Genomic DNA, 230,316 nt, shown 5'->3' on the forward strand with positions numbered 1-230,316 from the left:
ACACCACTTACACACACTTACACATACTTACCACACAAAATACTCACCACTTACACACACTTACACACACTTACACACACTTACATACACTACACACACTTACCCCAATTACAAAGAAAAAACTAAACAGACTTCTCACTTCACAAACAATTACACACACTTACACAGATTAAACATACAAAACACCCACATTACACACCTTACACACTTGTACACAATATAAACAAACTTACACATTCTCGCACCACCGCTCGCCACACACGTAACACCACAATGACACACAGTACACCCACACTTACACACCCTTACACTACACGTACACACACGGACACACAAGACAAAACAATTTACCACACAAGTACACACATTACAAACAAAGACACAAACGGACACACACGTACACACACGTAACACACTTACACCACCTTACACACACGGTACACACACTGAAAACACAATGACACACACTACCACATTACACACACGTACACACAATTACCACACACTTACAACACATGACACACCACTTAAAACCGCCTACACAAACCCTTACACACACGTACACAAACTGGCTGAAAACACACTACACACACTGACACACACGGACACACACGAGAGACACTCCGACAAACACGTACACAAAACGGACACAGGACGAAGACCACACCCAAGGACAACACACGGAACACGGGACACACAGATAAACACACTGGACACAGGCGCGCACACACGCGAGCACACAAAGGATACAAACGGTACATAAAAGGGACAACACTACGGACAAAAACAGGACACAAACGGACAAAACGGACACAAACGGACACAAACGGACCACCATCACGGGACACCACCAAGGAAACACAAAGAACACCACGGACCACAGACGGACACACACGGACACACACGGACCACCAAACGGACACAACCAAGGGACACACACGGGGTGGGGGGGGTGGACAAACAAGGACACACACGGACCAAAGGACAACAACGGACACACCGACACACAGGACCACACACGTACACACACGTACACACACTTAAACACACTTACACACACTTTATACATCTAAACACACTTAAACACACTTACACAGACTTACCTACACACAACATACACACAATTACACACTTGTACACAACAGATAAACACACTGACACACGTTCTCGCAAACCACTCTTCGCACACATACAAACACTTACACACATTACACACACTTACCACCCCCGTACAACACATACACAACTACACCCTTACATCCACCTTAAACACAGGACACACACCGCGGACTTACACCAACGAGACACGGACACAAAACTGACACACACACACAACACATACACAACACGGACACACACGGAACCCACGGACACACTATAAACAACGTACACAGGACACACACGCTTCCGCACACCGACACACACGGACACACATGGACACCACACTGACACACCCTTACACACGGACTTACACACACGTACACAAACGGACACACACGGACACTACACGACAAATACACACACGGGAAACACACACACACGGATCACAACCGTGACACCACACGGACACCACGCTCGAGGAAACACAACGGACACCACACGGACACACACAGGACACACACACACACAAAAACACACACACAACTTACACACTTACGAACACACAGTTAATACCCTTACCGCACACTGACACACAGGTACATACACTGACACACCACTTACACACACTTACACACCACGTACACACACACACACTTACACACACTTATACCCCACTTCCTACACACCACTTACACAAAACTTTTACACAGACTTACATACACACACCCAATTTACACACACTTACACACTTGTACACACATTAAACCCACTTACACATTCTCGCACACCTCTCCCTCCGCACACCACTTAACACACACTTAAAAACAAGGGACACAAAAAAGTAAAAAACAGTAAAAACAATGGACCCACCCTTACACCTTACACACACTTACACACCCTTCCAAACAAAAAGTACAATAAAATAAAAAAAGTAGAAAAAAAAGACACACGGAAATACAACAACACTTAACACACACTTACACGGGATACCTTACACACACTTACACACACACACACACACACACACACACAGTTAAACAAAAAGGAACACACGGACACTTACACACACACACACTTTACATGACACTTACACACACTTACACACACGACACACTGACACACCCTTACAAGGAAACACATTACACACATTTTAAAAACGGACACACACGTACACACACTTACACACCCACAACACACGGGGAAAAACTAGTATGAACACTCACCCTACACACACTTACACAACTTACACAGAAGACAAGACACTAACAAAAAAAGGAAAAAAAAAGGAAAGACACACGGACACACGCCGGACACACACACACAACCACACACACACTTTATAAAGCGCGTCACACACTCTCTGGATCACACACGGAGCAAAAAAGACACTACACACACGGACAAAAACTGACACACAAGGTACACACACGGACACAAATACAACGGACACACCACGGACACACAACGGACACTTTCCCACAAGGAGAACCAACCACAACACACACAAACAAAGACACACAGACAAACAAAGCAAACACGGGATGGTGCACAAATCGGACATCACACCTACTTTACACACGGGGACACCACACTTACACCCACACTTACACACACTTACACACACGGACACCCACGACACCACACGGAGTACACACACACTCCACACACACGGCACACCCTGTAAACATCACACTTACACACACAAACCCACACGGTACACACATTATACGGACTCCTTACACACAACACGGACACAGACACGGACACACACACCAATACACAGCCTTACACACTTTTTACGGAAACTCCGATATACACAACACGGACACAACACACTCACTCGGGTCTCGCACACACACGGACACCGCCGACACACACAACAACACACGTACACACCGCTTAAAGACACACAACACTTACACACACTTACACGTATGCTTACACACTCGACACAGACGGACACCACCACTGGGACACAACTTAGATAAACACACGGATATACACACACACAGACTTACACACGGACACAAGGACACACACACACCAGGGACGGGGGACTTACACGGAGAGGAGCACACACGGACAAACAGGTCTTTTTCGCCACACACGCGCGCACACAAAAAAGGAACAAAAAGAGAACACTTAAAAAAGGAAAAAAAAAGAAACAAAAGGAAACAACAAGCTTACACACCCTGACTTACACACGGACACTTACAACAACAAAATGACACAACACACACACACACACAACACGGATACACACACACACACACTACACACAAAAGGACTTACACACTTAACACGCGACACACACTTACACACACGGAATCACACACGGAAACATACGGACACACACCACCACGTACACACACGGACACACGTACACACACTTACACACACGGACACACGGGACACACACACCTTACCAAACACCTACAAAAGGAAACATCACGACACACACGGAGACACTCCTACGACACACACTCCTACACACACAAACTTACACAGACTTACATACACACACCCATTACACACACTTACACAATTGTACACACATATAGAAACACACTTACACTTCTCGCACACACTCTCGCACACACTTACACACACACCAGTTTACACACACACTTACACACCCTTTACACACACTTACACAAAAAATGAAAAACACACCACAAGGGACACAACGCGTCGTTTACACACACTTACAACACGGACCAGGACGACACACACAAACACACACTTAACACACTTACACACACTGACACACCATACACACACACGGAAACACACACGGACACACACACACACACCACACACACGGACACACATCACACGGACCCACCACACACCAACACTTACACAACCACTTACACACACTTGACACACACTACACACCCTTACACACCTTACACACACTTACACACACTTAAACACACTTAAACACACTTCCATCACTTAATACACACACTTACACACACTTACAACACACTTACACACACTTACACACACTTACATACACTTACACGCACTTACCTACACTTACATACACTTCACATCACTTACACACACTTACACAGACTTACATAACACACACTTATACATCCTACACACACTACACACACTTAACACAGACTTACATAACACACACACTCCAATTACACACACTTTAAACAACTTGTATACACACATATAAACACACTTACACATTCTCTCACACATCTCTCCTCGCACACACTTACACCACTACACACATTACAACACACACTTACAACACCATTACACACCTTACACACACTTACAACACACTTGTACCAACTTGACACACACTTACACACACTTACACACACTTACACACTTACACACACTTACACACACTTACACACACTTACACACACTTACACACACTTACACACACGTGAACACACACTTACACACACTTACACACACCTACACACACTTACACACACTTACACACACTTAACACACTTAAACACACTTACACACACTTAAACACACTTACACACACTTACACACCACTTACACACACTTACACACACTTACACAACACTTACCACACTTAACACACTTACAACACTTACACACACTTATAATCACTCCGACCACACGTACACAAACCTTACACTAGACTTACATACACACACCCAATTACACACACCTTAAACACTTAGTACACACATTAAACAACAACTTACACATTCTCGCACACACTCGTCGCACACACTTACACACACTTCAACACATTTACACACACTTACCAACCCTTACACCAAACTTACACAACACTTACACAACACTTACAACAAACTTAAACACACACTTAACAACACACTTACAAATACACAAACTTACACACACTTACACACACTTACACAACACTTACACACACTTACAACAACACTTACACACACTTACACACCACTAAACCACACTTACCACACACTTACCAACACACTTACACACACTTACACACAACTTACACACACTATACACACACTTACACCCTACCTACACACACCTACACACACTTACACACACTACCACATGTACACACACTTAACATACAACTTACACACACTTACACACACTTACATACACTTACACACACTTACACACACTTACACACACTTATACACTCCTACACACACTTACACACACTTACACAGACTACCATACCACACCCCATTTACACACACTTACACACTTGTACACACATATAAACACACTTACACATTCTCGCACACACTCTCGCACACACTTACACACACTTACACACATTTAAACACACTTACCACCCTTACACACACTTACACACACTTACACACACTTACACAAACTTACACACACTTACACACACTTACACACAAATACACACACTTACACACACTTACACACACTTACACACACTTATACACTCCTACACACACTTACACAAACTTACACAGACTTACATACACACACCCAATTACACACACTTACACACTTGTACACACATATAAACACACTTACACATTCTCGCACACACTCTCGCACACACTTACACACACTTACACACATTTACACACACTTACACACCCTTACACACACTTACACACACTTACACACACTTACACAAACTTACACACACTTACACACATTTACACACAAATACACACACTTACACATACTTACACACACTTACACACACTTACACACACTTACACACACTTACACACACTTACACACACTTACACACACTTACACACACTTACACACACTTACACACACTTACACACACTTACACACACTTACACACACTTACACTGGCTCCATCTATATATGAACCCAGATCACATGCCTTGTAACGCTCTGATAGTAGGACCCACCGGCTGCGGAAAGACCCAATTCGTCGTGGAGCAGCTATTAGGACCCTTTAGATACCGCTTTGACTACATCGTGCTATTATGCCCCACCTACGTGAACAACCGCACCTGGACGGGCATAGGAGTGAAAGATGACGACTTCTTCGTATATATCTTAGATCCTAATGAGTTATCCAGCCATTTGAAGTTCTGGCATAAGCAATTCCCTAAAGATACACAGACGTTACTCATATTGGATGACATCGCCTGCGGGGACGACGTAAAAAGACGCACCTCCGAATTAGTGAAGCTCGCTTTTAGCGGCAGACACGACAATATCAGCGTTTGGTTGCTTTCCCAGCAGCTTACCAGCGTCTCTAAGCCTTTTAGGGAAAACATAGGCTCACTTGTCGTATTTTATACTCCGAGCAAGTCTGACCTGGAAACCATCTTAAGCGACTACGGCGGTGAGATAAGCAAGGAACAGTTACACGAATACATGCGGCACCTAAAAACGCACCAACATTCCAAGATGATCTTCTCTTTGAGGTTTCCCTACACGGTTGGAATCTATGATTCCTAATGTATATGGACATTGAGCAGTTGATAGAAGTCCCCACGCAGTTAGATGAAAGTAACCTCAAGGAACAACTTAACATCCTTGTGTCTTCGGGGAAGTGTAAAGAAATGATAGGCAAGGAACTTACCCATGAACAGGTTAATAAGTTGTCAGAAGAGGAAGTCAAAAAGTTCCATAAAAGGTACGAGGCTGCCCTTGCAAGTAAGACCACGGACGCCGTAGCAGACTCCGCCATCCGACTTGCCACCAACCTCCTTGGACTTGCGCTGCCCATAGACGACGTGGAGCAACTGCGGAAGGACATAAGCGAGGACTATGTCATCGCCCAAGAACTTAAGATAACCTGCGGGTGGTTGTCTTTGAAGTGCGGTAAGTTAATGGCAGTCGCCTCTGCGGCTTTGCACGTAGCTCAGCATGTCGACTTGAAGGAACTTGCGGGCACCTTTGGTGCCTCTTGGAAGGACTTCAAGAAGGACAGAGAAGTCGAAAAGGTCTTCCAGGCGGCACTTGCTGAGGTACCTGATCAAGTCGCCTCAAGTACTTAGTCAAGTCGTCCTTAAGTACTTGGTGAGGTCGCGCCCAGGTTATTTCCAAGTCGTCCTTAAGTACTTAGTCAAGTACTTATCAAGTCCTTCAAGTCCTTAGATATAAATGAGTGAACCAGAGTCGAAGGTAGAGCAGCCCCAAGAGGAGCAAAAGATTACCAAGGTTAAATCTCCAGGCAGAGTCGCTGCCGGTAAGAAGCTCGCGGAGATGAACAGGAAGAACAAAGCAAAGAAAGAAGAAAAGGTGGAGGAAAAAGAAGAGGAATCCTTTATCAATTCTGGGTACGTCATTGGCGCGTTAGGAGTTGCTATAGCAGCAGGCAGCCTCTACTTACAATGGCGGGCTACGAAGCCAAAAGTAGAACCCGTGCATGTGCCGCCAACATATCACGCACCCGTGCAGGAGCCCCCTAAGAGAAGCAAAATACCCGTGATGAAGTAGATTTATCACCACGTGCCGTGGCGACCTAGATTTTCCTTCTGGCTTTGTAATATAATGTCAACCGCGTTATTGAAAACTGTTGAAGAAGCAGCTATTATTACTTCCATCGTTGCGGGTATTGGTTGGGTAGGTAAGAAAGTGCTCAAAGAAGACTTTACTGAAGACCCAAGCAAGAGCTTCGCTAATTTTGCTAAAATGACCGCTGCCGTAGGCGGGGCTATCATGGTAAAGGATTACCTACGGAAGGAAAAGTACCTACCTACGGTGTGAAAATCCCTGTGATTTTCTAATATATAATGGCTAGCGTGGTCGCAGGTGGAGTTATTGCAGCTTTAGCATTCACTGGAGCTAATTATGGTGGTCAATATTTGGATAGATTAGTTAGAGGCGACAAAAGCGGGGATTTAGCCGCTGAGAGGAAGAGACACGACTTAGCGCTGGAGAAATATCAAAGGGACGTGGCAGCTTGGAATGAAAAAAGACAACCTTACAGGGATTGGTTGGATAAGAACTACCAAGACAAAATGCAGGCGGATAAGAACTTCGAAAATACAGACTACGCCTTCAAACTTTATGCGCAAGCACACCCCTCGGCATTAACGGGGTTGAAAAGGCCTCAGTTCAAGAATTACTACCAGCCTTCTAAGAAACGAAAAGACAATGAATTGGTCTTTGTAGGAGTCGCAGGGCTGGCGGGAGGCGTGGCTTTGGCGTATCTGCTCTAACGAAGGGAACTGTGTTTCCTGAAATATATGATCGTCTTTTTGGAAAGCAATAAGAATAACTTTACCACTTATCTGAATCCTCCCATCCGCGCGGAAAGGGTTCGGTTGGTTAGTTGCTCTTTGTACAATTCTTGGCATAATTTGATTGGCGGCTTTGTCATCGGAACTTCCGGCGCCAAGCCAAAGTTACCAGATTCCCATTACACCCCCATAACACTGGCTAAGGAGCTAGCAAAGCATGGATATACTCTTACCACAGGATTACCCCATGAAATGAAGTTCAAGAAAAATAGTGGAAGCGCTAATTTGAAGGACAGTTCATTGGTAGAACTCCTGGGCCTTACTAGTACCACGATAAATAGCGGCAGTACATATGATGTGAAATGGAAAGTCGCATCCTCTTACGAAGTCTATTGCGACTTGGTTCATAGTTACAACAATGGAGAAAAGTCTTCTCTTATGTCCAAGTTTCTACCCAAAGGTAATCCATTTGACTCAGAAGAATACATTCCCATTTCTTTGAGCTATGATTTGTCTAATTTGGTAGAAAGCATAAACATCACCATTAAAGTGGACGGAAAGACGGTGGATTTTAACGGACGTAAGATCAATCTCGTCCTATCCTTCGCTTGAATCAAGCGAAGCGCGATTCTATTCATATAATGGGCCGCGTAGAGGACAAACTCAAAAGGATTTACTACGGGCCTGAAGGCTATTGGAAAGGAGCGTCAGCCATCAAGAAACTCGCGACCGCGGCCAGGGTATCAGATGAAACGGCTAAGAACTGGCTAAGAAAACAAACCCTCTGGCAGGTTTATCTTCCCGTGCCTAAGTACATTCCCAGGCCCAGCTTTACCGTAAATACCACCAATGAAGTTCATCAGGCGGATTTGCTTTTCTTGCCGCACGATAAGGTGAGAAAAAAGACCTATAGGTACGCTTTGACCGTAGTCGATATCGCAAGCAGATACAAGGACGCCGAACCCATAACCAGCAAGGATTCTGGGGAAGTCGCAGAAGCCCTAGGTAGGATTTATAAGCGCGTCTTGAAATGGCCTAAGCTGCTGCAAGTGGATGCGGGGACAGAGTTCATGGGCGTGGTTACCAAAACCCTGAAAGACCACAGCACTAAGATTAGGAGAGCCGAAGCTGAGTACCACAGGGGTCAGAGCATAGTCGAAAGATTCAATAAGACCCTGGCCGAGCGTCTCTTTGGATACCAGTATTGGAAAGAGCTGGAAGATCCCTCCAAACGCAACAGGGAATGGACTCAGAGGCTCCCCCAGGTCGTCGCGGCTTTGAACAACGAGGCGGCCAGGGCTACGGGAATAAAACCCAAGGATGCCATAAAAAAGAAACACGTGGAACACAAGTCCTACGTCAGAAGTTCGAGGGCGGTCGGACTGAAGGAAAAAAAGCTCCCCCGCAACATAGTGGTCAGATACCTCTATCAGCCTGGGGAACTCAAAGGTGGCAGTAAGAGAGCCACGGATCCTAACTGGTCCCTGGAAACGTATGAGATTTCTAAGTCCGTCACCAAGGAAGGGCAACCTGTGTTGTATTACCTAGATGGCCCAAGTCGTGGATTCGTCAAGGAAGAGCTGCTCATAGTCCCCAAAGACTCAGAGTAGTGCTGCTCCACGCGCCCGATTACACTCTAGGCATGTCAGTCTTACGTTGCCTCTGCAATGGCCGCGCTTGTTGTTGATACGATCCACGGAGAACTGCTGATCGTCATTTGGGTCAAACCTCCATAGTAGAGGTATGTTACATTTGGCACACCTTGCCCCTTTCTTATAGACGTCGTCCACGCATAGGTCGAACGTCATATTTTTTTCTTCGTCGTGCCGCTTGTAGCGAAGGAGTTTCTTAGCAATGTTCTCCTTTGCTACGTCCTCTGGCGTCTTATCGTAGCGCAATTGCGGACCCCAGGCTCTTTTTAACTGCTTGGCATATTCTACGCGGCTTACGGCGGTGTAGATAAGGTTGCTCCAACACAGCCGCTGGTCTATGATCCATAAGGTTTCTTTTATGGTAAGCCCTTGCGCGCTGTGGACTGTCATGCAATAGCCTAAGCGCCAGTCTGGATGGGAGGTAATTATTTCCACCTTTTCTATGGGCACCCAGGCTTTATCATGCGTTACCGCATTTTGCAGTTGGATGTCGGTACCAGGTACCCAGACGTCTCTTTTTTGCATGCGGGTGTCGTGGGGTTTGTAGCAAACAGGTACGGGATGTGTAGGGAAGCGCTCTCGGTGTATATTTAGCAAATCCTTTTGTATGCGAGACTGTGCTGCGCGTTTGCTGCTTAGCACCAAATCCTTTGGATGCCATGTGTGAAGGAAGTCCTCGTATTTCTTCGCTCGTACCCTCTTGCGTAGTATCTTGTTTTGTTCCGCGTCACTAAGGCCCCGAAGTTCTGCTTTCAGGTTTCTTATTTGATCATTACTGCGGTAGTCGGTGTTAATTTCTTCGGAGTGGTCTACCATTTCTTTTAACCATTTATGGGGCATCTCTCCGGTTATTGGAGGAGGCTGGCAAGGATCTCCGGCGAATATCACTTGACACTTTCCACGGAGGAATTCTACGAATTCCTGCAGGATTTCTAAAGGAACGGTGCAAATCTCATCCCAAAGTATCACCGGGGGTATGTCGTGGATGGCTTCTGGTACCCACTTTTGACCATTCCAGCGGAAGAAGCTGTGGTAGGTCTGCGCGTCGTAACCCATCTCCGTTAATTCTCTTTCCAGACGGTGCGTTGGCGTTAACACCTTTATCTTTGGAAAGAGTTCCAAGACCCTGGTAGTTTTACCACTGCCTCCCGTTCCGTAAAGGTAAGAGAAGCGTTGGTAAGAGATTGGGTCCGCAACCGACGGTAGAGGCTCCCCGGTTGGTTCCACGCTACCGTAAAGATGTTCTCCGTGATATTCTACACGGCCTCTCCATGCTTTTATCTCCTCATCTTTGACGCGCCATTGACCACTTTCTGCAAGTTCATCGGCAGTGTAGAACTCCTGCATCTTCTCTCACACTTCTGGCTTTACATACAAGGAATCCGTGGCTACGCGTGGGATGTCCTCTTTGTCAAACCGTAGCAGCATCGCAAGTAGGTTAATGTGCGCATAGGCTAACATACTGGCACGCAGATGGTAATACTGCGGTCCGTGGTCTTGGTAATAACACAGCGCATTCCATTTCTGTTCTTTTTGGCCTTCTATGAAGTAGTCCCATTTCTCTACGGATACCATCGTTCCTTGGTCATGCGCGCGTTTGATGAGGAAGTTTAACTCACCGACGTCTGTTATTAGGCGCCGTTGCATGTGTTTTTCTCCTTCTTTTGCGCCCTGTGTGAATTTACCTATGACAATCCGCGCTGTGGGGTTGTGCTCTGGGAGCCATTGTGTGAGGGAGGAGTGACAGAGAATGGCTTCATGCGCTGTGTATTTTAAAAGCTTGCGCTCTTCGAGGAACTTCAGTAGAGGTATGGGAATCCATTCCTTTTCCTGCAGGTGCTTTCCATACCACGCGTAAATTATGGGATGTAAGTCTTTTGCTAACTCCCAGGTGGTCAGTCTGATGAACCCCGTTGCTGGGGCGTCGTAGTGGCCGTCTAACGCAACGCGAAAGAATTGGGAGTCTGGATGTCCGTAACGGTCATAATACTCCTTACAATCCCCAAGGCCTTTGAAACTGGCGGGGTAACAGTGTTTCATATCTAAGGAGACGTATTGGTCTTCGTCGTACTCCATATTCCAAAGACCACCGTGACCGTGTTCTACACAGGCTTTGGAGATATCTTTGAACTCCTTTGGGGTAGGTTTCCAGCCATTTCTCTTTTTGGCAGCTAAGAAGTCCAAGCTGCGGGAGCTGAGCACTTCGTCTGAAAAGTCTTCCCCTAAAGTCTCACATGCACTTTTAATGCGTTGATGTTCCACTTCTGGTCGGTATAAAGTACCATCTTGAGTCATGAACTGACACCCCTCCGCGTCCATTAACCATATAGAATTCTCATAAACTAATCCTGTTAATGGCGACTCCTTATAGACCTTTGTCTCCATCTTCCTTGGGAACCTTAACTCCCTCCATGCGTGTGCGTTGTGTTGGTAAATTACGATAGGAGCACCTCTGCCTCCATACTTCTTCGTTCCTGGGTAAATAAAACCGTCGGTTATGTCTTTCACATGTATGCGTCTTTCTAACGCGGTTTCTAACTTTTTGATGTTTTCGATGGTTCCTCCAGTCTTACGAGTAGAATGCTCCCATTTCCTGATGGCTTCTCTTCTCTTTGGCGTAAGCTTACCACCCCGAGAGGAATCCTCGAAGAACTCCCTAACCAGCTTCCCAACGCAGTTACCAGGATGGCGCATTGGTCTTAACTTTTTAACATCCGGCTTCTTGATTTCATATGCGCCATAGATGACCACGGTAACCGGGTAAGCGACCTCATAGAACAACATGTCTATTCCCTCCAATGCTCCCGGTCGCGTGTGCTTGTTTAAAACGAACAGGTTCTGCTTACCAGACGCTCTGATAGGATTACGCCCCTTTTCTATTATCCATTCGCCGTCAAAGTACTTTACGAATGTCAACTCCAAACGGTAATCGCCGGCTGGCATTCTGTTGATTATCTTTTCAGCCATTTTGTGATTCATAGTTTTGTCTGTCTTTCCCTCCATAAATGTAGCGAAGACAAAGTCAGCGTCTGAGTTATCCATCACCTGATTTCCGAGCTTGCGCACAGTCTTGTTTTGAATGTCGTCGATGGTGGCCATGTATATCTAAGGAATATTTTTACCTCCGTTTGCGATACCAAAATAACTTTAGGTCTTGGTAAAATACCTGTACATCTGCTGTACCCATCTTCGTAATTCCGCGGTTAAACCCCTAAATCTTTGGCATCGATCGCGAGTCCCCCTTACTGCTGCTCCCGGTGGAGGTGAAAATTACTAGAAAGACGTATTTTAGCTGGAAATGTGCTGTTGAACATGATTCCCCTATCGAAAACGGTCAAGAAAATTCGGTTTTCCAAACGAAATGACGTTGCCAAAGGAATTGGCAAAGTTGCTGCTGCGTTCACATACATTTGCTTATAAGAGCATTTTGCTGAATTAGCAAGGACTCCCCCAAGAAAATCCCTAATTTCTCAGCCGGTACATTAGCTGCAGCCCCCAAATAAGAACAAGCAACGACTTTGAAGCTCTGGCTACTAGACTATGTAGTTTGGTGGGTGCTAACGTGAATGATGGAAGAGTTTAAAGGCACAATGTAATGTGGAGTATAGAACATCCACAGCCATTGTTTGGGACACAGAGCCAGCGCTGGGGGGAGGGCCCGGGGGAGGTGAAAACTACTAGAAAGACGTATTTTAGCTGGAAATGTGCTGTTGAACATGATTCCCCTATCAAAAACGGTCAAGAAAATTCGGTTTTCCAAACGAAATGACGTTGCCAAAGGAATTGGCAAAGTTGCTGCTGCGTTCACATACATTTGCTTATAGGAGCATTTTGCTGAATTAGCAAGGACTCCCACAAGAAAATCCCTAATTTCTCAGCCGGTACATTAGCTGCAGCCCCCAAATAAGAAAAAGCAACGACTTTGAAGCTCTGGCTACTAGACTATGTAGTTTGGTGGGTGCTAACGTGAATGATGGAAGAGTTTAAAGGCACAATGTAATGTGGAGTATAGAACATGCACAGCCATTGTTTGGGACACAGAGCCAGCGCTGGGGGGAGGGCCCGGGGGAGGTGAAAACTACTACAAAGACGTATTTTAGCTGGCAATTTTCTGTTGAACATGATTCCCCTTTCTCATACTCATTAATTATTCATGAGGTAACTAGCCAATCGATTACCTCGTACCTGGTCACATGATGTATCTGGAAACTAGGTCAAGTGTCTTAAAGCCGGGGAGGGTTTTGATATCAGCAGGGAAGAGGTGGGGCTGATGAGTTGGAACAAAAAAATTAATTCAGTCGACCAACAACTGGATCAAAATTAATTCAGTCCAAGGACTGGAACAAAATTAATTCAGTCCAAGCATTGAATCAAGTCAATATATAGAAAGATGAAAACAGAAAATTTAATTCATCAAGCATTTATTTCAGAAGTTATTACCAATAAACTATAATCAATAATAGTTGCAAATATACTCAACACTTCGTTTAACAACTTACTTAGATATTAATGAAATTTCAAAACAATTTGCTATCGTAAACTTAGCATTTTCTATAAGTATAAATATAAGTTTTAGCATTCATTCAAGCGCAAGCTAGATTTTGAACTGGTTGATTGTAACATTACAGTTGCCAGATATATTGATAGGCCCGTCAGAAGAAAAGCTCCAAAAATTAGAACATGTATTTTCATTTAACTGAGCTTCGTGCTCATAACCAGTGATATCATTAAATATAGATTTTAATTCATTGATATCAAATACAGGCATTTCTATATCATTCTTAATTTCACTTCCCTTAATTTCATTCTTTGACTCAGATGAAACCTGTTTTGGCTGAGCTGGTGGGTTCAAAATGTTAGAAACTTTTTGCTCCTGCTCCTTGCTACTTTTTTCATATGCCAAAAGAGCATCACTAACGTGACCACTTCTGCTTCTTATAAGCTTTTCGTCAACACTTGCATTAAACAGTTTGCTAACACATGTAACGCGAAGACTATGGCTAGTTTTCCTTTTACTGCCAATTGCCAAGCACAAACTAGGAAGAATTTCATTGAGAGTATGAATTCCTACAACACAGTTTTTGTACGCAAATTTTCCGTCCTTATATGGCTGAAAATAGAAACCTTTTGCTTTAACACGAAGATTGTTTACGAGGTCAAAATACCGATTATAAATCTTAACCAAGCAACGCTCGTGGCTCTCATTGCCCTTTTCGTGGCAAACATGTTTAATCACTCTCGCTTTCTTTTTCAAATCTGCTATGCCACCATGAAATGTTTTGGAAGAATTTTCACGATAAATTATGGTATTATCGCCTTCTATTTCGATATCGCTAATCCTTAATTGCCTATGTTCTTGAGAACGCATGCCAAATAGTTTACCATTATAAAAGTACACTGTATTAAGCAAAATCTTAGCTGTTGACTGGCCTAGTACTCCTTTCCTCCACATCGTCTCTTCCTCTTCTTCTGTAATCACCTCTTTTTCTTCCTTTCTATTAGTAACCCCTTCGGCGTGGACACTTTTCATCTCTGCATCCAGAATTTTTCTCAGTACAGAAAAACTAAAAGAAAAACGTTCAGTTAGAATAATATAAGGTTTTATTCATGTGCAAAGTAAAGCAAATAAACAGAAAGTTTCTAATTAACTCACCACATGTTAGACTTGTCAAGCATATTGACGTCGTTTCGGTTTTTCGACTCTAGGTGGCGTTTAAGGCTAGCGATAAGCTGATAAAGCGTACGAGCAGGATATGGCGAACCTTTCTTGTTTGCTACTTCTTCAACAAATTTGCCAAGCCAGAAGTTTAGGGATGGAACTGTCATAGTTTCCCATGCCTCAATATCCAAATTTTGAATGCTCTCTAGCGAGACATCCATGGAGGTAGACTCCAAACTTTCCACTTTGTTTTCTCTACTTTGCCTCCATTCTTCAAAAATATTCACAGCCCAGTTATTCTTGTAACGGGTTGAAATTGGCACAGCTTTTTGCAAAAGTTCTTCTTCTTGGGCTTGACTTTTCACTTTTCGCAAGCGTTTTAAAGGTAGAAGCTCCGCTTCTTCATCGCTGTCTCTTTGACGAGAAGCCATGTTGAAATGAATACATTCAGAGAAAAATAACTGCTATTTGCATAAGTAATTCAGATAGCATTTATCTTAAGAAATCCAAAGGCCGAAAGCAAAATAAAACCATTACAAAACAAAAGATTGTCATTATTACAACTAGGTGAATGGAGCGAAGATCATATACAATGAAATAAATACAAGATAAAAACAACATCCCTCCCGAATAATTAATGAGTATGAGAAGTCATTTCAAATCCTCCAAATCGGACTGGACGTGATTTCAAAGTCCTTGCAATTAGTTCCAGTCCGAGGCGAAGCCGAGGACTGGAACTAATTACGCGGACTTGAAATCCCGTCCTGTCCTCATTGTCGGATTTGAAATATTACATCGAAAACGGTCAAGAAAATTCGGTTTTCCAAACGAAATGACGTTGCCAAAGGAATTGGCAAAGTTCCTGCTGCGTTCACAGACATTTGCTTATAAGAGCACTTTGCTGAATTAGCAAGGACTCCCCCAAGAAAATCCCTAATTTCTCAGCCGGTACATTAGCTGCAGCCCCCAAATAAGAAAAAGCAACGACTTTGAAGCTCTGGCTACTAGACTATGTAGTTTGGTGGGTGCTAACGTGAATGATGGAAGAGTTTAAAGGCACAATGTAATGTGGAGTATAGAACATCCACAGCCATTGTTTGGGACACAGAGCCAGCGCTGGGGGGAGGGCCCGGGGGAGGTGAAAACTACTAGAAAGACGTATTTTAGCTGGAAATGTGCTGTTGAACATGATTCCCCTATCGAAAACGGTCAAGAAAATTCGGTTTTCCAAACGAAATGACGTTGCCAAAGGAATTGGCAAAGTTCCTGCTGCGTTCACATACATTTGCTTATAAGAGCATTTTGCTGAATTAGCAAGGACTCCCCCAAGAAAATCCCTAATTTCTCAGCCGGTACATTAGCTGCAGCCCCCAAATCAAAACAAGCAACGACTTTGAAGATCTGGCTTCTAGACTATGTAGTTTGGTGGGTGCTAACGTGAATGATGGAAGAGTTTATAGGCACAATGTAATGTGGAGTATAGAACATCCACAGCCATTATTTGGGACACAGAGCCAGCGCTGGGGGGAGGGCCCGGGGGAGGTGAAAACTACTAGAAAGACGTATTTTAGCTGGAAATGTGCTGTTGAACATGATTCCCCTATCGAAAACGGTCAAGAAAATGCGGTTTTCCAAACGAAATGACGTTGCCAAAGGAATTGGCAAAGTTGCTGCTGCGTTCACATACATTTGCTTATAAGAGCATTTTGCTGAATTAGCAAGGACTCCCCCAAGAAAATCCCTAATGTCTCAGCCGGTACATTAGCTGCAGCCCCCAAATAAGAAAAAGCAACGACTTTGAAGCTCTGGCTACTAGACTATGTAGTTTGGTGGGTGCTAACGTGAATGTTGGAAGAGTTTAAAGGCACAATGTAATGTGGAGAATAGGACATCCACAGCCATTGTTTGGGACACAGAGCCAGCGCTGGGGGGAGGGCCCGGGGGAGGTGAAAACTACTAGAAAGACGTATTTTAGCTGGAAATGTGCTGTTGAACATGATTCCCCTATCGAAAACGGTCAAGAAAATGCGGTTTTCCAAACGAAATGACGTTGCCAAAGGAATTGGCAAAGTTGCTGCTGCGTTCACATACATTTGCTTATAAGAGCATTTTGCTGAATTAGCAAGGACTCCCATAAAGACAATCCCTAATTTCTCAGCCGGTACATTAGCTGCAGCCCCCAAATAAAAAAAAGCAACGACTTTGAAGCTCTGGCTACTAGACTATGTAGTTTGGTGGGTGCTAACGTGAATGTTGGAAGAGTTTAAAGGCACAATGTAATGTGGAGTATAGAACATCCACAGCCATTGTTTGGGACACAGATCCGGCGCTGGTGGGAGGGCCCGGGGGAGGTTAAAACTACTAGAAAGACGTATTTTAGCTGGAAATGTGCTGTTCAACATGATTCCCCTATCGAAAACGGTCAAGAAAATTCGGTTTTCCAAACGAAATGACGTTGCCAAAGGAATTGGCAAAGTTCCTGCTGCGTTCACATACATTTGCTTATAAGAGCATTTTGCTGAATTAGCAAGGACTCCCCCAAGAAAATCCCTAATTTCTCAGCCGGTACATTAGCTGCAGCCCCCAAATAAGAAAAAGCAACCACTTTGAAGCTCTGGCTACTAGACTATGTAGTTTGGTGGGTGCTAACGTGAATGATGGAAGAGTTTAAAGGCACAATGTAATGTGGAGTATAGAACATCCACAGCCATTGTTTGGGACACAGAGCCAGCGCTGGGGGGAGGGCCCGGGGGAGGTGAAAACTACTAGAAAGACGTATTTTAGCTGGAAATGTGCTGTTGAACATGATTCCCCTATCGAAAACGGTCAAGAAAATTCGATTTTCCAAACGAAATGACGTTGCCAAAGGAATTGGCCAAGTTCCTGCTGCGTTCACATACATTTGCTTATAAGAGCATTTTGCTGAATTAGCAAGGACTCCCCCAAGAAAATTCCTAATTTCTCAGCCGGAACATTAGCTGCAGCCCCCAAATCAAAACAAGCAACGACTTTGAAGATCTGGCTTCTAGACTATGTAGTTTGGTGGGTGCTAACGTGAATGATGGAAGAGTTTAAGAGAGGATGTCAGCAAAAATCGACCAAAATCAAATCTTGCCGGCAACAGCCAAAAAATCGAATTCGTTCATATTTTGGCATTAGGAATACCTTGATGCGATATAAACCGTGGTATACTTCATTTGCCAAAATATCGCTTTATTTCCGAGAAAAACGAGAAAAACAAATTCGTGCATAATTGACTCTCTGAGAGAGTCAAAATATACTCCAACGTTGGGGGCCTCGCGCGCCTTTGCAAAAATATCTACAGACTCAATCTTGGGAAATTATTTGGGATAGTGTTTTAACATTAAAAAGATGGAATTTCACGGTGTTCGAATAAATTCATAGTGGCGAAAAATATTTATTCACCAGGGTACTTTGACTTCGCGTCAAAAATGAGGAATTTTCAAAAAATGATTTATCCGTGTGCTAAATAAAATAAAACGTTGATATTAAGAAATTGAAAAGCTAAAATAATGTTCTAATCGTGGGTGAAGTCATTTTGGGGGGTTTTTGTTCTGCGATGAGAAATAAAATCTAAAAGTTACAGAAATTTTGAAGAGCTCAGACGGTCGGCCAAATCAAAGCGATTGACAAATTTGCATAACTTTTTGGATTTTTAAATCTTAATTTGGCTAAGTATCATAAAAACATCATCAGCATACAAGTTCAATGTAATATAATGACAAATACCGCAAGAATTTCGTTTTTACATTTGATTTTACCTAGAATTTAACAACAATTTATGCCCGGGAACTTCTGTTTACAATCATTTAGTGACTGAGCGGCAGGGCTGAAATGTGTAACGCGACAGATTTAGTTTTTGCAATTTAAAAATAAAGTCTTTTTCTTTTCAATTTCAGAGAAATAAAAGTATTTATTTGTTTGTTTGTCTCTTTAATTTTTCAAGAGAAATCGAAAATCGACTTTTTTCGAGTGAGAATCTGAATGAGAGATCGAAGGCAATCAAACCGTTTAAATCGGATTCAACCGGCTTGTGATCATAATCCTAAACGCATAGTCCCAGTCCTAGATCTGAGACAAGTTCCGAGTTGAATAATTCTTCACAACAGACTTTAACCGTTGTTTTATCAATCGGAAAAAATTGACGTTTGCAGCAATTTTGTCACTATCATCTGCCTATATTTTTTCAAGCAATACTCTTATCGAGTATACTAGAAAAAACTTGATTTATCATTATTTTAGTTAAAGTCTCTACATATTGCTGTATTTGTATATATAAATACAGCAATCACAGAAATCTGATTCAACCAGGCATATCATAGTTAAGTATACGACAATTAAGTAACCATATAATTGATTCGACTTCTAAAGCGCGGACTATACCCGCTTTCGAAATAAACCGGCTACAAGGCTGGACTATAGTTTTATGTACTGCTTGCACAACTACATTGCCTGACAAGTTCATTGAGAATATCGATGTACGGCATTTTGCGATTGACTGTAATACTGGATATATCAAGTTCGAAAGCAGCACAAATATCTTTCAGCATGGCAATAGAGAATCTTGGAAGTTTTGATTGTGAAGACATTTTGCAGATGTCGTAAGTGTGATACATTATTGGGTGTTGAAGAGTAATTGCATTCATCACTTCATCCGTCAGTTCTTGCACATCTCTGTTCACAATTTCTCCAACATTTCCTCCCATCACATCTTTTTCATGAGAGTCTAGATTTTTTGCTTTTGCTAAGCGAGAAAAAAAATTTGAAATTTGCTGAGAAGATAGAAAATCCTCTTTCCGGAACATGCAAGAGCCATCAGCATTTTTGGCTTTTCTCATTGACTTAGATACAGTTCGTGGATCTGCTTTTTGCCCAGTTAATTCACCATTTTTAAAGACTTCCATGAGATAGTTTTTTTGGGTTTCAGTAAACCTTTTCCTCTTTCCTATAGACTTCAAGGCCCAACCCATCGGAAGTACTGAATCTGCCATACTATTTTCTGATTCAAGCGTGTCTGGCTGAGGGAATGTTGGAACTTCACTCATCCCCTTTTCGAGTTTTGAGGCGTAACCTATCATTGATTTGTCATAAAATGTCTGAAGTTCAAGGAAATACTTGTGTTTTCCAATGTCCAGATGTTTTTCAAGTGAAGAATACCGCTGAAACGACTTTGTACAGCCCTCCTCTGGACAACAGAACAGCTTTTTATCAGCATCTGCCTGTAGATCCTCAGCGTCGCCTTTGCCACAATCAGCATTACCACCAGCATCGCCATCATCATTGTCATCATCATTATCATAACAATCATCAATGCTATTACCTTCATCATCATCGTCACTGGCATCATCTTTGCTCTCTAATTTTGAACTTTTTGGGCCTTTTCGGGGTTTTACAGGAACAAATAAGATTTTGTTGCTATTATCATCCGACGTTTTGTTTAGTTTGGGTATGCCGGTTGGGAGACTTAGGTCATTCCAATTGATGGATTTCCCAGGACCAATCTCATAGGCTCTCCACATTTTCATTCCCTCTTCGCTGTATTGGATATTGTTAATATAGCTAATTCCATCAAATTTGACAGATTTGAAGCCTGATGTAGATTGTGGGCCACACAAAGTCACTGTTACGCCCGGTATGCCTCCAGATGACTCAATTGCTTGTTTCATAAATATCTTTTCATGTGATTTTTGATGTTCGCGGCCTTTCGATCACATGCGCCTTTCCCTCCTTGTGGATCCGAAAAGTCGATCCGAGAAAGGCAGATTCCGTGTTTCGTAGCAATGTGCTTTATAGCAAGCATAGTTGGTGCCGAATGATAGCATCCAGCGTTATCTTGTTTCATGTAGACAAACTTTACACTTGATAAAATACTCTTGAGTTGCTGGAGGACATCATCGAAAATAGCCAAGACTGTGGGACTATCCTGAGTACAGCTTTCAAAAACATGAACAAAAGTCAACATGTTTATGTCATTATCCTTTGGTTTCGTTACAGCAACTGTAAGGTGCCAGGAAATCCCGCGCTTTCCAAACCAATCTCTTTGGCTTTCGCGAAACTTTCGCGGCACGAATTTCATGGCCTAATCAGATACAAGAACCACTGATTGATCATCCATATTTTTCAATATTTCATGTTTTGCGGTATCCTGGTTGATGGTTCGAAGAAGATGAGCTTTCCACGCATCGATATTTTGAGCGGATTGATCTATGGTATACTCCATCTCTTCTCTTTCTTCTAATGAGCAGTCAACGCCTTTAATGGCTGAACGTATTTCTTCAAGAGCACTAGGGAAGATGCTGCATCTATCACATTTTAGATTATGTTCGTGATCACAACACTTTTCGAAGCAGGGGTCGTCAGGGGAACTGAGAGCGAACACTCTGCAGTGATCGGCAACCACCGAGTTTTTTGAAACATGCACCTAAAATAAAATAAAAAGATAGTCGTCAGGAGGAGGAAAATGCATTAACTTCTTGTCTTTCTTTTTTCATTTTTTGTTTGTTTGTTTGTTTGTTTGTTTGTTTTTTGTCTTGTCAGTTTTCTTGTGTTTGTTGTGGTGTTAGCTTTAATACTTGAGTTTTAAAATTCAGTTTTACCTTATAATCGCTTTTAAGGTATCGTTTCGCTTGTTTTAGCTTTTCATTAGTCATGTTCGCCCACGTTAGTCCCTTTCCATAACTATCCCCAAGTGTCTCCACCACGTCTTCTAGATCATCAAAGGACTGGGCTCCATTTGCTGAAAAATAGTCCAGCCCTTGAAGGGATTTGCGGACGGACGCAGAGCAGGCACTGAGGATCCTGAGCAATGTGCTACGGCTTACTGGGTCAAAACCTGTTTCCGAGCAGTAACTTTGGTATTGACGTATTATTTGTTCCGGTATGAGAGTTCGAACCACATTTGGAACTTTTAGCTCACAGCCTGACGACAACTTGAGTACTCTTTCTCCGAAAGGTAAATCTTGAACTATGTGAGAGCTCGTAATGAATGTCAAAAAGTGCTCTAGTTTCTCGGGTTTTATATACATGCGCGTATTCTTTACGGGCGAGAGAACAGAACCTCGACCATGAAGTAAACGATGATGCCGCGCTATTTTAAGGCGGTACATCGATATGTCGGGTATCCATCTCTTTAAATCATTGAAGCTTACTTTATCTGCCATAAGGGAGAGGATCTGTCTTCTAGTGCTCCAATGATTGGCATTATTGTAACATTCACAAAGGGCTTCCATCAATGAAAAATCAAAAGTAGTATCGCCATGTTTAAGATTGGATTTTGCTAAAGAATCAAAGATCTTGTCGGACTGCCCAGGAGCAACTTCCTCTAAGCATGAAGCAACCACTTGTTTTCCTTTTCTTTTGTAATAACGTCTCGAGCGTTCAGATGCCTCGTCCCATGGGGTTGCTAGCACAAAGCGGACAGGACTAACATCTCTTGATGCTAAATAAGCATTGAGTTTTTCTCTTGGTGACAAATCGAAAAGAAAAGAACCGTCAACAGTTACACTAGAAATGTCCTCTTCGTGATATTGACTCACTGGCGTATTCGTCCACGTAGAAGACATTGAAATATTTGTTGGACTTAAAGGTAATGGCTGTTTAAAGAACACCTCCTCTTCTTTTTCTTCTTCTTCGTTTTGCTCTTTACTCCTCTTTTCCTAAAACCGGGAAAAGAAATATAAATCTTTATATTTTTTAAGTGGGTGTATGAATAAATTGGAATAAGGGTGCATGGAATGTGATAAATTCAGGTCCACCCCCCACTCAGCTTCTTCTATTTTTTTAAAAAAAGGTACAAGGCAAAGTTGAGTATATTAGGCGAGTATATTATGGTCTTCCGGAAAAAAAGTTGTTTTGTCTCCCACCTTCCCCCCCTCTCCCCTTCCCATATTTCTAAGCTGTGGGCCTTGCTGCGTTCCTTGATGCGGGTCTGAGATAGACGGTTGGATGGAGGGATGGATGTATGGAGGATTGGCTGAAATGGATGGATAGACTGGAATGTGATGAAGGGAATGGAATAGATGGGATATAGAAGAATGGATGGAATATAAAAGGAATATAGAAGATATAGAAGAATGGATGGAATGAGATTGGATAGATGGATGGTTGGTTGGTTGGTTGGATATACAATAGATGGAATGAGAAGGATGGATTGGATTATTTTAGCACCTTTTTAAATAAAGGCTTAGATTGGCAGACCTACCTCTATTCTCAAATGCTTTAGTTTTTCGAGTGTCTCTGTTTCCGCGTCAATGCATTCCTCATCTACAAACGAACTTCTAGATTTCTGTGTGTCAATATTACTGACCATCTCTCTTATTTTTTTCCTGCAACTCACGCAGATACCTGCCAAACAATGCACACTACGACTTAAAATACTACTTCCAGGGCCGTAACCAGAACTTTTACAGGGAGGGTGCATGAAAATCGGACCATTGATCGTTTCTTTTAAGAAAGCAGAACAAAAATAAATAATAATAAAAAAATAATAATAAAAAGGTAACCAGAAGAAAGCAGAACCACAAAAAAAAAAAAAAAAAAGGAGATGGATGAGCGGACCTTAACCTTTTATTAGGGGGGGGGGGGGCGGGGTGCACGTGCACCCTGCACCCCCCCCCCCCCTAGTTACGCCCCCCCCCCCCTAGTTACGGCCCTGCTAACGGGACTGATATAGAAACATGCGTTTTGAGAAGAAATCATAAGCATGCAAAAACGTTACCTGCTCCAGATGGAATAAAAGTTCCAGTTTTCTTGAATATCAATTCCGACTCGTCTTTTCCAATGCCCTTGTCGCTCTTTGGCCACTTCGATTTTGATTGGCCATGATTTGAGATCGATGCGGGAACTCTACATCTAGTACTAGAGCCCCTTGTCCACCCTAGTCCAAGTATTGAGCGATGATGGGGACATATCGTCCAATCATTTATTTCTTTTGGTCGTCTGAACTGTCCTGCACGACCAAGAATCAAATCGTATTCACTTTCAAATCCAGAGAAACCAAACAAAGTCTTGTGTCGAGCTATATCCTTAGTGCATGAAAGCAAGGGAACAACGAGAGCATCTTGCGTCCTATCTTTTCTGCTATAACCACATAATCCACCAATAATCGATTTAAAGGAGCAACAAACTTCCATGGAAATAAAGTTAGCAAATCATAACGTGGATAAAAGCGTTAATGACTGAAGAATGGATATTGTTTGCGGCATTATACAAAAGAATTGCGGCAATTTAATTTCATGTGTCAGTCATCTATCAAAGTCTCCCCTGAAGTTAGTTTTTGTATTGTAATCAATTTCCCACTCGAAAAAAGTCATTGAAACGGGGGTTGAATCATTTTTCGATTTCTCTTGAAAAATTAAAGAGACAAACAAACAAATAAATACTTTTATTTCTCTGAAATTGAAAAGAAAAAGACTTTATTTTTAAATTGCAAAAACTAAATCTGTCGCGTTACACATTTCAGCCCTGCCGCTCAGTCACTAAATGATTGTAAACAGAAGTTCCCGGGCATAAATTGTTGTTAAATTCTAGGTAAAATCAAATGTAAAAACGAAATTCTTGCGGTATTTGTCATTATATTACATTGAACTTGTATGCTGATGATGTTTTTATGATACTTAGCCAAATTAAGATTTAAAAATCCAAAAAGTTATGCAAATTTGTCAATCGCTTTGATTTGGCCGACCGTCTGAGCTCTTCAAAATTTCTGTAACTTTTAGATTTTATTTCTCATCGCAGAACAAAAACCCCCAAAAATGACTTCACCCACGATTAGAACATTATTTTAGCTTTTCAATTTCTTAATATCAACGTTTTATTTTATTTAGCACACGGATAAATCATTTTTTGAAAATTCCTCATTTTTGACGCGAAGTCAAAGTACCCTGGTGAATAAATATTTTTCGCCACTATGAATTTATTCGAACACCGTGAAATTCCATCTTTTTAATGTTAAAACACTATCCCAAATAATTTCCCAAGATTGAGTCTGTAGATATTTTTGCAAAGGCGCGCGAGGCCCCCAACGTTGGAGTATATTTTGACTCTCTCAGAGAGTCAATTATGCACGAATTTGTTTTTCTCTTTTTTCTCGGAAATAAAGCGATATTTTGGCAAATGAAGTATACCACGGTTTATATCGCATCAAGGTATTCCTAATACCAAAATATGAGCGAATTCGATTTTTCGGCTGTTGCCGGCGTATGGTCGATTTTTGCTGACATCCTCTCTTAAAGGCACAATGTAATGTGGAGTATAGAACATCCACAGCCATTGTTTGTGACACAGAGCCAGCGCTGGGGGGAGGGCACGGGCTTTTGAAAACTACTAAAAAGACGTATTTTAGCTGTAAATTTGCTGTTGAACATGATTCCCCTATCGAAAACTGTCAAGAAATTTCGGTTTTCCAAACAAAATGACGTTGCTAAAGGAATTGGCAAAGTTCCTGCTGCGTTCACATACATTTGCTTATAAGAGCATTTTGCTGTATTAGCAAGGACTCCCCCAAGAAAATCCCTAATTTCTCAGCCGGTACATTAGCTGCAGCCCCCAAATAAGAAAAAGCAACCACTTTGAAGCTCTGGCTACTAGACTATGTAGTTTGGTGGGTGCTAACGTAAATGATGAAAGAGTTTAAAGGCACAATGTAATGTGGAGTATAGAACATCCACAGCCATTGTTTGGGACAAAGAGCAAGCGCTGTGGGGAGGGCACGGGCTTGTGAAAACTACTAAAAAGACGTATTTTAGGTGGACATTTGCTGTTGAACATGATTCCCCTATCGAAAACGGTCAAGAAAATTCGGTTTTCCAAACGAAAAGACGTTGCCAAAGGAATTGGCAAAGTTCCTGCTGCGTTCACATACATTTGCTTATAAGAGCATTTTGCTGAATTAGCAAGGACTCCCCCAAGAAAATCCTTAATTTCTCAGCCGGTACATTAGCTGCAGCCCCCAAATAAGAAAAAGCAACCACTTTGAAGCTCTGGCTACTAGACTATGTAGTTTGGTGGGTGCTAACGTGAATGATGGAAGAGTTTAAAGGCACAATGTAATGTGGAGTTTAGAACATCCAAAGCCATTGTTTGGGACACAGAGCCAGCGCTGGGGGGAGGGCACGGGCTTGTGAAAACTACTAAAAAGACGTATTTTAGCTGGACATTTGCTGTTGAACATGATTCCTCTATCGAAAACGGTCAAGAATATTCGGTTTTCCAAACGAAAAGACGTTGCCAAAGGAATTGGCAAAGTTCCTGCTGCGTTCACATACATTTGCTTATAAGAGCATTTTGCTGAATTAGCAAGGACTCCCCCAAGAAAATCCCTAATTTCTCAGCCGGTACATTAGCTGCAGCCCCCAAATCAAAACAAGCAACGAATTTGAAGATCTGGCTTCTAGACTATGTAAATTGGTGGGTGCTAACGTGAATGATGGAAGAGTTTAAAGGCACAATGTAATGTGGAGTATAGAACATCCACAGCCATTGTTTGTGACACAGAGCCAGCGCTGGGGGGAGGGCACGGGGGAGGTCAAAACTACTAGAAAGACGTATTTTAGCTGGAAATGTGCTGTTGAACATGATTCCCCTATCGAAAACTGTCAAGAAATTTCGGTTTTCCAAACAAAATGACGTTGCCAAAGGAATAGGCAAAGTTCCTGCTGCGTTCACATACATTTGCTTATAAGAGCATTTTGCTGAATTAGCAAGGACTCCCCCTAGAAAATCCTTAATTTCTCAGCCGGTACATTAGCTGCAGCCCCCAAATCAAAACAAGCAACGAATTTGAAGATCTGGCTACTAGACTATGTAGTTTGATGGGTGCTAACGTGAATGATGGAAGAGTTTAAAGGCACAATGTAATGTGGAGTATAGAACATCCACAGCAATTGTTTGGGACACAGAGCCAGCACTGGGGGGAGGGCACGGGGGAGGTGAAAACTACTAGAAAGACGTATTTTAGCTGGAAATTTGCTGTTGAACATGATTCCTATATCGAAAACGGTCAAGAAATTTCGGTTTTCCAAACGAAATGACGTTGCCAAAGGAATTGGCAAAGTTCCTGCTGCGTTCACATACATTTGCTTATAAGAGCATTTTGCTGAATTAGCAAGGACTCCCCCAAGAAAATCCCTAATTTCTCAGCCGGTACATTAGCTGCAGCCCCCAAATAAGAAAAAGCAACGACTTTGAAGCTCTGGTTACTAGACTATGTAGTTTGTTTGTTCTCGGAAAGGTTTTCTCCAACACAAGTGAAATGAGATGAAATGCGTGAATCGAAAAAATAGTCGATAGATAGATGTCAGTCTATAATAAAGCGTAAAAGACCATCCTATGGTTGTTTAGAATAATACATTTATGAAATAAAAAATCCTTCGACGAATAGGATTCCTGTGTTATAACGGGCCGCACGGCATTTTGGGTATTGGTTGATCGATCCGACTTTCTACGCGTGTTGCTTCAGAGGTCACAGTGGATTATTTTAAGCTTTTCTATTGGAAAAGAAAGTTAGAAAGGCCGTATTTAAGATTTGGTGAGTATCATTGTTCATAACTATTTTCTAATTGAGATATACTTCTTGCCAAATACGAATTCATTGCCACTACTCGTAGCTTTATGCTGTGCCAGTACTGTGTGTCTTCATCTCTTCCATGAACGCATGTTTCTTATATCTAAAGGTTTCAAAATATGGAAAAGCACAAGAAAGCTAGCCGAATGGCCTACGTCAAAAGGTTAAAAAAGAAAAAGAAAGCGAAGACATCCGGTGGACAAGGGGACAGCAGCGCCGCAAATGTGCATGTGTCAAGTCAAGAAGATTTAAATTCTAATGACAATTCAAATGAAGTTCACTCTCGTGATAACAAACAGAGGCTTAACAATTTAAACAGTCGCAGAACAGCTATTTCTGGGGATTTCAAGAAGGATCCTTTATATTTTCAGATGTTGAAATATAGTAGATGCAAACAGAAAATGAAAAACATCGAAAAAACAAACTATGCTTTATTTGATAGATATCCTGCATGATTATTCGAAATGTTTAAATTCATATTGAAATATATTTAAATCAGTTGAAGTTAACGTGATTAATGCTGTGAGATTACTGGTATTCTGGAAAAGAAAGAGTGACGTCATGTATGTGGCAGATCTTTAGACTGTGAGATTACTGGTATTCTGGAAAAGAAAGAGTGACGTCATGTATGTGGCGGATGTTGGTTGTCAGGAGACATAATTGAATTTTTTCTTGCATTGGATGATAACCTAGAATCATGTGACCACTTTCAGCTCAAAATTATTTATTATTCCTTATAATACCATTTTCTAGTAATAGTGATACTTTAGGAATATAATAATGTAATATATATATATATTATTATTATTCTAAAATGTTTTCCTTTAAACTGATCATTGTAAATAATGCAATTTAGCTATGTGTCTGAAATTAAGTCATACTTTAAATAAACAGACTGTCTAGTATCTAACTATTTATCTAATATACATTATTTCACAGATCCTGTTAGTCAACCTCACCCTCGTCAGCATGTAATTAGTCTTTAGAATTTGACTACAGTGTAGGTGTATTGCTACAAATACCGTAAATGCTATTCTAAATAAACTAAATAAACACCTTTTCAGGGAAAGGTACAACCCCAGGATCAGTTTAGCAAGGATTTTGTGATTTTGCCTTTACTTAAAGGGGCATTTGGACGAAAATTCCCCAAATTTTGAAAGTCCGAATAATTCAAATATTTGTGGATAAACTGAATATAGAAGACATTTAAGAACAACATCCCTAAAATGTCTTTATTTTAGACACATTATCCCCAATAAATTTGGGTTTAAAAGCTCAGAGAACAATAGGGTTGAGTAAATGACGTCATTTACTCCAAATTTAGATGCTAATATAATAAGTAATTTTTATCCACTACTAATGACTGAGGGGAAAATTTATTGCTTGGGACTATCAGGGTCATATGGATAAGTTTCATCCCTTTTCAAGTCATTTTCATTTTTGGGGCATTTTCGTCCAAGTGCCCTTTTAAAAGGGGTAGCACCTAATAACATGTGCATACTAGTAAACTTGTGGCCTTCATTCAGTGGACATTGAATAGCCACGGTGTAAATACCACTAAAATCCCATTTATTTTATTAATTTTTACTTTGTAATATCTTAAGAGTTGTTTTCATATACCCATGGAATACACTAGCATATTTGGTGGTACTACACTTTTAATCTTTTGTCTCTTATTGATGGATTTATTACACTGTAAGGGCTTTTTTTTAACATGAGAGACGGTGTCCCTATGTAGTAGGGCTAACTCTTGTTTTCTTTTCCGTTTTGGGGCACACAAAACAAAAGAGTTAGCCATACTACATAGGTGCACCCTCTCATGTAAAGAGGCCCTAACTAGAACACTTTCTTATAAAAAAAATCTATATTCTGGTCTCTAGGGGCAAAGGTATAACAATATTAACTTGTTCCTTTCTATTTCCATTTGCTTTAACTGTTCCTTTCACAACAGCACATTTCTGTTGGAATCTGCCAACTGGAATGTATGAAAATTTGGAGTAATTCTCAGGAATAGTTGACCATGTTTCTACTGGATGAGAATAAATATTAGTTCTAGAGTAACTCCTGTACCAATCTACTTTAGCTAGAACATGTGTAACTTTCTTTTCCCTTCTATTTTGATCCTTCAAAATTACATCATGCAGCAAAAATCCTCGGAGTATGGCAGGGCGCTTCATTTCATTAAACCATGTAGCTGTTACGACTGTAGCATTGTCATCATTCATGGTACTAGAACTATACAAATTACCTGCATATAATAGTTGGGTAAGGGACTGATAAAACCTAGACACGTTTAACAACAGAGGTATCATAAATTAATGCATACATTTCTTTAAGTTTCAGTACTTCTCCTTGACTCAATGCTTTCCTCTTAATGGGTGAAAGAGGAACCTGTTCTGGTGTTCTCGCAAAGTTTACTTCTAATGGTCTACCTATTTGTAAAGAAAGCATTTCTGAATACTGTTTACTTGGAAGTATCATTTCCAGTAATGTTCCTTGAGGGTTTGTGGCAGATTCAACAATCTTGGTGACATGTTGCATTTCTTCTGGGAATTCTGACATCATGACTTGCTTGTGTCTGTAAAATTTTCTCATGATTTGAAGTCCTATTATGTAAAAACAATTATTATTATTAATTTTATTCAAAATAATGATTACAATGATGCCAATATATAAACCTGTGCAACAGAAATTGAACATTGATTAAGGAGGTTTCCAAGGGTTTTCATAATACCCATGCACTCACAGAAAGTGACCGATATCTTTGTATTGCCAAAAATCGTATTTTAAAGTGATATACCATATTAAAGTTGGTGAAATGAAGATTCGACTTTTTTGAAAATTATCATGTTTGACTTTGCACTTTTTAAAATCTTTTCGAGAGGGCCCATTCATTTATTAATTCTTCATTTATTTGTTGAACAAAATTACTTTAATTGTGCCCTCCCCTCCACCCCAAAAAGGTGCATTTTTTAGTTAATCACCCTCCCATAAATGACAAATGCGATACCGAGTCTGCGTATGTTGTTTACGATTACGATTACAACGCTAGTGTGAACCAGGCCTTAGTAGTTGTGTAATTGGTTTAAATAAAGGGAAAGGAATGTCGTACTTGAGTGAGCTGCCATTAGTGGAATGAGAAAGCATAGGCATCCTGACACCAATAATGGCTGCAAACAAGACCCTATATTACCATGTCACCTTAATGATATATCAAGAAGAAGAAAATTCATTTGAAATTATTGTTTTAAAGCTATACATCTAAAATAATATTAGTATACATCTTCTTATGAATGATACAAATCTTACCTCTATTTGCTCCATGTCCCATGAAAGCCCCACATTTCCTAATAGGAGGTAAGTCGCATGATAAAGCAAGGAGAGCAGCTCTATATTTCTCGTAAATGCCATTACCACTGTCAAGCAAAACACCATCCCAAAGATCTACCAATTCATCAATCAGTGGTTGGAGGAAAGTGTTTATGTGCAATTTTGGTTCCTTTGGTCCAGGAATTATACCCAGCACAATTGCATTCTCCATTTTGAACCTCTGCTCTGTTGGTAGATTCATGACTACCAAATATATCACTCCAATACTGTGCACCCCATGTTTGGTTGGTTGAAACCAATCCACGTTGAGCATTAGCCCAAAATTATTGGGAGCTGACAAGAATGGTTCACCATTAACTGTTTGGAAATCTTTCCAGACCTGACCTTCATAAACATCCCCCAATGTACCATTTAGTAAGTTGCGATCTCTCCATTTTTCACAGTCACTTAAAAAGTTTTTCTTGTAGATTAAGTCTTGAATAGATTCAATAACTTTTTTGTAGCAGTACATCTGCTTTGGATATAGATAAGAACCCCCATTCGATGATCGCTTTGTTTTCAAAAGTGTAGTTCCACATGGTTGTCTCCTGGTCCTATGTGGGTGTAGTGGGTATCTTATATAGCTGCATCTTAAAGATGCAGTATGTCCATTGGGTTTCTTGATTATGCAGTCTTTGAGGGGGTACAATGACTTACATTTTGGACAAACAGCATACTTTTCAAATTCATCCTTTTCAAACCACAATGCTTTGTAGACCATATACATTGTTTCTGGAATACATTTCGCAAACTCTTTAAGAGCTTCGTATTCACAGGGTTCAGCAATATACAATAACATTCCCTTCAAGAATTTAAGGAACAACATAATGCCTTTATCTGAAACCTTGTAAAGAGATTGCCACAGAAGGAAAAACATCAAGAGTGTTCTTGACTCTGATGAGGTATGAAGACAAGTAACTTGTTTGCCATCTCCATTATCTGAATTACTCTCTTCTTCGAGTTCAGGAATGATTCCATCACCTAATTCTTGTGCCTACAAATTAATACATGTAATATGAAATTTAAAACCATGTGTATATAAAGTACCCAATGAAATATCTTATTTCACTCAAATTTTGTTCAAGCCCAAAACAATGACTCAGTAGTTTGTAGCCGAGGGATAGGGGGGAGGGGATGGCAGGCAATCCAAGAAATTGATGTGTATCAAAAGAGATTTAAACATCCACAGGCATCCCTGGGTGAAAAATTTAATTTTGTATTGGAAAGTCGACATGGGTTATTAGTTTGGATTAATGGGGATTCAAGGCTGGAGAAATTGACATTTGAAAACAAGAAAATGTAAATTCCCCTCCCCCCCATGGGACAAGATAATGATAACTAAAGTGTCATCTCTACCTGAGAATGAGAAATATCTGGCTCTATTTCTTCGTTTATTGCATTTTCCGCTTCATCGTGCAAGCCACTTAGATTTGCCTCTTCGTCATTGCTACTGCCTTCCTCCCCTTCCTCGGAAAAGAAATTCAGATCCTCCTCCTCGAGTTGAATATCATTTTCTTCATCACTTATATTTTCACTGTCAAAATATTCCTGTACCGGCGTTTCCATTGCGGATGAAGTATTACCATGTAGAGGGCCTTCCAATTCTGCGTTGTTTCCATAAAGGATCTTATGCTCATAGTAGGTTGACTTTGAGACAGCTTGTTGGCAATGCTCACAATAGAAAGATTTGCTTTTTTTGGACGCTGTGGAGGGAATAGAATATCGTTAAAAAATCATCAACTTCCTTTGCTATTTTATCAAAAAAATGCGCATGTTTATTTATATTTAGCAACTCACCACTGGCATTGCAAGGTAAGTGATCATAGTATTGAGTTTTAGCCATGAAGGTACAACAGCCATCACAAAATCTTCGTTTTAAAGGTAGCACATTCGCCATGATGAAAGACGCACACTGTCTCTGACTCGCTCGGTTGCATGGACTCTAGATGAACGTCACAACGTCATCCGGTCGTATATCTGCCCGTGGGTACTGGAGCGAGGCATCCCACGTGGGGTATCACATGAAAAAATTGCTCTCAGTCTATTGGAGCAGCGAGGTGTTTGTGTAAAAGAGCGGGCTTTTCATAATTATAATCAGTATTCGTGCCCCCCTCGACCTCTTTCTTTCTGGTTTCAAAGGGTTCACTTAGTGAGACAAAGCTCCGTTAATTCATCACTTTAGATCGCTAAACAAAAAACTGCAGTCATGCCTTTTTCGACTGGGTCATTTTTTAATAGAAGAGCATCCGGCGGCTCTGATAGTTCAAATGGCAGTAGCAGCGAATCCAGAGGATACGGTCCACGTGGATCTCGAAGAGAGGAGAACATCGTTGTTTCCTCAGTCGAAATCTCTCGTTTGTTTGAGAGCGTTAAGAGTTTAGGAGAGGAGCTAAAGAAACAGAACCAATGTATCGAAAAACTGGCAGCCAACGTCGAACAATGCACAGCAGAGATAGCGGCCCTGAAGCAGGAGTTGACGGACCTTCGCAATGATCAAGAGCATGTGCCAATGCCGCACAAACTTCCAAGCTTTAGCGGACCAATTCCCAAAGCCCTGAAGGTAAATTCTTGTTACTCTTAATTAATCATTTGATAACCAATATTTTAAGGAATTTCTAACACCGTAAAAAGACTGAGTAAGTACTCTAAGAAGCTGCACTAATTTAATAAATATTGGTTATTCTATTACACAAGCAGACTCAGCCGTGATGGGGTCGGTTTTCGTTGTTATCCATAAGCATTTATTTCAATTATATATGTTTATAACTATATTACTTTGAATGGAATTGTAAGAGCACTTGATTGAAGTTTTCTTTGCGGATTGAATAACAATGTTCTTATTGTTGATAGCCCTTTGCAAGCGTATTTGGGTTTTCTTTTGTGTGTGAAAACCCCTTTGTGTTTAAGGACAATTTTAATGACATAATATCATTCATTGAAAAAACCGCCTATTAACTTCTTGACAAGCTGTCACCTTCCGACTGCATTCATGAAACAGACCATCCTCGATTTTGCTTGAAAATAAAGAAATAGCCATTTTTTACTGAAGACTTAAAATTCCTTTTTTGAAATTGTTTATTAATCCTTGAATCATTCCACTAAATACTCCATCGGGAATCTTAGATTTACCTTTCACCATCCGCAGGGCTCGAAATAACAGCCGGACATAATGACCTTTCAAATACATTTTTGTCCATTAACTACCGATTTTTGAAAAGTCAAAAATTGTTATCACATGCGAACATTTTTTCCGCTCCAAAATTTGGCCGGTCAACTTGTCGCCTTTGAAAATCTTGTTTGGCCGGTCAAGTAGCAACATTGCGGGACCTTGTCCTTGACCCGCCGTTATTTCCACAGGTATCCCAAGCTCTGCATTTTTACAGTAAGTATATATGGGATCGTATGGCTTGGAGATTTTATTGGAGAAATACAATTGTCAAAATAAAAACAGTCTTACTTGTTGTTTGTGGTTTCTTTGTCCTCTGTGTGGAATTTCAGGCCATTTTCTTCAATGTGGACAAAGAAACCACAAACAACAACTAAAACTATATGTTTTTATTTTGAAAATTGTATTTCTCCAATAATATCTCCAAGCCATACGATCCCAAATATACTTACTGTAAAAATGCAGAGCTTGGGATACCTGTGTTATTTTGATCCCTGTGATGTGTACCCTGGTCATTCCATGAAAAAAAAAAACCGCTGAAAAATTGAATGTGACATGATTAATCAGAAAGGCGCAGTCCATAGAGTCAACCGATGATAGTCTATGGACAAAAATGACTCGAATTTTGACTCACACCTAGTTAAAGCTTGTATGTTTTATCAGGATGATGTACATTTGGTCCACAACCAGCAAAACGAAATGCAATTTCGTGGAAAAGAAGGGTGAGTATACATGGTAATCCAGTGACTTTTGATACATGCAGTACCTAACTATGACGTTGTTTTATCATTGTACTTCTAGTATTGACAGTCCTCACAACAGTGCTGTGAGGGCATTTCTGGTGCTAGAAATAACCAAAGAAGAAAATGGCTATGAAAAACCAGTTATTATGAGTAAGTTTTGGATTTTTACACAAAAGTAATATGAGCCAAGACAATGCTCTTGCCCTTTTTCTCGCAAAATTACTTCCTCCGTATTAAACAATGATTACTTCCTCCCTATTTGAAAACGATCTGTAAAAATGGTTCTTAACAAAATCTTTTATAGAACGTGCAGAATTTAGCAATCTTTCCCTCTCCCAAAGCAGGTCCGGTGATATCAGAAGAGGCGCGCAATGAATTGTTGTTACTTTTCTGACGGTTCATGGGAAATTCTTTATGTCCAAACCAATGAACTTTATTGGCAAAATGGAGGCTTTAACCAACTATTTGACCAGATAAACCTTCTAATTTATAAACAAAGTTTATACTTATTGAAATGACCATTAATTAAAGCAGTAATAAATTATGCGTTCGGTGTGTATACAATGAAGTAGAGAGAAATTAATTAAAGCACATCTTTTCCTAAGGGGCTGTCAGTCGATACTTCGAGACGAAAAGACAGCAGTACTTGGACAATCTGCCGGAAAGGAAAGAAGCGACAGACAAAAAACTGAAAGACAAGATCCTTACTTCCCGAAGAAGAAGGGTGAGTCGTGAGCCGTTTTGACCGCTGTAATACTGCTCAAAGTAGTAGTATAATAATATAATAATAATAATTACAATTTATAAAGCGCTTATCAGTTATGTGGGTTTATTGTTGCTCATTTAAATCATACCTATTAAAACAGAACATTTTAATATTATGGACTGAAAGAATTATATGTTTAATACAACAAATATTTCTTCTTGTGTCCTTCTACATTTAGCTATATGTTCAAAGGATGAAAGTGGCTAACGAAGCGGAAAGAGAAAGGCTGTCAGAAATAGACCATAATTATATGAGCGACGAGGAAGATGGAGATGAGGAAGGGATATGGGTCGTGCGTAGTCCATCCTGGAGGAGTGCTGAGCTGTCAAGCCTCCTCGAAGCTTTACAAAAAAAAGTTAAGGAGAAAGACAGCACATCAAAGCACCTCAAAAACAAGAGAATGAGGGGTGCAAATTGTACGAGGAAATTACCATCAAGACCTCCAGCATGGGCTGTTTCTCAACAACGACAAACTCCAATACGTCAACCAACAGCACCACAACATCACAACAGCACCACAGCATCAACCTTAAGAGATCTGGAAAATGGGGGAAGACCATCCCTCTCAAGAAAAAACCCACAGCCTTTAACAAGAAAGCGCAACCGACTAAAACACCCGCAGGAAACAAGAACTCAAGATATGGAGGATGAGGACAGCAGCTGCAGAAGTTCTTCTACGAAGAGCCCATTCTTGAAAGGAAAAGGGGCACATGGTATAGTAATTATATACAAGTTAATTAACTGTTTATTGGCATAATTATTATGCATGATTGTTTATGATTATCTAATATTCAATGACTTTGCATTTTGTCAGCTGGAAGGAAGTTGTAGGAAGCTGAAAGTCAATGTCATAATGTCCCCCCTCCCCCCCAAACAAAGACATTTAGAACAAATTATCTCGTAATAACTAAAACATCACTCTAAATCCTCAATGCCATTAATCATTGTATATTTAGAGAGTTGTTGCTCATTATACATTAACAAATCATCGCGTGGCGTAATTTGACTAGCGCGAAGAGTGATCTTAAAGGTCTTGAGCGCCATCTGAAAGCATGATCAGAAAAAAAAATTCACGGATCCTTCAAACGCTAAATAATAATGAATTATATTTTCTTCATAAGATTCGGATGAAGAGGATGAAGAGTATGAGACATACTCCTCGGAAGAAGAGAGCGAGGAAGAGTTTGCCAGAGAAGGAGAGTTTTCAAAAGATGAATCATCATACGCAGAGGTACGCGAAGACCGACATATCAAGAAAAAGAAAGTATCATTTTCTCAAGGTTAGTCAGGTTTATTGTATAGAACATTTGTCCCTGACGTGCAAACTAATTTATTTTCTTTTTGGAACTGTAAATTTCCTTTTTTTTTTTTTGAACAGTTCAACAAGAGTTAGCCCTTCCTGACCCCAAGACACCAGAGCAGATGCCCGGCGCCTTCAAAACAAGCACCCCAATCACTGGAAGACGGCAAAACAGCAAAAAAACAAAGAAAAAGTGAAAACGAAAGCAACTTTCAATTATATATTTTATAATTTTCATCAATACTTAAATTTCATTAGTAAAACATGTTAAAGTTATCTTTCACAAAAATTATATGATTGCATTAAAAATGTTTTTGATGAAACCAAAATGTAAAAAATGCTCGGGAATCGGAAAGTATAAGATACGTGATTCTCGAATACTTGGAATGGCAAGGGAAATCATTGAGAATACGAGATATAAACCCCGGGGAATCGGAAAATACAAGATACGTGATTCTCGAATGCTTGAAATGGCATGGGAAATCATTGAGAATACGAATTATAAACCAGGGGAATCGGAAAATATAAAATACGTGATTCTCGTATACTTGGAATGGCATGGGGATTCATTGAGAATACGAGATATAAACCCGGGGAATCGGACTCGAATACTTAGAATGGCATGGAAAATCAAGGAGAATACGAAGTCGATACTAGACGTATCGGCTTCGTACCGGGACCCCTGATATTCCATGACAGGGAAAAACAGTCCGAATACGGGAGTATACGAAATCGCATATTCCATTACACTTTAGATATCCGTTTACCCGATACTTGCGTATACTTACGTATTCTTCAAATATACGAGTTCGTATACGAGAATATCAAGACTCGTATACCCAGCTTTTCACAGAGTGCCCCGAAGTGTGAAACCGTTGTTAAAATTCATGACAGCGTAGTCCCTCCCAGGAACGGTATTACGTGATGTGAAAATTATGTCCACGTGGTAAGTAAAAAAAACTATCACTTGACAGATTCTGGTAAGTGACAGAGCGACTAAAAAAGACTGGGTGCCGCGGTCTACTGATTTACCAAAATTCATGGTTTGTATTTGAAGTCCTTCAATTGAATTTCACCTCCAAGAAGAATTATTTATATCGCTATCTTGAATTTTACAAGCTTCTTCGAGGTTTCGACATTCGTGTTCGATGTTTGTCATTCAAGTTTTACAATACGAACTCCACAAGCTTTTATTTTAACTGGAGGATGATATTGAACTCAACGCCGTGCATTTGTTATGCGAGGTTTAATATTTTCAACTCGACCACAGAAATTGAACTTCACGCTTCGTTGATCTCGCCTGACCTTGGAAAATATTGAATCCAGATCTCCTCGGTACATCGTAAACGTGGCGCATGCCCAGAAACCGCTGACATACAAGACATCGGGCTCAAGAAAAGAAAATGGCGGCAGAGTACGTTCTTTCTGTTGTTGAATCGACAATTCGTCAGCTTGATACAATCTGTTTACAAGAGGATGATTGTAGTAGCTTATTGCTTCGTTTAGAGTACCTAAATTGTACGATCATCAATAACGGAGATTTACCAGACCCAATCGCAGCTGGCATTGGATTAGCGATAAAATGCTTAAAAAACGAAAAACAGCAAATTTCTCGTGAACACCCTAGGGCAGAAAAAGTGTTAACTGGCCGCCCAGGTCTCCCTTCTTTTCAAGTGTCTGAAGACCAGCTCTCTCATCTTGTGGAAAACGGGTTTACTGTACCACAAATAAGTCTTTTGTTTGGAGTGTCCAAAATAACCATTGAAAGGAGGTCTCATTTTGGCATTAAGGTATCAGGTAAGAGATAAAAGGACTGAAAAAAAAAAATATTTACAGGGGGGAACTGGAGTATTTTGATTCTAACTTTCAGACATTTTCATGCTGTCCCTTCCCCCATAAGTCTCTTACGCACCTATCAAAGTAAACCCCATCGGAAGGGGGGGGGGGGGGGGGGGGGGGAATGCGGGTAAAATATGGGGGTTTGATCGCGAACATTCGCGCCTGGGTCGAAAATTTGATCGGAAATTTTTCCATTTAGTTGATAATTTCTTCTTTAGCCTTCTATTTTTTCATGTTATTTGATCAAAAGCTATAAGTATAAATTTTTCATTAACATTAGTCATTCTAAGTCACTTCACCTTTATTGGGCAATGGCTACCCTCACTTGATTCATGAATGGATTTGGACGCAGTGACATTTCAAAAGATTTATAAGACCTTTTTACTGTATTCTGAAAATGTTCAGTATAATATCATGTTCATCTTGTTGTTGTTTAAATGCTCTCAAACACAGAAATATACAGTAGTATCAGTGACAATGAGCTGGACAACTTGGTGAGAGCTGTAGTGTGGGAATAATATTGCTGAAAGGTAACCTTAAAAGTATTGGTCATAGAGTTCAAAGGGAGAGAATACGGCTCTCTCTTTTGAGGACTGACCCAACAGGGGTTCTTCACAGGTGGAAAGAGTGCATAAAACGAAGAGTTTATAATGTCCATGCACCACAGTCCTTGTGGCACATTGATGGAAATCACAAATTGATCAGGTGAAGTGGTGAAGTGGACAATACTGTAAGGCAGTAAACAATGTTAAGGACATTTCCACACATCTGTTGTTTGTGTGCATCTTTCTGTGTGGAGGCGCTTGTGACCTTTATCTTTTTACAGTATGATCAAACTTTTTCATTCTCAATCATATCTTAATGCTTTTTTCAACTAAATTTCAAAATATGTTGATAAATTATTTTGTTTTCAACAATTGATAATCCATCATACAGGTAACGAACTTTACAGTAGGTGCCAAAATGAATATTCTTTTACTTTCAAAATTGCATGTTTCTTTACCTTGTGTTTTACCAATATAAGGCTTTTTGCATAAATCAGACCTATTCAAATTTTGCTCTTTTACTAATTGTGAGGTGCTTTTTATTTTTGGACTTCATTTGGACACAGCTGCTCAATTTAAGGGGATGGGTCAAGTGACCTATTCCTACAAAAGGGCTATTGGCATTATTTGTTTGTAATAAATAAACTGCCTCAATGCCAACTTGTGAATGTTGTCATAACATATAATTAACTAAGAGAATAAACATGATCTGGAAGGGTTTTTAAGAGAATCCGGGAACCAGATAAAATAAAGTGCAGGGTCCAGGAACCTATAAAAATATCTGTGATTCAGGATACAAACACAAGCAGTGACTTGGGAATTGCCAATTCAATGTCTAGAATGCAGAATTTCTCTCTCTAGATGTTGGGAAAATGTTAAAAACGCTATAGGAACAGAAATGTTATATAATGTTTTTGTTTTAATGTTAACGTTTTTACGAGATTTCTAAAAAAATAGTGCAGGATTCAGGATCTAAATGAATGTTGTGACGTTTAAATTTTTGAAAAATTAATGACACTTTTTTATTTCAGATGGCGAATTGTTGTCCATGGAGGTATTGATGGCTATTCACGACTTCAGTTTATTTATATGCATCAAATAACAATAAAGCTGTTACAGTATTATCACTTTTCCAAGAGGCTGTGTCCAATTATGGCTTACCCTCTAGAGTACGATGTGATAAAGGAAGGGGAAATTATGATGTTGGGCGATATATGTTGAATCATCCTGATAGAGGACCAGGCCGTGGGAGCATGATAGCAGGTAAAACTGCCTTTTGCTTTATGCATTTTCTTTTTTTTTTCTTTTCCCCCCTTCGTTTGTTCATTGGTAATGCAGTATTTACCATTTTGTTGATACCACTCAGTCAGTACTACAAATCATAATATTTGCGGGAAAAACGTTTTGCCACTCCAACAATGGGTAATAATCATGGTATATTAATTGATAATTTATGACTAATACTTATGACTTACAAAATATGAAAGAATATGAAACTTATTTTTTTCTACAATGCGAAATATCGCTTTTAAAATTTGTGATGACGTAGGTGCAAACCACCAATAGAGGATTGCCTATCATTTGGCAGGCAAAACATTGACTGAGAGTAAAAGAAAAATCAAACAAGGAAAATACTATTGAAAATTTGAATGAGGTCAACTACTCGTAAATTAGTACAAATGGCTTTACTACAATATGCTGTTAGGGTTGTAAGAATATTTACTTACAAATTTGGGCTGTATTCTTAGGAGGTATGCTGTAGTACAATGTAATGTTCAGACTTGTTTCCTCATTCACCAGCAGCATTGGGCCTCATTCTTGTTCTGACTCTACACACAAAGTTTGATAATTTTCATAGTCACTGCTTGTGTGGTCTCAAAATTATAGGCCCATGAAAGTTATGGAATTGACTGGCAAGGTCCTTCTGTAGTTGAAGAAGAAGAAATTGTTGAGGTTCCTGAAACTCCTCGCTGTTTGAATGATGTGCAATTAGCATCAATAGAGGCTACCAGACTGGTCAGTAATAGTGATCCATATGGTATAGATTTATACAGTAGAATCTTAAGTGAAGCAGAAAGATTAATACAGTGACTGTGATTAAATAATGCATACTGGGCTGCAGAAATTTGTTTCATCACAAATAATATATTAGCATAGATAGGTATTGAATATAAAGAAGGTGGCTCAAAAAAGATCTCGGAAAGATGTTTGAGCATCGGCCAGAACCAAAGCCTGTAAGGAAGCAACCAAAACCTGTACATGAAAGGAAGCAACCAAAACCCGTGCTACCCAATTTTCCAAAGAATCTATTAGTAACCGACCAGGATTACCCATTTTACGATGCTGAAGGTGGCGTAAACAACTTTGATAAGATAGTGACGCATTTGAAGATCCCAGTGGGTAAGCAAACCTTTGACGTAGTAATAAGGGATATCTTTAAGAATTTTAACCTTACGCACACTTCAGGAAAAGAAGCCCACGAATGGTTAAGGGGACCTAACTTTAAGTACTGGCCGCAGCAGTTAAACTTTGCCGTCTGGGCGGCTACAAAAGGCTGCGGGGTTGCCGCGGATATGTTCGACATTGCCTTTCTAAGGTTCCACGTTGCCTTTACTATGCGGCGCATATTGAAGGAGCTGCGAGTGCCCCTGCCGGGGGAAAAGCTTTTTAATAGAATGGATAACCACTACGATTCCGCTGCCCTAGAAAGGCTAATGAATGAGTTCAAGCCGCAGCAAAGAGACTTTCGTTATCGGGAGGGCGCCACGCATGGCTTGGGCATTATCTATGCTTGGCATGTTGACGGCGTGCGTCCGGCAGACATGTATCATCAAAAATACCCCGGGGTCCTAAAGTTTTACGACTTGGGTGGTCGCAAGAATGACGTTACGCTGATCGATAGGATTGAGACAATTTACCCCAGTCCTTGGGATCCATTCGTATTATTAAAAGGAAAAGGCCTAAGAAACCTAGCCAGGATCAACCGCAGCATTGAAGCATTCGTCTACTGCACCCTGGGAGCGCAGGTAAATACCCGCAGCCCCATTGTTGGTTCCCAAGGTGCTTCGCGGGAAACGCAACAAGAATTCCTAACCCTGTTTGAGTCCGCAATAATAGAAAATGACATATCCAAGTCAGTTCAAAGGTATCAATTAGCGGTGCAGCAATCCAAAGTGCGGTTAGATTACGCTTTGTCGCCTGGTTGTTGGTTGATGCCAAGTAATTTGGTCATCAACGCCAATTCCGTCGTGGGTTATAACAACAAGCTGCAGCGAGCTACTAAGGATATGAAGTTGGGGGCGAATGACGTGAACTCTGACATGACCAAGGGCATTCCTCACTTCGTAGAGAAGCCAAAAAAGTCACACGAAACGAAGGTACCCGTAGTTAAGAAACCATCAAAGCATATTCCCGCGTTACCACCCATACCTGAGGAATATGACCATAACTTACTAAAAGCCGGCCTAGCCACCGCAAGCATTGGTCTGAGTTATTATATATGGCGATGAACAACCCCTACGTAGCTGGAGTAGATTGTGTCTATACGACTTACACAGGCGAGAAAAAATACACCCAGGCATCTTGGGTTGATGTCACCGGAATGTCTGTGGATCTGAACTACTCAGGAAAGAAGCTAATCTTATGCAGTCTATCTTTGGGAGCCGTTAGTAATGCGAACGTAGGATTTCGTTTCTGTGACGACAATGGAGTATTACAACCCATGCGCGCGAAGACAAACAACAGAGAGCCTACGCATTTCTCAGTAGAGCCGCCAACGAATAGCGCTGAGAATCTTTCCGTTTGGACCTTTCACCTAGTTGCCGACTGCCATGGGAAAGTAAAGCTGCAAATGCGCGTAGATGACACCGGGAGCGTTTGCATAAATAGCATAGAAAATCAAAGGAATACTATCTATAACCACATGACCATTAGCACTTTGACGGTGATGAGCCTCTAGAAAGTAACTTTGTTGCCTGGGATATATGAATCGCTATACCCATCGCTTAGATGAAGAAGGATATGACAACGGCACTTGGTATGACGTTGGAATGTGGGTTGAAGTTGGGGGAACTGCATTGGTCATTTGCACTATTAGCATTAATGCAAATACGCATGCAAATGTGGGGTTTAGGCTTATCGATGAAAATAATAAGCCCCTGCTTCCTTATCGAACTTCAACGAACAATAGGAAAGTTACCCATTTTTCGATGGAGCCCTACACTAGGTCCACTGAAGACCTAACGCCAGTGACTTTTCATATGCTGGTCAATTGTAAATATGCTAAGTTGCAAGTCACTTCTGATGACGGTAAGTTTGGGATAAATCGCATAGGTCGCAGGCCTGCTAATGCAGTCTGGAGTCATAAGCCCATTTCTACCATGAGTGTGTTGCCGTTGGTTCCGAGTTACCAGGGCGGTGCTAATACTGTCTTTCATTATCCTCAAAGCAGGGCACATCCCGATGAGAAGGATAAGGCTAACCCTTCACCTTCTTCAGGAGGACCACCCCAATAGCTACTACCAAGATCCAGATGTTATTCCCCACAAACTTTAGCAGTTCTCCGCCAGCCCTAAGTACCAGGCCAAGAACGCTACCAAGCAGCCCAGGAAGACCGGCTGCCATTTTTTTCCCCAAGTCCGTCAGTCCATTGCCTAATTTCTTAACGCCTGCGCCTGTAGCCTTAAGCGCGGATAGGATCACGCCTACTACGCTCGAAATAGCGACCGCAAACGCCAGCGGAAGACCATACTTCAAAAGGGCTCTTTTTACCTTTTCCTTGGTGGTAAGCCCCAACTCCTTTTCCAGGTTTTCTTTTTGCGCCTGTAATTCCGCAACTCTTACCTGAAGGGTTTCTACTTCCTTTTGAGCTGCCTCCCTTTCCTCTTTGGGACGAGTCTGGTCATTGATTATTTCCTGCTGCCGTTCTATTTGCCCCTCCAGGTCTTCAATAGCCTGGCTCATTTGCCGGATTTGCTCTTCTTTGATGTTGATTTCGGCAACCAACTGCCGCCGTTCCTCCAAAGAGCCGGCTATGGTGATATGCAAGTTTTTTGCTTCTTCCTTGCTCATATTCAGGTCTTGCAGGACAAGATCGAAGGCCTTTTGGGCTTGGTCCCTATCGCGCAGGGCTTTGTCTGTTCGTTCTCTTATTTCTATTATTCTTTGGTTCTTATCGTCAAGTTCTCTCTTTTGAGCATCGAGGAGTAGTTGGTTTTGTCTCATGTAATCTGCTTCCCTTTCTTCCAACGTTTCTTGTAGCCCCTTGACGCGCCTTTCTAACTCGGCCTTTTCATTTACGGCCTCCAACCTAACCAACAGGCTTCTAGTAGCATTTTGGAAGCCTTTTAATCTTGAGACGTCACCCCTAACGTCACCATTCTTATCAAAGAAGGGTTGCGGTTTCGTCCAGCGGTTTTTGTCGGGAAATCTCAGGTCTTGGACGCTTATAAGGACTTTGTTTCCGCGTTCTGTGAGCCTTACGTCGTCGGTCTCGAAACGGGGATAGCGCATCCGTAGCTCTTGTGTTGCCCACTCTACAGTTTCCCGCGCGGTTGCTTCCAGTTCCTCCACGTTTTTAAGCTCCAAGTACTCAGGTGTGGGCTTACCACGGTTCCTTGATTGCCACATGCGCCTTAATGTGGACTTGGCAACCTCCCACTTACTATCACCATATTTGTGACGTAAAGCTGCGTCATAGATTAGGGCGTCGATTTCCGCGCCTTTAGTCCATGCGTCAAATTCTTCATCGTTAATATCGACTTGGCCTTCTTCGGTAAGGGGGTCAAAATCCGTTCCTTCTACTTCCATTATATATGATAAGCTCAAAGTTAAACCCCAACGTATTACCTAAGCAGGTTGGCGGACTAAAGGCAGAACGCACCTTTCACCGGGTCACCTTTACCCCCAGCAGCGCAAAACCAGGGGAGACGCTGTACGTAGGCGTGCCCCGCCTAACGGAAAACCTAGTATTGGTTCCCGGTACCCTGGCGTTAAGGTTTGACCTAGCGATACAACCAAGCACAAAGGACAAGCGTTACACCGTTAATAACGTGGGCAGGAACATCGTCTCTAAGATGAGAATCAAGTTTGCCGGGGAATCCCTCTTGGACTTGAACAGGTACGATCTGTACACCACGTATAAGGATCTGTGGCTAACGGCGTTCGACCGCGCGCAGAAGGTAGAGCAGGGAATTGGAAGCGTTATCCTTCGTAAGCTTCGCAGTGAAACCAACCCAGCGCCTACCGACTCCAGCGGCGCCACCGCAGTAGCAGACGCGACGAGGGTAAAGACCGCCTATGGTAGTAAGTACGTTATCCCTTTGGATTTCGAAGTGATTACGAACCATGGTGCGTATTACCCCAGACAGTTATCCGAGTTACAGTTTGAAGTAACCTTAGCGGACACCACGAACGTCATTGGAGGCATGGACAGCGCAATTAGCGGGGCGGTTGATCCCTATTCTATCACCAACTTAGAGCTGCAGTACGAAACGGTATACAGCGAAGAGTTGGCACGCAGCGCTGGCATGGAATACAGTGCAGGGAAGGCATTCCTTTACGACCACGTAGTGATGTATAAGACGTTCAGCTTCCTGGATAAGACGGACGAGGTTATCAACCAAAGCATTAACCTCCCCCGAAGAAGTCTCACGGGGTTGATGTTGGTGTTTGCCAAACCCTATGAGGCTGGTAAGCGCAACTCAGAAGCCTTTCACAACCCCAACATTACTAACGTCGGCGTGAATATCAACGGAGTCCCAAACAAGGTTTACTCCCAGGGAATAAAGCCTGCAGACGTGTACAGGGAGGCAATGCGCAAGTTTGGTGACCAAATTAGCCCTGAGGAATTATTTAAGGATAAGTACGCGCTGTGGATCGACATGCGCACCACCAACGATGAATCTATGCACGGTCAGGATCTGCGGCTGGTCAACACCCAGGACGGCATCACTTTGGAGATCAAGCGCACAAAGAATGCCTCCGCGGGCGACGGTGATAAGATAAACTGCTACGTCTTCGTGGTGTCTGACGCGCAACTGAGCGTAGAAATGAATCAGCTAAAGAGCGTTGCATATTGATTCGCTCGCTGCGCTCCCTCATCCTAAGAAAGATAAAATATTTGACTAATATACCATGTTACGCGTCTTCGAAAACAACAACACCAAACTGCAATGCATAGTGCAAGGCGAAACTTTGTACTTTAAAGCGAAGGAGGTGGCTGCTGCGTTGGGTTATGAGTGCCCAAGAAACGCAATTAAAGATCACGTATCTGAGAAATACCAGAAAAGGTCAAGTGAAATAAGAAGGGCATCGAAACAGTGCCCTTCTACTATGCACCCACATTCCGTGTTTATATCAGAGCCTGGTTTGTACGAACTGATATTTAGTTCTAAGCTACCCAAAGCCGTGGAGTTTCGTGATTGGGTATTCGAGGAAGTGCTACCCGCATTAAGAAAGACCGGTAAGTATGAAATAGAAAAGCGATTTGACACCCCAAACAAGCTAGTATTTAAGATTGAGAATGAGTTTGACCTACATAAGAAGGTGGTTAACTACATCCGCCGGTTTCACCCTCAGATGCTCATAGCACCGGGTATAGGAGAATTGCAGGACAGCGACGGTAAGCGCATAAAGTGCTGGCAAAAAGGTTACCAACGAGGCCAACCTGACTTACTACTGTTAAACGCACACGTGCACTACCGAGGCTTCTACATTGAGCTAAAAACCCCAAAAGGCACCGGGGTACTTTCCACGGATCAACGACTACTCATGAAAAGGTATGAAGAAAACGGCTACAAGGTGCTCATAAGCAACGACTACGATGAAATCTGCCGTGCGATTGCCGCATACGCCGAGCAATTGAGAATTCCCTGCAGGTGGTGCTGTAAGTCTTTCAAAACCACGGACACTCTGACAACGCATTTAAAAAATTTCATAGAACATATCATCCAGCAAGTGCATTGGCGTGATTTGATTGAGGGTATCGCATATGAAATAAAAAAATACGTTGTCTTCGAGGATTTAAACCGAATGCGGTTACTCCTCAAATACGACGACGTAGAGTATTCTCTCTGGGCACCTGACAGGGTGCGCTACATATTGCAAGGTGAGGAATTCACCCACCTGCGGACACACGGTAAGCGGGATGGTAAGTGGGCCTTTGACATTGAAAGGAGAATTAAGGAGTCTCCAATTCACTGATGATTCGAGAAGAGGGCGTCGGCGACCGTCCTGTGCGCTTTAGGATCGGCGCGGCACCAATGGTCCGTAAAGTCGTCGCCTAAGTACGTGCGGCGGCAATAGAGGCAGTCGTACCTTTCCCCTGAGGTAAGGGTGACTTTTTTTAAATCTTTTGAGGTTGGTCAGCGCGCTCCTTTACAACCTCCTTAACGGCCTCAGATATTATACAGTCGTTTGACGCTTCGCAGGTAATACAGTCCATATATTGAAAGGGTTATCAGGAACCCACCTAGGAGGGCGGCTGCGTAGGCCAACATATATGTTAAGCTGAGGTTAAATTTTTGTTAAATGGGTTGGAAACCCTCAAAAAGAATGCCTCAAAATGTTAAGCTGAGGTTAAATTTTTGTTAAATGAGGTTGGAAACCCTCAAAAAGAATGCCTCAAAATGTTAAGCTGAGGTTAAAGTTTTGTTAAATGGGGTTGGAAACCCTCAAAAAGAATGCCTCAAAATATTAAGCTGAGGTTAAATTTTTGTTAAATGGGGTTGGAAACCCTCAAAAAGAATGCCTCAAAATGTTAAGCTGAGGTTAAATTTTTGTTAAATGGGGTTGGAAACCCTCAAAAAGAATGCCTCCAAATGTCAAGCTGAGGTTAAATTTTTGTTAAGGCAGTTAAAGACATGTTCCTCTTCTCTTACGCATACACATCTATTGCATTGCTGCCTCCAATATTCCCTGTTAGTCCATGGAACACCTTCTAACATGTCAAAACGGGGTAGCGTCCTACTTATCTTCCTAAAGTAGTCTATTCGATTCCTTAGGTAATCCTCCTTATGTGTGCAACGACTCATGAGATCCCCGCACTAATAACAATCCACCCCTTCCAAGTCGTATCCCTTTGAAAGGTATTGATACGATCTTTCATGCTTTTCCTCGCGAGTTTGAAGCCGCTGACGACTACTTAAAACCTTTCCACAGTAACTACACTCCGTCGTTTTACGACAAATACCCTTACTTACGTGTTGTCGCATCTTTTGAACGGTGCTGAACTCCTTATTACAATCCTTGCAAGCCTTGCTGACTAACTTCTTCGTACAAACCCCATGGTAAACGTGGTATTTTAACCTTTGCTTTGTACTAAAAACCTTCTTACAGACTAAGCAGTCCATATATACTTAACAATATTTTAACCTATTAGCAGACTCCGCTATCCGACTTGCGACTAAATTGCTTGGACTTGCGCTGCCCATAGACGACGTGGAGCAACTGCGGAAGGACATAAGCGAGGACTATGTCATATCTCAAGAACTTAAGATAACCTGCGGGTGGTTGTCTTTGAAGTGCGGTAAGTTAATGGCAGTCGCCTCTGCGGCACTTCACGTAGCTCAGCACGTCGACTTGAAGGAACTTACGACGTCTTGGAAGGACTTCAAGAAGGACAGAGACGTTGAAAAGGTCTTCCAGGCGGCACTTGCTGAGGTACCTGATCAAGTCGCCTCAAGTACTTAGTTAAGTCGCCACAAGTACTTACTCCAGTCATTCTCAAGTCGTCCTTAAGTTACTTGTCAAGTCCTTCAAGTCGTTAGTATAAATGAGTGAAGCTGAATCGAAGGCGGAGGAAGCCCCAGAGCAAAAGATTACCAAGGCTAAATCTCCAGGCAGAGTCGCTGCCGGAAAGAAGCTGGCAGAGATGAACAGGAAGAACCAAGCCAAAAAAGAGGAAAAGGTGAAGGACGAAGGCGAATCCTTCATTAATCCTGGGTACGTCATCGGCGCGTTGGGAGTTGCTATAGCAGCAGGCAGCCTCTACTTACAATGGCGGGCTACGAAGCCAAACGTAGAACCCGTGCATGTGACGCAGGAGCCTAGAAGCAAAATACCTGTACTGGAGTAATAACCTTCTCGCTTTGTAATATAATGTCAACCGCGTTATTGAAAACTGTTGAAGAAGCAGCTATCATCACTTCTATCGTTGCGGGTATTGGTTGGGTAGGTCAGAAAGTACTCAAAGAATACTTTACTGAAGACCCAAGCAAGAGCTTCGCTAACTTTGCTAAGATGACCGCTGCCGTTGGCGGGGCTATCATGGTAAAGGTCTACCTACGGAAGGAAAAGTACCTGCCCAATATATAAATGGCTACCTTGGTCGCAGGCGGAGTTATCGCAGCTTTAGCATTCACTGGAGCTAATTATGGCGGTCAATATTTGGATAGATTAGTTAGAGGTGATCGCAGCGGAGAATTGGCTGCCGAAAGGAAAAGACACGACTTAGCGCTGGAAAAGTATCAAAGGGACGTGGCGGCTTGGAATGAAAAAAGACAAGCTTACATGGATTGGTTGGACAAGAACTACCAAGACAAGATGCAGGCAGACAAGAACTTCGAAAACACAGACTACCCCTTTAAGCTCTATGCACAGGCGCACCCCGCGGCATTAACGGGGTTGAAAAGGCCCCAGTTTAAGAATTACTACCAGCCTTCTAAAAAACAAAAAGACAATGAGCTGGTATTCGTAGGAGTTGCAGGGCTGGCGGGAGGCGTGGCTTTGGCGTATCTAATATAATGATCGTCTTTTTGGAAAGCGACAAGAATAACTTTACCACTTATTTGAATCCTCCCATCAAAGCCCATGAGGTTCGGCTCATAAGTTGCTCTTTGTACAATTCTTGGTATAACCTAATTGGGGGCATGGTCAACGTACTTAAGTCGCCTGGCAATTATCAACTGGTAACGCTACCCGATGGACATTACACGCCAATCATCCTTGCTAAGGAGCTCGCCAAGCGCGGTTATACTCTCACCACAGGATTGCCGCACGAAATGACCCTCAAACATAATATGCCAAACTATTCAGTAACTTTTGGAAAGTTTGACCCATTGGGATCTTTATTATGTGCCTCGGGCAAGACGATTACCGACACAGCCATACCTGTGAAATGGAAAGTTGCATCCTCTTATGAAGTCTATTGCGACTTGGTCAATAGTTACAACAATGGGAAAAAGTCTTCTCTTATGTCCAAGTTTCTGCCCAAAGGTAATCCATTTGACCCAGTACAATACACTCCCATTTCTTTGAGCTATGACTTGTCTAATTTGGTAGAAAGCATAAACATCACCATTAAAGTGGACGGAGAGACAGTGGATTTCAACGGACGTAAGATCAATCTTGTTTTGGAATTCATATAATGGGTCGAACTGAGGACAAGCTCAAAAGAATTTACTATGGGCCCCAAGGCTATTGGAGAGGAGCGTCAGCTATTAAGAAACTTGCAGCCGCGGCCAGGGTATCAGAAGAAACGGCTAAGAACTGGTTAAAAAAACAAACCCTCTGGCAGGTCTATCTTCCCGTGCCCAAGTACATTCCCAGGCCCAGCTTTACCGTAAATGCCCCCAACGAAGTTCATCAGGCGGATTTGCTTTTCTTACCGCACGACAAGGTGAGACAAAAGACCTATAGGTACGCTTTGACCGTAGTCGATATCGCAAGCAGATACAAGGACGCTGAAACCATAACCAGCAAGGATTCTGGGGAAGTCGCAGAAGCCCTAGGTAGGATTTGTAAGCGCGTCTTGAAATGGCCTAAGCTGCTGCAAGTGGATGCGGGGACGGAGTTCATGGGCGTGGTTACCAAGACCCTGAAAGACCACGACACTAAAATTAGGAGAGCCGAAGCAGAGTACCACAGGGGTCAGAGCATCGTCGAAAGATTCAATAATACCCTGGCCGAGCGCCTCTTTGGGTACCAGTATTGGAAAGAGCTGGAAGATCCCTCCAAACGCAACAGGGAATGGACTCAGAGGCTCCCCCAGGTCGTCGCAGCTTTGAACAACGAGGTGGCCAGGGCTACGGGAATAAAACCCAAGGATGCCATAAAAAAGAAACACGTGGAACACAAGTCCTACGTCAGAAGTTCGAGGGCGGTCGGACGGAAGGAAAAAGAGCTCCCCCGCGACATAGTGGTCAGATACCTCTATCAGCCGGGGGAACTTGAAGGTGGCAGTAAGAGAGCCACGGATCCTAACTGGTCCCTGGAAACGTATAAGATTTCGAAGTCCGTCACCAAGGAAGGGCAACCCGTGTTGTATTACCTAAATGGCCCAAGTCGCGGATTTGATAAGGAAGAGCTGCTCATAGTCCCCAAAGACTCAGAGTAGTGCTGCTCCACGCGCCCGATTACACTCTAGGCATGTTAGCCTTACGTTGCCTCTACAATGCCCGCGCTTGTTGTTGATACGATCCACGGAGAACTGCTGATCGTCATTCGGATCAAACCTCCATAGTAGTGGTATGTTACACTTAGCGCAGCGGGCGCCTTTCTTATAGACGTCGTCCACACATAGGTCGAACGTCATATCTTTTTCTTCGTCGTGTCTTTTGTAGCGGAGTAGCTTCTTAGCAATGTTCTCCTTTGCTACTTCTTCTGGCGTCTTATCGTAGCGCAGCTGCGGACCCCAGGCTCTTTTCAACTGCTTGGCGTACTCCACGCGGCTTACGGCGGTGTAGATAAGGTTGCTCCAACACAGTCGCTGGTCTATGATCCATAAGGTTTCTTTTATGGTAAGCCCTTGCGCGCTGTGAACTGTCATGCAATAGCTTAAGCGCCAGTATGGATGGGAGGTTATTTTGTCCACCTTTTCTATGGGTACCCAGGCTTTATCGTGGGTAACTGCGTTCTCTAGTTGAACATTCGTGACGGATACTAAGACATCTCTTCTTTGCATGCGAGTGTCACGCGGCTTATAACAAACGGGCACCAAAGGACTAGGGAACCGCGCCTGGTGTATTCTCAGTAGATCTTTTTGTATGCGCGACTGTGCTGCGCGTTTGCTACTTAACACCAAATTCTCAGGATGCCAAGAATACAGGAAGTCTTCATACGACTTCGCTCGTACCCTCTTACGTAACACCTTAGATTGTTCGGCGTCGCTAAGGCCCCTTAATTCTGCCTTTAATTTCCTCACTTGATCCTTGCTAAGATAGTCTGCGTTAATTTCTTCATGATAGTCTACCATTTCTTTTAACCATTCGTGGTGCATTTCGCCGGCTATAGGAGGCGGTTGACATGGATCCCCGGCAAATACAACTTGGCATTTTCCGTGGAGGAAGTCTACAAACTCCTGCAGGATTTCTAAGGGCACGGTACAAATCTCATCCCAAAGTATCACCGGAGGTATGTCGCGTATCGTTTCCGGCACCCATTTTTGACCATTCCAGCGAATGAAGCTGTGGTAAGTCTGCGAGTCGTGGCCCATTTCGCGGAGTTCACTTTCCAAGCGGTGCGTTGGCGTTAGCACCTTTACCTTTGGAAGGAGTTCTAACACACGCGTCGTCTTACCGCTGCCTCCCGTGCCACAGAGGTAAGAGAAGCGTTGGTAGGATATGGGGTCGGCAACGGAAGGCAGCGGCTCTTCCGTCGGCGTAATGGAACCGCGGGTATGCTCGCCGTGATATTCTACACGTGCCCTCCAAGACCTTCTCTCCTCATCTTTGACTCGCCACTGGCCACTTTCTGCGAGTTCATCGGCAGTGTAGAATTCCTTCATCTTTTCCAATACGTGCAGTTTCACGTATAGGGAATCCGTAGCTACGCGCGGGATGTCTTCTTTGTCAAATCTTAACAGCATTGCGAGGAGGTTAATATGCGCGTAGGCTAACATGCTGGCGCGGTGGTAATACTGCGGTCGATGGTCCTGGTAGTAACACAAAGCATTCCATTTATGCAGCTCATCATCTACGAGGTAATCCCATTTCTCTACAGACACCATCGTTCCTTGATCGTGGGCGAGTAGTATAGGGGATACCAGTCCTGACTCACCCGACCTAACCCCATGATTTCCTGAGTTAATTAAATTTGCGTAGTAATTAATATCCAAAAACCTAGTAAAAGCTAAAATTCGTCCCCGAGGATTACAGGGGTCTCAAATCACGGATATTTATGGGGTGACGATATTTTGCGGGTCTTTTTGTTATTTATTAAATATGTTAGTCTATATATGGAGTGCAAAGATTGTAAAGAGTTTGCTTATGATTTCTGTGTAAAGTGCTTGAAACCCAAGCTTGTTACCCCACCACCAAATAAGTATATTTGTTGTGGTAAGAAAATGCAAATAGAAGACGACACGTCAGCACAGTGTTATGAGTGTGGTAAGAACATTCGTAATGCCGTACCAAATGCTACCAGAGAGCAGTATTACGTTAATGGAGGTCGTACGAAAACACCTTATAAGAGAATAAAATACTTTAGGGACTGGATGAGTCACATCCAAGGTTATCGACCGGTATATTTAGGCAACGAAGTATAGGAGAAAATCATAGTAGTATAGGGGATACCAGTCCTGATTCACCCAACCTAACCCCATGATTTCCTGAGTTAATTAAATTTGCGTAGTAATTAATATCCAAAAACCTAGTAAAAGCTAAAATTCGTCCCCGAGGATTACAGGGGTCTCAAATCACGGATATTTATGGGGTGACGATATTTTGCGGGTCTTTTCCATGTTGGTTTCAAAAAATATTCCTTATATATAGACAATGGACTCGCAATACAATTTCACAACTCATACATTTCCCGGAAGCTCTATATTAGACTTACGACGATACTGGGAATTGAATATGAGAAGAATACAAAGAGTAGTAGAAAGGGGAATGGAAGAGTTGGGTGCTGTGAAAGTTTCCGTTGTTGTGGAAGTTAACTTGATAAAAGATAGCACAGAGACCACGGTTTGGTTGCGCACCAAGACTTTAACGGTCTTAGAATCAACGTACTTAGAGCAAAGATTACACTCACAAGTAGATCCATTATTAGAGTCGCTAGCAAAGTATACCAGGGAAGGCTCGGGTTGGAACGTAACAGCGATAAAAGGTGCTACGATTAGCATTGCTCGCTACGTGCCAATTCGAGGAGGATCCTACGTGCCATTACCAACGTTCATAGAACGCAAGAAAGAAATAATTAGCGTACGTAATAAAGACAATGAATGCTTTAAATGGGCTGTAAGGTCCGCCTTATAACCAGTTAAAGAAAACGCGTTTAGAACATCACAATATCCAAGTGATGACTTAGATTGGTCAAATGTAGTCTTTCCAATGGAATTGCGTGCCATACCCGACTTTGAAGAAAGAAATGGCTTAGCAATAAATGTTTACGGTGTTAGAGAAAAAACTATAGTACCTCTACATATTTCGAGTTTTAAAGGAGAACGCATACACCTATTTTACTACGGAGAGCATTACTCATGGGTAAAGTCTCTAAGTAGGTTATTTGCAGCACACAGTAAAGACGGACATAAAAGGTATTATTGTGATGCTTGCTTACTACCGTTTAAAGACCTGAAAGCCTTGAAGAAACACGACCAAATTTGTTGGGGAGTAGAGGATTCTGCGCAGAGAATTCAATTACCAGAAAATAAGGATTTACGATATGGTGATCACAAACGTCAAAATAAAGTGTCTTGCGTGATTTACGCGGACTTTGAGTCCTTAATTACTCCTGAGTACGAGGAAGCCGGAAGTACCCAAAAGAAAGGATTACACGAGATTTGTTCGTATGGATACATAGTAGTCAGATGTGATGGAGAAGCCGATGAACCTGTAATTTACCGCGATCCTAACGCAGCACGAAAGTTCCTCGAAGCCTTAAAGGAGGAGGAGCAGGAAATTCGCCGCCGCTTAGCTTGTAAGAAGAAAACCAAACTATCCAAAGAAAACCTGGAAGCATACCACGCAGCGCAAGAGTGCTACGTTTGCAACTTAGGGTTACTAAAGTACGGACGGAGAGCGAAGAAAGCGTGGGATAAAGATGGAGCTCACTTAGGAGAAGCGCATATGACGTGCGGACGCTATGCGAAAGACGGGGAAAAGCCCGGCAAGCCCTCCACGCACTGCTTTCACTGTGGTGAGCCGCTTGAGGAAGACTTCTACACAGACAAGGTAATGGATTGCTGTGAAATTACCGGTGAATATAAAGGCGCCGCGCACTGGAAGTGTAGATATCGAATAGACCCAAACATGGAGATTCCTGTGTTCTTTCACAACCTTCGCGGATACGACTCCCACCTGCTTTTACAGGGAGTAGAGGGTCACGAAGTAAAGTGCATACCTAACAACAAAGAACGGTATATGTCCGTAACCATTGGCAAGCTAAAGTTCCTAGACTCCCAGCAATTCATGGCGGATTCCTTAGCCAATCTAGCCAAATATAACGAGGATTCCCCCATTTCCGACGAGTACGATGCAGAAAGGAAAGGAGTGTATCCATACGAATACATGGATTCTTGGGAACGGTTTGAAGAGCAGCAATTACCACCCCAAGAGGCTTTCTACAGCGCCCTAAATGAAGCGGGGATATCCGATGATGAGTATCCCTACGCGCAGGAGGTGTGGGAAAAGCGCGCCTGCAGAAACCTGGGAGATTACCACGACGTGTATTTGCTCTCAGACGTCGTACTACTAGCAGATGTATTTCAAAGTTTCCGAAAGATGTCTATGTCTTACTACGGGTTAGATCCAGCGAATTTCTACACAGCCCCCGGACTATCTTGGAGTGCCCTGCTGAAGAAAACAGATGCCCAGCTAGATCTCCTAACCGACTACGAAATGTATAGATTCATGGAAGACGGAGTTCGCGGGGGTGTTTGCGGTCCCAGCCACCGTTACGCGCGCGCCAACAATCCCCAGGTGGAAGGGTACGACCCCGAAAAGCCAACAACTTACATATCTTATCTGGATGCTAACAACCTCTACGGCTTGGCAATGTCCCAGCATCTTCCCGTGCGCGACTTCGAATGGGTAGAACCGCGTGAACCAGAGTACTACATGCGCATAAGGCCTGACAGTCGAAAAGGGTTTATTCTGGAGGTGGATTTGGAGTACCCCCCGGAACTTCACCCCCTTCACGACGATTACCCACTTGCCCCGGAAGCAATTGAAATACCATTCGAGCAGCTATCCCCGCTTCAAAAGAAGTTGTGCCCCAATTACAAGCCCTACCGCAAGCTAACCCTAAACTTGATGCCTAAGAAGAAGTACGTAGTTCACTATCGCAACCTGCAATTCTACGTGCGACACGGAATGCGCGTGACAAAGGTGCACCGCGCTTTAAAGTTTCGCCAAGAACCATGGATGCAACCCTACATCGACTTTAATACCCAAAAACGTACTGCCGCCAAAAATGACTTCGAAAAGAATCTCTTTAAGTTAATGAACAATAGCGTTTTCGGGAAAACCATGGAAAACATCCGCAAGCGGGTAAGTATACGTATTGCTAACACCCGCGAGGAAGCGGAAAGGTACGTATCCCAACCCGGGTTTGTGCGCTACGTAAACATGCTAAACTTCTACGTAATACACATGAAAAAAGCCAACCTTTTCCTAAATAACCCGGTATATACGGGCTTTACCGTGCTGGAGCTATCCAAGTTGCTGATGTACGAGTTTTACTACCACAAACTAAAACCAAAGTACGGCGACCGCTGCCACCTCCTTTACACAGACACCGACTCTCTAATAATGGAAATAGAAACCCCCGACATTTACGCGGACTACCTCGAAGATCTCGACGAATACGCCACCTCGGGTTATCCGCGCGACCATCCCCTCTACTCTGCTAAGAACAAGAAAGTAATTGGAAAGATGAAGGATGAAATGTCAGGCAAGCCCATCGTGGAATATGTTGGGTTAAAACCAAAGATGTATAGTGTCCTCAAAACGGACGGCGCAGATAAGAAAGCAAAAGGCGTAAAAAATTACGTAGTTAAGAGGCAACTTACGCATCAGTCTTACGTGGATGTGCTTCATAGTCAAAAGTCTCAGAAGCATCACATGAATTCCCTGCGGTCGTTTAAACATCAGATACACAGCATAACACAGGAGAAGGTGTCACTGTCTGCATTTCACGGTAAGAGGTGGATATGCGACGATGGTATCCATACGCACGCGTTAGGTAATCACACGATAATCAGTTCTTCTTTGACAAACCCACGCGTGGGACCATCATGAAGATAATACAAGATGGGCTGACCCTTCTTTGCTATCGCACTTCGGATCTGGTAACTTTCCAAAGACCAATTAGGGTCCGTAGCTCTTTTGGATCCTCCTTCTAATTCACCCGGCTCATAGAGATATCTAACCGTGACATCACCTAATCTCTTTTCCTGGGGGAAGACCGCCCTTGAACTTCTGACGTAGGACTTGTGTTCCACGTGTTTCTTTTTTATGGCATCCTTGGGTTTCATTCCTGTAGCCCTGGCCGCCTCGTTGTTCAAAGCCGCGACGACCTGGGGGAGCCTCTGAGTCCATTCCCTGTTGCGCTTGGAGGGATCTTCCAGCTCTTTCCAATACTGGTACCCAAAGAGGCGCTCGGCCAGGGTCTTATTGAATCTTTCGACAATGCTTTGACCCCTGTGGTACTCAGCTTCGGCTCTCCTAATTTTAGTGTCGTGGTCTTTCAGGGTCTTGGTAACCACGCCCATGAACTCCGTCCCCGCATCCACTTGCAGCAGCTTGGGCCATTTCAAGACGCGCTTATAAATCCTACCTAGGGCTTCTGCGACTTCCCCAGAATCCTTGCTGGTTATGGGTTCGGCGTCCTTATATCTGCTTGCGATATCGACTACGGTCAAAGCGTATCTATAGGTCTTTTTTCTCACCTTGTCGTGCGGTAAGAAAAGCACATCCGCCTGATGAACTTCATTGGGGGCATTTACGGTAAAGCTGGGCCTGGGAATGTACTTAGGCACGGGAAGATAGACCTGCCAAAGGGTTTGTTTTTTCAACCAGTTCTTAGCCGTTTCTTCTGATACCCTGGCCGCGGCTGCAAGTTTCTTGATAGCTGACGCCCCTCTCCAATAGCCTTCAGGTCCATAGTAAATCCTCTTAAGTTTGTCCTCTACGCGGCCCATTATATGAATTCCAAAACAAGATTGATTTGACGACCGTTAAAGTCTACGGATTCTCCATCCACTTTGATAGAAATGTGAATACTTTCTACTAGGTTATTAGACAAGTCATAGCTCAAAGAAATGGGTGCGTATTCTACCAGGTCAAATGGATTACCCTTAGGCGGAAACTTGGACATTAGATTGCTGGGTCGTTCATTAAAGTATGAGCTTACCAGGCTGCAGTGAACTTCGTAGTTAGCGGGGACTTTCCATTTCACATCATATGTATTACCGCTATTTATCGTGGTACTAGTAAGACCCAGGAGTTCTACCAATGGACTGCCCTTTAAATTGGCACTCCCACTATTTTTCTTGAATGTCATTTCAAGGGGCAATCCTGTGGTAAGAGTATATCCATGCTTTGCTAGCTCCTTAGCCAGTGTTATAGGGTGTAATGGGAATCTGGCAACTTTGGCTTGTTGGCATTCACAACGACAAAGCCGCCAATCAAATTATACCAAGAATTGTACAAAGAGCAACTAACCAGCCGAACCTTATGTGCTTTGATGGGGGGGATTCAAATAAGTGGTAAAGTTATTCTTGTCGCTTTCCAAAAAGACGTTCATTATATATTAGACGCTCATGCTTCGCGTCAAGCAAAATACGCCAAAGCTACGCCTCCCGCCAGCCCTGCGACTCCTACGAAGACCAACTCATTGTCTTTTTGTTTCTTAGAAGGCTGGTAGTAGTTCCTGAACTGAGGCTTTCTCAACCCCGTCGATGCCGCGGGGTGCGCCTGCGCATAGAGCTTAAAGGCGTAGTCTGTGTTTTCGAAGTTCTTATCCGCCTGCATCTTGTCTTGGTAGTTCTTGTCCAAACAATCCATGTAAGCTTGTCTTTTTTCATTCCAAGCTGCCACGTCACTTTGATATTTCTCCAGCGCTAAGTCGTGTCTCTTCCTTTCGGCGGCTAATTCTCCGCTGCGATCACCTCTAACTAATCTATCCAAATATTGACCGCCATAATTAGCTCCAGTGAATGCTAAAGCCGCAATAACTCCGCCTGCATGCAAGGTAGCCATTTATACATTAGGCAGGTACTTTTCCTTCCGTAGGTAATCCTTTACCATGATAGCCCCACCCACGGCGGTGGTCATCTTAGCAAAGTTAGCGAAGCTCTTGCTTGGGTCTTCAGTAAAGTCTTCTTTGAGCACTTTCTTACCTACCCAACCAATACCCGCAACGATGGAAGTAATAATAGCTGCCTCTTCAACAGTTTTCAATAACGCGGTTGGCATTATATTACAGAGCGAGAAGGTTATTACTCCATCACGGGTATTTTGCTTCTAGGCTCCTGCATTGCATGTACGGGTTCTACCTTTGGCTTAGTAGCCCGCCATTGTAAGTAGAGGCTGCCTGCTGCTATAGCAACTCCCAACGCGCCAATGACGTACCCAGGATTAATAAGGGATTCCTCTTCTTTTTCCTCCACCTTTTCTTCTTTTTTGGCTTTGTTCTTCCTGTTCATCTCCGCGAGCTTCTTCCCCGCGGCAAATCTGCCTGGAGATTTAGCCTTGGTGATTTGTTGCTCGGGCTGCTCTGGTGCTTCACTCATTTATATCTAAGGACTTGAAGGACTTGATAAGTAACTTAAGACGACTTGACGAAGTACTTAAGGATGACTTAACTAGGTACTTGAGGCGACCTGGGTAATTCCCGCGAATGACTTGACTAAGTACTTGAGGTGCCTAAGCAAGTACTTGAGGAGGACTTGATAAGTCACTTGCAGGTACTTGACTAGGTACCTCAGCAAGTGCCGCCTGTAAGACCTTTTCAACGTCCCTGTCCTTCTTGAAGTCCTTCCAAGACATCGTAAGTTCCTTCAAGTCGACATGCTGAGCTACGTGAAGTGCCGCAGAGGCGACTGCCATTAACTTGCCGCACTTCAAAGACAACCACCCGCATGTTATCTTAAGTTCTTGGGCGATAACATAGTCCTCGCTTATGTCCTTCCGCAGTTGCTCCACGTCGTCTATGGGCAGTGCAAGTCCAAGCAATTTAGTCGCAAGTCGGATAGCGGAGTCTGCTACGGCGTCCGTGGTCTTACTTGCAAGGGCGGCCTCGTACCTCTTATGGAACTTCTTAACCTCCTCTTCTGACAACTTATTGACCTGCTCATGGGTAAGTTCCTTGCCTATCATTTCTTTGCACTTCCCCGAAGACACAAGGATGTTAAGTTGTTCCTTAAGGTTACTTTCGTCTAGCTGCGTGGGGACTTCTATCAACTGCTCAATCTCCATATACATTAGGGATCGGAGATTTTTACCTCGTACGGAAACCTCAAAGAGAAGATCATCTTGGAATGTTGGTGCGTCTTTAAATGTCGCATGTATTCGTGTAACTGTTCCTTGGATATGTCGCCGCCGTAGTCGCTTAAGATGGTTTCCAGGTCTGACTTAATTGGAGTATAAAATACGACAAGTGATCCTATGTTTTCCCTGAAGGGCTTAAAGACACTGGTAAGCTGTTGCGAGAGCAACCAAACGCTGATATTGTAATGCCTGCCGCTAAAGGCGAGCTTCACCAACTCGGAGGTGCGTCTTTTTACATCGTCCCCGCAGGCGATGTCATCCAGTATGAGGAGTGTCTGAGTATTCTTGGGGAATTGTTTGGGCCAGAACTTAAGATGGCGGGATAACTCATTGGGGTCCAAAATATCCACAAAGAAGTCGTCATCTTTCGCGCCTACGCCCGTCCAGGTGCGGTTGTTCACGTAGGTGGGCCAAAGTAGCACTATGTAGTCAAATCGGTATCTAAAGGGTCCTAATAGCTGCTCTACCACGAATTAGGTCTTTCCGCAGCCGGTGGGTCCTACTATCAGAGCGTTACAAGGCATGTGATCTGGTTCCATTTATATATATTTACCCATCGTTTCGGCTACCTTTTTCGCTGATATATATGGAGGGTGCACCAGTGGAAGCAGTCAAAGCAATGGTCAACGTCGTCAAAAGGAAGTCAGACCTGGAGAGGGCGGTCGAAATGCAAAGGGAGGAGATAGACCGGTTGAACGAATGTGTAAAGGAGTTATATGATGACATGTGCGGCCTGAAGCGCGTAGAGCGGTTTGGTGCGCTGGTAACGATGCCAACGTGGGCAAAAGAGTCCGTGAAGGACTTTATGAGGTATCCCATTTAGGGCTTATTAAATTCTTATTAAATATGGAGTGCGTGCACTGCAACAAGAGGCTTACTTCTAAGCAAATACTAGAGTATCACGTTAAGAATAAGGTCTGTAGGAAGTCGCGGGAAAGGCGCTGCGAACACTGCGATCGCCTATTCAGCAGCGTGCAGATGTTGAAGTACCACGTGGATAACAGGGTGTGTCTAAAGAACATCTGTGAGCGCTGCGACGAAGACAAAGACGACGAGTGGTATCGTTTCCGCTGCCTTGCGCGGTATGAATTGGACGGCGTAGCTTGCGAGATACACGGCGATATCGCAGCGCGCTGTTGCCCCAAGGAAACGAGGGCAAAATTGACGCGATTAAAAAAGGAGATAGACATGAGCTTTGCCACGTTTGACCGCGTTGAAGGTGTGCGCTGGGAAGACAGGGAGTATTGGGAGGCGGACTGCCCGCGTTGCGGTTGTAATAGGAGCGATCAACATATCTGGCAGTGTTTGTACGTGCAGGCTGATGGTCCGATTACCTTCAAAGAGTACGTGGATCGATTTGACGAGTTGAGTGCCAACAACCTAAGGATCAAGGGATCGCGCTAGACGACCCCTTATTATTATTTATTAGGATTTACCAAAGCTGCTAGGAAAGGATCCTTATTTTTATTTATTATTATTAATAAGACTCCTTTCAAAATAGTTTCCAGTAATAAGAATAAATAATAATAAGACTCCTTTTATATGATAGTCCTACGCAGCAGCATTCCTTGGAGGATTCCTAATAACCCTAAGTATATATGGACTGTATTACGTGCGAACCCCCTGCAGATTGCATAACGCCAAAAAAATACACCTGCCTTCATTGTGGCAGTGCATTCCTTAAAGAATCCTTTGTGGGACATTGGTGTCCAAAGGCGCAACCTACGAATGCAGAGGACTCTCAGGCTCATACTTAACTACATCAAATACCCACCTGCCATCCTCTTTACCATGACTCATAACATGGGTAACGTCCTGCCCTTCAATGGCGTACCTTATCCTATCAGGCGCCCAAAGGGTGTATGTTCTTTTTTTATTCTTTAAGACCAAACGCAGGCGGTCGATTTCTTCAAAGACCACGTAATTCTTTATCTCGTAAATCTCCCACACCACCAAATCCCTCCAGTGCGTTTGTATGAACTTTAACTCGTTAAATTTATCCTTGTCCATATATTCTATGAAATATCTTTAAGTGTGTTGCCAAAGTCTCACTGGTTTTAAAGACCTTACAGCACCACCTGCAGGGAATTCGTAGCTGTTCCGCATACACCGCAATTGCGCGGCAGATGTCGTCGTAGTCGTTGCTAATCATTACCTTGTACCCATTTTCTTCATACCTCTGTAAGAGTAGTTGCTGATCCTCACATAACCTGCCGTTGCCTTTCGGGGTCTTCAGCTCTATACAGAAACCGCGGTAATGGACGTGCGCATTCAAGATGAGCAGATCGGGTTGACCGCGTTGGTAGCCCTTCTGCCAGCACTTTATGCGCCTCCCATCCGAGTCCTGCAGTTCGCCTAGACCAGGGGTCACGAGCATTTGGGGGTAAAATCTGCGAATGTAGTCCACCACCTTCTTATGTAAGTCGAATTCATTTTCTATCTTGAAGACTAACTTATTCGGACCGTTAAACCGCCTTTCAATTTCATGCTTGCCTGTTTTCCTTAATGCCGGAAGAACCTCTTCGAATACCCAATCCTGAAATGCCTCTGCCGTTGGCAGCTTGGAGCTGAATATCAATCGATACAACCCAGGCTCGGAGATAAACACGGAATGTGGGTGGATAGTAGAAGGGGAACGGTTTGGGACCCCTTGCATGTCAGCCCATTTTTTCTGGTACTTCTCAGAAACGTGGTCTTTAATAGCCTTTTTGGTGTTCTCATATCCTAACGCGGCTGCCACCTCCTTTGCTTTAAAGTACAGCTTATCGCCTTGCACTATGCATTGCAGTTTTGTTTCGTTGTTTTCGAAGACTCGTAACATGGTATATCTAAGAAATATTTTAGGGTAACTGAGGCACAAAGTTATCAATAGGCGACGTTTTTCAATTGATTCATTTCCACGCTCAGTTGCGCGTCAGACACAACGAGGACGTAGCAGTTTATCTTGTCGCCGTCGCCCGCACTGGTGTTTTTGGTGCGTTTGATCTCCAATGTTATACCATCCTGCGCATTTACTAGACGTAGACCCTGCCCATGTAGGTCTTCGTCGTTGGTCGTGCGCATGTCAATCCATAACGCATACTTATCCTTAAAGAATTCCTCAGGGCTAATTTGGTCACCAAACTTGCGCGCGGCTTCCCTGTAGATATCTGCGGGCTTTAGCCCCTGGGAGTAGACCTTGTTTGGAACACCGTTAATATTCACGCCGACGTTAGTAATGTTGGGGTTGTGGAACGCTTCGGAGTTGCGCTTACAGGCCTCGTAGGGCTTAGCAAACACCAACATCAGCCCCGTGAGACTTCTTCGGGGGAGGTTAATGCTTTGGTTAATAACCTCATCCGTCTTATCCAAGAAGCTGAACGTCTTGTACATTACTACGTGGTCGTATAAGAATGCCTTTCCGGCGCTGTATTCCATGCCGGCGCTATGGGCCAGCTCTTCGCTGTACACGGTCTCATACTGCAGCTCTAAGCTGGTGATAGAATAGGGATCAACAGCCCCGCTAATTACGCTGTCCATGCCTCCAATGACGTTCGTAGTGTCCGCCAAGGTTACTTCAAACTGTAACTCGGATACCTGTCTGGGGTAGTACACGCCACGACTCGTAATTACTTCGAAATCCAAGGGGATAACGTACTTGCTACCATAAGCGGTCTTTACCCTTGTTGCGTCTGCTACTGCGGTTGCTCCGCTGGAGTCCGTAGGCGCCGTGTTGGTGTCGCTGCGAAGCTTACGAAGAATAACGCTTCCAATTCCCTGCTCTATCTTTTGTGCACGGTCGAAGGCTGTTAGCCACAGATCCTTATACGTGGTGTACAAATCGTACCTGTTCAAGTCCAAGAGGGATTCCCCGGCGAACTTGATTCTCATCTTAGAGACGAGGTTCCTACCCACATTATTGACGGTATAGCGCTTGTCCTTGGTGCCGGGCTGCACCGCTAGGTCAAACCTTAACGCCAAGGTGCCGGGTACTAAGACTAGGTTATCCGTTAGGCGGGGCACGCCTACGTACAAGGTTTCTCCTGGTCTTGCGCTGGATGGTGTGAATGTGACCCGGTGAAAGGTGCGTTCTGCCTTTAGTCCGCCAACCTGCTTAGGTAATACGTTGGGGTTTAACTTTGAGCTTATCATATATACTGGCGGCAGAAGGAATGGATTTTGACCCCACCACTGAAGAAGGCCAAGTCGACATTAACGACGAAGAATACGACGCGTGGATTAAGGGCGCAGAAACCACGCCTCATGTGTACGACATGGCCTTGATAAGCAAGTATGGCGATAGGTGGAGAAGCTTCAAGGCAGCCTTAAATCGCATGTGGCAATCAAGGAACCGCGGCAGCCCCATCCCCGAGTATTTGGAACTTCAAAACATAGATGGGCAGGAAGCAGCCGCGCGGGAAACCGTAGAGTGGGCAGAGCAAGAGCTAAGGCAGCGTTATTCCCGCTTTGAGGCCGACGACGTAAATCTCACAGAAACGCGGAAACAAAGTCCTCATAAGCGTCCAAGACCTGAGATTTCCTGGCAAAAACCGCTGGACGAAACCGCAACCCCTTTTTGATGAAGATGGCGAAGTTAGGGGTTGCGTGGGGAGATTAAAAGGCTTTCAACTAGCTACCCGAAGTGCGTTAGAAAGGTTGGCAGCCTTGAATGAGAGGGTTGCGTTAGAAAAACGCGTCGAGGAACTGCAAGAAACGTTGAAAGAAAGGGAGGCAGATTACATGAGACAAAACCGACTACTCCTCGATGCTCAAAAGAGAGAACTTGACGACAAAAATCAAAAAAATGATAGAAATGAGAGAACAAAGAGGCAATGCCCTGCGCGATAGGGACCAGGCTCAAAAGGCCTTCGATCTTGCCCTGCAAGACCTGGATATGAGCAAGGAAGAAGCAAAAAACTTGCATATCACCATGGCCGGCTCTTTGGAGGAACGGCGACAGTTGGTTGCCGAAATCAACACCAAAGAAGAGCAAATTCGGCAAATGAGCCAGGCCATCGAAGACCTGGAGGGGCAAATAGAGCGGCAACAGGAAATAATTAATGACCAGACTCGTCCCGAAAAGGAAAGAGAGGCAGCTCAAAAGGAGGCAGAAACCCTTCAGGTAAGAGTAGCGGAATTACAGGCACAAAAGGAAAACCTGGAAAAGGAGTTGGGGCTTACCACCAAGGAAAAGGTAAAAAGAGCTCTGTTGAAGCATGGTCTTCCGCTGGCATTTGCGGTCGCTATTTCAAGCGTAGTAGGCGTGATCCTTAACGCACTTAAGGCTACGGGCGCAGGCGTAAAGAAATTAGGCAATGGGCTGACGGACTTGGGAAAAAAGATGGCAGCCGGTCTTCCTGGGCTGCTTGGTAGCGTTCTTGGCCTGGCACTTAGGGCTGGCGGAGAACTGCTAAAGTTTGTGGGGAATAACATTTGGATCTTGGTCGTCGCTATTGGGGTGGTCCTCCTGAAGAAGATGAAGGCTTGATCTTATCCTTCTCATCGGGCTGTGCCCTGCTTTGAGGATAATGAAAGACAGTATTAGCGCCGCCCTGGTAATTTGGAACCAAAGGCAACACACTCATGGTAGAAATGGGCTTATGACTCCAGGCTGCATTAGCGAGCCTGCGACCTATGCGATTTATTCCAAACTTGCCGTCATCAGAAGTAACTTGCAACTTAGCATATTTACAATTGACTAGCATATGAAAAGTCACTGGCGTTAGGTCTTCAGTGGACCTAGTGTAGGGCTCCATCGAAAAATGGGTAACTTTGCTGGTGTTCGTTGAAGTTCGATAAGGAAGCAGGGGCTTATTATTCTCATCAATGAGTCTAAACCCCACATTTGCATGCGTGTTCGCATTAATGCTAATAGTGCAAATGACCAATGCAGTGCCCCCAACTTCAACCCACAGTCCAACGTCATGCCAAGTGCCGTTGTCATATCCCTCTTCATCTAAGCGGTGGGCGTAACGCGTTTCCCTTACGTATGGATTCATATATCCCAGGCAACAAAGTTACCTTCTAGAGACTCATTACCGTCAAAGTGCTGATGGCCATGTGGTTATAGACAGTATTCCTTTGATTTTCTATGCTATTTATGCAAACGCTCCCGGAGTCATCTACGCGCATTTGCAGCTTTACTTTCCCGTGGCAGTCGGCAACTAGGTGAAAAGTCCAAACGGAAAGATTCTCGGCGCTATTCGTTGGCGGCTCTACTGAGAAATGCGTAGGCTCTCTGTTGTTCGTCTACGCGCGCATGGGCTGTAATGCTCCATTGTCGTCGCAGAAACGAAATCCTACATTCGCACTGCTAACGGCCCCCAAAGAAATGCTGCATAATATTAACTTCTTTCCGGAGTAGTTCAAGTCCACGGACATGCCTGTGACATCAACCCAAGATGCTTGGGTGTATTTTTTCTCCACTGTGTAAGTCGTATAGACACAATCTACTCCAGCTACGTAGGGGTTGTTCATCGCCATATATAATAGCTCAGACCAATGCTTGCAGCTGCTAAGCCGGCTTTTAATAAGTTATGGTCATATTCCTCGGGTATCGTAGGCAGGGCCTTCTTTGATACCTTAACTACGGGTAGCTTCGTTTCGTGTGACTTTTTTGGCTTCTCTACGAAGTGAGGAATGCCCTTGGTAGTATCAGAGTTCACGTCATTCGCTCCAAACTTCATGTCTTTGGTTGCTCGTTGAAGTTTGTTGTTATAACCCACGACGGAATTGGCGTTGATGACCAAATTACTTGGCATCAACCAACAACCAGGCGACAAAGCGTAATCTAACCGCACTTTGGATTGCTGCACCGCTAATTGATACCTTTGAACTGACTTGGATATGTCATTTTCTATTATTGCGGACTCAAACAGGGTTAGGAATTCTTGTTGCGTTTCCCGCGAAGCACCTTGGGAACCAACAATGGGGCTGCGGGTATTTACCTGCGCTCCCAGGGTGCAGTAGACGAATGCTTCAATGCTGCGGTTGATCCTGGCTAGGTTTCTTAGGCCTTTTCCTTTTAATAATACGAATGGATCCCAAGGACTGGGGTAAATTGTCTCAATCCTATCGATCAGCGTAACGTCATTCTTGCGACCACCCAAGTCGTAAAACTTTAGGACCCCGGGGTATTTTTGATGATACATGTCTGCCGGACGCACGCCGTCAACATGCCAAGCATAGATAATGCCCAAGCCATGCGTGGCGCCCTCCCGATAACGAAAGTCTCTTTGCTGCGGCTTGAACTCATTCATTAGCCTTTCTAGGGCAGCGGAATCGTAGTGGTTATCCATTCTATTAAAAAGCTTTTCCCCCGGCAGGGGCACTCGCAGCTCCTTCAATATGCGCCGCATAGTAAAGGCAACGTGGAACCTTAGAAAGGCAATGTCGAACATATCCGCGGCAACCCCGCAGCCTTTTGTAGCCGCCCAGACGGCAAAGTTTAACTGCTGCGGCCAGTACTTAAAGTTAGGTCCCCTTAACCATTCGTGGGCTTCTTTTCCTGAAGTGTGCGTAAGGTTAAAATTCTTAAAGATATCCCTTATTACTACGTCAAAGGTTTGCTTACCCACTGGGATCTTCAAATGCGTCACTATCTTATCAAAGTTGTTTACGCCACCTTCAGCATCGTAAAATGGGTAATCCTGGTTGGTTATTAATAGATTCTTTGGAAAATTAGGCTGTACCTCCTTTGTTATTGACAAATGCTGTACCTCTTTCCTCCTCTCATGCGGCTCCAAGTCCGCATTGCTGTACATTCTGGAGCCTTGGTAATAAATACCGTCGGGTCTTCTTTCGAACTTACTAGGGTCTGCATGCGGAAACATCTTCCTAAATGCTCTCCAATTCCAGTAATCCCTGTTGTCGTGATGTGGCTGCTCCTCAATATTATTCCCAAAAGCGTCGTACATTAGTATATATAATGGATGTTATACCATCAGCACCTCCACTTTATCCTGATATTTCTAAGGAGGGTCCTAACGAATTAAACGCAGAAAACTTTCGTCTTAATAAGTCAAACTTGATACTGACTTACTTGGAAGGGCAGGCAAAACACTATGAGGAGGTTAGAAAAAAGTACGTCAGAGCGCGAAGCATACTACACAAAATTGCAATAACTTCAGGATCCATGTCTGTAGCCTTAACTGGCACGGGCGTTGCTACCACCCTTACAGGTCCTGGCGCTGTTGTGGGGGTTCCGTTAGCTAGCGTAGGAGCGGCTTGTGGCATCATTTCTGCTGTTGCTACGGGTGTTATGAAACAGTTATCTGGTAAGATACCAAAGCATGATACACATATAGCCCTCGCAAAAGCAAAAGCTAACACTATCACCGATTTGGTGTCTCAGGCTCTACGGGACCGCAAAATTGATGAAGTGGAGTTCTCCTTGATTCTTGCGGAGGAGAAAAATACGAGGAGCTAAAGTCGGGTAATAAAAATACGATCATAAAGAATCTTTCCGACGAATCTCGCAAAAAGATCTACCAAGAAGCAAAGGAGGACCTAAGAAGAAAACTCGCTCAATAAACTTTCACTTCGCTTACACATCAACGTCTGGGTATCCATCCTAATAGGGGGTGGTTGGGGTATATTTCGTAAAATATTTCATAAATTACGTCAGGGTAATAAGGAATATCCTTATCCAGCCGACAAAACATCCACTCGGCTTTTATCATGTCGGAGGCCTCAGGAATAGACTTACCGGTAATTTCAGACAAAAGATAGGGAATAGCTTTGTAATATTTCCCTAGCTTTAATTTTTTCAACGCTTTCCGTAGACTTTGCGGGGTTTGCTCTTCTAAATGGTCTATAATTTTCTCCTTTACTTCATTGTCTAAATATACCGGTCGATAACCTTGGATGTGACTCATCCAGTCTCTAAAGTATTTTATTCTCTCATAAGGTGTTTTCTTACGACCTCCATTAGCGTAATACTGCTCTCTGGTAACATTTGGTACGGCATTACGAATGTTCTTACCACACTCATAACACTGTGCTGACGTGTCGTCTTCTATTTGCATTTTCTTACAACAACGAATATACTTATTTGGTGGTGGGGTAACATGCCTGGGTTTCAAGCACTTTACACAGAAATCATAAGCAAACTCTTTACAATCTTTGCACTCCATATATAGACTAACATATTTAATAAATAACAAAAAGACCCGCAAAATATCGTCACCCCATAAATATCCGTGATTTGAGACCCCTGTAATCCTCGGGGACGAATTTTAGCTTTTACTAGGTTTTTGGATATTAATTACTACGCAAATTTAATTAACTCAGGAAATCATGGGGTTAGGTCGGGTGAATCAGGACTGGTATCCCCTATACTACTTGGGCGCGCTTTATAAGAAAGCTTAGTTCGCCTTCGTCCGTTATTAGGCGTCTTTGCATGTGTTTCTCGCCCTCCTTAGCACCTTGCATGAACTTTCCTATGACAATTCGGGCGGTTGGATTGTGCTCTGGGAGCCACTTCGTGTAGGCGCTATGGCAAAGTATGGCTTCATGCGCTGTGTATTTCAGGAGTTTACGCTCTTCTAAGAACTTTAACAATGGCACTGGTATCCATTCTTTTTCCTGCAGATGCTTCCCGTACCAAGCGTAAATTATGGGATGTAAGTCTTTAGCCAACTTCCAAGACGTTAATCTAACGAATCCCGTAGCTGGCGCTTCGTAGCTGCCGTCTAAAGCCACGCAAAAGAACTGTGAATCCGGATGTCCATAACGGTCGTAGTATTCCTTACAATCGCAGAGGCCTTTAAATGACGCAGGATAGCAGTGCTTCATGTCCAAGGAGACGTATTCTTCTTTGTCATACTCCATGTTCCAAAGACCTCCATGACCGTGTTCTACGCAGGCCTTGGCTATATCTTTGAACTCTTTTGGAGTTGGTTTCCAGCCATTTCTCTTCTTCGCCGCTAAGAAGTCTAAGCTGCGGGAGCTAAGGTCCTCGTCTGAGAAGTCTTCCCCAAGGGTTTCGCAGGCGCTCTGGATGCGCAGATGCTCAACTTCAGGACGATATAGAGTACCATCTTGCGTCATAAACTGACTTCCTTCTGAATCCATCAACCAAATGGAGTTCTCGTCTATTAAATCTGCTAATGGAGAATTCTCGTAGACCTTTGTCTCTTTCTTGCTGGGGAATCTCAACTCCCTCCAAGCGTGTCCATTATGTTGGTAGATGACTATAGGAGCACCGGGGCCTCCATACTTATGAGTCCCAGGGTAAATGTACACGTCCGTTATGTCTTTCACATGTATTCGCCTCTCTAAGGCGGTCTCTAACTTTTTGATGTTATCTATGGTTCCTCCGGCTTTATAGGTAGACTTTTCCCATTTTCTTATGGCTTCTTTTCTCTTTGGGGTTAAACTTACCACCACGAGAGGAATCCTCAAAGAACTCCCTCACCAACTTCCCAACGCAGTTACCGGGATGTCTCATCGGCTTGAGTCTCCGAACATCTGGCTCTTCAATCTTATACGCGCCGTAGATAACCACGGTAACAGGATAAGCAACTTCATAGAATAACGCGTCTATGCCCACCATCGCACCAGGTCTCGTATCCTTGTTTAATACAAACAAGTTTCGCTTACCTGACGCCCGGATAGGATTACGACCCCTTTCTATTATCCATTCACCGTCGTAATACTTTATGAACGTTAATTCAAGACGGTAGTCACCTTATCGATTATCCTTTCGGCTCTTTCCTCATTCATAATTTCATCCGTATCTCCATCTGCAAATGTCGTGAAGGCGAAGTCGGTATCCAAACGATCCAACACCTGAGTTCGTAACCTACGTACAGTTTTGTTTCGAATGCTTGTGATGTTGTCCATCTATATCTAGGAAATATTTTAACCTTCGTTTGCGACCCTACACGTAGTTTGGCGTATCTTCATGCCAAAACAAGGGGAAAAAATATACTTTTATAATGCAAATGTATATCATAGATCTTGTAAACACAGCAGCAGTAAGGGAATTATCGCGACGCTCGGGTAATACCCGCTGGCGACGCATACATTTAGAGGGGCCTGAAACGTGGGTAATACCCGTGAAATTCGATGCTTGGTGATTCGGATTTCGCGAGTCCCCCTTACTGCTGCTAAATGGCTCAAGTGCACCCCCTATAGACCAATAAGGAACTTCTTATTTGGCTGGAAAGTTTTTCTACCTTGTTTTGGATATTATTGGAGAATCCAACCACAACTCAGGCATGTATTTTCAAGTTTGAAGGCAGAGGAATAACGACGAAATATTTGAATAATGAATTCATTAATAGACTTTAGTTAAACTTGAGCCCTTTTGACAGTAACCTTACTGTACAAATAACTTTGGATAAATTCTTGAATAATCAATCCCGTAAAATAGTCTTAGCTTTATAGTACCATTTACTAATCAAAATTTGCTTCATACTTTTTCAAGTTCAAGATGTAACATACACATTTTGCATACAGTTAATCAGAATTACAAATGACAAGTATAGTGGTTCAAATAAACCTGAGAAACAGATTATATTACCGAAATAATACACATTAGTGGAACCCAAATCAATTGTTTGCATCATTAACATTTCAACTGGTTCACGATTCCAATGCTCATATTTACATTGTATTTCACGGATTTATGAAAACTACTGTATACTGTATATTATGAAATGGACAAAAGGCTAATCTGTCCATGGAATTTGCATGTACTTGACAAACTACCTGCAGTATTGGTATTTCTTCACAAGCAGTAACAATGATCTGATACACAAGTAAACACATTTTGATTCTTATACCTCCTCCCTTTTTGACATTTTGTAAGCAAAGAAAAAACCCAAAATAACCAATATCATGTGGGGGAAAATCTAAAATAAAAGGTCATAAATATTTACAATGTTTTTGAATAAGGTAATAAAATTGGATTTGTCATTATTTCATGTTAGGCCAAGCTAACATAAGGTTAAAGTGCACCTAATGCTTAGGACCATATTTTAAAAACCCATTCCTTATAAAGTTAATCCTGTGAATGAATTCCGTATAAGGTTAATCATGAGCATGAAATAGCAGCTGTAATTTGCTTTAGTCCATTTGTATCTAGAATTATGACCCTGATGACATCATAATAAGTTTTTCGAAGCCTTATAACTCAGCAATTATATTTATAACTTTATGATTGGATTTTCAAAGAAGTACACATTAGGTCAGTGATTAAAGCTGTGATGTCACTATGAGATAGTGGCTAGAAATAACGGTGGGTAAAGTAACAATGTCCTGTCATATTTGCTACTTGACCATCCAAATTTTTGGGGCCAAAAAAAATTTGGGGCCAAAAAAAAAAACAACAACAATCATTTATATTCTTAGCCCTTTGAAGCCCAATGGCCGATATATCGGCCATCAACGATGCGCAGAACGTTTAGGTCCAGAAAACACTGAAAAACCTCTTTAAAACCTCTCATTGGGCTTTAAAGGGTTAAGTTGTCTGGACCGTTATTTTCTGTCCTGCTTTTGCACTATTTACTCATGTATTTGCTCATTTATTATACACTGGTAAATGCCTTTCCAGCATTATTGCAAACTGCTTGCAGTGCAGCTGCAAACATGTCCTTGTCTGCAAACTTTCTTGGGAATGTTAACTTCTTTAAGCATGTAGAAGAGAAGACTGATGGAACATCTGAGAACTCAATCTTAAGAGGCTGTGCACGTAAAAACCGACCGGTGGGGTCGGACTCAAGAAATCGATTTCCCTGATTTTTTGCTCATTTGTAGGGTTTTACCATAGAATAACCAGAATGTATTTTTTATGTTTTCATTGTTTTTATTTCCCAAGAAAATGAGCTCTAAAGTTCGACCCAGCTTGGAGGGTCAAATTAGCATCAATACAAGGGCTTCAAAACTCGTTGCGGAGCAAGGTTTTCTTCTTACATTATGAACAAATAAGCCAAGAAAACTTTATATCAATCATATGAGAACGATTTTGTGTACAAATATTGACCTTTTTCTCGATAACGAATTTCTGGCAAATTTGTGAACACAGTTTACTCGGCTCAACCTGGTTTTACCACTGGTCTTTAAATCGGAATATTTTAAAAGTGGCAAAGTTTCAAACCTAAAATTATACCAATTCTGATAGATCTAGGCCTATATTTCAACTTTATTGGAAAAAATGTGTCGGCCAATGCAAAACGACTTTGCGAGGTTTCATTAAAGTTACTATATTTTAATCGTTTATTTAGCTGCCGAATCACTTCCGGTCTGTGAGTAAAATACAACAATTTACATATTTTGATCTCAAAAACAAGACAAAGTCACAAATAAATAAATTGCTTTGAGTACATAAATAAAAAAGATAACTTAGAAAGAGAAATTGCCAAAGAATTACGCATTAGGCCTTCAATAACAGAAATTATAAACACTCACTGGCGAGACCACTGCCGTGATCCATTCTCCGTTGTATAAAAATCTCTCTCGACTACCACATCGCGAAACAATTCCATAATAAAAAAAGGATAAATTTTGCAAGGAAAACATACGAAGTACTGAAATAGTAGCAGTAGCAATGGAAAGTTAAAGCACGAACTCGTCTTTAAAAATCATTTAGAACCATTTTATAATGGTCTCTCTGTGCAAGGCCGGCAAACAAGTCTGTGTGAAATAACTGTGCTTCTAATTATCTTGTCACCGCGCGTGCCAACCGGCATTTTCTTTGACGTTTTTACTCTCGAAGTTTACAGCAGTCCATACTAGCTTTTATTTTTCATATTGTTCTACTTAATCCACTTTATGCAGCAGTAACGATAAATAACATTATTGATCAAGTCAAACAAAGAACTGAAATTTTATGAATAATACATTTTTATCTTGAGTGGGATTTGAGATTGAATAATTTTTTTCCTCCAGTTTGCTATTTCTTTTTCTTTTTTGTTAGTTAGGGGAGGGGAAATCCCAGCATACTAAATTTCCAGATTGGGTGCTGTTGAAATGCAATTAAGTACATCGACGAGTGAGACATCAAAGTTTGAGGGTCGCACTCAATGGCAATAGGACATATTTCATATGACTGTTACTGAAAGGTTCAGTGCTGTGTGTCTTGCCCTTACCGCTTACATGTCTTAGTGCTTTAGTGGCCGTGTGCGCCTTTTTTTTTTTTACATGTGTGCCGTATTTGATTGGATAAAGCCAAGACTTGCAGCGAACGTGATTCTTGATTTTTCATTTTTGGGAACGCTGTCTTCACTGCGTTCGTTTCGTGAGCTTTTCACAGTCATACGAAAACGCTCTATTACGACTAGGGCAACTCACTTGACTGTTTTAGTACTGAACAACTATTAGAATAGACCGTTTTCATACCGCGCGGGGACTCGGCACTGGAGGTATGGAGACACCGCCCTGCTATATGCTTGCAGGCGTTTTACAATGGCGGCTAGGGAAGAAATCTTGAAAAAAAGAAGTTAAAAGCTTAGGAGCATTTATCAAGGGAAAAAAAGACGAATTCAAGAGCAAAAGCGTTTTTTTGTCATACCTCCAGTGCCAAGTCGGGAACTAGATTCGAAAAGTGGAAATGGGCTAAAAAAAGACACGAGGTTTTCGATCTTTGACAGATGAGACATTCGTAAAACAAACGGCAGTCAGTTGCAACAAGAGCACTCCTTGACCATTCCCGCCACTTTTTCTAACAGAACTTTCTTGAGATCTCTTGACTTGAATGGAATGTCAACGTGCCGGCAGATGTCTCGCAGCATACTAACATTAAAGAAAGAAAGGAGGTTGTCTTCGTAATATTTACAGAGATTGTAAACTTCGTAAACGATAGGATGTCTAACGCCTAATTCCTCCAGCACTTCCTCAATGACTTCATAGCGTTCCTGATCGTTAATTTCATCTTCTTCATCTTCTACAGAGGTAGGTGTTGCATCCACTCTTGTACCTTTTCGCCTCGATGAAGCTAAACGAGAAAAGAAACCTTTGATCTGCGTCTTTGTCAGCCATTCATCTCTCGTGAACATTCTTTGGTTGTCAACGGTTTTTGCATTCCGCATATCCTTTGCTACTTGGTCTGCGTCGCATTTCGGACCTGTTTTCTCGCCAAGGTCGAACTTGCTTGCCAAGTAGTCTCGTACCTTTTGAGAAAATTGTGTTCCTCCACCTCGTACTTTATGTAGGGCCCATCCTTGCGCAACACTACTTGCTGTTCCCTGAACTTGAGTGCAAGCTTCTAATGTACTGCTTGTTTGAAGCCTCGTCTTATTTCTTTCAATCTGCATGGTAGTGAATCTACTCGCCCACCTCTTTCTAATCGTATCATAGACACTTACTGTCTCTTTCCCTTCTTTCTCAGCATGATCACCAACATCAATGTGGAGTTCCAGATCAGCAAAGGTAGCAAAGAGTTTTTCACATCCAGGCTGTGGACAAAGAAGGTTTAGAGATGTCTCTTTGGATTCTGATAGGTCTTCGGCTTTCGACTTTAGAGATCTTGATTGACTGATGTCAAAAAATGGCTGCTCAACTTGTAGAGACGTTGCTTCTTGAGATAATTGCGTCAACGACTTATAAGAGACTAGCTTTCCTGATCCTATCCCATGGCATTTCCAAATACGCACACCATCTTTCTCAAAGGCGAAATTGTGATATTTACTGAAGCCATCCAACTTATTCACCTTGAGTGTCTTGTTTGATTCTTGAACGGAGCAAACGGCAGCTGAGACTCCTTTAACTGGTCGTTTGAGCAAAGCAGTCCTGATGTCACTCGCATTGCTTATATCATGACCCTCGTTGCAGAAGGTTCGAACAGCCGTCTTCATAGGGCATAATATGCGATCGCACATGTCCTTGCCATCTTGTGGTTCAGAGTGATCAAACCGCTTTATAGTTACTCCAGTCCTCTCACTGATACCATGCAAAGCTGCAACTAAGAAATTGTTGTGGTAACAACCAGCTTCGTCTGACCTTAAGAAAACGTGAGATATTGAAGGCTGGTTGTTAGACTTGAGCCAGCCAAGAAGATCTTCAATGATGGAGAGGACAGCATACCAGTCTTGGGTGCACTTGTAGAAGAGGTGAGCGTACGTTTGGACTTCAACATCTTCGCTACTTTCTTCAGGTTTCAACACGATGGTACTAATGTGCCAACTTAGTCCACGTTTTCCATACCAGTCTGATTGTTTCTCTCGAAATTTCATCTGCTGGAATTTCATTGCCCAGTCGAAAATTATCAAAGCCTCGTTGGGTTTCAGGTTTTGAAGAACCCTTTGCTTTGCACTTTCTTGATTTCTTGATATAAGTATGTGGGACTTCCAGTCGTAGATGCTCTCTTTACTCTTTTTCCAGTCATGCAGTAGGTCTTCTTGCTGATCGTCACTGTAAAATGAAATGGAAGGATTTTTGATTTGATTTTCGACATCTTTCAGAACTGAGTTCAGTGAGTCGCACTTGTCACACTGAACGTTGTGAGTGTGGTTGCATGTAGCACTAAATGCTTTATCCTTTTCGTCGCTTAGAGCGTAGTGACGACAGTGATCAGGGCAACATGAATGACTATCCTGGCAGTGTACTCGATAATCAGTTTTTAGATAGCGTTTGCACTCATTCAGAAGCTTCTTCGTCTCACAGCACCAGGTTTTTGAAGCCCCTAAAGATTCCAGATCATCTACTATTTTCTCGAGTGACTCAAATCCAACAGCTTCCTCTGCCGCCGTGTTATCGAGACCTTGCAAAGATTTTCTCTGGGACGCCTCCATAACTTCAAGAATTTTAAAAAGAGTGCGTTGGCATAACGGTGTGAATTGTTCTTCGCTGCAGTATTGCAAATACTGATGGACCATGGTAGACCTGGTAACATTGCGCACAACATTTGGCATGCTAACCTCTGCTCCACTATCTAGTTTAAGAACTCTGGTGCCGTAGGCTACATCTTGGTAAAAGTAAGGCCTGTCACTGAAGTCAATGAAATGATCAACTTTATCCATCGGAAGACGTACTCGGTGGCGAAGTGTTTTTTGCTCTGGAACCCCAGGGCCATATTTTCTCGCATGACTTCTTGCATGCTTGATTTGCCAATGCGTGATCTTCTCATAAGGCTCGTGATACTTTATCAACTTTTCAGCAGGAAACCGTGATGCATAAATGCTCAAGATTTGAAGTTTCACATTCTTTGAAGGGGCATCTCGGTATGCTGTCACGAGGGACAGAAGCTCTTCACTAATTAAGTCTGTATCTTTCGCCTTGTCAATGAATAGCGAGTCGTAAACTTCTTTGCTGGAATTAGGGGCAACAACTTCACAGACAATTTGACAGCCTTGTAATACATTTTCCTTGATTTCTTTCTTCATCATCTCGCTGGTATCTTCCCATGTGGTTTTTCTGCGAGACTGCAGTGGTGAAAAATCTAGACATATTTTAGATGCTAGTGATGCCATACCTTGGTTGTACAAATCAAGTACCTCTTGATCTACGACGCTCTGGTTGATATTTCCTTCTGACTCCAAGATGTCGTCATCAGCCATGCTGCTAGGTGTCCAACAAGGATCACGTCTTTTCATGGGTGTTGGCGTACCAGTAAAACTTTCTCTATACTGTGCATCTGGGCGATTCCTAACAAATAGATCAGTAAATACGCAAGGAGTAATCTTCAAACCAAACAAACAAATAAATAAAAAACAAACAAACACTCAAAAAGAAAACAAACGAACAAACTAAAACTTACCGTAGCACATAGGTATTTGCTTTTTCCGGGGTGAATATTTCTTTCTTATTCTCTGAAGAAGCAGGGAAGGGTTGCTTTTTGACTTCTTTCTTGTGTTTTTTGCGACAGCTAGAGCATATTGCTGTTAAAATGCAAATTTTTTTATAAGAACTCAGGGGCCGCACAGAGGGAGGGGTTTGCCCCATCCCCCACCTTTTACCTTTTTCCATACTATTCTCTTATATTTTCCAATATTAGCCCCCCCCCCCCTCCCCCCCCCCCTCCCCCCCCCCCCACTTTTTCCCATGCTAGTCTCTTATATAGCCCCCCCCCCCCCCCCCCACGGGACAACTGCATGAGTGTCACACTTTCTGCAGACTACCCGCTTTTTTCATACTTTTCGTGGGCGGATTCAGGGATATTTACAATGCGTATTAGAAACGTACCAGGCAACCGCTAGCCAAAAGTGAATAAATTCCTATTTTACACCCTTATGAATGAATGATAGAGTGATCCTGTCAAAATTTTGAACAATTCAATAGATTTCAATCTTACGTAGATACTTATTGAGATAACGTCGTCCCACCCACACCCCCCCCCAATCACTCACGCTCACGCTCACACTCACCCCCTCCCCCCCTCCCAAAACCTCACACCCCTCAGTAGACTGTTACCTAGTCGTTTCCCCTAATAAACTCAATCGAGATGACTTCGACTAATGAAATAGCAAGTAAATCATGTAATTCAGTAAACTAGCATTCAATAGTTTGACTACTGCATTTCATTCAAATGATATAATTACGTGATCCTAGTGGAACTGTCATTCCAAACAGGTTGGTAATTTCTCTCGAGATGTCCTGGCCAATGACATCGCGTCCTTTGACTATAGATGACAAACCACTGTGAGCTGGATACTGGCATGATCTAGGTGGTCTCCAAAACTTTCCCAGTCCATATCTGTGACGAGGACAAACACGGAAGGTCTTTGTTGCATCAGAAGATATGTTTTCTAAACCGGCCCTCTTGAGAATCAATTCATATTCTATCAAGTCAGAGCGCGATAGGTGACAGCTCTGAAGATGACCTTTTACATCATCACGACATGTGTTTAAGAAAAGTACTTCCGTATGACCACGGGATGGTCCACAGTCTCTAAGAAAAGTATTGTTTTTGAAGGAACATGTAGTCGCCATTGCAAACTTCGAAAACCTTGACTCAGCCTTCGGTCAGCAGTTTTCGAACTGACTTGCTACAGCTTGGCGGCACGCGCGGTGACAAGATAATTAGAAGCACAGTTATTTCAGACAGACTTGTTTGCCGGCCTTGCACAGAGAGACCATTATAAAATGGTTCTAAATGATTTTTAAAGACGAGTTCGTGCTTTAACTTTCCATTGCTACTGCTACTATTTCAGTACTTCGTATGTTTTCCTTGCAAAATTTATCCTTTTTTTATTATGGAATTGTTTCGCGATGTGGTAGTCGAGAGAAATTTTTATACAACGGAGAATGGATCACGGCAGTGGTCTCGCCAGTGAGTGTTTATAATTTCTGTTATTGAAGGCCTAATGCGTAATTCTTTGGCAATTTCTCTTTCTAAGTTATCTTTTTTATTTATTTACTCAAAGCAATTTATTTATTTGTGACTTTGTCTTGTTTTTGAGATCAAAATATGTAAATTGTTGTATTTTACTCACAGACCGGAAGTGATTCGGCAGCTAAATAAACGATTAAAATATAGTAACTTTAATGAAACCTCGCAAAGTCGTTTTGCATTGGCCGACACATTTTTTCCAATAAAGTTGAAATATAGGCCTAGATCTATCAGAATTGGTATAATTTTAGGTTTGAAACTTTGCCACTTTTAAAATATTCCGATTTAAAGACCAGTGGTAAAACCAGGTTGAGCCGAGTAAACTGTGTTCACAAATTTGCCAGAAATTCGTTATCGAGAAAAAGGTCAATATTTGTACACAAAATCGTTCTCATATGATTGATATAAAGTTTTCTTGGCTTATTTGTTCATAATGTAAGAAGAAAACCTTGCTCCGCAACGAGTTTTGAAGCCCTTGTATTGATGCTAATTTGACCCTCCAAGCTGGGTCGAACTTTAGAGCTCATTTTCTTGGGAAATAAAAACAATGAAAACATAAAAAATACATTCTGGTTATTCTATGGTAAAACCCTACAAATGAGCAAAAAATCAGGGAAATCGATTTCTTGAGTCCGATCCCACCGGTCGGTTTTTACGTGCACAGCCTCTTAATGGTTCCCAATCCAAACTCTGGCAAGCATGGGGCCCCAGTGGCAAAAGTTAAAAACTCTTTCAAAGCCTCGGGTGTAGCTGGAGTAACAAACTCCACCAAAAATAACTTTGTCTTTCTCTCATCATCACTCATTTCAGCTGGAAATGCTAAAATACTCTTGACCTGTTCTCCCTGGATTTCTTTAGTACCAGCGACAAAGAGCTCCTTGAAAATTTCTGGATTTTGCTTCATTCTAGAGCCAAATCCAAGAGTTTGCAGCCCTTCTCTTAACTGATCCAACACAATCTTTGGCTTACCAATGGCATCGTGAACAATTAAACTTTGAATAACTCTTACCTTGTTGTATTCTGAAAAGATATTGAAAAATAGATATTGATATTGGATTTACTGGATAATTTCGGTGAGCTACCTTTCAACTTCGAAGCGCAAATACACATAAGAAAATAAAACTTCCCCAGGTTTTAAGAGAAGGATAAAATTTTCGAATGAACAAGTTTTCACGAAAATCGCATTTAACTCACAGTAGCTTGTCAGCGTTGGTGGTTTTGCTTTACTGCTCTTTTTCTCCATTTTTTGACCTCAGTTTTGAAATCGCACTTAATATAGTGGAGTAAATATGATTTGCTCAAAGTTCAGAAAATTTGAAGGAAATCTATAGGAGCGTTTACGAGATATTTGACATTATTTTGATAACATCACAAAAAAAATCGGATTTGCATTATCTTTATAGACGAAAATCTTGAAAGACTGCACAGTAAAAAGTTTTCAGACTTTCATAGAATTTTTTATTGTGCAATTTCTATGTGATTGCTCAAACATCAACAGATTCAGTAGTGTGAAAACAATTTATTCAACCACTTCTTAACCTGTGCAGATGCGAAGTGTAGGAATGAGTTATTGTGAAGCCTGGGTCTAAATATGCATATGTGTCACTCACTGGAACACTATATCACTATGGCATTAGCACAACAATATCTATATGATTGGCCATCATACTCCGATCTGGATCGAGTTCATATACCCTGTATGAGGAAAATCATTCTGTAAGTTTAACTTACAGTCTAAGCTACTGTCATTCCACATTCACTGAGTGCAGAGATTATTTCTTCTTGATCAAGGTCTGCAACATCAACAACACCTGCAATCTAATGAAATAAGATAACTATAAAAATCACAACAATTGAGTAAGTCAGGCAGAGGGATGAGAGTATTGAGTTGCAACTGATTCAATAACATAATTATAGTTCAAGGTGCATTTTGCTTCATGTTGGTTTTGCAATAGAATTTTGATTTCCATAAGACTCTGCCCGATTTTGTAGGAATCTACATGTGAGACTTTAGTGAAATGGAGATAGGCACCACCCAGTGTGCCACTTGGGATGGGAAGGACTTTAACTTTTATCACGTAATACTTTATTAATGTGTGACAAAAAGTAACAGGATGAATTACATAAAGTACTGTTTTCTATTAGCTTACCTTTGAAATCAAATCATTCATTTGAGTAGAACAGTCACCAACTGTCATGCTTTTTACAGCCTCTTGCAAATCACCTTTTGCAAGGTAGTGATAAACTGCCAGACTAAAAAACAGGAAACCCAGGCCCTCCTTGCAAGATGCTGTGTACTATTATGGTGCCAACCAACTTCATAATCCCAGATGCCACCATTTCACTGTTGTAGATGGGGATACAATGAGTTTCACCCTGGAAGAATGTGTTGGAAATGGCATTAAGCAGTTGAGTGTAGAATTGACGAATGACACCTCCGGTGTCTGCAGCTGCCTGTCCATTGTATATCACTCTCAGCCTTCTTTTGGGGTCAAATTCTGAATCTTTATAATAGGGCATCGCATCTGGTAATAGGTCATCCTCGTCAATCTTCAGTTTCACTTTTTCCTCAAGGGAAAAGTTCTTTTTGAGATTTTGGAGCTCTGTTTTAGGTCCTTGGGTTCCAAGGCAGGAATCATCAATTCTGCCTCTTTGTCACTATTATATTCATCGTCATTGGGCATTATTGTCGATAACAAAACATTGGCAGCATTGCTCAGGACCCTTCTGAATTAAGGCAGGCTGTCAATTCACTTATGCTTTTGTTTGGGAACATTTCGGCGAGTTGTCGTATTTCATCTGCATCTGATGGATGTTTTGAAGTTGATGGAAAATCTTGCTTGTTATTGATTTTGTTTTCATTATCATCAACAGAGCCATCACAATCATCACTGTTGGGAGTTAAAAAACAATTATTATAATTCATATTGTGTATTTTATATCACATATTATACATGATAATATTATCTTATATATTCTTTTCAAAATCTGATTTGGCCGGTTGAGTGGCAAATTTGGTGGGACATAATCACTTGACCCGCTGTTATTTTGAGCCCTGTTAATAGAAAACCGATGAGGATGACTTTGTCAGGTATAAAGGCCCATGCATGTGATGTGTGCTACACTTGGACTTAAGGTTCATGAATTGTTAAAAGTGTTTTGAATATATTAAAAATAAAATATAGATACCCTGTTTATGAAAAGAAACTCCATTTCAGGCCAATTGTTTAAAAGATTATTACCATACAGTCCATACTGTATGTGGGAGTATCCCCAGAATTGAATGAATGCAAATAATACTTAAGACAGCCAGGGTAATTTAATTCAATTTTCGTAACCTTAACTAGTTAAAAATCTCAAAACCTCTAAATGTAGGGTTGCTTGATGCTACAAGTAAAAAAAAATTATTGTATTTACAATTTAAATTATTTCTTGAAGCCAACAAAACAATGCATCCTTTGTTGACAATTCTAAAAAGTGTAAATATATCTAAGAAATATTGTCATGGTATGACAGAATATATATTTTGTAAAAGACTAGGTTCTTTTAAGACCTGTGCCTTAAGGAACTAGGACACAAAGATTTTTTTGCAAAAGCTTACCTTCCTTTTCCTAGAATGCTTTTGTTCCTGGTGGGTACGGAGCAGGTCCATGTCATCCAGCTCATGGCACTTAAGGCATTCCACTTTCGGTACCTCTGTTTCTGTCTGAATTCATATGTGTATAAAATTAGATACCTTATGCATTACATACCACTTATTAACCGAGAGTGAGGTCATTACAGGGAAATCTCAGGCCGAGGTCTTGACAGTACGGACTGAGCGCAGCGAGGTTGGTTCAAAAAAGACCGAGGTCTGAGATTTCCCTGTAATGACCGAACGGACGAGGTTAATAAGTTATTTTATTATATGGCCTTTTTTAGTGCTGTATTTTTAATAAATAATATGCCTAACTATGAACACCGGAAGTAATTTTCAACATCCGCTTGCGCACGCAAGATCAAAGTTGAGGTCGTGTTCACTGAGCCAAGCGATCCTGGCGAATTTATTGAAATTCACAGAGACGGTTTTGTTCAAAGCGAGAACATTTTGGTCTTTATTATGGCAGGATCTAGAAAAATGCGAATACTTTAATTTCACAAAACACAGATACCTGTGTTTATAAGTGTTTGAACTCTTAGAAACTCAAAAATTCAGAAAAAAAATAGGCCCAAATTGTCAATGAATTTTGAACACGTGTGGAGAACTTGCAGTGATTTCAGTGACGTGTTATTCTTCGTCGTCGCTCTCAATAACATAACGTCGCTTTGCACCTTGTTGGATTAACTTAACTGGGCCATTGAAGATCTGGAACTGACATTGAGAGATACTGCTGATATTCGCTCCAGGAAAAACACCATTTAAAGCTGCTGGGTCGCTTGAATTATTCACAGCGAGCGAATTCGTCGTGTTTTGGAGACTCAGGCTGCTGTGTGACTGCTGTGAACTTGTTATTAACTGGCCACTGCTATTGTCTGGGGGAGCAGTTATCTGTTTGGAATTTTGCGAGTGACTTGAAGAACTCAAAATGTACGACATTTGTCGCTGATGGTGCTCATTTGCTGACTTGTATGACTTGTACTTCAGCCATGTTGTTTTGCTCACTTTTTGCCTCTTCTTCCTCTGGATAGTAAAATTCGCTTTCGCTGCTGCTCTCTCCGTCGCTCATTGTACACTGAGAAGTATCTCTATGCTATACAATAATTTGTTTTCAGTTATTGAAAAGATAAATGTATTTTGCTTATGTTTTCGGTTGATTTAATGTTTGGTTTCGTAGCTTTTGATCGCAACTGAAAAGAGCTTTGAATGAAGCCGAGAACAATTTCCGTAATGACCGGTCATTACAAGAAAATCTTGCCCGCTAAGCAGCCAATCAGAGCGCGCGAAACATTGATGCCATATAGTAATTATGAATAATGTACTTATTATCATTATGGACTGGTCATTATTTATCAAGAGGGGAGGATGGTGCATTTTGATTTTCACTTGCACAAATGGACCCATCCTAGATCAAAGTTGTGATTGAAAAACTTCATTTATTTAGAATTTAACCATAATAATTTCGTCAATTTGTTTCATAGACACCTTACAACATTCTTTAGAGAAAACGAAAATAAAAAATGGGGGTCACCGTATTTATTTTAGAGCTAAACATCATATTGTTTGAAATGGCCAATTTGTATACTAAGGTAAATAGGTCTATTTAAGCAAAATGTTAATAAAAAATTCAAACGATTTCTTACAACACAAATTCTTTACAGTTTGTTAGTTATATATTAAAAGTTTATTCATACATGTACCTCATTTTCCTGTGATTCACTATGACCCTCCATGGAAAGTTCCAGTATATCCACTTGCAGTGGCCTAATGTATATTGTTGCCTGGCAAGCTATCTCCTTCAGTCTGCTAGTAGATTGGGCTTTGGGAATTGCGTGGAAACCCTGGTCTATACCCCCACGTTGGTATAGCAGCAGTTCATAGCCACCAGCAGATTCTAGCAAGGGATACCTATTCAAGAGTCCCTGATGCACATGAACACCATTCAGCTCAAATACTATTTGCTAGACCTAATCCAGCATTACTTAGTGCTGTTGTGGCAGCAATGGCACTAGGGGGACGATCAGCCTGGGGATTCCACAAGCAAAAAAACTTTAATGTGCATGTGGGAGTCTTCTTTTTTGCTGGTGCTTTTCCTTTTCCAGCAAATGCACTACGCCCCTTCCCATAATTAAAAACTTTCATGTGCTCCTGCACTCTACTGACTGGTGTACTTGTACTGCTAGTAGCTGGAAGAGTTGTACCAGTGTTGCCTGGAACATGACTCTGACCTAAAATGTACATTTTCAGAACGCTAAGTGATCTGTTCTGCTGGGGATCCCGGTGCAGAGATTTTTTTAGTTCACTAAGTCAAGTGATCCGCAAAAAATATTTTGTTGACTTCTGCGATTCCCAGTCACACATCAGCAACTAGACCAGGCTTCATTATCAGGGATCTATGTTACAGAGTCACAGAATCGCTTCGTAATTAAACACTCTCTTGGTTCCAAAATGTATCAGATGTCATGGAAACACTTTTGATTGTCAGCCACAAAAACGTGATTTTACGTTGATTGTGATGAAGCCTGGTCTAGTTGGTTGGGATTGGGTAGGAATTGCAGTGAACGTTGTTAAATAGTTATCAGAAGTTGTTCCAAATAATAACTTATTAAATTATTGCCCTAAAACACACAAAAATTACAATAAAAAGTTTACAACTACTAAAACCTAAGACCATTTAAATTTTGAGCAGGGTGGGCACTCTGGTAATAATTATTTTCTCTCCAATATTTTGTTTTTGTTCACGTGACATTTTTCCGTCAAAGAGTAATGCACGATTTTTTTTCGCTTTCTTGTGCGTATCTTCTCTTTTTTTACCTAGAAAGTGATGTCAGGATGTTTTAAACACCCTCCCCCCTCAAACGTTAAATGACCCGCCTCTCACAATGCTTGAATAACTTATAAGTCACACATAAAAACGATCCTCCTCTTACAATGCTCGAAGAATTAAGTTACACATAAAATGTCGATATAATGATCATAGATATGAACTCCTTCAATCAAAAAGCATTGCGATACGTCCAATTCGTATTTATCCATAAGGGAAGAAAACTCAAGAATCCCATAAGCTTAAATTAAGTGTTAGAAAAACAATAAAGAGTCACTGAAGTTACTTGATTATTAAAACAAACTAAGCTTATGTCACGCTTGAACTAAGTTGGTGTCATACCGTTGTCGAGGATAGCATACAACATAGCTCTTGAAAAACAACACTAAATAAATTTTCAAACGGATAAACCGTTATCTCTGTTACTAACCTTGGTTTGCTATGGATCACAGCTCGCTCGCTACGCGGCGAAGTGCTTCTTTGGTGTTTTGAAAAGCCATTGCTCTAGCAAACACATGTAGTCAAACTGCGGTGTAAAGGTTCCGTTTCTTGAGCCCGAGGTCTTGTATGTCAGCGGTTTCTGGGCATGCGCCACGTTTACGATGTACCGAGGAGATCTGGATTCAATATTTTCCAAGGTCAGGCGAGATCAACGAAGCGTGAAGTTCAATTTCTGTGGTCGAGTTGAAAATATTAAACCTCGCATGACAAATGCACGGCGTTGAGTTCAATATCATCCTCGAGTTAAAATACAAGCTTGTGGAGTTCGTATTGTAAGACTTGAATGACAAATATCAAACACGAATGTTGATACCTCGAAGAAGCATGTAAAATTCAATATAGCGATATAAATAATTCTTCTTGGAGGTGAAATTCAATTGAAGGACTTCAAATACAAACCATGAATTTTGGCGGGGATGGAACGCCATATATTTTGAGTATTCTTAGTTTACTTGATGCTTTTTTTATTGGACCTTGAGATATGAGATGGTCGTATTTATCATCACGTTTGAAGAAGAATCCGAAAACAGCCTGGTTTGTCATATATTGGATCGATTAGACTCGGTCCAGATAATCTCAATCGTAGAAAAATTTTGTAACCAGAAATCCGAAAAGAAAGGATTCTGGCCAATTTTTAATAGATTTTATCATATATAGTGTATTTCTTTCTTTCTTTTTATATATTTTCTTATTTATTATTGTAATCTTTATATATATTATTTGTAAACTTAAGTTTTTCAATTTTATATTGCGAATTAAGTATAATTTAAATATTATCTTATCTTATCTAATCAGAAGCCAATAATTTAAGAGAGAATTCTCTTCGTATTCAAGCAGTGAGCGCCAAAAACTATTTTCTTGAAGAAAGGCTTTTGTACAAGGCTAAAATCTCGTTTTTCAGAAAGTTTAACTTGTTTGGAAGTGGAGATGACCGATGAAAGTGGAATCAAAGTGTTAACGCAAACCAAAAAATTTATTCGAAAATGAGGTTAAGGCCTTCATTTCCTTATATCCCATATATTTTCCATAAAAAAGGCTGACAAAGCAAGATTTCTAATACAAATGCAACAAAACATCTTCGTACAATTGAAAATATCGATTCAAACAGGCATTTTATCATAGTACATCAGTTTCTAACTGTTTAAAAAAGGTTTTTAGTGTTAACCAATAAAACGAAAATTGGGATGGCAAAACTCATACAAAAGTCTACTTTTTGGTGCCTTTTGCCATTATTGCTCATTATTGAAAATAATTCCTATTGATAAAGACATCAATTTGTTTGCACAAAACATAACACCGACTATCACCTTAATCGGATCACAATACCCTCAATGAAATGAGTCACCAAGTGTCATTTGTTATCATCTTAGTTCATTGGTATTCAAAAAGCTTCACAAGCTTACTATGGGTTTACCTTTGATTCGGAATAGTAGGATTTTGTTGTTGTTTATTGCCGTATGTCCTTGTAATGCTGAACAACCATTCCCGTGGTTCTAGGCAGGTACACAGGTCAATTAGAACTTGTTGTGTGGCACATAGACGGACAACGTCGACAATATTGTGCAGTAGTGCCTGGTTTCTTCTTACATTTTTGTCTAGCGGCCTGATCTACTTTGACATCTATCTGGTTTTCGATGTTTTGAATCTGAGCTTTAACGATCGTCGATTTCTCTTGAGTCTTCTTATGGTAGTCTGTTGATTGATGCCCATCTAGTTTTTCCTTTGATTTCTTGTAATTTCGGAATGCCGTTTTCACAACAGTTCCTAAGGAGGACTTCTCTTTTGTTGTTAAAAACAACAAACAAATCGAGAACCAACCTCCACAACATGATGGGTTATGATGATTACATACATGATGACTATGATGTTACATGATGGACAGCCATTTACGCTGCTCTAACCATTTTATTTGAAATTGGACTGTTGTTTTATTTCGAAGTGTTTGTTTGTCAAGGACACACTTTGAAGATGGCTGCCAGGGTTTTTCAATAAACTCAAAATTTTCCTTTTCAGATTTTCATTAAATTTATGATAAATTATTTGCAAACGTTCAATGGGGAAACTTGGGCGTCACCTTGGCTGTTTTCCTCGTGTTTTCGAATATTTTCATCGCATTTTAGATAGAAGTGACAGTATTGCGTGACACAAACTCAACCTTTATAACTTGGGAACCAAACATCAAAATGACTCGAGATTTTTTCTTGTGGCTTAAAACACTAATTTCTTAAACATACTTGAGAAATGCCTCTTTACGATCTATAGTTTAGATTTTGATGTTTGGATGACGTGATGCGAAAACCGGCAATAGGACTACATGTTTGTCCGATTTAGAAATACTTCAATTCAAAAAAAATTCCTCTGACAGCCAAAGTGGATTCGAATTTTTTCCATCCAATTATTTTCAAGTTGTGCAGCATGTGGTCCTATTACCTGTGTAGAAATAAAAATAGGACATTTATGCCCCTCTCTACCCTTATTGCATCCTCCTTTCTTAATCGGCCAGTCTCTACTAGGTATGAACCAGCGGACATGCTGGCGGAAGGCAGCGCACCCGCTGTCGTTGATATTTCTAGACCTTCGATCTGTATGGGGAAAAAAAATTACATTTCCAATACGATCACATGCATTCAGTTATTCTTATATGTCAGGTACCAAGTAAGACTGAAATAAGGCTGTAAAGGATCAAATATATATATATATATATATATATATATATATATCTAACCTGTTTTATGAAAAGGTAACCCCCCACCCCCCTAACATGAGCTTGGTTAGGTGGTCAGGATTTCACACTAGAATGCTTTCCAAGTGAAAGGTCAATTCCTGTTTTGGCGCCTTGTGCACACCCCTAGTTCCGCCCTACCTTTCCTCCCCCCCACCCTCCACCCTTGGTGCCAAAATGTCAGCCATCTATATAGCACTAATGGGTCTCTCACCTTAATGATCTTGTCACTTTTTCAGGTGCGCATGCACTGACTGAGTGTTGGGCCTGGGAAAACAAAAACAAAAATCAAAAACAAAACAAAGCCTTAAGCCAAGCTTGGCGCTGAGAGTGGAACGCTTTGCAGAGGCAGTGGGGAAGTGTTGACGTCAGAACTAGGCTTGGCTGATCTGATTCTATGCCTTTGAAGAGTACAATATTTCGTCAATCAAATGGCATAGCATGCAAATGCTTGGCGACCAACAACCAAACAAGAATACTTAAAAAGCTGCAACCCACATAAAGGAACCAATTATTGTTTTGGCCAGCCATGCATGGCCCAATTGGCTTATTCATGCAAATTTACTGATAGAAAATCATCTATTCTGGGTAAAAAATGAAGAAATCAAACATGGATTTAAAAAAGGGCAGCTCTAGAGGAAACCCCTTCGGCCTTAACTGCACTCGAATGCCTCAAAGTAGGTTTGGAATTCTAAAATCAAACCGAATTCCTGACACCCTAGGCTCTTTCGGGCAAGTCCTGGACCAAGAGTGAAGAGTACGTTCTGGGGGGGATGGGCATCCCAGCATAGTGACCTTCTTAAAAAACAGGTTAGATATATATATATATATATATATATATATATATAATAAAATATTAATAAAATAAATTGGAAAGATTTTTATTCCTCTTATTATAGCTATCACATGTGATGTGATATTTTAGTCTATGATTGTTATAGTCACATCATAAATATGTACATCTGAGACTGTATGAGCGTGCACACCTCTCATCATACCATTTATAGTATTATTAAAGTCCAAGGACACTTGCCTGCCAAAAAATGGAGGGAAAATGCTCCATTGCCGATGCCAAAATGCGAATTCCTGTCACAAAATCATCCTCACCCTTAAGGTTGATAAGTGGGTTTAGCAACTCTAATGGGGATTCCTTTGTCGAAAAAGTATTAGTAACATATGTACTAAGAGCTCACATTTACATACACATATATTAAGGTTGAAAGAGTAAACAGAGAACCGCCCTCCAGCCTTTTTTTGTGTTCCTTGTTTTTTAAAGGGTTAGGACTGAACACAAAACAACACATTTATACATAAAACTCGAAAAAGGGATTTTATTCCTAAAACAACATCAACCATCAAACAAATAAAACCACACGCATACAAGATGAATAACAAAATCCACTAGCAACTTCTCACGTTGCTTCCGTTCGCATCAGTATTTTTTCTATTTACTGATGTACTTTTCAAAGAACTAATAGTACAAAGAACGTAACAATTGAATACCGTCATCGACGAGAGTCGAATCCTCGCCAGTACTTGTATGAGGAATCGTGCTGTTGAAGAATACCTAAAAAGAAAGTGGGGAGTTTATATCGGGCTGTATCTTACCGAGGGGGAGAGGGACAACCATATTCAAAATGTAAGCGAACATAAAAGTCAATATCAGAATTGTGAAATAAATCTCGGACTCCAGAGCTTGTAGAGTTGAAATTGCTAAGAAGCCCAGAAGCCCCAAGTTCTCGGGGTGTCCTGTTAGATAATGAGTGGTAGTTGAACCTCTGCTTAAAGGAATCCAATGACCATTGAATCCTGGGCACGAAGATGTAATGAAGGACAGAGCGGAAAAACCGGACGCATGCGCATTAGAGACTATTTTCATGAGCAATCCAATATGGCGGACGAAAGCGGTAAAAATCTGTCTCTAGGATGACACTCAAAACTTTTGATCACAACTCGTAATCTGCCACAGTACTTGATCTTGGTAGTTTTTTTTGAAGCTTGTGGTCGACTTGACGCCAAAATAATGAATTCTTCGACTTGATTCAGAAGGACTTCGATTGCATCTCCTAGTGTTCGATGACAAGTGGAGAATCTTCAAATATAAGGACAGACATGGATATATAAGCTTCATACTTCGGCAAAATAACGATGACTGAATGAACTTAAACATATCAAATAGCATCCGAAAAATTTTGATACCATTTTTCAAACGAGGCATTTGAACTCACGACACGTGGGCCGAACAAGCGTAAGTTTACCTACACTGTTTTGCTTGTTCAGTCGTAACCTGCAGACTTATCCTTTGCAATTATTTCGAAATATCTGAGTTATTCGCTACTACCTACCAAATGATGATCACTCTTCTGAAATTCTCTGACAAAAACGTCGATCAAGTGATTCACGAAACTGCTGAGTTGAGTAATAAGCATTCTCTCTTGGAGGGTTCGCGTCGTCGTCGTTATCGTCGTTATCATCGTCATCTTCTTCGTCGTCGCTTTCGGCATCATCATCATCTTCGACCTTTAGTAATCCAGCATTAAAAGTGCTAGACAGAGTCTGGACTTTGAGTAGCAGACGAGGATGGCATATAAGGGCAGTTGCGAAGAGCGCGAGCAGGCATGCAGAGGACGTGGAAGGAATGTCCACAAGTCAGGGTTAGTGTGTTGTCGTCTTCGGTTTCGCATTCTGCTAAATCACATGCTTCTTGTGGGTCGGGTTCTTCTTCTCCCCAAGCATATTCAAGTGGCAGACTTCTTTGGTCCACAGTGGCATCAAAGGAAGGTAGGTAATATGGCTGTTAAAATTCACGTAAATTCAAACAATTAATTACAGTGTACGTAATATTGTTTGTGTTTGCAATTTAAATACTTAAAACAGAAACTCGTCTTACCTGAAATTTTTTTCTCCCTTTGGGTAGTTTTACTGTACCATCTCCACTGTTCCAAATATCCCCAAACAGGTCAGTGATGTGCTCTGCAGCAAGGCCACAGATAACTGAATAGTCCTTGTGCCCTTGTGTGAATGAATGAACTTTATTTACAAAAAAATGACAGTGCAAATAACTGATTTAGCCCACTCGCCCTCTAAGCAATAAAAATACCTAAATTAGGAATTATTTATGGGATATGCTGAAGCTAAATAATATCCAAATAATATGTTGAGTCTAATTATAATACCTTGTCCCCTTTTATATTGTGGCACAAACCATTCTTGGAAATCATTGTTGAACCGCAGAGTGTTCAGGATATGAGCTGTTGTTCGTATCTGCTCAGGTGTATACCAGGGCTGTATTTCACTGTCAATTACAAATTTCATAAATTATGTTAATTTACTTTCGATTGGAAATATATATATATATATATATATATATATATATATATATATATAGTTAATAGTCTGTAGTAATTATTGCATTTAATATGTGATTACACTTATTTCATTACAGTACCTTCTTAATAATGAATGAAATATTTCCACTTTTTTCTCAGAGAGCACATTCATCGACCTTTTGACATTATGGATTGATGCCAGATTTTCATGATGGATCATGTCACTCGGATGACACAGAGTGGCCTTGTCATAATGACGACGACGGTGAATAATAAACAAAACAGCAACTCGAACCAGTGCTTCTTTGTAAGACTCATAACTTCCACTGTGAAAGATAACTGGATAGAAGTGGAAGACCAAAGGAACAACTTCGTCCAATAAGTGTAACAACAAAGCATATTCAGTACTATTGTATCGTTGGCCAAAGTGCTGCAATACAGTGTCCCTGACAAGAAGCCAACCTCCAAAACAAGCAGTAATCAAGGTGCTGATCCTAAAGGGTTTTGGCTTTTTTTGCTAATACTTTCCTTTGGCCAAATATAGCCTTGTATAATGGCTCAAAGAAAAATCTGTAGATCTTAACAACATTTTGTTGAGCATTAAAAGAGATGTGAAAGGGTCCCTGCCGAGGTACAAGAGAAATGAAATGGAATGGATCTTCAATTGGATTGAGCTGCAAGAAGAAGGTAAATCATGTAAATAATCTTTGTAAAATTCATAATCAAGCCCTTGTGATCTAGTGTCGTTTATGTCATTTTTTCCCTTTGTTCATGTTGTGTTTACCTGAGCAAGTAATTTTTTCTCAAAATACCAAGTTGGCCAATCTCCTGTCGTAAATAAGATATTATTTTGCATATATTGCACAAGTTGTGGTGATTCTCTAACAGTGTGGAGTAATGCCTCCTTGTAGTTGTTTAGACTCTTCAGTGGTCTTTCATCCTCATCAATTAATACAACTGATCTTAGCGTATCCATTTCCCTTCTTTCAGGATCTGTATAACATCTGCAAACGTCAAGCATTAATGATTGTTATATATATTTCTGACCTTGTAATGATAGGTAATGATATAGGATTTTTTAAAATAAGCTTTCATTGTCGATCCAAGTAAATTATATTGTTTTTGATAAAACTTTAAAAAGGTGTGCTGCTGATTATAAGAAGGTTTAATTAAAGTGAACCTGTGGAAATCATAAGTTTTATCTTTTAACTGATTTTTTAATTATCTACCTCAGGTGTTCTACACATCGTTGTGCATTCTGCATGTCAAATTCAAGGAACTGGTGTGGAAGTGTTGCTTGAAAATATTAGTTGTAGTAGTCAACTAATTGTTCTTGGAACAGCTCCCGTACTTTTGGAACACTTATTCCTCCTCTGCATTCTTTCTGCCCGACGAGTACTGTTTTGTGCAATCTATTTATGTCAGCAGGCACAGGGATTGCAGGTACATTATTCTGAATGTCAAGAATTTCGGTGGCTATATGAATTGCTTTGCTTGTCGTTGATATTTTGGGGTCTTGCACAGTATGAAGTGCGTGGAAGTCGTCAATTATTAACAACATGAATTCTTTGTTCTATGAGAGTATTAATGACACAAATTATAATGCACCATATAAATTAAGTCATGAACAACATGGCCTGGGTGTTGTGGTTCACTGCTGGCCTCTCATCACTGTGGTCTGGATTCGAGCCCTGGCTTGACAGGATCGTGTGAGTTGAGTTTGTTCTCTCCCTTGCCACGAGGGTTTTTTCCAGGTTCTCTGGATTTCCTCCCTCCTATTTTAGTGAATGAAAGAGAGGTGGTTTACCTTATCAGCTTGGTTTATCCTTTCCTTTGTTAATTGGTGACTCATTAAGGCCAAGTCTTTTTTGTGGTTAAAAATTGTTCTGGGGTGGGGGGCAAAGCCCATAGACATGCCAGCCATGAATGCCTGCTGTGAAGCTTCATGAGTTGCCATGTGAACTCCACAGTCCAGCGGCAGTTTGTTATTTTTCTGAATAAAATCATTTAAATTTATTCAAATTTAAATTTATTGGCTTATCAGTAAGATAACACTGTTCATTGTGAACTGCCCTTTTCACTATGATGTCACATTAAAATGAGATCAGCTAAGTAAATATTACACCATAAATATCCTGGATGAAAGAAGGTTTAGCCCACATTTCTATTTTTGCTCAAGCAAACAAGCCATGATGTAATTATGAAATAAGGCAGTTTGAAAATGTAATAGTATTGGGATCCCTTCGTTAAGTCGGTATCCATGTGTTAACCTTCACCTTCACTTTGTGTGAGTTATAAATGGTTGAAAATTCGCCTTAGTTATATTCTCTACCTGATTTCTAAAGAATGACAGAGTGTGTAAAATGGAAACTGTTCTTTGTAATTGCTGCTCTTCTCGTTTCTTTGTAGGATTACCATACTCATCATTGATAATACTATCATAGATTTGACCAAACAGACCAGGAGCACATTGTTCTGCAAACTTCTTCATTTCTTGTGGGTCATAAAGAAGATGGCCATTGTCATCATAGTGTAAAGTCAGCTCTTTGTGAAATCTTCTGAACAGCTCCCTAAAGCTTGGTGCTGTCACAAACATTTTTGATTTATTGAAACTGAAAGCTTAGTTGGAAGTATTCAATAAGGGTGTACATATATATATATATAAGAAATCTGTGAATCAATTTTCCGTAAAATAGTGCTCAATACATCGATAGAAGTAGAGCAGGATATTTGTTTGAGAAGAAAAAGTCAAGACAACATTTTTCCCGACAAGCCTGTTTCGTGAATTGCTTCACTCTTCAGGGGATTTAATGATAAGAATATTCGTTACTATCATTTATATAGAAAAAGTATACGTAATTAATTAGTGGATGTAGTTTAGCTGTTGCGTAATAATGCTTTGTTTCTGTGGCGGCATGAAGATACAAGTTCGTTGCGCTAATTTAATGATGAGAGTTCCGGTCGATAAATTATTAGAAACTTTTCTTTAAGACAAAGGTTACATCTTTTGCTGGAGCTGTTGTAGGCGGAGCTTGAAGATAGGACGCGCCATAAAATGGAGTAGCTGATATTACCGTTCTTGAGAGTCCAGATGTATTTGCTGAGTTCAGTCGAGTTTTTATGCTGTTCGTGGCGAAATGAGGCGGTGTGGTTTCTGTATCTTGTTTTGAAGTCGTTTTCTGTGAGTCCTATGTATGTTGCGGTAGTGTTGTTGTCCTTTCTTGTGACGGTGGCTTGGTATACAACTGATGATTGGAGGCAGTTGCCATTAAGCGGGCAATTGTTCTTTTGTCGGCAGTTGCATGTTTTCTTGTCCTTTGTGTTGTTTGCGGTGTCGTTGTCGTCTCTCGGTGGATGTAAAATGCGCTTGTTATGATTGTCAATGATTTGTTTGGCATTGTTCATGCAGCTGTAACTGATCTTCGGAACTTCTGAACTTCGCTAATAAACCGGCCTGCCGTCTAATCAATCCTACTAAATCCGAGATAGGCAAAATCAGCAAAAGAATCCTCGACAGAATCAACAACAAAATCACGACAGCATCGAAATTCAATCAATGGAAAAACACTGCCTCCGTAATCGAGTGGTTCAAATCCATCAAAAACAAACAACAACACAGTTTTATTTGCTTTGACATCGTTGAATTCTACCCATCAATCAGCCATGACCTCCTTAACAGAGCGCTTGACTTCGCCTCAACATACAACAGTATCACCAACGACGAACGAAACATCATAATTCATGCTAAGAAATCAATCCTCATACACAAGCAGCAACAATGGCAGAAGAAAGGAGACACAACATTTGACGTTACAATGGGCAGCTATGACGGCGCTGAAACATGCGAGTTAGTAGGAAGTTTTCTACTTTCTCAACTACAGAACCTTAACATCAACGTAGGACTGTACCGAGACGACGGACTAGTCATTTCTAACGCCACACCGAGAGAAACTGAAAATATCAAGAAAGACATTTGCCGAATCTTCAACAACAACGGACTACGCATCACCATCGAAGCCAACAAGCAGATCATCAACTTCCTAGATGCTACTTTCAACCTAAACCAAAATACCTACCAGCCCTACATAAAGCCTAACACTACACTGCAGTACGTCCACCATGAGAGCAACCATCCACCAATCACTACCAACAACATACCTGCCGGCATCAACAGGCGACTGTCATCCCTTTCATCCGACAAAGCATCCTTCGACCAAGCTGCCCCTCCATATCAAAAAGCACTTGACAAAAGCGGATACCAGTACATCCTAAACTACGAACCAACCGCGACCACAAAACGTAAAAACAGACAACGAAACGGCATACTCTGGTACAACCCCCATTTAGCAAAAATGTCAGCACAAATATCGGACAGAAATTCCTTGGCCTAGTTGATAAACACTTTCCTAGAGGCCATAATCTTAGGAAAGTCTTTAATCGTAACACCATCAAGATCAGTTACAGCTGCATGAACAATGCCAAACAAATCATTGACAATCATAACAAGCGCGTTTTACATCCACCGAGAGACGACAACGACACCGCAAACAACACAAAGGACAAGAAAACATGCAACTGCCGACAAAAGAACAATTGCCCGCTTAATGGCAACTGCCTCCAATCATCAGTTGTATACCAAGCCACCGTCACAAGAAAGGACAACAACACTACCGCAACATACATAGGACTCACAGAAAACGACTTCAAAACAAGATACAGAAACCACACCGCCTCATTTCGCCACGAACAGCATAAAAACTCGACTGAACTCAGCAAATACATCTGGACTCTCAAGAACGGTAATATCAGCTACTCCATTTTATGGCGCGTCCTATCTTCAAGCTCCGCCTACAACAGCTCCAGCAAAAGATGTAACCTTTGTCTTAAAGAAAAGTTTCTAATAATTTATCGACCGGAACTCTCATCATTAAATAAGAGCAACGAACTTGTATCTTCATGCCGCCACAGAAACAAAGCATTATTACGCAACAGCTAAACTACATCCACTAATGAATTACGTATACTTTTTCTATATAAATGATAGTAACGAATATTCTTATCATTAAATCCCCTGAAGAGTGAAGCAATTCACGAAACAGGCTTGTCGGGAAAAATGTTGTCTTGACTTTTTCTTCTCAAACAAATATATATATATATATATATATATATATATATATATATAGACCTTCATTACTAAGTTCAAGATATATCACTCAACTATATGATTTTTGGGGGTGAACAGCTTACCTGTAGAATCAATATACTGAGAATATTGTCAAATGACATAGGCTCTTCTCTGATTTGTTGAAGGTAAGATTAGAGGGGGGATTTAAATTTCAGTTTTTATTTTCTGTTTGTTTTATTTTATTTTATTTTAATTTTTTTTACCTGAGAGCTTTTGCTTCAGCATGCTGTTTTCTCGTTGAAACTCCCCTACTTGATGTGCCAAATGACCATTGTCCCTTACAAGTGAGTGGTTGTGCTTTTCCAGTTCCAATATTCTCCTCTGCATCTCTTTATATTTCTCTATCTCTCCTGTGTCTGATTTATTTCCTTTATTTTGCTAATCAATTTCCAAATTAATTATGTTCAGTTATATAATATTGTTCATTACGGGTTCCCTAAAAACTGTTTGAAGCTAAAAGTCTGTAGGACAATATTTTGTAGAAATGGTTTTACTGTAAATAAGAAAAAGCTGTCTTCCCTTCAGTTTATGTCTGGCTTTCTATTTTCTTACGTAAAAGTGGTCAGGAACACATCGTCTAGAAAACAGTCTAGACAGTGTCTAGACAGGTTGCTTTTTTTTTGACATAATTATAATAAGAAAAATAGCTTAAATAAATGTGTTTTTCCCCATACCTTTCTCGTATTTTGTGGACAATACGAATCCATAGACGTGATGCGAGTATTTTTGTCGGCGTCACTCAGATGCCCGGAGCATATGTTTGTACCTCTTTTGGTTGGGTTTACTATAATCTCGTCAAACACTTTGAATAGGCGTTGGGGGCAGGGGACAAGTGAACCATTACAGGTCTTTTTATGTATAGGATAACAACAAGTTTTGTTGTTTTGCTGTTTTTTACGCTTCAAATGGTAAAAGCACACTGAAATAGCTTTAGAAAAACCACAACTTCGAGCTTCGAGACCTTCTACTTGACGAACTGAACCACTACACAGGTCGTCGGACTTTCGAAGACGAGGTGAAAAAATACAACTATTATGGGCCATTTTAAATTACTTCTTAATATAAAGACTACGAATGGAGTTTCTTCTCCTCGTAGCAACAAATTTAAAGTACTCGGAAGGACTCTTAAAGGGCTTGAAAAAAGGCGGGAATTTGACGCGCTTGCGCCGCTCTTGCGTTCGACATTGACCTTGGAGTGGCAGTAAAAGATAGCAGAAGAAAATGTATTCAAGATTAATGAGGACGAATAATACAAGAGAATTGATGTTTATTATTCATAAAAGAACATTTCACACTCATCAAACTCAAATACAGTAATTTAATAACATTGAATGGCAATAAAACAAGTTTTTCAAGGGTATATATGCTTCGCAAAACAGTGTAGGTAAACTTACGCTTGTTCGGCCCACATGTCGTGAGTTCAAATGCCTCGTTTGAAAAATGGTATCAAAATTTTTCGGATGCTATTTGATATGTTTAAGTTCATTCAGTCATCGTTATTTTGCCGAAGTATGAAGCTTATATATCCATGTCTGTCCTTATATTTGAAGATTCTCCACTTGTCATCGAACACTAGGAGATGCGATCGAAGTCCTTCTGAATCAAGTCGAAGAATTCATTATTTTGGCGTCAAGTCGACCACAAGCTTAAAAAAAAAAACTAACAAGATCAAGTACTGTGGCAGATTACGAGTTGTGATCAAAAGTTTTGAGTGTCATCCTAGAGACAGATTTTTACCGCTTTCGTCCGCGATATTGGATTGCTCATGAAAATAGTCTCTAATGCGCATGCGTCAGGTTTTTCCGCTCTGTCGTAATGAAGTGCAAACTTGTCAAGCTCTTGTCAAGGATTCAAGAACATCTCCGACTCCATGTAGGTAAACAGGTGTCTGAATACTGCAATGACGCTCTCTCCAACATCCCTCCAAAGTATCTCTATTCTCGTGTTTCGAACACACGACCCTGTGATGAAACTGCCACGATCCATTCCCCTAAACCAAGTAATATACTCGCCAACAGCTACATTCTCGCCGCCATCATCTGCCCTGACTCTAGAGGGATATCACCATGTTGCTGTTGCTTCTTGAAAGCTTTGTAGGGCGGTTGTTGCTCTGTTGTTTGTTTTGGCTTTTAGATACAGAATGCATCTGGAAAAGTCATCAACAACCATGGATGCAGATCTTCCAGCGAATCAGTTTCATATTTGTATCAATGTGCCAAAGAAAATTGGGATGCGGAACACTGTAGGGTCTTCTCACAATCCTTTGTGCCCATCTATTTGCTCTTGCAATGGGATGAACACGAATGATTGACTCACAGACCCTCCGTCGCGTTTTCGCAATGAACCAATTAGTTTCGTTTCTCCAGTTCGTGGAAATAGTCTGAGTTCTTCCCTTACTATTGAGTCAAGGTCATTGTCATTAATTTGAGTCTTCCACTCAAATTCAAGAGTAAAACCAAGATCTCTTCTTCTATTATATATGGTTTGTCTTGAAACCCCAAGATCTCTTCCAATGTCAGCCCAGCTATTGAATTCACTTCGCAAACACTGAAGTTGCTCTTGGTGTTTTCCTTCACGCTCTCTTTAACTGCTAGTGGTGTTTCTTTAGATCCAGACTGCTCATTTTGAATTTCAGCATGTGTATTTGATTCCTGAATACTGCTCGCTGCAACATCCACGTTAATCACGTTTTCGGACACGATGCCCCACACATCGTTTAGGAATTTTTGCAGGTCGTCTCCTTCAAACTCCTCGGTCCTAGCTCGAATCGTTCCCTCAGCTTCTTAACTTTATATCGGCGACTCGGTTGGCCGCTGATATCCACTTTAAGAAACTCCCCAAGGGTTGCGAGTTGCTCCTCGTTCAGTGTGTATAGCTTCTCCTCGATCTTCTAATTCCTCCATAGTGAATGTGTCCGATGATAAATCCTTAATGGTTTCCAATACGTCTGAGCCCCCAAAAATATGTTAGCGCCTCCAAAATGTACACAAATGGTAACAAATTATAGCAAAACCTTGTCTCTTTAATCGTACTTTTCTTTCGCTCTGAGTCTACACGTGCCTACAGGTTTTCTACTCTCGCATTACAATTTACGTCATTTTACACACGTGACATAAAGACAGCTTAAACATGCGGGATATCAAAGGATTATACGTAATACACTAACTTCAACAATTTTCAATTAACATTTAGCAACTGATTGCAATGGGCTATTTTTTTTAAAGACCTGCACAAAACAGATTAATTTTTTAGTGAGTGAACTCATGTATGTATGCATGATATGTAATGAGGTGACTGATTAGAATAATATTTTGTAATGTAAAGCTTTGAGGATTAAATTAATTATAATTCCTGTTATGTTTGAAAAGGTAGAAGGGATACCCTTTCATTACCAAAATTGGTAATCACATTTGCAAATATTCCCATTCAATTCTCAACATTTGGAAATATCATTGGGAAATGTTCCCATTCCATTCTCAACACTGGGAATATCATTGGGAAATATTCCCATTCAATTCTCAACATTGGGAATATCATTGGGAAATATTCCCATTCATTTCCCAATATTGAGTTTTCACAACAAAATCTCATTTATGGCATTTAGAAAAGTGACCCAATTCCCAGGTTTTTCCCAAATTAAGAATTTTCATTCCCATTTTTTCCCAATATTGGGGAAAATTCCCATTTTTTTTCCAATTGGGAATGTTGAAAAATTATAACGACATGGCACAATTTACATCCTTTAAATTGAAAACAGAAGGCAGCAGTTCTCTCTTTTTTATTTTTTTACCTTTGTGTAACCGGGTCATCAGGAGTGGTCCTTGAGGATTCGTGAGCCCTGCCTTTTGGGATCCCATGGGAAACCCACTCTACATTTGGAGTAGAAGCCCTCCCAAATTGGATGTCGTAATATGCCCAAATCAGCAAGCAAATTCCACGTCTTGAATGGCAGTAGCGGTATTGGATGAAAGTCGACTTAATAAGTTCTATTAATACGCCACAAATAACTCCTTGAATAGCAAAAACCCATTGCCATGAAGAAACTTGATGAAAGCAGTAGTAATGAATAGAAAATGATATTTTTAAAAAATAACATAAAGTTACGCATATATATATTGTTGAAACAAATAGATCAAGCTTAGCTATGTTCTGTCTCTGATAAAACACGACTGGAGCTGTAGGACACAAAAAAATTTTTTGGAAATCACAAGTCGAAGGCCAATGATTTCGAAAATTTTTTGTGTGTTCTACAGCTTCAGGAGTGTTTATCAGAGAACAGAACATAGCCAATCCTGACCTATTCGCTTTATATAATAGAATTTTACGAGAAAAATGGCGTAAAATTAAAAAAAAAAAGGTTTGTTTACCAAAAGGGCGCGCGTCCGTCGTCAAACTCACGTAAACAAAACTGCTCTATGCGATGATTGGCTAAAAACGCGAATTATGGCTATCTGATTGGTCAAGTTTAGACAAGCGATGACAGCTCTGTACAGGCTGGCATGCAACTGGTTTATCGCATTTGTTGAACAAGAAGAAGAATTGGTGGTAAATTTTAGCAAAAAAAAAAAGCCAAAAAAACAAGCATTTAACTGCTAGAAAATTCAAATACTGTAGAGTTGTCAAAGTTCAGATCGTTGAAATGGACATTTAACCTGTACAATTTTATGTTTAATTTCAACAATTTCGGTTAAACTTGTTGCACGAATAAGCAGGTTCGGATAGATGGTTTGATGTCTTGGAATTTGGAATTATCTTAAAATACACATTGATTTTACCAATGCAGTAAAATACGAAAATATTCCCGTATACTCGTTATATTTTCCCTGCATTTTCTCATAAGATTATCCTATACTTTTGCTGTTATCATTACAAATAGATAATCTGGAATTTTCCCATACGTTTTCGCGAGTGTTTTCTCGCAAGGGATACGATGCGAATTGCTTGACATTTCTCAAGGGCGAAAATATTCGTTACGCTATCATATTCTAATGTGGTAAAATGCAGCCTTAATTAACCCCTAGTCATAACCCCTATTTGTTGCATTTTACTCTCGTTATACCGTAGGCAGATGATGTTTAGATAAACCCAATTTTCCGCTAATTTTTCTAAAAAGATAACGTTTATGTGCTTGAATGTTATACCCGGCCCGAGGTGGATTACTGCTAAACGAACGCGACCGCTGATCGTGTTGAAGGCTCGTATCAGCTGGTTATTAGGGCAAGAAAAAATGGATTTCATTTCGATAAATGTCATAGCCAGACGGTAGAATTTCATGAGGATTAACAGAACCGTTGATCCTTGTTTCTGTTAAGAAGATAAGGTCGAGATCGTAGCTGAAGGCGATGTCTTGAAGTACTTTTCGTCTTGCAATCAAAAGACGATCCTGAGGATCGAGTAATGGCTTTAAGACTCCTTACATTTTGCATAAAGCAAGTTGGGGATGAATCCAAAAGAGTCCTAGGACCAGGATTTGAAGAAACATCGCCAGATCGTAACAAGAAGCACGAACAGGAATCCACAAAGCGGTAGCCATGTTTAACGAATTTATAAATAGATCGGTTTCTTCGCCAGCAGTGTGATAATTCTAAGTTTGATGTACTAACACTTGTCCAGTAAAAATCACGGTGGATTTTAGATTTTAGACTCGAAATCAGAGAAATAAGAAAGTAAAAAGTACAGAAGCGTAACAGAATGTTTCGGACGCCATGGAGCATGCCCGGTATAAGTTAAAACACACTTGCTCGGGTATATACATTGATGTTCGACGCAAGCTTATAAAGCATAAAGGCATAAAGAGCAATCTGAAGATGGTGAAAGACCCATTTTGCTAGATTATTACGTGTGGGTAAAGTATTGTTAATGTAGCGAATTGTGAAGTTAAAAATGTTTTTTGGTAGTTTGGATTGGACTGTAGACCAGATGCTATTCAAGTTAGGGGGTGATAATATCATTACACTTGGAAAGAAGCTGCCATGTGATACTAACTTATTTTGTAACTTATCCTCGTTAATCGCATGAAAGTCTTTAATTACATCTTTAGTGGATTTGTCGAAATCATACTGGAAATTAGTGTGCTTAGTGATTTCCAAAGTTGTTTGATTGACTAATTGGGGGAATTCTTTAGAGCTTTCCTGATGACTGACTGACACTGTATGAACTTCATTCTCTAATTTCATATTCCTATAATCCTTTGCTACTTGGGGAGCAAGCAGATGAAAACAAACATGGCGTCAGTGCCCCGGAACTTTGAATGTAGTCTAAAAACTTATTCAAACGTTGCGAAACTACGAAAAAATGACTTTAAAAAGATTTGTAGGAATCACAATTGTCCTTGTCAAGGTTTCAGCAAAAAAGCTTTGATAAACATCGTTTGTACGGAGCTTGGCATTTCTACTTGTGATCCAAAAGCAAAGACTCCCACTTCGAACCAGAGTGATGTTTCTTCCGATACCAAGAATGGAACTATTTCCTTGACCTATCTCCAAAAGCTCTCGAATTGGAAAAAGTCTCTAGAAGGATTTCCTGATAATTTGGATATTCAAGTAGTCAAAAGCTTCTTGTTGGGGAAAGGCTTTAGTGGCAAGGAATTAAAGAAATACAAAACGCTCAGAGCGTGGCAGCACAAGGAGGGAAGCCATTCGCTAAGGTTTGTAACTATATTTTAAACTTGTGCAACTTAATTTGTTTTGTTTCTGTAATTTAATTTTTAATTCGTAACACTGCTAAAACCAGGATACATTTATTGATATGCTTTATTTCCCTTGGTCTTTATAGGTTTCAAGTTCTGCCATTACAAGATCAAGTGCTCAAGCGATGTGCTGTTCGTGCTTGCTGTAATCCATCTTTTTCGACCGATAATGAAGAAACAAAGCTGATTTATATTGTATTTGATATGAACACAGCGCTTCCTGTCTTTACTAACTGTACTTGCACTGTTGGTTCAAGTGGTGACTGTAGCCATATTGGTGCTGTGCTTTTTGTTTTATGTGACATCATTGCAGAGGGTTTACATGAGTTACCCCATGATCCTACCTGTACTGAAGTAAAATTTAAATGGTCTGATCCTAAAGGAGCAAATTGTGATCCAAAGTTGGTTGAAGAAATACATGTTTACAAGTCAACATTTGGCAAAGAGCCCCCGGGAAAGAAATTAAAAATATATGCAAGCTTTGCTGATTATATATACAAAGATCATAAAACAGAGGAAGATGACTTACAACGAAAACAAGATTTAAAACAAAACATATTTCAGTCAAATAAAAGGGATGCTCTTCCTCCAATTTTACACTTGATTAATTTCAGTCCTAAAAAAGAATCTGTCAAAAATATTGAGCAGAGTGGGTATCATGATGCAGTAGATAATGAGTTTGGTGTGATAGAAATAGAAATTAACAACAGTACTCCAGTAAAATCAACTACTCTCCCAGCAACTTGTTTGCAACATGATGATATAATCAGCCCCCTGAAATCCCAACCACCTTTTTTGCATGACATAAGAAAAAGAGCTGATAAGATAAAATGCAAACTAAATGTTTCTGATGAAGAGGTGAAGAGAATTGAAGAAGAAACACGAGAACAAAGCAATTATGAAGCCTGGTTTAGATACAGAAAACCTAGAATAACAGCTTCAAAAGTGAAGAGAGCTTTTATTAAGCCTGGTTTAGATACAGAAAACCTAGAATAACAGCTTCAAAAGTGAAGAGAGCTTTTATTAAGCCCACAACAAGTCCTACTAAAGCTATTGAAGATATACTTACCTATAAATGTATACCAAGATCCCTTAACATGGAAGATGGATTGGCATCTGAACCAGATACAGTACTAAAGTACTCAGAAAACAAAGGAGTAACAGTTGGTAAATGTGGGTTTTTTATTTCCAAACAATATCCATTCCTTGGGGCATCACATGATGGCTTGGCTGGTAATGATGGTCTCATTGAAGTGAAAAAAATTCATCCAAGAGAAAATGAGACCCTGCAAGAAGCATTACTAAGACAGCATATTTGTAGGCTGGATGGAGACACCAATGAGATGATCTCGAATAAAACCCACAGATATTTTTATCACGTACAGCAACAGCTACTCTGCACAGAAAGAGCATGGGGAGATTTTGAGGCATCAGATGGGGAGTCCCTTTTCATTGACAGAGTAACTTATGATGAAGAATTTTGGAAGGTAAAGGAGACTCTGCCCGCAGGTTAACCTCAGAACGGAAATACTGCGAAAAACGTATCTCATTCCCTACGCTTCTTAGTAAATTTGCCCCCCAAACAATATGGCGTCGGAAACCGTGAAAGGATCTATGAATAAACTAATATAAAATTTGTGTGAGTACTCTTTTATGTGAATTATGACGCATTAAATTCCTCGTCCACTCACTCATTGAAGGTTTCAGCATGAAGACCCCTTTCTTCATAAAAATATTCGACTAGAAATAAATATGTTTTGCTAATCAAAACAAATAACATTTTTCTAGCTAATAAAATAATATAAAACCCGTGCGAGTACTATTTTACATCAATGACGCGGTAGAAATTCCTGGCCTGTCCATTAATAATCTTTTGTTTACGTAACTAATTCGAGCTGTATCAAAAAACAAAAATCGCACTTTAAGAGAGAATGTCAGCAAAAATCGAACATAGAACAAAATACCCAAAACAATTACTTTATTCACGATTAGAACATTGTTTTAACTTCTCAATTTCTAAATATCGACGTTTTATTTTATATAGCACATGGTGTAAATATTTTTTGAAAGTTCTTTATATTTGATGACGTGCCAAAATAACTTGGTAATAAAAAACATTTCGCCAACATAAATTTATTGGAAAATAATAAAATTTCACAGATTTAAAGCCAAGACAATGTTAAAAAAGTTTTTCAACAATCAAGTCCATACACATTTTTGCAAAGGTACCCGAGGCACTCGAAGTTGGATGATATTTTGGCTCTCTCAGAGGGTCAATTATGCACAAATTGGTTTTCCTCGTTTTTTCGGAAATAAAGCCATATTTCAAAAAACGAAGTATACCACGATTTGTTTTGGCTATATGTCTACCTTACACTTGAATATAAGCGAAATCGATTTTTTGACTGTTGCCAGCAAATTTCGATTTTGTTTGATTTTTGCTGACATCTACTCTTAAGCTTCTAATTTAGCTCCAGTTTCTAATTATCTGCTTAGAATATTACCAAATTAAGTTTAAAGTAAGTTGGATTAAGGCACTCTTAGCACGAAATCCACATATGTTCAACCTCTGCGTACAGCCTTTGAGGATGTAGTTCTCTTTCTTGAAGGCATCTAGGTAACAAGAAAAAAGAAGGAAATATCAAGAAAATGAAATAAAACGGAGGGACGAAGCCCTCATAATAAAAGAGGAACGAAATCCCCAAAATAAAACACAGGGACGAAGCCCTCGTAATAAAAAGAGAAACGAAATCCCCAAAATAAAACACAGGGACGAAGCCCTCATAATGAAAAGAGAGCGAAATCCCCACGATCACTTTGGTTTTATTTACAATCGTACACTATATAGTTTTGGATTTCGTACACGATTCGGGATAAATAAATTTAGGGCTCCAAAACGCGAAACTTGAAACATAGATGGGACTAAAGGGATAACACATCTATGGGACTAAAGGGATAAAACATCGATGGGACTAAAGGGATAAAACATAGATGGGACTAAAGGGATAAAACATCGATGGGACTAAAGGGATGAAACATAGATGGGACTAAAGGGATGAAACAAAGATGGGACTAAAGGGATAAAACATAGATGGGACTAAAGGGATGAAACATAGATGGGACTAAAGGGATAAAACAAAGATGGGACTAAAGGGATGAAACATGTATGGGACTAGAGGGATGAAGCATGTATGGGACTAGAGGGATGAAACATAGATGGGACTAAAGGGATGAAACATAGATGGGACTAAAGGGATGAAACATAGATGGGACTAAAGGGATGAAACATAGATGGGACTAAAGGGATGAAACATAGATGGGACTAAAGGGATGAAACATAGATGGGACTAAAGGGATGAAACATAGATGGGACTAAAGGGATGAAACATAGATGGGACTAAAGGGATGAAACATAGTTGGGACTAAAGGGATGAAACATATACTGTTTCATATACTGTTCGTACCTCTACGAACATAGAGTATATTTATTTTTATTTATTCTTCGCTCTCGGAGACCCAATGCATTTTTTGTATCTTATCCAATCAGACAAATTCGAATGTCGCAGTTAATACACATAAACTTTTCACAGGTTTCTTGTCTATTTCACTTTATATCTCGTCAAACATTTCTTCTTATACATACTTGGTAAGCTGTTCTGCTAGGAAGTGCTGTTCTGCTAGTAAGACCCCAATTCCCTTTACATGTTCGTACTATGATTATTATTCCTGTCTCGTTAGCTATAGAAGTTTGCTTTTTAGTTCTTATTAAAGTTAATAAACAAATAAAGGAACAAAACATTCAAACAAACAAAAGAATGAACAAACGAACAAAAGAACGACTGAACAGTACTAATTCTGAATAGTACTAGTACTATTCCCTAGCAAGTAAGTTATACAAAGCAATTGACGAACGCAAGTTGACCGCTGCGCTACTACTAGATCTGAGCAAGACTTTTGACAGCATACATGAGATTTTTAATACATGAATTCCCACAGAGCTCTATATTAGGGCCGCCGTTATGTAACGTCTATATGAACGGCCTACCTTCTATGCATGTTCATTGTAAAGTTGTTTCATACGTTTCTAGCTCCAACGAGGATATAGACAGGACATGTAACATTTTAATGACTTAATATCCGTTGCATCGTTGTGTTGTGCCAATCGACTCCTAATCAACCCTACCAAGATAAAGTTGTGATCATTGCAAATGTTAAAACGTACCGCTCTACCTTATCGAGATTCATTTTTTATTCTTTCAATTATAATTAGCAAAACAATTACTTTTATTGTCTTCAACGTTTTGTTGTACTTTCTTATTCTATTGGAATATCGGAAAAACCTAGTTAAATTACCTAAACTATGAGAAGATATTTTCATTATTTTTCCTTGTGCATTATTTTTATAGGAACAATTGAGTAGAATTCAGAATTTTATATGTACGAGTGATGTTTTGAAAGTTTTCAAAATTGGAGGCGAGTTCTTTCAATAATAATAATAATGATAATAATAATAATATTATTATTAATAGTCTTTATTTCACTCTAAAAAACATACGTCCTAGATTACAATATAAGTATAAGGATATATAAGTAATTAGAGTTTAAACAAAATACTGTTACAGTCAAACCTATCCATATAATAAGATAATAAATGATAATATCAATAAAACTGTATTCCAAAAGAATAATTGTATGCACCTATACAAAAAACAATTCTTAAATCTTTAATCATAAACCTAATCATAATGGTAATAGTCGTAATCATAATCATAATCATAATGGCATCATTATCATCATCATCATCATAGTCATAATCATAATCATATCCAAGCTGAAATAGTTGACTGAAAACCCATGAATGACCCTCAAAAATATTTGCATAATTTCATGCAGCCCCTCATTTTTGGTTGAACAAAAATAATAATAATAACAACTTTATTTAATGAGGGTGGCACTAAATAGTGTACTAAACTAATAAACTTGTGGCCCTCAACATAAAACTACTAATATTTACAAATTTACTATCAACTATCAACATGAACTTATAAGAAAAATTGACTATAGTATAATAAAGCAATACATCAAGATTAAAATGAACTATATATAGATTTAACTGTGAAGCTCAGCGACACCACGCTCACGCGGACGACGCAGCGACGCAGCTGAACGTAAATAATATACTTCAGCAACGTCGAAACGCCGCCCCATGAACACGATGCCGCCAAACTTCACAGCCAAATTAAACAGGAATCTATATTATGAGTGTAAAAGGGTAAAATCGAAATGGAATAAAATGAAAAGAAAATTAGGGGGGAAAAATAATAATAAAAGGAAACTATAGATAAAAATGTGGCAAAAAAGTCTGCTCTTCGAGAAATTTCCGACGAAGAGCGTGTTTAAACAATTGAACTGTTGCTTGTTTCTTCCCATTAAATGCTTATTATATCAAAAACGAGCCCGGGACATCCAATTTCTCTTTCCAGATTTGGAAGCATTAAATTTCAATTCGGAAAATCGAAGTTTTTAAAAAAGTTTAATTTTTTCCCCAAAGGTACGTAGGCAGTCACCTTAGTTTGAGTAAACAGTAATTGAGTAAGCTTCCTTTTTGGAAAATTATAGATTTTTTAATCGAGTTACAAAAATTTATACGCATTACTCTCTTGACGTTAAGAATGTTTGTTTGACAAATTAAAAAAAAAATTAATTTGTGTAAATTACACTGGAACTTTTGCTATATCGATATTTAGTATTTGACTGAAAATTACGATGAAATACCTCAGAGGACATAATTGACACATTTTCCATATCCTTACTAGTGAATATAATGTTTAATAGTTTAATATAATAATAATAGTTTGATAATAAATTCACAAACATCTTACAATGGAAGAGGTAATACATGAACAAGTTACATAATCATAAATAGAAGTACATATAAGAATATAATAATAGTTTGGAAATCATCTTTAATATATGGTGAAAACAATCAATCCGTGAAACACTAATTACTAAATAGTACAAAATAATGCTAATTAAACAATAGAAAACAAAGGAATTTGCATGATATTGTGCTTTTTAGTATTACTAAAGTTCCACGGTTATATTGTTTGCACTGCATTGGGGATGGTTTATGTAGTATAGGGAAATCATTGAGGCAAAGTTTTCAAAAGGGCTACCTTTGCCTCTAAAATCTCTCCACATTTGTTCGTCCAAAGAGCTTTGCAGGTTACTGGGTCTTATACCCTTCCTGGTTTTTATTTTGGTTTTCAGACGGTGCCATGCCGATTCAATCTCTTGTGTGTGTACTCCCGTTATAGGGTCCACAAAATTATCAGTATGAATCTCCACCTTGTGGCATATAATGTTGGGCGCATACTGTCTTAAGTTGCAGTACACTGCACTGTCGTCAGTGTGCAGTTCACTATTAGGCATCAATACCTTTTGAATAATTGGCATCATGGTTACCCTATTCCTCTTCTCGACGACTTGGAAATATCCCCGGCAAGGCGAATTTTGAGTGGTTATTATACCAAAAACCCAAGTATCTTGCTGGCTTCGTCTTCCCCACTGTGCCCATACATTATTAGTAAAAATGGGCTTAAGAAATATGTTTACAAATTGTGGGAAGGGGGAGGGGTGTTTACAGAAAACTTGTTGGAAAACCATTGCGTTAATAACATTTATTGTTAATGATAATAATAATAATATTAACAATAGTAATAGTAATTTAATCACTTATTGTGCGCTCATTCCATGCAATGATTGTGCGCGCATTACATTAATAATATATGTAACTATTTAACCATCTACAAATAAAATGAATATTAACTATTTAACCATCTACAAATAAAATGAACAAGTATATATTAATATATACTGAAAATAAAATGTGCCACTAATATATATATATATAGTTAGAGATAGACAGAGGATTTGAAAAGAAACAAAAAAAAAAATATATCAAAATGCTGATTTGAAAAGGTGGGTTTTAAGATGGCACTTAAACACACTAACGCCTTTAATGGCGCGAAGGTCTGCGGGAAGTGCGTTCCAGAGAACGGGTGCCCCCTTGCCGCTTACCTTAGATTTTTTTTGAGATTAAAATTACTTTCATCACACTTACAAATGGTGTTTGGACCTCCGACCGGGTAAATTGGTCTCCTTACGAGATCCAGCGAGTACACACTTCTCAATGCCTTGAAAACCCGGCCAACTAAATGTGGAGTTACACCCAACATGACCGCTGTTCGTTTCTGTGATTCTTCAACCGACCAGAAGTATAGTGGCTTCGTTAGGATAGTCAATTTTGTTCTTGGAAACATCTCCCAAAAGCTATTAGTTCGTAGACTTCTTTTCTTCTCACATAATCTACATTTCCTAGGGTGAAATTAATAGAGAAATTGATCGCATTTGGTTATTGTTTCCCTCTTTTTACTGTATCAAAATTATGAATACTTCATAAAAAAGCTGAAAAATCAATAACAAAAATGATAGATTTTATATCGACAGATAGAGTAGATACATTTACATTTACATTTAAATAACTCAAAAAGAGGCCTTAAGTAAATAAAACATGACGAGGTCTTCTTCGTTGATCGAGAACGTCATTTTACTGAGCCCTATTGCTAGGATGATTTTACTCATATAGGCCAATTCTTCCGATATAATTTTTTTTCTTTTTTAGTATAAACAAATTAATTTATATCAAAAAACCCTTTTAATTCATTTGCTCATTGACTTTTATATTTTCTAAATTGCAGACTCACCTGCAACGACGACGTTCAGCTGATAAATAATGGCAGTATTTGTCATTTAAAGGAAGCAAAGATGGTGGGAAGATGTGTGCCAAGTACCAATTTAGAAAATATAAAAGTCAATGAGCAAATGAATAAGTGTATGGGTCAATGGATGGACGGACGGACGGACGGACGGACGGACGGACGGACGGACGGACGGATAAGATGAAAGGGTGGATGGAAAAAATGGGGTGTAATACTTATAGCATTACTTACGTGATTCGAGCATTGATTGTCTCATACGATGATAACAGCTGAAGGTATAACCTTCCCTTTCCTACATAAAATAGAAATCTCCATTTTTTTCCTTCTCTAATCAATTCGTTGCTGGTAACGGGAATTCCTTCCCTTTTGGATCTTTCCAGGCTTACATGGTCACTTATCTCCCTAGTGTAGGCCCATGCTTCTATGATATTTTCTTTTAAATGATTACGGATTTTGTTGGGCTGAAATTAAAAAAAAAAACAACATGCCATTGTCATTACCGACTGTTTTCTTAGTTCAGCAAAATAAAATCGCATACTGGAAATTTTTAGTTTAATCTTTCTTCTGCGTGGCGTAAAGGATTTACACTACTCACCTGGTTCATTATGGCCGACATAAGCGCATTATTCAAACCACGAAGAAGAACATTGTGGTGGCCCAGAGAAGAAATGGCGTGGCGTTTGAGCTTCTGCCTAGTACCAATGTAGGTACAGCCTTGTACTGCATATGCAGTTCCGCATATGCAAGACACTCTCACACCTGAATAGAGCATAAGTGGTTTAAGAATTATTTATGTAAACTTTAAAACAACACACTACTTCAGCACAGCCAACTAGAGGCAAGTGTAGCATAATAAACATTTTGATAGTGAGTAGCTGTTAACTAGCGTGATTTGACCGGTAATTGCTTTCGGTAGGCCAAGTTATGGTTGCTTAACTTAGGTGTCATTTCCTGAAGTTTGCGACTTTTATCGTTCTTTTTACCGTATAAACGCTCGACTATCAATCAAATTAAACTAGCTTTAAATTGCTTCTGTAGTGTTTCCATTGGCATTTCCGGATTTTTTCTTTAAGCTGGTTTAAAATTTCCTGCAAGAAACGCACCCAGTGAAAAAAACATTCGAAACGCAAATAAATAAATAATAACACCTAAAATTGATATAGTTTGCTCCAAACTTAATTTTTAAGTATGATGTATGATGGTGACGATAAAGTATGATAGATGGATGAATGAATTTTTATCACTTCCTTGATCCTTCAATCTATTAATATATTCCGTATAGTACGCTCATGGGTTGTCAATACATACATTTTTGTGGTGTGTCTGTCGTTGATGGACCAGTAATAAGGGCAGAAGACTTGGTGGTGTTGGCAATTATCTTTTTTGTGCTGCTGCATTACATTGTGGGGGATTTGGCTTTGGCATTCCTCACACTTCTCTAGCCTAAAGAGGCATGTGTTTTGATGGTCGTCCATCACTTCTCTTTTGCTAGAAAAGCTATATCCTTCAGCATGAAAGGCGCATTTAATATCGCGGTATTGACAGATGCCAGAGTGTGCCTCGTGCTCCTCAACTTTACCCTTCCACGGACATTCCTGGATTTTGCACCGTGATTGAAGGCTCAAAAGCAGTTTTTTGAGCATGATTTTACTTGGCACATCACTTCTTTCTATTATCATTCTGCATGATGGAGAATTTCTTGAATTAAAGGATCCTTCAGTAATTTTCTTAACACTAGGAGCACAGAAAGTATGCCCACATGGCAGGACTTTGGGGTCATTCATGAGACTATAGCTGTAAATAGAAAAAAACATGAAGTTGTACTTAAAAAGGGCATTCATAAGGCTAAATCCGATAAACGGGGGCACTGGCACTGACGGCGTGCCACGACATAACGCTCTCTATGGCTCTGATTTATATTTTACTTCACTATGTTATTCTACATCTACAATTGGCCCAAGTTCCTAGAAATGTTCTATTTGACGATCATCTTCCAGTTAGCCCGGAATATATCAACCTTACCGCTGGATATAACGTGTTTTTTCCACGAATTCCTGCTATCTTCACTCAGAGTCGTTCAGCCATCTTGCCAACACTCTCAATACAATCCAATACGAAATTACTTCGGAAATCCTTTTTAAATCTTCTTCTTCTCTCGGGAGACGTCCATTTAAATCCTGGACCGACGCACAAGAACCCGTGTGGAATATGCTGCAAGCCCGTCAAATTAAATCAAAGAGGAGTCCAGTGTGATTCTTGTAATTTCTGGAACCATGCCGGCTGTATGCAAATGACTTCCCTCGAGTATAATTCTCTAGCTAACTCATCTTGTTTGTGGATCTGTCCTGTTTGTGACGAACACAATTATTCTGCTTCTTTGCCTGGAAATTCTGTTTTTGCAGATGAAATCTCTTCAAATTATTTTGAACCGCTTTCTCCTTTCGGAGAAACATTTCCAGCTCGCAGTACTTCTACTCCGATAAACAAGCCAGTGTTGAATAATAATAAGCCAACTAAGAAATCAACTGTGAAGTTGACTACTATGGAGGCGAATGTTCCCTGTAAAACCACATCTTCTCGTTTTAATTTACCTTGGTTCAATAGAGAGCTTCGCAGGATGTGCAAAAAGAAACAACGTATCTATAATAAGGCAAAGAAATCGGAGAATAAGAAACACTGGGATAGTTATAATCTAATGAAGAAAAATCTCCGTCAGGAAATGACTAAAGCACGGAATGATTATGTATCAGAATATCTGACAGAAAATATTCAAGAAAACCCCAAGTCATTTTGGAGTTACATAAAGAAAACAAAGAGCAATAATCAGATTGGAATCCCTGATCTGAAGATTAATGGTAGATTATCAAGTGATCCCATTATCAAAGCAAACGCACTCAATGAACAGTTTTGTTCAGTTTTTACTGAAGAAAACAAAACTACTTTACCTTCAATTCACCCGTCTGCTGGTCAACATGTGATATCTCCTATTACGGTAGATTGTAGAGGAGTTGCGAAACAACTGCAACAGCTCAAATGTGACAAGTCACCTGGTCCAGATAATATACCGCCATGGATTTTAAAGACTCTGGCATCAGAAATTGCACCCATTCTTACTAATCTCTTCCAGTCCTCACTGGATCAGTCTGCATTACCATAAAAAATGTGCATATGCATGAGCGCCTTGCGGCAGCACTTGCTTTTTCGAGCTCTCTGAATTTTTTACTTTACATCCACACCATCTACTCCATATTTATTCTGGTTGCCGCAGGTTTGAATGTTTGGTTTCTGACTTGGAGTCTTAATGTCTAATGATGCTACAATATACTCGAATAGCTTTATCTAAGGAAAACGTTGGTGCAAGTTGGAATTGCTCGAGTAAAACCTACGCGTAGAGGATGCCGAGCGGGCACTGCTGCGAAGAAAAGGATCCCAGTTGTTATGAATCTGCCAAAGAACCGGAATTATACAGAAAATGTAGGTTTCAACTTGGTGGATGAGCTTTCAGAGATAGAGGAGAATTATTTGCATACTGCTGGAGAGAGCTTATTAAATATTCCATCTGTCACCTCTCGTTGTAGGAACAGTACAAACTGCATTGTTATTGATCGATCGCCATTGTTGTCCGCTCGAAAGGCCTGTTCTTCTCTATTAACTCTCTGTTTAGCTAATGTTCAATCCATCAAGTCCAAATCGTCGGATCTATTAGAATATGTGCTTTCCATGGATGTAGATCTATTTGCAATCACGGAGACATGGCTGCGAGACAAGGATATGGCGGCAAAACTGGAATTTATCCCTTCTGAGACTCATAAATTTATACACGTGAATCGTGTTGATCGTTCTGGGGGTGGAACTGGTCTACTGTTTAAGAAAAAACATTGATGCCAAGAAAGTTGATGCTGGCGAGACCAATTCATTTGAGTTTTCGGAGTGGAAAGTTGAATTTGAGTCGCTAAGGGTAAGACTTGTCATATTCTACCGTATGCCATACTCTCAAGCTCATCCAGCCACGCCCAAAGTGTTTTTCCAGGAGTTCAGTTCGTATTTAGAGTCAATAATTCTAGTACCGGAGTCCCTTGTACTGGTAGGTGATTTTAATTTTCATGTGGATGTCCCTGAAGATCCTGATGCTCGGGAGTTTTTGGACCTGCTCTTGTCCATGGGGCTTAAACAACATGTCTTTAGCCCAACCCATACAAGTGGCCATACTCTTGATCTACTGATCACGCGTGAACATGACTCAATCATTCCTGATCTTCCCATGGTGGATCGATACTTCTCTGATCATGCGGCTATTCTTTGCTCACTCAACTCCTCGAAGCCTGAACGGATGGTCAGAGAAATCTCCTATAGAAAGCTGAAGTCCATTAATATAGATAAGCTTCGCTCTGACCTCAATCAAACAGAACTCTGTTCAAAGAAATATGCAAATGTTACTGAGTTGACCTCAGCTTACAACATGACGCTATCATCTCTTCTCGATAAACACGCTCCACTCAAGAAGAAGACATTTGTCTGTAGACAGCGTGTTCCCTGGTTTAGTTCTGACATCAAGGCTGCGGTACAAGCGAGGAGAAAGGCAGAAAGGAAATGGCGTCGCTCAAGATCCCAGGAACATTTGCAAGCGTTCAAAACTGCTCGAAATCGAGCCACATACCTGATGGGTGAAGCACGCCGTGACTACTATTCTAACATGATAGCAGAAAACAGATCTGATCAGCGCAAACTGTTCCAAATTACCAGTACGTTGCTGCGGGTACCATCTGATGTGACATTCCCTAAAAAGTATACCTCCTACTGATCTTGCTAATAACTTTGGTAACTATTTTGTGCAAAAGGTACAGACCATCGGTACGAAAATGGATGCATTAACTCCATCTGGAGAACCTGATGTTATAGATGAAACATGTGCTCAGGTGGTACTTAGCTCTTTCAAGTCTTTAACTGAAGAACAAGTCTCGCAACTCATCAGGAAAGGGGCAAAGAAGTCCTGCCCCTTAGATCCGATGCCCACCTCGGTAGTCCTGAAAGTACTTGATGTTTTGCTTCCAGTATTAACATCCATGGTCAACATGTCATTCGAATCAGGTTTGCTCCCCGTTGAATGGAAGGCGGCTCTTGTTATACCGGTCTTAAAGAAACATGGCCTTGACATTGAATATGAAAATTTTCGTCCCGTTAGTAATCTCTGCTATGTCTCCAAACCATCTGAGAGAGCCGCGGTCGAGCAGTTAACAAATCATATCAAAGATAATGATCTACATATGGGTCTCCAATCTGCTTATAAGCAACATCACAGTGTAGAATCGGCGTTACTCAAGGTTAGAAGCGATATTCTGTTAAACATGGAGGCGCAGAAAGTGACACTGTTGGTCCTGTTAGACCTTAGTGCAGCTTTTGACACGGTCAAACACGACATTCTGCTACAGAGGCTGGAGACAAAGGTTGGTGTCGGCGGAAAGGCTCTTGATTGGTTTACATCATACCTCGTGGAGAGAACGCAGCGTGTGTTGGTGAAGGGGGGTCTCTCCTCCAATTTTCCTCTGCGTCAAGGGGTACCTCAGGGGTCCTGTCTTTGGCCTGTGCTGTTTAGCATTTATACGAGCAAGCTCTTCGATATCGTCCAGCGACATCTTCCTCAAGTCCACTGTTACGCGGATGATACGCAACTTTATTTAGCATTCAGTCCCAATGTACAAGGAGATGCTGATGCTGCTGTTAGTGTGATGCGTGCATGCATCACAGACTTAAAGAACTGGACGACTAGAGATCGTCTGATGTTAAACGACGATAAGACTGAATTTCTTTTACTAGGTACTAGGCAACAACTAGCTAAGGTAGATATTGATAGTATACTAGTTGGTAACTCATATATCGAAGCAAAACCAGTAGTAACACTGTGCCAAAGATCGAATATTCAAGAGTATCCAAGAGTGACATATTCCTTCAGTACTTCACGTGTTCTTGGGTATTCAAAAAGCATGATCATACTTGAAGTATGCCTTTAGTATACAAGTGGAATACTCACACATATCTAACGTTTCGAGTACGGCAAGAGTATACGTATTAGTATACTCAACATTTAGTATTCTTGAGTATGCAACTCGCACACACTCTAAGTATTTCTGTAGTATTCAGATTGAAAACGTACGTACAACTTTACGTCTTGGTATCACTGGAGTTTGCGTACTAGTATACTCAACATTAAATATTCTTGAGTATGCCAGTCACATACATTAGAAGTGTTTCGGTAGTATTCAGATTGTATACTTGTGATGGCACATATCGTTTAAATATACAGGTATACGTGCAACATTTGTAACTTCTTGAATACTAACGACGATAAATGTAAACCAGTGTGTGATTAACACAATTTTTGTATCGAATATTCAATTCGAATACTATTGACTACGAAACGTGATGTTGTACTGTACTGTGCTGTTGTAACGGCCATAATGTTAACCAACAATTACTATAGACAAACATTTCCTTCATTTTATTCACAAAAGCACACAAACCTTAAACCCCTTTGCACTTGATAGAGTGGTTTTCATAAACCCGTGAAACATACATTAGCGTTTTACGCTCAAAGTCTTCTGGGGTTTTTTATTGTTTAAGGCACGGCATGAAAACCACTCTAAGTGTTTCAATTATAAAATTTATATCATAAAATTGTTTCCACTATGTTTTAACTGTTAAATTAACTTGCTAAGCTTTTGGCCAGATTGCATATGGCAACTATTTGTACATGAGCGACTAAAATTAATGAAAGATGGCTAAATATGGCCGAAAGCTTGTTATCTGGCTGATTTTATAACTGATATGCATCACAGAATATCAGAATACACTTAATTTCGTCCTCGATTATATCTTTTTGAACTCAAAATAATCTGTTAATTTGGTAATTAATTTAATTTATATAACAAAAGTTTCTCAAGCCAGAGGCATTTTCAATGGCTACTTCATCATTCTCCTTTTGACAAACAAGGCTTACTGTGCATTGCAGTTTTCATTTACTTAATAGTGCACATTCATAAATGCTGCTGCCACTCCACTCTACACCTCAGTTTCAAGATCTCACCATGAAAGTGGTCACTCACTGAGTCTGTAAAATGTTCAAGATCTTTCAACATTTATTACGGCACCATTAAATTAATCAAGAACCATAAACTTAAAATTGAATTTGGGAACACTATATGTATGAGGCCAGACAAGTTTCCAAAAGGTGTTCAAAGGGGTAATCTCATTTGCTTATGTTAGCAAGCCAGAGGCATTTCATCATTCTCCTTTTGACAAACAAGGCTTACTGTGCATTGCAGTTTTCATTTACTTAATAGTGCACATTCATAAATGCTGCTGCCACTCCACTCTACACCTCAGTTTCAAGATCTCACCATGAAAGTGGTCACTCACTGAGTCTGTAAAATGTTCAAGATCTTTCAACATTTATTACGGCACCATTAAATTAATCAAGAACCATAAACTTAATGGTTAATCAATAAGTAGAGATAGTAAGATAATGAGTAGTTTGAAATGTCTGATGAACTCTCTCTGGAATTACATCTATCAAATTTTCAAATTATTAAAAATCAAGTGTGGCTATTTTTTAGTCATAATATAATATTACGATTGACCCAATGAGACACCAGAATAACCAAAATTCTCACAAAGCAGCCTTCTACAAGCTATTATGCTGTCTTAGGGTCTATACTAAAAGCAATTTTCTTTTACAAGTAAGTTATTGAGTACTTCAATTGACTAGATGAGACACTGTAAGTATGTCTTACGTAAGGGTAGATTCAAAGTCCCATGAAGCTTTTCAAGGAAACGAAAACAAATTGCAATTAATTGGACATTCTTGCTGATCTTAATCCAGTGGATTCTTTCTCAATTTGTCCAGCTTTGCTTATTGCGAAAATATTTCATCATTGACAAATAAAGATAGTCTCTTTCATATGGTAAACATGAACAGTACCGCAAACTCAACCCACAAGTACACCTTGGTCTCTCTTGTTTTTTTTTGGGTGGATGCTGATTACGAACTGTCTCAAAAAGGTCATCTGAAAGTTGTTCTCTCCCTTCATTTTCTTGCAAATGCTGATGGTTACCAACCTCATGGGAGTCATCACTTATCACTTTAGTTTCTGCAGCCTTCAAATGCTTTGAGATTTTTTTCTTCTTAAGTGCTTCAATATTCTTTTCCTTTCTCTTCTTTTGATAACGTCTTCTGGCTTCCTTCGAATGTCTTCCCATCCTCTTACAACAATGGACATGTATGACTTGCTTCACGTGACTGGAATTAGACCATGCATGTTTGCAACAGCAATATAAATATAGATGTAGTTCAACACATAATGGTTTTCGTAAGTTCTTATTATAATGCGAATACCAAAATAATTCGACTAATTGTGCTTATAAGCAATATACTTCAGCATAACTTTGGGAAATCCAAATAACAAAGCTGCTGTAAAAAAGGCGGGAAAATGGCTGACATCAATACCTCTGATTCACTACAGAATGCACCAAATACCAAAAACAAAATACTTTTAATTCATTCTATCGTACCTTAGCGTCGTGTATTCTTAGTTTTTAATGTAAATTGTCCTCAAATACACTTGTAGGATGACCATACAATTCTTTAGCTCAAGCTCACAATTCAGCAGATATGGCGGCGTATGAGTATCGATCAAAGGTCAGCGGTAATTACCACAGGGTTCCCAATTATTTTATGTAAACATCACAGGAAGCCCAATTTAAAAGAATAGTCCGTCTATTTCTATCTTATTTGTTCCCCCCTCAGTTACCAGTGGTTCATATATGTATAAACTTTACTTTGATTCAGAGTAAATAGCTCCTCTCACTAATAAGCCTACCTCTATTGATTGAAGGATCTGTAAATCCTCCTCTCCTCTTTACAAAAAATATAACACTGGCAAGACTTCAAGAGTTTAAGAAGGCAAGGGTGGAGTAAGTTGCAGTTTCCCACCTCTTACTGCTATGGTCTCAGGTGTACATTTTCTCCCTTGCCCAAAAATATAGTACTTTTATTTAGAATTTCAAGAAAATATTTTAACCAGTCATTATTACAGCTATAGAGATTATTTTGGGAAAGTTTCAACCAAATTAAAATTTGGACAATTTTTTGTGCTAGTCCCCCTTTAACCATGAATCAAAGTACATACAAATTAAATTGTAATAGTCAGATATACACAATAAAAAACAATAGAATGAGAGTGTGACAAAATGCAAAATGAAAACGTGTATTTCACTGGTGAATGAAAACCACTCTATATGAATAAAATGGACAATATAAATTAGTAATCATCATCATAAGGTTGTCCTCCCAAGCCATGCCCTAACCAGGTCCACACGCTGTAAATCAAGGTGAGGCATGTGTGCCCAGAGATTAGCCTGAAGACTTTAGATGACAAACAAGTTTAATAAAATCTCAAAAATTCTCAAAACTCTTAGGTACTTCAAAAAATGTGAACACTCTATACTAAATCGTGCATTCCAAAATTAAAATAGCATTGTGGGTCTTTATAATCATAAAAAAACATACATTGATTTGCTTTTTATATGTACTGCAGACAGCTAGTAATATTTGGATGGAGTTAAACAAAAATAAAGTAAAATCACATTTCTCAAAGGGGCACTTGGATGAAAATGTCCCATTTCTTAAAACGACTTGGCAGTTGATTAAATTTATTTATATGGCCCCAACAGTAGCCAAGACACATATTTTCGTCAGTCAAACGTTACAGATAAAAATTATCAACTATTTTCAGCATCAAAGTTGTAAGTAAATGAGGTCATTTACTCAACCCTACTGTTCTTTCAGTTTTTAAATCAAAGTTTCTCAACTGCAAGTGGTTCTGAAGCAAAAAATGGGGTGACATCCAAGTGCCCCATTAACCTTTTGACATTATTACAATACATGCAATTTGGTCCTGCAGTGCTCGGTGTTAAACATTACTTATAGTACATGTATACCAGACAGCCATAATGCTTTAAACCAAAGTTTGCTGAATTGTGACAAAGTTTCATCAGCTATTTTTGGTATAAACTGTACTTTAGCCTAGGAATATTAGGGCCAATACCTTATTGGTACGTGGTAGAGACCCTAATCAAAAGCCACTAAGCAACATGTCTAAAAGTTGTTTGAAACAAATAAAAAATTCAACTGGCTACTGGCTAAGACACTGTATAATGACCAGCCATTATTCTAAGCCTTGACATGTTCTAGCAAAATCTTCCAATAAGAGGTATTATCACTTGTACCTTTTCTAAGCCATGTCTGAATTTAATTTTATACTTAACATTAATAAACTGACCAGAAATGTGTGTGATTGGAACAAAACACACAGATTCCAAATCCGTGGACCAAACTTCTAATGGTGCAGGATACCAATTTCTTTCAGGATGTGGTTTCCATACCATGACTTCAGCCATTATGTTTGTGACTTTCTTTTTCTTGCCATCTTTCAAGATAATGGCATCATTCGTCAAGAATCTCTTAACTTGAGCAGGTCTTAACTCACTGTCCAAGGACTTTACAAATACTCCTGTATTGACTGAGCTCATTATGATTCTGTGGTTAAGCTTTATTCTTGAAAATGTCTCGGAGATTCTCAGTACATCATCAACAACATGATCTGGATACATGAGTTGATAAACTTCAGCAAGGCAGGCAGCATCAGTATTATCAATACCAACTCTCTTGATAGGAGAAAAGCGCACAATGTGATTTTCCATCTTGTCCTGCCTTTGTTCCTCATTTGGAATGGATACTTCACCAACAGTACCAGCAACCGGTGTCACAAGCAGTTCACCAAAACATTTGTACTCCTCTGGCCATTCCAATTGTTGTATCTGGCAGGTCCGTAGAAATTTCCTCATCAGCTGGATTTCTAAGAATAGAAATGACACCAAGAACAAAAATCAAGAATAAAAAAATACCAAAAACAAAAAGAAAAAAAACAACACTTGCAGTGAAGGGGTAGGGTCAGCCCATTTAAAGCCCTAATTTTTCCATAATCCTTTGGTCAAAGCCTGTGTTTTGCTCCTGTTCCATCTTAGTACCATTTTTTGAAATTGATTTTGTTTGTGATTTCTAGTCCCAGCAAATGAAATCCTATTTTCCCAAGTTTTTTCCAATGCCTTATGGCCCAAGCATGTACGTAGCACATGGGCCATAAAAAGTTGAAAAAAAAGAGGATCCATATAAGTCATTGTACGGACCAATAAAAGGGTTAGTAAGATATTTATCATATGGCAAGGCCAGGAGAGACTTGATATTTGGTTTGCATAGGTGTCAGAAGCAAAATATTATTGGGGGCACTGTGAAATTATTTTTACGAAAAGCATAACAGCTGGTTATAAACCTAACTGGTTATAAGTCCATAATCATGATTATTGGGGGGCCTGGCCCCCTCCCCTTGTTCTGCCGCCCCTGCCTCGTACTGTAGGTTATGGACTCCAATATTGACCAATCATAGCACACGAAAATACCTTGCCATATAATAATAACTATTATTTCCCCATTTCATGACCTTTTGTAGTCAATTTCCAAGAAACCAACTTTAATATTCTCCCTTCAATATCAAATACTTAAAAGATTTCAGCTTGAATGAGCAAGAAGCAGTTAATAATTCTAGAAAAAAATTATACTTGCCTATGGACTGACTTCCTTTCTGAAATGACCCTAGAATACCATTGTACCTTTCAAAAGAAAAGCACCAACATGAGTATACAGGGCCATAATCTTTCATGCATTCTGAGAGGTGGCAGCTCAAATGCATATTTGGAAGTGCACTTATCCTTCCCATAGAGGTTTTCAAATGCTTTGCAGAAGTCTATAAGCTTTGTTTCCACCAATGAGCACTGTTCTGATGTGATGGTCCAGCAGCATATGAGGCGACATGCATCAACAAAGTGGGTCCAAACAGCAAAATGCTTGCTTGGTAGAATACCTTTCAAAGCAAAAACTGAGTAGTAACAAACCCAGTTTTTCCATTGGTCTGACGTAAAACCATTGAAACCTGTAGCGATTTTTGAAGGTATTCTGCCTACTTCAGATGGTGGTTCGACAGCATTAACTCTTCTCTGTAGGATTTGAAAGTCTTTCTCATTAAGGACTCCCTCTTCCATCCATACTTTCAACGTGTGCTTTGCAATCCCAAGAAACAGGTTGTGCATAGGGTCTATTACCACAAAACGAATAGCATCATAGTATGGTAATTGCAATAACGCAGTGTACTTTGCACCTGTATTGCGTACAAGAGCCTTAAACCTTGTTGGACAGTTGACAGAAAGGGTTTGCTCAGCATACGCACGATGTACGTCATTGGTTCTTTTTTCCCACTGATCCTTATCAAAGCCAGTAAAATCAGGTTTCGAACCAAAGCCGTCTCGAGGAAAGGACTTAAAACATCGGCTGCAGCCTACAAAAATAACATTGTTTGTCCATTGTTGTTAGAGTGGTTTTCATTAACCCATGAAACAAAGTGTATTGATTAAAGTGTGAAAGTCAAAAGAACACAATGGAACCAAAGTGTGTTTCATGGGTTAATGGAAACTACTCTATAAGTATGGAAAGCAAATAAAAAATAATATGTGTAAGAAAGTACAGTAGCAACATTTTTCTTTCACTGTGTTTTAACTGGCAGTTACTGAGTGTGGTCCAATTCCGTCTGGTAATTATACTTGTGGTTAACAAATTGGACTCTGATCTTGTTAATCACTTGTATGATTGCAGACCAAATTGGACGACGCTCAGTCCTATTACCATCATAAATAGCTACCATTGTAATATTGACATGCAAATTTCACCCTGATTGATATGAACTCATTAACAATTTAAAGTCTTACAGCTAATTTCCATGATTTTTCTCAGCATATTGCAATCATGCATGAACAATCATTCTCACCTTTTGTTGCTGAGTGTCCAGCAAAGCCTCCACACTTTCTTGCAGCAGGAACATCACAGCAAATGGCTAGTAGTGCAACTTTAATTTTCCTGATCACACCTGAAATAATCCTCTCATCGAAAATAACACCGTCCCATAAATCAGTTAACTCACTCACAAAGGGCTGAAGAAATGAGTTGATGTTCCCTTTGGGCTCATGTGGACCTGGAATGATGCCAACCACTAATACATTTTCAAATTTAAATCTTTCTTCACGAGGAAGATTCATTATCACTAAATATATGACTCCACAGCTGTATTTCGTATGTTTGTATGGCTGAAACCAATCCACATTCATCATCACTGCCAAATTTCCAATCTTAGAAAAGTAGTCCTTCCCATCAGAATCAAGAAATTCCTTCCAGATTTTCCCTTCATATACATCCCTCATTCTATCCTCTTCAATGTTCCTGTTCCGCCATTGTTCACACTTTTCTGTAAAACCAGGCCTTGATAATAATGACTTCAAGGAAGAAACCAGTGGCTTGAAACAATGTACTCTCTTGGGCGAGAGATAAAGGGAACCAGATTTGGATCTAACTTTTTTCATTAATATAGTACCACATTCTACTCGCCTCCGCTTCTGGGGGTGATTTGGATATTTCACATGAGTACATTTTTTGGATACTACATTGCCATTGCTTCTTTTAATTATGCACTTATCAAACTCATAAATAGTCATACATTTTGGGCAAACCACAAACTTCTCAAATTCATCTTGCATGAAGCCAAAAGCCATTGTTGCCATATACAGGGTACTTGGTATGGATTTGGCGAAATTTACTAGAACTTCTATCTTGGCCAGCGTACCTAGTAATGTTAAAAACCGTTTCAAAAAATTTAAAAGGACAGTAATACCATTGTCAGACACCTTGTACATTGTTTGCCATAGAAGAATAAACATAAAAAGGACTTTGGACTCTGATGACAACACAGGTTGGCCTGCAGACTGATCATTCATTTCTTCCATATCATCACCATCTGAAATAACTTCCTCACTCTCATCATCCTCTTCCCTTTCTTGAGTGGCATTATCCAAGTTTATCTATAGATTGAAAAAGAGTTTGTTCAAGGTGAATGAAATAAAGTAAAGATACTAGACAACAAATTAAATAGGCAGATGGGTAGTTACTCAAATAAAACCATGACCAATGCAAAGTCACTATATATACATGTAGATCAATCATACTTTAAAATTCCACAATAACTTTTCCTTCATAACTAAAGTGAGTGGATTTAATTTTGTTTCATTTTAATTTCATTAGAGGGGAGAACATTTTTATGCTCCACACAATATATATCAATATTCATTAATATATATAATATATATAATATATATCAATATATATCAGGGATGGAGTCACGAAAATTTTGTGGAAATACTGTAAGCTTAAAAACTAAACTAGACCTTCCCCTGTTTTCTCTAAGACGGAGCCTCAGCCCGCAAGGAACACGATTGCTTTAATAATAATAATAATAATAGTAATAATAATAAAGAGTATTTTATATAGCGTCAATATCACCTGGCTTCAACAACGCTTTACAATATATTGATCATGAGAAAAGAAATTTGGATAAAACTGAAAAGGAGGTTTATATTTGAAGCTTAAATTAAATTTATTAAAAATATTAGTTTAAATTGATCATTAAACTTATCTAAAACTACAATAATATACATTTCATCTTTCTTGAATGATATGCCCTCAGCTAGATAGCTTACTAAACTTACATTGCTCATGTCTTGATCTGACATAGAGTCGTTGTCATCATTGTCACATTCTGACTCACTAAAGAAAACTTGATCTTCTTCGCCGAAATCTTCCTGATCTTCTAAATCATCACGGCAGTCTTCATCTATCACTTCTCTTCCAGTACATTCCAGGCCGGAGACTTCACTAACTTCCATACTTGCCCTGTCCCTCTGTCTGGCATCAGGAGTCGCACATTTCTTCAAGTTTCGTTGATGTTCATAGTAAGTCGGTCTCGCGACACGCTGGTTGCAGTGGTCACAAAACACATAGGCTCTTGAACTTTTTCCCGATGGTGCGGACTCAGTTGGCATTGAACAAGGAAGATGCAGATAATAAGCTGACCTGCTGAAATTTTTCTTACAAGATGAACATATCTTTCTTGACGACGCCATATTGATTCTTTCCAGTATATTAAGTGTCGTGGTTCGGAGCTATTTCGTAGCTATTTCCCGCCCTGCTATTTCGTATGATTTTCGTTATGCTTGTCAAACATTCGCAAAAGGCTCGTCGCACCCGATAATATTCCGAAAATGTTAATTTAAAAAAATCATCCAATCATTCGAGAAGATTACGAAGCACGTGACTTGTCTCGACATTTGATCCATCTTTAGATTGTGTGGCTGGCATTGCCTGTAGTATAAGAAGAACTGGGCGGTTAGCTGACCTCTTGCTCTTTTGGATTTCTTGTCTTAAAGTCTTCGTAACGCCAAATGTTGAAAACGATACAGGTATGAAGGTTACTCTTTTTTATTGGCGCGTGTTTAGTGTAACAAGTGTTAAGGTTATTAATCGATATTTGGACAAATCTAACGAGCGTTGTATAGCCAAACAAGCTACAGTAAAGCCACGTGTAGTTTGTATTTCGAGAGACGTAAAAGCTTAAGTTTGTATCAGTTTTACGACTGCTTACTTTAGTTCTTAAACTAGTTTTTGTTGTTTTTCAGAATTAATCATTTACGCCATGTCAGGAATACGTCCATCATCCTTCTTTTCAACCTCAAACGGTAGTCGGAATGGCCGAACCACTCCAAGTGGTAGTCAGAATTGCCGAACCACCCCAAGTGGTAGTCAGAATGGCCGAACCACCCCAAGTGGTAGCCAGAATGGACGAACCACCCCAAGTGGTAGTCAGATTGGACGAACCACTCCTAATGGTAGTCAAAATGGCCATACTGGTCAGAATTCTGGCCGTCCAAGGGTAGGAAACGACACAACACCGCTAACATCTAGACGTCGAGATACTACGGTTAACGTTACTTCGCAAGAAATTGACAAGATGTTTGATTTCTTGAACGAAATATCAGTGCAAATGAGAGGGCAGAGAAAGTCCTTGGAAGCGTTAGAGAACGCCCACAACCAGCTTGCAGAGTCGGTTGCCCAAATATCGGGCCAGATTGATGAAATAAACGAAAATATTCTCACCAGCGGTACGGCGACAGAGGAAGAAGAAAATCAAAGGATACCGTTTGAAATATCGGCAAGTTTTTCTGGTTTATTAGTATTTTAAGATTTAAAAAGACATATGGCGTAAATATTTCCAACATGGTGGTGATCTAGGGAAGGCGGGCAACTATCAGTTTGCATTTCAAACATTCTTTAAATTTTTGACTATTGTTTAACTTCCGAGGGCGTCAACTAATGATAGGAGTTACTGTATCATTATATGCTATTACACTCATCAAACATTTATTTTCTCTAGAGTGATGGGCATCTTCTGCATAATGGGCTTGAAGAAGATGACCAATACAAGCCTGAGGAGAGGTAACATTTTATTTATAGTATAGGTTAGATAGTACACACTCTAGTATTGTGGACGACTTTGGGGGCTTTTGTTAACCAAGAAGCAAATAACTTTTAAAATCCTATGAGGACAAAAGGTTATATGGTTTTTCTTTTTTTGTATTCTTTTATTCATCAATAAAGTTCTAAAGTTTCCTTAATCGTTTTAAAATCGCCCACGGTTCTTGATTTCTTTTAGTTCTCCCAACATCACATGTGCTCTATTATACTGGGTGACTAGGCATCCCCACCCCCTCCCCCACGCTTCGCTGTTGAAACACAGTTGAAAATAAGAATAAAAGATAGAATAAAACCTAATACTCTATTGATTTTCTCATGTTCCATAGTATACTTTCTGCCCACAACTTGTCAGTCCGGCAAAGGCTAGAAGACCAGATGATGAAAGCTGACAAGGGGTATCATACTAGACTTGTGAAAAGTAAGTATGCATGACTCTAAAAGAGGTTTTAAAATTGAGTTTACCTGCAAATGCCATTTCCAGAAAGTTTCCTTGTATTAGGTAACTTAATTCTATAATTTTTCAAGTTTCCTATTCCCATGGTATTTACTTATTGAAAAATGTACTATTGTAACTGATATAAAATCCATTCTAGCTTTACTGATTGAATTTTTCACTAGCTGGAATGCACAATTGAATGAGAAATGAGGATACTTATCCACTTTGGATTATAACTTTAATTTTTCACTAACATTGATATACTGCATTCATTGATATAGAAGCTGTGGGGAGGTACTATGAGACAAAGAGGAAGCTGTATTTACAGAATCTTCCTGAAAATGAAGAAAGAACACAGCAGTTAAAATCAGATAACAAACTGCGTTCCAGGAGGAAGAGGGTAAGAAAGCAAAGCAAAGCATTTATACTGTATGAAAACTGAAAAGGTTACTCTTGTTTTGTTGTTGTTGATTTTTGTTTATTAAACTTAATTTTGCATTTTGAAAATTAAAGAAAAAATAGAAAAGCTAAATTTAGTTAAGGATTAATTGGATAACACACACTGAAATTGGTGACATGGGTTTACTGCTTACCTCTCGACACTGTGGTCCATGTTTGAGCAGGATAAAAGAACTGTGAGTTGAAGTTGTTTTATAACAACTCTCTCCCTTGCCATGAAAGTTTTCTCCTTGACTCCCAGGTTTTCCTAACTCCCAGGTGGTTCAGTGTTTTACACTGTTGGTGGTCATAAGAAAAAATTGTTTTGTGTCAATGTATTGTAGTCAGCTTAATATCATTATAACATCTTTGTAACTGAAACAAGTTATTAATTCTTACAGCTTTTCACTGCAAGATGTAAAGTTGCAGATGGGGAAGATCTCAACCTCATTAAGCAACTAAATTATGAGTATGTCAGTGATGAGGAAAATGGGATTCGGGAAGACAGTGGAAAGTGGGTCGTCAGGCACCCTGCTTGGAGATCTGAAGAAGCAGACTCACTTATGGAAAGACTGCAAAGTAAAGTTGAAACTCAAAGGTCTGAAAGGCCACGAGTTTCAAGGGTTGGTGGCCTTCCATCTACCAGATGTAAGCCAAGAAACCCTGTAATGTGGGCTGTGCAGAGGCAACAAAGGTAAAGTGCATGCGCAGGTATTGACTTGTATACCACATGTATTAGGAGTGTACTGTAGTTACTTTTGTTTAATACGACAATAGCACTAGATTACGACTTTTCAGACAAGGATAAATATGGAAATTTCATCAATAGTAAAATCATACGATGAAATGCACTGTGAAAAAATTTCATATCAATGTATATTATTTTCTGTCTTTCACTTATAGAAATATTGTGCCAACAATTGAACGTTCGCCATCGAGGAGTCCATCTCCAGTGCAGAGGACTGGCAGGTAAGCTCCTTTAATTTCACCTGGGAGAAATTTAAGGAAATGTGAAAAAATTTCATATCAATGTATATCCTTTTCTGTCTTTCACTTATAGAAATATGGTGCCAACAATTGAACGTTCACCATCGAGGAGCCCATCTCCAGTGCAGAGGACTGGCAGGTAAGCTCCTTTAATTTCACCTGGGAGGAATTTAAGGAACTGTGAACAAACGTCATATTAATGTATATTATTTTCTGTCTTTCACCTAAAGAAATATTGTGCCAACAATTGAACGTTCACCATCGAGGAGTCCATCTCCAGTGCAGAGGACTGGCAGGTAAGCTCCTTTAATTTCACCTGGGAGGAATTTAAGGAACTGTGAACAAACGTCATATTGATGTATATTATTTTCTGTCTTTCACCTAAAGAAATATTGTGCCAATAATTGAACGTTCACCATCGAGGAGTCCATCTCCAGTGCAGAGGACTGGCAGGTAAGCTCCTTTAATTTCACCTGGGAGGAATTTAAGGAACTGTGAACAAACGTCATATTAATGTATATCCTTTTCTGTCTTTCACTTAAAGAAATATTGTGTCAACACTTGAACATTTGCCATCAAGAAGTCCATCTCCAGTACGGAGGACTGGCAGGTAAGCTCCTTTAATTTCACCTGGGAGGAATTTAAGGAACTGTGAACAAACGTCATATTAATGTATATCCTTTTCTGTCTTTCACTTAAAGAAATATTGTGTCAACACTTGAACATTTGCCATCAAGAAGTCCATCTCCAGTACGGAGGACTGGCAGGTAAGCTCCTTTAATTTCACCTGGAAGGAATTTAAAGTGCACCAAACCTCTACAGGATCTTTTTGTGATATCAAAGCCCTTTGACAAAAAGCAAGAATGCAATTTCCATTTGATGATATCTTTTTTTTGTCAACATATTTAATAATGGAGTTCGAAATTGATGATGCAATAGATAATCATAATCATGAAGAGAGTTGTATATCTGCAAAATTCTGTTCACTTGCATAAACTTCAACTTGGATTTTCTTGTTATTATTGACTTTTATTGTTAAAATTTCTTTAAAACCTGAGAGAGTTAATCTAGATGCTTCATAAGTAATATGCAATATGAGTGTCTGATCTGTATACGATATAAAATCACTCGCCTTCGGCTCATGGTTGTATATCGTATACAGATCGGCCACTCGTATTGTATGTATTACATCATATGGGTCTAGGAGAAACACAAACCATGAAAGGAAAAATACCTTACTAGAAAAGATCAAATCAATTGAACCTTTTTAATTATGTTCCTGGGATAACAAACAATTTGGTGTGTTTGCCATGGAAACTACTTAGTATCTAGGCTCCTCAAGAGAAACTCCAAATCCTCATTTTTACCAGCTGTTGGTTAAGTCATGACTTTGTCGTGCTATGATCTTTTTCCCCATTCAACTAATCTGTGGTCTACATTGGATTTTTGATAGAAGTTTAGTTGAAAAAGCCAGAAATTGAGGATTTTTACTCTTTCTTGAGAAGGAGCCTGTGTACAAAGTAGTTTCCATGGTTGTCCCTGGTACATTATAAGAGTAAAGTTTCAACTGAGTTAAGCTAATTTTCAGGAAAATATTCCTTGTATGATTTGTATTTCTCTTATATCCCTGTAATGACGTCATCAATTTCAAACTCCAATATTAAATATCTTGACAAGAAAAAAGTGTAACACCAAATGGAAAACTGCATCCTTAGTCATTTTCAAAGGACTTATACATCACAAGGAGATCCTGAAGGTTTTAGGTGCACTTCAAGAAACTGAGAAGAAATGTCATAAAATAAAGAGTACTAATAACCTGAGCTGTACGAGGTTTACAAGTACCGTCATGTGACCCCCCCCCCCCCCCCCCCCCCCACACACACACACACACGTGCTCTTTTTGGATTTCACCCAAATAAATTAGTTATGTATATGATAATCTTTTTTAATGTAGCAGGATCTTGATAACATAAGCTCTTTCTGTTTAAGGAAAAGAACAAGAGACAATGTGATTGGCAGGGTAACGCGGTCAAAGTCGAAGTCCCCCAGAAAAGCACCAAAAAGAAAGTCAAGAAAGGATTAATTCAAGATATTGACTGTTAGATGTACATAATTATATAATTTGCACAACCATTTAGATACAAGCTCATTTCAGAACAGTGAAATGAACATTTTACCAAGGAAGTTGTATTATATTTTACCATGGTTGTAGTATCCATTTCTTATTATGCAAGTTTTGCAATGACCTTGAAATCTTGTTTAAGTTTGTAAAAATCATTGGGAAACTTTGAAACAGTATAAATAATACAACAAAAATTATATTAGCCTCCTAGCTCATGTTATTGTAATTATAATGTAGAGTTCCGAATGTACATATTTTTCCGATATCAATACAAGTTTCCAATCCTTTATATCTATTTAAATACTTTTTATGACATTTTAATTTTTATAACGACATTAATGCATGATTTGAAAGAAATGTTCTTTACATATTTCTGATATATATTTAAATATTATAAAACAATATTTTTGTGCAAGAAATGTATTTTTTTTTATATTGTTCAAGTTCGTTTCATATATTTATAATAAAATGTCATACTAACCAAAAATACCTTGTTTCTTGATATGATAATATAAAATAAACCTAATTGCAAGAAGGTTGTCATAAGGAAAAATGACTTTTTTAGTTTAGTGGGATGGGAATAAATTAGAGGACATGGGAAGAACACTGAAGCTAAACTATTTTGCCTTGTAATTTATTGATTCCTTTCTCACTAAATTACTTGTGCTATTTTTCTTATTACAACGTCCTTGCAATCAGGTGTGTGCATATAATATTATTTGTAAAACATGGTACGGGGACGAATAAAAATGAAAAAACGGCTGACTTGGAATACCACTTCGTATTCAAATGAAATACGCGATAACATTCAAGGTTTGAAGATAGAAAAACCAAGAATACCCTTGCATTTTTAAAATAAACTGTAGTATCCGTATTGCATACCCTTTCCACATGCAACGGATGATACGTTTTCTTGAGTATCCTGTTCGGAATTCATCGGGTCAGTCATGAGTATACCAATCGAATATGGACAAAACAGTATGTATGCGATTTGAACACGCATGTATGGCGTTGCGTTCTACGGGTCAACATATCACCGAATACTCCAGAACACTTGAGGTATGCATATCCATATTCAAGCGTATACTGAACGAATATTTAGCTTTTTGCAAAGTGTAAGGAATTTAGGGGCCTGGTTTGATAGCACTTTCAACATGAATACTCATATCAGTAAAGTTTCTGGTGCGGCTTTCTAACATCTGCATAATATCAACCGCATACGTAAGTTTTTAAGTCCAGAGGACACAAAAGCTTTGATGCATGCATTTGTAACATCACACGTTGATTACTGTAACAGTTTGTTATATGGTTTACCTGCAAAGCATTTGCATAAACTGCAACGAGTTTTGAATACTGCGGCAAGGTTGGTATGCTGCGCCCCGCGGTTTTGTCATATCTCGCCCCTGATGCGCGAGCTGCATTGGCTACCAGTTAGGTACCGTATACACTTTAAGATACTGCTATTCGCATTTAAGGCCATTCATGGTCTCGCGCCACCGTACATAAAAGAATTGATTTCAATCAAGAGTCAAGGCAACTACAATCTGCGTTCATCTACAGGAATATTGCTAGCTTATCCTAGTTTTCGCACACGGGCCACCTTAGGGGATAGCGCGTTTGTTGCAGCTGCGCCTGCACTTTGGAATGACCTTCCATTTGAATTGCGAGCAATAACTGATGTTAAAACATTTAAGCGTCATTTGAAAACTTTACTTTTTAGCCTGGCATACAATTAGGTGATTTGAAATATATTTAATTTAATTTAATTTACAGCTTTTATGACGCATTTCGCTACGCCTCAATGCGTTTACAATGTGTATCACAAATAAACTATAATTAAGACGTAATAATTATAATATATATATATAGATAACTAGACTAAAATGTTATAATAATGATACTCTAAAACAAATTAATTAATATATAGCTAATATAAAAGTATGGTTAAAACCACATAGGGTTAAAATTAATATAGCACAATAATCTGTATTTCGTAAGGACGCAATAGATCAGTCAAAAGCTTCTTTGAAAAGATATGTTTTAACTAAAGATTTAAACTGTTTAACAGTCTCAACATTTTTTATTATTTCTGGTAGGTTATTCCAGAGCTTAGGCGCAGCGATAGAGAATGCTCTATCGCCATAAGTAGATGTAAATGATTTAGGAACTATCAATAGCTTCTTAAAAGCAGAGCGTAAAGTGCGCTTAGGTGTATAAGATTCTAATAAACTGTTTAAATATGTTGGTGCATAACCGTTAATAATCTTAAAAGTAATTAGTAAGACCTTAAAAGTTATTCTTTGCTTAATAGGCAGCCAATGCAATTGGCGTAAAACAGGAGTTATATGTTCTCTGCGCTTAGTTTTAGTTATTAGTCTGGCAGCTGAATTTTGCAAGCGCTGCAACTTATTTAATTGCTTTGTAGGTAAACCATGCAAGACGCTATTGCAGTAGTCTAATTTAGACGTCACAAAAGCATGTACTAGGCGTTCTGTGCTCGTTTGATCAAGATACTTCCTAATTCTACCAATATTTCTAATTGCTAATGAGACTGTGCGGCATAGATTATTCACATGACTAAACATAGTAAGATGTCTGTCAAAAATAACTCCGAGGTTTCGTGCTTCCCCATTAATTGATATGAAATGTTGACTAATACTGATACTAGAAATAGGAGCGTGGTTTGAAAAACGAGAATAAAAATGAACGATCTCAGTCTCGTGGCACGGCCACGGCGGTCTTTGGAACATGGAGTACGACGAAGAAGAATACGTTTCCCTAGACATGAAGCACTGCTATCCTGCGTCATTAAAAGGCCTTGGTGACTGTAAGGAATACTACGACCGTTACGGCCACCCGGATTCACAGTTCTTTCGCGTGTCCTTAGACGGCCACTACGACGCGCCAGCTACGGGATTCGTAAGGCTGACCTCTTGGAAGTTAGCAAAGGGCTTACACCCCATAATGTACGCTTGGTATGGTAAGCATCTTCAGGAGAAAGAATGGATACCCGTACCATTGTTAAAGTTCCTCGAAGAGCGCCAATTGCTAAAATACACCGCGCATGAAGTCATACTTTGCCACAGTAGCTTCACGAAGTGGTTACTGGAGCACAACCCAACCGCGAGAATCGTCATAGGAAAGTTCACGCAAGGTGCTAAGGAGGGTGAGAAACATATGCAAAGACGCCTAATAACGGACGAAGGCGAACTCAGTTTCCTCATCAAACGCGCCCATGAACAAGGAACAATGGTGTCCGTGGAGAAATGGGACTATTTCATAGAGTCGAGCAAAAAGAACGTAAGTGGAATGCTTTGTGTTACTACCAGGACCATCGACCACAGTATTACCATCTGCGCGCCAGTATGCTCGCATATGCGCATATCAACCTCTTAGCAATGCTCCTACGGTTTGACAAAGAGGACGTTCCACGCGTAGCTACGGATTCCTTGTACGTGAAACCGCACGTCTTAGAGAAGATGAAAGAATTCTACACAGAAGACGAGTTAGCGGAAAGTGGACAATGGCGCGTCAAAGATGAGGAGATCAAAGCTTGGAGAGGCCGCGTAGAATATCACGGAGAACACACCCGTGGTTCCGTAACCCCCACTGCGGACCCCCTACCTTCAGTTGCGGACCCAATCTCTTACCAACGCTTCTCTTACCTTTACGGTACGGGAGGCAGCGGTAAGACGACGCGTGTGTTAGAACTCTTTCCTAAGATAAAGGTGCTAACTCCAACGCACCGCTTGAAAAGAAAACTCTGCGAAATGGGCCACGACGCTCAAACGTACCACAGCTTCTTTCGCTGGAATGGTCAAAAGTGGGTACCGGAAGCTATTCACGACATCCCTTCGGTGATACTTTGGGATGAGATTTGCACCGTTCCTTTGGAAATCCTACAAGAATTCGTAGACTTCCTCCGCGGAAAATGTAAAGTAATGTTCGCCGGAGATCCATGTCAACCACCTCCTATAGCCGGAGAAATGCCCCATGAATGGTTAAAAGAAATGGTAGACTATCATGAAGAAATTAACACAGACTACCGTAGCAAGGATCAAGTTAGGAAATTAAAGGCAGAATTAAGGGGCCGTAGCGACGCCGAACAATCTAAGGTGTTACGTAAGAGGGTACGAGCAAAGTCTTACGAAGACTTCATGTATTCTTGGCATCCTGAGGATCTGGTGCTAAGTAGTAAGCGCGCGGCACAATCTCGCATACAGACAGACTTACTCAAAATACACCAAGAGCGCTTCCCTACGCATTCCGTGCCCGTTTGCTACAAGCCCCACGACACCCGCATGCAGCGCCGCGACGTTTGCGTACCCGGTACCAACATCCAACTGCAGAACGCAGTAACGCACGATAAAGCCTGGGTACCCATAGAAAAGGTGGAAAAAATAACCTCCCATCCAGACTGGCGCCTGGGCTATTGCATGACAGTCCACAGCGCGCAAGGACTTACCATAAAGGAAACCTTATGGATCATAGACCAGCGGCTGTGTTGGAGCAACCTTATCTACACCGCCGTAAGCCGCGTAGAGTACGCCAAACAGCTGAAAAGAGCCTGGGGTCCGCAACTGCGTTATGACAGAACCCCCGAAGACGTAGCTAAGGAGAACATTGCCAAAAAACTCCTTCGCTACAAGCGGCACGACGAAGAAAAAAATATGACGTTCGACCTATGCGTGGACGACGTCTATAAGAAAGGGGCAAGGTGTGCCAAGTGTAACATACCACTACTATGGAGGTTTGACCCGAATGACGATCAGCAGTTCTCCGCGGATCGCATAAATAAAAAACGCGGGCATTGTAGAGGCAATGTAAGACGGACATGCCTAGAGTGTAATCGTGCGCGTGGAGCAGCACTACTCTGAGTCTTTGGGGACTATGAGCAGCTCTTCCTTGACAAATCCACGACTTGGGCCATTTAGGTAATACAACACGGGTTGCCCTTCCTTGGTGACGGACTTCGAAAGCTCATACGTTTCCAGGGACCAGTTAGGATCCGTAGCTCTCTTACTGCCACCTTCGAGTTCCCCCGGCTGATAGAGGTATCTGACCACTATGTCGCGGGGGAGCTTTTTTTCCTTCAGTCCGACCGCCCTTGAACTTCTGACGTAGGACTTGTGTTTCACATGTTTCTTTTTCATAGCATCCTTGGGTCTTATTCCCGTAGCCCTGGCCGCCTCGTTATTTAAGGCCGCGACGACCTGGGGGAGCCTCTGAGTCCATTCCCTGTTGCGTTTGGAGGGATCTTCCAGCTCTTTCCAATACTGGTATCCAAAGAGACGCTCGGCCAGGGTCTTATTGAATCTTTCGACGATGCTCTGACCCCTGTGGTACTCTGCTTCGGCTCTCCTAATCTTTGTGTCGTGGTCTTTCATGGTCTTAGTAACCACGCCCATGAACTCTGTCCCCGCATCCACTTGCAGCAGCTTAGGCCATTTCAAGACGCGCTTATAAATCCTACCTAGGGCTTCTGCGACTTCCCCAGAATCCTTGCTGGTTATGTGTTCGGCGTCCTTATATCTGCTTGCGATATCGACTACGGTCAAAGCGTACCTATAGGTCTTTCTTCTCACCTTGTCGTGCGGTAAGAAAAGCAAATCCGCCTGATGAACTTCATTGGGGGTATTTACGGTAAAGCTGGGCCTGGGGACGTACTTAGGCACGGGAAGATAAACCTGCCAGAGGGTTTGTTTTCTTAGCCAGTTCTTAGCCGTTTCATCTGATACCCTGGCCGCGGTCGCGAGTTTCTTGATGGCCGACGCTCCTTTCCAATAGCCTTCGGGCCCATAGTAAATCCTTTTAAGTTTGTCCTCAGTTCGACCCATTATATGAATTCCAAAACAAGATTGATCTTACGTCCGTTGAAATCCACCGTCTCTCCGTCCACTTTAATTGTAAGAAGGTATTTAGTACCAAACAAAGACTGCAATACCATGTTCGGCATGGAGTTTGCACAAAGAAGCCAATTAGTAAGGCCTGCAATGACTGTAATAGGGAGTTCAGCACTCTTCAGAAGCTGCAGTACCACGTCAAAAACGGGGTTTGCCGTAGAACTACGCAGTGTAGTTACTGTAATAAGGTTCTTAGTAGCCGCCAACGTCTTCAGACACATAAGAAATGACATGAGAAGAAATACCAATTCTTTGCAGAGAAGTATACGATCTGGAAGGAGTGGATTGTTACCAGTGCGGCGATCTGATGAGTCGTTGTGAACATAAGGATGATTACCTAAGGAATCGAATAGACTACTTTAGGAAGATAAGCAGGACGCTACCCCGTTTTGACGCGTTAGAAGGTGTCCCATGAACTAACAGGGAATACTGGAGGCAGCAGTGTGGGAGGTGTGGATGCGTAAGAGAGGAGGAGCACATATTCAACTGTCTCTTAACAAAGTCTTAACCCCTATTTAACATTCTGAGGCATTTCTCAAAGGAGTTTGGTGGGTAGCTTAACAAAGTCTTAACCACCACTTAACATTCTGGGATGGTTTCTGAGATAGTTTCCGACCTTCCTTAACAAAGTCTTAGCCACCATTTAACATTCTGTGATGGATATATCAGCATTCCTTCTTTAAGTATATATGGACTGTATTACATGCGAACCCCCTGCTGACTGTATTAAAAAAGAGTCGCCGACCCTCATTGTCGACGAACCCCACTTAAACGACGCTTTAGACGCGTCTAACCACATAGAGGCGAAGAAAGGACGCACTTTGCGACGTCAAACGCCCAGCGGCCATCCTTCTTACCATACGACCACAGATGCGTAAACTCCCGTCCTTCGATGACGTATCGGACGCGATCCGGCGCCCACAGGCTGTACGTGACACCCTCATGCGCCAATAACAATCGTAGCCTGTCTTCAAAGGCTACGTAATTTTTTATTTCGTAGGTAACGCCCTCCTTTAAGTCTCGCCAGTGTATCTGCCTTACCGCGTTAAACGTCATATATTCTATGGAATATCTTTAAATGCGTCCTTAGACTCGTCGCTCTTGGGAGGTTCATTTTCTTTGCCTCCTTGCTGTCTTTTAGCGAAATCTTTTGACTTAGGGTTCGTAGCTCGTGGATCAATTACTTGTTGGTTCTGAATTCTTGTTTGATCTCCGGGTTGGGTGGATATAGGACTCGTTTCTGCCATAACGTTGACCATTTCACTCAAGTCCGCGATGACTTTTTTCAATTCTTCAAACTCTTGAATGGAAAGAGATACTCCATACTTTGTTGGAACCTTTTCCGCGTCAGGAAAATCAGTGTATTTTCGGATGTGGATCAGGATCTGCCCTTTGAATTCATTGACGGTAGCATGATATCCTCGAGATCCTAGCTGGAATAACGTAGCCATTGCGTTTCTCAAAAGTAATTTTTTTAGGTCTTGCCTGCTTGGTTGGTTGAGTTTTGGAATAAAATTCAAAATCCCCGCGCTATATAAATTGGATTGCTAAACAAACACTTGCACAAACTTGCATAACAATACCTACCCGTCGTTTTGTGGTAATGATTTAATAAACAATAGTCTCCCCGTCATTTTATGGTAACGATTTAATAAACAATGGAGGTGCCCATCACTGGCCCACCATTCCCGAAACAAAGACTTGTTCATACCGGTCAACAATAGTCTTATGACGTCAATTGGTCGTCATGGTAACCCGAAACAATACCTACCCGTCGTTTTATGCTAATGATCGATGAATAATTAATGTTCCCCGTCCTTCCCCGTCCTTCCCCGTCCCCTTCCCCGTCAAAAATCCGGCCCGTACGCAACATAACATACTACTGAAAAGTTTGCAGCCGCTGAAATCGTGATGCAGCATAAAATAGCTTAAGTTGTGCAATCTTATCTGTCTACGGCCATACCACCAAGAAAAAACCGGTTCTCGTCCGATCACCGAAGTGACCAAGGGAAATAGAGGGACTTAGGTCGCAGTCTAACCATTGATAGGGGGAGTATTAATGAGTATGAGGATTATATCTACATTTACATTTACATTCAACAAATTACAAGCACGGCCTCTCTTCGAGTCTTAGGTGATCGGGTACAAATATTTTACAAATATTATTAAAATACAAATACAGTTAAAAGGCCGTTATCTAAAGGCCGCGGGATTTTAAAACATTCAGTGATGTTGTTAAAAACCTGATACCGTTTTTCATTCAATCGTTTTCCATATGATATCATATGTACGAACATTTGTTGGGGACGTACTAGCAAAAGGAATGAGTTGAAAGCAAATCCAAACCGAAAAGTGATTGATGTAATATACCTTTATTCGTGGTGTGACAATGTTTTCCCAATTCAGTGTGACGAACCTCCAGGGGATTAATTTTCTTTTGTTTTTACTCTTCGAAAAATTCAGGAGTATCCCAAAGGATACGAAAGGAATAACGATGATATCCCGACGAGTTTCAAAACAATAGCTCTTCATTCACCTAGAGGTTTGCCACACTGAATTGGGAAAACATTGTCACCCCACGAATAAGGTCTATTACGTATTCGTGCACGATATCCATAACTGACCGTGCACGATGTCCAATCTGATCGTTTACCGCATTACGATTGAAACTCATCTGATCGTGTTGGGTGCGAGATAGTACACGATTTCCCGAGATAGAATCATTGATTCAATGTGTTGTATCATAGCCTGCGAAGAAAATGACGAAGAAAATGACGAAGAAAATTCCGGATGTGACGCAGGCTAGTTGTATCACACTCAGAACTTTAAAAATTTAGCGGGAAATTTAGCAAGAATTTATTTTGTTTAATTGATTTACTTTCTCATGAAAATAAAATAAAAGTGTCTTATAATCGTTGTAGTGCGTTTGGAAAAAGATATTTTTGATTTGTTTGTCGGAAATATTTTATTTTCGCTCCGAAAAATGTTACAAAGTCACTGTGAACCATGAATCAATCCCTCCCCTCCCCCGTGGTTTTGGTTTGTCTTGACATGTAAACGAGGTAGTCACGTGGTATCAGAGGAGCAGTCGACGAGAAAAGTTGTTGTGTGAATATTTTCTGACTAAAAATCCTTCTTTTTATCCTCAAATATGGATCTTTACGGGGTCATACTGCATCCTAAAGGTAAATTAACTATTATATTAGACATTTATTGGTAAATTTATTTATTTAGAGCGATATTTTAGAGTTGAATTGAGCGTAAAGAGTTCGGTTGCTTGTCGCCATGTTTTGGCGGGATTCATTCTCAACAATTTAGCTTGAAGTTGAACGATTTATTGCTTGAAAAAACTTAAATAACCCAAATAAATTATGCTTTAATGCTTCTTTGGGAATTTATCAATGTTTTGTGGTAAATTATCTATTTTTCGATATAACTAGCTAAAAACTAGTGTGAGCTGCGTCGGTGTTTCTAATGAAACAGTAATGATGAAAAGGTAAATTATACACCGTGAAAAGATGAAAAAACTTACTGACGTTTCGGACGCTAGTCCTTCGTCGGAGTAAAAGAGAAAGAAGTGGTAGAAAGGAGTGTATATATGATAGAATAAGACAAAAGAAACCAATGAGAGCAAGGTAGGCAAGGAAACAAAAACAAACAATCAAAAGACAAAAGAAAAGGTTAGTTGAAAATAAAGCGTTCATTAATCCCGTTGGGACTAAGAGTGCCCAATAGGTGAATAAGCCGCATTTCTTTGGTCTTGCGACAATCATTGTTGCCGTTAAGCAAAGAAAGACCGAAAACAATGAAGTCAGAAAGAGAATGGTTAGCTAGATTAAAATGGCGGGAAACTGGTTTGGTGGGATCGTTATTGCGAATATCATAAAGATGATTGCAAATGCGATCACCAAGACGGCGGCCAGTCTCGCCCACATACAAAAGATTACAGCGGGTACATTTAATACAATATACAACATTAGAAGTGGTACAAACAAAATGGTCAGTGATTTTAATGGTAGATTTAGGACCGACAACAGAAGTGTGAGAGGCTATGTGAGGACAAGTATAACAACGTTTACGAGAACAGCGAAAAGTACCAGGTTCTTTGTTAGAGGGAAGAACTCCCTTGACCAAGAAAGAACGGAGATTACGATCACGTTTATAGGAAAAGAGAGGGCGGTTGTTGAAAATAGCAGAAGTGCGAGTATCAGAGTCAAGCAGAGAAAAGTTGCGGTTAACAATGGGTTTAATGGAAATGTTAATAGGATGATACGTAAGAGTGAAAGGAATGCGGTCATTATAGGGACGAGTGTGAGGAGTGAGAGCGGTGGTACGATCAATAGTAGAAACTTTACGAATGGCGTAAACGTGATGCCCTCACTCTTGATACTGCTGCTTGCCTCAGAGACTTGTCTAATGTCTGTCCGGCAGTGTTAGTTTCCTCCATTCGTAATCACATTCTTACTCTTAACCGCCGTTTGTACCAGTCTTTGTTTGTTACTAAGCGTAATAAGTTTGTGTCTCTTGTTGGTTTTGATCCTTTTACACATGTTGAACATAGCAATCACAATGTCTTCAGTCATTCCGTTGTCACCATTCCCGAAGATTTACCTCTTTCTGATTCTGAAATTTCAGTTCTTAGCAAGGGTTTGAACTTCGTTCCTCTTGCTAAGAAATCTGATGAATTTCAGGTCAAGAAAGACTCTGAATCTTTTTTTCGCCGTACTCGCCTTAAAGCTTTTTTCTCCGACTCTTCTAACTCTAACTGTGAACGTGATGTCTTTGAGCGCCTTTGTCCTCGTAAGTCTAACTGGGTCCCTCCCGAGGGACAATTTTCTTCTCTTGATCTTTTTGTCAATAAGTGTCGCCGTGATATTTCTAATGTCAATCTTAACCGTAAACTCAGTTATTCTAATCTTTCTAAGGACGAGTGGTTGGCTTTACGTCAATTACGCAATCGTTCTGACATTGTTATTAAGCCCGCTGACAAAGGCGGTGCAGTAGTTGTCTGGCGTTCTGACCTGTATAAACAGGAGGCTTTACGTCAACTCTCTGATACTAATTTTTTATTGTGAAGTGGATAAGGATCTTACCCCTGACAATCAAAAATTAGTTAAAGACACTGTTAACTCTTTCATTTCTGATGGCTCTTTACCCTCCACTGCTAAAAACCTTTTTGTTATTACTCCTCGTACTTCTCACGTCTATTTTCTTCCTAAGATTCACAAAGCTAACAACCCTGGTCGTCCTATTGTTTCTGCTTGTAGTTGTCCCACCGAACTCATCTCTAGCTATCTAGATTCTCTCATGTTGCCTATTGTTCAGTCTTTACCTACTTATATTAAGGATACTAATCACGCTCTTAGTATTTTTAATGATTTTCGCTTTCCTGATAACTCTTCTAAGCTTTTGTTTACTATGGATGTCAAATCTTTGTATACTGTTATTCCTAATGATGAGGGCCTTCGTGCTCTTCAGCATTTTTTCGATCTTCGTCCTGTCCTCGAGCCCAGCACTCCCACTTTGTTACGCTTAGCTGAACTTGTTCTTACTCTTAATTGTTTTTCTTTCGGTGATCGGTATTATCGGCAGGTAAACGGTGTTGCTATGGGTACTAAGATGGGCCCTAGTTATGCCAATTTGTTTGTTGGTTATATCGAAAACCTTGTTTTTCAACAATATAATGGACCTAAACCTGAGTTTTTTGGACGGTATATTGATGATTGTATTGGCGCTACTTCTTGTTCGCGTAATGACTTAGATTCTTTCATCTCTTTTGTTAACTCTTTTCACCCTGCCTTAGACTTTACGTGGGAGGTTAGTGAAACATCAGTCACTTTCCTTGACATCTTGCTTAGTGTTAATGACGACCGTCTTAGCACTAGTGTCCATTACAAACCTACTGACTCTCATTCTTATTTACTCTACTCGTCTTCTCATCCTAAGCACACTCTTAACGCTATTCCGTTCTCGCAATTTCTTCGTCTTCGTCGTTTGTGTAGTGATGATCTTGATTTTTCTGTTAAATGTTCTGAGATGCGTTCCTTCTTCCTTAAGCGTAATTATCCTGCTCATGTTGTTGATCGCGCCATTCGTAAAGTTTCTACTATTGATCGTACCACCGCTCTCACTCCTCACACTCGTCCCTATAATGACCGCATTCCTTTCACTCTTACGTATCATCCTATTAACATTTCCATTAAACCCATTGTTAACCGCAACTTTTCTCTGCTTGACTCTGATACTCGCACTTCTGCTATTTTCAACAACCGCCCTCTCTTTTCCTATAAACGTGATCGTAATCTCCGTTCTTTCTTGGTCAAGGGAGTTCTTCCCTCTAACAAAGAACCTGGTACTTTTCGCTGTTCTCGTAAACGTTGTTATACTTGTCCTCACATAGCCTCTCACACTTCTGTTGTCGGTCCTAAATCTACCATTAAAATCACTGACCATTTTGTTTGTACCACTTCTAATGTTGTATATTGTATTAAATGTACCCGCTGTAATCTTTTGTATGTGGGCGAGACTGGCCGCCGTCTTGGTGATCGCATTTGCAATCATCTTTATGATATTCGCAATAACGATCCCACCAAACCAGTTTCCCGCCATTTTAATCTAGCTAACCATTCTCTTTCTGACTTCATTGTTTTCGGTCTTTCTTTGCTTAACGGCAACAATGATTGTCGCAAGACCAAAGAAATGCGGCTTATTCACCTATTGGGCACTCTTAGTCCCAACGGGATTAATGAACGCTTTATTTTCAACTAACCTTTTCTTTTGTCTTTTGATTGTTTGTTTTTGTTTCCTTGCCTACCTTGCTCTCATTGGTTTCTTTTGTCTTATTCTATCATATATACACTCCTTTCTACCACTTCTTTCTCTTTTACTCCGACGAAGGACTAGCGTCCGAAACGTCAGTAAGTTTTTTCATCTTTTCACGGTGTATAATTTACCTTTTCATCATTACTATCTATTTTTCGTGTAATTTTGTTGGATTTTACGGCCGCATCGAAAAGACTATTGAAGTCAATTTTCGTTCTGCGTTTGATTTTGGTTTGCGCTTGGAATCTTGAATGAACTTCGAGTCAGACCACAGTAAAACGATCAGGTGTCATATGTTGATGACATTACCTAATAATCGTAACTCAATACACCCATATACAAACGGTCACTACGTAATAGAACACCAGTGTTTGTAACGCGTAACTTAATACCGTGATAAATTCAAATTCAAATACGTAACGCACGCGTTAAGAAGAGAGAAAGGAGAGAAGGGCTGAAACAAGCGAGGTTTATTCGTTGTATGTGCGCCAGCAGTTGATAGGACACTTAATTTATTCATAACCAGCATGACATCGAACGTGCACTCAAATGTACACGTTCCGAGTTCGTCAATAATAGTGAGTATTAAAAATGATTAAAAAAAATACGAAATGAGTTTGTTATCGATTATAAACTAAGAATTATTTTCGTGAACTTTGAGGACAGGCTACTTGAAACAATGAAGTTGGCTCTGAAGAAATATCAATCGCCGAAACATACGAAGAGCTACCGGCTTATGGTTCAGAATAGAGAAAATATAGAAAATAATAACAGAGAACTCGGACGTCTCCTAAAAACCGTCTTTCCTTCAGCAACTAGAGTCAAAGTCACTTCTGGAAAAAAACGGGGGGAAAAACATTTCTACCTGTCAAGATCTTTTGTTATTTTCATTGAAAAATGGCAGATCAGGCTAGGTTAATTATAAACGTGTCCCATCAACTGCTGGCGCACATAACTTTAAACCAAGCTTGCCGAAATTGCCGAAAATGTCATGAGAACTGCTCACAAGTTATGAAATCAGCGCTCCCTCAGTTGGTTTAATCTATACTCATTCGCTTGATCCAGGTTTAAGAGCCCTAACTCTAAAGCAAGACTAGAAAATCGAGGTTTTAAAAGGGTCACTATATTTTGTTTCAGCCCTTCTCTCCTTTCTCTCTTCTTACGGGGCATCTAACACTATTGCATTACAAGTTCTATTACGTAGTGACCGTTTCAGTATATGGGTGTATTGAGTTACGATTATTATGTAATGTCATCAATATATGAAACGTGATCGTTTTACCGATTTAGCATCTCCAAGCCGGGCTCCCGGTAGTCAGACTAAAATACGAAATAAATACAAGTCATTATGAGAATAAGAGATATCAGATTTCTCCAAATCTAAAGATTACTGCAAGTCCCTTGCGATCGTAGGGTGTGAACTCACCTAAAGTTCGTTTTGGAAGAATAGATAAACTTTTGTCGATCAAAGTTATAAAGAACTGCTGCCCATGACTCTTCAGCTTCACCTTCAGAGTCTTGGGAAGGAAGGGTTAAATGAACTATCTTTGGAGATAAAACCCAATTTTTGTTTTTGCTGAGGATTTGGGCAAGCAAGCAAAGAATTATTACAAATTCCTGGTATTTTGTTTTCATTGAGGACATGGTTTCAAGGAGATATAAGAATCTTGTTGTCACACAACAGTTTTCTTCTCTTTTAAAGCTTTTGACTCATTTGCAATGTTTCTCTTTACTAATCTTGTAATCTTACATTTGATCTTACATTTAATTTCTCTTATTTCATTTGTTATGAGATTAAAAAATTTTTGAAGGTAAAAAATATGTTTTGTTGAAATACATGTATTTTATTTGGATACCAACAGACTTCAGTACTTGATAATAGGTGAAAACGAATTACAGTTGATCAGCCCGAGGACAGTTTCGCCCCGTTGCACTTTCGATCCGGTAAGTTCGACCCGCAACATAATCAAGTTCGACTTGTTGCAATTTTGACCAGCATCAAAATGTGATATGCTTTAAATTTTGTATTTATGAAACATATCATGAGGGTGAGATGTGTTTTCAAATTATATAGAAGTCTGCTATTTAAATATATTTACCCATTTTGTGAACGAACCTTTGTGAACACGCTGAGCGTGTAGGCAGACCTGAACGAGTATTTACTTACTATTTCTCATTGAAATTACTTCAAGTTTCAGGAAAAATATAACTACATGGACAATCGAAAAAACTTGAAGGAAAAAAAGAAAGTATTAGTGATTGAAAGAGCGGAGCGGATGCGCGCGTCGCGATCTGCTTCGGATGAAATAGAACTTAACGTTGAAACTACAAATGACAATTTGTCTTATAGATTGAATATGATAAAGGTAATTGTTCCCATTTGCAAACGTCTGTTGAATGTTTACAGTTTTTCCGTCATCAAACTGAATTTATGAAGAAAACCCGCTAAATTGGCTTTCGTCCAAATCCAACAGTAACTTGAATTTCTCGATACTAATTAATATATATTACCATAATATACAAACAGTTTGAAAAATCACAAACACAAATCCATCAAAACAAAAATCGTTTATTTTAACAACATTAGGAGAATTAAGCTTATTTACAATTACACATCGCTTTAATCAAAGTATCTAGCTGATCTCGCCAGATTACGAATATATTTATATAAAATTTAGTTTAGAGTTGTCTTATTAACAACCTAATATTACAACCAATTTAGTAATCTACCCGACAAGTCTGACTTATCATGGCCAAGCAATATCTTCTTTTGCCCGATTAACTAAAGCCAAAATACTATTAAAATACATTTAGATTAATAAATATAGTACATTTATCAAAAAACATTGCAGTCGAAAGAGGCTGAATTATGTCGTGAATACAAAAAAATACATTGATATAGCAATATTATTCAGATGAAAACCGGAGTAAAATACTAAAAATAACAACTATTACTACTAAATCACTCAGCTCTAGGCCCATTCAAGTGGGCACAGCGTTTTAGAAGCTGCCACTCATTAATTTGATCTTCCGCATAATCTTCCCAAAAGGAAAACAACTTGGCTTGTAAGAGCCTATATCTTTTACGCTGAAATCTTTTCAGCTTTCCCTCAGATACGAGGCGAATGTTTATTGCCGTAATGCATGCCTCTCTATTCAAAAGGCCAACTAGGAGGTAGAAAGGCATTGCCCATCGCCCATTGGCTTGCCTGTTTAGGCTATTATGCGAGCCTTCAACATCGTTGTTTGTTCTTACTGCCATATTAAACACAAGACCAGCATGAGGGAGGCCAGACCAAGCTCTCTATCCACGTGCTCCTCAGATATTCCACAAACTTTTTCAAGGCTCTGCCTGATGCTTTTTTTTCGAGTTTCTCGAACATGATGGTAATCTTTGAGGCAGGTAAGAAAGGGAGAGCCATTACCTTTCTTATGAACTTGAAAGACCCATTGTCCTCTCTGTATTGGGTCTGAAGACCGAATTCTTGAACCTGCAATGAGAAATGAATAAAGAAAGAATGGATGAATGAATGAATGAGTGAGTGATGAAATAAGTAAATAAAAAAGTGAAAAGGGGGAATGAAAGAAGAAGTGATTGAATCAAGGAATGAGTGAATAATAAGTTAACATACCTTTCTACACAAAGCTTGTGTCCAGTGGAAGACACATCCCTTTATCTTGACACCAGGCAGAATCATTCTGATGGCCCCCCAAATGGCCGCATCAAAGTCTATTGTGACTTGCTGAATACCTAACGCAAAGATCACACAGAAACAGATTTTTAAATATTGACACTTGTAAAATGTTCATTGAATTTGGGGAAGGGAGAGCCTTAACAAATAAAATAGAAGGTGGACTCTACCAGAAGCGCAACCGTTCAAGCCTTTGTGCCATCCCTCCACATCATTGTTGGTGCGGATGGCTTGACTGTATACGCTCCATTCTTCAGGAGGGAAGGTGGCACTAGATACGCACTGGTTGTCGATATACTCTACCAGATCTTGCAGTGGTCTTGTAGTCGCCTGTTGCATCAATGTATTGAACACTCTTTCAATTTCTGTGGCTGGCAAAAATGGCAAAGCCAAGAGTTTTCTGATAAAATCATTTTCATAAGGGAGGGTCAGCCCAAGTTCTTGCACCTGCAGAAAAATAACAAACTCAAGTGAGATAAATATTGTATATATGTTCAAAGCTGATTGAAGCTAGACAACTCTAACCTTACGCCACACCGCTTGACTCCAATGGAACACACATCCCATCCTTAAAGCTTCTGCATACTTTTCAGCTTCTTCTTACTTTAAAAGGATCCATTTAAGAGACTTTCAAATTATTAAATAGCAGAGAATGACTAAAAACATTTCTTGTTTTGCCGATATTCAGAAGTAAAGCGGCATTTAGAGTTGGGTGACAGATCGGGCGGATCGACTCGTGGTCTTAGGTGGGAAAATGTGTTTCTTCTACTCGAGGTTTTTATTGAACTTTCATGGTATGAGTGAAAATTGATCTTTCGCATTTCTTATTTTACTGATTCATTGTTGAATGAGCTTAAAACCTTCAAACCTACAAGTTACAAGAAGTAGAAGTAAGAGGTTTCTTGAAACGACGTCTTATAGTTTACAGCGCCTTTCATAATTACTCGACCTCGACAAATTTGACGCCAGCCCAAAACATGCGTTTTGGCTGCCGTCAATCAAAATTACGATAACTACCGAATGGAATCCGATCGATGGCCGAGCGACAAGATTCTTTTCCTCACAAACAAAATGGCCGGTGACATGGAAGATTCTCAATTCCTGGATATTCCAATCCCGTTACCGGACTTGGAGGAGACTCAAATAGTTGATAATATTGAAGATCAGGTAAGAAAAAATTTCGTTCTCCTAAGCATGTTTTACTCAAGTGTGTTATAGTTTATATTGCCCGTAAATATACTGCCTTGTCAAAACCTCGTAGACTCATTTGACGTAAGCTTGCAGCTGTAAATATTTCATCCGATTCTCTTTCTTACAGAGGGAGGTAGCTCTATTCCTGCAAGTCAAAGATGGAAAAGTGTCTGGAACCGAGACTACTCCTTTCTTGCTTCCTCACAGGATGACTTATGATACGCTACTTTGCTGCGTTGAGGATTACATACGTCGAAATGGCCACGGACAACGAGTGAAGCGTTTATACTTCAAGCGCGCCAAAGGAAAGACAATAATTTGTCTGAATGGCGATGGTGATATTTCTGAATTATTGAAGGAATATCCTTTACAGTACCCAAGCGGCAAGAAGAAATCAGGGAGAACAGCTAGGATGTATTTGGCGGCGGAGTTGGATAAAAATGGTAAGCAAAATTATCTTACTGCAGTTCAGGGTTTATCAGGTCCCGAAGGGGTAAAAGTGGAGTTGGGATTCACAAGCAAAAAAAAAAAAATGGGCATGGGATTGAAAATTTGAAAAAAAACTCGATGGGATTTTGGAATCTTAAACTATGGGATTTAGCCAAAATTTACACTGGGAAATGGGATTAGGACTTCGTTCAGGACCCTGTATGGCATATCATAAACCGATTTTTCCCTCAAACTTGTATTCAGTATAAATACGCTATAGACCCTTTGCACTTTAGTTCCCAATAGTAATTGAACTGGAGGCTAGGACAAACTAAGCTGTCTTTTCTTATGCAAAAATATTTGTTTTGTTCCTAGGACAATTTCTCTGAGTGGGCATTTTATACTGCTTAGGGTCTATAAACCCACCCCTCTTCCACATCAAGAATAATGATATTTTAAAATTCTTGTAACATTGATGCTTTTACATCCCTAGACACAACATCATATGTGCTACAAACCCCAAGGAGGTCACCTCGTCTTGTGAAAAAGACATATGATGTTTTTGTTCATACCACAGAAGGAGGGAAGGTGTCATCATCTGCAGAAGTTATACACAATGTAGATACCGATGCAAAACTGCTAGATATTATTGATCTTCTGAACAAAAAAGAAAATGAAAACATGTTATGTCCCCAAAAAAGGCATTTCTTGGTTGAGAAAGGGAAATAAAAGTCCAGTTGTGTTGAAGAATGATGAAGATCTTCAAAAGTGCAAGGAAGAATATCGTGGTACAAATTCAATCCGTATTGCGTGCCCAGTGGTCAGCAAATGTTCTTCTGATGGTGACATTGGTAGGTAATCAAAGCTTATATTTTCGCTTTGTTGAACTGATGACATACTGATTATTTAACTGATGATATAATCTTAATGATATACTCTTTGATGTGCTGTAGGTGCAATACCTTCCAAAAGAAGAAGAAAACTTGACATGGGAACAGGAAGTGATTCAAAGAACGATAATGAGCTGTGGAATGAAATTCATGTGAGTTTGGTAAGATATTTAGAGAAGAAAGGAATCCTTTGGAGATATAGTACAAAGCATTTGCAGCTATGGACAGATATGATTCTGGAAGGAAAGTCATCTGGCTGTGGAGAGGAACCCGAGTGGGAGCTGTATCTTGAACAGGTTATTGTCCCACCAAAAACTAGAAGACGTTTATCTCCAGGTAGTAGTACATCTTCGGTCAGTGGCTCAAATTCAAGTGATTCTAAAATGGCATCAAATGGAGACCTCATGGAAATGCTTTTACTACAAAACCAACAAAGGATTATGGAAGAAAGCAAGAGAACTGAAATATTCCAGACTGCAGTTCTGGCAATGATGTCCAACAACTGCGTATCACCTAAAAATCAGGTATATCACCTTGACTGTGTATTGCATACAGGGGAGAGAAGCATGGGAAATACACCCCCAAAAACTTTGTTTTCCTATTTTGTGCCACTATGTTTCCTTTTTTGGGTTTGTACCATCTCCCTCAGATGCCTCGACCCCCCCCCCCCCCCCCCACTTGCCACACCCCTTTCCAGAAAAAAAAACCCTTGGATCCTACACCCTTAGTATTTCACTCACGTATTATGTGATTCCAATAATGGTTTGTCCCAACTAGCACTGTGAAAATAATGACTGTTCAGTGGAGAATGTCCATGCATGATTGATATTATGTCTGATGAAATCTTTGCCTTTTGGGTCATTACTGAATTACTGAACAGTTCCCATTATAATAGGACATTGGTAAATGACTGGCTCTCATTTTAGCTGTAAATTTTTTTTTTTTTTTTTAAGAAAATGTTTATAAACCTAAGATATATATTTATATAATGCAGGTACAACCAACGTTCCAGCTGGATCCTTCAGCTAATCAATCCTTATCATTCCATACTTCTAAGAGTAAGCTATTTAATGATAGTTTACCACTGGTAGCATTTTAAAATCAACAGAGGGAGGGAAGTCCTTATTTTGGTAATGGCTATTTGATTTTTTTTGGGTGGGGGTTAAAATTTCACCTTTCAAAAGGGCTAAAAAAATTTTTGATATGTCTTATCTAGCACCATCCCTCTTTGGTAATTTATGAACTTATGCTCTCATTTCTGTTAGGTGGCATTATAGTGAATTTGTTATCACCACCAAAGGCAATAGGCAATAGACGATAGGTCAACTAAACGGAAATAATCAATCTTTAAGTGCAGTTTCGGGGCTACAAACAACAGTGGATATCTCAACACTAACCTCTGTGTGTAGATAAAAAAAACAGAAATACAAGCACTTCCAACAGTTTTTGGGCTCCTAAAAGACATATTGCCTTTGGTGACGACAAGAGTTTTTTGGAATAGGTGTATCACAATTTATAATAATTTATGTTAGTGAGGTCTGCTAATGTTCTAACAAGTCATGTGGAGAAAACCAAAAGAAATATTATAACTGCTTTAGCAATAATTTATAAATAATCATAGTAGAAATACATGTGAATAGATTGTCTGGAAATGATATACTTAAGGAATTATCTTTATGATTTCTTTTGGTTTCCTCCACATGATTTATTAGAATATATTAACAGGCCTCACTAACTGTGATATACAAATTCTAATCATTTTACATTTCTGATGTTTAGCTTTACAGGAATTTACCAAGAATGAATGTATCCAAGTGTTGCAAAAAATTGGCTTGGAAAATCATATTGAATCATTTGTGCAAAACCAAATAGATGGGCCAATGTTGGAGGCAATAATTCATCCAGTTCTAGGAAAGAGCATACTGGAAAACCTAGGAATAAGAGATATAGAGGAGCAATTTAAACTGGTGAATGAAATAAGAAAACTTAAGTCTGTATAGAGTAGGCCAATATCTGCTCTGTGTACTTTGATAAAAAAGTTTATTAAGTTGAGTTGAAAAGGTCACAAAGGATAATAATATATAGAGAACTAAAGTTCAAAATAAAATAAAAGCTGTTGAAGAATTACAGTATATATGCAGAGCTAAAAATAATGGCTGTTTTTTGGTCATGTCCAATTGACTGTTGAGAAAAAGATTTGTTCAAACATGTTTCCATGAAGGACCGGCATTGTCTGGTGACCAGCCATTATTTTAAGCCCTGTATATTATTATATTTAAATACCTAGCCATAAGTTGTTAGTTGATTTAAAAAGAAAAGAGTCAAAATAGCTAACTTGACACGTTGGCAGTTAATGTAATCATGAAAAGCACCATTTCTCCTGTTGTCTTTCTACTTGCTGTTTCCTAAGTCTTGGTTCAAAAGTAACCACGTGATGCAATGAAGTTTGTGCAGCTGGTTGTTGAAACCTAATGGAGTAACATCAGGGTTAAAGCCACAATGTTTGAAATAAAATTTTAAAAGTTACAGTTAAATTTTTATTTTTTTGTATGATTTTGAATTGACATGTGCTTACATGGATAAATTACCTTTGAAAGTGCTATATCAAAGCAACGCTTGGGATATTTCTTACAGACATCCTGATGACGTTGAAGCCACTTCTTACTTGCAGAAAAGCACTGCTCTATGGGATTAAGATCTGGAGAGTATGGTCTTTAAAAAATAACTCAAAGGATTTTCACTATTAATAATAATGTCAATTTGGTGAGAAATTTAGTTTACTTCAAAATCTTTGCATGAAAATGCTTATAAAATTGTGCATGCATGGAGAAGTAAATTTTCGTTCTGGTAAGTTTGTTATAAATTTATTTAACTTACGGTAAGAACACAGCCAGACCACCCTTGGCTCTGATCAACCTAAAAACATGATCAGAATAGTGGAGGTTGCAATTGTCCATTACTACTACTGAACAACTTTGATGAAGAGCATATGAGCCAACATGAGGAATGATGAAATTTTCCATTACAAACTCGAACTCTGCCCTGTCATAGGCCCCTACTATGGTATGTGATTCTTTGATTCCATCTTTAGCAATTGCTGCCAGGACACGGTATTTCGTTCCTCTAGTGAAATTTCCTTTTCTGGATACTCTAGTGCCTTGCAATGACTGACCATATTTTCGCTTTTCAAAAGATAAATGAAGAATGAATAAAGATTTAAAAAAATAAAGATGTTTTCAAGATTTCTTAACAAGATCAGATTCTCCATCATGAATTATTAAGAGTATTCTTAAGTTCCAAGCAGTAAATTCCTAAGGGAGCATTCATTTCTTAGGAAGGGGAAGGGGCAAAGGAATTAAAGAGGGGGTCATTGAAAATTCACAAGGGAAAAATGGAGGGCACTTGTTTAGTTTTTTACATATATGACTACATGATTATGCAAGTAAGGTGGGGGCACAACTTAGGCAGGGGGGCAGCAAATTGGGCCACATAAAATTTCAGCCTCTGCCCCCTCCCTCTCCTAAAAAATGAATGCTCCCTAAAAAAATATTTGGATAACGTACGTCCTAGCAATCCAGGTTACCTCAGATCTCATACCAGTAGTGTTTACTATAAAGTGTATCAGCAGTATAGTACACCTTTTGCTGTTCATTAACAGAAAATGTACATTCATTTGTGCCAATAGTTGTATCAATAACGTGTAATGTACTTTCATCAACACCACAAGTAACATCATTAGCGCGGATCAACTTTCAGTAACGACAATTGAATATGCGTGTACATTCATAGGCATCAATGGACAATCAATAGCGCGTTTGTACATTCATATGCGCGGAATGTATTTTCTTGTGCGCGAAATTCAACTTCAATAACACCAAATGACAAACAATTGCATTTATGGACAATCATTTACCCAAAAGTGAAAATTCATTAGTGCTATTAGCATAATCATTGACAATCTATAACGCGCTTGGACAATCATGAAGGTCAACGTTATATTCTATAGCGTGGTTCGACAAACATTTGCATGATTCGAATAAACAATAAGAGAAATAAAACAATCATTAGCGGTTTTTTTTTATTTTTTTAATCACTTTAATACATATAAAAAACTCAGGAAACTGCCTCCATAATAGCGGCTGCGTAGGAGAATAGCAATTAGCTCACTTAAAGCAGCAATTAAAGCCGACATCAGCCGTCCAGAGATCCAACAACATACGAACTATTGGGCTGAGGCAAGACGACAAGGGATTGCTCTAGGTCTCTACAGAAAGCAGTTGCTAATGGAAGGGTTCCAGAGAAATGTGGCAACCATCACTATCGCTAAATGTGATCAGTGGTTCAGATATATGCAAACGTATTTGCCACGATGTATAAATGGCGAAGAAATTGAAGGCTAAAATAGTTTTTTTTTTAAATCGCTAATGATTGTTTTATTTCTCTTATTGTTCATTCGAATCATGCAAATGTTTGTTGAACCACGCTATAGAATATAACGTTGACCTTCATGATTGTCCAAGCGCGTTATAGATTGTCAATGATTATGCTAATAGCACTAATGAATTTTTACTTTTGGGTAAATGATTGTCCATAAATGCAATTGTCTGTCATTTGGTGTTATTGAAGTTGAATTTCGCGCACAAGAAAATACATTCCGCGCATATGAATGTACAAACGCGCTATTGATTGTCCATTGATGCCTATGAATGTACACGCATATTCAATTGTCGTTATTGAAAGTTGATCCGCGCTAATGATGTTACTTGTGGTGTTGATGAAAGTACATTACACGTTATTGATACAACTATTGGCACAAATGAATGTACATTTTCTGTTAATGAACGGCAAAAGGTGTACTATTTTTGTGTATTCGTCATTTGTTGGTTAATAAATACAAGTAGCCTGTAAACGAATGGTGAAACAAAAGAGGAGGAGTGGAGAGCGGTTCTTACACCGTCCAAGAAAGCAAGATAAATATTTTAGCTTTATTGTACTTCAAAATAAAATTTCACCTGAAAGGTTCTGTCACACTTAGAGGATTCGTCAATAAATAACAGTTGATGACTGTCAAATTGTGAAATGAATCTTCGATATTGTGCTCGCCGTAATTCATCTCGTTGCTTGGCAATCAATTGCAGCTGTAAATAAGGTACTGTTATTTATTCTGGTCACATTTATAAAAATTAGCAGAAAATACAGATAATACTTCACAAGTTGGATATAAAACTTTTTGACTGTCAAGCCAATTCCCCGTAAATATCTGCTCAAAGTTGGGATACTGTACTCTTGTGCAGTAAGATAAGCTATCCAGTCGCGGAGTTCATCGAGATACAACTGGGGATATTGTTCAATTATATTTTTAATCATCAAAATATCTCGTCCTATATAAAATAACATTTAAAATATTACATGATATAGAGGAAATTTAGCGAAACCTCTACAAAACAAAATATTTTACCGATAATCGATCGCGGTGTACCAGGTCTTGCACAGCGAAAGGCTGGCCCATACCCAACATTTTTTGTTTCTCGATATATTTTTAACACTTTTTTTACGAACGTTAAGCTTACTTGAAGAATTTCTGCAATTTCCTGCAGGGACCGATTTTGAATAACACGTAAATTAACGACTCTCCAACGGAGAGATTTGGGAAATTCTCTTACCATCTTAGAACTGAGATATTTACACGGCACATGGCTGTTTGCATTTGCTTCCGGCCATCGATCGGATTCCATTCGGTAGTTATCGTAATTTTGATTGACGGCAGCCAAAACGCATGTTTTGGGCTGGCGCCAAATTTGTCGAGGTCGCGTAATTATGAAAGGCGCTGTAACGAGGCGTGACAAGACAAAACAAGACAATATTTTTCCTTTAAGAAACTTTCCTGACATTCAGAACTTATGAACAAGATTCCAATCAGATTGTCATCTTATTTTTATAATGTGGCCTATGATGTTATGTCCATTCACGTATTAACGAACGATTAACAAATCGGGTGGATTGGTTTCTTGAAGACACTTAGCTAACCAAAACCAGTTAACCGAGGCGTAACAAATGACGCTCAAGTCATGGCCCTGTCCAGATTTTCTCTTTAAGAAACTCTCGCCAACATTCTGAACTTACAAAACAACAATTCATCAAACTGTAATCTTATTTCTATGATGTGGCCTTTAGGTCGAAGATTGTGTCCAAATTCAAACAGCGGGCGGATTGACTTTTGGTTTTATAACGGCTTGGTTTTTCAGAAACCTTTTCTCGTTTTCTCATAGTTAATAGCTCCCTGTTAACTATAGTCTTCTTTCATACTTTCTGTCAATTCATTTGTGTTATGAATGATGAGAGTTTTCATGGAGCAGTCGAGTCTGAGTCAAGTACCAATACACGCCAATTGATATATAGTTGTGAAATGTGATACGTGAAATTCACAAGACTACACTGAGCCTGTGATCAACTAGAAAATTGGTTTTTCAGAAACCTTTTCTCGTTTTCTCATAGTTAATAGCTCCCTAATAACTATGGTCTTCTTTCATACTTTCTGTCAATTCATTCGTGTTTTGAATGATCATGAGAGTTTTCATGGAGCAGTCGAGTCCGAGTCAAGTACCAATACATGGCAATTGATATATAGTCTTGAAATTTGATACGTGAAATTCACAAGACTTCACCAAACCTGTAATCAACTAGAAAATTTTTTACGACATACTGTTCACAAAAAGTATTTTTTTTTTACTGAAACCTATTCATGGGATACAAAAAACTGTAACAACTATAGATAAGTAGACTACACTCTTCAGGCGCATCAACTTTAAGTTCGGGCAAATGTGGTCCGGGTGGATCAACTCTTGGGCGGATCAGCTGGATACCTTGAATGAACTTCGAGTCAGACTAAAATACGAAATAAATACAAGTCATTATGAGAATAAGAGATATCAGATTTCTTGAAATCCAAAGATCACTGCAAGTCCCTTGAGATCGTAGGGTGAGAACTTGCCTAAAGTTCGTATTGGAAGAATAGATAAACTTTTGTCGATCAAAGTTAGAAAGAACTGCTGCCCATGACTCTTCAGCTTCACCTTCAGAGTCTTGGGAATGAAGGGTTAAATAAATCATTTTTGGAGATAAAACCCGATTTTTTTTGCAAGAATTTGGGCAAGCAAGCAATGAATCATCTCAAAATCCTGGTATTTTGGTTTCATTGAGGAGATATAACAATCTTGTTGTCACACAACATTTTTCTTCAATGCTAAAGCTTTTGACTCATTCGCAATATTTCTCTTACTAAACTTGTAATCTTACATTTGATTTTACATTTAATTTCTCTTACTTCATTTGCTATGAGATTAATATTTATAAAAAATGTGTTTTGTTGAATTACATGTATTTTATTTGGATACCAACAGACTTCAGTACTTCATAAGTGAAAACACCTAGTATGTTAAAGTGCATGTCAGGATTTGCTGGTTTCATTTCTAGAATTAAGATTATGTTAAAGTAAAAGCATTTAAAAGCATCACGTTTATGCTAATCCCATTATTCTGATTTTCAATTTTTTTTATCTGGCCTATCTTGACTGGATACTCATTTTCTTGCATATTAATTTCATATTAATTATAGGCCACCGCATAGGATAAATGTGAAAGGTATTACCAGTTTCATCATTGGAGTCCTAGCCCTCCAGCAAAGACAAAATATCTTTGATCTTTTTCTTATTTGCTTTTCTCAATGCAGGCAGAATAGCTGGTCTGCTTGATTTGCAGCTTTTCTCTGAGGTCTTTCATAAAGAAATATGAAATAAAGAAATAAAGAAAATACTTTGAATTAAAGAAAATGAAAACTTTGATTGTTTGAAAATTTTGGTTGTTTCACTTAAATAACGCCTTACTTGTAAGACTTGTTTAAAATCAGGATGGTCGGTAATCTGATGGACCAGAAAATCTACTAGGTTGGTAGAAGCCTCAGTTTGTCTCCTCAAATGAGTATCTCCGCTGACCAAATTGACGTTGGGCATAAAATAAATATATACAGTGTGCTCTAAACATATTTGTAATTGGGCATATATATATGTATGTGGTTAGCCTGAATCATACGAAATAATGCCATATATATATTCATCATAGCTCATATATATTTTATTCTCTTGAACCATTTCTTCCTCGTCAGAATAACAACTATTGTATTCCAAAGTATCCTGCTCACTCTCATTGGAAAAGTCGGAAAATTCCTCATCAGAAGGAGCTTCTGAAACTTCTTTGAGTGCTTCCTCAGCAGTAAACAATCTAGACACCATTTTAAAAGAGTCAAATATCGTATAACCAAAGTTTTTCTTTGAACATTCAGTCAAAATCGACCAATATTTTTTTTAACACGAAAAGATGAAATTCATATCTTCAAGCTTGCCGTGCAATTGTTTTCTTTTTATTATTATAGAAACACACACTTAGAAACACGAGCTGTATTTTGTATCCCGGATGCAGTTTCGTATTACATTTAAAAGCGTATTTCCCATTAAAACACTCGTGTCTATATATTAATAAAAATGTTATACATTCAAAAACAAATCATCTTAAAATGATGAAATGCATATTTTAAAAATAAACTAGTGAATAAAATCTCTCTCGATAGGTGGAGAATTTTTACTTGTGAAAATCTCAGTGTATCGTGAGAAAAAATTATTTTTTGCATTACCTACTCCCATTCCTCCTCGTTTTCACTATCAGGCTTGGTCAACTTGCAAGGCATTGCATCTTTGGCTAAAACAGTAGCACAACTTGTGCTAACTTAAAGGAACGGCCCTTTTTTGGTTTAATGAGTTTCTGTCTACTGAGTGTCTGTCACTTGTTATTGCATTTAGCATTTCTTGGTATAGGCGAGTCTGGCAAAAACTAAATTCCTCAGGATCATAAATAGGGCTTTTTTCCTTAACAACAAATTCTTCAAACATTTTTGTCTTCACTTTTTGAAGCTCAGTCTTTATGTCATATCCTTTAAGACTAATAAGACTTATAAAAAATAGTTTGCAGTCTTTTTTAGTTTTATAAATAGCTTTTTATTTGTTACTTAATACTTTTAGAAAGTATTTTCATATTTTTCTCTATGTTTTCAAAACACCGGGTGGCAAGGTTATTTCTCTGTTTGATCTTCTCTCCACTTTTTCAGTTTCTTAAAAGCTGAGGTTTATTGAACGCCTCCGTTTTCCAGGTCTATCAACATTTTTTATATTTTATTCAGCAAGCTGGAAATATCGGTTTTTTGCAGAAAAAGTTGGTGTTACAAATTAAGCCAACATTTAAAGTAAAAAAATAAACTCGACAAGAATTTAAATAAAATCATTGTGATGAAAACTCGTGTAAATGTGTTGTTATTTTTTTAAGTACTTACGCGATAAAAAGTTTTTCTTGACGTCTTATGCTCGTAAATTGCTCTACAGCAGGATGAACAAACTGTACCATCAGGTGTGCCGTCGTACGTAAATCCAAAACAACGTTTTACATATTCCAGGTTAGGAAAAACACTTCTAGTAGAATTTGTTTTCTTCACATTGACGTTTACGGACAATGCATTTATTCTTCTTCTTTTGAGAATTGTCTTGCACATGAAACCGCAGATAGCAGAAAAAGGGAAAAAATTAACGTTTTCGTAAGTGAACTTGGCGGCATCTTTATTTACAAATTTTATGTTTCCCGCTTACCACAGGTAGGGCGCGTGCAAAAAAGAACAAAAAGCGTAAGCATGTGCAGATAAAATTCCCCCCTGCCACTCCTTATTCTTTATTATTTTTTTTTGCAATACACATCACTTCCTGTGAAGTGTCATTGGTAAAAACCAGAAGTCGGCCACGTTGAAAGATACACACACCCCCTGAGGTGTTTCAGAAGTTCATGTGTTCTCCCTTTCAAGCTCTATTTCTTCGATTTATAGGTGTCTAAACACATTGATCCCTCAATTGCTTTGATAACTTTATGGTCGATTTCCTCCAGTTCAGTACTTTCATAACATGCGATAAAAGCTTGAACACTTGATAAGCATTCAAGAAAGGAAGAACTCGCCCCAACAATAGCTTTATTAAGGTCTCTTTCTATTGCCTTTTTTGACTGTACTCATGTCGAGGATTTGGTGCCTAAAACAGTACCAGTGCTTCCTTTGAAAACAATCTAAAGAGTGGGAAATGTTCAATAATTAGCTTCATGATAACACATTCTGATATGATAATGTATGGCAATATACTCAAGGTACCCTAAACGCGAATGCAAAGTTTTAATTACCTCTTATCATTTCTGCAAGCAAAATTTGCAGTAATAATGGGTGGCCTTATTGGAGCTCCATCTGAAAAGCAGGTTTGTCTTCCAGCCAAAATTATTTTCATAACTTATGTACTAAATAGAAGTCATTAATTAGTTATCATCAGCAATTAGTTCTTGGTAGCTTTTTGCAATTGGAGGAAGATCCGTCCAATGGGTTTCCCATTTTCCGTTCTGCTCTCACCAATCTACAGGAATTGGTAAACTAGGGCTGGGATCCCTGGTCTGACCCCAGATTATTCCTCCCTGGTAGACAGCTCGCTTTGAATGTTGCTTCAGAGATGCTTGGTTGGGTGGAATAGACATGTATGGCCTCTGTTTGACCTGTAGCACAATCACCCCCTACAGTTGTGTAAAATTTTTAGGACATTTTTATGAAAGTAACAGAATCAAGTTGATGATAACTTTTTCCCCTAGAAATAAGTTCTCCAACTCCGAATTTGCACTTTTGGTGAAATTCTAGTTGTTCATTAGCATTTAACTGAGATTTAGAAAATTACCCACAATCCTTTGTGGGTGTAGTATCTTGGTATTTGCTTATTTAGTGCGTATGTGATTACGAAAAATATATGAAAAATTGACTTGATTTATAGTGAGGCTATGATTTCCTCGTGTATTTCAATTGCAAGTTTGTAGACATTTTGTTTCTTTTTCTTGAGCTCACCACACACACATCTGACAGTTTGAGAAAGCAGAAATGCTGTCTTCTTTGTATTGAGTTTGTACTTCATGTCTATTAAGTTATCTCTTAAAAAGAAGTTGCCTTTCAGGCCAGTAGACCCCTTTGGAAAAAAAAATCCATAATCGTCGGTTAAGTCACTTTCGAGTTCAACAACACCATCACTAATCTCATTGACAAGATAAAAATCATAGTAGGGGTCCTCTTCTGCAGCAATTGCTATAGTGCTACCCTTCGTAGCAAGATCAGCGATTCTGAAAGCTCTCTCTTCGAAGTCAGTGTCAGTTTCACTTGCAGCCTGTCGGGTTGTTGCTGCTGAAGACTCCCTCTCTAATTTTACTTCTCTCCAATCATCAACCCATTGTTTGTTGGCACACTCCTTTCCGTTGTTGTCAACACAGCTGCAGCAGTAACATGAACAGTTTCTCACAAAAACCCTTCCTTGTCGTGACGTGGTTTTAATGGAGTGCAGCTTTCTGATCCCTTTAAGTTCCTTGAACATTCTGTCTGGTCTTTGTCTTTGCACAGCTTGGTCACCTTCTGTTGGCACATAAAAAAATAATCTTCGAGATAACCCCACAGCTTTCAATCTGGAGACAAATGTAGATGCCGCTGGATTGGTGAAATTCTCTGTCAAGAAATTTGTCATATCTTTTGCATTTCTTATTACCGCTGTTTTTCTCAACACAGCCTGGCTCACCTTCTGTTTAACATTTGCTCCGGCTGCATCTTGTTCGCCTTTAGCATGTGACGTTTCGAAAAAGTTTCGATGAATCTGAAAACCAAAATCTGCTAGGCAACAAGAAAGATCCCCAATGCAGTGCCTTGATTTGTACTGCAAGGAACAGCCATCTGTAAACTCGTGTATTTTGTCAACTTTCATGTTTAGCTGTTCAACTAGGTAATTCTTCACCAGTTCCTGGACTCTATGAACTGCGTTATAGTCTTGAGTGTTATTATCAGACAAGACAAAAATATGGTCTTTTACAATCTTTGGGTCATCCTCAGTGCTGACTGGCTCCCCATCTATCGATCCTGTCGCATGTCGATATAGGATGGTGATATGTAGTGATACTTTATTTACATCGAAATACTCGCTTTGCAGCTCGTCCTGCTGTCGGCAACTGTATCCCTCAGAATAGTCGTGAATGCAAATGACCTCGTTAAGTGGAAGGTGTTCCATTAGATTTTCCAATTGTTCTCTTTGCCATCTGGCCATGAAACAGTGGTATGGATACTCTTGTAGAAGACCTTGGAAATACTGGAATAAGTCTTTCGGTGGTGTTTTCTTTATGACAAGCGTGACTTTCTTCTTTTCTTGTCCATTGGATGAGAATTTACTAGTGCCTACATAGGTGTAGTGCTTCCACGTGACTTCGTCTTGCACGGATTCACTCAATTCTTCTGGGAGTACCACAAATTTGTTAACTCCACACTCTTTACACTCTCTGGTGAGACACTTCAAATTGTGATAGATCTGGCCTTCAGGCTTTTTGCAAAGGGTAGTATTGACTAATTCTGTTAAACTGGAATGGAGTGGAGCACTTGCATTGTTGGTACATATACTCTTTCGGTATTTCATGCAGTCCTTAAACAAAATTTGAGTTTCCACGTGTTTACGACAAAGACAAGATCTTCTGTCTTTTTCCTTAGCAGCCTTGACAAAGAACGGCTTAAGACTTTCAAATTTACGCTGTTTTATTTGGACTTCAGGGTGAAGAGATTTGAATTCCAAATAGGCTTCTGTTTGTGTATTTTCCAAAACGTGCTTCACATGCTCCAGATACTTCTTTTTCCCGATCCTTTTCCTGACGATGTCTTTCATGACTCCAGTAGGTCTGCTTGCTTGGTTTGTCCAGAAGTCAACAATTAATTGCTTATAATCATCATTAATGGCATCCTTTCTAGTTTTACGTGTAAGATGAAGCTAACTAGTTCTGTTTCCTGAGTGAAGCTGCTTTTCTCGTTCTTTCGCCGCTTTGCTAATGGAACCACGCCCAAGGTTAACAAGCTTTGAAACAGAAGACTGGGTCCTGGATTTCACAACATTTCTTCCAAAAGAAAGCTTTTTAACAGCTGACAAGGCTGCTCTGTTATCTTTAGAACCACTTTTCTTGATTTGCTTTATCCCCTCAGAGATGTCTGCTGCGAGAGCCTTGAGCGCACTATCCTCTTTCCTTTCTTTGGGTGTTTTTACTATTCCCTTTTCAGAAAGAATTTTTCTTGTGCACGAACTTGAAATTAGGCATTCCAGAATCTCTGCTTTTTTCTTTGGGGATCCTGGCAAGGTATTCCTTGTGACCTTAAGTGCTCGTGTCATGGCCATACGATTATGAAAACCTTTCTCGGTAGATGACGGTATGGGAGCCGGCGGGTTTGGAATCGTGACACTTGACTCTTTCAAGTCTTCATGGTTGTTACCTCTTAATTCTTGTCGTTTTTTTCTCTCTGTATCGTTTCACCCTTTCTCTTGTTTGCTCTCTAAGTTTGGCTCTCCGTTCTTCAACTATTTCTCCTTCACTTCGATTTTTCTTCGTTTTCTTTGCACTTGTGTCGCTTCTCGTTTGTGGTTGGGCTTTTCTGCTGCCACGGCTTTGTAACAGCTGTGCAATTTTCCGCTCCCGGTTTTGTTCATAATATTTCTTGTCAGAATCCTTATTTTTTCTTTTTGTCGCTCTCGCCATTTTTTCATTTTTTCAGCATTAGAAATGCTTTTCTGGTTATTGACCATCATCGAAATGATATCTAGAAACTTCACGGTTTGAAAACATAGCATTGATGATAAGATTAATTTTAGTGGTCAAGTGTAACACAAGTCGAACGACACTGTGAACTATGACCTCGTGCTTCCTAATTTAAGCCCCTGATTATTCATAAAACACCCCAGATAACGAAGACTGAAGTGTGAACAACACATGCTTTTCACTGCAGTGTTTGTGGTTTGCAAAATTCTAACGAGATGGAGTTGTATTTGTGGAGGTATTTCAGATATCATGTTGAGGAAACCGTTTGTTACGCCTGGTCAAACAAGAAGCCAACTTTAAAGGAGAACCCCACACTCGATCCATGGCTTACTCAATTAAAAGTTTATTATATACTTATCTTTTCTACAAAGCCTTGACTCCATAGCATCCAGTACAGCAGAGAAATAATTTACGAAAGACACGACAAATCCGAGCATGGCGGTCGCCATTTTGAATTGCCTTCTGAACGCGCAACATACTACTGGTCAGCGGCGTGTGACGTCACTGCGCGGTCTGTCAACTTTCGACAGTCAATATTTGTTGATTGTTGGACAAATATTGACTTTCTGTGTTTTTTTTTTTTTGCTTGTTTTACGAGCCAAAACTTCAAAACATTAACGATGAGTAGTAGTTCTTCTAGCGATTTTGGCGATTATTTTGAGGAAATTGAACAGCAGGAAGGACTTATTCAAGGTTTCATGTTCGAACCAAGACGCATCGTGGACGATTTCTCAGAGTCGGATATCTCGTCAGATTCATCAAACTCTGCAACTCACGACAACCGTTTGCAAAATTCAGATTGGTAAGCACTTTTTTAGCACTTGAAGCATTTATTGCACTGATTTTCGAGTTCAAGATGAAGTTTACTTTACATTTTTTGTCAATTTATTCACCAAGGTGTCAATGCGATAATTGTCAAATAATGGATAGAGAAGTCGAGTGTCTTTGCTGCCGTGAAATCCCGCAGATTATGGAAAAAAACCGTCAAGTCGTTGAAGAGGAACATCTTGCTGAGCCACTGCGCTGCATAACGGACAATCCAGGATTTAAAGCTGTGTGTCTGAACCGTTGGGTTTTGGAAGCTGCCTGGTTTCACTATCGTCAGCAATATGGTGCCGTTCACACTCCAAAGCACAAAAGGAATCGACACGTAGCATATCGTCAGTTAGTGAGATGGTGTTGGGGTGTCTTTGGAAAAGAAATTCGAGTGGTTTTACCTTCATGTGCCGTGATGTGCATCCGTGCTCACTTTCCTCCACCTGGTCTTGAAGATGACTTCGAATTCTCTGGTTTCCACTATCCAGACGAGTAGAATGATCTGAAATAGAATCTGAAATAGAATTGTTCTTACAATATATTGTTGTTTATTTGTTTGATTCTTTGTATTGCCTATGAAAAATTACACGGTTGTTGTTTACATTGCAGTATAGTTTCCCCATCAGACCGCCTGGATCTCTAATGATGATTATTTATTACATTACTATGAATGTTCATTGGTTCTTTTTGATTTTATTTATTTTGCAGTTAGCTTGTGATTCGAGAAAAAGCAGATTATCACACTTTATACTTACCAGTCATTTTTTATTTCCTTTTCTCTTTTTTGTCGTTAGATTGCTAATTTTCTCTTTTGGTGGTTCTATGGTTGCAACCTCCTTTGAAATATGTTCAGGTACATGTGTTTTTGATAGTGTTTTGTTAGTCTTGTGGGATTCTGCTATTTCATCCATCATGTTGACAAATGAAAATGGCACAATGTTATAATGTTGACATGTATTTTGTTCAGAGCACTGCTATGATAGCATATGTTGTCATAAACATCAATGCTACCAGATTACTACACACCATACTTAATTTACATTGTAACTAGTGTACTAATAAATAAAGTTGATTGATTGATTGATACTTACCATGAGACTTGAGATTTTTCCTTTTCTTTTTGATCATTCGAGATATATGCTTATTCACGACTTCCTCCTTTGGTGGTCTTTCGACAGTGGCGATGTTCTTTGGAATGTGTTCAGGTACTTGTATTTTTGGCAGTGTTTTCTTATTCTTGTGACATTCAGCTATTTCATCCACCATGACGTTTACAAATGAATATGACTTCTGTGTTAGCACTGGCTTAGCGACCCAGGTTTTTCTTGTCTTTGGAAAAACCACACGATATCGGCCTTCTCCTTTCTTAGTAATTGCTTGTTCTCGGTTGCTGTTGTTGTTATGATCAATAATGGCCAGTTGGGTTCTGCCAACCATTCCCTGGTATGAGAAGTGCTTTCTCTTGGGTGCATACTTTAGTAGTAGAGAATGGAAAACTTCCAGATTTCCAGGGTGATGACATTCAGTAAGCTTAACAATGTCCTTTAGAAACTTCTAATTACAGATGACTTCTTCTAGTGCTACGTGAGCAGGTGCCCCTGGCTTTAACCAATTAATTTCTTTGCGTTCTCGTCTAGATAGCTTCTGATGCTTGAAAGATACAGTGGTTTTACCTTCTTTCCAGGTTTGTTTGTCACAAATATGGTTGGTGATCGACACCCAGTTACTAACAAGAACTTTGGGGTCTTGGTTACAGGTTTGCACACTCCACCATAAATGATTGTTGATCGATTTAATCCAAGACTCTAGATATTTATTTGACTTGAGTTTCGCTTTTTTTGACAGCTTCTTTGTCACCCATTTGGATAGATGCCAAACATATTGGTGCTTGATAGTAGGGTAGTTTTGCTGCAGTTTTGCTGTTACTTGAGTGTGACGGTCAGTAGTTAAGGAGCGTATTGAGACTTTGTTGTTAAGTAAATTATCTAGTGTTCTTTTGCAACCTTCGTATTCCATGGCATTTGACGATGACACTTCTGAGACATGGACTAATGCAAAATCGACTATCTTCCCTGAATCTTCATCCATCATGCTGTATGTACCATATTTAGCATTATGGCCTGGACTGTCAACTCTCCCATCACCGCATAAATCAACAGGAGTATTACGTTTCTTTACATCATTTATCACAGATAGCTGTTGCTGTTGGTATTGCTTATTTATTGCTGGTAATACAAACTTGTCTTGGGTGCTGTAAAATGATGATTCACTTATGAACTTTAATTTTAGAGCTTTAGCAAAACTAGAAAATTCTTGAAATGTTCCACCAGTGCATATAATAGCAGCTGGTATTTGTACATTTCCAGCAGGTACATTATTGCTCATGTAGGGTTGGGAAGTCCAGGTGAGTTCATGATGCTGTAGACATAATGTACGCATGGCCACCATACTACCACTTGTTATTTTTTTCACTTCACTAACTGGTGACAAACACATGTGACAGAAATGAAAAAGCTTGTCAAGTTCACTTTCATATACTATGAATTTGAGGTCATCACCAATATTGTTGTCCTCTGAAATTTCTGAGTAGTCACTGCTTTCATCTGAGCTGTCATAGATGTAATCATTGTCAGAAACTTCATCTGAAGATGTTTCCAGGTCAGACATGTCACAATCAACAACATTAGTACAAGGGAGTTGTCTTTCCTGTTCCATTCCAGTTGATGCAGTACTAGTAGAGGGTGCTTGGCAGTAGCTATGATCAAGAAGGGTATTTGTTTGACTATGAATTCTCTTTTTTGTGTTTGAAAATAGTAGGGACAGACTCAGACTTCAGCATTTTTTTTTCTTTTTGACCTATCAGATGTTTAAATGATTTTTCAAAGCATTCTGGCATGAAGTGTTCGCTACAGACGTAGCATGACTCGCGTTTTGGTGGATTTTTTCTTCTTACTTTTTCCAGCCATATTTTTGCAATTTTTTTGTCTTTTGGAATTCTGTGAAAGGAAATTTCTTTTCCCTGTATTGTTTTGGAACCATTGAAACAACCAGGCACCATACAATGAGGCATAATTTTTAAAAAAGGAGTGAAAAAATTAGCTAAACAAAGCCGTGTAGAGAGTGTTTTTGTTGAATTTCGCGCGAAAGTTGATAGACCGCGCAGTGACGTCACACGCCGCTGACCAGTAGTATGTTGCGCGTTCAGAAGGCAATTCAAAATGGCGACCGCCATGCTCGGATTTTTCGTGTCTTTCGTAAATTATTTCTCTGCTGTACTGGATGCTATGGAGTCAAGACTTTGTAGAAAAGATAAGTATATAATAAACTTTTAATTGAGTAAGCCATGGATCGAGTGTGGGGTTCTCCTTTAAAATGTTTCCGATTTGGTTTTTGAAAAATTACTTCTTGTTTTTCGATCTCAAAGCTGAAAAAACTTATCAGATCCTTTGGTTAGAAAGATGAACTGTACTGTTTAGGAATGCAAGCGGTGTGTCTTTAATAGAAGATGAGATATGTAATTTTATTTCGGTAAGTAGTGTTGCATTTTGTGTCCAGAAAATGTATGTAAATTAATGTATGTTAATTCAGTTGCGTCTTTTGCGGCCATTTCCATTGCTACGGATATTGCGATAGCTTTTTCAAATGGTAACGTAGATTCTGAAAGCAGTCTTCTCTGTGTTACGGTATTATGGATTCCACATACTAATCTATCTCTGAGTGTGTCGTTCAGGTTATTGAAGTTGTAGTCAATCGCCAACTTCCTTAGTTGTGCTACGTAGTCGTTTATAGTTTCTCCTTCGTCTTGCATTCTTGTATGAAATCGGTAACGTTAAGTGATTACAGACGGTTTAGGCGATAGTCTCTCCAAAAGGTGTACGATGGTATTATACTCAAGCTCAGAAGGTTTTTCTGGGGCTGCTAAATTCCGCAAGAGATTATAAGTTTTACTTCCAAGTAGCGTAAGAAGCGCAATAACTTTCTTCTCTGTTTTGATCTTGTCGACTGTAAAATATTGTTCCAAATGCTCGATGTAGGCACTCCATGATTCTGTAGCTTCGTCGAATGCTTATATTCTTCCAATAAAGGAAATCTCACATTATTTAAAGAAGTCCTCCGAATTTTTACAATGTGGCCATCCTGGTCGCCAGTTATTGTGGTGTATTTTGTGTTTTATTATGCAAGCGCCATATACAATTACAGGTGTAAATCAATGCAAATCTAACATCCACTACAATGGGCGCCACGCAGTAGCTGTAATAGGAAAGGTGACCGAGGAGTGACTATGCAGCAATCTCAACTTTTGTAAACTTTGACAATTGTTCGCGTTTCTTCACGTGAGTACAGCAAATATGAATGCTCTCATGTCTAATCGTTCCTTCATAGTTGATATAGCTTGTTGACGACTGTCAAGACAGATTGACACATAGCTGTTAAATCTGTCCTCTGCACTTGAGAGGGGAAGCTCTGGGAAAGAAGTGCAAGTAAAATCATTTATGATTCGGTCAGTTGACTTCTTTTGTTGATACGACAGTACGCAGCCTTTTGGGACATTTCCAAACTTGCTCTGTGCAAATGGTATATTGCCAAGTTGATCTTCATTGGGCAGAATGGTTGTAAAGAGAGGACAAGGTGGTTGGAAGCCATTAAAGTGCTCTTTTGTGAGGGTTGTAGAAGGCACAAATGTAAAAACTGGACCCAAATGTAATAAAGGTCACAAATGTAATAAAAATCACAAATGTACATGTCCAAAAACCCGAAAATCATATGTATCAGTCCAAGTAAAAAATATAATCAAATAGAGTTCAAACACTATAAGTTTGTAACATAAATACCACTAAATACTGCTAAATTATGCTAATTTTATTGTTTTCTATTGTTTAATTAGCACTACTTAGAAACCCTAGCACAAATTGGGGTTTGAAACCCTAGCGAAAAATCGGGCTTTAAACTCTATCGCAAGTTGGGGTTAGAAACCCTAGCAGAAATTGGGGTTAGAAACCCTAGCAGAAATTGGGGTTAGAAACCCTAGCAGAAATTGGGGTTAGAAACCCTAGCAGAAATTGGGGTTAGAAACCCTAGCAGAAATTGGGGTTAGAAAACCTAACAGAAATTGGGATTAGAAACACTAGCAGAAATTGGGGTTAGAAAGCCTAGCGAGAAATCGGGCTTTAAAATCTATAGCAGGTTGGGGTTAGAAACCCTAGCAGAAATTGGGGTTAGAAACCCTAGCAGAAATTGGAGTTAGAAACCCTAGCAGAAAATGGGGTTAGAAACCCTATCGAAAAATCGTGCTTTCAAGTCTATCGCAGGTTGGGGTTAGAAACCCTAGCAGAAATTGGGGTTAGAAACCCTAGCAGAAAATGGGGTTAGAAACCCTAGCGAAAAGTCGGGCTTTAAACTCTATAGCAGGTTGGGGTTAGAAACCCTAGCAGAAATTGGGGTTAGAAACCGTAGCAGAAATTGGGGTTAGAAACCCTAGCGAAAAATCGGACTTTAAACTCTATGGCAGCTTGGGGTTAGAAACCCTAGCAGAAATTGGGGTCAGAACCTCGTCCCACTAGTAGCAACTTTCGTCCGACTTGTACAAAATCCTAGTCCCACTAATCCAACTTTTCCGACTTGTCCAAATTTGGGTCCGGGTTATCAAAATTTATGTCCAACTTGTCGCAAAAATGTCCCATATGTCCCGAAAAATGTCCCATGTGTCCCGAAAAATGTCCTTTTTGTCCAAAAATGGGATAGACATGACTCTGATTTACCTAATATAACTACTCTATTTTTCACTACTTTCCCAAACTGTCACGTGGTGTCGATAGCCGAGTCCTTGGGCTACATAACCAAAGTGGTTTGAAGTCAGAGGATATTATTATGAATATTTGAGAGGTCATTACAATTTTTTTGGACCCCAGAGTGTTACTACTCTCTTTTGCACTAAAATTCATATCTCATTAAATATTCAACGGATTTTACTCAAACCACCACCACAATGTTGTCCGGACACTGAGCGTTACGACGGTCACTGGAATACGTCAATCAATGGTCGCCCTAGGAGAATTGGCAACCCTTTTTTCAATTATTACAGTATACTGCCAAAGTAGAACTTTTGAGATTTGCTTCCACTTTGGGGACAAAATTAATATTTCATTTAATATTCAATAGATGTCACTCAAACTTATGGACGATATTGTCCAGACACTTGGCTTTACGATGAGATGTCAGCGATGTCAATCAAGTGTTGTCTTGCAGGATTCCCTTTTACATTTTTGATGTCCATCCGTACCAAAATTGTACCAAATTCCAAGCTGACTGTAAAAGAATGTCCGCTTTTGGGATCAAACGTCCATATCTCTTCGAATATTTGACAGATGTCACTCAAACTGCTAGACCATATTGTACATACACTTGGCTTTACGATGAGATGTCAATGATGTCAATCAAGGGTTGTCTTCCAGGATTCCCCGTTACATTTTTGATGTCAATCCGTACCATTTTTTTGCCAAATTGTTGCTAAATTGTACCAAGTGCCAACCCAATTTGCCCTTTGGGAAAAAAATCATATCTCATTGAATATTCAACGGATGTCACTCAAACCGGTACCACAGTGTTGTCCAGACAGTGGGCTTGTAGATGAGCTCTGCATTACGTCGATGGGGTGCCGCCTTAGGGGATTTGCCTTACCCTATAAAACTGACTTACGTAACCCTAAATCCATACGAGACAAGTCCTCATTCTGGCACTAATTGCGCATGCTTGGAGATCATGTGACCACCTAAAACTATTACTGTTAGCTAGATCACGTCAAGGGCTTTCACGTGGTGGTAGGTGGGTGACGATTGGTCCACGGGGTCCAGAGATATAAGTGTCACAAAGTCCCAGGGTTTGACACCAACCTTAGGACAACTAACGGCACAGAAGCGTTTCTCGTTTTTTACGGACCAGGAAAAATCAGGACTTTGATCAATTGACGCGCGACTTCGTAAATGTTGAATAGACAGATAGATCTCTAATCACTGCGAAAGTGGTGCAGATTGGAGTTTTGCACAGGGCATTGCCAATTTTTGAAGGCGTTATGCCCTTTACTTAAGACAGAACAAGGTCAGACCCACTTTGTACCCTAACTTTGTACGAGTCCACAAGCCGAATGGGCCATGGTTAGTAATTACCGATGCCACTCATAGATAGGCCAGCTGTTCAGAAGCACGACTGACGAAGTTGCATGTCATTAGCTATTATCGTGAATATTTAATCGATTTTTAAACATTAACTATTTTCGTCCGATTTGTCCAAAATGTTCCACTTGTCCATAACCCTACGGAAAAGGATTGTGTCACGTCCACAAGGCGCACACGTCACGGCACGTGACCACCACCACATGGACTGCCTAGGCAGGACACCGGGCTACCTAGCCGAAGTGGTTTGAAGTCAGGAGATATTATTATGAATATTTAATAGATTTTAGAAGATTTTGTATCCCGAGTTAAAATGGTCGAATCCAATTTAGGTGATTTTTGCGCATGCGTGGAGTTTGGGTTAGCAACCAAAACAGCTACCTTTAGCTAGATCTCGTCAAGGGCTTTCACGTGGTGGTAGTGTGGTGAAAATCGGACCAAGGGGTACAGAGATATAAGTGGCACAATGTCACAGTACACCAATGACAACTGACCCTAAGTTTGGGACAAAATTCATATCTTATTGAATATTCAACGGATGTCACTCCAACCGTTACCTCAGTGTTTTCCAGGCAGTGGGCTTTAAGACGAGGAAGTTTCCCCTCACAGGATTGGTCCCAAACCCCCTTTGGATTTGTCTCATTGGAAGCCTTGTTGGAATCGAACCAACAATACCGTAAACGGTATTTCCATTTGACTTTTCCCCCGAGACTTTCCAACGTTCCTTTGGACTTTGGCTTGCCTTTTTTAATCCTTTTTTGCTTTTCTTTTCACAGCTTTATCTTTTCTCTCGTCGGGGTTTTTTTGTTCATTTTGTTATTCTTTTTTTTATTTTCTATTTTCTTAGGGTTAGCAAACACTCTTTCTTTCTATCTATCTATGTATTTATAAACTCAACTAGTTGGTTATTGAAAATATTTGCATGTGATGGTTAGAGTATTCGCACCAAACCCGCGAATCATATTTTGTTACTAATAAGTATTAATTTATACCGAGTCCTTTGTTTCCTATAGTCGTTTTATAGTATTTGTTTCATGGGTTTAGTGCGAGCACGCTAATACCAGTAAACTCAACTTCCTGGAGTAGACCTCCACTTTTTCGGTATCCCACACGTCTTACTTGACGCGTTTGCACTTATACTTATACATATTTCTAACTTTCTCAATACATTTGAGTCTCCAGTTGGAGCACTCATACTTATTCCAAATAGCTCTCAATTTGTAGGGCCCCTTTAGGAATGCTGTTTTTATTTCAGCAGCCTTGGGAAACGTATCTCTTCCAAGGAGGTGCGACATCCCGTCCCCGATAATGTCAACTTGGGCACTGGACCACGGGTAGCGGCTTCCACTCGACGAAAAAATGGATTTGTCATGTAGGCAAACATATAGACAAATATATGGGCAAATATCATATTTGACTAATAGTAAACAATATTTGCCCAATGACTGTATATGATATGTACCTACACATTTATCCCATGGGCACAGATGGCAAAGTCCGTATGGCCCAGTAAAATCCCAAACGGCAAATATATAGCAGATATCATATCATCCATACATTTACCCGGTAGTAAATGTGAATGCTCATTTGATATGTGCACGTATTTGCCCAGCCCGTATATGTGTTTTATGTCTTACGTATACCCTGTGTTTCCCCAGGCCGTATATGTGATTCATGCCTTACATATACCCTGTATTTTCCCAGGCCGTATATGTGATTAATGCCTTACATTTACCCTGTCTTTGCCCAGACCGTATATGTGATTAATGCCTTACATATACCCTGTATTTTCCCAGGCCGTATATGTGATTTATGCCTTACATATACCCTGTGTTTCCCCAGGCCGTATATGTGATTTATGCCTTACATATACCCTGTGTTTCCCCAGGCCGTATATGTGATTTATGCCTTACATATACCCTGTATTTTCCCAGGCCGTATATGTGATTTATGCCTTACATATACCCTGTGTTTGCCCAGGCCGTATATGTGATTTATGCCTTACATATACCCTGTATTTTCCAAGGTCGTATATGTGATTTATGCCTTACATATAACCTGTGTTTGCCCAGGCCGTATATGTGATTAATGCCTTACGTATACCCTGTCTTTGCCCAGGTCGTATATGTGATTAATGCCTTACATATACCCTGTATTTTTCCAGGCCGTATATGTGATTTATGCCTTACATATACCATGCGATATGCTCTGACCGTATATGTGATTAATGCCCCCTTAATGCCTTAGATGTACCAGCGCGTCTTAGCCATATTTGCTCAGTTGAATTATGCTCATCATATTTGCTAAATTTAACTATATTATCAGTCTTCAGCTATTGTCACTTATGGCAGGCCAAAAAAAATAGAAACGATATATGTCGTGACAACCACCTCATACTTTAAACATAGCTAACCTATACTAAGAAGCAGGAAAAAAGACATAAATCATACTGAAACATTTTTATTGTGAATTTCCTTTTCTTGACGACTGATTAACTATGAACAATTTGTTAACTACAACTAATTGAAAATGCTAGTTCTGTAAATTAATTATAGGTGTTTGTTTCATCTTGTGACAGAATTTGTGAAAGGAGATCATAATATATTTAGTTGTCAATCGATCTGTGGCTTATGTACGATTCTTTTTAGATATTCTGTAGTAGTACACTTCATTTATAACTGCAAAAACTTAATTAAGGACACCGAACGTGGTTGGGTTTCTACGAGTTTTATGAATTAAATCTTGTGTCACTGTTCCTCCGTTCCTTTGGCCTGATTTCTAGGGTTTTCCTTCTTCTTTCGATTATTTGAACATTATACTTGTTTACTTTAAGAAATCCAAAGGTCAATAGGCTTAGATAGCCGCTGCTATACCGTTTGACCTTTGGATTTCTTCAAGTAAACGAGTATAACGTTCAAGTAATCGAAAGAAGAACGAAAACCCTAGAAATCAGGCCAAAGGAACGGAGGAACAGTGACACAAGATTTAATTCATAAAACTCGTAGAAACCCCAACCACGTTCGGTGTCCCAGTGCCCTTGATTTGATAAAAACCTTTAGGCTCTCAATGCCCATTCGGGACCTCCAGATGGCCTTGGGCGTCTTGACGGCTCCCCGATTTTCCGCTTCAAAAGCATGGTGAGACTGCGCTCTGACAGCCTCCTTTTTGCCTTTCGGTCCATGCTTTCCATGAACTGATTAGCTAGGGGGCTTCTCCATGGCAGAGGGTGTTTTATTAAAACTTTACTCTGCTTAGTAGGGCCCCCTTCGTTATCAGAGCCACTGTCCGCTGTATCGTCATCAGCCTGGTCATCCGCCTCTGACATCGACTCCTCTGATGACATATACTCCAGTTTCATAATTGCCTTGACTTTCTCTTTGTCCCCTGGTGATAGCGAGGTTGACAAGTCCGCTGCCTTGGATCTGGATTTTAGGAGCTAAAAGAAAAAAGAAAAAAAAAAAAAACACCGTCAGTCAAAGTTTCTTATTAAACAAAGTCATAATCGTTGCAAATTCAGTTTACTCACATTTTGTTTTCTTTGTGTTTTCCGCTGCATCTTTTGATGCCTTCCAAGGGCCCCTGAACGCTCTCTTTTGTTTCTCTTTCTTCTCGTCAGAAAGTGACTTTTAAGGGCAGCTGAAATTATATCAAGTACCCATATATTAAAACTTGCGACAAAATTTGTTATAAATTTTGGCATTTGGCCGACAATTACTCCTTTAGCATCCATTTGTTTTTGCTTTGTTTTGTTTGGTTTTTTTTTTTTTTTTTTTTCATGTTATTTTATTTCAAACATAATATAATTCATTAAAATCATAAGATGTACCTTAAGTTATTCCTAGACATAGTAATAATGTTTTCATTATTTTTATGGCTGTGATTGTATAATATTGGGGAAAAAATCGAAATCAAATCAATTCCTTTACAAAAAAGGAAATTATCATTATCATTCAGTGTCTTGTTATTGGAAATCAATAGTAAAGTTTGGTAGCATTAACCACTACCATGGCGGGTTTCCCGCCAATTTTAGCATTGCATAAATTATACCGCTGCATAATTATACCAACTACTCTTCGCGCCAAGAATTCCCAGTAAAATTATCAATAAAAATAGCTTGCTTTTTTAAATATTGCCACTTTACTTACTGCAACAGCCTTTGAGACAGTAATCTTGGTCTTGCTGTTGTCTTTGTCCTGCTGGCTTTCTTTTAAGGCCGCTAGTATTTGGCGGTTTTGTTCTTGCAGTTCTTTAAACTGTTTTACAATCGTTTCGAAATTTGAAGAAATTTCTTCTTTTTCGCTGTCGGGGTCAACGTTCTCATTCTCGCTTGTTGCTTGCAATAGGCGATTTCTGTGTTCTCTTAGCACATCCTCGTTACCACCAGGGACAGAGGGAATAAGTATATTAAGCCTTTGAGAATTGGCGCCATTTTCAGTATGTCTACTCGTACTGCTTGTACTGGTAGTTGCAGTAACAGAATGGATTGGCATTGGGCGTCCTGGTAAAGGTGTAGATGTTCTTCCCATTTTTTGATCGCGACGAATGAACGCAATTTATAAGCAAAGATATAGAATGTGCGGGAAACTAGATGACCGACAGAGTTTGTTACCTGTTTGTGACCAAAAGGCGAATGAACGAATAAGCACATCCACCGAACAGATCTACCCCCTATCTATCACGGCGTATCACGTGACTTGTGATGACATGTACGTTCATATAATGAAGTCTAATAATAAAAAAAGGAATAACTGTCTTATAAAAATGCTGAAGTTGTATCCAGGATTCATGTTAAGTAATATATCTATTATCTTAAAGCTATTTGCTCCATTTTATAAAGTTATGAAATTTTTTCTAAAGCCTAGATTCACGAAATATCATTGCAATAAACTTGATTAGCTTCTAGCTCTAAAACCATCGTACCATTATCTGCCGCCAACAGTGACAGCTCTAAGGAAAAGGGCGCGGTAATAAAGATCCGGCGTGCTTTTGTCCAGTGGCATGTGGTTGATGGACGTGGAACTTTATTACGCTGGAATATGGCTGTTAGCCATTCAAAATGCTTGGATTTTGAGTAATTGTCCCAATGATACACACCGTCTTTTTAATTATATAGTTCTGGAAAACAAAATGTCTTCTGCGATGTCAAAGCGTTATCATTGCTTTCATTGTAACGAAGATTTACATTACAGAGTATTTTGCCGTCACAAAGAAGAATTTTATGATCCTTTAACAAATCAATGGCAATTACAGCGGAATGACGACGAAGACTAAAATGATAGTATTTTCACTCACGAGATTGACGGCCAGAACGACACTTCTTCTAATGACTACAGCGAGATAAACGTTTTGGACCAAACTGATCAAGACTCCTCTGATGTGCCAAATACAAACCAACCATCAAGTGACGAATTCTTACCAGCTACTTCACAAAAAGGTATTGATGTTATACGTTTATTTGATGATTAGATTATATAATCTTTAAATGTTAAAGTCAAACTGCATAGATAAAAGACTGAATCTTTAACAAGCGGCTGATTTGCACATGATCTAGCTCCCCTATTGGATTTACTACCAAGCATTAGTGTTATTGAAGCGAGATTAAGTTAGAGGTACAAATGATTCTTTTCTATTTCTATCTTAGCCTCGTTTTCACCGTTACTTTTAAGAAGGGTGCATCATTAAGTAATCGGCTTATGGTAGCCATTAAAACCTCAGTGTTCATTCAGAAAGGTTCATTCATAGAGTTTATAAAATCATAGCTAGAGATAACTCATTTAAAACGCTAAAAAGAATTTACTATGTTCAAATGGATATTGCTGTACATTTTTGTCTCCAAATCAATTCATGACTGTGGTCATCCTGAGATAGCATGGTATCCGGCAAAACATATTTGTCAAGTTAGAGAAATACAATTATAAGTAATTTATTTAATATGTCTCTTGGGTTTTTTATTTTCGGTTTATCATTTTTCTTTCACGAATTATAAATTGTTGTTTTGCTGACTTAGAAATTTATATTTTATTTTCAATGGAAATCATTTATTTTCAGAGCAAAATTTGGGTCAAAATTATACATTTAGGGACCGGTCATTATTTAAGTTGGAGGTTGGGGGGGGGGGGGGGTGGGGTGGAGGAGAAATTGTCAGTGACGCAAAAAAATTTCAAGGCCCCCCCTTTGAAGGCATCCAAGTTTATCGAAAACCCCCCATGGATTGTAGTAAAAAATTTAAAAATTTTCCCTAAAAGTCATTTTTAAATTTCAAGACTTTCACTAGCAAAAATTTTAGGCCCCCCCCCCCCCATTTTTTCTCCCCCCCCCCCCCCCCCCCAACTTAAATAATGACCGGTCCCTTAGCCCATGAGGTTTTTTTTTTACTGACATTTTTTTTTCTAGTATTATAATGGTTTCAGACTTTATCTTATACTATGTTGCAGTTATACAATGCCGAATGAATAAAATACATCGTATTTGCTTATGTTTAAAGGAGACGGAATAAATGACTTTGAGGAAGAAGATCAAGTGTTTTGGGATGACAAGTTGGACAGTGAATCTGACCATGAAGAGATAAGAGGAAATGAAAGAAGGAGATTGGTTGAAACTTGGGATATTGATATCGAAGACGTAGAAAGAGATTTTGAACAATCTAGTGCAGAAATAAGCGTTGCCGTCGAAGCAAGTTCCCGAGTGACCCTTATTAACTGGATTGCCTTGTTTGTGTGCTTTTGGTCTGCATACTTTTCTGTACCAGACCGAGGCATTGATATTCTCCTCGCCTTTTGTAAAGCGATTTTTCAGGTTTTGTGTGAGCTTTCGCCAATCATTTTCCCAACCGCAGTATTGGTTTTCCCGAGCTCCTTCAAACTCTTGAAAAATTATCTTTCTTTTAAAGATAAGCATTCAAAGTATGTTGTTTGTCCGAAATGCGACACCCTATACCGTTTTCAAGACTGCATAACAACAAGATTCGGGCGTGTCATTGCTAAACCATGTTCTCACATTGCTTTTCCGAATCACCGTCAATTGTTTCGCCGCACACCTTGTGGAGCGGAATTGCTTAAGGAAATTCGTTTGAAAAATGGACAGACGAAATTGTACCCACATAAAGTTTATTGTTATAAAAGCATCAGAGACACTCTAACTCACTTTATTAAGCGACCAGACTTTGTACAAAAATGTGAGATTTGGAGAAATCGGAATGTACCGGACGATATTTTAGTTGATATTTACGATGGCCAAGTGTGGAAAGATTGGCAATATTTTAACGGCACTCCTTTCCTTGCCCAGCCTAATAATTATGCTTTTATGCTGAATGTTGACTGGTTTCAGGCTTTTAAGCACAGTGTCTATAGCGTTGGAGTCATATATATGGTCCTCCTAAATCTTCCGAGAAAAGAAAGGTACAAAGAGGAAAACGTAATAATAGTTGGGGTAATACCTGGTCCACACGAGCCCAAATTGAATATCAATACGTACTTACAACCACTTGTAGCCGAATTGAACTTATTGTGGCACGAAGGCATCCAAGTTCGGCCTCATGGGAGTAGAACAGCAAGATGTTTTCGAGCTGCCCTCCTTTGTATTGCTTGTGACATTCCTGCACTAAGAAAAGTTTGCGGTTTCTTAGGATGTACTGCTCACCGAGGGTGCTCAAAGTGCACAAGATTTTTCCCCGGAGATTTTAGTAGCATGGATTTTTCAGGTTTCGAAGATGACGATACACCAAGGACAAATGAAGAGCACCGAAGAGAGGCTCAGAAAATACTCAATGCAACAACCGCTGATGAACGAAACCAAATTGAAACTTCCACTGGAACAAGATATTCTGAACTCTTACAGTTGCCTTACTTCGATTGTACTCGTTACCATGTTGTTGATCCTATGCACAATTTGTTTTTAGGGACAGCAAAACATTTAATGAAAAATGTATGGCTAAATGCTGAAACGCCAATTATTTCTAAAGAAAATTTGAATAAAATCCAGGAAAAGGTAGATGACGTCAAAGCACCATCATTTATTGGGCGTCTCCCGAAAAAGATATCAACATCGTTTGGAGGATTTACTGCTGATCAGTGGAAAACATGGACTCTCTTGTATTCTGTATTCTGCATTTGGAATATCGTTCCAACAGATGATTTGGAGCTGTGGAGGTTATTCGTATTGTCCTGCTTTCACCTTTGCTCTCCACGTATTACAACTGAAGAGCTACAAGAAGGACATGATTACCTAGTGGAATTTTGTAAATCGTTTGAAAAAAGATATGGAAAGGAACGTGTTACGCCAAACATGCATCTACACCTGCATCTCAAACAATGTATTTTAGATTACGGGCCTGTATATTCATTTTGGCTTTTCAGCTTCGAACGTTTCAATGGGATTTTAGGAGCGTTTCGAACTAACAATAGATCTGTTGAAATACAAATCATGAGAAAATTTCTCCAAAAGCATGAACTAAGAGATATCCCTTTACCAGAGAGATTTCGAGAAACTTTCCAACCAGTATTTCAACTTCTTCAGGAGGCACAACAAGTAGGAACACTTGGCGAAAGCATCCCATCAATACCATCAACACTTAATCTTTCAGTTGGTCAAGTACTACGTTGCTTAGAGTGGAGCAATATGAATGCATACTCATGTTTTTCACCTCGATCCATTGATGTTCTTGATGATGACTATACAGAATATCTCTTTAAAGCTTATGAAACAATTTTACCTCAACACTCGGTCATTGAATGTGTTACCGATACGTTTGAGAGAATTAGTACCATTGGATATTCGGGGACAAAGCTAGGGTCCTCTGACTCTAGACTGGAACGTTCTTCCTTCATTCTTGCAAGTTGTTGGTGTGGCCAATATAGTGGCAGTATTGAGACCGATTCATTTGACTTGCGCCCCGGTGTTGTCGATTTATTTCTTAAACAAACCATTATAATTGATGGCAAGCAGGAATCATTGTGTATGGCAAAGGTTCGATGGTATCAGCGACATCCAGAAAGACACAGGATTGGCAGACCACATGAAATTTGGTGCAGAAACTTGTTTGAAATGGAAGGGCCCTCTACATTCATTCCCATACAAAGGATACACAGCCAGTTTGTTGCTGCTTACGATGTTATTGACAAAGAAAGAGTATTAATTGTTTGTCCTTTACAACGTAAATTGTACGGATGATGGAGATGACAGTAAAGTATCATCCAGGAAAAATATTCAAAGCTATCAAAAATAAACTGTTTGAACTGTGCATCAGTAACTAGATAGTCAAAATGAAAATTGAATGAATTCTTTGATGAGTTTAAAAGTAGATGAATTAAAATAATTATGAATGAAATTGCATATATTGCCAATAAAAAAGATGAATTCATATGTTTAGACTAAACAAAATTGATGCTTCAAATAATATTACAGATGTTAGCGGTTTGAAATGCAGCTGAGGTTAATGGGTTAATGAGTTTTCTTATTGTCACTGGAAAAAACGCATGTACGACTTACGCATATTAAAAATACATCGTCCGCGTTTTTTCCTGTGTGTATCAACGCATATAACCTCACTTTCATGACATCAAAGCAAAACAATGATTGAATTAATGTGGTCGCAACATTGATGTCATGCGTTAGGAGAAAAAATTGACACATATGACTGAGATGGACCTGCATGCACTCCCCCCTCGTAAATCGTAAAAACAAGCCAACATCCATCATAATTCAGTTGAAAAATTATTGATTTGTTTTGAAAAGTTTTGATTGCAATAAATTGAAACGGAAACCTCACATCGGATATACTCAGTTTGGGGTATTGTATTTGCTCCCCAGGTAAATATGGGGCAAAGCCTAGTGCAAAGTTGATTTCATATGTGCCCTTCATTTGACAATATGGCAAATATAGGGCAAAAACGGTTATCATATATCCCCACTGGGTAAATGCGTCTAAACTAAGGGCAAATATATAACATATTTACCCATGTGTTCAGATATATGGCAAAGCAATGGCAAATTTATTAGAAATTTACCCCGACCTTTGCCTGCATAGGCAAATGTATGGGCAAATATAGAGCACCATATTTGCCCAACATTTGCCAAGCGGACATATGATGACCAAATCCATTATTTCGTCGAGTGTTCCGTGGTATCTGTATAGGAAAATGCAATCGATATTCCTGTTTGGTATCGTATTCATCTTATCTATGTTTTGAAATGTGCAAATGAATGTCTTACCTCTGGTGAGCTGTCTGGCATAATCCCATCACGTTTTCATCTTGGTCGATGTTTTTAACCGGTGTCATCCGTTTCTTAGGGGAGGGCGTAGTGGGGGGGTTGGCTTTGGTAGATTAGTGTCTGCTTGCTTCATGAAATAGAGAAGGCCAGTGGTTAGAGGAGATTGATCTGGAGCTGAAGATTTAGATCATATACCTACCTTGTATTCCGCGCTTATCGTCATGCAAGCCCTCTTTGCTTTGCCGTGCTTGAGGGTGAGATCGTACCAAGCTTCCTGGACTTTTCGGGAATGTTTCATTAAAATAGCAAGATCGGAGAGTTGGGCGTCTGTGGCCCCCTTCCCTTTAAGATGGGTTACCCACATCTAGAAACATGCAATAAAATGTTAATGATCATGTGGAAAGGGTCGGGGTAAGGGTCAAGGAAAAATTACCTTTCTGACCGTGGTGCTCTTGAACTTTTTCCCTGGCATTAGGGGAACACCCGTCAATCTCGCAAACCTGCCCATGACAACGTGAACTCGAGAGGAGGTTACAGCCTGCCCAGTTGTTGAAACAAACAAGTGACCGGACTCTTTGCCTTGCAACAAGAAGGGCCTCACTGAGCGCTTGTATGCTACCAGCATCCTCATTGTCTGTGAAACAACAACATGAAGATCAATGTTATGAGGATGATTGCAAGTTACATCACTTGGAATCTACTACGCCACTTACCTCGGTATCGAGATAAATGGTCAGGGGACCATTGGCAGTAGAGGTCTTGTGATGCAATACGGATAATTCGTAGTAGCCGTCGCCATCGAGAGTACTTCGACTGTCCTCGTAGTCTTGCGGCATGACATTAGCTATTAGGGAGGCCCTAAGAAACAGAAGAAATATGAGGTCAAAATAAAGAGAACATAAGCAATGACATTAAACATCATACCTTGCAGCAAAGGCAACGACCAGAAAAGACGCCAAGTAGTCTGTAAGCTGTCTAGCTTCGTCCACGGTGGCTACCTGTGCTGTCATCACTTTTCTGTTCTCGTATAGGGAGAGGAGGCGGCGTTTACAACGTCTTCCGTGTGCTGATTCTAATATGGCTTTCACCTAAGCACAAGAAACCAGGGATTACTTAACATGATAATACATAAACGCCCTTTCTTTATGTGTGTTACCTCATCTAGGGACAGCTGGTTTTTTTTTGTCCCTCAACTCCTGCTTATTTCTTTGTTCGGCGCATTGCTTTTTCAACGTCTTACGCCAAGCGTTCTGTAGAATCTTGAGCCGGGTAAGGGCTTCCTAAAAAATGAGTATGTTGATTGATAGATCGCAAAATCAAAACATGGTAAATAGCTGTAATATTTACCGATTCATGCACATTGAGATTGTGCATTCTGAATTGAAGATTCCAATCTAGAAAGTTTTCCAGTGCTCTGGAATAAACTTTAAGTGTTGTCCCGGCTTAGACTTTAGTTGCGGTGCCATCGCGGTGTGGTTGAAAAAACCGGCTCCACAATCGATCAGGGTCTTCAAAGGCGTCCATCAGGGTGTCCCCGCCATCCGAACTGGTTCTGAATATCTTCTTCACCTGAAATGGAAAAGTGGGATGTGTTATCCAATAAAGTTATTATTATTATTATTATTATTATTATTATTATTATTATTATTATTATTATTATTATTATCATTATTATTATTATATTTATTATTATTATATTTATTATTATTAGTAGTAGTAATAGTAGTAGCTGCTGCTACTGCTACTACTACTACTATTATCATAGAAGTGAGTTACCTTCGCGACTTCCTCTTTCGCCTGATCAGTGTCCATATCTCCCCTGTGAGGAGTCTGCTTAAAAACCAAGTAGGAAGAGAGCAGCACACTAATATTGTTGGAGGTTGGAGCTTTTCCCTTTCCCTTGCCTTTAATTACCTTTAATTACCAGTGGAGATACGTCCGAGACGTCGGACATGTCTGCCTCATCCTCTTCATCAGCGCTGTCGTTATCTGTATAGTCCTCAGGTTCAAATTCTGAGACAGAGTCAGAGAATGACTCAATCTCAGAGTCTGTCTCTGGAATCGAGGTAACTACAGCATGGCTGAAAAGGAGAGAATCAGTGGTCATCAATCTTGTTACCTTAACAAGTTATTATGCCATTATATGCGTACCTTTTCTCGTGACCTTTGACATTGGCAAGTGGCACTTCTGATTCATCCGATTGTGAGTCAGTGACTCGACCAGTATTGAATGAGGTATCCACAGTATGGCTGAAAGGTAGAGAAACAGTGGTCATAAAACTTGTTTGCATGACAAGTTCTTATGCCATAATATGCGTACCTTTTCTCGTGGGGCAGGTTCTTCTTCTGACTCATCAGATTGTGATTCATGGATTGAAGAAGGATGGATGGAGGTATGGCTGAAAGGGAGAGAAACAGTGGTCATCCAAATTGTTTGCTTAACAAGTTCTAATGCCATAATATGCGTACCTTTTCTCGTGGGGCAGGTTGTACTTCTGACTCATCAGATTGTGATTCATGGATTGAAGAAGGATGGATGGAGGTATGGCTGAAAGGGAGAGAAACAGTGGTCATCCAAATTGTTTGCTTAACAAGTTCTAATGCCATAATATGCGTACCTTTTCTTGTGGCCTTTGGTTTGCGCAGGTTGTACTTCTGACTCATTAGATTCTGATTCATGGATTGAAGAAGGATGGATGGAGGTATGGCTGAAAGGGAGAGAAACAGTGGTCATCAAAATTGTTTTCTTAACAAGTTCTTATCCCATATAAGGGTACCTTTTCTTCAGTCTTTTGGTCTTCGTAGACGTTTTGATTTTGGAAACTACTGTGGACTGCTTCTCCTCCTTCTCTTTCTTCATCTGCACCCTATTTAGTAAATGGTAGCAACATGAATGTGGTGTTCCATAGCAAATTACTGGACATACATTATAGCTCACCAATCCTTAGCCGACTTCTTTAATTGTTTGTATTTGATTGGGTCCTTTCCCCTTGTGAGAGAATGCTGCGTAGCTAGGTGTCTATCCAGCCTCGCGGCAACTTTGCCACAACCATCCCAGGGACATATCTTCCAAGTGAGCTTGGTCGTTTTTTTCTCGCTGGCTCTCTTTTTAAGGAAAACGGACCTAGATGCAAGTCTTGCATCTTGCAACGCCTTTCCCACCAGCCCATGAAACTCCACGAGGTGCCGCTTGATTTTATAGACCGTTTTGCCGCATAGACTGCACAAATTCTTCTTATCTTTTTAGGGGTCTGAGTACTTTTATCGGGACGTCATCCTCATAATGTTCCTCCATATGTACCTTGAATGGCGGAGTACTTTGTGGCTCACAATCGATCTTAAATGAAAATAGTTTAACCAGTGGATGGATGGATGGATGGATGGATGGATGGATGGATGGATGGATGGATGGATGGATGGATGGATGGATGGATGGATGGATGGATGGATGGATGGATGGATGGATGGATGGATGGATGGATGGATGGATGGATGGATGGATGGATGGATGGATGGATGGATGGATGGATGGATGGATGGATGGATGGATGGATGGATGGATGGATGGATGGATGGATGGATGGATGGATGGATGGATGGATGGATGGATGGATGGATGGATGGATGGATGGATGGATGGATGGATGGATGGATGGATGGATGGATGGATGGATGGATGGATGGATGGATGGATGGATGGATGGATGGATGGATGGATGGATGGATGGATGGATGGATGGATGGATGGATGGATGGATGGATGGATGGATGGATGGATGGATGGATGGATGGATGGATGGATGGATGGATGGATTGGATGGATGGATGATGGATGGGATGGATGGATGGATGGATGATGGATGGATGGATGGATGGATGGATGGATGGATGGATGGATGGATGGATGATGGATGGATGGATGGATGGATGGATGGATGGATGGATGGATGGATGGATGGATGGATGGATAGATTACCATCTCCTCTTCTTTCTCTTCGATGTCTTCAGTTTGGCAAGCAACCTCTTGCTGGTGTTCTGCCCTTTTGCTTTGTGGCGCACAATCGATCTGAAATTAAAATAGTTAGTTTAACCAGTGCTGGATGGATAGCTAGATAGCTAGATAGATTACCTTCTCTTCTTCAAGTGGGGCTTCCCCTTCTGTTTGGCATTCCACCTCTTGCCGCAGTTCAGCCCTTGCTCTATCAAGGCTGGCCAGGCGCCCGAATTCTTCCAATGAGGCGGTAGATGTCGTTCTTAACGATCGATGCATTCGACATCTATGATGAGCTAAAAGGCCCGCCATGGCAAAGCCAAAGCGCTGGCTCTTGATCGATGATTCTTCCGAGTCCTCTTCCTCTAACTGCACGCACTGATATTGCAGAAATGAGATTGTTCTCGCCATCTCATCCTGCCATTGCTCTTTATTGCTTTCAAAAAAGTTATCCATTTTGAAACTGGAAAAAAAGGAATAAAAAAAGGAATATCTTGGTATAAAGCCCTTACTGCGCATGCGCACGATCACGTGACCACCCATAACCGTCATAGTGACCTTCTACGGGTCAAGGGCTTTGGCATGGTGCATGTCTCATGCCAATAGGCCCAAGGGTTGCGGAGATATAGCAAGCAACACCTACGCATACATAAATCGCCTGTTAACCCACCCACCCCTCCCCTAGCAATCCGCCATTGTTCCAAAACACATGTATCAATGTTGCAATTTATTCGATCAATCATCGCTAATAACTACAAATCTAGAGCACAACTGACACAATGCAATACATCAAAGTGGAGATCTCACTGTTATCTATCACGATCGTGAGCTATTTTCTGCAGAGCGATCAATCAAAGGGGGGGGGGAGGAGCCAAAAACCACAGACCCGAAAAATATCAACTTACCTCTCGAAAGGTCAAAATAAAAAGTAGCAGGGGGAGGGGAGAGTAGGAATACACATACAACTTTTATTACTTGGGTAAAAGATTGATTTCGTGAAGTTCACAGTGTTCGAACGAGCTGAACATCACAAAACAACAAGGTAACACCCTAGTGTAAAAAAGTCCGGCTTTCAAGTCTATCGCAGGTTGGCATTAGAAACCATATCAGAAATTGGGGTTAGAAACCCTAGCGAAAAATCCGGCTTTAAAGTCTATCGCACGTTGGGGTTAGAAACCATAGCAGAAATTGGGGTTAGAAACCCTAGTGAAAAATGCGGCTTTAAAGTCTATCGCATGTTGGGGTTAGAAACCTTAGCAGAATTTGTGGTTAGAACCCCTATCGAAAAATCCGGCTTTAAACTCTATCGCAGGTTGGGGTTAGTAACCCTAGCAGAAATGGGGGTTAGAAACCCTAGCAGAAATTGGGGTTAGAAATCCTAGCAAAAAGTCCGGATTTCAAGTCATCGCAGGTTGGGGTTAAAAACCCTAGCAGAAATTGGGGTTAGAAACCCTAGCAGAAATTGGGGTTAGAAGACCTATCGAAAAATCCGGATTTAAACTCTATCGAAGGTTGGGATTAGAAACCCTAGCAGAAATTGGGGTTACAAACCTTATCAGAAATTGGGATTATAAACCCTAGCAGAAATTGGGGATAGATACCCTAGCAGAAATTGGGGTTAGAAACCCTAGCAGAAATTGGGCTTAGTAAACATAGCGAAAAATCTGGCTTTAAACTCTTTAGCAGGTTGGGGTTAGAAAACCTAGCAGAAATTGGGGTTAGAAAGCGTAGCGAGAAATCGGGCTTTAAACTCTATAGCAGGTTGTGATTAGAAAACATAGCAGAAATTGGGGTTAGAAACCCTAGCCAACAGTCGGGCTTTAAACTGTATAGCAGGTTGGGTTGGAAACACTAGCAGAAATTGGGGTTAGAAACCCTAGCAGAAGTTGGGTTTAGAAACTCTATCGAAAAATCGGGCTTTAAACTTTTTAGCAGGTTGTGATTAGAAAACCTAGCAGAAATTGGGGTTAGAAAGCGTAGCGAGAAATCGGGCTTTAAACTCTATAGCAGGTTGTGATTAGAAAAACTAGCAGAAATTGGGGTTAGAAACCCTAGCAGAAATTGGGGTTAGAAATCCTAGCGAAAAGTCCAGATTTAAAGTCATCGCAGGTTGGGGTTAGAAACCCTAGCAGAAATTGGGGTTAGAAACCCTAGCAGAAATTTGGGATGGAAACCCTAGCAGAATTTGGGGGTAGAAAACCTATCGAAAAATCCGGATTTAAACTCTATCGCAGGTTGGGATTAGAAACCCTAGCAGAAAATGTGCTAGAAACCCTAGCAAAAATTGGGGTTAAAAAACCTAGCAAAAAATCAGGGCTTAAAGTCATCGCAGGTTGCAGTTAGAAACCCTAGCAGAAGTTGGGGTTAAAAACTCTAGCGAAAAATCGGGCTTTAAACTCTATAGCAGGTTGGGGTTAGAAACCCTAGCGGAAATTGGGGTTAGAAACACTAGCGAAAAATCCGGATTTTAAGTCTTCGCAGGTTGGGGTTAGAAACCCTAGTAGAAATTGGGTTTAGAAACCCTAGCAAAAAAACGGGCTTTAAACCATATAGCAGTTTGGGGTAAGAAACCCTACAAGAAATTGTGGTTAGAAACCCTATCGAAAATTCGGTCTATTAAGTCTATCGCAGGTTGGGGTTAGAAACACAGCAGAAGTTGGGGTTGGAAATCCTAGCAGAAATAGGGGTTAGAAACCCTAGCAGAAATTGGGGTTAGAAACCCTAGCAGAAATTGGTGTTAGAAACCCTAGCAGAAATTGGGGTTAGAAACCCTAGCAGAAATTGGGGTTAGAAACTCTATCGAAATTTAGGGATTTAAACTCTTTAGCAGGTTGGGGTTAGAAAACCAAGCAGAAATTGAGGTTAGAAAGCGTAGCGAGAAATCGGGCTTTAAACTCTATAGCAGGTTGGGGTTAGAAACCCTAGCGGAAATTGGGGTTAGACACTCTATCGAAAAATCGGGCTTTAAACTCTTTACCGGGTTGGGGTTAGAAAACCTTGCAGAAATTGGGGTTAGAAAGTGTAGCGAGTAATCGGGCTTTAAACTCTATAGCAGGTTGTGAGTAGAAAACCTAGCAGAAATTGGGGTTAGAACCCCTAGCAGAAATTGGGGTTAGAAACCCTTTGACACATTGGGATTAGAAACCCTAGCAGAAATTGGGGTTAGAAACCCTAGCAGAAATTTGGGATGGAAACCCTAGCAAAAAAACGGGCTTTAAACCATATAGCAGTTTAGGGTAAGAAACCCTAGCAGAAATTGTGGTTAGAAACCCTAGCAGAAATTGGGGTTAGAAACCCTATGGAAAAATCCGGCTTAAAACTCTATCGCAGGTTGGGATTAGAAACCCTAGCAAAAATTGGGGTTACAAACCTTATAAGAAATTGGGATTAGAAACCCTAGCAGAAATTGGGGATAGATACCCTAGCAGAAATTGGGGTTAGAAATCCTAGCGGAAATTAAGGTTAGAAACTCTATCAGAAATTGGGATTAGAAACCCTAGGAGAAATTGGGGTTAGAAGAGCTATCGTAAAATCCGCATTTAAACTCTATCGCAGGTTGGGATTAGAAACCCTAGCAAAAATTGGGGTTACAAACCTTATAAGAAATTGGGATTAGAAACCCTAGCAGAAATTTGGGATAGATACCCTAGCAGAAATTGGGGTTAGAAATCCTAGCGGAAATTGGGGTTAGAAACTCTATCGAAAAATCGGGCTTTAAACTCTATAGCAGGTTGGGTTGGAAACACTAGCAGAAATTGCGGTTAGAAACCCTAGCATCAATTGGGGTTAGAAACCCTAGCGAAAAATCGGGCTTTAAACTCTTTAGCAGGTTGGGGTTAGAAAACCTATCAGAAATTGTGGTTAGAAAGCGTAGCGAGAAATCGGTCTTTAAACTCTATAGCAGGTTGGGGTTAGAAACCGTAGCAGAAATTGGGGTTAGAAATCCTATGGAAAAATCCGGCTTAAAACTCTATCGCAGGTTCCGGTTAGAAACCCTAGCAGAAATTGGGGTTAGAAACCTTATCAGAAATTGGGATTAGAAACCCTAGCAGAAATTGGGGCTAGAAACCCTAGCAGAAATTGGGGTTAGAAACCGTAGCAGAAATTGGGGTTAGAAACCTTATCAGAAATTGGGATTAGAAACCCCTAGCAGAAATTGGGGCTGGAAACACTAGCGGAAATTGGGGTTACAAACCCTAGCAGAAATTGGGGTTAGTAAACCTAGCAAAAAATACGGCTTTAAAGTCATCGAAGGTTGGTGTTAGAAACCCTAACAGAAATTGGGGTTAGAAACCCTAGCAGAAATTGGGATTAGAAACTCTAGCAAAAAATCCGGCTTTAAATTCATTGCAGGTTGGGGTTAGAAAACCTAGTAGAAATTGGGATTAGAAACCCTAGCCAACAGTCGGGCTTTAAACTCTATAGCAGGTTGGGTTGGAAATACTAGCAGAAATTGGGTTTAGAAACCCTAGCAGATATTGGGGTTAGAAAACCTAGCAGAAATTGGGGTTAGCAACCTTAGCAGAATATGGGGTTAGAAAGCGTAGCGAGAAATCGGGCTTTAAACTCTATCGCATGTTGCGGTTAGAAACCGTAGCAGAAATTGGGGTTAGAAAGCCTATGGAAAAATCCGGCTTAAAACTCTATCGCAGGTTTCGGTAAGAAACCCTAGCAGAAATTGGCGTTAGAAACCTTATCAGAAATTGGGATTAGAAACCCTAGCAGAAATTGGGGTTAGAAATCCTAGCGGAAATTGGGGTTAGAAACTCTATCGAAAAATCGGGCTTTAAACTCTATAGCAGGTTGGGTTGGAAACACTAGCAGAATTTGGGGTTAGAAAGCCTAGCAGAAATTGGGGTTAGAAACCCTAGCAGAAATTGTAGTTATAAAGCCAATCGAAAAATCCGGCTTTAAACTCTAACGCAGGTTCCGGTTAGAAACCCTAGCAGAAATTGGGGTTAGAAACCTTATCAGAAATTGGGATTAGAAACCCTAGCAGAAATTGGGGCTAGAAACCCTAGCAGAAATTGGGGTTAGAAACCGTAGCAGAAATTGGGGTTAGAAACCTTATCAGAAATTGGGATTAGAAACCCCTAGCAGAAATTGGGGCTGGAAACACTAGCGGAAATTGGGGTTACAAACCCTAGCAGAAATTGGGGTTAGTAAACCTAGCAAAAAATACGGCTTTAAAGTCATCGAAGGTTGGTGTTAGAAACCCTAACAGAAATTGGGGTTAGAAACCCTAGCAGAAATTGGGATTAGAAACTCTAGCAAAAAATCCGGCTGTAAATTCATTGCAGGTTGGGGTTAGAAAACCTAGTAGAAATTGGGATTAGAAACCCTAGCCAACAGTCGGGCTTTAAACTCTATAGCAGGTTGGGTTGGAAATACTAGCAGAAATTGGGTTTAGAAACCCTAGCAGATATTGGGGTTAGAAAACCTAGCAGAAATTGGGGTTAGCAACCTTAGCAGAATATGGGGTTAGAAAGCGTAGCGAGAAATCGGGCTTTAAACTCTATCGCATGTTGCGGTTAGAAACCGTAGCAGAAATTGGGGTTAGAAAGCCTATGGAAAAATCCGGCTTAAAACTCTATCGCAGGTTTCGGTAAGAAACCCTAGCAGAAATTGGCGTTAGAAACCTTATCAGAAATTGGGATTAGAAACCCTAGCAGAAATTGGGGTTAGAAATCCTAGCGGAAATTGGGGTTAGAAACTCTATCGAAAAATCGGGCTTTAAACTCTATAGCAGGTTGGGTTGGAAACACTAGCAGAATTTGGGGTTAGAAAGCCTAGCAGAAATTGGGGTTAGAAACTCTATCGAAAAATCGGGCTTTAAACTCTATAGCAGGTTGGGGTTAGAAACCCTAGCAGAAATTGGGGTTAGAAAGCGAAGCGAGAAATCGGACTTTAAACTCTATAGCAGGTTGTGATTAGAAAACCTAGCAGAAATTGGGGTTAGAAACCCTAGCCAACAGTCGGGCTTTAAACTCTATATAAGGTTGGGTTGGAAACACTAGCAGAAATTGGGGTTAGAAAGTCTATCAGAAATTGGGATTAGAAACTATAGCAGAAATTGGGGGCTCGAAACCCTAGCAGAAATTGGGGTTAGAAACACTAGCAGAAATTGGGGTTAGTAAACGTAGCGAAAAGTCGGGCTTTAAACTCTTTAGCAGGTTGGGGTTAGAGAGCCTAGCAGAAATTGGTGTTAGAAGCCCTAGCGAGAAATCAGGCTTTAAAGTCTATCGCAGGTTGGGGTTAGAAACCCCAGCAGAAATTAGAGTTAGAAACCCTAGCAGAAATTGGGGTTAGAAACACTAGCGAACAGTCGTGATTAGTAACCCTAGCAGAAATTGGGGTTAGAAACCCTAGCGGAAATTGGGGTTAGAAACCGTAGCCGAAATTGGGGTTAGAAACCTTATCAGAAATTGGGATTAAAAACCCCTAGCAGAAATTGGGGCTGGAAACACTAGCAGAAATTGGGGTTAGAAAGCCTATGGAAAAATCCGGCTTAAAACTCTATCGCAGGTTCCGGTTAGAAACCCTAGCATAAATTGGAGTTAGAAACCTTATCAGAAATTGGGATTAGAAACCCTAGCAGAAATTGGGGTTAGAAACCCTAGCAGAAATTGGGGTTAGAAACCGTAGCAGAAATTGGGGTTTGAAACCTTATCAGAAATTGGGATTAGAAACCCCTAGCAGAAATTGGGGCTAGAAACACTAGCAGAAATTGGGGTTAGAAAGCCAATCGAAAAATCCGGCTTTAAACTCTATTGCAGGTAAGGGTTAGAAACCGTAGCAGAAATTGGGGTTAGAAACCCTAGCAGAAATTGGGATTAGAAACCTTATCAGAAATTGGGGTTAAAAACCCTATGGAACAATCCATCTTAAAACTCTATTGCAGGTTGGGGTTAGAAACCCTAGCAGAAATTGCGGTTAGAAACCCTATGGAACAATCCGGCTTAAAACTCTATTGCAGGTTGCGTTTAGAAACCCTAGCAGAAATTGGGGTTAGAAACCTTATCAGAAATTGGGATTAGAAACCCTAGCAGAAATCGAGTCTAGAAATGCTAGCAGAAATTGGAGTTAGAAACCCTAGCGAAAAATCGGGCTTTAAACTCTTTAGCAGGTTGGGGTTAGAAAACCTAGCAGAAATTGGGGTTAGAAAGCGTAGCGAGAAATTGGTCATTAAACTCTATAGCAGGTTGGGGTTAGAAACCATAGCAGAAATTGGGGTTAGAAAGCCTAGCGAAAAATCCGGCTTAAAACTCTATCGCATGTTGCGGTTAGAAACCGTAGCAGAAATTGGTGTTAGAAACCCTATGGAAAAATCCGGCTTAAAACTCTATCGCAGGTTCCGGTCAGAAACCCTAGCAGAAATTGGGGTTAGAAACCTTATCAGAAATTGGGATTAGAAACCCTAGCAGAAATTGGGGCTAGAAACCCTAGCAGAAATTGGGGTTTGAAACCCTAGCAGAAATTGGGGTTAGAAACCTTATCAGAATCTGGGATTAGAAACCCCTAGCAGAAATTGGGGCTAGAAACACTAGCAGAAATTGGGGTTAGAAACCTTAGCAGAAATTGGAATTAGAAACCGTAGCAGAAATTGGGGTTAGAAACCCTAGCGAAAAATCGAGCTTTAAACTCTATAGCAGGTTGGGGTTAGAAACCCTAGCAGAAATTGGGGTTAGAAACTCTAGCAGAAAATGAGGTTAGAAACCGTAGCAGAAATTGTGGTTAGAAACCCTAGCAAAAAATCGGTCTTTAAACTCTATAGGAGGTTAGGGTGAGAAACACTAGCAGAAATTGGTATTAGAAACCCTATCGAAAAATAGGGCTTTAAACTCTTTAGCAGGTTGGGGTTAGAAAACCTAGCAGAAATTGGGGTTAGAAAGCGTAGCGAGAAATTGGTCTTTAAACTCTATAGCAGGTTGGGGTTAGAAACCGTAGCAGAAATTGGGGTTAGAAAGCCTAGCGAAAAATCCGGCTTAAAACTCTATCGCATGTTGCGGTTAGAAACCGTAGCAGAAATTGGTGTTAGAAACCCTATGGAAAAATCCGGCTTAAAACTCTATCGCAGGTTCCGGTCAGAAACCCTAGCAGAAATTGGGGTTAGAAACCTTATCAGAAATTGGGATTAGAAACCCTAGCAGAAATTGGGGCTAGAAACCCTAGCAGAAATTGGGGTTTGAAACCCTAGCAGAAATTGGGGTTAGAAACCTTATCAGAATCTGGGATTAGAAACCCCTAGCAGAAATTGGGGCTAGAAACACTAGCAGAAATTGGGGTTAGAAACCTTAGCAGAAATTGGAATTAGAAACCGTAGCAGAAATTGGGGTTAGAAACCCTAGCGAAAAATCGAGCTTTAAACTCTATAGCAGGTTGGGGTTAGAAACCCTAGCAGAAATTGGGGTTAGAAACACTAGCAGAAAATGAGGTTAGAAACCGTAGCAGAAATTGTGGTTAGAAACCCTAGCAAAAAATCGGTCTTTAAACTCTATAGGAGGTTAGGGTGAGAAACACTAGCAGAAATTGGTATTAGAAACCCTATCGAAAAATAGGGCTTTAAACTCTTTAGCAGGTTGGGGTTAGAAAACCTAGCAGAAATTGGGGTTAGAAAGCGTAGCGAGAAATCTGGCTTTAAACTCTATAGCAGGTTGGGGTTAGAAACCGTAGCAGAAATTGGGGTTAGAAACCCTATGGAAAAATCCGGCTTAAAACTCTATCGCAAGTTGCGGTTAGAAAACCTAGCAGAAATTGGGGTTAGAAAGTGTAGCGAGAAATCGGGCTTTAAAGTCTATCGCAGGTTGGGGTTAGAATTCCTAGCAGAAATTGGAGTTAGAAACCCTAGCAGAAATTGGGGTTAGAAACCCTAGCAGAAATTGGGGTTAGAAACTCTATCGAAAAATCGGGCTTTAAACTCTTTAGCGGGTTGGTGTTAGAAAACCTAGCAGAAATTGGGGTTAGAAAGTGTAGCGAGAAATCGGGCTTTAAAGTCATCGTAGGTTGGGATTAGAAACCTTAGCAGAAAATGGGGTTAGAAACCGTAGCAGAAATTGGGGTTAGAAACCCTATGGAAAAATCCGGCTTAAAACTCTATCGCAAGTAGCGGTTAGAAAACCTAGCAGAAATTGGGGTTAGAAAGTGTAGCGAGAAATCGGGCTTTAAAGTCTATCGCAGGTTGGGGTTAGAATTCCTAGCAGAAATTGGAGTTAGAAACCCTAGCAGAAATTGGGGTTAGAAACCCTAGCAGAAATTGGGGTTAGAAACTCTATCGAAAAATCGGGCTTTAAACTCTTTAGCGGGTTGGGGTTAGAAAACCTAGCAGAAATTGGGGTTAGAAAGTGTAGCGAGAAATCGGGCTTTAAAGTCATCGTAGGTTGGGATTAGAAACCTTAGCAGAAAATGGGGTTAGAAACCGTAGCCGAAATTGGGGTTAGAAACCCTATGGAAAAATCCGGCTTAAAACTCTATCGCAAGTTGCGGTTAGAAAACCTAGCAGAAATTGGGGTTAGAAAGTGTAGCGAGAAATCGGGATTTAAAGTCTATCGCAGGTTGGGGTTAGAATTCCTAGCAGAAATTGGAGTTAGAAACCCTAGCAGAAATTGGGGTTAGAAACCCTAGCAGAAATTGGGGTTAGAAACTCTATCGAAAAATCGGGCTTTAAACTCTTTAGCGGGTTGGGGTTAGAAAACCTAGCAGAAATTGGGGTTAGAAAGTGTAGCGAGAAATCGGGCTTTAAAGTCATCGTAGGTTGGGATTAGAAACCTTAGCAGAAAATGGGGTTAGAAACCGTAGCAGAAATTGGGGTTAGAAACCCTAGCGAAAAATCGGTCTTTAAACTCTATAGGAGGTTGGGGTGAGAAACCTTAGCAGAAATTGTGGTTAAAAAACCTAGCGAAAAATCGGGCTTTAAACTCTTTAGCAGGTTGGAGTTAGAAAACCTAGCAGAAATTGGGGTTAGAAAGCGTAGCGAGAAATTGGTCTTTAAACTCTATAGCAGGTTGGGGTTAGAAACCCTAGCAGAAATTGGGGTTAGAAAGCCTAGCGAAAAATCCGGCTTTAAACTCTATAGCAGGTTGGGGTTAGAAACCGTAGCAGAAATTGGGGTTAGAAACCCTATGGAAAAATCCGGCTTAAAACTCTATCGCAAGTTGCGGTTAGAAAACCTAGCAGAAATTGGGGTTAGAAAGTTTAGCGAGAAATCGGGCTTTAAAGTCTATCGCAGGTTGGCGTTAGAATTCCTAGCAGAAATTGGAGTTAGAAACCCTAGCAGAAATTGGGGTTAGAAACCCTAGCAGAAATTGGGGTTAGAAACTCTATCGAAAAATCGGGCTTTAAACTCTATAGCAGGTTGGGGTTAGAAACCCTAGCAGAAATTGGTGTTAGAAGCCCTAGCGAGAAATTGGGATTAGTAACCTTATCAGAATCTGGGATTAGAAACCCCTAGCAGAAATTGGGGCTGGAAACACTAGCGGAAATTGGGGTTACAAATCCTAGCAGACATTGGGGTTAGTAAACCTAGCGAAAAATCTGGCTTTAAAGTCATCGTAGGTTGGGATTAGAAACCTTAGCAGAAATTGGGTTTAGAAACACTAGCAGAAATTGGGGTTAGAAACTATCGAAAAATCGGTCTTTAAACTCTATAGCAGGTTGGGGTTAGAAACCCTAGCAGAAATTGGGGTTAGAAACCCTAGCAGAAATTGGGGTTAGAAACCCTAGCAGAAATTGGGGTTAGATACCCAATCGAAAAGTCCGGCTTTAAACTCTATCGCAGGTAGGGGTTAGAAACCGTAGCAGAAATTGGGGTTAGAAAGTCTATCAGATATTGGGATTAGAAACCCTAGCAGAAATTGGGGTTAGAAATGCGTATCGAGAAATCGGGCTTTAAAGTCTATCGCAGGTTGGGGTTAGAAACCCTAGCAGAAATTGGGGTTAGAAACCCTAGCAGAAATTGGGGTTAGAAACCCTAGCAGAAATTGGGGTTAGAAACTCTATCGAAAAATCGGGCTTTAAACTCTATAGCAGGTTGGGGTTAGAAACCCTAGCAGAAATTGGGGTTAGAAACCCTAGCAGAAATTGGGGTTAGAAACTCTATCGAAAAATCGGACTTTAAACTCTATAGCAGGTTGGGGTTAGAAACCCTAGCAGAAATTGGTGTTAGAAACCCTAGCAGAAATTGGGGTTAGAAACTATCGAAACATCGGGCTTTAAAGTCTATCGCAGGTTGGGGTTAGAAACCCTAGCAGAAATTGGGGTTAGAAACCCTAGCAGAAATTGGGGTTAGAAACCCTAGCAGAAATTGGGGTTAGAAACTCTATCGAAAAATCGGGCTTTAAACTCTATAGCAGGTTGGGGTTAGAAACCCTAGCAGAAATTGGTGTTAGAAGCCCTAGCGAGAAATTGGGATTAGTAACCTTATCAGCATCTGGGATTAGAAACCCCTAGCAGAAATTGGGGCTGGAAACACTAGCGGAAATTGGGGTTACAAACCCTAGCAGAAATTGGGGTTAGTAAACCTAGCGAAAAATCTGGCTTTAAAGTCATCGTAGGTTGGGATTAGAAACCTTAGCAGAAATTGGGTTTAGAAACACTAGCAGAAATTGGGGTTAGAAACTATCGAAAAATCGGTCTTTAAACTCTATAGCAGGTTGGGGTTAGAAACCTTAGCAGAAATTGGGGTTAGAAACCCTAGCAGAAATTGGGGTTAGAAACCCTAGCAGAAATTGGGGTTAGAAACCCTAGCAGAAATTGGGGTTAGATACCCAATCGAAAAGTCCGGCTTTAAACTCTATCGCAGGTAGGGGTTAGAAACCGTAGCAGAAATTGGGGTTAGAAAGTCTATCAGATATTGGGATTAGAAACCCTAGCAGAAATTGGGGTTAGAAAGCGTATCGAGAAATCGGGCTTTAAACTCTATAGCAGGTTGCGATTAGAAAACCTAGCAGAAATTGGGGTTAGAAACACTAGCCAACAGTCGGGCTTTAAACTCTATAGCATGTTGGGTTGGAAAAACTAGAAGAAATTTGGGTTAGAAACCCTAGCAGAAATTGGGGTTAGAAATTCTATCGAAAAATAGGGCTTTAAACTCTTTAGCAGGTTGGGGTTAGAAAACCTAGCAGAAAATGGGGTTAGAAACTCTATCGAAAAATCGGGCTTTAAACTCTTTAGCGGGTTGGGGTTAGAAAACCTAGCAGAAATTGGGGTTAGAAAGTGTAGCGAGAAATCGGGCTTTAAACTCTATAGCAGGTTGGGGTTAGAAACCGTAGCAGAAATTGGGGTTAGAAACCTTATGGAAAAATCCGGCTTAAAACTCTATCGCAAGTTGCGGTTAGAAAACCTAGCAGAAATTGGGGTTAGAAAGTGTAGCGAGAAATCGGGCTTTAAAGTCTATCGCAGGTTGGGGTTAGAATTCCTAGCAGAAATTTGAGTTAGAAACCCTAGCAGAAATTGGGGTTAGAAAGTCTATCAGATATTGGGATTAGAAACCCTAGCAGAAATTGGGGTTAGAAAGCGTATCGAGAAATCGGGCTTTAAACTCTATAGCAGGTTGGGGTTAGAAACCCTAGCAGAAATTGGGGTTACAAACCTTATCAGAAATTGGGATTATAAACCCTAGCAGAAATTGGGGATAGATACCCTAGCAGAAATTGGGTTTAGAAACCCTAGCAGAAATTGGGGTTAGAAAGTGTAGCGAGAAATCGGGCTTTAAACTCTATAGCAGGTTGGGGCTGGAAACACTAGCAGAAATTGGGATTAGAAACCCTAGCAGAAATTGGGGTTAGAAACTATCGAAAAATCGGTCTTTAAACTCTATAGCAGGTTGGGGTTAGAAACCCTAGCAGAAATTGGGGTTAGAAACCCTAGCAGAAATTGGGGTTAGAAACACTAGCAGAAATTGGGGTTAGAAACCCTAGCAGAAATTGGGGTTAGAAAGTGTAGCGAGAAATCGGGCTTTAAACTCTATAGCAGTTAGGGGTTAGAAACCGTAGCAGAAATTGGGGTTAGAAAGTCTATCATATATTGGGATTAGAAACCCTAGCAGAAATTGGGGTTAGAAAGCGTAGCGAGAAATCGGGCTTTAAACTCTATAGCAGGTTGGGGTTAGAAACCGTAGCAGAAATTGGGGTTAGAAACCTTATGGAAAAATCCGGCTTAAAACTCTATCGCAAGTTGCGGTTAGAAAACCTAGCAGAAATTGGGCTTAGAAAGTGTAGCGAGAAATCGGGCTTTAAAGTCTATCGCAGGTTGGGGTTAGAATTCCTAGCAGAAATTGGAGTTAGAAACCCTAGCAGAAATTGGGGTTAGAAACCCTAGCAGAAATTGGGGTTACAAACTCTATCGAAAAATCGGGCTTTAAACTCTTTAGCGGGTTGGGGTTAGAAAACCTAGCAGAAATTGGGGTTAGAAAGTGTAGCGAGAAATCGGGCTTTAAACTCTATAGCAGGTTGGGGCTGGAAACACTAGCCGAAATTGGGATTAAAAACCCTAGCAGAAATTGGGGTTAGAAAGTGTAGCGAGAAATCGGGCTTTAAACTCTTTAGCGGGTTGGGGTTATAAAACCTAGCAGAAATTGGGGTTAGAAAGTGTAGCGAGAAATCGGGCTTTAAACTCTATAGCAGGTTGGGGCTGGAAACACTAGCAGAAATTGGGTTTAGAAACCGTAGCAGAAATTGGGGTTAGAAACCCTATGGAAAAATCCGGCTTAAAACTCTATCGCACGTTGCGGTTAGAAACCCTAGCAGAAATTGGGGTTACAAACCTTATCAGAAATTGGGATTAGAAACCCTAGCAGAAATTGGGGATAGGTACCCTAGCAGAAATTGGGGTTAGAAACCCTAGCAGAAATTGGGGTTAGAAAGCGTAGCGAGAAATCGGGCTTTAAACTCTATCGCAAGTTGCGGTTAGAAAACCTAGTAGAAATTGGGCTTAGAAAGTGTAGCGAGAACTCGGGCTTTAAAGTCTATCGCAGGTTGGGGTTAGAATTCCTAGCAGAAATTGGAGTTAGAAACCCTAGCAGAAATTGGGGTTAGAAACCCTAGCAGAAATTGGGGTTAGAAACTCTATCGAAAAATCGGGCTTTAAACTCTTTAGCGGGTTGGGGTTAGAAAACCTAGCAGAAATTGGGGTTAGAAAGTGTAGCGAGAAATCGGGCTTTAAACTCTATAGCAGGTTGGGGCTGGAAACACTAGCCGAAATTGGGATTAAAAACCCTAGCAGAAATTGGGGTTAGAAAGTGTAGCGAGAAATCGGGCTTTAAACTCTTTAGCGGGTTGGGGTTATAAAACCTAGCAGAAATTGGGGTTAGAAAGTGTAGCGAGAAATCGGGCTTTAAACTCTATAGCAGGTTGGGGCTGGAAACACTAGCAGAAATTGGGTTTAGAAACCGTAGCAGAAATTGGGGTAAGAAACCCTATGGAAAAATCCGGCTTAAAACTCTATCGCACGTTGCGGTTAGAAACCCTAGCAGAAATTGGGGTTACAAACCTTATCAGAAATTGGGATTAGAAACCCTAGCAGAAATTGGGGATAGGTACCCTAGCAGAAATTGGGGTTAGAAACCCTAGCAGAAATTGGGGTTAGAAAGTGTAGCGAGAAATCGGGCTTTAAACTCTATAGCAGGTTGGGGCTGGAAACACTAGCAGAAATTGGGATTAGAAACCCTAGCAGAAATTGGAGTTAGTAAACCTAGCGAAAAATCTGGCTTTAAAGTCATCGTAGGTTGCGATTAGAAACCTTAGAAGAAATTGGGGTTAGAAACCCTAGCAGAAATTGGGGTTAGAAACTATCGAAAAATCGGTCTTTAAACTCTATAGCAGGTTGGGGTTAGAAACCCTAGCAGAAATTGGGGTTAGAAACCCTAGCAGAAATTGGGGTTAGAAACACTAGCCGAAATTGGGGTTAGAAACCCTAGCAGAAATTGGGGTTAGAAAGTGTAGCGAAAAATAGGGCTTTAAACTCTTTAGCAGGTTGGGGTTAGAAAACCTAGCAGAAATTTGGGTTAGAAAGCGTAGCGAGAAATCGGGCTTTAAACTCTATAGCAGGTTGGGGTTAGAAACCGTAGCAGAAATTGGGGTTAGAAACCTTATGGAAAAATCCGGCTTAAAACTCTATCGCAAGTTGCGGTTAGAAAACCTAGCAGAAATTGGGCTTAGAAAGTGTAGCGAGAAATCGGGCTTTAAAGTCTATCGCAGGTTGGGGTTAGAATTCCTAGCAGAAATTGGAGTTAGAAACCCTAGCAGAAATTGGGGTTAGAAACCCTAGCAGAAATTGGGGTTAGAAACTTTATCGAAAAATCGGGCTTTAAACTCTTTAGCGGGTTGGGGTTAGAAAACCTAACAGAAATTGGGGTTAGAAAGTGTAGCGAGAAATCGGGCTTTAAACTCTATAGGAGGTTGCGGTTAGAAACCCTAGCAGAAATTAGGGTTAGAAACCTTAGCAGAAATTGGTGTTAGAAACCTTATCAGAAATTGGGATTAGAAACCCTAGCAGAAATTGGGGCTAGAAACACTAGCAGAAATTGGGATTAGAAACCCTAGCAGAAATTGGGGTTAGAAAGCGTAGCGAGAAATCGGGCTTTAAACTCTTTAGCGGGTTGGGGTTAGAAAACCTAGCAGAAATTGGGGTTAGAAAGTGTAGCGAGAAATCGGGCTTTAAACTCTATAGCAGGTTGGGGCTGGAAACACTAGCAGAAATTGGGTTTAAAAACCGTAGCAGAAATTGTGGTTAGAAACCCTATGGAAAAATCCGGCTTAAAACTCTATCGCACGTTGCGGTTAGAAACCCTAGGAGAACTTGGGGTTACAAACCTTATAAGAAATTGGGATTAGAAACACTAGCAGAAATTGGGATTAGAAACCCTAGCAGAAATTGGGGTTAAAAGACCTATCGAAAAATCCGGATTTAAACTCTATCGCAGGTTGGGGCTGGAAACACTAGCAGAAATTGGGATTAAAAACCCTAGCAGAAATTGGGGTTAAAAGACCTATCGAAAAATCCGGATTTAAACTCTATCGCACGTTGCGGTTAGAAACCCTAGCAGAAATTGGGGTTACAAACCTTATCAGAAATTGGGATTATAAACCCTAGCAGAAATTGGGGATAGATACCGTAGCAGAAATTGGGGTTAGAAACCCTAGCAGAAATTGGGGTTAGAAAGTGTAGCGAGAAATCGGGCTTTAAACTCTATAGCAGGTTGGGGCTGGAAACACTAGCAGAAATTGGGATTAGAAACCCTAGCAGAAATTGGAGTTAGTAAACCTAGCGAAAAATCTGGCTTTAAAGTCATCGTAGGTTGCGATTAGAAACCTTAGAAGAAATTGGGGTTAGAAACCCTAGCAGAAATTGGGGTTAGAAACTATCGAAAAATCGGTCTTTAAACTCTATAGCAGGTTGGGGTTAGAAACCCTAGCAGAAATTGGGGTTAGAAACCCTAGCAGAAATTGGGGTTAGAAACACTAGCAGAAATTGGGGTTAGAAACCCTAGCAGAAATTGGGGTTAGAAAGTGTAGCGAAAAATAGGGCTTTAAACTCTTTAGCAGGTTGGGGTTAGAAAACCTAGCAGAAATTTGGGTTAGAAAGCGTAGCGAGAAATCGGGCTTTAAACTCTATAGCAGGTTGGGGTTAGAAACCGTAGCAGAAATTGGGGTTAGAAACCTTATGGAAAAATCCGGCTTAAAACTCTATCGCAAGTTGCGGTTAGAAAACCTAGCAGAAATTGGGCTTAGAAAGTGTAGCGAGAAATCGGGCTTTAAAGTCTATCGCAGGTTGGGGTTAGAATTCCTAGCAGAAATTGGAGTTAGAAACCCTAGCAGAAATTGGGGTTAGAAACCCTAGCAGAAATTGGGGTTAGAAACTTTATCGAAAAATCGGGCTTTAAACTCTTTAGCGGGTTGGGGTTAGAAAACCTAGCAGAAATTGGGGTTAGAAAGTGTAGCGAGAAATCGGGCTTTAAACTCTATAGCAGGTTGCGGTTAGAAACCCTAGCAGAAATTAGGGTTAGAAACCTTAGCAGAAATTGGTGTTAGAAACCTTATCAGAAATTGGGATTAGAAACCCTAGCAGAAATTGGGGCTAGAAACCCTAGCAGAAATTTGGGTTAGAAACCGTAGCAGAAATTGGTGTTAGAAACCTTATCAGAAATTGGGATTAGAAACCCCTAGCAGAAATTGGGGCTAAAAACACTAGCAGAAATTGGGGTTAGAAACCCTAGCAGAAATTAGGGTTAGTAAACCTAGCGAAAAATCTGGCTTTAAAGTCGTCGTAGGTTGGGATTACAAACCTTAGCAGAATTTGGGGTTAGAAACCCTAGCAGAAGTTGGGGTTAGAAACTATCGAAAAATCGGTCTTTAAACTCTATAGCAGGTTGGGGTTAGAAACCCTAGCAGAAATTGGGGTTGGAAACTCTAGCAGAAATTGCGGTTAGAAACCCTAGCAGAAATTGGGGTTAGAAACACTAGGACACATTGGGATTAGAAACCCTAGCAGAAATTGGGGTTAGAAACCCTAGCAGAAATTGGGGTTAGAAACCCTAGCAGAAATTGGGGTTAGAAACCCTAGCAGAAATTGGGGTTAGAAAGCCAATCGAAAAATCCGGCTTTAAACTCTATCGCAGGTAGGGGTTAGAAACCGTAGCAGAAATTGGGATTAGAAACCCTAGCAGAAATTGGGGCTCGAAACCCTAGCAGAAATTTGGGTTAGATACACTAGCAGAAATTGGGGTTAGTAAACGTAGCGAAAAGTCGGGCTTTAAACTCTTTAACAGGTTGGGGCTAGAAAGCCTAGCAGAACTTGGTGTTAGAAGCCCTAGCGAGAAATCGGGCTTTAAAGTCTATCGCAGGTTGGGGTTAGAAACCCTAGCAGAAATAGCAGTTAGAAACCCTAGCAGAAATTGGGGTTAGAAACCCTAGCAGAAATTGGGGTTAGAAACACTAGCGAATAGTCGTGATTTAAACTCTGTAGCAGGTTGGGATTAGTAAACCTAGCAGAAATTGGGGTTAGAAGTCCTAGCAGAAAATGGGATTAGAAACCCCAGCCAACAGTCGGGTTTTAAACTCTATAGCAGGTTGGGTTGAAAATAGTAGCAGAAATTGGGTTTAGAAACCGTAGCAGAAATTGGGGTTAGAAACCCTATGGAAAAATCCGGCTTAAAACTCTATCGCAGGTTGCGGTTAGAAACCCTAGCAGAAATTGGGGTTACAAACCTTATAAGAAATTGGGATTAGAAACACTAGCAGAAATTGGGTCTAGAAATCCTAGCAGAAATTGGGGTTACAAACCTTATAAGAAATTGGGATTAGAAACACTAGCAGAAATATGGTCTAGAAAACCTAGCAGAAATTGGGGTTAGAAATCGTAGCAAAAAATCGGGCTTTAAACTCTTTAGCAGCTTGGGGTTAGAAAACCTAGCAGAAATTGGGGTTAGAAAGCGTAGCGAGAAATTGGGCTTTAAACTCTATAGCAGGTTGGGGTTAGAAACCCTAGCAGAAATTGGGATTAGAAAGCGTAGCGAGAAATCGGGCTTAAAACTCTATCGCCGGTTGCGGTTAGAAACCCTAGCAGAAATTAAGGTTAGAAACCTTATCAGAAATTCGGATTAGAAACCCTAGCAGAATTTGGGGCTAGAAACCCTTGCAGAAATTGGGGTTAGAAACTTTAGCAAAAATTGGGGTTCAAAAACCTAACGAAAAATCGGGCTTTAAACTCTTTAGCAGGTTGGGATTAGAAGCCCTAGAAGAAATTGGGGCTAGAAACCCTAGCAGAAATTGGGGTTAGAAACCTTAGCAGAAATTGGGGTTAAAAAACCTAGCAAAAAATCGGGCTTTAAACTCTATAGCAGGTTGGGGTTAGAAACCCTAGCAGAAATTGGGAATAGAAAGCGTAGCGAGAAATCGGGCTTTAAACTCTATAGCAGGTTGGGGTTAGAAACCCTAGCAGAAATTGGGGTTAGAAACTATCGAAAAATCAGTCTTTACACTCTATAGCAAGTTGGGGTTAGAAACCCTAGCAGAAATTGGGGTTGAAAACCCTTGCAGAAATTGGTGTTAGAAATCCTAGGACACATTGGGATTAGAAACCCTAGCAGAAATTGGGGTTAGAAACCCTAGCAGAAATTAGGGTTAGAAACCCTAGCAGAAATTGGGGTTAGAAACCCAATCGAAAAATCCGGCTTTAAACTCTATCGCAGGTAGGGGTTAGAAACCCTAGCAGAAATTGGGTTAGAAAGTCTATCAGAAATTGGGATTTGAAACCCTAGCAGAAATTGGGGGCTCGAAACCCTAGCAGAAATTGGGGTTAGAAACACTAGCAGAAATTGGGGTTAGAAACCCTTTGACACATTGGGATTAGAAACCCTAGCAGAAATTGGGGTTAGAAACCCTAGCAGAAATTTGGGATGGAAACCCTAGCAAAAAAACGGGCTTTAAACCATGTAGCAGTTTAGGGTAAGAAACCCTAGCAGAAATTGTGGTTAGAAACCCTAGCGAAAAATCGGTCTATTAAGTCTATCGCAGGTTGGGGTTAGAAACACAGCTGAAGTTGGGGTTGGAAACCCTAGCAGAAATTGGGGTTAGAAACCCTAGGACACATTGGCATTAGAAACCCTAGCAGAAATTGGAGTTAGAAAACCTAGCAAAAAATCCGGATTTAAAGTCATCGTAGGTTGCGGTTAGAAACCCTAGCAGAAGTTGGGGCTAGAAACTCTAGCGAAAAATCGGGCTTTAAACTCTATAGCAGGTAGGGGTTAGAAACCCTAGCGGAAATTAGGGTTAGAAACCCTAGCGAAAAATCCGGATTTAAAGTCTTCGCAGGTTGGGGATAGAAACCCTAGTAGAAATTTGGATTAGAAACCCTAGCAAAAAATCGGCCTTTAAACCATATAGCAGTTTGGGGTAAGAAACCCTAGCAGAAATTGTGGTTAGAAACCCTAGCGAAAAATCGGTCTATTAAGTCTATCGCAGGTTGGGGTTAGAAACACAGCAGAAGTTAAGGTTGGAAACCCTAGCATAAATTGGAATTAGAAACCCTAGCAGAAATTGGGGTTAGAAACCTTAGCAGAAATTGGAATTAGAAACCGTAGCAGAAATTGGGGTTAGAAACCCTAGCAGAAATTGGGGTTAGAAACCCTAGCAGAAATTGGGGTTAAAAACCCTAGCGAAAAATCGGGCTTTAAACTATATAGCAGGTTGGGGTTAGAAACCCTAGCAGAAATTGGGGTTAGAAAGCGTAGCGAGAAATTGGTGTTAGAAAAACTAGCAGAAATTGGGGTTAGAAACCCTAGCAAAAAATACGGCTTTAAAGTCATCGAAGGTTGGTGTTAGAAACCCTAGCAGAAATTGGGGTTAGAAACCCTAGCAGAAATTGGGATTAGAAACTTTAGCAAAAATTCCGGCTTTAAACTCATTGCAGGTTGGGGTTAGAAAACCTAGTAGAAATTGGGATTAGAAACCCTAGACAACAGTCGGACTTTAAAGTCTATAGCAGGTTGGGTCGGAAATACTAGCAGAAATTGGGTTTAGAAACCCTAGCAGATATTGGGATTAGAAAACCTAGCAGAAATTGGGGTTAGAAACCTTAGCAGAAATTGGGGTTAGAAACCGTAGCAGAAATTGGGGTTAGAAACCCTATGGAGAAATCGGTCTTTAAACTCTATAGCAGGTTGGGGTTCGAAACCGTAGCAGAAATTTGGGTTAGAAAGTCTATCAGAAATTGGGATTAGAAACCCTAGCAGAAATTGGGGTTAGAAGAGCTATCGAAAAATCCGGATTTAAACTCTATCGCAGGTTGGGATTAGAAACCCTAGCAAAAATTGGGGTTACAAACCTTATAAGAAATTGGGATTTGAAACCCTAGCAGAAATTGGGGATAGATACCCTAGCAGAAATTGGGGCTAGAAATCCTAGCGGAAATTGGGGTTAGAAACTCTATCAGAAATTGGGATTAGAAACCCTAGCAGAAATTGGGGTTAGAAGAGCTATCGTAAAATCCGCATTTAAACTCTATCGCAGGTTGGGATTAGAAACCCTAGCAAAAATTGGGGTTACAAACCTTATAAGAAATTGGAATTAGAAACCTTAGCAGAAATTGGGGATAGATAGCCTAGCAGAAATTGGGGTTAGAAATCCTAGCGGAAATTGGGGTTAGAAACTCTATCGAAAAATCGGGCTTTAAACTCTATAGCAGGTTGGGTTGGAAACACTAGCAGAAATTGGGGTTAGAAACCCTAGCAGAAATTGGGGTTAGAAACCCTAGCGAAAAATCGGGCTTTAAACTCTTTAGCAGGTTGGGGTTAGAAAACCTATCAGAAATTGTGGTTAGAAAGCGTAGCGAGAAATCGGTCTTTAAACTCTATAGCAGGTTGGGGTTAGAAACCGTAGCAGAAATTGGGGTTAGAAACCCTATGGAAAAATCCGGCTTAAAACTCTATCGCAGGTTCCGGTTAGAAACCCTAGCAGAAATTGGGGTTAGAAACCTTATCAGAAATTGGGATTAGAAACCCTAGCAGAAATTGGGGCTAGAAACCCTAGCAGAAATTGGGGTTAGAAACCGTAGCAGAAATTGGGGTTAGAAACCTTATCAGAAATTGGGATTAGAAACCCCTAGCAGAAATTGGGGCTGGAAACACTAGCAGAAATTGGGGTTACAAACCCTAGCAGAAATTGGGTTTAGTAAACCTAGCAAAAAATACGGCTTTAAAGTCATCGAAGGTTGGTGTTAGAAACCCTAACAGAAATTGGGGTTAGAAACCCTAGCAGAAATTGGGATTAGAAACTCTAGCAAAAAATCCGGCTTTAAATTCATTGCAGGTTGGGGTTAGAAAACCTAGTAGAAATTGGGATTAGAAACCCTAGCCAACAGTCGGGCTTTAAACTCTATAGCAGGTTGGGTTGGAAATACTAGCAGAAATTGGGTTTAGAAACCCTAGCAGATATTGGGGTTAGAAAACCTAGCAGAAATTGGGGTTAGCAACCTTAGCAGAAATTGGGGTTAGAAAGCGTAGCGAGAAATCGGGCTTTAAACTCTATCGCATGTTGCGGTTAGAAACCATAGCAGAAATTGGGGTTAGAAAGCCTATGGAAAAATCCGGCTTAAAACTCTATCGCAGGTTTCGGTTAGAAACCTTAGCAGAAATTGGGGTTTGAAGCCTTATCAGAAATTGGGATTAGAAACCCTAGCAGAAATTGGGGTTAGAAATCCTAGCGGAAATTGGGGTTAGAAACTCTATCGAAAAATCGGGCTTTAAACTCTATAGCAGGTTGGGTTGAAACACTAGCAGAATTTGGGGTTAGAAACCCTAGCAGAAATTGGGGTTAGAAACTCTATCGAAAAATCGGGCTTTAAACTCTATAGCAGGTTGGGGTTAGAAACCCTAGCAGAAATTGGGGTTAGAAAGCGAAGCGAGAAATCGGACTTTAAACTCTATAGCAGATTGTGATTAGAAAAGCTAGCAGAAATTGGGGTTAGAAACCCTAGCCAACAGTCGGGCTTTAAACTCTATATAAGGTTGGGTTGGAAACACTAGCAGAAATTGGGGTTAGAAAGTCTATCAGAAATTGGGATTAGAAACTATAGCAGAAATTGGGGGCTCGAAACCCTAGCAGAAATTGGGGTTAGAAACACTAGCAGAAATTGGGGTTAGTAAACGTAGCGAAAAGTCGGGCTTTAAACTCTTTAGCAGGTTGGGGTTAGAAAGCCTAGCAGAAATTGGTGTTAGAAGCCCTAGCGAGAAATCAGGCTTTAACGTCTATCGCAGGTTGGGGTTAGAAACCCCAGCAGAAATTGGAGTTAGAAACCCTAGCAGAAATTGGGGTTAGAAACCCTAGCAGAAATTGGGGTTAGAAACACTAGCGAACAGTCGTGATTAGTAACCCTAGCAGAAATTGGGGTTAGAAACCCTAGGGGAAATTGGGGTTAGAAACCGTAGCCGAAATTGGGGTTAGAAACCTTATCAGAAATTGGGATTAGAAACCCCTAGCAGAAATTGGGGCTAGAAACACTAGCAGAAATTGGGGTTAGAAAGCATATGGAAAAATCCGGCTTAAAACTCTATCGCAGGTTCCGGTTAGAAACCCTAGCATTAATTGGAGTTAGAAACCTTATCAGAAATTGGGATTAGAAACCCTAGCAGAAATTGGGGTTAGAAACCCTAACAGAAATTGGGGTTAGAAACCGTAGCAGAAATTGGGGTTAGAAACCTTATCAGAAATTGGGATTAGAAACCCCTAGCAGAAATTGGGGCTAGAAACACTAGCAGAAATTGGGGTTAGAAAGCCAATCGAAAAATCCGGCTTTAAACTCTATCGCAGGTAAGGGTTAGAAACCGTAGATGAAATTGGGGTTAGAAACCCTAGCAGAAATTGGGATTAGAAACCTTATCAGAAATTGGGGTTAAAAACCCTATGGAACAATCCATCTTAAAACTCTATTGCAGGTTGGGGTTAGAAACCGTAGCAGAAATTGGGGTTAGAAACCCTATGGAGAAATTGGGGTTAAAAAACCTAGCGAAAAATCGGGCTTTAAACTCTATAGCAGGTTGGGGTTAGAAACTCTAGCAGAAATTAGGGTTAAAAAGCGCAGCGAGAAATGGGGCTTTAAACTCTATAGCAGGTTCGGGCTAGAAACCCTAACAGAAATTGAGGTTACATAAGCCTTGCGAAAAATCCGGCTTTAAACTCTATCGCATGTTGCGGTTAGAAACCGGAGCAGAAATTGCGGTTAGAAACCTTTTCAGAAATTGGAGTTAGAAACTATCGAAAAATCGTTCTTTAAACTCTATAGCAGGTTGGGGTTAGAAACCCTAGCAGAAATTGGGGTTGAAAACCCCTGCAGAAATTGCGGTTAGAAACCCTACGACACATTGGAATTAGAAACCCTAGCAGAAATTGGGGTTAGAAACCCTAGCAGAAATTGGGGTTAGAAACCCTAGCAGAAATTGGTGTTACAAGGCCAATCGAAAAATCCGGCTTTAAACTCTATCGGAGGTAGGGGTTAGAAACCGTAGCAGAAATTGGGGTTAGAAAGTCTATCAGAAATTGGGATTAGAAACCCTAGCAGAAATTGGGGCTCGAAACCCTAGCAGAAATTGGGGTTAGAAACACTAGCAGAAATTGATGTTACAAAACCTAGCGAAAAATCGGGCTTTAAACTCTATCGCAGGTTGCGGTTAGAAACCCTAGCAGAAATTGGGGCTAGAAACCATAACAGAAATTGGGGTTAGAAACCCCAGCAGAAATTGGAGTTAGGAAACCTAGCGAAAAATCGGGCTTTAAACTCTATAGCAGGTTGGGCTTAGAAACCCTAGCAGAAATTGGGGTTAGAAAGCGTAGCAAAAAATCGGGCTTTAAACTCTATAGCAGGTTGGGATTAGAATCCGTAGCAGAAAATGGGGTTAGAAACCCTATGGAAAAATCCGGCTTAAAAATCTATCGCAGGTTCCGGTTAGAAACCCTAGCAGAAATTGGGGTTAGAAACCCTATCAGAAATTGGGATTAGAAACCCTAGCAGAAATTGGGGGTAGAAACCCTAGCAGAAATTGGGGTTAGAAACCCTAGCAGAAATTGGGGCTAGAAACCCTAGCAGAAATTGGGGTTAGAAACCGTAGCAGAAATTGGGGTTAGAAACCTTGTCAGAAATTGGGATTATAAACCCTAGCAGAAATAGTAGTTAGAAACCCTAGAAGAAATTTGGGTTAGAAACCCTAGCAGAAATTGGGGTTAGAAAAAGTAGCGAACAGTCGTGATTTAAACTCTATAGCAGGTTGGGATTAGAAACCCTAGCAGAAATTGGGGTTAGAAACCCTAGCAGAAATTGGGGTTAGAAACCTTAGAAGAAATTGGGGTTAGAAACCCTAGCAGAAATTGGGGTTAGAAAGCCAATCGAAAAATCGGTCTTTAAACTCTATAGCAGGTTGGGGTTAGAAACCCTAGCAGAAATTGGGGTTAGAAAGCGTAGCAAGAAATCGGGCTTTAAACTCTATAGCAGGTTGGGCTTAGAAACCCTAGCAGAAATTGGGGTTAGAAAGCGTAGCAAAAAATTGGGCTTTTAACTCTATAGCAGGTTGGGGTTAGAAACCCTAACAGAAATTGGGGTTAGAAAGCCTAGCGAAAAATCCGGCTTTAAACTCTATAGCAGGTTGGGGTTAGAAACACTGGCAGAAATTGGGGTTGGAAACCCTAGCAGAAATTGAGGTTAGAAACACTAGCAAAAATTGCGGTTAGAAACCCTACGACACATTGGTATTAGAAACCCTAGCAGAAATTGGGTTTAGAAACCCTACCAGAAATTGGGGTTAGAAACCCCAGCAGAAATTGGGGTTAGAAAGACTAGCGAAAAATCAGTCTTTAAACTCTATAGCAGGTTGGGGTTAGAAACACTAGCAGAAATTGGGGTTGGAAACCCTAGCAGAAATTGGGGTTACAAACACTAGCAGAAATTGCGGTTAGAAACCCTACGCCACATTGGTATTTGAAACCCTAGCAGAAATTGTGTTTAAAAACCCTAGCAGAAATTGGGGTTAGAAACCCTAGCAGAAATTGGGGTTAGAAACCCTAGCAGAAATTGGTGTTAGAAAGCCAATCGAAAAATCCGGCTTTAAACTCTATCGCAGGTAGGGGTTAGAAACCGTAGCAGAAATTGGGGTTAGAAAGTCTATCAGAAATTGGGATTAGATAACCTAGCAGAAATTGGGGCTTGAAACCCTAGCACAAATTGGGATTATAAACCCTAGCAGAAATTGGGGCTAGAAAAACTAGCAGAAATTGGGGTTAGAAACCCTAGCAGAAATTGGTGTTAGTAAACCTAGCGAAAAATCTGGCTTTAAAGTCTTCGCAGGTTGAGGTTACAAACCTTAGCAGAAATTGGGGTTAGAAACCCTAGCCAACAGTCGGGATTTAAACCATAAAGCAGTTTGTGGTAAGAAACCCTAGCAGAAGTTGGGGTTAGAAACCCTAGCAGAAATTGGGGTTAGAAACCCTATCGAAAAAGCGTGCTTTAAACTCTATAGGTGGTTGGGGTTAGAAACCCTAGCAGAAATTGGTATTAGAAACCCTAGCAGAAATTGCGGTTAGTAAACATAGCGAAAAATCTGGCTTTAAAGTCATCGTAGGTTGGGATTAGAAACCTTAGCAGAAAATGGGGTTAGAAGCCGTAGCAGAAATTGGGGTTAGAAACCCTAGCAGAAATTGGTGTTAGAAAGCCAATCGAAAAATCCGGCTTTAAACTCTATCGCAGGTAAGGGTTAGAAACCGTAGCAGAAATTGGGGTTAGAAACTCTATCAGAAATTGGGATTAGAGACCCTAGCAGAAATTGGGGCTTGAAACCCTAGCACAAATTGGGATTATAAACCCTAGCAGAAATTGGGGGTAGAAAAACTAGCAGAAATTGGGGTTAGAAACCCTAGCAGAAATTGGTGTTAGTAAACGTAGCGAAAAGTCGGGCTTTAAACTCTTTAGCAGGTTGGGGTTAGAAAACCTAGCAGAAATTGGGGTTACTAAACGTAGCGAAAAGTCGGGCTTTAAACTCTTTAGCAGGTTGGGGTTAGAAACCCTAGCAGAAATTAGGGTTAGAAACTATCAAAAAAACGGGCTTTAAAGTCTATCGCAGTTTGGGGTTAGAAACCCTAGCAGAATATAGTAGTTAGAAACCCTAGCAGAAATTGGGGTTAGAAACCCTAGCAGAAATTGGGGTTAGAAACCCTAGCAGAAATTGGGGTTAGAAACCCTAGCAGAAATTGGGGTTATAAAGGCTAGCGAAAAATCCGGCTTTAAACTCTATCGCATGTTACGGTTAGAAACCGTAGCAGAAATTGTAGTTAGAAACCGTATGGAAAAATCCGGCTTAAAACTCTATCGCAGGTTGCGGTTAGAAACCCTAGCAGAAATTGGGGTTAGAAACCTTATCAGAAATTGGGGTTAGAAACCCTAGCAGAAATTGGGGTTAGTAAACGTAGCAGAAATTGGGGTTAGAAACTCTATCGAAAAATCCGGCTTAAAACTCTATCACAGTTTGCGGTTAGAAACCCTAGCAGAAATTGGGGCTAGAAACACTAGCAGAAATTGGGGTTAGAAACCCTAGCAGAAATTGGGGTTAGAAAGCGTAGCAAGAAATCGGGCTTTAAACTCTATAGCAGGTTGGGCTTAGAAACCCTAGCAGAAATTGGGGTTAGAAAGCGTAGCAAAAAATTGGGCTTTTAACTCTATAGCAGGTTGGGATTAGAAACCCTAGCAGAAATTGGCGTTAGAAACCGTAGCAGAAATTGGGGTTAGAAACCTTATGGAAAAATCCGGCTTAAAACTCTATCGCAAGTTGCGGTTAGAAAACCTAGCAGAAATTGGGGTTAGAAAGTGTAGCGAGAAATCCGGCTTTAAAGTCTATCGCAGGTTGGGGTTAGAATTCCTAGCAGAAATTGGTGTTAGAAACCCTAGCAGAAATTGGGGTTAGAAACCCTAGCAGAGATTGGGGTTAGAAACTCTATCGAAAAATCGGGCTTTAAACTCTTTAGCGGGTTGGGGTTAGAAAACCTAGCAGAAATTGGGGTTAGAAAGTGTAGCGAGAAATCGGGCTTTAAACTCTATAGCAGGTTAGGGCTGGAAACACTAGCAGAAATTGGGATTAGAAACCCTAGCAGAAATTGGGGTTAAAAGACCTATCGAAAAATCCGGATTTAAACTCTATCGCAGGTTGGGATTAGAAACCCTAGCAGAAATTGGGGTTACAAACCTTATCAGAAATTGGGATTATAAACCCTAGCAGAAATTGGGGATAGATACCCTAGCAGAAATTGGGGTTAGAAACCCTAGCAGAAATTGGGGTTAGAAAGTGTAGCGAGAAATCGGGCTTTAAACTCTATAGCAGGTTGGGGCTGGAAACACTAGCAGAAATTGGGATTAGAAACCCTAGCAGAAATTGGAGTTAGTAAACCTAGCGAAAAATCTGGCTTTAAAGTCATCGTAGGTTGCGATTAGAAACCTTAGAAGAAATTGGGGTTAGAAACCCTAGCAGAAATTGGGGTTAGAAACTATCGAAAAATCGGTCTTTAAACTCTATAGCAGGTTGGGGTTAGAAACCCTAGCAGAAATTGGGGTTAGAAAACCTAGCAGAAATTGGGGTTATAAACACTAGCAGAAATTGGGGTTAGAAACCGTAGCAGAAATTGGGGTTAGAAACCCTAGCAGAAATTAGGGTTAGAAACACTAGCGAAAAATCGGGGTTTAAACTCTTTAGCAGACTGGGGTTAGTAAACCTAGCAGAAATTGGGGTTAGAAACCCTCGTAGAAATTGGGGTTAGTAAACATAGCGAAAAATCTGGCTTTAAAGTCATCGTAGGTTGAGGTTAGAAACGTTAGTAGAAAATGGGGTTAGAAACCCTAGCAGATATTGGGATTAGAAATTCTATCGAACAATAGGGCTTTAAACTCTTTAGCAGGTTGGGGTTAGAAAACCTAGCAGAAATTGGGGTTAGAAAGCGTAGCGAGAAATCGGGCTTTAAACTCTATAGCAGGTTGGGGTTAGAAACCGTAGCAGAAATTGGGGTTAGAAACCTTATGGAAAAATCCGGCCTAAAACTCTATCGCAAGTTGCGGTTAGAAAACCTAGCAGAAATTGGGGTTAGAAAGTGTAGCGAGAAATCGGGCTTTAAAGTCTATCGCAGGTTGGGGTTAGAATTCCTAGCAGAAATTGGAGTTAGAAACCCTAGCAGAAATTGGGGTTAGAAACCCTAGCAGAAATTGGGGTTAGAAACTCTATCGAAAAATCGGGCTTTAAACTCTTTAGCGGGTTGGGGTTAGAAAATCTAGCAGAAATTGGGGTTAAAAAGTGTAGCGAGAAATCGGGCTTTAAACTCTATAGCAGGTTAGGGCTGGAAACACTAGCAGAAATTGGGATTAGAAACCCTAGCAGAAATTGGGGTTAAAACACCTATCGAAAAATCCGGATTTAAACTCTATCGCAGGTTGGGATTAGAAACCCTAGCAGAAATTGGGGTTACAAACCTTATCAGAAATTGGGATTATAAACCCTAGCAGAAATTGGGGATAGATACCCTAGCAGAAATTGGGGTTAGAAACCCTAGCAGAAATTGGGGTTAGAAAGTGTAGCGAGAAATCGGGCTTTAAACTCTATAGCAGGTTGGGGCTTGAAACACTAGCAGAAATTGGGATTAGAAACCCTAGCAGAAATTGGAGTTAGTAAACCTAGCGAAAAATCTGGCTTTAAAGTCATCGTAGGTTGCGATTAGAAACCTTAGAAGAAATTGGGGTTAGAAACCCTAGCAGAAATTGGGGTTAGAAACTATCGAAAAATCGGTCTTTAAACTCTATAGCAGGTTGGGGTTAGAAACCCTAGCAGAAATTGGGGTTAGAAACCCTAGCAGAAATTGGGGTTATAAACACTAGCAGAAATTGGGGTTAGAAACCCTAGCAGAAATTGGGGATAGAAACCTTAGCAGAAATTGGTGTTAAAAAACCTAACGAAAAATCGGGCTTTAAACTCTTTAGCAGGTTGGGATTAGAAACCCTAGCAGAAATTGGGGCTAGAAACCCTAGCAGAAATTGGGGTTTGAAACCATAGCAGAAATTGGGGTTAAAAAACCTAGCGAAAAATCGGGCTTTAAACTCTATAGCAGGTTGGGGTTAGAAACTCTAGCAGAAATTAGGGTTAAAAAGCGCAGCGAGAAATGGGGCTTTAAACTCTATAGCAGGTTCGGGCTAGAAACCCTAACAGAAATTGAGGTTACATAAGCCTTGCGAAAAATCCGGCTTTAAACTCTATCGCATGTTGCGGTTAGAAACCGGAGCAGAAATTGCGGTTAGAAACCTTTTCAGAAATTGGGGTTAGAAACTATCGAAAAATCGTTCTTTAAACTCTATAGCAGGTTGGGGTTAGAAACCCTAGCAGAAATTGGGGTTGAAAACCCTTGCAGAAATTGCGGTTAGAAACCCTACGACACATTGGAATTAGAAACCCTAGCAGAAATTGGGGTTAGAAACCCTAGCAGAAATTGGTGTTACAAGGCCAATCGAAAAATCCGGCTTTAAACTCTATCGGAGGTAGGGGTTAGAAACCGTAGCAGAAATTGGGGTTAGAAAGTCTATCAGAAATTGGGATTAGAAACCCTAGCAGAAATTGGGGCTCGAAACCCTAGCAGAAATTGGGGTTAGAAACACTAGCAGAAATTGATGTTACAAAACCTAGCGAAAAATCGGGCTTTAAACTCTATCGCAGGTTGCGGTTAGAAACCCTAGCAGAAATTGGGGGTAGAAACCATAGCAGAAATTGGGGTTAGAAACCCCAGCAGAAATTGGAGTTAGGAAACCTAGCGAAAAATCGGGCTTTAAACTCTATAGCAGGTTGGGCTTAGAAACCCTAGCAGAAATTGGGGTTAGAAAGCGTAGCAAAAAATCGGGCTTTAAACTCTATAGCAGGTTGGGATTAGAATCCGTAGCAGAAAATGGGGTTAGAAACCCTATGGAAAAATCCGGCTTAAAAATCTATCGCAGGTTCCGGTTAGAAACCCTAGCAGAAATTGGGGTTAGAAACCTTATCAGAAATTGGGATTAGAAACCCTAGCAGAAATTGGGGCTAGAAACCCTAGCAGAAATTGGGGTTAGAAAACCTAGCAGAAATTGGGGCTAGAAACCCTAGCAGTATTTGGGGTTAGAAACCGTAGCAGAAATTGGGGTTAGAAACCTTGTCAGAAATTGGGATTATAAACCCTAGCAGAAATAGTAGTTAGAAACCCTAGAAGAAATTTGGGTTAGAAACCCTAGCAGAAATTGGGGTTAGAAAAAGTAGCGAACAGTCGTGATTTAAACTCTATAGCAGGTTGGGATTAGAAACCCTAGCAGAAATTGGGGTTAGAAACCCTAGCAGAAATTGGGGTTAGAAACAATAGAAAAAATTGGGGTTAGAAACCCTAGCAGAAATTGGGGTTAGAAAGCCAATCGAAAAATCGGTCTTTAAACTCTATAGCAGGTTGGGGTTAGAAACCCTAGCAGAAATTGGGGTTAGAAAGCGTAGCAAGAAATCGGGCTTTAAACTCTATAGCAGGTTGGGCTTAGAAACCCTAGCAGAAATTGGGGTTAGAAAGCGTAGCAAAAAATTGGGCTTTAAACTCTATAGCAGGTTGGGGTTAGAAACCCTAACAGAAATTGGGGTTAGAAAGCCTAGCGAAAAATCCGGCTTTAAACTCTATAGCAGGTTGGGGTTAGAAACACTCGCAGAAATTGGGGTTGGAAACCCTAGCAGAAATTGAGGTTAGAAACACTAGCAAAAATTGCGGTTAGAAACCCTACGACACATTGGTATTAGAAACCCTAGCAGAAATTGGGTTTAGAAACCCTACCAGAAATTGGGGTTAGAAACCCAAGCAGAAATTGGGGTTAGAAAGACTAGCGAAAAATCAGTCTTTAAACTCTATAGCAGGTTGGGGTTAGAAACACTAGCAGAAATTGGGGTTGGAAACCCTAGCAGAAATTGGGGTTACAAACACTAGCAGAAATTGCGGTTAGAAACCCTACGCCACATTGGTATTTGAAACCCTAGCAGAAATTGTGTTTAAAAACCCTAGCAGAAATTGGGGTTAGAAACCCTAGCAGAAATTGGGGTTAGAAACCCTAGCAGAAATTGGTGTTAGAAAGCCAATCGAAAAATCCGGCTTTAAACTCTATCGCAGGTAGGGGTTAGAAACCGTAGCAGAAATTGGGGTTAGAAAGTCTATCAGAAATTGGGATTAGAGAACCTAGCAGAAATTGGGGCTTGAAACCCTAGCACAAATTGGGATTATAAACCCTAGCAGAAATTGGGGCTAGAAAAACTAGCAGAAATTGGGGTTAGAAACCCTAGCAGAAATTGGTGTTAGTAAACCTAGCGAAAAATCTGGCTTTAAAGTCTTCGCAGGTTGAGGTTACAAACCTTAGCAGAAATTGGGGTTAGAAACCCTAGCCAAAATTCGGGCTTTAAACCATAAAGCAGTTTGTGGTAAGAAACCCTAGCAGAAGTTGGGGTTAGAAACCCTAGCAGAAATTGGGGTTAGAAACCCTATCGAAAAAGCGTGCTTTAAACTCTATAGGTGGTTGGGGTTAGAAACCCTAGCAGAAATTGGTATTAGAAACCCTAGCAGAAATTGCGGTTAGTAAACATAGCGAAAAATCTGGCTTTAAAGTCATCGTAGGTTGGGATTAGAAACCTTAGCAGAAAATGGGGTTAGAAGCCGTAGCAGAAATTGGGGTTAGAAACCCTAGCAGAAATTGGTGTTAGAAAGCCAATCGAAAAATCCGGCTTTAAACTCTATCGCAGGTAAGGGTTAGAAACCGTAGCAGAAATTGGGGTTAGAAAGTCTATCAGAAATTGGGATTAGAGACCCTAGCAGAAATTGGGGCTTGAAACCCTAGCACAAATTGGGATTATAAACCCTAGCAGAAATTGGGGCTAGAAAAACTAGCAGAAATTGGGGTTAGAAACCCTAGCAGAAATTGGTGTTAGTAAACGTAGCGAAAAGTCGGGCTTTAAACTCTTTAGCAGGTTGGGGTTAGAAAACCTAGCAGAAATTGGGGTTACTAAACGTAGCGAAAAGTCGGGCTTTAAACTCTATAGCAGGTTGGGGTTAGAAACCCTAGCAGAAATTAGGGTTAGAAACTATCAAAAAAACGGGCTTTAAAGTCTATCGCAGTTTGGGGTTAGAAACCCTAGCAGAATATAGTAGTTAGAAACCCTAGCAGAAATTGGGGTTAGAAACCCTAGCAGAAATTGGGGTTAGAAACCATAGCAGAAATTGGGGTTAGAAACCCTAGCAGAAATTGGGGTTATAAAGGCTAGCGAAAAATCCGGCTTTAAACTCTATCGCATGTTACGGTTAGAAACCGTAGCAGAAATTGTAGTTAGAAACCGTATGGAAAAATCCGGCTTAAAACTCTATCCCAGGTTGCGGTTAGAAACCCTAGCAGAAATTGGGGTTAGAAACCTTATCAGAAATTGGGATTAGAAACCCCTAGCAGAAATTGGGGTTAGAAACCCTAGCAGAAATTGGGGTTAGAAACCCTAGCAGAAATTGGGGTTATAAACGCTAGCGAAAAATCGGGATATAAACTCTATCACATGTTACGGTTAGAAACCGTAGCAGAAATTGTAGTTAGAAACCGTATGGAAAAATCCGGCTTAAAACTCTATCGCAGGTTGCGGTTAGAAACCCTAGCAGAAATTGGGGTTAGAAACCTTATCAGAAATTGGGATTAGAAACCCTAGCAGAAAATGGGGCTAGAAAACCTAGCAGAAATTGGGGTTAGAAAGCGTAGCGAAAAATCGGGCTTTAAACTCTATAGCAGGTTGGGGTTAGAAACTATAGCAGAAGTTGGCGTTAGAAACCCTAGCGAAAAATGGGGCTTTAAACTCTATAGCAGGTAGGGGTTAGAAACCCTAGCGGAAATTGGGTTAGAACCCCTAGCGAAAATTCCGGATTTAAAGTCTTCGCAGGTTGGGGTTAGAATTCCTAGCAGAAGTTGGGGTTAGAAACCCTAGCAGAAATTGGGGTTAGAAACCCTATCGAAAAAGCGTGCTTTAAACTCTATAGGTTGTTGGGGTTAGAAACCTTAGCAGAAAGTGGTATTAGAAACCTTAGCAGAAATTGGGGTTAGAAACCCTAGCAGAAATTGGTGTTAGAAACCCTATCGAAAAAGCGAGCTTTAAACTCTATAGGTTGTTGGGGTTAGAAACCCTAGCAGAAATTGGTATTAGAAACCGTAGCAGAAATTGGGGTTAGAAACCCTAGCAGAAATTGGGGTTAGAAACTATCGAAAAATCGGTCTTTAAACTCTATAGCAGGTTAGGGTTAGAAACCCTAGCAGAAATTGGGGATAAAAACCCTAGCGAAGAATAGGGATTTAATCTCTTCAGCAGGTTGGGGTTAGAAAACCTAGCAGAAATTGGGGTTAGAAAGCGTAGCGAGAAATCGGGCTTTAAACTCTATAGCAGGTTGGGGTTAGAAACCCTAGCAGAAATTGGGGTTAGAAAGCCTAGCGAAAAATCCGTCTTTAAACTCTATCGCAGGTTGCGGTTAGAAACCCTAGCAGAAGTTGGGGTTAGAAACCCTAGCAGAAATTGGGGTTAGAAACCCTATCGAAAAAGCGTGCTTAAAACTCTATAGGTGGTTGGGGTTAGAAACCTTAGCAGAAATTGGTATTAGAAACCGTAGCAGAAATTGGGGTTAGAAACCCTAGCAGAAATTGGTGTTAGAAACCCTATCGAAAAAGCGAGCTTTAAACTCTATCGGTGGTTGGGGTTAGAAACCCTTGCAGAAATTGGTATTAGTAACCGTAGCAGAAATTGGGGTTAGAAACCCTAGCAGAAATTGGGGTTAGAAACCGTAGCAGAAATTGGGGTTAGAAACCCTATGGAAAAATCCGGCTTAAAACTCTATCGCAGGTTGCGGTTAGAAACCTTAGCAGAAATTGGTATTACACACCATAGCAGAAATTGGGGTTACAAACCCTAGCAGAAATTGGTGTTAGAAACCCTATCTAAAAGGCGAGCTTTAAACTCTATAGGTGGTTGGGGTTAGAAACCCTAGCAGAAATTGGTATTAGAAACCGTAGCAAAAATTGAGGTTAGAAAACCCAGCAAAAAATCCGGATTTAAAGTCGTCGCAGGTTGTGGTTAGAAACCCTAGATGAAGTTGGGGTTAGAAACCCTAGCGAAAAATAATGCTTTAAACTCTATAGCAGGTAGGGGTTAGAAACCCTAGCGGAAATTGGGCTTAAAAACCCTAGCGACAAATCCGGATTTAAAGTCTTCGCAGGTTGGGGTTAGAATTCCTAGTAGAAATTGGGATTAGAAACCCTAGCAAAAAATCGGGCTTTAAACCATAGACCAGTTTGTGGTAAGAAACCCTAGCAGAAGTTGGGGTTAGAAACCCTAGCAGAAATTGGGGTTAGAAACCCTATCGAAAAATCGTGCTTTAAACTCTATAGGTTGTTGGGGTTAGAAACCATTGTAGAAATTGGTGTTAGAAACCTTAGAAGAAATTGGTGTTAGAAACCCTATCGAAAAATCATGCTTTAAACTCTTTAGCAGGTTGGGGTTAGAAGTACTAGCAGAAAATGGGGTTAGAAACCCTAACGAAAAATGGGGCTTTAAACTCTATAGCAGGTAGGGTTTAGAAACCCTAGCGGAAATTGGGGTTAGAAACCCTGGCGAAAAATCCGGATTTAAAGTCTTCACAGGTTGAGGTTAGAAACCCTAGCAGAAATTGGGGTTAGAAACCCTAGGCAACAGTCGGGATTTAAACTCTATAGCAGGTTGGGTTGGAAAAACTAGCAGAAATTGGGTTTGGAAACCATAGCAGATATTGGGATTAGAAAACCTAGGAGAAATCTGGTTAGAAATCCTAACAGAAATTGGGGTTAGAAACACTAGGAGAAATTGTGGTTAGAAACCCTATGGAAAAATCCGGCTTAAAACTCTATCGCAGGTTGCGGTTAGAAACCCTAGCAGAAATTGGGGTTAAAAACCTTATCAGAAATTGGGATTAGATACCCTAGCAGAAATTGCGGATAGATGCCCTAGCAGAAATTGGGGTTAGAAACCCTAGCAAAAAGTCGGGCTTTAAACTATATAGCAGGTTGGGTTGGAAACACTAGCAGAAATTGGGATTAGATACCCTAGCAGAAATTGGGGATAGATACCCTAGCAGAAATTGGGGTTAGAAACCCTAGCGAAAAATTGGTCTTTAAACTCTATAGCAGGTAAGGGTTAGAAACCCTAGCGGAAATTGGGGTTAGAAACCCTAGCGAAAAATCCGGATTTAAAGTCTTCGCAGGTTGAGGTTACAAACCTTAGCAGAAATTGGGGTTAGAAACCCTAGCCAACAGTCGGGCTTTAAACCATAAAGCAGTTTGTGGTAAGAAACCCTAGCAGAAATTGGGGTTAGAAACCCTATCGAAAAAGCGTGCTTTAAACTCTATAGGTGGTTGGGGTTAGAAACCCTAGCAGAAATTGGTATTAGAAACCCTAGCAGAAATTGCGGTTAGTAAACCTAGCGAAAAATCTGGCTTTAAAGTCATCGTAGGTTGGGATTAGAAAACTTAGCAGAAATTGGGTTTAGAAACCCTAGCAGAAATTGGGGTTAGAAACTATCGAAAAATCAGTCTTTAAACTCTATAGCAGGTTGGGGTTAGAAACCCTAGCAGAATTTGGGGCTAGAAACACTAGCAGAAATTGGGGTTAGAAACCCTAGCAGAAATTGGGTTTCGAAACCCTAGTAAAAAAATCAGTCTTTAAACTCTATAGCAGGTTGGGGTTAGAAACACTAGCAGAAATTGGGGTTAGAAACCCTAGCAGAAATTGGGGTTAGAAACACTAGCAGAAATTGCGGTTAGAAACCCTACAACACATTGGTATTAGAAACCCTAGCAGAAATTGGGTTTAGAAACCCTAGCAGAAATTGGGGTTAGAAACCCTAGCAGAAATTGGGGTTAGAAACCCTAGCAGAAATTGGTGTTAGAAACCCTAGGACACATTGGGATTAGAAACCCTATCAGAAATTGCGGTTAGAAAACCTAGCAGAAATTGGGGTTAGAAACTCTATCGAAAAATCCGGCTTAAAACTCTATGGCAGATTGGGGTTAAAAACCCTAGCAGAAATTGGGGTTAGAAAACCTAGCAGAAATTGGGGTTAGAAACTCTATCGTGAAATCGCGCTTTCAACTCTATTGCACGTTGGGGTTAGAAAAACTAGCAGAAATTGGGGTTAGAAACCCTAGCAGAAATTGGGGTTAGAAACCCTAGCAGAAATTGGGGTTAGTAAACGTAGCGAAAAGTCGGGATTTAAACTCTTTAGCAGGTTGGGGTTAGAAGCCGTAGCAGAAATTGGGGTTAGAAACCCTAGTGAAAAATCGGTCTTTAAACTCTATCGCAGGTAGGGGTTAGAAACCGTAGCAGAAATTGGGGTTAGAAAGTCTATCAGAAATTGGGATTAGAGACCCTAGCAGAAATTGGGGTTTGAAACCCTAGCAGAAATTGGGGTTAGAAACCCTAGCAGAAATTGGGGTTAGTAAACGTAGCGAAAAGTCGGGCTATAAACTCTTTAGCAGGTTGGGGTTAGAAAGACTAGCAGAAATTGGTGTTAGAAGCCCTAGCGAGAAATCGGGCTTTAAAGTCTATCGCAGGTTGGGGTTAGAAACCCAAGCAGAAATAGTAGTTAGAAACCCTAGCAGAAATTGTGGTTACAAACTCTAGCAGAAAATGGGGTAAGAAACTCTACCAAACAGTCGTGATTTAAACTCTATAGCAGGTTGGGATTAGTAACCCTAGCAGAAATTAGGGTTAGAAATCCTAGCAGAAATTGGGGTTAGAAACTCTATCGAGAAATCGCGCTTTCAACTCTATTGCACGTTGGGGTTAGAAAAACTAGCAGAAATTGGGGTTAGAAACCCTAGCAGAAATTGGTGTTAGAAACACTAGCAGAAATTGGGGTTATAAACTCTAGCAAAAAATCCGGCTTTAATCTCATCGCAGGTTGGAGTTAGAAACACTAGCAGAAATTGGTGTTAGAAACCCTAGCAGAAGTTGGGGTTAGTAAACCTAGCGGAAAATCTGGCTTTAAAGTCATCGTAGGTTGGGATTAAAAAGCTTAGCAGAAAATGGGGTTAGAAACCCTAGCAGAAATTGGGGTTAGAAACCCTAGCGAAAAATCGGGCTTTAAACTCTTTAGCAGGTTGGGGTTAGAAAACCTAGCAGAAATTGGGGTTAGAAAGCGTAGCGAGAATTCCGGCTTAAAACTCTATCGCAGGTTGCGGTTAGAAACCCTAGCAGAAATTAGGGTTAGAAACCTTATCAGAAATTGGGATTATAAACCCTAGCAGAAATTGGGGCTAGAAACCCTAGCAGAAATTGGGGTTAGAAACCTTAGCAGAAATTTGGGTTAAAAAACCTAACGAAAAATCGGGCTTTAAACTCTATAGCAGGTTGGGCTTAGAAACCCTAGCAGAAATTGGGGTTTAAAAGCGTAGCAAAAAATCGGGCTTTAAATTCTATAGCAGGTTGGGGTTAGAAACCCTAACAGAAATTGGGGTTAGAAAGACTAGCGAAAAATCCGGCTTTAAACTCTATCGCATGTTGCGATTAGAAACCGTAGCAGAACTTGGGGTTAGAAACCTTTTCAGAAATTGGGCTTAGAAACCCCTAGCAGAAATTGGGTCTAGAAACACTAGCAGAAATTGGGGTTAGAAACCCTAGCAGACATTGGCGTTAGTAAACCTAGCGAAAAATATGGCTTTAAAGTCATATTAAGTTGGGATTAGAAAACCTAGCAGAAATTGGGGTTAGAAACACTAGCCTACAGTCGGGCTTTAAACTCTATAGCATTTTGGGTTGGAAACCCTAGCAGAAATTGGGGTTAGAAACCGTAGCAGAAATTGGTGTTAGAAACCCTATCGAAAAAGCCAGCTTTAAACTCTATAGGTGATTGGGGTTAGAAACCCTAGCAGAAATTGGTATTAGAAACCGTAGCAGAAATTGGGGTTAGAAACCCTAGCAGAAATTGGGGTTAGAAACTATCTAAAAATCGGTCTTTAAACTCTATAGCAGGTTGGGGTTAGAAACCCTAGCAGAAATTGGGGTTAAAAACCCTAGCGAAGAATAGGGATTTAATCTCTATAGCAGGTTGGGATTAGAAACCCTAGCAGAAATTGGGGATAGATACCCTAGCAGAAATTGGGGTTAGAAATCCTAACGGAAATTGGGGTTAGAAACTCTATCCGAAATTGGGATTAGAAACCCTAGCAGAAATTGGGGTTAGAAGAGGTATCGTAAAATCCGCATTTAAACTCTATCGCAGGTTGGGATTAGAAACCCTAGCAAAAATTGGGGTTACAAACCTTATAAGAAATTGGGATTAGAAACCCTAGCAGAAATTGGGGATAGATACCCTAGCAGAAATTGGGGTTAAAAACTATCGAAAAATCGGTCTTTAAACTCTATAGCAGGTTGGGGTTAGAAACCCTAGCAGAAATTGGGGTTGAAAACCCTTGCAGAAATTGGTGTTAGAAATCCTAGGACACATTGGGATTAGAAACCCTAGCAGAAATTGGGATTAGAAACCCTAGCAGAAATTAGGGTTAGAAACCTTAGCAGAAATTGGGGTTAGAAACCCAATCGAGAAATCGCGCTTTCAACTCTATTGCACGTTGGGGTTAGAAAAACTAGCAGAAATTGGGGTTAGAAACCCTAGCAGAAATTGGGGTTAGAAACCCTAGCAGAAATTGGGGTTAGTAAACGTAGCGAAAAGTCGGGATTTAAACTCTTTAGCAGGTTGGGGTTAGAAGCCGTAGCAGAAATTGGGGTTAGAAACCCTAGTGAAAAATCGGTCTTTAAACTCTATCGCAGGTAGGGGTTAGAAACCGTAGCAGAAATTGGGGTTAGAAACCCTAGCAGAAATTGGGGTTAGTAAACGTAGCGAAAAGTCGGGCTATAAACTCTTTAGCAGGTTGGGGTTAGAAAGACTAGCAGAAATTGGTGTTAGAAGCCCTAGCGAGAAATCGGGCTTTAAAGTCTATCGCAGGTTGGGGTTAGAAACCCAAGCAGAAATAGTAGTTAGAAACCCTAGCAGAAATTGTGGTTACAAACTCTAGCAGAAAATGGGGTAAGAAACTCTACCAAACAGTCGTGATTTAAACTCTATAGCAGGTTGGGATTAGTAACCCTAGCAGAAATTAGGGTTAGAAATCCTAGCAGAAATTGGGGTTAGAAACTCTATCGAAATATCGGGATTTAAACTCTATAGCAGGTTGGGGTGAGAAACCCTAGCAAAAACTGGGGTTAGAAACCCTAGCGAAAAATTGGTCTTTAAACTCTATAGCAGGTAAGGGTTAGAAACCCTAGCGGAAATTGGGGTTAGAAACCCTAGCGAAAAATCCGGATTTAAAGTCTTCGCAGGTTAAGGTTAGAAACCTTAGCAGAAATTGGGGTTAGAAACCCTAGCCAACAGTCGGGCTTTAAACCATATAGCAGTTTGTGGTAGGAAACCCTAGCAGAAGTTGGGGTTAGAAACCCTAGCAGAAATTGGGATTAGAAACCCTATCGAAAAACCGTGATTTAAACTCTATAGGTGGTTGGGGTTAGAAACCCTAGCAGAAATTGGTATTAGAAACCGTAGCAGAAATTGGGGTTAGAAACCCTAGCAGAAATTGGGGTTAGAAACTATCGAAAAATTGGGCTTGAAACTCTTTAGCAGGTTGGGGTTAGAAATACTAGCAGAAATTGGGGTTAGAAACTCTATCGAAAAATCGGGATTTAAACTCTATAGCAGGTTGGGGTGAGAAACCCTAGCAGAAACTGGGGTTAGAAACCCTAGCGAAAAATTGGTCTTTAAACTCTATAGCAGGTAAGGGTTAGAAACCCTAGCGGAAATTGGGGTTAGAAACCCTAGCGAAAAATCCGGATTTAAAGTCTTCGCAGGTTAAGGTTAGAAACCTTAGCAGAAATTGGGGTTAGAAACCCTAGCCAACAGTCGGGCTTTAAACCATATAGCAGTTTGTGGTAAGAAACCCTAGCAGAAGTTGGGGTTAGAAACCCTAGCAGAAATGGGGATTAGAAACCCTATCGAAAAAGCGTGCTTTAAACTCTATAGGTTGTTGGGGTTAGAAACCCTAGCAGAAATTGGTATTAGAAACCGTAGCAGAAATTGGGGTTAGAAACCCTAGCAGAAATTGGGGTTAGAAACTATCGAAAAATTGGGCTTGAAACTCTTTAGCAGGTTGGGGTTAGAAATACTAGCAGAAATTGGGGTTAGAAACCTTATCGAAAAATCGTGCTTCAAACTCTTTAGCAGGTTGGGGTTAGAAATACTAGCAGAAATTGGGTTTAGAAACCCTATCGAAAAATCGGGCTTTAAAGTCATCGTAGGTTGGGATTAGAAACAATTGCAGAAAATGGGGTTAGAAACCGTAGCAGAAATTGGGGTTAGAAACACTAGCGAAAAATCGGGCTTTAAACTCTTTAGCAGGTTGGGGTTAGAAAACCTAGCAGAAATTGGGGTTAGAAACCCTAGTAGAAATTGGGGTTAGTAAACATAGCGACAAATCTGGCTTTAAAGTCATCGTAGGTTGGGATTAGAAACCTTAGCAGAAAATGGGGTTAGAAACCGTAGCAGAAATTGGGGTTAGAAACCTTAGCAGAAATTGAGGCTAGTAACTCTAGCAGAAATTTGGGTTAGAAACCCTAGCAGAAATTGGAGTTAGTAAACCTAGCGAAAACTCTGGCTTTAAAGTCATCGTAGGTTGGGATTAGAAACAATTGCAGAAAATGGGGTTATAAACCGTAGCAGAAATTGGGGTTAGAAATCCTAGCAGAAATTGGGGCTAGAAGAACTAGCAGAAATTGGGGTTAGAAACCCTAGTAGAAATTCGGATTAGAAACCCTTGCAAAAAATCGGGCTTTAAACCATATAGCAGTTTGGGGTAAGAAACCCTAGTAGAAATTGGGGTAAGAAACCTTATCAGAAATTGGGATTAGAAACCCTAGCAGAAATTGGGGTTAATAAACATAGCGAAAAATCTGGCTATAAAGTCATCGTAGGTTGAGGTTAGAAACCCTAGCAGAAATTGGGGTTAGAAACCCTAGCCAACAGTCGGGCTTTAAACTCTATAGCAGATTGGGTTGGAAACACTAGCAGAAATTGGGGTTAGAAACTTTAGCAGATATTGGGATTAGAAACCCTAACAGAAATTGGGCTTAGAAACCCTAGCAGAAATTAGGGT

At 40.2% G+C, this 230,316-nt stretch overlaps 6 protein-coding genes, 1 long non-coding RNA gene and 5 pseudogenes across 7 annotated transcripts; 5 read left to right on the forward strand and 7 right to left on the reverse strand.

Annotated features, from left to right (window-relative positions):
- Positions 1-21,687: 21,687 nt before the first annotated feature.
- On the reverse strand, positions 21,688-24,126 carry LOC148904253 (uncharacterized). The gene is made up of 3 exons (XM_089025522.1): positions 23,809-24,126; positions 22,205-23,263; positions 21,688-22,029 (listed from the first exon to the last, which is right to left on the reverse strand). Exons 1-3 carry the CDS (start codon positions 24,025-24,027, stop codon positions 21,688-21,690), a joined length of 1,620 nt encoding a protein of 539 aa, XP_088881648.1. The 5' UTR covers positions 24,028-24,126.
- Positions 24,127-33,745: 9,619 nt separating this feature from the next.
- LOC148904254 (uncharacterized) lies at positions 33,746-133,855 on the forward strand. Its single transcript, XM_089025523.1, has 8 exons — positions 33,746-34,099; positions 35,369-35,427; positions 35,507-35,598; positions 36,054-36,172; positions 36,393-36,927; positions 37,336-37,494; positions 37,593-37,707; positions 133,612-133,855. Exons 1-8 carry the CDS (start codon positions 33,746-33,748, stop codon positions 133,703-133,705), a joined length of 1,527 nt encoding a protein of 508 aa, XP_088881649.1. The 3' UTR covers positions 133,706-133,855.
- On the forward strand, positions 38,918-40,054 carry LOC148904255 (uncharacterized; annotated as a pseudogene).
- LOC148904256 (uncharacterized) lies at positions 81,228-84,241 on the reverse strand (annotated as a pseudogene).
- Positions 98,348-104,306, reverse strand: LOC148904257 (uncharacterized; annotated as a pseudogene).
- LOC148904258 (uncharacterized) lies at positions 104,998-106,975 on the forward strand. The gene is made up of 3 exons (XM_089025521.1): positions 104,998-105,419; positions 105,548-106,432; positions 106,495-106,975. The coding sequence occupies exons 1-3, from the start codon at positions 104,998-105,000 to the stop codon at positions 106,973-106,975; spliced, it is 1,788 nt and encodes a 595-aa protein (XP_088881647.1).
- Positions 123,485-128,353, reverse strand: LOC148904259 (uncharacterized; annotated as a pseudogene).
- On the forward strand, positions 129,675-130,496 carry LOC148904260 (uncharacterized). The gene is made up of 3 exons (XR_016118971.1): positions 129,675-129,722; positions 130,088-130,179; positions 130,479-130,496. It is a non-coding gene; the product is annotated as an uncharacterized LOC148904260 (long non-coding RNA).
- A 15,576-nt stretch (positions 133,856-149,431) lies between the features above and the next one.
- Positions 149,432-150,728, reverse strand: LOC116290391 (uncharacterized; annotated as a pseudogene).
- Positions 150,729-163,556: 12,828 nt separating this feature from the next.
- Positions 163,557-166,290, reverse strand: LOC116290592 (uncharacterized). Its single transcript, XM_089025520.1, has 2 exons — positions 166,038-166,290; positions 163,557-165,992 (listed from the first exon to the last, which is right to left on the reverse strand). The coding sequence occupies exon 2, from the start codon at positions 165,471-165,473 to the stop codon at positions 163,557-163,559; it is 1,917 nt and encodes a 638-aa protein (XP_088881646.1). The 5' UTR covers positions 165,474-165,992; positions 166,038-166,290.
- A 722-nt stretch (positions 166,291-167,012) lies between these two features.
- Positions 167,013-169,467, forward strand: LOC148904261 (uncharacterized). The gene is made up of 5 exons (XM_089025524.1): positions 167,013-167,194; positions 167,290-167,552; positions 168,003-168,413; positions 168,846-168,892; positions 169,054-169,467. Exons 1-3 carry the CDS (start codon positions 167,013-167,015, stop codon positions 168,008-168,010), a joined length of 453 nt encoding a protein of 150 aa, XP_088881650.1. The 3' UTR covers positions 168,011-168,413; positions 168,846-168,892; positions 169,054-169,467.
- A 7,733-nt stretch (positions 169,468-177,200) lies between these two features.
- LOC148904262 (uncharacterized) lies at positions 177,201-178,656 on the reverse strand. Its single transcript, XM_089025525.1, has 3 exons — positions 178,523-178,656; positions 177,904-178,013; positions 177,201-177,813 (listed from the first exon to the last, which is right to left on the reverse strand). Exons 2-3 carry the CDS (start codon positions 177,931-177,933, stop codon positions 177,433-177,435), a joined length of 411 nt encoding a protein of 136 aa, XP_088881651.1. The 5' UTR covers positions 177,934-178,013; positions 178,523-178,656; the 3' UTR covers positions 177,201-177,432.
- Between the last annotated feature and the right edge of the window lie 51,660 nt (positions 178,657-230,316).

The sequence above is a fragment of the Actinia tenebrosa genome, unplaced genomic scaffold, assembly GCF_029948245.1.
Source record: "Actinia tenebrosa isolate PJP-AT-01 unplaced genomic scaffold, QUT_ActTen_1.0 utg3850__unscaffolded, whole genome shotgun sequence".
Lineage (NCBI taxonomy): Eukaryota > Metazoa > Cnidaria > Anthozoa > Actiniaria > Actiniidae > Actinia > Actinia tenebrosa.

Bases quoted from the DNA above. Each gene is read 5' to 3' on its own strand.
- LOC148904254 (XM_089025523.1), top strand. From the start codon at position 33,746: ATGCCTTTTTCGACTGGGTCATTTTTTAATAGAAGAGCATCCGGCGGC. The intron at 36,173-36,392 runs GTGAGTCGTGAG...TTCTACATTTAG, and splicing joins TTACTTCCCGAAGAAGAAGG to CTATATGTTCAAAGGATGAA. The intron at 37,708-133,611 runs GTGAAAACGAAA...TTTCTGTTTAAG, and splicing joins AGCAAAAAAACAAAGAAAAA to GAAAAGAACAAGAGACAATG.
- LOC148904262 (XM_089025525.1), bottom strand. From the start codon at position 177,933: ATGCAGCGGAAAACACAAAGAAAACAAAAT. The intron at 177,814-177,903 runs GTGAGTAAACTG...TTTTTCTTTTAG, and splicing joins AAACACAAAGAAAACAAAAT to CTCCTAAAATCCAGATCCAA.
- LOC148904261 (XM_089025524.1), top strand. From the start codon at position 167,013: ATGAGTAGTAGTTCTTCTAGCGATTTTGGCGATTATTTTGAGGAAATT. The intron at 167,195-167,289 runs GTAAGCACTTTT...TTATTCACCAAG, and splicing joins CGTTTGCAAAATTCAGATTG to GTGTCAATGCGATAATTGTC.
- LOC116290592 (XM_089025520.1), bottom strand. From the start codon at position 165,473: ATGAAAGACATCGTCAGGAAAAGGATCGGGAAAAAGAAGTATCTGGAG.
- LOC148904258 (XM_089025521.1), top strand. From the start codon at position 104,998: ATGGCGTCAGTGCCCCGGAACTTTGAATGTAGTCTAAAAACTTATTCA. The intron at 105,420-105,547 runs GTTTGTAACTAT...TGGTCTTTATAG, and splicing joins GAGGGAAGCCATTCGCTAAG to GTTTCAAGTTCTGCCATTAC. The intron at 106,433-106,494 runs TTTAGATACAGA...TATTAAGCCCAC, and splicing joins AGAGCTTTTATTAAGCCTGG to AACAAGTCCTACTAAAGCTA.
- LOC148904253 (XM_089025522.1), bottom strand. From the start codon at position 24,027: ATGCACCCTCCCTGTAAAAGTTCTGGTTACGGCCCTGGAAGTAGTATT. The intron at 23,264-23,808 runs GTAGGTCTGCCA...TCCCGGTTTTAG, and splicing joins TAAAGCATTTGAGAATAGAG to GAAAAGAGGAGTAAAGAGCA. The intron at 22,030-22,204 runs GTAAAACTGAAT...ATTTTATTTTAG, and splicing joins ACCTTAAAAGCGATTATAAG to GTGCATGTTTCAAAAAACTC.